The following is a 288,358-nucleotide window of genomic DNA, read 5'->3' on the forward strand; positions in this document are numbered from 1 at the left end:
TACTTTGACGAATATACGTGACTCCGGGAAACAGAATAAATACTCGTAGGGATAACACTGCAGTTTTGTTTGGCGTAGCTTGCTAGTTTCTATCGAACATCACAGTGATACTGGCAGCAGAACCTGTCCTTAGTAGCCGCACGGAAATCCCGCGAAGCGCACGCGCGCACGTCAGCTCCTGGAAAGTTGCTACACGACTTGGCAGTGCTGCCAACAGCGGGACACGGAGGCGCAGCCGGTTGGTTCCGACGCGCCAGAGCCGCACTTCCTGCCGCATGTTGTGCTGCGATCGTGCGTCATTGCTTTCAGTGCGGGCGCCGTGGCCTCCAGAGGAGGAATTAGTGTGCACCTATGCGGAGGTCTCTCGCCGAGTGATGCTGTCTGGGGACGGCCGGAAGCCCGCCAGCAGGTGAGCCCACCGCAGCGCTCACTCCCTGCTTCTCCTGTGTAATAAACGCCTCACGCATCAACAGCTTCACAAACAAACTCCTCTGTGTTTACAAACTCGAGTGCGGCGAAATGCTATCATCGGAAGTGTATAGCTCCTAAACGCTCAAATGGACGATATATTGCCTACATCTTCTGTAGGATCTTTTTCGTTGCATTTTAATTAAACGAACATAGAAACAACAACGGTAGATTTTTGGCCATAAATGCACATATTTAAATCGCTTATGTTTAGTGCATCCTGGAAATGTAATGTTTTTAAAAACATTAGGAAAATCGTCATGGTACCTTTGAAAAGGTACAGTGGAGTTTCTGGGTCATATGGAGCCTCGTCCCTTCATCCTACATCTCTTTCCTTCGTTTTCGCCTGGGTACAGTATATGATTAATTTATAGGGTGAGTACAAACGTATCAGTAATTTACCGTGTATTAAAATTCTTGAAATGTATGCGCTCACAACAATTTCTTTTAATATGCATTAATCACCTTTGTGCGTACATAAGTCTACATTGCTAGCATGAACACACACTCACACTCTCCCGTAGTTACGACTGCAAACAGTGACTGTTTCGTTGTTTGCTTTGGAGGTCGGCTGAGTTCGAAATCATACTCAACAAATGAGTACTTCGTTCGATCAACTCGTGATAGTGTCTTGGGTTTTCAGGTTGGAATGTGTGCTGACAAGCTTTATTTCACGTGTTCCAGTACATTTGTCTTTTTCTCCTACTGTACTTGTTTCTCTCGCAAAAATAGGCGAAGAAGATGTGAATCAGCCACCGGACGGCCTTCACTACATCGCGATAGACTTCAGACGGCTTTTGTTACCCTCTATCAAAGTCAACATCCTTGACTATTTGATGAAAAGAAAAAAAGTTTAGTTAAAAAAACATAAAAACAAAACAAACAGGAAAAAATACAGGAGATTTCACGTATCAGCTAATCAAGAGTCCTCAATTTTAAGTATCGTAATATAAAAACAAGGAACTTATTCACAGTGTAGTAATGTGTGATATTCTCTGACTACAATTCGAATCTTGATGTTTCTTTTGTAACAGTATGTGCCGACATCGTGAATAACTGGCCTGATAACGAGACAATAAAAATCTGTGCGAATCAATATTTAATGGCTAATGACTAAAACAGACACTAAATATTTAAATATTTCTGTCACAGAGAAAGAGCGCTCTCTTTTATAATTATAAGCGGATGGGGATGCTTTTAATGTCATTCGAGTGGTGATGTAGCATTTAGAAAAAAGTACCTGGCTCAGAAGCTAAATGAGATTCTGCTCGAGCTCCCATCTAGGTACTACCGGTATTTCAATCTCGCGGCATATTGGTATATCAACCTAAACAAGTGTTACACACCAAAATGGAAATTTCTTTGTTTCAAGCTAGATTTGAGAAGTGTGTCGAACAAAGTCTAAACCTCAGGTAACAAGCAGAACTCGCGATGGATACCTATTAGGACATCAATTCGGTTGACTTCATTTGCAATCATCCTCCACCAGAAATAATTATAGGTGTAATGACAGTATTTTCGAAGTTTTTAAGATGAATATGTCGCAACTCTTACAATCTACACCTCCATCTGACCTAGCTAACAGCATAACGCAAGCTACTATTAATCGTGGATTCTTCATCCTTCCACACAGACTTTCCAGCAAAACTAGCATAGTTCCCGCGCAGCTTGCGCTCTAATATTTTCGCTGGACAAATGAATGAACTGGAATGGTTCCCAGCGTGTTGGAGTGGCCTTTTCTGCAGCACATATATAAATATTCGTTTACAAACCAAACTTCTTTTGAACGCAGTAGTACTGATGTTTCTCATGCCATGATTAATTCATCTTAATTTAAAAGTTGACATCAGTGACTGTTAATATTACATGTCCTGATTACTTTCGTGTTCCCTCTCCTTGTGACAATAGGTTTCTTTTATTATTTCTTTGTTGGCCTTTGGGGACACGATCGCAGCCAGTCTAAATTTATTCTTTGAAAGCATCAGACTATTGTTGCTAAAACTTCTGAGAAATTAAAATCGAATTTCAGTGACATGGTGAATAGCAAATACAATGGCCTCTTACGTTAACAAACAGGAGTAGTAGGGCTATGCGACTTCGAGTGCAGTCTGTACTGTCGCCACATTTCCTTCCTCTCCATACCTTAATGAGATCATCAGTGACTTCATGTATTGTTACTAGATTGCTCCTGTCACGCCCACCCCCTCTGCAAATGTCCAGGTAACCTATGTCTAAATGGTGAGGAATTCAAAATAGCCCAGTTGTGTTACAGGATTTTCTCTCAGTCCTGTGATATCACTGTGGAAAAAGGACAATTGTCCTAAGTGTAAAATGGCGGAAAATTCAAAGATTCCAAGGGGGACATTGTCCTAATGGAGCTAAATTCTAAAAATTCAAGGTGGCGCTCAAAGACAGAAGAGCTGTGGAATATGAGCACAATCCTATGATTTCACAATCAAAGATGGAGGGCCTGTAAAAATGGACACACCACAATGATGTCACAATCCAGTATAGTGGACCTGAGGGATATGGGCTTAGCTTGCATTCTTGCTGTGTCATTCATGCAAAGCATAGAATTTGTTCCTAAGTTTAAAATGGCCGGAAATTTAAAAAAATCATTGGTTTTCCTCACTCATAAGACATTACAGTCCACTTGTGCAATTCCCATACTTAATGTTTAAACAACTACTGCTATTGCTGGGATAATATAGGAATAATTGCATCTTTATTTAAACAAACGTCACACTGTTGAGTACCCATGGTCTCACATTGCAACAACTGGAGCCTACTCACATTGCTGCCACCTGGAAGGTCACGCTGTTTAACTGTTGGAATTGCCCCATCACCACAACAGCCACCAGCCACCATGTTTCACTGGAGAGAACCACACAGTGACATATTACATGCAGTGCTTTTTTTCTAAAAAAAAGTTTGAGGGTACTCTGACATTGGATATAATGCAGCGAAAATTACTTATAACTGAAGCATGGGATACCACCCGTCTACTTTTAGCCATGACGTCATCAACATGTCGAACTACAAAAAAATGGTATTGGACTCTTCAGTTGACTTTACAGCTCAAATGAAGCAGGTGATACCGGGAAACACCCAGACATACAAGAGAATGTGGTATCGAACACTTCAGTTTACACCGTCTCAAATGAAGCATGCGATTCCCATCAACCTCTGAACAATAAAAGAAAATGGTATCGTACACTTCAGTTGACCTATAATACACCTCAAATGAAACAGGTGAGTCCAATCAACCCTCCGATATACAAAACAATACAAGGAAATATTACCGAACCCATATTTCAACCTATAAAACACCATTAAAAGACACAATACAACAAAAACCATCCACACCTAACATGAACAACAATAGAAACTTCACTACAAAAATCTTTTGTAACATTGTTTGGCTCTCGAAATGGCATAGATGGTGGGTGGTATCCTGATCTTCAACTCACCCAGTTTTTAATACATCTGAAAATTTATTTAACTATAAAACTATAGTGTAACTTACATTAATAGCATTACATCAGTTTCCAAACTGACTTTAGTTCATGGCTGCTGTAGTCTTCATGCCTTCTTACTTTACTCTTGCTATCAGTAGCAAGATGTCTGCCTTTCATGAACCAAGAGTGTACATAGTCCATGGGCTGGTACAACATCAGTGGAGGACCAACCAACTTTATGAACATCAGATTGCTAACTGTGGAAAGATGAAATGAAGCTCTTGTTGGCGAGGCGATCATATTCATTTGGGAAAACCCACGTTCACACTCACTCGTTGATACAGGAACACATTTCAGTACATTCTGAAGAGGAAGGAGGGATACTGGAGTTTTCTTCTCCATCAAATACTTCCAAACTGGTTGCCAGCGATTCAGTTGTCGAGAACGGTTGCTGCAGCTTCGAAATGGTTGAAACAGTCAATGACATCGCTTATCCCACCAAAAACTGCACTGGTATCGTTCGTATTGCAATTACCAACACGAAAAAATGAAATAAAACATTTACGTCCGTGAAATAAATCTTAGGTACTCTTCCAAGTTCTCAACATTACTTTGTCGAAGAAAAAGTTTAGGGGTTCGCATCCCCCAGCGTCCCCCCAGAAAAACAGTACTCATTACATGTATACTACCGATTCAGCTGCCTAATATGAAGTGCAGGATTGTATTTTCAGTTCCCACTTCTGATACGTTATTTATGACGACACTGAAGTTACAGCTCATGTGACCTAAATTAAAATGGAGGGGACATTTGTAAATGTAAGAAACATACTTATATTTTAAGTCACATTCAGACATAGTGCGAAATTCATAATTCTCATAAGTTTAAAATGAACTGTAGCACACACATCCATTCTGCAGGCGAAATTCAAAAACTCACAGGAGCACCTTTGTCCTCATGGAGAAGACTTGTGAAATGCCTCAGGAGAAAAAAAAATGATTTAGGTACCATTCTCGTAAAATTTACCACAAAGAAAAATTGTGTGTGGTGTGGATGGCAGCCATGTCAATGGCCAGACCCACAGATACATACAAATATGTGAAGTCCTTGGCACGCAAGCATTGCAGACCTGCAGTAAGTTAATTGTCAAACACAAACATCGAATATTTCTATAGGATTATTAATTTATTTCTCATGAATGCAGGTATGTTTCTTTCAACAAGGACATTGTATGGTTAGACTTTTGCTGACCAATGTTCTGAACGCACATGATAGCAAGATCTGCTGTTATGACTTAACACTGCACAGCTTAGGGCAACTAATTCTTCTAGGTTTCCATAGGTATATGACATCACATGTTTACACACAACTCTTGCAAATGGTGGGTACAGAGCTGACGTCCAATAACAGCACGGATGCATTCAGATCAGAGGATTTGGTGGCTAAGACACGAATGCGAGTACTCCTAAGGCCACAGTATTAGAATTTGAGCCTTATACTGCAGTCAGTTATAAGGGTGGGAAAACATGTTGATATACAGAGGTATGGTTGGTGTGGTGTAATTGGTATAGTTAGTATTAATGGTAGTAGTGGTAATACATTCATTCCATAGGTTCAAATACTGGATCTGATGGCAAATTGAGTAAGGTAGTACGAGTAGATTCTTATTATAGATTCAAATAGGTTCACAATGAGCTGTATTAGTAGTAGTAGTAGTAGTAGTAGTAGTAGTAATGGCAGCAGTAGTAGTAGTAGCAGTAGAAGTAGCAGCAGCTCCCAAAACTTTGGAGTGAAAATAAAATAGCATGGAGAACTGTTTGTGGACTTTGAGTTTCCTCCATGTCCATCACCTGCAATTCAAAGCCAGAACACAGACAAGCACATTTTTACATGAGATAAAACAGGTCAGCTGTTCCCATGTCAGAGAGTGACACATAGCAGTTCATACGTTTTTCGGTCGTTGATGGATTACCAGTTCATTATTAGAAAAGTTAAAAAGACGAAATATAATGCTGTTAAACATTTTATACATCAAATCTATTCTTTGATATTGAATTTATTATGAAAGAAATGTACTTACTCTATGTAACTCTAGCTAAGATAGGATTCCAACATGCAGCACATGATGAAATGGGTTATATAGGTTTAACACAAACAACGATATGTCTGTATGGAAAGATATAGCACTACCTTATCCTCAAGGGAAAAAAATTACACAGATGAGCGTTGTTGGTAACCCTCATAGTAGCATGTACTCTGTGGATGATGCACTTGATGCTCTAGAACTAATAACAGTTACAGCTTTGTGAACTTTAGTATTGGCTATAGCACTTCCTGTAGTAATTCATCTTTGTTCTGTTGTATAGTATATGTAACTACCCTGAACCACCAAAAGATAATTAAAGTAGAGCAATGAAATTCTGGGAATATATTTGTTTGTCTAATATATTTAAGTGGTTAACATTGCAAGATCACAGATTAATGTACACACAAGATAATCTACTGCAAATGTGAAATGCTGGTTCATTAATGATCAGTGTAACCACCAGAATGTCGAATGCAAGCATGCAAACGTGCATGCATTATGTTTCACAAGTGTTGGATGTCAGTTTCTGGGATGGAGTTCCATCCCTTTTGTACCTGGTCGGTCAATATATGGACACTTAATGTGGTTTGTGGAGATGCTGGTGTTGTCGTCCAATAATGTCCGATATGTGCCAGATTGAAGATGATCTGGTGACTGAGCAGGCCCTGGCAACAGGTCATCACTCTATTATTCATGTTGGGTTACAACAGTGGTATGTTTGTGAGTATTATCCTGTTGGGAAACATCTCCTGTAAGACTGTTCCTGAATGGCAGCACAACAGATCGAATAATCAGACTGACATATAAATTTACAGTTAGGCTGCGTGGGATAACCACGAGACTGCTCCTGCTGTCATAGGAAATTGCACCCCAGATCATAATTCCAGGTATAAGTTCGGTGTGTCTAACACACAGACAGGTTGGTTACAGGCCCTCAACTGTCCTCCTTCTGACCAACACATGGTTATCACTGGCACTGAGTCAGAACCAGCCTTCATCAGAAAACACAATAGGCCTCCACCCTGCTCTTCAATGAACTCTCGATTTATACCACTGCCGGCCGGGGTGGCTGAGCGGTTCTAGGCGCTTCAGTCTGGAACTGCGCAACCGCTACGGTCGCAGGTTCGAATCCTGCCTCGGGCGTGGATGTGTGTGATGTCCTTAGGTTAGTTAGGTTTAAGTAGTTCTAAGTTCTAGGGGACTGATGACCCCAGATGTTAAGTCCCATGGTGCTCAGAGTCGTTTTTACACCACTGAAATCGCAAATGGCAGTAGGTTGTGGGTATGGGAATGCACACTACTGTAACAGTTCATTGGGTCACTGGAGTGACAACTGCTGCTGAAATTGCTGTTGCAGATGAGCCAGAGCCATAAGCCAAACATGATGATCTTCCCTCTCACTAGTGCCATGGGCCATCTGGGACCAGTCTTCCTGTGACCAACATCCTCATGACCACTGCTGCCAGCAGTCATGAAAAGTGGCTACATTCCTGCCAAGTCTTTCTGCAGTATTGCAGAAGTAACTTCCAGCTTCTTGTAGACCTGTTACATGACTCATTCAAACTCAGGGAGGCATTGATAATAGCATCTTTGTCACCTTAAAGGCTTTCTCGACTAACATCGACTCACTATGTCCCATCTCAAAGGTTATTTGGATCCTCATAGTGGCGCTACTAGCGGCGTTCTTATGCAGCTAGCTCCAAATTTGAATGAAAACCACATCTCAGATGTAGGTAAACACGACACAACTTAATATTGGTGCTGTGACTTTTTATCAACGTATTTATTCATGAAAGTTGCTCCACGTAAAACTTCTGTAGTATTCATCTAGCACAGGTGGCAAAATTGCGGCTGTTTCTGGTACACCTATGGAAGCGACTATGATCACAGGACACGTGCTCCCAAGGACCAATACATGCAGCATGTTAAAGAGTTTGTGTCACATGACTGCTGCATTCGTACCCTGTCTGACAGACGGTACTGGAGTCTTTCCCATAGCACTATTGATAGTTTTTCCTCATGAAATGTCTCTCATCAGAATGTCCCTATTTTAGACGTCTGTATTTTACGATTTTTATGGTTACATAACAACTTAATACTCTGTATAAATGTGTTTCATTCTCATTGTGCTTGATAGAAGCCTTATATATATAATCTTTAAATGTTTGAATGCATCTTTGTGGATGACTATTGACACAGCTGTCATCCATTCCACAAACGATTTATTGTACTTAAATCTTTTTTTTTATCCACTGCACAAATCTTCCCCATAAGGACAGTCTGCATCTGTGATCTTTTATTTTCCCCTGCAGGATGCATGTGTGGGCTATCATTCATTTTAAACTTAGGAGAATTTTGAATTTAGCACCATTTTTCAAGGTGGGTTAAAGTAAAGGCGCGATTTGTGTATTTTCAAACTTCCCCTTCTTTTAAATTAAATTACATGGGGTATAATTGCAGTGCCACCACAAATAACATACTACTGGTGTGAATTGGGGTATAATTGCAGTGCCATCACAAATAACATACTACTGGTGTGAATGGGAACTAAAATCCTGCATTTTACGTTAGGCACCCGAATCATCAGTATATGTGTGGTAGTTCCCTGTTCAGTTCTCTCCAGGATGACGAGGACAAGGTGGATAATGGCTGTGATGACAGCAAGAACACTGAATCGGCTCCACATGGTGCGAGTCCAGGGACACACCATGCTGCGGTTTTTGTTTGAATAAAGATGCAATTATTCCTATCCTGTCCCAGCAGTAGTGGTAGTTGTTTAGACACTACATGTGAGTATAGCACAAGTGGACTGTAATGCCACAGAAGTGGGAAAAATCAATGGTTTTTAAATTTTCCTCTGTTTTGAACTTAGTAACGATGTCTCAATTTAGCACAGGTGGCGCTCCACAAATGCTGGTGCTGGTTTGTGGATCTAGTAACAGTCAGTGTAGCATCACCTTGCAAGATCACAAATATTGTCAGCTCATCCCCAGTGCGTTGTTGGTGTTTTAGAATAAATTTTCTGCTGAGATATTTTCTATGTAGTGATAAGGGCGCTTCCGTTGTTTCAACTAAAAGTACCATCAACAGAATAGATTCTGCAGCAGCTTCCTGGAGGCTGAGACATACAACATGCAGGTGTAATCTAGAAGAGGCCACAGCAGCACTTGATACATTTGTAAAGCTATTGTGGGATTCATACCCCATATGTTTCCCATCACGGTACAAAGTATATTCAGAGCACCTCCATACTTAGCTTTGATGTGGGCTGATTGGCGGGACCATCAAATCTTAGTGTCTATATGACTGCCCAGAAATTATAACACATCCTTTAAAGAGAATCTGGTAATCACCTAGTCATATGCCTTCAAACGTTTTGAAATATGCTGACTGCTGTCTTAATCCATTCATCTGTAGTCAGAGTACTGATTTACTCAAGCTATTTTTAATGGCTGAAATACACAGATCTTCGACGTATTGAAGTAAGCTAATTCTGTCTGATGGGACAATATAAATGTTAAACAACAAGAGAAAGAGCACTGAATCTTGCTCCAACCCTGTACTGATCTTCGTTGGTCCGATGTAATTATCCGAATGCGATAGAAATCGGTAGATGTGCTGTACATGTACACACAAAAATACAATTTCAGATAAACTGGATGCTTTATTCAAGAGAAAGAGCTTCATAAACCGAGCAAGTTAATAACGTGGTGGTCCATCTGTGGCCATTAAGCAAGCTGTTATTCGGCTTGGCACTGATTGATAGAGTTGTTGGATGTCCTCCTGAGGGACATCGTGGCAAATTCTCTTCAATTGGCACATTATATCAACAAATCCCGAACTGGTTGTTGGGCTCTGCCCACAATGCTCGAAACGTTCTCAATTAGTGAGAGATACGGCGACTTTTCTGGCCAAGGTAGTGTTCGTCAAGCACAAAAACAAGCAGTAGAAAATCTCACCGTATGCGGACGGGCATTACCTGAAATGTAAGATCAGGAAGGGAGCTGCAGAGGGCAAGAACTGTAGAGGAAGACAGAGATTGGAATACATCCAGCAATTAACTAAGGACGTTGGTTGCAAGTGATACTCTGGGATGAAGAGGTTTGCACAGGAGAGGAATTTGTGGTCGGCTGCATCAAAGTACAATGTGCCAAACCACAAGTTATTTCATCGTCAACCTTCACTCTGTGAGTTACACTCAATAATCTGCACCAAAGTATACGTCTGCCTTGAAATATAATTGGCGAAAGCTAGATTATGACACTGACATACCCACATCATCATGTGAAAATGTAGTTAGTGTGGTTTTTGGTATTAAACAGCTTGAATGCGAAAATGATTTTGAATATAAAAACGTGGCTTCAGTGAGGCGTGCATATTGTTCTCTTCCACTTTGTTTTAACCACTTCATCGAAATTCCATCTGCATTATGAGGACTAATATAAGCACTATCAGGAGTGTAGGTTATGTGTGTTTTGAGCTGTTATAATTACTCTAAGCAGAGGCTTTTACCACTGTTGATTTAAAATGTAATGACGCACTGAATTACGTGTAATTTCTCTCCTATGGTATTGATATATTGATTACCTTTTTTCTCTGTATTAAAATGTCACTTGCGGCGGAATACGACGTTTTGCATGGAAATGATACAGAGCACTTTTTTATTCTTTTTTTTTTCTTTTGATGGAGTGTTGTTCCAAGTATGGTTTCGCGCGGTCCCGAGCGTTCGAGGTCAAAGATGTCCCTTGTGAGCAAATTCTTAGGCCCATAATACAGTAGCAAAGACATTTCATGTAGAGCAGAATTAGTTTTTCCAAAGAGTCTTGTGTGCATAGAGAATATACGATGAATGGCACCTACTAGCCTGCGTAGTTACAACGTGAAATTTAAACGTGAAACAACATTCGTTAACATTACCCAAACAGCATAACTAACAGGACAGCGATTTCATGACAAATACAAAGAGCCTGTTATCTCGGGAAGCGATCAGAATCAGAATCACAAACGTACTGAATTTACCGAGCGACGTGGCTCAGTCGTTAAGAAACTGGGCTCGCATTGGGGAAGAGTGGGGTTTGAATCCCCGTAAGGTTTACATAGTCTGTTGTTTCCCTAAACTGATTATGACAAATGCAGAGGCGTCCTTCTAAAAAAAGGACACGGCCAATTTCCTTTCGCATCTTTCTTCAACTCGAGTTAATGCTCATGTTTATTGACCTGTCGGTCCACAGGACGTTAAACCATTACCTTCCTTCGTAGTAAATGTTTATACATTACGTGGAAACCCCAGCTTGGTATGATATCTCCCACACATCAGTTAATGTCCCATTCTAACCTCTTGCTAAGTATGGAGACCTTTTCATGAGAATCAATCAGGCTGTCTTCTTCTTTCGAGTTGATGGTTACATCCTATTAGATTTGAAAAGCCTGGCGAGTCGTATTGAATGTTGGTGGCGACGAAAGATATACTGTTTTTGACAGAGGAAGGACAATTGGTCCAACAATGCAAATGGGACATGCTTCCACAACATCACAGAAACCTGATCGAATCAGCACTACTTCTTAGGCTGTCTGAATAAGGACTTTCCGGTAGGACACAGATTTTGCCGCTAGAAAATGAATATCCTGCCGGGGTAATTAAAGGTTTCAGAGAAACTTTATTTCTCCGCTTTATCACACAATGTTTTGAAGAGATAACAGTAATAAGAGCCATGGATCTGACAAACTTTTCGTGGGCATTGTGAGACACTTTTTAGCCAGGGTGTGCGCATTCAAGGGGAGGCGTTAACCTTCATGGATGCTTTATTAGAACTCTCTGTTACCAGGGAAAGGCGGCTGCCTTCGGTGATCTGGAAGCTCCCATACCTGCAGAAACGATAGCGTGTTGTTACAGTCACCAAATACGCGGGTGTCGGCGGCAGAAGCGCAGTGCTCCTCCGGAAGTTTTGAAACGTCTGTTATCGGGTGTCGCGCAGTCACTCACTGTATGGAATCTCCCTAGAGATAGGGGATATATGGAACGTCCTGGCTAAGCACGCCTTGTTTGGCACAATTATTGCCAACTAACGTCGTGCGGCCGAAACTTCCCGTGACTTTACTGAAATCCGTTTCCTGAATGACATACGATTTCCCAGTGCCGGCAGCTTAAATATCTCCTTATTTGCACTTTTGGACAGAAATGCTGTTCTGTAATCTCAGAATCGAGTTTACTGTGTTGTCAAAGCTACTCTAAACTTCTATTTTACTTTTTCCCTCTACGAAATGTAGCTACTGAGAGACAGCAGTAGGGCCTACTACGAGAGTCACTCCAAAAGAAATGCACACTATTTTTTTAAATCCATCTTTTATTCTACATGTTTGAAAGTTTTACAGTGTTTAGATACTTCCTTTAGGAACAATATTTTCATTTCTCCACATAATTTTCATCCCTCTCAACTGCCTTACGCTATCTTGGAACCAGCGCCTGTATACCCACGCGGTAAAATTCTGAACTAACCTGCTGGAGCAACTGTTTGGCAGCGTGCACAAGGGAGTCATCATCTTCAAACCTTGTTCTACGAAGAGAGTCTTCCAGTTTCCCAAAGAGATGATAGTCACATGCAGCCAGGTCAGGACTGTAAGGCCTGTGTTTCAGTGTTGTCCATCCGAGTTTTGTGATCGCTTCCATGGTTTTTTGACTGACATGTGGCCGTGCATTGTCGTGCAACAGCAAAACATCCTGCTTTTGCCGATGTGGTCGAACTCGACTCAGTCGAGCTTTAAGTTTCTTCAGTGTCGTCACATATGCATCAGAATTTATGGTGGTTCCACTTGGCATGATGTCCACAAGCAAGAGTCCTTCGGAATCGAAAAACACCGTAGCCAAAACTTTTCCAGCAGAAGGTGTGGTTTTGAATTTTTTTTTTATTTGGGTGAATTTGCATGATGCCACTCCATTGATTGCCTCTTCGTATCTGGTGAAAAATGATGGAGCCATGTTTCATCACCTGTCACAATTCTTCCAAGAAATTCATCTCCATCATTCTCTTACTATTCCAAAAGTTCGCCGCATACCGTTTTTCTTGTTTCTTTGTGAGCCACTGTCAACATCCTGGGAACCCAACTGGCACAAACCTTTTTTAACGCCAACACTATCAATATTCTGCCAACACTTTCTTCCCCTGTCCCAACGTAGCGTGACAATTCGTTCACTGTGATGCATCTGTCAGCAGTCACCAATTCGTTAACTCTCTGCACATTGTCTGGAGTGTGTGCAGTACGAGGCCTGCTGCTGCAAGGACGATCCTTAATATTGCCGTGCCCGCTTTCACCACGTAACCTGCTTGCCCACCGACTAACTGTACTGCGATCGACAGCAGCATCTCCATACACCTTTTTCAACCTCTTGTGGATGTTTCCCACTGTCTCGTTTTCACAGCACAGGAATTCTATGAAAACACGTTGCTACTGACGAACGTCAAGTGTAGCAGCCACCTTGAAGACATGCTGTGACGGCCCCACTCACGGGAACCGGTTGAACTATGTTTGAAAACGAGCGGGAAGGATGTATCTACACACTGTAAAACTTTCATACATGCAGAATGAAAACTGTATTTTTACAAAAATAGTGTGCATTTCTTTTGGAGTGACCCTCGTACATGTCCTGATAACGACAGTAGGACTGAAGAGGTGTTTTGAGTAATGAAAATGGTTTCACATTTATTGCTTGTTTCGTATTTTAAGTCAGTGGATTTTTACTGTGATATCAAAAGGAATCAACAACAGATATTTGATACAAAACATAATACAGTCGCAAAATAATAGAGTTTTATAAAATCGGACCTTTGGGTTACATGTTTCCACTGCCTATCTTTTGCTGATTAAATATCTCTTTATGTTTGTATCGTGTTTTATGGACGTCTTAAAGAACTGTAAAATTTTTCTCGAAATTTATTTGTTCACAAACATCATGTTAGTCAATAATTCGATTGAGTTATAAGTTCACTGGCTTTGACTTTTTACGCCTCTGTAACTACAATTATTAATAATTTACTGACGGAAGCATTGAGTCACCTGCGCTAGCTGTTATTGTTGGACGAGGCCTGCACCTGTGCTGCGTCTCGCTTTCTGAATTCGTAATCTTTTGGCTACGCAAAATTACAACCTCCATATTTTGCACTGTCGAATAAAAGTCGAGCAACGACATCTTTACAAGTGCCAGATTAATGAAAATGGTACATCAATAACACGAGCAAATATTACTCGTTAGAAAATACCCCCTCCATATTGCTGAAACATAGCATTAGCTTTCGGCTATTCATGGCAACGGTCGCCTAGTTGTCATTATTAACAACTGAAGGACTACCTAAAATCATTCTTATGTCTAATTTCTCTAAAAATGAGTCAAAGTACTGACTCAATTACAAACCAAGGAAAGTCATGAAATATGTTATCATTTGCTAGAAGTATTTGCGATAGGCGCTGGCCTGCTTCTTGTATTCGATATTTAGGACTTGGCAACGCAAGTAAGCGGCGACTGGATGCAAAAGAAAGCTGCCAGCGGTAATATTTCAAGCTGCTCCAAGAACTGGACACGGATGAACACCTGGGGGCAATTTTCAACTGGATCACTCGGGTGAAAAGAGTCTCTCTGACTATGAGGTAGCGGAGAGTATAGTCAGATGCGAACACTGGTGGGGAATGTAATAACAACGGAGCATCAGCATGCCCCACTGCCACATGGGTCGAACATAATTGCTTCCTGGTCGGAAATGTATTAGGTTGATGCGTAAGTTCGTATCGTTTCTGTTTTGCCTGTAGGTATTCCGGTTGGTAGGGTTTATTTATCGATTGTCATTTTTTTATTTGTAGTTCAGTGTTGCTATGTGAGTTTACATGATGCCATTTTGTCATTTGTAGGTAGTGAGTGGAGCTGTGGGCGCTAGAAAATGGAGCACCAAGTGGGGAAATCGGAACATTTCCGCCATATTCTTTTGTTCGGGTTCAATAGAGGGTGACAGCAGAGGAGGCGGCCAGAAACATTTGCGCGATGTATGGGGATAATGCGACAGAGCACGGCAAGAAAATGGTTTATCGTGTTAAGGAGGATCGCTTTGACGTTAGTGACTCTCCAAGTTCAGGAGGACCGTCACAGTTTGGTGAAGGTCGTTTAAACGCATTAATCCACAATGATCCACGTCAGTGTACTCAAGAAGTGGCAAATGTGATGAAATGTAGTCATTCAACCATCGTGCGACATTTGCATGCAATTGGGAAGGTTCAAAAATGGGGTACATCGCTACCACATGCTGTAAGCCAAAATCACAAATATGAGCAGGTGGCCAAAAGTACATTTCTGCTCACTCGTTGTCAACTGGTTCGTGAACAACACCGTACTTTCCTACCCTATATTGTTACTGGTGACGAGAAATGCTGTCTTTATGATAACATAAGGAAAAGAAAGGAATCGCTGAGCCCAAAAAAAGCTGCAACTCCTGGTACAAAGACCTTCGTGCATTCAAAAAAGAAAATGTAATGCATCTGGTGGAACAGTGACAGTGTGGTGTACTGTGAAATGCTTCCCCGAGGTGTAACCAACACTGCTGACATTTATTGTCAACAACTGAGACATCTTGCGGCCAAGGGAGACTGCGTGAAGTGATGCTACTCCACGATAACCGCCGCCTGCATTCTGCTAGACTGACTAAGGGGTCGGGTTGGGAATTCATTCCGCAGATACTTTATTCACTTGATCTTGCGCCCTCAAATTTTCACCTTTTCCGCTCTCTATCAAACAACCTTCAAAGAATGAAATTTTCACTCTGCAGCGGAGTGTGCGCTGATATAAAACTTCCTGGAAGATTAAAACTGTGTGCCGGACCGAGACTCGAACTCGGGCCTTGCTTGGGTAGCTCATATGGTAGAGCACTTGCCCGCGAAGGCAAAGGTCCCGAGTTCGAGTCTCGGTCCGGCACACAGTTTTAATCTGCCAGGAAGTTTCAACCTTCAAAGAACTTCCTTTACGGATGAAAATGCGCTCCAAACGTGGCTCGACGGGTTTTTCACCTCAAAATCACCTGATTTCTATAGTTGTGGAATCGGAAATTTACCCCAGCGTTGGCAGATGTTTGAAAATAATGAAGGAGAATATATCATTGATGACCAGAGTCTGTTACGAGTATCAGTCGTGTTCAATAAACTTATGAAAAACGCTTCGAAATTGTACACCAACCCAATACTTACACGCTTTACATAAACATCGCTACCTTGTTTACCCAAAACATGGCCGAATATCTGATAGCTTCCAGCACTAATATGCCCATTAAATGAGAACACCAGGAAACTTTACTGTAGCTAAGAGACCCTTCTCCATTCGATTTGCCTCCCAACAACAAATGAAAAACTTACGAAAACGTTGCATATTAGTGTCGTAGCCAAGTCTCGAAGGGGGAGCTTAACTCTGTGGCATAACAAGCTGCATCTCTCGGCGAAATCTGTAATTCGATGGAAGGTGTGGACTGCTGCAGATTCTTTGCTATCAATAAGCAAAATCAAGTTTAGCTTCCCTGTAGCAACTCAGTTCCATGTGAAGTAATGATTAATTCATTTAGTAACGGGTCAGTCTGACACAAGAACGTTCTTGTCTTATCAGAAAACCTTCCCCAAATTTTGCTCCACGAATATCAGAACCGCGTGTCTTCGCACTGCTCTCTTGGGGCTGTTAGAATATGTAGGCTGGCAGAGGCAATGGGCTTTATCTTCACCATTCGCTACACAGCGACAGCAGCCAGCGGTCTCTGTAATTACTTGGTGTTTTGAGCCAAGCGGCGACACCGCCCAAACTAAAAGAGCCCCGTAAAGCCGCAGGTGTAGTGGCAGTCTACTTCTTCCAGCCAGACGTCAGATACCTGCCGCCAGGGAGACAGTCCAGCGACGACTACTGCCAGACGCTTTAAGGCAAACGAATTCCATACCGCGAATGCCCATTTAAAAAGATTCAAGAACCAGCATTAAATGAGGAATCTAAGAGTATATCACAATCTCGTACGTACACTGGGGTAACAATGGCCATGGGATAGCGAGATATGCAATTACAGATGGCGGTAATATCGTGTACACAAGATGTAAAAGGGCAATACATTGGCGGAGCTATCATTTGGACTCGAGTTAATGAAGCGAAATGGTTTCCGACGCGATTATGGCCGCACTGCGGGAATTAACAGACTTTGGACACGAAATAGTAATTGTAGCTAGACGCAGGGGAGATTCCATTCCGTGAATCGTTAGGGAATTCAGTTTTCCGAGACCCACAGTGTCAGGGGGGTGCAGAGAATACCAAATTTCAGGCGTTGCCTGGTATCATGGACAACAGAGTGGGCGAGGGCCTTCACTTGACGACAGAGGGCGGCGTTTGTGTAGAATTGTCAGTGCAACACTGCGTGAAATAATCGCAGAAACGTATATGTTAGGACAGAGCGGCGAAATTTGGCGTTTAATGGGCTATGGTAGCAGACGACCGATGCGAGTGCCCTTGCGTCTGCAGCGCCTGTCCTGGGCTCGTGACTATCGGTTAGACCCTAGACGACTGAGAAACCGTGGCCAGGTCAGATTAGTCCCCATTTCAGATGGTAAGAGTTGATGATAGTGTTCGACTGTGGCGCAAACCCCACGAAGCCTTGGACCCAAGTGGTCAACAAGGCACTGTGCAAGCTGGTGGTTGTTCCATAATGCGTTTACATGGAATAGACTGAGTCCTGGCTACGTGCGGCTACTTGGATACCATTAGAAGGCAATGATGGATATCATGTCCCCAACCACGAAGGAATTTTTATGGACGACAATTCGCCATGTCACCAGGCCCCAATTGGACAATTACAGCGAACGATTTAGCCGCCAAGATCGCCCAACATGAATCCCATCGAACATTTATGGTACATAATCGAGAGGTCAGTTTATGCATAAAATCCTGCACCGGCAACACTTTCACACTTATGGGCGGCTACAGAGGCAGCATGGCTCAGTATTTTTGCACCAGTGGCTTGTTGAGTCCATGCCACACCGAGCTGCTGCATTACACAGGGCATCAGGAGGTCCGACACGACATTGCGAGGTATCCCATGGCTTTTGTCACCTCAGTGTGTTGTCGTAGTGAACATGGAAGAACTACCCGCACGGTAGAAGCAGCAATATGTGGTCTCATTGTGAAAATAGTAACTTCTATTACTTCTCTTTGTGTAAATGCTGTGAAGTTGTTTAGAAATATTTAGATCGTGTATATACTTAGAAGTACAACAATAGTCTACACGAAATTTGACATAACCTCAAAATAGGAAAAAACATGTGGCAAGATTTCCTGAAAAGCTAAAGCGAAACAATTGGAAGCCAGTCGCTGGAAGTCAATTACTTTGCTTATTGATTGTGTAAATATAAATATAGCGAATACACAGAAATCTTTTTCAGTGCAATCAACGAGTTCCAAGATAATAGGCTTTGGCTTACAACCAGATGCCCCTACCATGCATCTCCACAGGTTCCAAGAAAATAGACTTTGGCTTACAATCAGATGCCCCTACCATGCATCCCCACAGGAAGACTGTGAGTACCTCTCCTTTCTTATAGATTTTCAAACTTCTCTCTTCACAAACGTCCCATGTAAAGAGTGTTCCCAAAATACTGTTGTATTAGACAGAAGGGAGAATCACGGATTAGCCATAAAACTGTAATTGAGTGATAAGTGAAAACTTTTCCAGCAGTAGACTAAAAGACAGCGATGGAAACAGACATGAGAAATTTTCTGTAAATAAAAAAAAATTAAGTCATTTTCAAGATCTGGGAGGATATATGCAGCAGTGCAGTAGTTTTGCATACGGATAGACACGAGTGCTATGAACACTGTTATATGCTAGAAACTTGTTCAATCGATATGTAAAGGAGCCGTCTTATTTGATGACAGAACAATTGAAAGTGCTAGGAAGTGGACGAGGCTTGCCAATATCGAAGAAAATCCAGAATTGGCAAATAGAAAAATAAATGACGTTTCAGCTAGGTATTATTTGTACGTCACACACTAGGGGACGTAGAAATAATTTCGGTGTAGGATGCGTTGATGCTATGACTGGCCTTTTCATGGATTTTGAAATGTTGTCAAAGTACTGTCATGGTTGTGCTATTGCAGAAAAGCAGTTGAGGAAAGGCAGTGCAGAATTATCTTTTTCTAATTGGGGGCATAAACTCAGATTTAAAAAGAATTTCTCTGGTTCTTCTCTGCCCATGGAGATGCATGCAGCAGAGATACTGTCGAGGCAGTCAGAAGAACTCGGGTTTAGGTAGAGCGTTATCATTTCAGACGCAGATGCAAAAACACAGTTACACTTCCAGACCCAGAGAATTGATACAGATGTTGCAGTCGAGAAGCATGAATATGTCAACCACACTCGTCTTAGCAACTCAATGAAGGAATATAGGACAACTTGACTGATTATTACAGAACAGCAATTGTTAATAACGGCGCCGGCCGAAGTGGCCGTGCGGTTAAAGGCGCTGCAGTCTGGAACCGCAAGACCGCTACGGTCGCAGGTTCGAATCCTGCCTCGGGCATGGATGTTTGTGATGTCCTTAGGTTAGTTAGGTTTAACTAGTTCTAAGTTCTAGGGGACTAATAACCTCAGCAGTTGAGTCCCATAGTGCTCAGAGCCATTTGAACCATTTTTTTTTGTTAATAACGTTACAGATGTAAATGGCATGAATTCAGAAATGTATGCTACACTACATCAGTATGAACACTGACAAAAAACCGCAGCATAAAAAATGTCCGAGAGATGAACTGTCGTGGTGTTTTTACAATAGGGACGTACAGAAGTAATATTCACACTCCTCTTATGACGGATGTTGCAGTCAAGATAGTATTTGTCTATAACAGGCTTGCATCTGATGCACTACTGGCAAGATACACTAATGGCAAGATACAAAATACAAATGAAAGTTTCCACAGTGCCACCTGGTCCAATCGTTCCAAAAAAATTGTGTTTAAAAATAAGATACTTTTGGGTTTTGTAGAAGCTGTTTCTGGGTTCAGTATGGGATGTTTGAAGACAGAAGAGAGCAGGAGTCGCACTCTCCCTTATCATCCTACAAGAAGAAGATCTGCTTATCTAGAGATCAAAGACAGATCAAGCAGTCCACAAGATGCTGCCTGGAGAAAGAAAAATTCTGGAAAAAGGCTATCCTGGGCTTGAAATTACAGGAAGAAGCCTAACAGGAGAAGAAAGGATAAACGTATGGTGCTGGTGAATTTTTATGGGTGTCTTGTACTAGCATACACTTTTTTTATAAAATTTTAAAATTCATTTTGCTGTAAGTTTGTTTTTCTGAGAGCGATGTCAAATTTTTTACCCTAAATATTGACCATTCTCGATGAAACTCTTGCAGGAAGTAGTCCCGAGGTATTTGCATACTTCTACCGACCAATATTATCGAAAATGTAGTTTATCTGTTTGGTATCACATTTATGTTCCGAAATTGAAGAAAAATATTGAAATTTTAAAAAAAAATACCGAAAGTAAATTAATAACAATTCTCAGAAAATAAATGCATAGAACTGTTGAACCATGTCTTGCGAATGAATCTAAAAATATAAGGACTGTGAAAATTGAGGTTTGAGCACCAAAAATTGGCTCACAAGAACACCATTAAACTCATATTAAAAATTCAAAAGTCAGTGAACTTCTGGACCTTTAAGCTTGGGTATTGTTACATCTTTACATGGTAGAAATGATTTTAAAATTTTGTTAAAATCGGCAAAGTAGAAGAAAAGTTAAATTTTTGGGTGGAGTCTCTCCTCGAAATTTGTACGGGTGAAATGTTCCCGTTACCTTCGGAAGCATTCCAGTTACTATCGATGTGATGAGAGGATTCTTCACACGTTAAGCATTACACCAAATAGTAATGCCTGCACTTACAGAATTAGACGTATATTTCTTTGTCTCCTCCACCACCATATAAACATCCAGAAAAACTAAAAAATTTATGTTTATAGAGTCAGTTGCTGGTAAAAGCAATACCTAACCCAAATTCCTTGGGATATATGTTGCTCCGCAAGAAAAGAGAATCCTAGGTCTTACTGCAGCTGGTCTTCTTATATGTTTATGTTACAATACTAATCTGCAGAATGTTTGAGTCATCGTCGTTTATTTACGAAAAATACAAAACATTTCCACTGGCAAATCGTTCCATCACCAATGAGCCACGTGCATTCAACTACTGTTCCAACTTCCCTCCAAAACCCATCTCCTCCAAAGAACGAACAATTGACAAAACATTAACATCTTTGGAAATGGAAGATTAATGAATTAACAATTAAAATTAATATCAATAATTATGTCACACCAGAAAATGCTTAGTTAAGAATTGCTTATTACATAAAAGTTATTTGCATAAAACAAAGTAGACACGAAGATCTGCACATAGTAATGGAAAGGATAGAAATGGGAATGTAATTCCACTTCAAGGGGTGGGAAAAAAGGTGGAAACACCGCGGGAAATGCATGCTTGAACATAAACGCAGATGCTAGAGAAGCCTTCAAGGTGCGCTGTTGTATCTTCCCACGACTGCCATCCGTGCAATGTCGTTAATACGTTGCAGGTGTCAGTCGTGGTCGTAACAGTGTTCTGTGTAGGTGTGAGTGCATTGAGTCGGGCTAAGTGAGTTCGAACGTTGGCGAGTTGTTGGGGTTCGTATGGTGGGTGCTTCCATAACCGAAAGTTGAAGTGTTTCGTCCTTCAAGAGGCATCATATCGAAGATTTAAGCCGCACATGGCGAAAGCGGAAGAACGTGACCCGCTAAGTGAAAACGCGGACGAAATTATGGGTTGAGTAATCGTGACAGACCGTCATTGAGGAGGACTGCGACGAAAAATAAGAGAGCACCAGCTGCAAAAGTCACTGCGCAATGGAGTGGCGCATTCGCGAACCCGGTCAGCAACAAAAGAACCCGAACCGAACTCCATAACATTGGAATTTTAGAGAGAGTTGGAATTCCAAAAAATTAAACATCAGTAATGCAAATGCTTTAAGCGTGATTCCGAAGTCATAAAACGTGGGCTATGTGCAATGTCAGAATGTCATTTGGTCAGATGAGTTTTGTTTCACGCTGTTTCCAACTTATGGCCGAGTTTACATCCCAAGAGTTCAACGTGGCGGACGTTCCGTGATGATCTGGGCAGCCATATGTTGGTATTCCAAGGGCTCCTTGGTCATTCTGCAAGGTGGCATTACTGCCAAGGATTGTGTGACCATTTCAGCCATCCCTTGGTACAATGCATGTTCTCGAGTGGTGATCCTGTGTTCCAAGGCGACAGGGTCCCTGTTCACACCTCTCACATCGTCCAGGCTTCTTTTGTGAGCTAGAGGATGAGTTATCACATCTCTCTGGCCATCACAGTCAGCAGAACTCAATATTATTGAGCGTCTGTGGTCTGCTTTGGAGAGAAGGGTGCCTGATCGCTATCCGCGTCTATCGTCGATGCCTGAACTTGCCACTATTTTCCACGAACAGTGGTACAAGAGTCCCGTGAGAAGCGTACTGGGCCTGTACCCACTCCGAGACGACCGAAATTAGTCCTGAATGCGAACAGGTTTCCTACACCGTACTGGGCATGGTAATGTGTTTTTGGTGGTTCCATGTTTTTGACCGCCCCTTATAGATATCGAGCTAAAGGTTCGAAGCAATGGCAATAAAAATTACAATAAATATGTAAAATAAACTCTTAGGAATTTTACAAATGGCTCAAATGGCTCTGAGCACTATGGGACTTAACATCTACGGTCATCAGTCCCCTAGAACTTAGAACTACTTAAACCTTACTAACCTAAGGACATCACACAACACCCAGTCATCACGAGGCAGAGAAAATCCCTGACCCCGCCGGGAATCGAACCCGGGAACCCGGGCGTGGGAAGCGAGAACGCTACCGCACGACCACGAGCTGCGGACAGGGATTTTACAATATCCGAGTAAGTTTGTATACTTTGCCAACACTGCGGGTTCACATAAATCCAATTAACACTTTGCTCATTAGCTCGGCAACAATCTACACTCTAGGAACCGATTGCTTATCTCCGTCCTCAACGACGCCAACAAGCTGTAGGACAGCCTCAAGGGCGCACAGGGAACAAAGAACTGGCCGTCAAGTGATAGCCTGCACCTTCGCCACTCCTTGGCCCTGCTACGTCGTGGCTTGGATGTTTCCTTTGCCTCCTCTGGCATAAAGTAAAGCTGCTCTTCAAAAACACGGGGCTTCACTAGCCGTGGTACTATATGCAGTTGTGTGCCCTTGTTTTTCTCGGATCTCAGAACCATCTGTCCGAGTTGGCACAGGAAAGGCATCCGTGATAGGTTGCATCAAACTAGTCATAAGGGATTACTCAAAAAGAAAAATAGAGCCATTTTACAAGGTTATCGGGCAACAGGTTATAGGTTTGCGCAAAATCGCAGCGGTGCTGTGACTTGACGTTTGTAACAGGCTTAAAGAACTGTAAGAGGTCAAAGCCTAGTTAAGGACTATAACAATGTTGCCTACTGATTAGTGAATGCTATAGTACATTCAGTTTCATCCATAACCAGCAGCTGCAGACGTGCATGCATTGGATATTCAGGACATTAAATATTCACGTTTCATTGTATCTTGCTACGCATTTTTGGAACTGTTAGTCCTTCGTGTATATATGGTATCTTTCTGCATTATTTAGCCCGTCTCTGTAGCCGAGTGGTCATCGCGTCTGAGTCTCAGGTGCTCAGGTGGAGGAACAGGGTTCAATCCCTGGTACTACCAAGGATTTTTCGTTGGTGGAAGGATTGGAATGGGGTAACCTCAGAGTCGTGATGCCAACTGAATGAGCAGTAACGACTCCAAGGTCTGGAAAGTCGGCAACCGCTGCCGGGAGATCTGTTCTAACGACACACTCCTGCATACTGCATCCGCATGATGCCACATGGCAGAACGTGACACGACGGCCGGTGGACATCGCGTGGTCTTACAGGGCCTGACAGCGGAGCGGCGTTTTAGTTTTTTCCTACATTATTTATCTACCGACCAAAACATTTAACCTATAGGCTATCTGTGACGACGTGTAATGACGTAACGCACGGATCTACACTACTCGATTATATGAAGTCAAGAAATGTGTCTCTTCTCTATTACAAATACATTTTCCAATAGCTTAAGTTACTTAGGACCAATGAAAATGATACAGGGGAAAAAGTACACATTGAAGAATGAGTCACAGGGCTTGAAATACCTAATGTAATACAATAAAACATTGACATTTGAGACTGAAGGTTGCGTTTCTTCTACTTCGAATCTATGGTGTGTAGCCTTCAAGTGACAGTAACAAGAAGAAAAAAACAAGTTTCAAAATTTTCAGGCTTTAACGCTGACCTTCGTTAACAATTACCTTTCCTAGATCCATTGCTCACGGCGGTAGTTCTTGTAGCTGCCATTAACGAACAGATGTGCTTAGTTGACTTGAAATTCGTAGCTCGTTGTAAAGGCACAGTGTCTGACACATGGCATGTAATAGGATGTTTAAGTGATATGAAATGTGTTAAGATAAAGTTGCAACAATAAAACTCCAAAGTTTTACGAAGAATTTTGAACAGTACTACTTTATGGATCAAGCGATTTTAGTATGCTGAGACTATGTGACTACGTATGGTGGAACGGCACCGACGCCACGCCCTGTTCTCGCCTTCTGTGCGCAACACTATCAGCTCTCTGACGGCTTGGAAGTTCCGTCTTCTCGAAGGTTTGCTTTCGCAGTTTATTCCGATTATTAATTAATCTGTCATGAGTTATAGCTTCGGTTCCCCGAGGTATCATTTATCCACTGCTTCGATTTCTCGAGGATTTTTGAGTTTAATATTCCCTAACTTCTGAAGCAACATTCGCTGAAATTCTCTGCACTGCACTGCACAGCTCGACGACGACACCGCGAACGTTTCAGAGCTCATGAAACGACCGAACCTGCAGACGTTCCACATATCTCTTCCAAATAACCTGCATCGAAAAGGCGTTAGCTTTTAGAGTATGAATGAATGGATGAGTGAAACTATGCACGTTTGTGAGCTGCCAAAGTAAGATATTTCATGTGCAATAATTAATGAAGGTTCTCGTAAGCAAGAGTTTTGTATAAATAGAAACAAAGTACCCATCTTGCATAATATGTGGATGGTACTGCGAAATGCTTCCAAAATCGTACTATTCCTGGACACTCAGAGCTGATTTGCCTCGGTGCCTGAAGTAATAGATTATATTTGGAAAGAGCGAGATTCACATCTTTGTCATCAAATTCTGGATCAAGTGTATCGTGTTTTCTCTCGGTAGCTTCAAGCGAATGCCCAGCGCTTCTTCAAATATTGCCCTTCTGATCCGCTTCCCTAGCTCTGTCCAGCTGAGCTGGTCCTCCGTCCTTGTTTAGGGAAGCAAACTCTAGCCTTTTTCTTATTCTGTAGAAGGCTGCAAGTGTACTGCCGGGGGGGGGGGGGGGGGGGGAGGATTCTCTAGTAGGTCCGAGAATGGTTTTCATCTTTATTTAATGATTTTTGTAGTGTGTTTCGCGTCTCCTTTTCGGTCTCACTTAATGTGTACTAATAAAACATGATTTTCATTTATCTGGTTTCCGTATACCCAGTAACAGCTAGCGATATTGCGTTACAACAGACACATCTCTTTACGGTCACAGGGGCTGTCATTCGCCTTGGGCGCAGGCGGGAGTGTTGAGTCTCCTTGGCGAAAACTAAATATTCTGTCACCGAGACGGCCCACATCGGCTGCAGGAAGAGCGGTGTTTTCTTTTTATTCAAATTCACTCTTTGGGGAAGCCTCCATCCATATATCTTCCGCATGTTCAGATTCGTGTTGTACAGTGGGACGAGTACCTGAACCTGCCTATATGCCGTAAGGCGAAGAGCGGTAGTTGAGTTGGCGGGACAGGGAGCTGATACAGACGCAGGTCGCGTCCGCATGCTGGATTAGGAAATATTAGACTACAGTATCGGTCATCGTGGGCGTCCTGTTTAGGTGCTTTCTCATATATGTCTGGTTGACAATGTCGGGATGGTCATCCATTTCTGCCTCGGAAGCACAATGTCACAAACTAAAAAGGACAAAACTGAGTTACTCAGTTGTGTGAGAGACGACGCATACGGCGTAACTCGGCTTAGATTATGATGGCATTGATATTGGCGGAGGGCCTGGCGGCTGACCTTTAACGTAAATGAGTGTAACGTAGTGCACATAAATAAGCGAAGAAATCAACTACTGTACAATTACACCATCGGCGACAAATAACTGGGAACAGTAACAACAGTAAAATACCTATGAGTGACCACACGGAGCGGCCTAAAGTTGAATGAGCGCATAGTAAAAGTTGTAGGATAATTCATCCGTCGAAGAAGTGGGCTACAAAACATCTGTTCGACCGATTCGTGAACTCCGCTCCTAGCAAGAGCAGCGCACTTCGTCACAGTATTACCGATATCTTCAAAAATATCCAATGGCAGACGGGACAAGAGTGGCGTTGAAATTCCAAAAGAATACTTTCCGGTAAGAGCCAGGCAAGGTATTACTTCCTCCTACATACGTCTTACGAAATTCCGACAACGATAAAAACAAAGAAATTAGAGCTAATACGGATGCTTGTGGGCAATTATTTTCCCTCCTGCCTCATTCGCGAATGGAGTAGGGATTTTTTTTTTTTTTTTTTTTTTTTGGCGGGGGGGATAGGGGGAAGATAGTGATACGAGAAGTACCCTCCGCCAAACACCGTAAGGTTACTTGCGGAGTGTAGATGTACATGCAGTTGTAGATAAGACGTCAGGAAGTGCGACTGTTCTCAGAAAACATTGACTCTAAGACGCGAAACTCCCAAGCTAGTTCTGGAAGTTTCGCAGGAGAGCTTCTGTAAAGTTTGGAAGGTAGGAGACGAGATACTGGCAGATGTAAAGCTGTGAGGACCGGGCGTGAGTCGTACTTCGGTAGCTCAGATGGTAGAGCACTTGCCCGCGAAAGGCAAAGGTCCCGAGTTCGAGTCTCGGTCGGGCACACAGTTTTAATCTGCCAGGAAGTTGCCGTTGTTTAATTAATTTGTTTAAATTAGCATTTTGTAACTTAGCCACATAACCAGATGTTAGTGTTTCTTTGGAGGCCTCCGCCTTTCTTTGTAAGCACACAACGTATTTAGAGGATGCTCTCCACTTTTAAGTTAGAATCTACTGTATTCTGTGAATTTCTTTCTTAATGCGAACTGGGGACATACACAACAACATTGGCCTCTATTAGTCGACCACAATATTACTGCACATGTGAGTGAGGACGCTTCGGTCGGCTTATCGTGAGTTTTTATCTTGATATTTCACGACGACACGCTGAACCTCTTTACAGTATATACACCGCTGACCTGAAAGCATTGACAGAGCGATGCGTTTTCCTTGGTCACTACTGTACTTCTCTACTGTAAGATCAATACGTGTTTCCGACAGCGGCTACTGGATGCCAAGTCAATAATATCGTGGTTGTGTAGTTAGGTGTACTCTGCAAGCGTGGGTACTTTTGCTACAACAGTCATCCCCCTCCCCTTTCTCCCTTCCTTTCCTGTTGCACCATTCGCGAATGGAGCGTGGGAAGAGCGCCTGGCGTTAAGCCTCCGACTTAGTTCCAGGTTCTCCGATTTTTCTTGTCGTGGCCGTTACGCGAGATGTATGTGGGAGGAAGTAATGTGTGTCGCCCGTCTCTTCTTGGAACGTTCGGTCTCGGAATTTTAACAGTGAATCTTCCCGTTACTCATAACACCTCTCACGTCCCACTCAGGCCTTGCGTTTAATGGGTGAACCCTCGACGACAGTCGCCTGTATACTTTGGATCTTCTCTACATCTTCTATGAATCCTAAGGCGAGATTGGAAAGCGTGGCCTTGACTTTACGAGACAACGGAGAACGTCCTGTGACAGCCTTGTTTTGACAGCGGCTAGAGCTGCTGATTGCTGTCGTCGAGGCAACAGCAGTTCAGGAGACCGGTATCAGACAGAAAAAGAAATAGTTTTCCTTACCACAAGTCTCTGCTATCGCTTTTTTAATCGGATATGCAGTGTTCACCATCACAGTTAATACTTTTGTTAACGGAAACGCACCTCTTTTCGCCAAGAAACAACGGGTGCCCCAAATTCCACTTGGATTTGTGAACACATTGTTACAAGTACTTACACTACTGGCCATTAAAATTGCTACACCAAGAAGAAATGCAGATGATAAACGGGTATTCATTGGACAAATATATTATAGTAGAACTGACATGTGATTACATTTTCATGCAATTTGGGTGCATAGATCCTGAGAAATCAGTACACAGAACAACCACCTCTGGCCGTAATAACGGCCTTGATACGCCTGGGCATTGAGTCAAACAGAACTTGGATGGCGTGTACAGGTACAGCTGCCCATGCAGCTTCAACATGATACCACAGTTCATCAAAAGTAGTGACTGGCGTATTGTGACGAGCCAGTTGCTCGGCCACCATTAACCAGATGTTTTCAATTGGTGAGAGATCTGGAGAATGTGCTGGCCAGGGCAGTAGTCGAACATTTTCTGTATCCAGAAAGACCCGTACGGGACCTGCAACATGCGGTCGTGCATTATCCTGCTGAAATGTAGGGTTTCGCAGGGATCGAATGAAGGGTAGAGCCACGGGTCGTAACACATCTGAAATGTAACGTCCACTGTTCAAAGTGCCGTCAATGCGAACAAGAGGTGACGGAGACGTGTAACCAATGGTACCCCATACCACCACGCCGGGTGATACGCCAGTATGGTTATGACGAATACACGCTTCCAATGTGCGTTCACCGCGACGTCACCAAACACGGATGCGACCATCATGATGCTGTAAAAAGAACCTGGATTCATCCGAAAAAAATGACGTTTTGCCATTCGTGCACCCAGGTTCGTCGTTGAGTACACTATCGCAGGCGCTCTTGTCTGTGATGCAGCGTCAATGGTAGACCTGATAGTCCATGCTGCTGCAAACGTCGTCGAACTGTTCGTGCAGATGGTTGTTGCCTTGCAAACGTCCACATCTGTTGGCTCAGGGATCGAGACGTGGCTGCACGATCCGTTACAGCCATGCGGATAAGATGCCTGTCATCTCGACTGCTAGTGATACGAGGCCTTTGGGATCCAGCATGGCGTTCCGTATTACCCTCCTTAACCCACCGATTCCATATTCTGCTAACAGTCTTTGGATCTCGACCAACGTGAGCAGCAATGTCGCGATACGATAAACCGCAATCGCGATAGGCTACAATCCGACCTTTATCAAAGTCGGAAACGTGATGGTACTCATTTCTCCTCCTTACACGAGGCATCACAACCAATGTTTCACCAGGCAACGCCGGTCAACTGCTATTTGTGTATGAGAAATTTTTTTTTATTTATGTGTGGCAGATGCGTTGCATGTAAAACAGACAAAAAGAGAAAAGACCAGATTAAATACATAAAATTAATACACACAGAGTAAATGTAGATACAACGCGAGGCAATTAGAATCATATAATAATAGTCACATGTAAACAGTTTATAAACACTAATTGTAATCAGACCAAAAATTAGCAGCCTCGATGGCATTCCACCCGACCCACAATCGGTCCTCCAGCGTGCAGGAAACTGGGCACTGAGGACAATATTGCACAGGTGCTTGGTATGGACATTTTCGCCTGGGGGGAGGGTTGAAACGTCCCCTTAGAAATATTTTTACAATGACTGTGCTTAAACTGACACACAATATTTATAGCGCAACGCAATCTGACTTTCAAAATTCCCTACAAAAGAATGGCCCTGACTAACATTAAACTATACCTTTCACAAATCACTTACCTCACAAAAATCTTCGCTGCTCAAGCTACTGCAATACAGCGAGCGCCACTACTGCCAGCTAAATAATAAACTGATAGGGATAGTTAGCAAATGAAAGATATTAATAGAGAACAAAGAATGTATTTACCTTGATATCATCATATATATAGCAGTTCATGACAAATTACAAAACTCCGCCATCTCTCTCCCCACATCCACCACTGCTGGCGGCTCACCTCCAACTGCACAACGCTACGCGCTGTTCACAGCCAGCTGCCTAACACTACAATGGCGAGTATTACAACAATGCAAACTGGCCACAGGCTGCACACAGCACAGCCAGTGATTTTCATACAGAGGTGGCGTTACCAATAAAAAAACCTAAACAGCCTACTTACATAGCCCCCATGCTACCCACAAAAAAATTTTACAAATTTTTTTTGGGCACTGGCCAATACATACTTGTTAAAATTTTTTTTCACAATTACAATAACAAAGAAATCAAATGCACACACTTATTGATACAATGTTGGTCAAAAGCTAAAATTTTCTCACAGTCCATAAAGACAGTCCTGAACGTTGATCACACTAAAATAGCAGTGTTTTTCTCAAAAGTCTGTGCAGTAAAAGAAAATGCACACAGAAGTAGTGGATTTCCATGCAGTCTTGAAGAAGTAGCGTTGTCCTTCCAACGGAAAGACAGTGCTGACTCTCGATATGCAGACAGGTCATGGGCCACAACAGAGCAAACCCACACCGGAGTCAGTCGAAGTTTTGAAGAGTATTGGTGGGTAGGTCATCACAGAGTAGACCCACTGTAGTCCTGGTTGAGATTACGGTATTGGTGGGCCACCAGAGGTGCAGACCCACTGCAGTCCTTGCAGAAATAATGGTACTGGTGAGTCATCAAAGATGCAGACCCACTGTAGCCCTTGTAGAGATAATGGTACTGGTGGGTCATCAAAGATGCAGACCGACTGTAGTCCTTGTAGAGATGGCTAGCAGCCATCCGTTGCGACTGTGCAGGTGCACAATCACCATCGAAGTGTCTTGCGGACAATATAGCAAGTCCATAAACCATCACTTGTGCACTCACAAAGTTTTTTTTTTTTTGTCCTTAGAACCAGCAATGCTGTTATCCAGTCCCTTGCTGAATTATTAACACACGTGCAAACACTAACAGTCCCTACTTCTCACATATTGTCCATATACTATGACCAACAGAAACGTGTGCAGTGAGATGTAACTTACAAGTTACTTAATTTGATGAACTGCTGTCAATTACAATTTTATAACATGAGAATACAATTACAAAGGTACAAAATACATCATTAAAAACATAATAATACAGATAACATTTGTAGTACAGGCTTTACAATAGAATAGAAATAAACATATACATCAGTGTTACAGGAATTATAAGTACCTACATAAAAGATCAGAATAACTTTCGAAACATCAACTTCACACATGAGCAACAAAACAGAACAGATAAATGTCTAAACATCTTTACAAAGTAAATAACATATTATCAATGCAAATTATATTTGAGGATAACAGTATTCCTCATCATAGTTCATGTAGCTGAGTATTAGAAGAAGAAAAAATTCTATGAAACTACACAAAGACAGGAAGAAAACAAATACACAAGGGTACACAAACACATAGTGGGATAACACAAAAGGAAAGGACAGGGTTTGTTTTCAGTGTATCATTTGGTACTGCAGTCCAACGCAAAACTTCATTCTGTAGATCTTTCGTCTTATTTCAACCTTTGCTTCCACCAAAAAAATCCTATCCAAGCATGCTTTCTGTATTTATTTCACATATTTCTTAACTCATTATTTATTTCCAAGAAAATCCTACCTATATCTGTTGTCCCTAAACCCTACTTTTTTGGTTCATATCCTCTTTCAAAATACCCTTTTTTTTTGGCCAAAGCATTTTCTTTAAGCTTCTCAATGCATTTCTTCCAATCCATCATAGTTAGTTTCTTATATAGTCTACCCCCTCTTAAGCTAACTTAAATCTACTGAGCTCAGATGCTAAACTAAGGGACGAGGCAATGCAGCAGAACAAATCAAGTAACACAAACATCAATGACAAAAATTTCAAGCTGGCAAAGCAAGCTACAGTAAATCTAAATTACCAAGCAATTAAACATTACAACTAATATGAGGCAATGCGCAGCAAACAAGAAAAATAAATCTGGCTTAGCAGAGTAACACAAATTAAAATTCAGTAGCACTATGCCTGGCAAACAGCATAACTTATACCTAAACATGACATAGCTCAAGCAGAAAAAATATTACAGTAAAAATGGCCATGTATGTCACATCTTAACACTAGAGTGATGCATCACGAGAACTTACACTAGCAGATAAGTTACCAAATCGTAAAGAAATTATTTATGCAATTGCTGTGAAGGGAAATGTCTATTTATGTGCCCTCGTTTTCTTGGAAGTAGATCACAAAACTATTATTTACTGGATCTGTAGACAGAAAATATTTATATTAGTACATCTATAAAATTTTATTTTAACCAGTGCTGCAGTGCAGATAGAAACTAGATATTAAACAAAATGAGTAAATAAATACATAAAGCAAGCCATATGGCATTTCTCTCAATTCTCATAGATAGACACTTGTCCTAATCAGGTGTGCAGATGTAAGAATGTTTCCAAGCTATTATTAGCGTGTCGTATTTACGATGCTTTCTACAAATGAATGTCAATAGCGAGGATAATGGCCTCCCCTTCTTTTTTTTTCTACCTGTGCCGCTGGAAGGCACACGCTAATGGCTTTTTTTTCTCGGGCGGCTGTCGCCCATCTGGGTGCCCACGACGTATTACGTGCAGGTGGTCACTTAATTTTCTTACGGAAATATTTACGACAGCAGTTTCCGCTACAGTGGCAGTCTTATATAAAAATATTTCACAGGTCAAGAATTAGCGTTGCAAATCTGTAGAAACAAAATCCTATAAATATAAGTGTCCAAAAAAAATATTCGTCAGCATTGTGATACAGTCACGCATTTACACAAATTTCATAACTCTTAAAGTACGATTCTTGGTTTCCAACATACTTCTTCACAAGTCAGAGGCCCTAAATCACTATTCATTACTCCTTACCTTATTACACATATATATATTCGTCGACGCTTCTTTAATATTTCATTATATTAAACACATAGCATAATCAAATTCCTCATATAGCATCAGCTTCTTGACCATAAACATACCTCAGCAGCATAATACACATCGTCGTCGTAAAAATAACATCATAACACCTCAGTCAACTCTCAAAATCGTCGTAGCTTCCTCCAATAGTTTCAAAACCTAAAAAAATTCTCTGCTCATGTCAAAAGTGTCATCCGCCTCAAACGCACTTCAAAAATCATGATCCCATACCAAATACATCATTCAAAGCTCTCATAGTACCACAATGGTTCCGAAAAAATATGAACAGTTTACAAAGTACAGACAAAATACAATTTCATAAGTGTGAAGGTATCCAACTGTGTAATTGCGTAAACATCTGTCACTGACGTAGTAAGAAAAAATGTTTGTCTCTCAGTTAAATGATCTGATAGCTGTGTAATTCTGTGTTAGAGAAATATGGTACCGATGTGTAAAGTTGTGTAAGCAAATACCATATTACCTAGGGTCTTTGTGGATGCCACACACATGGTACACGAAGTAAGCGTGTACCCCCCTGAGGATTAATGTAATTATACCCTCAGGTGTTACAGATTATTGCAATGGAATGAAATGTATCACGGAATACCTTTGTATCATTGTACTTCAAATATCTTAAAAAAAAATGTTTTAAGTGCGAAAATAATCACTCAAATACGTGTACTGTAGCGCTAAACTGTGCGTCATGTTGTAAGATAATCTCTGTGGAAGTCTCGTATTTATCATCCTCCGAAAGCTAAGTTCTGCAGAAGTCAATGTACTTACCTCATGATAAACAATAGTGAAATGCTTTGTGTATAGATATCGTAGTTATTACGCTTATTGTTGTGATGAAGAAAGTACTGTACTGTAACGTATTGTTGTGCCACGAAAAAGGCTGTCTCATTGTTGCTATACCACAAGAGTTACTACTAAAACATGTTTTTCTTTCCAGAAGAATACAGAAAAACTGTGCAGATATAAAACAGATACACCGCAAAAGCAACATTGTAAATTGTCACTCATTAGTAGCGTCGTGATAAAATCGTGTAGCTGTCACATAAACTAACCTCTGTGTCATCTGGTATCTCTCAGAAAGCATTTAATTTCAGAATGTATTTTCAAATAAACCAAAATGTTGCATTAAAAACTCATTAACAGTACTGGTAAATGTCCTAAGTATGTGAGCCTTATAGTCGTTACGTAATCGTGCAACAAACAAGCAAGAATGTACAAATACAACACTGTGTAGTCTGTTCACTACAACAATGCATTCGTAATTTCTGTTTAAATAAGTTCTCTTGGTTCTTGACTGGATATTTAACTTCAAACATTGTTGCATGTTAACAGATTCTAATTCTTACAAAGCATACTAGTAATGTGAAGTGAAAAATTATATGGCAAAGGCAAAGTTAAAAAGCAGATCATCTCTCAATACACGGTTTTACATGGGAAATGTGGTGTAAACCTTTACTCTTCATAGTACTCAGAGTTTGAACTTGAATGAAATTATCATGCGGTATGCACCGGTAAAGAATGCTAAAATTTTTTCTCAAGGCTAGCATCTTATGTTATTTTTCTCTGTGCCAGCCGGCGCACGCGGCTCCCTATGGTGCGAGTCATTGTCTGTTCCCTTGTTGGCGCGCGCCGTTATTGGGATTAGGAGACCGAACTTCTACAAATTCACTTTGACGAGAAGGCCCTGCCCTGTTTGAAGCTCGCCAGTTCTGATGGAATTCAGGTCTATCGTTTTGTCGGTAGTTTACACAGTTTCTTTCTTGTCGGTCACGTGGTGGAGAATTTCTCCCTGAATCGTAACTGCGCGCTGAACTGTTGCGTCTGAAATTATTCTGCCTCCCTTTTTTTTTTTTTTTTTTTTATGGACAGCTTATAGTCAAAATCATCGTGTCAGCGAGTAGCATATCGGTCATTGTTACGTCGTGTTGGCGGTTCCATCTCAAAATTCGGTGCACATTGCCAATTTCTTTCATAATTTCCGAAATGCCCTGTGTTATTATTTTGTGGATTTTCCGTATATCTAAGTTCCTCTTCCCGTGTTGGAGCGCGAGTGTCCTCTGAAATACGTAATTCTTGTACTACTTGTGCCAACTGATCTTGCACTTCCCGGATTTCTCTTTTGTACTGTGTATTGATTTGATTTTGATTTTGTTTGAATTTTCTAATTTGTTCGTACTCTTCAGTGTCAGTGAAGGCTACAGGTGTTGTGTCATTCAGATCATCATCTACCTTTGTAGATAAGTTAGTGACCTGATCCGAAAGTTCGGCTACTTTCTCCGATAGTGAGCACATTTCCTCAGTGTGTTTTTCTGAACCAAGTTTCAGAGTGTCCATTTGTGTTGAAATCGAATCTACTGTGTCCTTCAAGTTTTCCTGAGTTTTTGCAAGTTGCGTAACTGAATCGGTAGATGCAACTGAGTCAATTTTAGCCCACAAGGTCTCATGATTTTCATGAACAATGGTTTGCAGTTCTTTTATGGCTGCTTCGTGATTCTGTAATGCATTTTCATGACGCGAAAAAATAGGTTGAAAATGCTCACAAATTTGAGTTTTTACGTCATTACAGACTTTTTGACATTTCGATTCAATGTTATGTAACTCAGTAGTTAAATCTTCACGTGTTTGTTCAAGTGTGGTGTCTAACGTTTTAAGATTTTGTTCCACTGTGTCTAACTTTTGAAGATTTTGTTCCATTGTGTCTAACTGTTGCTGTGTTTGTCTCTGGTATTGTTCCATTGTGTCTAATTTTTCAAGCTTTTGCTGTGTTTGTCTCTGGTATTGTTCCATTGTGTCTAACTTTTGAAGCTTTTGTTGTGTTTGTCCCATTTGTTGTATTAATTGTAATAACAATGCACTGGTGTCTGGAACATGCTCCTCAGTGCTTTTCGGCATTGAATTTGCACCGGAAACATTCACATTTTGACAAGCAGAAAATGTGTCTTGACTTATTTGAGAAAATGGTGAGGATCCAAAATCTGAATCTACAGTATTTGCGAGATCGTGTCGTGTCATTTCGGATTCCTGAGCCGAGCTATTGCCGACCGATCGATCGATAATGCTTCCCTGCTCACTAATTGTTTCACTGCCTACGCCATTGTTTGCAGCCCGCTCCATTTCCCTATGCACAGTTACCAAATTACTACTTTGAACGTCTGTTAATTCATTACACAGTGGTGCTGGCAAGCTACGCTCGTCGTCACTATTATTTCTCAGTTTGCTTTGGAGCCTAGTGTTACGTTTTTCACACGCCATTATTGTCACAATATTTCATACGATAACACAGAAAAGCACAATTTGAAGAGCAAAAATAAGAGAACACATTAACATAGCACTGAAAATAATATCTAGTTAATTGCAGCTGCGAAATACTTGGTGCAAATCTACATGCATGCCACAACTGTTTTACTGTACAACAATGAAAAACTGCAACTACAATGGAGATTCTCTCTACAATTACGCGCTAGCAATAAACAAAATCTACACTAATTACACAAACTACAAGAAAAAATCAGAAGATTCCAGTGGGGTATCCTAGGCTAAGGGTCGACATATGAAACGTCCCCTTAGAAATATTTTTACAATGACTGTGCTTAAACTGACACACAATATTTATAGCGCAACGCAATCTGACTTTCAAAATTCCCTACAAAAGAATGGCCCTGACTAACATTAAACTATACCTTTCACAAATCACTTATCTCACAAAAATCTTCGCTGCTCAAGCTACTGCAATACAGCGAGCGCCACTACTGCCAGCTAAATAAAAGATTCAAACTATGGAAGGCACTAACTACTGATAGGGATAGTTAGCAAATGAAAGATATTAATAGAGAACAAAGAATGTATTTACCTTGATATCATCATATATATAGCAGTTCATGACAAATTACAAAACTCCGCCATCTCTCTCCCCACATCCACCACTGCTGGCGGCTCACCTCCAACTGCCCAACGCTACGCGCTGTTCGCAGCCAGCTGCCTAACACTACAATGGCGAGTATTACAACAATGCAAACTGGCCACAGGCTGCACACAGCACAGCCAGTGATTTTCATACAGAGGTGGCGTTACCAATAAAAAAACCTAAACAGCCTACTTACAGGGTCACCGAAGTTGGGATGCATTATGCGATATCTGCATTTCTGGTTGTCCACAGGTTTCGCCGCGCGATTGACAGTGATGCACTGTCATTGACGGAAGTTTTTAGAAAGCTCTTCCTTGATTCAGCCTCCTTAGGAAAGGTTTGTATCCATGCAAAGAACAGCAGCGTTTAGTTCCACTTTGCGTCTCTCTGTGTTCACAGCAACTTCCCTTCTTATATCTACATCTACATGGATACTCTGCAAATCACATTCAGGTGCCTGGCAGAGGGTTCATCGAACCACCTTCACAATTCTCTATTATTCCAATCTCGTATAGCCCGCGGAAAGAATGAACACCTACATCTTTCCGTACGAGCTCTGATTTCCGTTATTTTATCGTGGTGATTGTTCCGCGCTACCTAGGTCGATGTCAACAAAATATTTTCGCATTCGGAGGAGAAAGTAGGTGACTGGAATTTCGTGAGAAGATTCCGTCGCAACGAAAAACGCCTTTCTTTTAACGATTTCCAGCCCTAATCCCGTATCATTTCTGTGACATTCTCCCATATTTCGCGATAATACAAAACGTGCTGCCATTTTTTGAACTTTTCCGATGTACTCCGTCAGTCCTACCTGGTAAGGATCCCACACCGTGCAGCAGTATTCTAAAAGAGGACGGACAAGAGTAGTGTAGGCAGTCTCCTTAGTAGGGCTGTTACATTTTCTAAGTGTCTTGCCAATAAAACGCAGCCTTTGGTTAGCCTTGTGTTCTTTCCAATTCAAGTTGTTCGTAATTGTAATACCTAGGTATTAAGTTGGATTTACGGCTTTTAGATTAGACTGATTTATCGTGTAACCACGTTTAACCAGTTCCTTTTGGGACTCATGTGGATGACCTCACACTTTTCGTTATTTAGGGTCAACTGCCACTTTTCGCACCATTCAGATATTTTTTCTAAATCGTTTTGCGGTTTGTTTTGATCTTCTGATGACTGTGTTAGTCGATAATCGACAGCGTCATCTGCAAACAACCGAAGACGGTTGCTCAGATTGTCTCCCAAATCGTTTATACGAGTATAGATAAGGAACAGCAAAGGGCCTGTAACACCACCTTGGGGAACGCCTGAAATCATTTCTGTTTTACTAGATGATTTTCCGTCAATTACTACGAACTGTGACCTCTCTGACTGGAAATCGCAAATCCAGTCACATAACTGAGACGATACACGCAATTTCACTACAAGCCACTTGTGTGGGACAGTGGTAAAAGCCTTCCGGAAATTCAGGAATACGGAATCGATCTGAAATCCCTTATCAATAGCACTCAGCACTTCATGTGAATAAAGAGCTAGTTGTGTTTCACAGGAACGATGTTTTTTAAACCCATGTTGACTGTGTGTCAATAGACCGTTGGGGCTATCCCCTCCATGCTGTAGAATTTGTAGGTAGGCGTTGCCCACAAGCATCCTAGTGTTATCCTACATATCCCGTTGAGGGCAGCATCCACTTTGTGACAAACAGGGCAGGCATATTCAGCAGCATAGTAACATAATTCAACTGCTTCAACTGCTGATGTTCTGAGTACTGTCAGTTTGGCACACCATACGCTACTTGAGAGCTTAAGTCTGATTATGCTTCTGCGGATGGATACTTTTTTCCTCTTTAGACATTGCTTCCTAATGTCAGCGCACGGTCCAGCGTGATCCCTAGATATTTTGGACTACAACAATGCTCCAGCTCCGGGCGACTTTTAATTTCCTATTGGCGTCTTTCTCTCGTGGATGAAGAGTTCATACTTGAGTTTTATCTGGATTCGGTTTCAGGTACTAGTTTGATAGTATGTTGCGAGAGTGTGAAGTCCATTTGTTAGATGCCTCTCTCTTGTTGTTGTGGTCTTCAGTCCGAAGACTGGTTTGATGTAGCTGTCCATGCTACTCTATCCTGTGAAAGCCTCTTCATCTCCTAGTAACTACTGCAACCTATGTCCTAGTAACTACTGCAACCTATGTCCTTCTGAATCTGCTTACTGTACTCATCTCTTCATCTCCCTCTACGATCTTTATCCCCCGCTTCCCTCCAGTACTAAATTTGTGATCCCTTAACGTCTCTGAATATGTCCTACCAATCTATCCCTTCTTCTACAAATTTCTTTTCATCCCAGTTCACTCAGTACTTCGTCATTATTTACGTGATCGACCCATCTAATCTTCAGTATTCTTCTGTAGCACAACATTTCGAAAGCTTCTAATCTCTTCTTGTCTAAAGTGGTTATCGTCCATATTTCACTTCCATACAGGGCTACAGTCCATACAATTACTTACAGGAAAGACTTCCTGAACTTAAATCTGTACTCGATGTTTACAAATTTCTCTTCTTCAGAAACGCTTTTCTTGCCATCGCCAGTCTACATTTTATATCCTCTCTACCTCGGACGTCATAATTTACTTTGCTGTCCAAATAGCAAAACTCATCTACCAGTTTTAGGGTCTCATTTCCTAATCTAATTCCCACAGCGTCACCTAATCTAATTCGACTACAACTCATTATCTTCGTTTTGCTGTTGTTCATGTTCATCTTATGTCCTCCTTTCAAGAGACTGTCCATTCCGTTCAACTGCTCTTCCAAGTTCTTTTCTGTCTTTGACAGAATTACAATATCATTAGCAAATCTCAAAGTTTTTGTTTCTTCTCCTACTCCGAATTCTTCATTTGTTTCCTTTATTGCTTGCTGAATATACAGATTGAATCACATCGGGGACAGGCTACAACCCTGTCTCACTCACTTCTCAACCACTGTCTCCCTTTCATGCCCCTCGACTCTTATAATTGCCATCTGGTTTCTGTACGAATTGTAAATAGCCTTTCGCTCCTTGTATTTTACCCCTGCCACTTTTAGAATTAGTAAGAGAGTGTTCCATTCAACATTTTCAAAAGGTATCTCTAAGTCTACAAAGTATATAAACATAGGTTTCTCTTTCCTTAACTTATCTCCTAAGATAATTCGTAGGGTGAGCAACGCCTTGCCTGTTCCTATATCTCTCAGGAATCAAAAATGATCTAGCCTGGGGTTGGTTTCTACCAGTTTTTCCATTATTATGTAAAGAATTCGTGCTGGTATTTTGGAACTTATGAAACTGATAGTTCGGTAATATTCACACCTGTCAGCACCTGCTTTCAGGGTATTTCGCCTGTCTCACCAGATAGAAGAGTTTTGTCATTGCTGGCTCTCCCAAGGCTGTCAGTAGTTCTACGGAATGTTGTCTAATCCTGGGGCCATGTTTGGACTTAGGTCTTCCAGTGCTCTGTCAAATTCTTCACGCAGTATCATATCTCCCATTTCATCTTCATCTACATCCTCTTCCATTTCCATAATATTGTCCTCAAGTACATCGCCCTTGTATAGACCCTCTATATACTCCTTCCACCTTTCTGCTCTTCCTTCTTTGCGTAAGACTGATTTTCCATATGAGTTCTTTATATTCATACAGTTGGTTCTCTTTTCTCCAAAGGTCGCTTTAATTTTTCTGTAGCCGGCATCTATCTTTCCCCTTGTGATATCTGCTCCTACATCCTTAAATTTGTCCTCTAGCTATTCCTGCTTAGCCATTTTGCACGTGGCCTGTAAATTTCAAGAAAATATTAAATGGTAGGCAAGATGCCGAGAAGGGAGTGACAGATGGCCAATTGCAAAAGACATTGGACAAGACGTTCACTTTGATTTTTGGTTTCCACCTTTATTTTTTAAATCGACCACACAAACGACACATATTGCCGTAGACAGTTCATGATTTATGAAGCCATCTGGAACATCCTACAGATTGAGTCCAATCAGAGGCAGATGACGTTTCTTGATTAAGTGCAAGTCACTCTACACACTCATTTTCTTCAAAATTCATTTCATCGGAGAAACTACTGAGTATGGAAATATCATCATCTTCTTCTGAAGTTGTGTCTTCAAACAGTCGCATCTTTGGCTTTTTCTCCTGTTGTTTTGAGGATATAATTTATTTAACCGCTACATTTTTTTGTGCACAGGCTTTTCCTTTCTTCATTCGTTCAATAATTTTCTTTCTTTTCCTTGCTATAAACTCGTAGGGTGGTAGATTCATTGCTAACTATTTTCCTTTGGATTCACTTCTCTGAGGTAGTGCAGGAACAGATTAAATCCGTTCCAGCAATTCTGATGGAGTTTCTCCTGAGGAGTCACTGAACCGTCATTTACACTGCAATTGCCGTGTGCAGTTGGTCGAACAGTAGCCAAATTTATGCAGCGTTTTCAAGTAGAAAGGTGTCCTGTTAGCAAATTTGTTTCGGACGTTGATGTTGATGGCAGTCAAATCATTAGATATCTTCAGTAGTTGGGAGTTCAGTCTCAGTATTATTAATCTCTCAAAAAACAGGCATGGTTAGGAGTTTCTGCTCTATCAAGCATGATAATTCCAGTAACTATAAATCAGGATACACTAATCCGGACAGTTGCAGCACGGGAGTCCCTGCTTTGAAGAGCAACTCTCCAAACTGCTGCCTTGTAATTATTTCTGTCTTTGCTTGCATTACCTACAGTCCATGAATAACAAGCCTCTTTAAAGTAAGATTTTAGAGGCTCGAAAAATGATCGGTCTAGTGGGTGTAAAAAGCGTGACGTATGAATAAGCAAACAAACTATCGACACTTCGCTTTCAACTGCTAGATCCAAAAGGGCGACAGAGTTCATATGATAGTCATGACCATCTGGCAAAAGCAGAGCAGGGCCACGTGCTTTTCTAGGAAGGAAATGGTTTCTGAACTAATCCATGAAAATATCAGTATTTACATATGCGGATTCTCTTCTCATAACAACAACTGATCCTGGAGGCATGTTGTGTTCAGCGTCTTGTTTTTTATCAGCTAAACTGAAAGCTATTTGCCTGAGGTCTGACGGTTTGGAAGCAAAACCACATGCAATTTCTTTACATGGGCAACTAATTTCCTTTCTGCATCTTCACCCAAGTGTGATGATGGTCCACATCCTGTTTTCTTGAAATTGCACGTAGCGAGTCTTCTCCTTAACGTTCTTTCTGGTATGTTTTTCATTCGAGCTTCCTCTTCGACTAGTCTCACGGCCTCTGTTAGATCCTCTGCATTCCATTTTCCCCTGTCTGTTGTCCTAATGCATTTTCTCGGCTTTTATTTGTAAAACAAAATCGGATGGACTCCTGTTAGCGTTTCAAGCATCGTGGCATTTGTCCCACATAAGGGTGCGTATCTCTCCGATTTCATAGGTAAAAATGCCGCACCTCCATTTTCACCAAAGATGGTAGCGAAAGAAGCCATTACTCGTTCTACATAACCTACAATGTTTCTATTGCACAATCTAAACACGAGTTACAAGCTACGAGGCCCGTATCTACTCGTACCTACTATTAAAAAGGAATTATGAAGAATTTTCTTGACTTACCTTAGTCCCGAAATTCTAATTTCTTAAATTTCTCGTCAGTTTTCCACTGCTGAAATACAAAAACTTGGGAGTAAACTGATCTCACCAGCAGTTATCACAACAATGAGCGTCGCGCGCACAACAACGTCTACAAACAAGTAAGTACTTTTCCTGGGAGTGCTGCGTCAGTCCTTCCGCGTCATCTGTCCCTCTTATACCTGGTGCGAGGATTAGTGAAGACGGGGTTGTCGTAGCGAGACTGAATACCGAAACTCCCAAATCAAACGAAAAAAGTATTTATTCCAGAAAGCAGATAAAAATTCGCTTCACGCTTTCCTGAGAGACAACATCCACTTCTTCCAAATTAACAATATAAGTGTAGACCAGATGTGACTGCATGCAATTCATGAAATACTATCAGCAGCAATTGGAAGATTTATACCAAATAAATTATCAAACGACAGAGCTGATCCCCAAGGTGTACATAACAGGTCAGAACACTGTCGCAGAAACAACGAAAAACGCATGCGAAATTTAAACGAAAACAAAACCCTCAAGACTAGCGGTCTTTAACAGAAGCTCGAAATTCAGTGCGGACTTCAATGCGAGATGCTTATATTTCCATAACGAAACTTTGTCTCGAAACCGGGCACAAAATACAAAGAGGTTCTTGTCGTATGTAAAGCGGCAAGACACAATCAATGCATTCTCTGCGGGATAGCAGTGAAAATACTATCGATTACTGTGCTGTTAAAGCAGAGTTACTAAACACAGCCTTCCGAAATTCCTTCACAAAAGAAGACGAAGTAAATATTTCAGAATTCAATTCAAGAACAGCTGCCAACATGAGTAACTGAGAAGTAGATAGTCTCGAAGTAGTGAAGCAACTTAAATCACGTCGTGAAAGCAAATCTTCCGGTCCAGGTGGTATACCAGTTAGGCTCCTTTCAGAGTATGCTGATGCATAGCTCCATACTTAACAATCATATACAGCCGCTCGCTCTACGAAAGATCCGTAACCAAATACTGGAAAATTACACAGGTCTCATCAGTATTCAAGAAAGGCAATAGGAGTAATCCACTAAATTACAAGCCAATATGATAAAGGTCGATGTGCAGCAGGATTTTAGAACATATATTGTGCTCGAACATTATGAATTACTTCGAAGAGAACGGTATTCACACACAGTCAACACGGATATAGAAACCAAAGAATTTCAATTTTATTCCATAATTCTATATTCCCAGAAGACTTTTGAGACCGTACCTCACAGGCGGCTTGTAATCAAATTGCATTCTTATGAAAGTCGTCTCAGTTATGCAAATGGATTCGTCATTTCCTGTCAGAGAGGTCACTGTGCGTAGTAACTGTCGGAAAGTCAATGAGTAAACAGAAGCGATTTTTGGCGGTTCCCAAGGTAGTGTTATAGGCTCTCTGTTGTTCCTTATCTACATAAATGATTGAGGAGACAATCTGAGCAGCCGTCTTAGGTTGTTTGAAGATGATGCTATCGTTTCTCGCCTAGTAAAGTCATCAGAGAATCAAAAGCAATTGCAAAACGATTTAGATAAGATATCTGTATGGTAGGATAATTGGCATTTGACCCTAAATAATGAAAAGTGTGTGACCATCCACACGAGTGCTAAAAGGAATCCGGTAAACTTCGGTTACACGATGAATCAAGAAATCTGAAGGCCGTCAATTCAACTAAATAACTAGGAATTACAATTACGTATAACTTAAATAGGAAAGAATGCATAGAAAATGTGGGCAAGGCGAACCAAAGACTGTATTTTATTGGCAGAATACTTAGAAGATGCAACATATCTACTAAACAGACTGCCTAAACTACGCTCGTCCATCCTCTTTTGGAGGACTGCTGCGCGGTGTGGGATCCTTTTTACCAGATAGGATTAACAGAGTACAACGAGAAAGCTCAAAGAAGGGGAGCACGTTTTGTACTATCGAGAAACAGGGGAGTGAGTGTCACGGACATAATACAGGATTTTTGATGGACATCATTAAAACAAAGGCGTTTCTCGTTGCGGGCGAATCTTCTCACGAAATTTCAATCATCAACTTTCTCCTCCCAATGCGTCAATATTTTGTGGGAGCCGATCTACATAGGGCGGAACGATGATCATAATAAAATAAGGAAAATCCTAGCTCGCACGGAAAGATATAAGTTTTCGTTTTTTCCGCGAGCTGTTCGAGAATTTAATAATACAGAATTATCGTGAAGGTGGTTTGACGAATTCTCTGCCATGCACTTAAGTGTGATTTGCGCAATATCCATCTAGATGTGGATGTAGATGTAGATGAGTGAAACATAACGGCAGGATCTGTGATTTAAACTGGTTCATACGCGTAATTCCAGCTTATACACTGATGATGATTATTTTGGTATCACTAGGATCCGAACTGGATAAGTTGGTGATATAATCACACATGCCATCGACTATTAAATGTAAAAATTTCACTGACAATGCAGGAAAATCACCAGACTATTACAGAAGAGCAGTGTGAAGCGGGAAGGACATTTGTTCATTCTCAGTGTTGACATTGTCACAAGCGCGTGGAAAGTCGGGCGTTTTATGAAGAAGTGTGATGAGACTGACACTATTCGCTGTGTATACAGGGTCTCTCTCCTAAGAGCCGTCAGGTGCATTTTCTCTGGTGTTTCGGCAGATATTTGCCGTTTCCTTTTTCACAGTGTGTAGCCGGATTCAGCCCGAACACATACTGCTCATCACGTTTTTCATGCAACGCCCACTGTCGACGAAAAGCGTCGGTTTGTTTCCCGTTACGAACAAAATGGCCGACGGCTGTGACCGAGCGGTTCTAGGCGCTTAAGTCCGGAACCGCGTGACTGCTACGGTCGCAGGTTCGAATCCTGCCTCGGGCATGGATGTGTGTGATGTCCTTAGGTTAGTTAGGTTTAAGTAGTTCCAAGTTCTAGGGGACTGATGACCTCAGATGTTAAGTCCCATAGTGCTCAGAGCCATTTTTGAACGGACAAAATGATTCTTAAAGCGGAATTTTACGCGCCCATTCGATAGAGTGATCGCGTATTAGTCTAGTCCGATATTTGTTTTATCGTTATGGTTTAAAAGGGACTGTACAACTCTAAGCAAACCATTACTTGGGGCAGCGACAAGCACTGTCCTGGCCCGCGCTGCCAAGCATGCGGCGCTGCTCAGTCGCTGCTGGATTGCTGTTTATTCCTAGTGTTTCACTGTCCCTGTCAATATATATCGAGAAAACGAATATCAATCTAGACTAATTTGGGAGCGGACTGTCGAATGTGCATAATTTGTTTGTACTGTAAAACAAACCGAGGCTTTCTGTCGACACTGGGTGTCGCATGAAAGACCTGACTAGCAGTAATTGTTGAACTGACTTCAGCTTCACAATGCAAAGACGAAATTGCAAATGCCTGCCGAAATAGCAGATAAAATGCGCCTGATGACTTACGAGAGACACCAGGTGCAAATTATTTGACCGACAGCGTCAGTAATCTTTTCGATAGCTACAAAGGTTAAATAGTAAACGTTAAGAACAGAAAAATCGTATTGCAATCATACGGCATTCGTTCACATAATGGGAACAATCTTCAAAACATAGGAAAATATCTGTTCACCTAGCTTCCAAGCGGTGGGCCAGGACAAATAACTCGAGAACCGTTACAATAAATAATCGCCTACGACGATTGTATATTGGAAAGATGCTTAGTTATAACAGATTGCATGTACGACGAATGGAGAAAACCAGAATACCAAAATTTCCAAGCAAATTATTATGTTGGAGATAAGCCTCTGTGATGAGGAAAAGTTCAAAATAATAATAATGTACCTTTCGTTCCGATATATCCAGAGAGAGAAGATCCTCCAGAACGTAGAACGTATCAGAAAAACAAGAAGACACCAGAAATAGCCGCGCGGTTTGAGGTGCTATGACGGATTGCGCGGCCCCTACTGCCAGATGTTCGAGTCCTCCCTGGGGCATGGGTGTATGTGTTGTTCTTAGCCTAAGTTAGTTTAAGTAGTGTGTAAGTCTAGGGACTGATGACCTCAGCAGTTTGGTTCCTTCGGAATTTGCACAAATTTGAACGTTTTGAACACAACAAATATTTACGAAGATAATAGGTATGCTAATGTACCTTCAACAGATCCCAAGGGAAATGGTCCTAATGGCTGTGGAGTAAATCAAAAAAACCTTAAACATATTTAGAAAATCGAGTAACGCATAGGAAGATTTGAAAATAACAACGCTCGATGCAAAGGTCGAGCCGGCCGTTGTGACCGATCGGTTCTAGGCGCTTCAGTCTGGAACCGCGCGACCGCTACGGTCGCAGGTTCGAATCCTGCCTCGGGCATTGACGTGTGTAATGTCCATAGGTTAGTTAGGTTTAAGTAGTCCAAAGTTCTAGGGGACTGATGGCCTCAGATGTTAAATCCCATAGTGTTCAGAGCCATTTGAACCTTTTGAATTTGCAAAGGCTGACAGCCGCTCTCTACGTTAGCAATTTGAATGTAACATGTGTAAATAGTGGCAAAGACACAATAGAATAATCATATGAATTTAGTTGTGTGAAGGCCGTTGCAAAACTGAGCGCCTTTGTAAGTATCGTAAGGAAATGTAATTCATTCATGAAAGAAGTCAGTTGCAAAATCATTGCTCGATTGATTTTTGAGTGATCAGTGACTCTGCTAGTTAGATCAAAGGAAGAGATAGTATACAATTCGAGGAAAAGCTGCGCGATTCATTGTAGTTTGGTCAAGATACCGCGAGCGTGTTATATTGGGTGTTCCGAAATCCAAGTTAAATGCTTCTGTGATTGGTAAAGGTGAGTACATAATATTTTGAATAGGAACCCGTCTTGTCGGATGGCAGGAGCAGATGTGGATTGCGATGTGCTTGGTGCACAAGACGGCGATCTCCCCTTATTGTGGTCAGACATGATCGAACAGAACCGTGACGATGAGTATGTCTACCCTCATGTTTCCATGCAGACCGTCGAGTCCCTATCATATCCTAATGTCCTGAAAATGTGGATACTGCACGATCCGACCAGCCAGTCAAATGGAGACCCATAATGAGGCTTCTATGAAACTCTTTCAGACGCTGATAACATTGTCTTACACGAAAAGGCGACATCTCCCTGTCATTCGTAGTGATCACTCAGCATCTGATGCTGTTCTCACACCTTATATACCCATCAGGCCTGGTAATATGCACAACACTAATTCGCTCTGATGTCCATTCTTCCTATCACAGAGAAATGTAACTCTAATGATTTACATCCCCTCTGAAGTTTCAAGCTATACTGACATCTTACCATGTCTTCTGTCTGCTTCACCTTTTCGTGGGTAGTGTTGGGAGCTATTGTGGAGAGTCTACTTATGTGGCAGCTGACTAATATGTGCAGGCGTTTGAAGTGGGAGAGGGGCTGTAACTTTAGCACAGGAGCAGTTGGGATCCAGATTCCCCTGCTGAGAAATGAATCACGGACCACGGACTCTGCTCTATTAGACTCAGTGCACACATATTGCCCCCAAACCACAGACCGCAGTGCATGAGCCAAGACAAGTTGTTTGTGCCCTTTCATAAAACCCTGAGAGCAGACATTTCACGCTAAATCACGAAACGTATTATTTCCTACCTTCCCCCCTCCCCCCCCCCTCTCTCTCTCTCACACACACACACACACAAACACATAGATTTTACACTCAGTATGCTATGAAATTAGCCACTTTGAATAGGTCATAGCTATCAAGAACCTCTTGCATAGCGAACAGTCTGGCGTCACTGGAAAGTTAAATCAGTCCTGTTTACTAAAAGGATGAAACATAGGATGTGAAAATTAGAGACAGACATCCCTGACGTTCGTCTGCTACAGAATCCTAAAGAACATTCTGAACTCGAACCTCGCGACGAATCTGGAGGAGAGAAAACTTCTCTCACAGAATCAGCACAACTCAATAGAAACCATTCGTATCTCAGATATCGTAGATACAGATGAACAGGTACATCCTATCTCCCTGCATTTACCAAAGGTGTTCAGCGCAGCACTGCATCTTTGACTAATAACCAAGATACAATGATAGGCCAAAATGGTCACATAATCCTTGGTAGTAATGTAATCTTGCACAGTAATCATGGACCCCTTGTAAAGCCACGATATGCCTACCCAGATTATCACCAAACCCACGCCATGTTTCACTCTTGATATGCCTACCCAAATTATCACCAAACCCTCGCCATGTTTCACTCTTGGAACGTACTCTCGGCCTGAAGCTGGAAACAGTTTGCAACAAGACTCATCCGACCACACACATTTCTTGCATTGGTTAATAATCTAGGTTTTAGGGCTTCGGCACTACTTTTTCTTGTTACGGGCATTTTCATCACTAATGAGTGGTTTTAAACTTCCAGCTCGCCCTGCAACTTCGTGCTTATGGAGCTCCCTTCGTGTTGTTTCGGTGCTGAAGTGGTTCGCGAGTGCGTCATTGATATCTGCAGTGACTTTTGCAGCTGTTGTTCTATTATTTTTCGTCACAATCCGCTTCAGTGTTTCCATATTTTTGTCGAGCCCCTGTACTTAGATACAGATCTCGAACTATTCTTTTCAATCTTTGCCCTTCGGGATAAAGAGTGGAAAAATTTGGAATAACGCCATACTTGATCATCCGGTCCGCCTCCACTATGTCGGTGTCAGAACCACGCCTTGCACCACAACATGGGTCGCACAATAGTGAATGTCAATGAATCTGTCCCGTGTGTACGACTACAATACCAGGAAGAAGTGGAACGCCTCGCCTGACCCCGAAATGCCCGCCCGTGCTGAAACCACGGCTCTCGTTCGTATGCCGTGCGCGCACGCCCACACGGCTTAAATCACAGGGACTCGCCTCGCTGAGGTCGTGACGCCAAGGCCGCTCTGCGGCTTGCAACCGGCTCCCTAGCACACTCTGCTCTTTCTTCAGAACACTGCCTAGGTCCTCTGCGGTTTTCTTATCTCCGTCTATCCTCTTTCATGTCCAGGAGAGAGGTCGTACAGGAATATTACGCGTTGGTAGCTGCAGTGCTTATTTTTACACTCAGGTCGTCGTTGTTGTTGTGGTCGTGGTCTTCAGTCCGAAGACTTGTTTGATGCGGCTTTCCACGGTAGCACATCTCTGGTTAACTGCTACAACTTAAAACCATTCGAATCTGCTTACTGGAATCATCCCTCAGTCTCCCTATACAGTTTTTATGTCCCGTACTTCCCTCCGTTACAACATTGACGGTTCCTTGATGTTTTATGATCTGTTCTGAAACCGTCCCTTCTTTTAGTTGTATCATAAATTGTTTTCTCTTCAGTTCGATTTAGTAGCCGCGCGGGATTAGCCGAGCGGTCTGGGGCGCTGCAGTCATGGACTGTGCGGCTGGTCCCGGCGGAGGTTCGAGGCCTCCCTTGGTCATGGGTGTGTGTGTTGTCCATAGCGTAAGTTAGTTTAAGTTAGATTAACTACTGTGGAGGCTTAGGGACCGATGACCTAAGCAGTTTGGTCCCATAAGATCTTACCACCAAATTATTTGAGTCCACCATTCCTGTTTTACACTTGCCGATGTTCCACTCATATACACTGCCGGAAAAATTATTAGAACGCCTGGAAACACGACGTCGACTTTGATCCGAAGATGGCATTGCCACCTGGTGGACAGTAGATGTACTGATAATGTTTTCAACCTCCTCGGCCAACAGTTAGCGTAGTGGTACAGCTACCAGAGCGCCGTCTGTGTCTATCGTGTAATAGAAAATACTCACAGCCATAAAGTTCAGAGTGGTACAAACGTGTGAACCATGATACAGAGAAGCACTCGTGGTTCCTACAGCCAACTGAGCGAGCTCTTAAAGAAGTCAAATCGTGGAATTGCGAGTGGCGAAATGTCCTTCAGGAGAACTCCCCCACAATTTATACGCGCTGAGTCAGTTTTGCAACGATGCTGGTATCAATGGTCACGTGAACATTCTCACACCAGTAGACGACAGCCAGGACGTCCACGCAGCACAGACGCTCGCCAGGATCGTTGAATTGTAAGGGCAACAGTGGCAGATCGTACAGCCACGACAGCACAGAGAAGAGGGCTTGTAAATCCAGTTGTGTCAACACGAACTGTAGCGAACCGGTTCTTAGCAGTAGGACTATGGACAGGCACACCTCTAGCCCGTCTTCCAGTCACGCCACAGCAACGACGTGCGCGGCTCCACTGGGGCTTGAATGATGATCTCGTGCGCCCTGGTCTTCAGCGATGAAAGCAGATTCTGCCTGCACCCAAGTGATGGTCGTTTGTGCGTACAACGTAGACCTGGTGAGCGCTGTCTCGTAGAAGGCATTCGTCCAAGACACACTGGCGTAATGGACCGGGCTGCGATAAGCTACAACTCTCGTTCACCTTTGGTGTTTCTGGAGGGGACACTAACCAGCGTTCGATTCGTTTTGAAAGTTGTTAGACCTGTTATTTCTCATTTCTTGCAGCAGGAAGGCGATGTATCGTTCCAGCAGGATAATGCTCGCTTACACTTCCCGTGAAATTCAAGGTGCTACGCAAAACGTGCAGCAACTTCCCTGGCCAGCACGATCTCCGGTCTTGTCTCCGATCGAACACGTGTGAGGTAAGATGGACGACTCGTGCGACTCGTCAACCAACCCCTCTTACAGAACTACGTGAACAGTTCGAGCAGGCGTGCATAACCTATCCCAGCACACTCTTCGCCATCTGTACGAGCGACTGAATGCCAGAGTCATCGCCTACGTTGCCGCCCGTGGAGCCTACACCACGTACTAAAACGGGTGTTTCAGCATGGGTCGATACCTGGTACTACGGAACCTCTTGTGCTATTTATCTGAAATGTAATCATTTCATGTACTCCATACGTCCTGTTGCAACAATAGATCTATACATATACAGTATTTTTTCAAAACACCAGCTGTTGCGTTTCACTGCTCCTCCAATCTTCCAAGTCCTTGGCCGTGTGTAACAGAATTACCGCAGCATCGGCAAATCTCAGAGTTTTCATTCCTCTTCCCTAAACTTTGGTTCCTTTCTAAATTTGTTCTTGGAGTTGTTCAGAGCTTGCTTAGTGACATCAGAGTAAACGTCAGCCTTGTCTCACTCTCTTCTCAAGTATTGCTTCCCTTTTATGGCCTTCGACTATTAAAACTTCGCTTCCTGTTCTGTAATCCTGCAGCATGAAGAATTTCAAAGATAATATTACCGTCAAGATCATTGAAACTTCCTCTAAGTCTTCATCTGCTTTACACATAGGTTTGTCTTTCTTCAGTCTATCTTCTAAGCTTAATCGCAGGGCCAGGATTGCTTCGCATGTTCCTACATTTCTCCGAAACCCAAACCGGTCTTCGTCGTGGTCCCCTTTACCAGTTTTTTCTGTTCTTCAGCTAATAATTCGTATCAGTATTTTGTAAGCATGACTTATTAAACTGATCGTTCGGTTATATCGGTGTAGTAAGTCACGGCTGCAAAATACTTACATGAATTCTTTACCGACGAATGGAAGAAACTGGTAGAAGCCGACCTTGAGAAAGATCAGGTCGAATTCCGTAGAAATGTTGGTACACGTAAGGCAATACTGACCCTACGTCTTATCTTAGAAGATAGGTTAAGGAAAGGTAAAACTACGTTTCTAGCATTTGTAGACTTAGAGAAAGCTTTCGACAATGTTGACAGGAATACTCTCTTTCAAATTCTGATGGTGGCAGAGGTAAAATCCAGGGAGCGAAAGACTATTTACAATTTGTACAAGAACCAGATGGCAGTTATAAGAATCGATGGGCATGAAAGGGAAGCAGCAGTTGGGAAGGGAGTGAGACAGGGTTGTAGCCTATCCCCGATGTTATTCAATCTGTGTATTGAGCAAGCAGTAAAGGAAACAAAAGCAAAATTCGGAGTAGGAATTAAAATCCATGGAGAAGAAATAAAAACTCTGAGGTTTGCCTATGACATTGTAATTCTATCAGAGGCAGCAAAGGACTTCGAAGAACAGTTGAACGGATTGGGCAGTGTCTTGAAAGGCGGATATAAGATAAACATCAGCAAAAGCAAAACCATGATAATGGAATGTAGTCTAATTAAATCAGGTGATGCTGCGGGAATTAGATTAGGAAATGAGACACTTAAAGTAGTAAATGAGTTCTGCTATTTGGGGAGCAAAATAACTGATGATTTTCGAAGTAGAGAGGATATAAAACGTAGACTAGCAATGGCAAGAAAAGCGTTTCTGAAGAAGAGAAATCTGTTAACATCGAGTGTAGATTTAAGGGTAAGGAAGTCTTTTCTGAAAGTATTTGTATGGAGTGTAACCATGTATGGATGTGAAACATGATCCATTAATAGTTTAGACACGAAGAGAATAGAAGCTTTCGAAATGTGGCGCTGCAGAAGGATGCTGAAGATTAGATGGGTAGATCACATAACTAATGAGGAGGTATTGAATAGAATTGGGGAGAAGAGGAGTTTGTGGCACAACTTGCATAGGAGAAGGGCTCGGTTAGTAGCACACGTTCTACGGCATCAAGGGATCACCAATTTAATAGTGGAGGGAAACGTGGAGGGTAAAAATCGTAGAGGGAGACCAAGAGATGAATACACTAAGCAGATTCAGAAGGATGTAGGTTGCAGTAGTTACTCAGAGTAGAAGAAGCTTGCACAGGCTAGAGTAGCATGTCAGTACCTGTCTTGTCCGAAAATAGAGGTTATTACAGTCTTCTACAATCTGAGTGTATTTCGTCTCTCTAGCACATTTTGCAAACCAGGTGGAATAGTTTCGTCATGACAGACTCTCTTGAGGATCTCTAAAATTCTGAGGAAATGTCATCTACATAAACAACTATGCGAGTGGTACTAGCGGAAACCATGCCTTCTCCGTAATCTCACGCAATTCAACGATGCTTAAAAGGGGTTGTTCATCGACAAGTCGCCAGACATGAGCTGCAAACTATACGGTAATTTACATATCACCAGGCTAGTTCTCGTCAACTGTTAAGCGTCAACACTCATATTAACAAGGGCTCTAATGAGAGTATCCGTACAGAACAAATTAGCGCGTCAGTGAGAATTTGATATAGAATGCATCTGTGTTGGAACACTTTTGTTGTTATAAGAAAGGAAGTGGGATCTTTGCCGGCGGTCCTCTTTTTTAAATTCAGATTGGCTAAGACAGAATGTCAAGTGGTGAAACAAAGCCTGCTAACTGGAGTTTCGAAGGCCAGACGTACTTCGGAATTGATAAATAATACTATGTGCTCCAAGGCAGAAAATAATATTGAAGATTGGGTGTTTAGACGAGACAACTAGTAAAGACATACTGCATCTATTTGTGAAGAAAAGAAATTTGTAGAACAATTTGTCTAAAATAAGGGGACGATTGAGAGGACACATCCTGGAGCGTCTATGAAAAGTCAATTTGGTAATGAAGGGAAGTATGTAGGGTAAAAATTGTAGAGGGAACCCATGACTTGACTAGCTTAAGCAGGTTCAGTTATAAGTAGATTGCAGTACTTACGCAGAAATGAAGAGGTTTTTAAAGGACAGACCAACGTGGAAAGCTGGATGATTCCTGTGATCTGTCTGAAGAGCCACAACAACAACGAATTCTTCTACCGCTTCAACAAAGACGTTGAAAAAATGTAATGGTAGTGCTCTCTCTCTCTCTCTCTCTCTCTCTCTCTCTCTCACTCACACACACTCAAAAACACACACACAAAAGCACCGCCCACCCATGCAATTTGAGTTTACTGATATTCAGCTGCGTATTACATTAGACCGTACCTCATGTGTATTGTCCTCCTGTGTTTGTCACATTATGAAGTAATATATTACAAGGCTTAAGAAAAAGAGTGTTCTCCGTTAATTCCAGTGTTTTGCAAATGGTCGTTTGTGCTCTGTATATTTTTACATGGTTAAAATCAACAATGTCCTTCAGCAAATATATAGTCCATAATTAAAGATCGTTTTTATCAATTTACTGATTTTAATTTTAGAGAGATCGACCTGTTTGTCTCTGATGGTTTGGAACTTTCCATTGCCAAGACCGTCACTACGAGGACATTTATCAAAGGTGCTATCTGTCGCCAGAAAATCTGTGCTGTTTTTACTATGATGTTTCAGAGTTATAGGTGCAGTCTGCATCTACAGGAACTTCATCTGTTTGCTCTGCTCTTTTATATACGAATGTCATGTTCTGAATCCGAGGATTTGTAGTGAAATCGAGGATTAGTACTGATTTGATTTCAGTATTAATTCTCCCTCATGCGAGTCTACAGTCTTGAGAACTGCGTCTTAGAGTCCACGTTTACTGGACTTTTTTGCTTCCAATGATCATTCCCTATCATATCGCTGAATACTGACTGTTCCTTCTGGGACACCCTGTAAAGGGCCAGCCGAAGTGGCCGTGCGGTTAAAGGCGCTGCAGTCTGGAACCGCAAGACCGCTACGGTCGCAGGTTCGAATCCTGCCTCGGGCATGGATGTTTGTGATGTCCTTAGGTTAGTTAGGTTTAACTAGTTCTAAGTTCTAGGGGACTAATGACCTCAGCAGTTGAGTCCCATAGTGCTCAGAGCCATTTGAACCATTTGAACACCCTGTAAAAAAATAACTTATGTATTGAAAGTACTGGTGATTCGTTCCCTATCATTAATACTTGACATTCGGCTATACAATATAAGGCGCAACCTTGTCACATTTAATGGCAGCCTTCACAAAGTAAGCAGACTGCTCGCCATCAAAGCTATTACAACACGATAGTGGCATGCAACGAAAGTCAGAATGTTTACAGCTACATCTAAATGGCTACTACACAAATCATACTTGAGTGCCTGGCAGAGGATTCATCGGCCCACCTTCACAATGTTTCTGTGTTATTCCAGTCTCGAACAGAGCATGGAAAAAAGCAAAAACCTGTCTTTCCATGCGAGTTCTGATTTTCCTTATTTTATCATGATGATCGTTTCTCACTAAATAGGTCAACGTGAACAAAATATCTTCACATTCAGAGGAAAAATTTGGCGATGGAAATTTTGTGAGAAGATCCCGCCGCAACGAGAAACGCCTTTGTTTTAAGAATGTCCATCCCAAACCCTGTATCACGTCTGTGACATTCTCTCCCCTGTTTCTCGATAATACAACACGTGCTCCCCTTTTCTGAAATTTCTCGATGTACTCCGTTAATTGTATCTGATAAGGATGCCACACCACGTAGCTGTACTCCAAAAGAGGACGGACAGGCGTAGTTTAGGCAGTCTATTTAGTAGATCTGTTGCATCTTCTAAGTGTTCTGCCAATAACACATAGTCTTTGCTTCGCCTTCTCCACAATATGTTCCACGTGTTCTTTCCAATTTAAGTTTACGTAATCATAAATTCAACTACATACCTAGGAATTAAAATCTTTAGGTATGATTGATTTATTGTGTAACCGAAGTTTAACGTATTCCTTTTAGCACTCATTTGGATGACCTCGCACTTTTCATTATTTAGGGTCAGATGCCAATTTCACCATACAGATCAATCAATCAATCAATCAAATCGGCGATCGAGGACCCCGTAGACCGTGCATCGACCTCCCAATGATCCTCCATAGACGGCCATCTTGTGCACTTTGGATCCAGTTGTCACGACTCCTAGTTGGCAGACATCTTTCTGTAGCTCGTCCTCCCATCGCTTCCTGGGTCTTCCGATTGGACGGGTACCATCAGGTCTTCCCATAAGTACGGCTTTTGCCCGAGAGGTGTCTGGTCTCCTAGCAATGTGGCCTGCCAAGCTTATTCTCCGCGCTTTCAGTTTTTGAACGATGTTCGGATGTCTCATCAGCTCATATAATTCTTGGTTTTTTCTACGTTTCCACGAACTCCCTTCCTGGACAGGTCCAAAGATCCTCCTCATAATTTTTCTTTCGAAGACCATCCTTCTTTGTTGTGCTTAGGGTTTCCGTCCTATACAACAATAATGGCACTATCACGGCATTGTACGCTTTACGTTTAGTCTAATTGACAGATTCTTGGATGACATTATCTGCTTTAGACTGAAATAAGTTTTAGACCCGTTCACAATACGTAGGTTTATTTCCTGTTTTAAATTATTTTGCCAGTTGAACCATGTACCAAGGTATTAAAAATTTTCCACTTTAGTAAGTTTCCATATCCTTACCTGTAATTGGATGTCATTGGGGGCTTCTCTTGATACCTCCCTTACCTTGGTCTTTCCCGCATTAATCCGTAAACCGATCTTACCTGCATTTTGCGCTAGGGCCTCTACAGTTTCTGCTGTCTCTTCCTCTGATTCTGCTAGAACTGCGATGTCGTCTGCATAACCCAATAAATCTGTCCTACCATTTAGTCACCCCATTGTTTTCTCTTTTCATTTCTCTGATTGCTTCCTCTAGGACCAGATTAAATAACAGTGGTGAAATAACATCACCTTGTCTCACACCCATTCTGATATGGAATTCCTCAGACAGCTCCCCTTGGTATTTTATTTTGGCTATTGTCTCCACTGTGCACACCTTGACCATATTTATTAACTTCATTGGTATACCAAGCTCTCTCATGATGTTGTACATACTTAATCTCTGGATACTGTCATAAGCCTTTGAGAAGTCCACGAAAGTCACCAGAAACCGACGGTTGAATTTCCAGCACTTTTCCCAGATTTGCCTCTTGGTGAAAATTTGATCGATGGTCGACCGTCCTTCGTAGAAGCCTGCCTGGTACACTCCTGCAATATTTTTTTGCAAATGGCTTAAGTTTGTCAAGTATTATTAAAGTAGAACTTTTTAAGGTACACTTAGGAGAGAAATGCCTCTGTAGTTGTTACAATTCCTATTACTGTTCTTTTAATGCAGTGGGAGAATGACGGCTGATTTCCACTCTTCTGGGATTTCCTCTTTTTCCCATACTTCTTTTACGAGATTGCATAGCTCTTCCTGAAGTGTTTCTCCTCCTTCCTTCATCATCTCTGCCGTTATCCTATCCTCTCCTTGTGCATTATTATTATTTAGTTTCCTCATTGCTCTCTCTACATCTTGTTGAACCACTTGAATGTTTGCTGCTTTTTCTTCACCCTCTGTATTATTCTCATGTGGAAAGACACTCTCTGGATCTTCAGCATTTAGCAGCTCTTCAAAATATTCTCTCCAGCTATTCAGAATTTTTTCTTGTCTGTTAGCGTATTTCCATACTTATCATTAATAATTAAAGTTTGGTTTTTGTAACCATTCCTCACACGTTTCAACATCTGAAACATTTTCCTGCTGTCTGATATTGTATTTCCATTTTCGATTTAATCAGTCATACTGTTCATGAACTTTCTTGTTTCCGTTCTCAGAATCGTATTTGTTTCTCTTCTTACGGTCTTGAATGCTTGCTGTTGTACCACACATTGTCTGTCCAGCATGTACTCCGCCCTTGCTCTCTTCCTGGCCTTCATAGCTTGTTCACATGTCTCATTGAACCATACAGATATCTTACCTAAATCGTTTTGCATTTGGTTATGATCTTATGATGATTTTACTAGGCGATAAACGACAGCATCATCTGCAACAACTCAAGACGGCTGCTCAGATTTTCTCCTAAATCGTTTTTATAGATAAGGAACAACCGAGGGCCTAAAACGCTACCTTGTGGAACGCCCGAAATTTCCTCTGTTTTACTCGATGACCCTCCGTCAGTTACTACTGTGGCCGAGCTGTTCTAGGCGCTTCAGTCTGGAACCGCGCGACCGCTACGGTCGCAGGTTCGAATCCTCCCACGGGCATGGATGTGTGTGATGTCCTTAGGTTAGTTAGGTGTAAGTAGTTCTAAGTTCTAGGGGACTGATGACCTCAGATGTTAAGTCCCATAGTGCTCAGAGCCATTTTAACCATTTTTCGCAATTGATTTTCGCTTTCATGTGAACGCAACCGGTTTTGAAACGTGTTTGGGCTGTCAGGTACGTCTGGACAGCAACACAAATCAAAACAGAATTGGGTGATGTTCATGCGGACCTGGCACTATCATTGAAGACCATTTACTTTTGGATTAATGCATTTAAACGTGGTCGGACAAGCACTTAAGACGAAATGCGCCCGGCCGTCCAATTGAGGTCATCGCAAAGGAAACCGTTGACAACATCCATGATATGGTAAATCAAGACCGCCGAAGAAAAATTCATGACATTGTTGAGACTATAGGCTTCTCAACTGAGCGAGTGCAAAGTATCCTGCGAGGAGAATCGTCCATGAAAGATCTATGTGCGAGGTGGATGCCACGATTGTTCACAGTCGACCAAAAGCACATCTGGCACAACAGTTCAACAAAATGTCTGGGGACATTTAATCGCAACGTGCAATACTTTTTGCGCCGATTTGTGACTGTTGGTGAAACTTGGACCCATCATTGCACAACATTGTCAATACGGCTGTCAAAACAATAGACAAAGGCTGGTGAAAATGCACCGAAGAGGGCAAAGACCATTTTGTGATGATCACTGTTTTTCTTTGAAATTTCCATGGAATAATCCTCATAGATTGCTTGGACAGAGGCAGAACCATAAGTGGATGCTATTACGCTTCATAGCTGGATCGCCTGAAACTTGCGTTGGCTGAAAAAAGACTAAGATCGGCACACAAAAGTGCTCTTTCGCCAGGTTAAAGCATCATCACATACATCAGCAGTAACAATGGCGAAAGTGGATGAATTGGGCTTTGAACTGGTTGCTCATCCTCCCTTTTCACCAGACTTAGGCCCCAAGTGACTTATTCCTGTTCCCTGATTTGAATCTTTGGCTTGGTGGAGGCCCCAAGTGTCTTATTCCTGTTCCCTGATTTGAAGCTTTGGCTCGGTGGGAAAAAATTTTCTTCAAATGGGGAACTGATAATTTCAGTCAATTAGTATTTTGCAGAGTTTCACACCACCAGTTTTTCCAATGGTATCAAAAAGGTGAAGGCTTGCTGGAGGAAACGTTTGCCTTGTCCTTCACAGTAGACTATGTCGAGAAGTAAGGTGAGTTTTTTATGAAACAAACATTTCTAGTTGATTTTTTTCTTACCAGAATGATCAAATCAGTATCGTATCTTCAAGCTTTCCGTTACGTTATCTTTCAACAAAATAACGCAAGATTACAGAAGAATGAAAAAACTGAAAGAAGCCGACCTCGGGGAAGATCAGTTTGGATTCTGGACAAATGTAGGAACACGCGAAGCAACACTGACCTAAGGAGAGATAAGCCTACGTACGTATCATTTGAGGACTAAGAGAAAGCTTACTCTCTTTCAAATTCTAAAGGTGGCAGGGGTAAAATATAGGGAGCGAAAGGCTATCTACGATTTGTACAGAAACCAGATGGCAGTTCTAAGAGTCGAGGGGCATGAAAGGAAAGCAGTGGTTGAGAAGAGAGTGGGACAGGGTTGTAGCCTATTCCCGATGTTATTCAGTCTGTATATTGAGAATTCTATCAGAGACAGCAAAGGACTTGGAGGAGCAGTTGATTGTAATGGACAGTATCTTGAAAGGTGGGTATAAGATGAACGTCAACTAAAGCAAAACGAGGATAATGGAATGCAGTCGATTTAAATCCGGTGATTCTGAGGGAATTACATGAGAAAATGAGGCACTTAAAGTAGTAAATGAGTTTTGCTGTTTGGGAAGCGAAATAACTGATGATGGTCGAAATAGGGAGGATATAAAATGTAGACTGGCAATGGCAAGAAAAGCATTTCTGAAGAAGAGGAATTGGTTAACATCGAGTATAGATCTAAGTGTCAGGAAGTCGTTTCTGAAAGCATTTGTATGGAGTGTAGCCATGTTTAGAAGCGAAACATGGGCGATAAACAGTTTTGACAAAAAGAGAACAGGAACTTTTGAAATGTTGTGCTGTAGAAGAATGCTGAAGATTAGATGGGTGGATCACATAACTAATGTGTAGGTACTAAATAGAATTGCGGGAAGAGGAATTTGTGGTACAACCTGACTAAAAGAAGGGAACTGTTGGTAGGATAGACTCTGAGGCATCAAGGGATCACCAATTTAGTACTGGAGGGAAGTGTGGGTAGTAAAAATCCTGGAGGGAGACCAAGAGATGAATACAGTAAGCAAATTCAGAGGGATGTAGGTTGCAGTAGTTACTCGGAGATGAAGAGGTCAAAAAAAATGGTCAGATTGTTCTGAGTACTATGGGACTTAACTTCTGAGGCCATCAGTCCCCTAGAACTTAGAACTACTTAAATCTAACTAACCTAAGGACATCAAACACAGCCATGCCCGAGGCTGGATTCGAACCTGCGACCGTAGCGGTCGCGCGGTTCCAGACTGTAGCTCCTAGAACCGCTCGGCCACCCCGGCTTTCACAGGATAGAGTAGCATGTAGAGCTGCACCAGTGCACTGAAGACCACAACAACAACAACAACAACGCAAAGCCGCTCGTCGCCTGTGCTGACTTTACCTACCTCGACACAGGCGATCGCTGACATTTGCCGCTGAAAAGATTTGGTAATGAGTTGGCGAGAGACTGGCATGCCGATTCTTGACAGCTACTTCGATTGACGAACTCTGGCGTAGGGATATGGCAGTATGGAAGGACGTACTCCTGTCTATCATCCGAGCTCAGTTCGATTAAACGGCCAGCCTGGTTGGAGCCGTTGCTGCTGGTAGAGACGGCAGTTCCGTGCACTAAATTTCGTACCCTGCATACCTCATACCAGCTACAAATTTAGTCGTGTGTGTTTCCTGCTACACCTTATACCCACAAGAAGTAAAATTTTACTACTTGCTATCCCCCGTGGTGTGGCAGTCTAATAGCCAGCGGTATACGTTGCACCTATCCCAAACCACTGATATCGTGTGACGATCGATGATGCAGCAGTTGGCGTCTCGTATTTGCGTTCTGCGCAGTAGCAGTAACAGACTAGGAACTCTGACGTATATTCACTGGTGGCTAGAGGACTGTTCAGTTGCATGGGATGATTACAGTAAACGCACTCGTGTGCGCTCCTCCTGGACGGTTGCCAAGCGCTAAGCCCCACACAGAACTCCGGCCGTAAACACGCCTGAATGGCGCTACTCGCCGTATTCTTCACGTGTGTTACTTTGCATCTTAACTCCCCACTGACTAGTTTTATGTTGTCTCCGACCTGTTTCCTAGCTCTTACTAATGTGTCGTTTAAGTATATCTGCTTCACCCCGTCATCCTCGGCAGTTATTTTTACATACCCAGTCTTTGTCTGCTTCTGATGATTTCCCCTATGCTGCTCACCCGAAGAGTAGTTAATAATTATTACAATTCATATGAACTTCTTTATTCTGGTAAAGTTTTTCTATAAACTTCGTTTCTCGTCTTTTCCCACTGGCGTCTTCTAATTTGGAACTTCGGCTACTCAGAATTTCAACATCATTCTAGAGGGTGTCCCAAGAAGAACGGTCAACATCCATGGATAAGACAGGAATGATCATTCGAAGCAAGAAAGTCCAGTAAACATGGGGTCTAAATTGCATACCTCAAAAGCTATGAGCACTTGTTCATCTTCGCAACTGCGAAACACAGCTCTTTTACTGAAGGAGTGCTCATAGCTCTTAAAATATGCATTTTAGATCCCGTATTTACTAGGCTATTTTTTTTTTTGTCCGTACTATTTCCTCCCAAAATCTGGAAAGCAAAGAGCTTGCATCAGATGAGATTTGTTTCGCAGTATCGAAGGTGAAGAAGTACTCATAGCTCCTAAGGTATGTGTTTTAGAGCCCCTGTTTGCTGAACTTCTTTGCTTCGAATGATCATTCCTATCATACCCGTGAATAATGGCCATTACTCCTGGGACGCTCTGTATAATACCAAACCGTAAACGTTTTTAGTTTTTTCTTCTCTGTTTTTCCTGTCCTCCACGTATTTCATTCCCGTGCAATTTACGTTCCAGGCGCATATCTGCGGAAGAATTTCAACGATAATACAATATTTGATATCAGTACTCTTTTGTTGACTGAAGCTTTTACTGCAAATTCCAGTTTCCTTCTAATATAATCCTTGCATCATCCACTTTGCTTTACATGTTCGAAAGTTTAATTGTGCAATTAACAAGTATTTATTTTGCTCTTTACAAATGTGATCAATCACATACGCCATCATATATTTTACTTCATATGACTATAATGATTATTCTCGGTGAGATACAGTTCCCTCAGAAAAGATGTCATGGCAAACCCGGTACAGTCCGAGTATTCGTTTTGCCAGTTTTGTATTATAAACGAAAACAAAAAACTTAACTATGTGAGTGTACTGAAGCATCGAAATAATTTCATTTCCCTGTATTCGTGAAAACAACTCTGAAATTTTGAAACAGTCGTACAAAGAAATATGCATAAAGTACAAATATATAAGTACAGTATCCAATTTTAAAAAATATGATCCCGGACAGGTTTTGTGCGCTGGGCACAACTGCTTCGTGTGTCTGCAATGCGATTTTGTTAGTGTCTAAAGTGTCTCACTTTCGCCTACGGCTATTTGCGCTTCACAGTCGAAAGCTGTCAATAACGCTGCCAGGTATCAGAGATTTCCTTAAGTTGACTCGACTGTAGGAGTGTCTTATTAATAAAGAATAAATGTATTAAAACTGTGGTGTCACCGCCAGACACCACACTTGCTAGGTGGTAGCCTTTAAATCGGCCGCGGTCCATTAGTATACGTCGGACCCGCGTGTCGCCACTGTCAGTGATTGCAGACCGAGCGCCACCACACGGCAGGTCTAAAGAGACTTACTAGCACTCGCCCCAGTTGTACAGCTGACTTTGCTAGCGAAGCTACACTGACCAATACGCTCTCATTTGCCGAGACGATAGCATAGCCTTCAGCTACGTCATTTGCTACGACCTAGCAAGGCGCCGTATTCAATAGATATATAACTTGTGATGCCTGTACCGTCAGACCGATGTACACCACTTCTGGATTAAAGTTAAGTATTCTACCAGTTACCTCCTGTTTTGCTAGTCTTATTTCTCTGACCTTGTTCCAGACCTCACGCCAGTCTGCGTGTAATTAAAAGCGTGCATTTCGGCCTCCTCTAGCAACACGGTGCTGGCTCTTCTGCCAACACTTCAAAAACTTCACGCATGGTGCGGCATTGGTTCACTGATTTCAGCGTTTATGGCGTCATAGTCTCGAACTATGTATCGTACAATGCTGTATTTGAGTAAGTACATTCAGCGTCATATGTGGACACTGTCTGCAAGATATTTTCTGAATAGAGTCTGTAGAAAAACAGTAATAAATTTAAACGTCATGCAAAATGCGGCAGTTCTTCACTCATCTCTCACTCATCTCATTGTTTATCAGATCATGTCTTCTGAACTATGGGTGGAACCATTATATACTTTTTTTACGTGCATTAGTGACATATGTGGATACTGCCTGCGAAATTTTTTGCGCATACAGTTAGTAGCAAATAATTAATGCATTTAAACGTCATGCATGATGGGGCAGTTTTTCACGCATCCCATTGTTTATGACGTCATAGGTCACACACACACACACACACACACACACACACACACACACACACACGCGCGCGCGCGCGCGCGCGTACATACGAGTACATCCGTTTTTATAATATGTACGCATTAGTGATGCCTAATTAATAGTTTGCGTCATTCTGAAGGAGTGATTCACACACAGAGGAGGTCGCTCACAAAACCCTAGTTCGATCCACGACATATTTAGTATTGTTCGTCGCTCTAGGGTCCAAACCAAGTTGAATTAACGGAAAAGATAAAAGATTCGGAGAAGAGCAGCACGATTTGTCATAGGTATGTATAAACAGCTTAAAAGTGTCACAGAAATGTTAAGCCAACTGCAATGTGAGACTCTAGAAGAAAGATGTTGTGCGTCGTAGCCAGCCTTAATCACAAAATTCCGTTAGCGCACATTCCAGAATGAGTCAAGAGGTACATACCTTTCTCTGGTCTCCATTTCGTATAACGATCACGACGATGAAATTAGAGAAATTCGGTTTCATACATAAGGTTACCGACAATCTTCTGTAGCAACTGTGAATGGAATAATAGGAAGATGGGGGTGATGGGAATGAGGCTGGCGCTTGAGGGAGAGGAGGGAGGGTAAAATGTGATGTGATTATTGTTTTAAGGTGCTAAAGGGAGAGACAATCAGCGCCCTTGCATGAAAGAAATAGAGACGAGGATGCCGCAAATCTACTAAAAATAACAGTAAGTCTTTAAACCAAACTGTATCAACAAACAAGCATTAAAGTGTAACACTGACATCAGGAGATTCATGTACGGCTATCCATAAAATGTAGATATAACGCAGCAGAATAACTAGATAAAATCACGCATAAAATATCAGTAAAATCTCATTTAAAAGAGGGACATATTATTGTGACTAAGTGAATACTTAGAAACGATACACTAAAATTGCACACCCATAATTTTGGAAAGGAGCTTTGGCATCACATACAGTCTTAAGACAAGAATGGCAATCGCCTCTTGTCAGTTAAAATAAAGCGTGGGTCCCGTGGGAGACCCAGGTATGCCCCCAGGTTGTCATACGAAACACACTCAGTTCAAATACAAATGGCTCTGAGCACTATGGGACTTAACTGCTGAGGTCATCAGTCCCCTAGAACTTAGAACTATTTAAACCTAACTAACCTAAGGACATCACACAAATCCATGCCCGAGGCAGGATTCGAACCTGCGACCGTAGCGGTCGCGCGGTTCCAGACTGAAGCGCCTAGAACCGCTCGGCCAAACACACTCAGTTACAATACGTCATATCGACAGCTATGTTCCACATCTGTGGCGCACTGGTGGCTCCTCGCGATGTAAGAGAAAGCCAAAGCCGTGTGTGAGTGGACAATGTCGCATTCTGAGTCTTGTCAGTGCTGTTTCTTCCGCTCGTGGCGGTTGGAAGGAGGTAAAACACGGTCGCACCGTAGGCCTCATTGGCCGCAACTTGTTGCTCCGTATGACCAGCCACTTAGCCTTCCACCAGCACATGGTGTTAACAGCCTCCAGGAGGACAGAACAACGAGCAGGAGGTGGAAGGGAGCAAGCCTCCTCGGCAGCCGCATTAGCGAGTTAATTTCCCCGAATCCCCGTTTGCACTGGAAGCCAGCAGCAAACCATTTCGTTTTCCTGCCTTTGCAGGACGAGGACAGCGAAGGGCAGGGGGGGACAGCCGCCCCCCTCCTCCCTAGAAGATATTCGCAGTTTTTCACTAGTTTACTGTTTTATTTAACAAGAAATGCTGCATGTTTTCTCGGATTGTACAAGTGCATTCTTGTATTTAAAATGTTTAGTAAAAGCAGTTTTTCACTGGTTTACTGTTTTATTTAATAAAAAGTGCTGTATGTTATCTCGAGTCCTTGTTTCCTGAGAGTATGACCTGCCCCCCCCCCTCCCCCCTCAGTTCAGATCGTGGGAACGACCTTGTACACTTTGGGACTCACAACAGATGAGAAATTTCTTGCCACGGTGCCGTCTCTTCTGCTTCAGTGCCTTCATGATAGCAAACAATTCCGCAATATAAATTTAAAACTGCTCTGTGAGCCCTGACCTAAGGACAAATTTGGAGAACACAGTGGAGCAGTCAATAAAATCCCACTGCTTAGACCCATCCGAGTAAAAGGTAATCAAATCCGTGTGGGGATTTCAAATTACTTTTAAAAATATAATGCGGAATATAATTCTTCCTATATCCACTCAGTTAAAATAGTAGCTTCGGCCATTTCAGTAGCCCCACTCCACTCCTTGGTTTTGACCTCCACCTGCAGTAACTGAAGCTCTCTCGCGCACATGTATCCCAAATGTCATCGTTGCCGGCGGGCTGTTAACGGGACAGACGATCCAGTAGCGGCTGGCCAACGTACATGGAAGCTGGCGATTTTAGAACAGAGAGCCTTGTGTGCTTGGCGTACCGTGAGGAGAAGACGTCGACGACTCTCTGCACCTTTTATCCCTTTTACTAACCTAGGTGTGTGAAACAGCTCCTGTCTGCTGTCGACATTGGACGTCGCCAGCTCGCTAGAAGGATACTTCACGTGCGCGCTACTGCACAGGAGTAATGGTTGCACAACACACACACACACACACACACACACACACACAAACCAAGCTTTTTACGGTGACCACGGAAAGATGAATATTTATCTGTGAAAAGGACGAGCAGAACATAAATTGAAATTTTCGAATATCAGGAATATGATAGTAAATTTGAGAACTTTTAACATTACAGCGCGTCAGCAATCGTGAATAATTTAATGATTATAAAGAATCCGCCTCGATTGCAAATAGAAACCGGATGTTGACCTAGGTTTCGGCGCGGATAACCACGCCTTCTTCGGAACACACTAAAACTACAAACTGCCTCAAATCTAGGTCAACATCCGGTTTCTATTTGAAATCGAGGCGGATTCTTTATAATCATCAACATGATAGTAATTTTCACATGAAATATATAAATATTATGCACAAAACAACGGCGCCCATACGATAGTTTTCAGGAAAAGGAGGGGGGGGGGGATGGTGCACACACCGGAGGGCACGGAGTGTTTTTAATATTTTGTTTTAATACCTACGGCGATTTGTAAGTAGCCATTAAAAAGATCCAGTTTCAGCTCTGTTAAGTACCTGCCTAATACTGACGTTCCCATCATTTCCATTATTTTCTTGAAAGGAAAACACCTGACCACACTATGTTCTGTCCCTTGCCTGAGAGTTAGGGTGACAAGGTTTGGGCGGCCCCCTTCGACTCCCGGCTCACCCCCCCCCCTCCCCCCGGGTATGGGCGCCCTTGGCACAAGAGACTATAATTTACATAAAGAGGTTTTTCCAGTACAATTTCTAATACGCTGCGTCTTCCATACATTATATTGTTAACGTTATTCTAATGTACAAAAGGTATATTTAGCTCTTCTGTAAACTGTGTGCCAACAGATATAGCAATGGACACACATACCGAATTAATTTATTTGCTGTGACAAATACTTTTTTTTTTCTTCATCGGTCGTCCGAATGGTTTGGTGTAACCTGTCACGGATTCCTTTCATGCGCCAAGCAACCTCTTCATCTCACAGCAGCACAGCATCCAGCGTCTTCAATTATTTGTTGGATATATTCCAATACCTATCTTCCCCTAAGGTTTTTACTCACTTCAGCCACCTCAAGTGCCATGGACTCTACATTTCTTCTGTCTTAACACGTGTGCTATCATCCTGTCATTAATTATTCTTGTGAATGTAGTCCACATGTCACTCTCCTCACCAGTGCTGCAACGAACCTAGCTATTTCTTATCTTATTTGTCCATTTAATATTCGACATTCCTCTATAGCACCACATCTCAAACGCTTCGATTCTTTTCTTTCCGATTTTCGTACTATGAGACTGAGGTGACAAAAGTCAAGGGATAGCGGTATGCACATATACAGATGGGGATAGTATCGCGTACACAATGTATAGAAGGGTACTGGCAGAGCTGTCATTTGTACTCAGATGAATCATGGGAAGAGGTATACGACGTGATTTTGGCTGCACGACGGGAATTAACAGACTCTGACCGCGGAATGGTAGTTGGAGCTAGACGCATGTGGCATTCCATTTCGGAAATCGTTAGGGAATTCAGTATTCCGAGCTCCAGAGTGTCGAGAGTGTGCAGAGAATGCCAAATTTCAGGCATTACCTCTCACCATGGACAAAACAGTGGCTGACGGCCTTCACTTAACTAACGAGAGCAGCGCCGTTTGCGTAAAGTTGTCAGTGATAACAGATAAGCAACACTGCGTGAAGTAACCGCAGAAATCAATATGGGACGTACGACGAACGTAGCCGTTAGGACAGTGCGGCGAAATTTGGCGTTAATGGGCCATGGCAGCAGACGGCCGACGTGAGTGTCTCTATTAACAGTACTACATCTCCTGCAGCGCCTCTCCTGGGAGCATGAGCCTATCGGTTGGACTCCCGAAGACTGGAAATCCATGGCCTCGTTAGATGGATCCTGATTCCAGTTGGTAAGAGCTGACGGTGCGGTTCGAGTGTGGCGCAGACCCCACGAAGCCGCGGACACAAGTTGCCAGCAAGACACTGCGCAAACTGTTGGTGGCTCCGTAACGGTGTGGGCTGTGTTTACATGGAATGGACTGAGTCCTCTGGTCAAATTGAACTGATCATTGACTAGAAATGTTTATGTTTGGCTACTTGGCGACCTTTCCCAGCCATTCTTGGACATCATGTTCCCAAACAACGATGTCATGTCACTGGCCAGAATTGTTCGTGATTGCTTTGAAGAACATTCTGGACAGTTCCAGCGCATGATCTGGCCGCCCAGATCGCCCGACATGAATCCCATAGAACATTTATGGGGCATAATCGAGAGATGAGTTCTTCTTGCACAAAATCGTGCACCGGCAACACATTCACAATTATGAAAAGGTATAGAGGCAGCATGGCTCATTATTTCTGCAAGGGATTCCAATGGCTTGCTGAGTCCATGCCACATCGAATTACAAAAGGAGACCCGACACGATATTAGGAGGTATCCCATGACTTTTGTTACCTCAGTGTATTTTGAGATCCCTAAGGGAAGCCTGATTATTAATGGACGAATAAGAGCATTTGTTTTAACACACTAGTTTTCTTGTGTCGTACTATAATCAGTAGCAGAAGGATTACACTAGAACTAGAACAGGGGTTCTGTGGAAAATATGTAGCGATTTTCTTGTATTCTTTCCACCATTTAATACGTGTATTTCCAGCTTGTAAGCAAAAAGGAAACTGTGCGAGCAACAATGGAATCTGCAGAGAACAGAACACACAGCTGTAGAAAGGAGCCAATGTGTGATACACTTAGATCTTTCGCAACTATTAATGAACGTCGTTTTTGTGTGGTTTGATGCAACTCCCGACGATAGTCGACCAGGTAAGCCTCGTCACATCTGAATAGCTACTGCCACCTAAATTAATTTGAACCTGCTTATTGCAATCAAGCTTTAATCATCCTCTACAATCATTACCCTGTAAGCTTTTCTCCACCATCAAATTCACAGTTGCTTGATATCTCAAGATGTGCCCTATCAACCGATCCCCTCTTTGAGTCAAGTTGTACCATAAATTTATTTTCTCCGCTGATGGTTTCAGTGGTTCTCCATTTGTTATCCGATCTACCCTTCCAATCTTCAGTAATGAAATTCCATTATTAGCCTATACAGAAAAAATGCTGAAGTTCAAGCTGCGTTAGGGAACACATTTTTCCTCTCCTATGGACATCTTATCAAAGGATTAAAGATCATCCGTAGAAACGATTTAAAAATAAACAGCTATTTACGCAGCGGAAGAGTCTCGCGCTTGCAAAGACGAGTGCTATGGAACAACTTGCATCTGCAATAAAATATTTTTCGATTGATAATCTCTCTTACTATTTGCTAATAATGTGTTGATACTTTTAAGCTGAGCAACCTGTTTTCGGATCGCTGAAGGCGTCTAATTGATTTTTGTCCTAACTACGGAGACGCTGTAAAAAGTATAGTTATTTATCGTCTGTATCTGGGTAGCAGGTAGACGAAATTTTCTCGATTTAGTTCACATTTCAATTATCTTCAAAATTAGGCGCTCTCCTGAAACGAATGTTGAACTACTTCTAACAACACTCTTGCAGCTGAAAATGAAACTTAAGAAATAATGAAAAAGCGGTTTTGAACCAGCGGATACCACTAAATTTCGTGCATAAACAGATATTCCGCAAGAGAAAAGTCCGTTATTGCAGCAACATGAAATTGCACGTATGTCGGAAATATAATCAGAAGCAGCTTTCTCCCGAATACACGAATAACAGATTGTCTTTCCTCCACTAAACGACAAGTACTTTCCGTGAAACTTTGGCGATATCATCAGCCACTCTTATTTTCTTAATGTTTTCTTTCTTATTTTTTTCATTTCGTTAAGCACCATATTATAAGATACACATTATTTTATGTCAGTAAGTTAAGTGACCTTCGAGACCTACGTAAGAAAATGATGCACGGCGATTGTGTGAGCGCTAAATGATACCCTGGAAGCAATGCGGCATGTGTCATAGTGATAATGATACAAGGTGAACCGAGAAAGCAGCCGTGGTCCGTGAATGGTATCCCTCCGCCGGTAGTGTACAGAACGTCAGTACGATTTGTAATGTAATCGCATGACAATACAGGATACACAGTGTCTCCGTAGCCTGGACCTCACGAACACACAGACCTGGTAGATCAGCGCCTAGGGTACCCAGGAGACTCCGATCGGTGCTTGTTTTTTTGGTATACTCGCTCACACATAAAGTAAACAAGAAGCCTGTATGTGCTGTTTGACATTAATAGACACATGACACTTCAGCTCAGCAGGTCGCGGGGACCAGCACTGGCGGTACTACGGCATAGAAGGCCGCAGACGAACGAATCACAGTCAACACAATCGGAGTCCGCACGCTTAAAATTCGGCGCCATCACTGCCCGCGCGCGCGCTGGTCTGTGATTTGCAGTCGTGCTATTCCCGCGCCGCGCATGCGAAGACCGTGGCCCGTTTCTCCGGCAGGAGGCACTGAATGTCGCCGTGTTCTATGATTCGTCTTAGATGACGTTATACCCCCACTCCTTGGTGCCTGTGCATTTCTTGCGATCCAGCGTATATATTGGGGAGCCACTGCAGCAACACCTACCTTGGCCTCACCCTCGACCTTCACCTCACCTGGACCCCTCACCTCCAGACCATTCCGGAGAAAGCCCATTCCCGCCTCCACCTCCTGAAACTCCTGTCTGGCCGGTCATGGGGATTGCATCCTTCCACCATCCTCCAAACCTACAAATCCCTCATCCATCCTATCCTCTGTTATGCCAGCGTTGCCTGGATCTCCACACCCACCCGCTTTTACAAGGCCCTCCGAATCCTTGAACGCCACATGCTCCGCCTTGCCTTCCATATCCGCCTTCCTTCCCCCACACAGCTCCTGTATGAACTCATCCCCTTCCCCCACCTCCTCCTGTTCCTCCAACATCTCCGCATCCTTTACATTGTCTGTAGGCTTCATCCCCCCCACCGCCTGGTTTCCTCCTTCCTCTCCAACCCCCACCCATTGCCGCACCTCTATCGTTGCAACCCTCCCTCTCTCCACCTCCACACCCTCCATCTCCTTCATCAGGGCAATTTCCAGCACCTCCCGCTCCTGGATGATGAACTTCACTGTGACATATACCCTTCCTTCCAACTATAACCTGGCCTTGTCCCCCCCCTCCCCAGGGCCCCCTTTTTTCCTCTCCCCTCCTTCTCCCTACAGCAGATTTTCCTCCTTCCCCCCCTGAGCCCTTGACCCCGTCCTTGCCTCTTTCCCTCCCACATCCCTACCTACCTGGCCCTCTCTAGCGCGCCCCCCGCCCATCTCCCCCCTCTCTACCCCTCCCCCCCTTCTTCCCTTTTCCCTCATCTCCTTGCGCCTGGCAGATCTTCCGTTTTGTTCATCGTTAGTGTGCCACGTCAGTGTTGTGTTTAGTGCTGTTTCTCCTGTGCGTCGAGAGGTGTGATTTTAATTGTGTGCTGGCCATGTACTTAGTGTTACTGTCAGTGGTTGTTATATGCTACGCCATCCATCGATACTTTTATGCTCCAGTCATACTGCGCCTTGTATTCTTTTAACTGTCCCAGTGTGTGGTTTTTTTGTGTGTGCTACTTTTTTACGGTTTTTATCTCCATTTTACAGTCGCCCCTTTTTTGTATATTGTCTTCCATGATGTTCCCCCTCTTCTGTGGCTATGTTCACCATGTTTTCTCCTTTGTTATTTTTAAATGTCTTCTATTGTTTGTTCTATGTCTTTCGGCTGAAGAGCAGCGCATATGCTGCTGCCAACCCGCCCCGATTGGGAATTGAAATACAATAACGGAAAAAATAACAGCAACACGTCAATATGGACCTGAGGATGACGAGCAGTTGTCTTGTTGCAATATTGTGTAACTTCCACAACCTTACTCGACGCGACGCCCGTGAACCAACGAAGCAAAAAGCCTGTAATTTGAAAAAATGACAGGCAAGCCAGAAACACTGTACTTAGTGTACGAATTTGCTTCGCTGTTTAGTTCAGCTGCAGCGCGACTGATAACGTCCCTTATCGGAACAGTCTTACAGTTAAGTTTCTCATCGACTGGTGTATAAGTTGACATAGCTTTGGTTGTGAGTTTCCACCATTAGCTATTATTTTTTTACAGTAATGTATCCAACATGATTAACAGCCTGATGAAGCTAATTGATGGACAAAATAAGAAACAAACTACTGAAAGAAAAAAGGAAAATGCGGTTCAAACTAAAAAATTGGGCAGGTGCCTGTGGGATTCGCGCACTGAGTTCAGTAGAAACTTAATTAGGTATATAGACAGTTCATCCATTCCAGGACTGGAGGATCTCGACGATTTTTGCCTGTTATCGGCATTCCATGGAATCCAAGACTTCCGAAAATGTTTTAATTTCAGATTTGAAGTCGGATAAAAAATGACAAAAATATTTTTTCCTGAGATATAATTACAAATTGACAGTTTTCTGATCTTTTTCCTTTACATCTTGCTAAATTTCAACATTCAACGGCAGGGACAAGTACCCTATAGGTTTTAATGAGTGAGTTTGCGAGTATCAAACCATGGACATCAATTACCGTATCTTTTGACTGCAATAATTAGAAGCTAACGTTTATTATAGCGCCAAGGGACCACAGACATCAGTATATGACTTAAATTTCAACTGATACGTCTATCGTTCCTGAGGAAAACGGACTTAACAGATGGACGGACAGACAGTCTTATAAACAGAACAAGAAAAGTATTTTCGTGTGATGTAATTACAGATTAATAAATTTCGGATTTTGTCATTTGATTGTAGTGTGAAACCTTACCTCTTGCAAAATTTCGTGATTCTAGGTTAACATGAAGTGCCCTGTAGGTTCTGATGAGTTTGCGAGTGTCAAAATATGTGATATAAATGGCCGTAGCTCATTGTTGCATTGACTTAGAAGCTTCACTTTTTTTTTACACTGCCAAGGGACAATAGACTTAATGTGTAACACAAATTTCAGCTTGATGCATCAATCCATTCTTGAGAAAATGGATTTTGTACAGACAGACCGACGGACGGACGGACCGACCTAAAAGTGATCTATTAAGGATTCCCTTTTTACCAACTCAGAAGTGTGACAACGCATTTTTGAACTGCCTGATCGATTGTAGCAAAACTAGCAGTCAAGATGAAATTTTAATACAATTTAATGAAAATATTGACGATGGTGAAATGCGTGGTGACATTGGTGGTGGAGATAGGAGTGGAAGCGACATCGTTGTTTATGTTGATGCTGAACAATCATCAAAGGCGAGAGCTTGCGATGGTAGCATGGAGCTTCCAAGATTATGGTATGAGAAAACAGATGAGGACAGAGCCGGTGACAAGAAAAGTTGCCAAGTGCATGAAAGTCGAAACCAAACGAGAGGTGAACCAGTGTGTCCAGCATGGTTTACAGCAACACCTCCCGTTGTTGGAAAAGTGCTCCCAGAGTGTGAACAACGCTTCGCACTGGCGGTATAGGGCGTTATACGACCTATAGCGTCCCATCCACCCATCCAAGTTCTACCTGAATAACTCCGGGTGCGGGAAGTGAGTTGTTCAGTTCATAAGTTGTAATGTCTTCATTTCGAAGGTTCTTGTCGACGAAGCTAGACTGGAGAGGTCGGATATTATACTCATCAGATGAAACCGTGTTGCATATGCACCATAAAACGGCGTAGACACCCCTGCAGGAAGTCACCACTATAAACGTCGATAGTCATAAGGCGCTGGCGCCTCCGTATCGATCCCATTCTACATCATTGAGTGTTTTGGAGTGTCCCAGGACCGCGCCACATGAACAGACGACGAGAATCACTCTCTAGGCAAAACTACGACTCATTCACGAACAGAACTCAATCTGACTTTGTTCTTAGATCCACTCACGGCTGGCAACAGACCACATTCTGCAAGCCACTCATTACGTTTGTGTGTGAGTAATGCATCTAGCAGGTTACTGAGCGTGCAGAAAATTTCTCGACAAGACTCATTCTGATGGGAGGTATGTCACTCACAGGCTGCCGCAGTATTCCTAGCCAGGGAGCTGCATAGACAGCTGGTCGTTAAACGCGAGATAACGATCCTGGCAGCGGTTTGTACCACGTCGTCGACCTTGCTCACACTGCTGTTGAATCTTCCCTCCCTACTGCTATCCTGTTAGCAGTTCGTGATCTTATGATTAGTGTTGCTGGATTTCGACTTCGGGCCCTGGGTTCGATTCTCCGTCGGGTCGAGGATTTTTCCGCTTGGGACTTGGTGTGTGTGTGTGTAGTCTTCCTCATCATTTCATCACTATCAGCGCGCTAATCGGCAAAGTGGCGTCAAATAAAAAGCGTTGGAGCAGGCGCCCGAACTCACGCCTATGCTTCCGAGAGTAGCGAAAAGTCGATACAGGTGGCATTCAACTCCAAACAACTCTCACGATGACAGTGGCCAGCTTTCAGTCTGTCTGTGATCTGGCCACACATAACGCCATCCAGATTAATTTGCTCTTGCTTTGGTAGGCCTCTAAAACTGAATACCAAATGCACACAACACGTATTCGGAACGACTGCACCCGAAATATCTGCTTCCAAGGGGACCGAACGAACTTTCCCTCACCTATTCGATTTATATTGACCGGGTGTGTAGGGCACGAAAGATTTCAACGTATCTAACAGGAAGACGCAACTTTCAACTGTTTTAGAGAAAATCGAGTTTGAAAATTTTACGCTCATTTATATACATATTTTGTATGTCCGCTAGTACTCAAGAAGTCCGCAGCCGAGGTGTTAAGCGGTTAGTTTCACGAAAGTTAGGTCTATGTGTAGAGTCTTGCACCGAAAGGAAGCAAGGGAGGGGATGTTGTTATCCTCTTTGTACAACACAAATGCACACATGGATTGCCGGCCGCGGTGGTCTAGCGGTTCTAGGCGCGCAGTCCGGAACCGCGCGACTGCTACGGTCGCAGGTTCGAATCCTGCCTCGGGCATGGATGTGTATGATGTCCTTAGGTTAGTTAGGTTTAAGTAGTTCTAAGTTTTAGGGGACTGATGACCACAGATGTTAAGTCCCATAGTGCTCAGAACCATTTGAACACATGGATTAATACGATTCTTTATTCACATAAACTACTTAACTGGAATAGAGTCCATGTTCTGTGGTACAAGGTCATCAGTAATAGTCCTTTTGTAGACAGTATCGGTAATCCTGCTATTACAAACTTTAGTCTCACTACAGTCACTAATCTGATCCCTATGTATTGTCATAGCCTGTGACATGAACTGAGCCCTCTCTGCGGATGTACCGACAGACGCCAAACTGGATGGGTGAGTCAGTGACGTCCTCCCATCAGCGGCGCGGCCTAAATATATGCTGTCGAGAGGGCGTTGGTGGGTTGTTGCTTGTCGGTGTATCTCTGGCCTCTCTCGTGGTAGGAGTGCTTGATCCACCACCTGCTGATCGATCTTCGCTTCACCTTTGCCGACTAATGTGCTGGCGACAGCTTATGCCAGCGCACTATGGATCACTGAGTGCTTCATTTAATATTTTCATAATCTTTATCCTGAAAAAGGAGAAAAAATTTCTTCATGAGACTGAAAAGAAATGTATGCACAAGAAATTCCAATCAAATCAGTATAGTCACTTTATTGTTTTGTCTGCGTGTGTTTCAAGGACGGGTTGACTCTAAAAGGACTTTACAATTTTCTAATGATATAGAATTTCATTGAAATAACTTACAAAAAATGGTTCAAATGGCTCTAAGCACTATGGGACTTAACATCTGAGGTAATCAGTCCCCTAAACTTAGAACTACTTAAACCTAACTAACCTAAGAACATCACACACATCCATGCCCGAGGCAGGATTCGAACCTGCCACAGTCGCAGCAGCGCGGTTCCGGACTGAAGCGCCTAGAACCGCTCGGCCACCGCGGCCGGCCGAAATAACTTACAGAATCGGTAGATGTGTCATTTTGTAGCAAACAACCTCAACTTTCACATAAAAGTGTCAAGTGTCATTTTGATTTGATGCGACTACCATTTGTGATGCGGCAAACATCCCACTGGGAATCAGTTTCTTCCCGCACTCGTTGCAGCAGATCGGGCGTAACTTGCACAATGGCAGCATAGATTCGATTTTCCAGGTCGTCTAAATTCTTTGGTAGGGGAGGAAAATACACTCAGTTCTTAGAAACCCCAGTTAAAGGGCCGGCCGCGGTGGTCTAGCGGTTCTAGGCGCTCAGTCCGGAACCGCGCGACTGCTACGGTCGCAGGTTCGAAACCTGCCTCGGGCATGGATGTATGTGATGTCCTTAGGTTAGTTAGGTTTAACTAGTTCTAAGTTCTAGGGGACTAATGACCTCAGCAGTTGAGTCCCATAGTTTTCAAAGCCATTTGAACTATTTGAACCAACCCCAGTTAAAGAAAGCCAGTGCTGTCAAGTCTGGAGAGCGAGGTGGGGATACAATTGGCTCTCCACGGCCAGTCCACCGACCCGGGTAGCTATCATCGAGAAAACCTCGAACTTGTGCCAAGAGCAAATTGTAGGCCTGCCTGGAGGTTCTTTAGCGTATTCGTCGCGAAGATTACTCCGAACAGCTCTGGCAAAGTTCATTTCATGAAACTAAAACACACAGTGAGTGTGCTCCACACCAGTGAAAGTAGAAATTTTACCTGTGCACTACGCTGTCGCTCCTGGCGACGAATGCAGACTGATGTGTTGCACTTGAAGTTGTTTGCTGCAAAATGACTTATCTACCGACGCTGTCAATAAATTTCTATATCATTGCAAAGTGGTCAAGTCCTTTTCGACACAGTCTATATAGTCTGTAACCTATGGAGCTCTGTACGAATCAGGATGGTCATGATCATAGAAACATGGACAACAATAATTATTGCGACATACAGCATTTGCAATGAACTCCGAATCCTTGCATATGCATGATTTTTCACAGTGTCTGTTACAAAACAAACTTGGGTTACATTCATAAGCAGTTCTCGGTCATCGCACAGTTTCGCTGAGTACCGCGCATATCTGTCAGAATTACGTCGTAATGAAATAAAAGAGTAACAGAAGCGAGATTCGATACACAGGCCTCTCGCTTATGGAATTAAGCGCTTACTCGCTTGGCTGCAGAATGCTTGATTACTACAGATCACACGATATCGTTGACGTCAATCTGTTGTTGAAGTATGGAACACGTTTTATGCTCAAGAATTATGACGTTTTTGGAAAATGAAAGCTCCTCTATAAAAATCAACATGGATTCCGCAAACAGAGATCCTGCGAAACTCGGCTCTCTCTGTTCCTCCATGAGATCCACAGCGCAGTGAACAACGGCGCTCAGGCTGATGCCGTGTTCCTTGATTACAGTAAGGCCTTTGACACCGTCCCGCATTGCCGTTTAATGAAAAAAAAAAAAAACGAGCTTACGGAGTATCGGAGCAGACATGCAATTGGATTCAAGACTTTCTTGCAAACAGAACTCAACACGTCGCTCTTAACGGAACTAAAACGACATATGTAAAGTTAATATCCCGAGTATCACAGGGAAGTGTGATACGACCGTTGCTGTTTAAAATATACATACATGATCTAGTAGAAAGCGTCAGATACTCTTTAAGGTTATTCGCAGATGATGAGTTGTCTATACCAAAGTAGCACCGCCAGAAGATAGAATTTGTAGAACGACCTGCAGAGAATTGATGAATGGTGCAGAATCTGGCAGTTGACCCTAAACATAAATAAATGTAACATATTGCGCATACATAGGAAAAGAAATCCACTACTGTACAGCTACACTATTGATGACAAACAGCTGGAGACAGCGTCTGCCGTAAAACATGTACGGGTAACTATCCAGAGCGACCATATAAAACAGGTAGTGGGAGAAGCAGACACCAGACACAGATTCATCGGAAGAATCTTAAGGAAATGTAGCTCATCCACGAAAGAAGTGGCTTATAAGGCGCTTGTTCACCCAATTCTTGAGTATTGTTCATCTATCTGGGATCCCTATCAGGTAGGACTGATAGAGGAGATAGAGAAGATCCAACGAAGAGCGGCACATTTCGTCACGGGATCGTTTCGCTGATGAAAGAGCGTTACGGAGATGCTAAACAAACTCCACTGGCAGACGTTACAAGAGAGGCGTTGTGCATCATGCAGAGATTTACTACTGAAATTTCGGGACAGCACTTTTCAGGAGGAGTCAGAAAACATATTACTTCCTCCACATACATACCGCGTATTGACCACGAGGAGAAAATTCGAGAAATTAGAGCCAATACAGAGGCTTACCGACAATTATTCTTCCCACGCACTATTCGCGAGTGGAACAGGGCTGGAGGGGTCAGATAGTGGTACCGAAAGTACCCTCCGCCACACACCATTAGGTGGCTTGCGTAGTATGATGTAGATGTAGAAGTATGTAAGCAAGTGTAAAATTTGCAAAATCGATTTTTTCGAAAACGGTTTAGAGTTACGTCTTGCAATTTACATACGATGAAGTCCTAGTCATACCCTACACAGCCTGTCAACATGGATCAAAATCGCCGAGGGGAAGTTCGTACGGCCCCCCTGTTAGTGTGCCTGCGACAGTCCAGGTAGCCAGTATCGTATTTGCTTGCAACAAATGACATGTGTTTCCTGTTGTGATGTCGCAGTCTACTCCTTACTGCACCGCCATGTCACATTTTCCATATCATTTGAAGACAATGTTAAGCTGACCAACTAGGCAGAGAGAGCATGTAAATGCAAGATATACTCTCGACTAATTCCGTTTCAAGTTTTGCATTCATCATACGGAAGTGGGTAAGTTTCAACCTACGAATCCAACGTCCACCATTCAACGCCCAGTTTGTACTACGATTTTTTCTGTCATTTATCGAGTGTTTCACCTCTAAGAATAACTGTAATTAGATGAATTGCGATGTGTACCGGAATCCACTTTAAATCGCAGGTGCCCCTATAACTAACTAGGAAAGTCAGCTCGAAATTCAGAGGGAAGAAAAGGTATACCCTCTTTGGCAGGACCTTGGTTACCAAATCATTGCAATGTTCAAACCAATCTTCGAACACAGCAGGTAAATATTTTTCAGTAGCGCGTTTACTACGAAATTTCTCTTGTGACCTCTTCAAAACTGATAGTTAATAATGTTTATTCACTTTTAGCGAAAGTGCAAGAAATCGTAGGTATCGTCTAGAAACAAAAGATGAATAAAGACAGTGAATTCAAGAGAATAATTAGTGGAATCAGATTTCAGTTTCGTGACAAGATTAAAAAAATCCGAGTTCTGAGGAACAGAAGACTACTCAGTGGAAGATTGAGATGATATTGCTATAGTTGTAATTGGAACGTGCGTCGAAATGGCTTTTTCCCCCAATATCTGTAACCGAATTTCGAGTACTAAAAGTTGTCTGCTAACTATGCCATACGCACGGTATACGTGAGTGTAAAGATAAACTTAAAATATTACGCGGTAAAGTACTAAAGTAGCCGACGTTACAACTTGTATGCCGGCCGCGGTGGTCTCACGGTTCTAGGCGCACAGTCCGGAACCGCGCGACTGCTACGGTCGCAGGTTCGAATCCTGCCTCGGGCATGGATGTGTGTGATGTCCTTAGGTTAGTTAGGTTTAAGTAGTTCTAAGTTCTAGGGGACTGATGACCACAGCTGTTAAGTCCCATAGTGCACAGAGCCATTTGAACCATTTTTGAATAACTTGTATGCCAAACAAAATACCGCTGAAAACATGCACCCAACACTGATTGAGAAATGATTTCTTTGATGTTTTGTCTGCATCCTGCATTGTACAGGGTGATCAGAAACAGTCTGAAAAGCTTGTAAGGGTGTTGCAGAGTAGGTTGTGCTCAAGAATAATTGTTAAGAAAAAATGTTCCGTACGTTGCGCCGTTTCCGAGTCAGGATGGAAGGAGCCAATCAGGCACTTGCGGGCGCAAGTTCAAGCGGCCCGCCAGAGTCAATGTCGCCAAAACGTTCTTCGTTTGCTTTCCTAAAACTGTAAATAAATTTGACGTGGGGCGGTAGTAAGGACTGAACCCGACCCAAAGGCTGAGCCGTCTCTTGCTCTATCATCTACGCTGTGAGAACAACTGACCCTATAATTGTATCTAGCGGACCGCTTCAATTTGCGCTCGCAGCAGCCTGATTGGCTAACTTCACTGCTAATTAAGTCATAAACTTCGCAAGGAATCGAATTTTTTTCCTTAAGAATTATTCTCAGCACAAACTACCCTGCAACACACTTACTAGCTTTTCATACTGTTTATGACCGCCCTGTGTAGCCAGAAAGAGCATTGGCTTAAGGCATTGCACCAATTTTATTGGGTTGTTAGTATAAGTTTTCTCCCGTGAAACATGGACTTTGCCGTTGGTGGGGAGGCTTACGTGCCTCAGCGATACAGACACACGTACCGTAGGTGCAATCACAACAGAGGGGTATCTGTTGAGAGGCCAGACAAACGTGTAGTTCCTGAAGACGGGCAGCAGCCTTTTCAGTAGTTTCAGGGGCAACAGTCTGGATGATTGACTGATCTGGCCTTGTAATACGAATCAAAAGGCGTTGCTGTGCTGGTACTGTAAACGGCTGAAAGCCGTAATTTTTCCCGAGAGAATGCAGTTTTACTGTATGGTTAAATGATGATGGCTTCCTCTTGGGTAAAAAATTGCGGAGGTAAAATAATCCCCCATTCGGGTCTCAGGAGAAACAAAACTGGCGTTCTACGGATCGGAGCGTGAAATATTAGATCCCTTAATCGTGCAGGTAGGTTAGAAAATTTAAAAAGGGAAATGGATATGATAAAGCTAGATACAGTGGGAATTAGTGAAGTTCGGTGGCAGGAGGAACAAGACTTTTGGTCAGGCAAATACAGGGTTATAAATACAAAGTCGAATAGGGGTAATGCAGGAGTAGGTTGAATAATGAATAAGAAAATAGGAATGCGGGTAAGCTACTACAAACAGCATAGTGAACGCTATATTGCGGCCAAGATAGACACGAAGCACACGCCTACTACAGTAGTACAAGTTTATACGCCAACTAGCTCTGCAGATGACGAAGAAATTGAAGAAATGTATGATGAAATAAAAGAAATTATTCAGATAGTGAAGGGAGATGAAAATTTAAGTCATGGGTGACTGGAATTCGGTAGTAGGAAAAGGGAGAGAAGGGAACGTAGTAGGTGAATATGGATTGGGGGTAAGAAATGAACGAGGAGGCCGCCTGGTAGAATTTTGTGCAGAGCATAACTTAATCATAGCTAACACTTGGTTCAAGAATCATGAAAGAAGGTTGTATACATGGAAGAAGCCTGGAGATACTAAAAGGTATCAGATAGATTATATAATGGTAAGACAGAGATTTAGGAACAAGGTTTTAAATTGTAATACATTTCCAGGGGCAGATGTGGACTCTGACCACAATCTATTGGTTATGAACTGTAGATTAAAACTGAAGAAACTGCAAAAAGGTGGGAATTTAAGGAGATGGGACCTGGATAAACTCACTAAACCAGAGGTTGTACAGAGTTTCAGGGAGAGCGTAAGGGAACAAATGGAAGGAATGGGGGAAAGAAATACAGTAGAAGAAGAATGGGTAGCTTTGAGGAATGAAGTAGTGAAGGCAGCAGAGGATCAAATAGGTAAAAAGACGAGGGCTAGTAGAAATCCTTGGGTAACAGAAGAAATATTGAATTTAATTGATGAAAGGAGAAAATACAAAAATGCAGTAAATGAAGCAGGCAAAAAGGAATACAAACGCCTCAAAAATGAGATCGACAGGAAGTTCAAAATGGCTAAGCAGGAATGGCTAGAGGATAAATGTAAGGATGTAGAGGCTTATCTCACTAGGGGTAAGATAGATACTGCCTACAGGAAAATTAAGGAGACCTTTGGAGAAAAGAGAACAACTTGTATGAATATCAAGAGCTCAGATGGAAACCCAGTTCTAAGCAAGGAAGGGAAAGCAGAAAGGTGGAAGGAGTATATAGAGAGTCTATACAAGGGCGATGTACTTGAGGACAATATTATGGAGATGGAAGAGGATGTAGATGAAGATGATATGGGAGATATGATACTGCGTGAAGAGTTTGACAGAGCACTGAAAGACCTGGGTCGAAACAAGGCCCCGGGAGTAGACAACATTCCATTAGAACTACTGACGGCCTTGGGAGAGCCAGTCCTGACAAAACTCAACCATCTGGTGAGCAAGACGTATGAGACAGGCGAAATACCCTCAGACTTCAAGAAGAATATATTAATCCCAATCCCAAAGAAAGCAGGTGTTGACAGATGTGAAAATTACCGAACTATCAGTTTAATAAGTCACGGCTGCAAAATACTAACGCGAATTCTTTACAGACGAATGGAAAAACTAGTAGAAGCCGACCTTGGGGAAGATCAGTTTGGATTCCGTAGAAATAGTGGAACACGTGAGGCAATACTGACCCTACGGATTATCTTAGAAGCTAGATTAAGGAAATGCAAACCTACGTTTCTAGCATTTGTAGACTTAGAGAAAGCTTTTGGCAATGTTGACTGGAATACTCTCTTTGTAATTCTGAAGGCGTTAGGTGTATAACACAGGGAACGAAAAGGTTTTTACAATTTGTACAGATACCAGATGGCAGCCATAAGAGTCGAGGGGAATGAAAGGAAAGCAGCGGTTGAGAAGGGAGTGAGCCTATCCCCGATGTTATTCAATCTGTATATTGAGCAAGAAGTAAAGGAAACAAAAGAAAAATTTAGAGTGGAAATTAAAATCCTTGGAGAAGAAATAAAAACTTTGAGGTTTGCCGACGACATTGTAATTCTCTCAGAGACAACAAAGGACCTGGAAGAGCAGCTGAACGGAATGGACAGTGTCTTGAAAGGAGGATATAAAATGAACATCAACGAAAGCAAAACGAGGAGAATGGAGTTTAGTCGAATTAAATTTGTTGATGCTGATGGAATTAGATTAGGAAATGTGACACTTAAAGTAGTAGATGAGTTTTGCTATTTAGGGAACAGAATAACTGATGATAGACGAAGTAGACAGGATATAAAATGTAAACTGACTATAGCGTGGAAAGCGTTTCTGAAGAAGAGAAATTTTTTAACATCGAGTATAGATTTAAATGTCAGGAAATCCTTTCAGAAAGTATTTGTATGGAGTGTAGCCACTTATGGAAGTCAAACATGGACGATAAACAGTGTAGACAAGAAGAGAATAGAAGCTTTCGAAATGTGGTGCTACAGATGAATATTGAAGATTAGATGGGTAGATCACATAACTAATGAGGAGGTGCTGAATAGAACTGTGGAGAAGAGGAATTTGTGGCACGACTTGACTAGAAAAAGGAATCAGTTGGTAGGACACGTTCTGAGGCACCAACGGACCATCAGTTTATGATTGGACGGAAGCGCGGAGGCTAAAATTCGTAGAGGGGGAGCAAGATATGAATACGCTAAGCAGACTCAGAAGGATGTAGGTTGCAGTAGTTACTCGGAGATGAAGAGGCTTGCACAGCACAGAGTAGCAGGGAGAGCTGCATCAAACCAGTCTCGGGACTGAAGACCACAACAACAACAGTGTAAGTTATCCGATTATGATCTGTTAGTGCTGTATTATTCTGAAATAAAAATTAATATTCCTTATTCTCTAGATTTCATATGCCTTCTCCTAAGCAAACAGTAATTGGAATGCTGTATGTTTCGTCTCCCTAGCGGTGAATTTACGCTCTCTCGACCCTGACGTAGTGCTGTGTTATTTGACCCAATCACGTTGTTAGTAGAGCAGACGGATTCGACCAAACAGGCAGCTTTCACCAGCGTCTGCGCAGCGAGAAAGAGGCTCTGAGAGGATGTATCACATCTAAAATGGTATTCTGTGGATTTTGCTATTGCGTAGAAAATTCTTTACGTACGTGTTACATAGCTTTCTAATTCGCTAGAATATCGGCTAAAAAAGGTTTTGCACCACCTGCGAACTTATGTGGGCCAAGATTCACGGGTACGAAAAATTGAAAAAGTAAACCGTACGAAAGTACAGAAGTAACTGCTCCGTGCGTTGTGATGTGCATGGAGCCTCCTTGGCTTGCTGTCCACTGTTTGGTCGAGACATCACTGTTCATGTCTGATCTACTGCTCAGTTATGGCGCTCTTGAGGTCATAGTGTCAACAGTGTATAAGGATGGTTCCTGCAGTGGCGCGTGGCAAGTTTCAACTGGTTCCAAGCATGCTCAGGCGGAATCGTGTCAGTGGACAGTGCAGATCATTCCATTCGGATGATTCTTACCTTAGGGAGAAAGGAATTAAAGAGGGGCCGTGGTGCGCCTGCGTCATCATGTTTAAAAATTTATCTTAATTACATTCATCAGATATGCATCGAAAGTGAAATAATAATATACATAAAATGAAAGCGTTGTCCAAAGATGAGGGGGATCAGCATCCCCATTTGTTGGTTACGTTCTCCGTTCGAAGAGAAAAATTGTTGCCGTCTTCTGTAACAAACGGACTCACATGGTGCACTATTTTCAAAAGATTATCGTTAGGCTGGGAAACATTCCCTCTAGTACGTCCGACTTGGAATTCACTTTCGAGTGCAAATTTGATTCATGCTCACAAGTTTCTACGTCAAACAAGTAGTGTGGTGTGCAGGAAACAATTTTTACTAGACCAGTACGTATTGCCAAATGAATGTCGGTACCTCATGCCAAGGAAATCTATCATGCTTACGCTACTTTATAATAGCTTCACAGTGGCTTACATTTTAGATCCCTGCATCTCTACCGACAGACGGAGACATTACAATACTATCTCATATGACCATTGTCACTTCATAATCTATCGAGAACTTGTACACACAGCCATGGATGACCGCAGAAAATTATGCAAGTGGGGTCAAGATTGCAAAAGTTCCATTTTTGATACAACTCATTAGCTGAGTCTGAGAAGGCCTTGGGCCCTAATAAGTAAACTTGACACGAAATACACAAAGTTCATTTTATCTTAAACGTTTGATAGTTATCTAGTCAATATTTTTTTAACTTAATTTCACCTTTTTATATTATTAATATAAACATGGTTGTAGAAAAGTTTCGCAAACAACCATCAGACTGGTCGCAGGAACAAACTCTTAACAGCGTAGGACTCAGCCAAAATGACCTTCGTCTCCCTGGCTTGGCACTTATTGCGCAGAGGTGGCAACTGCACTACAGAACTCAAACCTTTTTGTCTGGATCTCGCGCAGGGTTGCACCTCATACAACTTAAGAACCATATAGTTTAAGAAGATCCAAACACCTTTCAAACCTTGATATTTTTCCATTTTTTCCTCTTGTGGAGGGCAGAAATTAGAATTTTGTCTGTTTTTGTGCCCGCAGACGAATACACCTACAGTATAGGATCACTGTCTTCTTCATATTCCACTGCAGTCGCCCTACAGTCTAAAGCTGAATGAAGTCTCATCAAGCCTTGAAGGGTCAGATGCAAACGCACTGTTCGAATTAGGATGTGAGTATGCGAAGGGGTTGTTCTTGTGGGAATTGGGGACGCTTGTCGGATAAGTACAATATGTCTATGTGTTTACTACACTAGGTGTTGGAACTGTCCCTTTTGTAGTTTATTAACGGCTATACAAGTAAGCGACGGGGGGAACATCGGGTACTCATTTCAGCAATCCCCCAAAACACCGGCGAAACCGTAACCACGAGAAGAGAACAATATAATTTAACGTAACAGCCTGACATGGCACCAATTCAAACGCAGTCGTTTGTGTTATGGTGTTAAAGGCGGCCTACATATGGAACGGCAATTCCCTAGCCCAGCTGCTGCTAGTTTCCGATAAATGGTGTGGGATGACACAGAGTGTAGCAGGCAGTTAATTACTTGCTCTCGGATTGGAGGAGCACATGTGAAGGGGTTATGGCGTGCTTCGTGCACCATATGGAGATCCTCCCTTCAGCTGGTAGACGTGACCGACCGGAACTTCCACAATGACAATGCGTGCCCTCAGCCTCCAATTTTTCTGTTTTAGAATTCCGCGCTAACTTATTTTTGCCGGAGCTTGTTCTCCATCCATTCTGACCTCGACGTCGATAGAACTACTTTAAGTCGTAATCTTCCGTTTTTGTCAAAAGTATCCCAAACAATGTAGTCAGTTTGGGATATCTTACTGGCCATTCTGTTAAGAAATTGCTTTCTGTTGAAAATATTCGTTGACGGGATGAGCCCTCTGTGATCGAGCGTCGTCATCCCATGGAATGAAACCATGGCCTTATGCGTCGGTACAAGAGAATGCATAAACATCAAGGACGTCGCCTCTGTAGACTTGAGCAGTCACAGTTCTGCATGCATCGACATGGGGTCGATTCGTCCTCCTAAAAATATACCAAATACAGACACAAAGTCTCTTCCGAAACCATGTCCTTACGGGTATTTCGTGGATAAGATCAGTTTTCGGCTTCTCACAAAATCAAAATCTGCCGCTGTCACTTTGTTTGCTAAGAAGAGATTCATTCACAAAGGAAATGGTCCTTCATTGATAGGCAGCTCAATGTAATTATTGGAATATCCTATGTGGTCTTTATTTCCCGTGATGAGTGGTTTTTTTTTTTTAAATCTTTATTATCCAAAACCATTATAATTATACAAAATAACCCACTACCTTACTACATTAGTGGGTCCTAACAATTATACATTTGTATTGAAATGTTGCTGCTAGTTTAGTATTAGTTGGTGAGCTACAGTTATATTAATATTAATAACAATGGGCATCTAATCTACGTATACTATTCATTACCTATTCCTATGACTAATTTAGTTTGTATATATATACTGCAGCGTCACATGTGTGCCAGTAAGGATATAAACCTACTTGCGTTTGCCTTGCTCTTCGAGCTAACCCCGAAGAGCATGCCCCTGGCACTGGGCAGGCCTCAATGTTAGTTCGCTGCAGTCCCTATCTTAATATCCTATAACTAAGTCCTACAAACTAACTTATTCTACGTCAAATCCGGTGTGTGTCGCGATCAGTAGTTGTTCCCTACTCCCCCTAGTCCTGCACGTGGCGGATTCCAACTTAGATGTAGTCGGCCAGTCCACGCACAGGCGGCACGGGAGTAGGGCTCCTAGACACAATTGGTGGTTATTGTATCTCGCCTAAATAGTCAATGAGAACTTTTCGAGATACCTCGTTAGCCAAGGTGTTTAAGGTTTGAAAGGTTCCCTCTTGTCTAAGTAGTTGGTATGTGTCGCGGTTGGGTAGTCTGTCTCGTAGTGCGGTGGCAACATCATTGAAGAGGGGACATTCGTAAACTACATGCTCGGGTGTACCCTCCGGATCACCACAGTCACATGCTGGTGTTGCCCTCTTCCCAAATCGACATAAATAAGTCGGGTAGGGTCCATGGCCAGTGAGAAAGTGGATCAACCCTCGCGTAGGCTCGAAGTACTTTAGTCCAAGTCGTTCCCTGACGTCAGGTAGGAGCTGGAAGGTTCTTCGTCCCGTCTCTTCTGCCTCCCAGGTCTCCTGCCAGAGCTCCTCCCCTCTTTTCCTTATCTCTCATTTATCCCCCACTCTAATACCCATAATATCAGCAATCTTTTCATGGTTTCCTTTCTTGGCCCAGTACCACGCCGCCTGCTCCCTTATCTTTATGTCCAGGGGGCAGAGCCCCATTATGGCTAATAGGGCCCCCCCCCCCCCGGAGATGTTCTATAGGCACCTACTGCTCTTAGTACCATGCTTCTCTGGACCCTTCTCACGGCCATGGCGTGCACAACCCTCGTGAGCCTGTGCGCCCAGACTCCCGAGCCATAGCCCACAACTGAGGTTAAAATACTATTGTGATAAAGTTTGATTAAGTGTGGAGGAAGATGAAATCTTTTGTGTCCTATTGAAATGAGATTGTTTAATATCTGAAGGGCTCTTTGGGTGACAGTATCAATGTGTTTTCCGAAGTTCCACCTCTCATCAATGATAACTCCAGTGGTTTGCAAGAGACATCTGCCTGGTAAATTAGCTTTCATACCACTATCCATCGTATAGCCTTAAGTGCACAGGGCATGGTGAAAAGCCGCGCGGGGTAGCCGCGTGATCTCGGGCGCCTTATCGCGGTCCGTGCGGCACCCCCGTCGGAGGTTCGAGTCCTCCCTCGGACATGGGTGTGTGTTATACTAAAGCTTTAACTACGATATTTTATAAATATTGGTGGATATGATTATGGAATTATGGATATTTATGCTTCGGCTACCGTAAATTCTTCCCCCCGTGAACCATGGACCTTGCCGTTGATGGGGAGGCTTGCGTGCCTCAGCGATACAGATAGCCGTACCGTAGGTGCAACCACAACGGAGGGGTATCTGTTGAGAGGCCAGACAAACGCATGGTTCCTGAAGAGGGGCAGCAGCCTTTTCAGTAGTTGCAGGGGCAACAGTCTGCATGATTGACTGATCTGGCCTTGGAACACTAACCAAAACGGCCTTGCTGTGCTGGTACTGCGAACGGTTGAAAGCAAGGGGAAACTACAGCCATAATTTTTCCCGAGGGCATGCAGCTTTACTGTACGGTTAATGATGATGGCGTCCTCTTGGGTAAAATATTCCGGAGGTAAAATAGTCCCCCATTCGGATCTCCGGGAGGGGACTACTCAAGAGGACGTCATTATCAGGAGAAAGAAAACTGGCGTTCTACGGATCGGAGCGTGCAATGTCAGATCCCTTAATCGGGCAGGTACGTTAGAAAATTTAAAAAGGGAAATGGATAGGTTAAAGTTAGATATAGTGGCAATTAATGAAGTTCGGTGGCAGGAGGAACAAGACTTTTGGTCAGGCGAATATAGGGTTATAAATACAAAGTTGAATAGGGGTAATGCAGGAGTAGGTCGAATAATGAATAAAAAAATAGGAATGCGGATAAGCTACTACAAACAGCATAGTGAACGCATTATTGTGGCCAAGATAGACACGAAGCCCACGCCTACGACAGTAGTACAAGTTTATATGCCAACTAGCTCTGCAGATGACGAAGAAATTGAAGAAATGTATGATGAAATAAAAGAAATTGTTCAGATAGTGAAGGGAGATGAAAATTTAATAGCCATGGGTGACTGGAATTCGGTAGTAGGAAAAGGGAGAGAAGGGAACGTAGTAGGTGAATATGGATTGGGGGTAAGAAATGAACGAGGAGGCCGCCTGGTAGAATTTTGTGCAGAGCATAACTTAATCATAGCTAACACTTGGTTCAAGAATCATGAAAGAAGGTTGTATACATGGAAGAAGCCTGGAGATACTAGAAGGTATCAGATAGATTATATAATGGTAAGACAGAGATTTAGGAACAAGGTTTTAAATTGTAAGACATTTCCAGGGGCAGATTTGGACTCTGACCACAATCTATTAGTTATGAACTGTAGATTAAAACTGGAGAACTACAAAAAGGTGGGAATTTAAGGAGATGGGACCTGGATAAACTAACTAAACCGGAGGTTGTACAGAGTTTCAGGGAGAGCGTAAGGGAACAAATGGCAGGAATGGGGGAAAGAAATACAGTAGAAGAAGAATGGGTAGCTTTGAGGAATGAAGTAGTGAAGGCAGCAGAGGATCAAATAGGTAAAAAGACGAGGGCTAGTAGAAATCCTTGGGTAACAGAAGAAATATTGAATTTAATTGATGAAAGGAGAAAATACAAAAATGCAGTAAATGAAGCAGGCAAAAAGGAATACAAACGCCTCAAAAATGAGATCGACAGGAAGTTCAAAATGGCTAAGCAGGAATGGCTAGAGGATAAATGTAAGGATGTAGAGGCTTATCTCACTAGGGGTAAGATAGATACTGCCTACAGGAAAATTAAGGAGACCTTTGGAGAAAAGAGAACAACTTGTATGAATATCAAGAGCTCAGATGGAAACCCAATTCTAAGCAAAGAAGGGAAAACAGAAAGGTGGAAGGAGTATATAGAGGGTCTATACAAGCGTGATGTACTTGAGGACAATATTATGGAAATGGAAGAGGATGTAGATGAAGATGAAATGGGAGATATGATACTGCGTGAAGAGTTTGACAGAGCACTGAAAGACCTGAGTCGAAACAAGGCCCCGGGAGTAGACAACATTCCATTAGAACTACTGACGGCCTTGGGAGAGCCAGTCCTGACAAAACTCTACCATCTGTCGAGCAAGATGTATGAGACAATGTTAACTGGAATACTCTCTTTCAAATTCTGAAGGTGGCAGGGGTAAAATATAGGGAGCGAAAGGCTATTTACAATTTGTATAGAAATCAAATGGCAGTTATAACAGTTGAGGGGCATGAAAGGGAAGCAGTGGTTGAGAAGGGAGTGAGGCAGGGTTGCAGCCTCTCTCCGATGTTATTCAATCTGTATATTGAGAAAGCAGTGAAGGAAACAAAAGAAAAATTCGGTGTAGGTATTAAAATCCATGGAGAAGAAATAAAAATTTTGAGGTTCGCCGATGACATTGTAATTCTGTCAGAGACAGCAAAGGACTTGGAAGAGCAGTTGAACGGAATGGACACTGTCTTGAAAGGAGGGTATAAGATGAGCATCAACAAAAGCAAAACGAGGATAATGGAATGTAGTCGAATTAAGTCGGGTGATGCTGAGGGAATTAGATTAGGAATGATGGTGGTCGAAGTAGAGAGGATATAAAACGTAGACTGGCAATGGGAAGGAAAGCGTTTTTGAAGAAGAGAAATTTGTTAACATCGAGTATTGATTTAAGTGTTAGGAAGTCGTTTCTGAAAGTATTTGTATGGAATGTAGCCATGTATGGAAGTGAAACATGGACGATAAATAGTTTAGACAAGAAGAGAAAAGAAGCTTTCGAAATGTGGTGCTACAGAAGAATGCTGAAGATTAGATGGGTAGATCACATAACTAATGAGGAGGTGTTTAATAGGATTGGGGAGAAGAGAAGTTTGTGGCACAACTTGACTAGAAGAAGGGATCGGTTGGTAGGACATGTTCTGAGGCATCAAGGGATCACCAATTTAGTATTGGAGGGCAGCGTGGAAGGTAAAAATCGTAGAGGGAGACCAAGAGATGAATACACCAAGCAGATTCAGAAGGATGTAGGTTGCAGTAGGTACTGGGAGATGAAGAAGCTTGCACAGGATAGAGTAGCATGGAGAGCTGCATCAAACCAGTCTCAGGACTGAAGACCACAACAAGAACAGAGTAAATTGTAATGGATGTAAAATAAGCTTAAGTATATTCAGAAATTGAATAAATATTTCAAACTAATTATGCCTCGAAATAGCAGTTTGACGAAATCTCGAATTCTTATCACCATTCGTACAAATTAGCATTTTCTGATTACTAAGCAAAATTTCTTCAAGTTAATGTATCCCAATTATCCTTGATTTTTTTATTTTTAAATATGAGAATGAGACTGGTTTCATTTATTACTTAAATATCACACACAAGAATTAGTACGTGAATTAATTAGAAGTATCACTTCTTATCATTAACTAAAAGTAAATGAATTAAGTATTTCACACATGATACTTTTTAGTTTTTAGAACAAAAATCATTTTTATCAGAAAATGTACACAATACTATAGAATGCATAAGATGATCACCTCACTTCTTAGTTTATTCTACTCTTTTTTACCTTTTATCGCTTGAAGTGAAGGTCAGTAGACTTGTAGTGTGCTGAAAAGCGTTTAATTTGTGTTTTTGTAATCTCAAGTAAATTTCCGACTAGCTTCTCGCCTCGCGAGAGATTCAGAACGATTTAATTTAATCTCGTGAGTATTGCATTGGCATCGTAAGAAAAAAATTTAGTACAAAAATGTATAACATTTATAAATTGAGAATTTGTGATTGCTACTACTAAATGAAAGTAGAAATGTTAAATTAAACAAGTATTATTTAAAAAAATAAGTCTTTTTTGCACTGAAATCTTACATTTTGTGAATAATCCTCACGGTTTTGAACACAACAAAGAATTGTGCCGTATTTCGGCGAAATACTTGGAAATTACAATAATCTTAGCTCAACTCTGGAGCGAAAGAATAAAGTATTCATAATAAGATCCTATCAGTAGTCGCTATTGGCGACAATAATGGAATTATTAAATAAATTCCTAACAGGAATACAAGTTTAGTTCATTTGAACAAAATGGAAGAAAATAGGAGCTTGTTAGCGTAAGATGCTGTCGGAAAGGCGCACGGTTAAAGAAGAAGAAGAAGAAGAAGAAGTGAAGGAGGAGCAAGAAAAGACGGGCGTGCATTCATATATAGAACAAAACACGGATAATAATGATACGCCGCTCACATTATTCTGGCCGTACATATGCGCTGACTTCCAGCGCAGTTCATTGACTTAGTGCTTAAATTATATCGTTAAATCTTGATACTTCGATAGAAAAAGAAAATAGTTTGTTATTACGTCGAGGGCAGGGCACAATATTATAGTGTGTTGTCCTCAGCGTATGTTGGTTTAAGTTAGATTAAGTAGTGCGTAAGCTTAGGGACCGATGACCTCAGCAGTTTGAACCCATGACACCTTACCACAAATTTCAAAATAAAAAAAAGAAAAGCTTTTTGGTTGTCAAACCCAGTTATAAATGGCTACTACAGTCTACGAACCAGCGGAGCATTTCTCGCCGACTCTGACCTCACTCCAACCTCCCAACGGCCGACCACCGCAATTCGACCACTAAACGATCCCTCCACGTTATTCGATCAAGGTAGCTATCGTAATTGTGTTCTTCCGCTCTCGTATAATATTTCTGCTTTCATCACAAACATGTAGTGGTCTTCTATGTAGAGATGATGGGATTAGACTGGACACTTCTGATCCGTGAAGTTCAGGGATTGTAGCTGTAGCTAATTCTTCTTTTGTTGCTATATTTTGGATACAAAACCTCTTTCACGTGCCTTATAAATTTGTGGAAGGCACCAATGTGAAAGCGGCCCCAGACAGTAGCTGTTGAAGAAATGCCAGTTGGGCAGTAGAGGTATGTGCCCTCTGGGATGGACATATTTGGTGACTGAACTCTGGTCATAGGCATTTGACTATAAAGGGGCCATGTATCGTTCTCTATGAGTTGTTAACTGCAACTGCTGGATTCCATACTTTATCAAAACTGAAGTGGCCATCGCAACTGAATAAGACCTTCCCCAGGCGGATTTCAATAGAGAACTTGATGACTGAATCCGAGAACGATGAGCTGGATGTCAGTATTTGGACTGTGTCGTAGTCCATAGAGTGGCCCATCTCAGTGCAGTGTTCTTCCACCACTGGCTTGCTGGCGTGTAGCAGGCGGTTGAATAATTGATGTTCCATGTATAGTTCCTGAACGGTACGTGCCATTTTTCCGATGTAGGAAAGTCCACATTCACGTGGAATTTTATACATAACTGCTTTATGAAGTACCAGGTCGTCCTCACCGTCAAAGCAGCAGCTGTCTTAGGTTGCGTATGTAAAATCTCGTTTCAGTTTGGACTTTCCTACGTTCGACAAACTTCATAAACTGTTCAAGAATGTTGCTTGGAACATAGACGCTGTACATGACTGTTACTGTCCAACTAAGCAACTGTCGCAGTGCACTGCATTGAGATGGACCACTATAACGACTATGACAATGGCCAAATGCTGGCATCCATCTCATCCTTTTTGGGATTCGATCATCGTCAGGGTATCTGCTGATGCAACAGAGGGTGTACAGAAAATGCATGTCTTGGCAGCGTGTGTTTTGGTACACTCTGCGAGGCTTTGAGTTAGGTGAAGGGCTGTCTTACGGCTCACTCAGAAGATGATTCAACGTTTTTCAATCGAAATATCAGAATAAAGGAAGATATGGTTACAGTTGTATCCCTGGAACTTCATGGATCAAGAAATCCATGCATCACCACTGATTCACTAGGTTGGCGCAACACTGCCATGATACTAGCGCACAGCCGTTCTCTGGTCTGTTGCTTTGTTTTCCTGCGTTATTGATTTTTTGATTTTTCCGTGATTTGTGGAAATCAGCTTAGTAGACTTGCATCCTGATCCATAGTGCCCACAGATGCGTGGCAGCGGCAGCGGCAGCGCTGTTGCTGCTGCTGGGAACCGCGGAGGCGACGCCGGAGGTGGACGGCACTGCCCACGCTGCTCTCATAGGCGGCGGCAGTAGCTGCCCCTCCCAGTACCTCGAAGACGCCGACCTCGAGTGCCCAGAGATGACCGGCGAGGGCCAGCTCCGCTGCTACCTCCTCTACCGAGCGCTCGACTACAAGCCCTTCGCATCCTACGGTTTCGCTGTGCTCGTCAACATGACTCTCTCCGAAATACCAGATACAAGGTACCGGTACCCATCACTTCTCGATTTGCTATTTGTTGCAGTACAACGAAACTAAAAAGTTGAATTTTATCAGATTACTGAATATAAAATAACATCCACCTCCGTAACTGATAATCGTCAACTGGTGTGGTGGCACTCGACTTGATAGAATGTGGTTACAACCTTAATAATCACTAGGCTGCACCCAAATTTTGTAGGTTATATCCCAAACCCCTCCAAAGTCAATCAACAACAAAGGCTCGTCTTATGATACTATAAGCCCTCGAGAGGGCTACTGTCCTTACACAGCAAATTTACACGGAATAAGCAGGAAAGGAACAAAATAAAGCGTCAGCAGAGATGAAGGCACTGCAGAGCACACTACATGGGCATTTCCTCAAAAAAAAAAAAAAATGGTTCAAATGGCTCTGAGCACTATGGGACTCAACATCTTAGGTCATAAGTCCCCTAGAACTTAGAACTACTTAAACCTAACTAACCTAAGGACGTCACACACACCCATGCCCGAGGCAGGATTCGAACCTGCGACCGTAGCAGTCCCGCGGTTCCGGACTGCAGCGCCAGAACCGCTAGACCACCGCGGCCGGCAGGCATTTCCTCTGCGGACGTGACTATTGTTGGGCTACTGACTCAGTATGGAACATCTTTTAGGTCTGGGCATCTCTTCAAGTAGACGCCTTGCAAAACTTGAACACAAAATTAAAATTCCTAACGGGCCACTCATTAATTCGAATTCAAACATCATCACACATCGTCGTGTACTCTGTCAAGAAAGAAGAACACGGAGAAAATAATCATAAATTAAAATGGAAAAATTAGTAAAATCGAGCAATCAAGAGAAGTCTTTCCCTATATTGAAGTAATATCAAAGTTCATTCTGGGAAATCATTCCGATGTAAAGATACGCGAATAATTTTGGCAACTTTAGATAGCAGAGAACGACTTATTCAGTGCGTCTGTGCACTCATAAGCGAAAGCAAACGTAACACGCGAAACGAAAGCAGACATAACACGCGTAGTTGAAGATCACAAATATGTTATACGTAACTGAATATGAAATGGTTTAAATTTATCAACACGTTCAATGAAGATTTTTTCTCAGGAAGAAGATGCTGTGATATGCAAATGATGAGCTTTTCAGAGCATTCACACAAGGTTGGCGCCGGTGGCGAGACCTACAACGTGCTGACATGATGAAACTTTCCAACCGATTTCTCATACGCAAACAGCAGTTGACCGGCGATGCCTGGTGAAACGTTGTTGTGATGTCTAGTGTAAGGAGGAGAAATGCGTACCATCACGTTGCCGACTTTGAAGAAGGTTGGATTGTAGGCTATCGCGATTGCGGTTTATCGCATCGCGACATTGCTGCTCGCGTTGACCGAGATCCAATGACTGTTAGCAGAATATGGAATCAGTGGGTTCAGGAGGGTAATACGGAACGCCGTGCTGGATCCCAACGGCCTCGTATCACTAGCAGTCGAGATGACAGGCATCTTATCCTCATGGCTGTAACGGATCGTGCAGCCACGTCTCGATCCCTGAGTCAACAGATGGGGACGTTTGCAAGACAACAACCATCTGCACGAACAGTTCGACGACGTTTGCAGCAGCATGGACTATCAGCTCGGAGACCATGGCTGCGGTTACCCTTGACGCTGCATCACAGACAGGAGCGCTTGCGATGGTGTACTCAACGACGAACCTGGGTGCACGAATGGCAAAACGTCATATTTTCAGATGAATCGAGGTTCTGTTTACAGCATCATGATGGTCGCATCCGTGTTTGGCGACATCGCGGTGAACGCACATTGGAAGCGTGTATTTGTCATCGCCATACTGGCGTATCACCCGGCGTGATGGTATGGGGTGCCATTGGTTACACGTCTCCGTCACCTCTTGTTCGCATTGACGGCACTTTGAACAGTGGACGTTACATTTCAGATGTGTTACGACTCGTGGCTCTACCCTTCATTCGATCCCTGCGAAACCCTACATTTCAGCAGGATAATGCACGAGCGCATGTTGCAGGTCCTGTACGGGCCTTTCTGGATACAGAAAATGTTCGACTGCTGGCGTGGCCAGCACATTATCCAGATCTCTCACCAATTGAAAACGCCTGATCAGTGGTGGCCGAGCAACTGGCTCGTCACAATACGAAAGTCACTACTCTTGATGAACTGTGGTATCGTGTTGAAGCTGCATGGGTAGCTGTACCTGTACATGCCAGCCAAGTTCTGTTTGACTCAATGCCCTGGCGTATCAAGGCCGTTATTACGGCCAGAGGTGGTTGTTCTGGGTACTGATTGCTCAGGAGCTATGCACCCAAATTGCGTGAAAATGTAATCACATGTCGGTTCTAGTATAATATATTTGTCCAATGGATACCCGTTTATCATCTGCATTTCTTCTTGGTGTAGCAATTTTAATGGCCAGTAGTGTATATTCGATATTGAAAGATAAGATAGTGAGACACTAGAAACAAGTGAATTCAGTCCAAAGTCGTACATCGTTTTCCGGCTACTATCAAAACAGCTTCTCCTGTCAGTCACTGCTCAATGAAACGTAGTATTAAACAATGACCACTGTAGTGTAATGCCTATTGCACCCACTGTCAGGTGAATCTAGTAGGCAGCGGAAAGAGCCAACATATTAGCAAAAATAAATGGTTCAAATGGCTCTGAGCACTATGGGACTCAACTTCTAAGGTCACTAGTCCCCTAGAACTTAGAACTAGTTAAACCTAACTAACCTAAGGACATCACACACATCCATGCCCGAGGCAGGATTCGAACCTGCGACCGTAGCGGTCTCACGGTTCCAGACAGCAGCGCCTAGAACCGCACGGCCACTTTGTCCGGCCAACATATTAGCAGCTCGAATTTCAGCGTTCTCTACCGATTCAGTACTAGGGAGACGAGAAGTTTAGAATACATGGACGCGTTGTACTAGGATTTCAGATGCAAACTGCAGTGGCACAAAGACGAAAGCTGACTATCCTTATTTACGGCTAGTTTCACATAACCAGAAACAATAATTTCCAGTCGCCTTTGATTCCTTTTATAACATTTATTTGATTGAAAGAGCAAATTAGTCCTCTGACAAAAATAAATCGTAATGTTTGAAATTCGTCTATAATCGTTAGAAATTTTATAAGACTGTATTATTTCTTATGTGCGTGGGAAACACTATTTCTAGACACCACGGCGACACATGCAACATTTCTAGCAATGTCTGTATGAGCAAATACAGAGATCCATTGGCACGAAAGCTGTGTATGACAATGCATAATTCCAATCTTACTGTGAGTACAACATTTATAAAATTCGTGCTCCCCCAATACAAAATGCCACAGACAAACCTTGGTAAACAGTCTGAGTGACTGGTTTGCACAGTTAACATTACTCTGAACATAACTCCTGTGTTGAAGGCTTCCATTTTCAATAAATATACACGCCTCTGGGAGTTAATTTCATGCGTCCGCAGGAAAGGTGCAATAGATTTCTCCCGCGTGTTTTGGGTCCACGGATTGGCGGAACTCACACGTTTGTTAATGGCGTACTTTCTTATTGCTATCGTTGCGCTGTATTCTTTCTACATTTAGAGGGCTTGGCGACGGGGGACGGATACATTCATGTTGCTCGCAGCGGCGTCACGTTGCGATATGTTTACTTGTAAGGCGCGGTTCACGCTGAGGCGATACAATATGCGATACGATACGCCATGTGGTACGCGATGCGACGTAGAAGCAATCCGCATCGGCGAAGCACATAGAATCACAATGGGAGCGACTTAACAGGTTCACACCGGGACGACAGCGGTGAAACATCGATACGTACCTCTATCGCTTTGTCCGACGCAACAGGACGTGCCAGTCGCTCCACGCAACTCGTATCGTACGACACACGTGCAGTGAAATTTCAGGTCATCTGATGTGCCTCAAAAATTTTTTTTATCTTTTGTTAGTTTCTCACTAAAGCTTTTACTTCTCGTGTAAAAAATAAGAAAGAATAGTTTGGGATTTTCACGTGTTCTCTATGCTGTCTTTCTCATTCTATTTTGGGAAAAGTATTCGGTAAAAACAATTATTCTTCTATATCTTATAGCCACACATTACAGCCTGATAATTAACTTTTTTTGTTATTTCCGATAGTTATTAATATAATTCAAAGGAAAGTGGAACACGGTGCACATTTTGGAAAGTTTGCAGTGAAAAATGTAGCTGCTGTCCAGTTTACGTTTGGTGCGTTTTATGCCATACATAACTGCGTACGAAATACAGCTAACATATCGAAATTGTTTTTAACGGTTAAAGGAGAGTCATACCTCTTTCCTTTCTCCAGAAAATACATGAGATGTATTTTTCAGCGTCGAGGTTGGTAACTGCGTGCCACACACTCGGCTATTGCCGCCTGCTGTTCGTAGTGCGGAGCTGCCTCGTGTTTCTCTTCTTCGTCCGAGGTCTGTTCAAAAAATTTCGGAACTTAGTCTACAAAATTTTTCTATGCTTCCCTTTTAGTTAGTGTGCGTAGTCTCCTTAGAAATACTCTCCTCCACAATTGACACACGGCTCCCGAACGCCGTTTCCACTTCCGGAGGGCAGTCGCGGTACACTTGCTGGATCGCGCGAAGCGCCGCCTGCGAATTTTGTTTTATCTCACTTATCGTTGCCTATCTTCGTTCTTTCAATGGGCTTTTCAACTCTGAAAATAAGAAAAAGTCCGCACAGGCCACGTCTGGAGCGTACGGAGCATAAGGCAGCACAGTGATCTCGTTTTTTCTGCAATAGTCACACGCCAACAGGGATAAATGTGCGGGTGCGTTATCGGAAGCAAGAGCCATGAACTGTCTCCCCACATTTCAGGCCGCTTCCTTATGACATTTTCTGGCAGGCGTTGCAACACGTCCCTGTAGTACCATCGATTAACAGTTTGTCCCTGCGTCACGAAAAAAAAAAAAAAAAAAAAAGGAAACAAAAGAAAAATTCCGAGTAGGTATTAAAATTCATGGAGAAGAAATAAAAACTTTGAGGTTCGCCGATGACATTATAATTCTGTCAGAGACAGCAAAGGAATTGGAAGAGCAGTTGAACGGAATGGACGGTGTCTTGAAAGGAGGATATAAGATGAACATCAACAAAAGCAAAACGAGGATAATGGAATGTAGTCGAACTAAGTCGGGTGGTGTTGAGGGTATTAGATTAGGAAATGAGACACTTGAAGTAGTAAAGGAGTTTTGCTATTTAGGGAGTAAAATAACTGATGATGGTCGGAGTAGAGAGGATATAAAATAAAGACTGGCAATGGGAAGGAAAGCGTTTCTGAAGAAGAGAAATTTGTTAACATCGAGTATAGATTTAAGTGTCAGGAAGTCGTTTCTGAAAGTATTTGTATGGAGTGTAGCCATGTATGGAAGTGGAACGTCGATGATAAATAGTTTAGACAAGAAGTGAATAGGAGCTTTCGATATGTGGTGCTACAGAAGAATGCTGAAGTTTAGATGGGTAGATCATATAACTAATGGGGAGGTATTGAACAGAATTGAAGAGAAGAGAAATTTGTGGCACAACTTGACTAGAAGAAGGGATCGGTTAGTAGGGCATATTCTGAGGCATCAAGGGATCGCCAATTTAGTATTGGAGGGCAGGGTAGAGGATAAAAATCGTAGAGCTAGACCAAGAGATGAATACAGTAAACAGTTTCAGAAGGATGTAGGTTGCAGTAGGTACTGGGAGATGAAGAACCTTGCACAGAATATAGGATCATGGAGAGCTGCATAAACCAGTCTCTGGACTGAAGACCACAACAACAACAACAACAACAAAGTTCTAGGGGACTGACGACCTCAGACGTTAAGTCCCATAGTGCTCAGAGCCATTTGAACTATTTGAACAATATTTGGTATTTATAGCACTGTACGGGGCACCCAGTACTTCCTCTTCTTTTTCAGTTTCTTGAGCTTCAAAAAGTGATAAGCCACAAAACCTCCTTTCAGAAGATCTCATGACTGACTGAAACGGAAACGTGAATCATGTTGTCTTGTCGTTTGTCGTATGGCGAGTCGCATACCAGTGGGAATACGAGTGTCGTACCGATAAAAAAAGATCGCGTCGCGACCCTCATTTCAGCGTGTCTTGCCGCATATCGTATTCGTCTGTGTGAACCGCGCATAAGAGGATATGCGGAAAATAATGACCACACAATTAAGACAATAACAGTGGGGCATAATTGGGGTGGGGCGACTAGGGCAATGCTCTGAGGATAAGGTGCCTCTGGAATTAACAAAAAAATAGGAATAATGAGGGTGAAGGAAAGGATCAGTTGAAAGATGGCTTTCAAAGCAGTGAAAGACTGTTATGAATATCATTCAGACGTAAAGATATGTGAATCATTTACCTCCTTTACCCAGGCCAACGATTAATCTGCATTAGGGTCGATCATCAGTTAATTAGCTATACAAGGAAAGGCACTAGACGTGCGCAAGTGTTTCGGCTATAACGCTGTGACGGAGCACCCGTCATGAGTTGCGTACACAATTGTGTGCGATAAACAGCCTACTCACAATTTAAATGTAGTCCTTAAAAGCGCTGTAGAGGCTAAGAGACTAATTAAGAAACAGCTTTGAGAAGATTTACAAATATTTTTGTCAGAGCATTTAAGGTAACGCTGAAGACAACGGATGCAACACAGTAGGCTGACAGATAAGAAACTGTTTATACACTTAGAGATTCACTGACGTTCTTAAGACTCTGAGAAACTTAATTCGTAAGAGTAAAGTGTAGTGATAGATCTTAAAAAATGATTTTATCGTTTTCAGATTTGATACAAATACAAAAATATGGTATTACGAGTGCTCTTTTCAGATTCAGTACAAATTACCAGAAAGAATTAACACATCACCATTGACATACCACCACAACTTGTAGTCTAATAACATGGACGTTGCAGGTGCATAAGATTTAAGAGACGGCAGTATTCTTTTCAAAGGAACCATTCCGCCATATGCCTCGAGCGATTGGGGGGAGAGGGGGGGAGGGTGAATTACGGTAAGCCTTTGTTTGGGTGGACGGTCTGGGATTTGAATCGCGTCCTCCCGACTGCAGTAACATATCACTCGGCTGCCGTGAGAAATAGCTGGCATCAAAGGAACGTAACACAAAGGACTTGACGAAACTTCCAACATCTGTGAAAAATGGGTCAATGACTGTAAACTGGCTAAGAAACGTATTAAAACAGCAGTGAAGTACTTCTACGAGCTTCGCAAGGACGAGAGATTGACAGAGCCCTCAAACTGACCTTACAGTGATACTTTTTTATCCGATGGTAGACAACGCTTGTTCGCAACTAAATACCTGGTTTTAAGGAACGAAATACATTACAGACGCGTACGTAACAGCTCAATATTTTTTCTTATCGTCTATGACGAAGACATTTCTCTTTTAAAGATGTCCTGATGTACCAAACACATCCACGGCTGTTACAAAAGCTGAACGTTCATTTTCAAAGATAAACTTTTTTAAGAATATATACGTTCTACAGTGAATCAGTAGTGGTTATCCGGTCTGGAAACACTATCAGTACGAGAAGCGTGGGACGAACGGTCACAAGTTCGTTTGACTGGCGAGAGAGTGTAACAGAAATGGTGAAACGTCTCAGTTTTCAGAACTCCAAGCAATGCGCCGCACATCTCTCAAGAACCTGCAACACTCCAAAACTCATATTTCAGCCCCCTACGTGCGTATCCCGTAGAGATTGCGCAGATAAAATTACGGAAATAACAGCTGGCACAGAGGAGCAGAAGTGTCCATTCTTCCCACGCTCCAAGCACGAATGCAAGAGGAACAGACTTTCATGTGCGGTTCAGTAAATAATGGCCTCTACCACATAGTTTACGGTGATTCAAAGAGTACAGATGAAGATGCAGTTGTATTGTAGCTACTTAGAAAATGAAAGAACACGAAATATTGATCTTTCTAAAATAATGGGGCATTTTGCACATAGGAGACAGGAAAAGTTCATTTAGGTAAGAAAACAGTTTATGTCATCAAACGAATACATTTCATCATCAGTTTATATTTGTACATGGACGTTCAAACTTTCGTGCTTCTTTGAAATTAACTACTCATTCTTTTAAGTTCTTCTAGGTCGCAGCGTGAATATAATGAATAATGTGTGTGAAATCTTGTAGGACTTAACTACAAAGGCCATCAGTCCCTAAGCTTACACACTACATAACCTAAATTATCCTAAGGATAAACACATACACCCATGCGCGAGGGAGGACTCGAACCTCCGCCGGGACCAGCCGGACTGTCCATGACTGCAGCGCCTGAGACCGCTCGGTTAATCCCGCTCGGCCCTCGCAGCGTGAGATAAGTCTTTTAATGACATTTTAAATATGAATTCAAGACAGCAATTTAATAAGCAAAATTTTTAATAGGTTTATCGGTCCGAAATAAAATACGTCTTTCAACACTTTTGGAATTCACCCCCTAAGGGGCTGAAATAGATGCTGAAATTTTTTTTGAAAATAAATCGTTATATTACAACATTTTTAAACCTAAACTGACAAATCACCTCCGATTCTAGCAACCAGAATAGCGTTTTGGTCAGTTGTACATTCGGAAAAGATCATGATTTCTGGCCTTAATTAGCATGAAAAGTTCAGAAGGCGTTGCAATTTGTGAACTAATCAAAGGAAGCTATTTAACAGTCACCACGACAAATCGGCTTTGTCAGAATTGCATAGAAAAAGAAAGGGCTCTCTAAAACATTAACTGTTGCTGTAATTACTACGGAGACGCGAACGATGCAGCGGGCGCTAAGCTAGTATACAAGAAATGTATACGTAGTTTGTCCGTGAATGTTGCTGTAACTTCGCAACCCATCCCTGCAGCCCCCAAGGCGGATAAATGGTATGGTAGCCCTCCACTCAACATCCATGAAAAAGGTTTCGGTTTGGAACTGCAGATAATTGGATTATTAAGATAAGGTTGTCTAAAAAGGGCACCGCATCAGTGGACTTCTTATGGAGGAGAATGGAGCAGCTGGGTATCGAGTGCTGATGTGGCCGACACTGGGCAAAGTTATTCCTCCTCGAATGTTCGAGAATTCAAAACAGTTCTCATTTATTCTTCAGTCTCAGTTGCACATTTTAATTAAATCTCATGTAACTGAAAATATTCAACTGAGACTGAGGAATAGATGAGAATTGTTTTAAATATAAATCCAATTGCTGATTCTCTCGGGACGAATAGGTCGGCTATACCTATGTTCGAAAATATTGGAGAAAGATGTTGAATGTTCAAGAATATTATTGAATCTTCCAGAAGTTTTGGGACTGTTTTAGGATGTTCCAGAATTTTTCACAATGTTTGAGAATATTCTCGAATGATCCTGTTATGGTGGGTATACACTCCAGCTCAGAAAGATAGATATAGGCGATGCAGAGACACATGTGTCAGTATACTTTTAGAACTCGTTTAGAGCGGATCAAACAAAAGTGAAAGTGATACAAAGTTAAATTTTTTAGCATGAAATACTAACATTTTTATGATTCTTTGAACGTTCACTTTTAAGATGCTGTCGAATGTAATCGAGTGATCCAGAATGTTCTCAGAAAAAAAATTAAAATAAAGACCAAGCGAAGTGAGTATTTTTCAGTTAGTAGAAGTAATAATGGTATCGTAGACTTAGGCATATGTAGACATAGTAGCATACTATTAGCAGTAGAAGCGGTAATAATGATAGTATTTTTCATGTAATTATAAAAAATTCCATTTACTGCGAATGAATCCTTTATTTGTATATGACGAAAGCTGTCCCACCTGTTAATGCTAGGCACCATCAGTGATCTATAATATAAAGAAAATTATTTAATTATTCTTGTTTTGTTAGGAGAGCGGTAGTGAATCTTGTCAGTTCATTTAAATTATCTAACTATCTACAAATATGTGGTTGCGATTTAGCACTTACATTTATTTTTCTGCCCTTTTATTTATCCTAGGATTCTTTCGTGTACTAGATGGACACCGTTGTTATGTTACATTTATACTTTACACCACACGTAATCTATATTGTTGCAGGCTGCACACGTTCTTAGATAGATTACAAGTAGTGACATGTACATGTGACCTATTAATTGGAAACCAGTACTGTATCCATCTAGTAGCTACAGAAGAACACATGGATACACGAAAAGGACAGAAAAATGAATGTAAATGATAAAACGCAACCATATATTTGTAAACAGGTAGATGATTAAAATGGTCTACCAAAATTACTAGAGATTTGTATAGTTAAATAATTTTCTTTATATTATAGATCATTGACGATGCCAAGCATGAATAGGCGGAACACGTTTGATTGTGTAAAAATAAAACATTGACTTATAGAAGAAGGACTTTTCTTATCTGCGTCATAGATACAAATGGTCCATAAAAGAATGCCCCAGTTACAAATTTTAATACTACTAAATGTAAGCGTTGTAGAGTGTTGGGTCAAGGCCACAATTAAAGAAAAATGTAAAACAGTTTTAAATAAGTGCATGTACGAGAACTGCTATGTTGTTTTCGCACTTGCAGCGCATCATATGCAAAATGGCGACTCCTGAGTTGTAAAGTGTTTTGTGGCCTGCACCTTACTAAGAGTGAATCTGTAATTTCAGGTCAACGTGCATTTTGTTTGAAGTTTAATTGTGATCCCTCATGTGGTAAAAACATCTGCCGATGGCACAGTCATTTCTAAACGACCAAATGTGGGTGTAAAGGGAAAAACATGGGACAACCAAAAGTGTCTGAAGTGGATGTTGACTGCGTCAAAACATATTAACATCATAGTCTTATGAAGTCTGGAAAGAAGTCTTGAACTTCAGTTGCCAAAGACGACAGTGTGGAAGCGTTTATGAAAACGTTTAAACACGTGTCCATACCGGTTACACTTGATACATGCTATAAAGACAGATGACTATGGTACGTTATAACTTCTCAAGTGGAGTGTTGCAGTGGGGAGATTGCTTTCTTGATCGTGTGGTGTTCAGTGATCAGGCAACTTTTCATCTAAGTGGGAATGTAAATACCCATAATATTCGTATTTGGAGGTCAGCACTTCCTCATGAACTTGTATGATATCAAAGAGATTTTCTCTGCTGTCTAACAGTACCATTCCCTCAGTCCAATCACAAAAAATATATTATAATGCTGCAAAAAAAAAAAAAAAAATGATCGTATGGCATTGTTGGCCGGGAGGCCCCATGCGGGGAAGTTCGGCCGCCGTATTGCAAGTCCTTTTTATTTGACGCCACTTCGGCGATTTGCGAGTCAATGATGATGCAATGATGATGAACACACAATACCCAGTCATCGGAATCGAACCCGGGACCCCGTGCGCGGGAAGCGAGAACGCTACCGCAAGACCACGAGCTGCACACATAATGACGCAAATTGAAGTATATACATTTCTTTGTCAGAACTATCTGATTTGTAAATGTCAAACAGAATGCGAAGGGAAATGCCGATGTAAGATATCAGTTTATAAAATGATTGTTGCATTAATTAAAAATGATTACGATATTGATCTTGATTTTTCAAAGAATCTGCGGCTCATCTCGTCGTCTTAATATACTTTAGGGGATGAGTCTTGAGGTACAGGTTTTTGAATATAAGCGAATATATTAATTCACAGTTTGAAGACATTGTGGTTTATTACCAAATCCACCATAACTTAATGAACTTCGCTGTAAAGAGAGCCACAGTTAAATGAATACGGATTCCAAATGGGAGAGTTTGCAATGCATTTCAGCTTCCACGTTTCATTAACAGTCGTAGAATTATATAAAAATGACATTCATTTTACACACTGACTTCACAGCAATCAGGCAAAAATGAAACTTCACTCCATAACATCGGCAAGATTGTTCTCCTCGAAAGCTGAACCAAGACTTTCTTACATGAAACACTATAGGTTAGAAACATAGTACAACTCTTTTATGGAAAGCACCAGTGAAACATTTTTACAGTGTTAATGTCTATGTCTTTCCAAAACTAAAAATAAGCAAATTAATTCCTGCATATATTTATTTTGTAAGCTGGAATTAACTCTTACTGTGAAAAACTTCTTTAAAATCAGAGATAACAATAGGTTCCCTAAATATTGTATAAAACATAGAAACGAAAGAAATTATAAATGAGTATGCTCATACAATACATCGATCCTATTATAGACTCACCTACTGAACGTCAGAGTTGCAATTTTTGAAAAAAATAGTTGAAAAATTGAATCGTTAATTTAATTAATCGCGATCGGCATCGTAATATACTGTTGAATACAGGCCCCTGACTTACAGATTCTTTTTTTTTTCCTCCGAAACTACTGTGACATTTGTGGATTACCTGCATATGTTGCAAAAATGGCTCTTTTGCCCAATTAGTAAGCGAGTCTGAAAAACTTATTTGGCAACAAGATGGAGCCCCTCCCCATTGGCATCTCTTTGTACGAAATGGTTGAACATCGAAGTTCGTGACCGTTGGATTGGTCGTAATGGCCAATATGACAGAACTCTTTTCCGCTGCCCACATGTTCACCTGATGTCATGCCACACGATTTTTTTCCTTTGGGGCTTTATAAAAGATCGTGTATACGTTCCTCCAGTACCTAATGATTTGCCAGGATGAGGCACAGAGATTAATAGGCCATTGCTTCCATTACTCCAGACTTGTTAAGCAAAGTGTGGGAAGAATTGGATTTTATCTTGGATGTACTCTTATGCCGTATAACTAAAGGTCTACATATTGAACATTTGTAGGAAAAACTAGGCTAGTTTACCTTCAATTTAGTGTATGATTTGTAGTTAATAGTTTAAATTAAACCGTTATAATCGACCATTGAAACTGACATATTTTTTTATGGACACCCTATATAACTGAAGTTCCAACTGAGGAACAATGGTTCTAAATATTAAAAATAGTAATAATTATATTTTCCTTTATTTTATACCGTAGCGATTTTATTATTTTACCGAAAATGAGTGTAGAAATATAATTATTGATACAAAATTTGGCATATTGTAAAATACCATGTAACAGGCCATTATGTATAAGTAAGTAAGTAGTCTCTCATGGAGTGAGGGTATGTGACACTGTTGTCGGTGATTCATCTGTGTGGCAGGGGCGGTGAGCTTGGAGGTTTTTTGGTATTATTTGGAGGAAGATTAGACTATGATACTTCCTCCAAAGTCGAGGTCATTTGAGATAGGGCTGGAGGAGGACGATGGGTGGGAGTCTGTATGGTGTAGCAACTGTGGCATGCCTTTTGAGACTCTTTAGAATCTACTTTACATATCAAACACATGTCAACGATTGCCATAATTTGTAAGGGCGTACGCCAAGTGTAGAGTACATATCCACTGAGACGGCTGCCAAAAAGACCTTTAAGGAATTTAATCCGGTCAAGACGACGACCATTCCTGCAACTGATTTACTATAGTGCCGGTATCTATTTGAAAGATCTGAACAGCATTGAATGGTCTCTACATTTTTTTATTTAAAACAACCAATTTAATCTTAATACAGTTGTTTAAAACTTAGTATTCCAACAAAAATCTTTTGCAAGCAGAACCTGTAACAAAACTTGTAGGACACATTTCTCAGACGTAGACGAAGAAATTATGTTATATGAACATGGGTCTGGAGCGGCTTTATTTCATGTTACAACTCATTTTCTCCAGCTCATTAACACTAAAATGAGGAGGGGTCCACTGAGCATGACATATATGTTTTGTCGAACAGCTAAAGTCACATCTGCTAACAGATCAGATAGAACATTCTCTACGAAATTATGATGACTTTGTCCCTTGAGCCCGGGTGGAAGAAAGTCAGGCCCGATCAAACAGTCGTCAATAATGACGGCCCAAACATTGACAAAAAATCTTTGTTGATGACTTTCTTGAACAGTTGCTTGAGGATTGACGTCTGTCCATACATGCTGATTGTGAAAATTTACAATCTGATCTCGTTGAAACGACGCTTCATCTGTGAACAGGCACCTTTGCATTAAAATAAGGGTTGACACTTTGTTGAATAAACCATTCGCAAAATAATTTTTTTTTTTAATTTGTGGTAAGATCCTGTGGGACCAAACTGCTGAGGTCATCGGTCCCTAGGCTTACACGCTGCTTAATCTAACTTAAACTAACTTACGCTAAGGACAACACACACACCCATGCCCGAGGGAGGACTCGAACCTCCCACGGGGAGAGCCGCGCGAACCGTGAAAAGGCGCCTGAGACCTCGCGGCTACCCCGCGCGGCTGCAAAAGAATACCCGTGCAGGAAACTCAGCTGCTGATAGTGTCTGGACGCACTGTGTCTGGTAGGAGTACAACTGCTCCTCGTGTAACAGTCGCCAGAGAGTCATGTTGTCAACATTCAGTGTTGCAGTTACATGTCTTGTACTGGCACTAGGGTCGTCGTCAACTGCAAGAAGAATTGCCACCTCCCACTGAAGTGTCCTCGTCCTTCTAGGCCTCTCCCGATCGCGAATATCAGGATTAAATGCACCATGTTCACTAAGACGACAATCATTGGCTTCAAATGTTTTCCTGTTGGCGCACCTTCGCTCTGAAAATCTCTCCTGGTACACACACTGAGCGTGAGCACCATTGCTGTCAGCTAATTCATACACGAAAAGGGCATGTGCAATCTCTGCAGAATTGCCACTGCACGAGCCAAGTCTGTGATAAACTCTACGCAGTAGCCCGTGTGCTTACAAAGGTCGTACTGACCGCCAGAATAGCTGATGTTATCTGTAAACAAGGAATGGCGAACGTCGCATGGCAACAGGGAAATGTATAACAAAACACTGGCTGTGCTCAACGTAACCAGACGTCACCTAGAGTGTCTGTTACTCATGATTCGGCTTCTAAATAACAGAGTCGGTGACGGATGGACACACAGAAAAGGACCAATTGCCTGGACTCCATGCTCTGCGGACCTAAATCCACTGGACTTTTATTTATGGGAGCATTTGAAAGCTCTTGTGTTGTAACCTCCCCGCAAAAATTTGAAAGACAATATTTAATAGAAATGGAGCCAAGTGTAAGCTCCCCAGAGAAATTTAAAAAGTCAATATTTTAAATGTTGTGCTAAGTGTAACCTCCCAGTAATTATATTTAATCACAACGACAATAAATCAGAAATAGCAATCTGACCCAGGTATAAGTTCCCCACCAAAATGTAAGTCAATTCAATGATAATGAAATCTCAGTCACAATAAAAATGCAAATAGACCGAAATGTCGATCTTTAGGCCCTGATTAAACTCAAATTCTTACCTCGGTAAAACTGCATCTGCTCTTATATTTCGCCATAGCTCGAAGGAAATGCATTGCAAAAATTTTGAATTAAAGGGAAACTTTTCTTTAAGGAATACCAAGGGAAATATTTCTTTCAATAAAATGTTTCTTTTGTTAAAATGCTTGGTTTAAAAACAAAATTATTATTGGGGCGATTCTTGAACAAATTAGTTACAGTTAATTTACATTACATTATCAAATGTGCGCAATGCTGCTTCATTACCTTATTTAAAAATATACCTCGTCCTGAATCTTGACCAGAGTGCCATGCCGACGCCCGCCGACTCCACACACACGACTGCGACTATCTCTCGCGCGCTACTACCACAGACTAAGTCATCTCGCATGCGCTACTACTCTCGAACTGCTAACTCGCAACTGAACTCTCTCGTAACTCGACCGCAACTGCACTCTCGCGCTACTGGACCGCAACTGAACTCTCTCGTAACTCGACCGCAACTGCACTCTCGCGCGGTCAAGCGCAGACTAGGAACGACAAATAGCTCTCTGGTCAGAGACTCTGCAATGCCTCGCCATTGCCGCCACACAACATACGTGTTTCATAACCCTCCACTGGGGGGGGGGGGGGGGGGGCAAAAATTTGGCAGCGATGGTGAGTCATTTGGACTAGCCAAGCGCGGCAAAATTTTTCTTTATTTAATTAATTTTTACAATTTACAAAATATTCAGATGTAGTACATGAATTAAATGTGGTGCACATGCACCGAGTACAAAACATTTCAGACAAAGACAAAATATAAGTACAAAACATATCAGGAAAATGTATATATAAATTATTTGATAGATAACAAAGTGCACACGCACTGAAAAATTCTTTAGCATTTTCAGAACAGAATGGCAAAAAATCATGTTGACAAGTGACATGAGTGCACATGCACTGCAGTTCAGAACATATCAGCAAATGACGAAATGTATATACAATGAGTAACAAATGACATAAGTGCATACGCACTGAAGTATTGAACATATCATAAAAGGTATACAGAATGAGTACAAATCATATTGAAAAGTGAGAAAAGTGCACAGGCACTGAAGTTCAGTAGAAAACATATTAACACATAACATAAGTGCACATGCACTGAAAAACTCTTTAGCATTTTCATAACAAATAAATGCAAAGATAAAAAATCATTTTGACAAGTGACATAAGTGTACATGCAGTGCAGTTGAGAATATATCAGCAAATCAGAAAATATATTAATAAATGGTAAAAATACACACGCACTGTAGTACAGAACATATCAGAAAACCACAAAATATATACGTAATGAGTACAAATGGCATAAAGTGCACACGCACTGAAAAACTCTCTAATAATTTTACGACAAATAAACCTAATGAGTACAAATCATATTGACAAATGACAAAAGTGCACACGGGCTGTAGTACTCTCTAGTATTTTTCTACAACAAACAAACAAATCAAGGAGTGTAATAAAGTGCACATGCACTATAGAAGTCTTTAGTAATTTCAGGATAACTGATCTTATTAACAAAAGAAAGGAAGTGCACACGCACTGTATATGACTTTTTCAGAATTAGGGAAGGAATAGGAAGGATTGCGTCATGGTTGTAGCACTTAGGTTGCATGCAGCTGCACTGAAAGTCCATATCTTTCCACAGAAGTACAACACCAAGTGAGACAATTTGCAGTTCTTTTCCCAGAAGTATTTATCAGCGTATCCAAGACACTGAAATGTCGTAGTAATATTCCCTGTTATCATTTTGGCAGTACATCAGGTACACCAAACAGTGGGACCATAATAACGTCTTCATCGCTCACGGTGGTGGACAGCATGTCGTGTCAACACCACGCTCTTACAAGGCATACCATCGTAGAATTAGTGCAAAAACCAAATAGTGCTCCATGATTATGAGGATGGGCAGGACAAATGGATATTACAGTAATTCCAGGTAGTTAGGACAGAAGGTGAAGGACATTAAGTCACAGACTAGTCTTGATTAGGAATTACATTAGTAGTTTGCGGCATTCATAGCCCAGTTATTGAACATTTCTGTACCATGTATTTAGTATTACAGAATAATGTTCATAAAATTAAATTATTGGCATCATGGGTAATCGTATTACAATAAACAGTGGCAGTCCTTGGCCAGTCACTAAGCATATTTAGTATGACAGAATAATGTTCATCAAAAGTCATCATTGAAAAGGAGAGTCAATTATTGGCATAGCATTAACATAATTCATTGAGTTATACAAATTATTGGCACTCATTGGCCAGTTACCAAAACATGAAAAGTCATCATTGAAAACAGGAGCTAATTAATGGCATAATTAATAACATAATTCATTTAGTTACATTAATTATCGGCACTTAATGGCCAGCAAGTATTGAATAGTATAAAACATTGTTCATCATTCAGTATTATTCAGAACTCTCTTAAATGAGTAGCATTATTTGAAACTGGTGATACACACCATTAAGAAGTCATGATTAAAAATCAGTTAATTACAGTCATAGCATTAATAATCATGGGCATTATAAGTAGTCTCATTACAATAAACAGTGGCAGTTATTTGCCAGTTACAAAGCATTATTTTTTTTTTGTATCATTAAGAAGTCATTACTGAAGTGACATACTATTCAGAGCTGATCAGTATTACTCAGAATTCTCTTAAACTAGTAGCATTATTTGGGACTGGTAATACACTTTTTTTTGTTTTTGTGCTAGTTATTTAGCAATGCATTGCTTTGGGTAATTATAAGGGAAAGCAAGAAGAGAAAAAGAAAAAAATTGCTTCTGGGTTGTTCCTGTAAATGAAAAATGTGTAACGTCATTCGTCATGAGTCAGCTGTAGCAAGGTTGAGACACAAGTGGGTAAAATAAAAAAAATGCAAGTACTAGTATAGGCTTAATAAGTAACAAGTTTAGTAACTATCATGAAAGGCTTCTCCTGGAAAAAATACAAAATGGATTATTGAGCTGAAAGAAGAAACGCATACTATGCTGAAAAGTAGTGAACTTCGAATTAACAGGTAGTGAAATGTGTATAAAAATGTGTTCCATAGCTGTCCTTTCTAAAACCTTCAGTCATCATACCATACGATATAAAACATACTGTCAAAACGAACTGCAACAAATACTTAAATAACTACATAGCATAAATACATAAACTTCAACATCATCCTCATCTGTAAAGAAAAACTTCATTATCCATATTATCTTAACTTAATTATTATCATCACCTGTAAAGAAAAACTTCATTATTCATAGTAGCATATTCTTCATCATTACTCTTCATCAGCATTCATTATCATCTGCAAAAAAATCACTTCATTACTCATTACACAACTATTCCTTATCTCTAGCATATTTCATCACTAAAACTAAGATGTGTAGTTCTGTCTGACAGCCTGCATCAATCGCCTTGTATTAAGAAAGAAAAAATTAGTTAAGACTGCTAATCTACGATGTGCATAGTATATTCTTGTTAACGCTTGTTAATTCTGATCCATTTACTCTTCCTCATAAGGTTTTTACATCTTCTTTCGTTTATTCCGTATGTGAAATTCCCATTTCTGTTTAATTTATTTCTTTTACGTATCATTTCTTTCTGAAATTGATGAATAAAGATTAATGTCTTGCATTTAAATCATATACCCTCTAAATAATGACTGGTTTATGGTGACATAATTAAGCATACAGCATAACATGACAGAAAACGTAATATGTCAAGAGCATAGACAGTGTTCAAAGGCAAAAATGTACAGAGAATATCATAATGCAGCAGCAAAAAAAAATGTAAAACAGTCACGATGTTGAGATATCATAGGGCAAAAAATGTCAAAATCAACTGGTGTGTTATACCTTAACTATTTCACAGTGCATATAAACAAAACATGAAAACAATCGTACATAAAAAAGACAAAATGTGACGTTCGTTGTGTTCAGCTTGTATGTAGTGTAGTTAATAGAGGTGAGAATTAAAGACTTTAATGGAGAGAGAATTTGATAAAATTAATACGTCATTACATAGAATTGCATAATTATTCATAAAATGTGTAAGTTCATCTGGAAAATATGCACGGTCTGATGTGTAACGACAAGAAGAGCGACCTGCTAACCTTACCTTGCCGGGCACTTGCCAAGAAAAAATACGATAGTCATCAATAATTAGTCACGTGAATATAATTGCAGAAATGATCATAAAAATTAGTAAATAGCATTACAGTGTGATAAATCGTAAAGTATGTTCACTCAATAAAGGGTTTTATGTTGGATAAATGGTGGTTTCCTTTCGATTTTCTGGTTCTCAGAGTTTCGACGTGTACAACATTGGGGTGAGGAATGCTGCGAATTCGATATGGACCTGCGTATAGAAGTTCAAATTTACTGCACTTACCTTTTATTTTATTGGATAAATAGTGTGTTCTTACTAATATCTTCTGTCCAATGTGAAAGTCTCGGCGCGTACAAACCTGTTTTTGCTGTCTTCTCCGGCGCTCTGCGGCACGTTTGATGTTGTTCAGCGCAATGTCAATTATTTCGTGGTGTCGTAATCGACGAGATGTAGGAAATGTTACTAATTCTTTAATTTTGTTTGGTGGTTCAACGTTTTGCAGTATAACAGACGGAGATAGCATAGTGGATTCATTTGGAATGGAATTAATTACATCTTGGAATGAGAATATGTGTGTGTCCCAATCAATATGTCTTTTGTGGCAGTATATTCTACACAGTTTACCAATTTCTTTCATTAATCGTTCACAAGGGTTCGAAGAAGCATGGTACTTGGATATATAGATCGGAGAAATGTTTCTAGCTCGTAACATGCGTGTCCATATAGCAGAACGAAATTGTGATCCATTATCGGAAATTACTCTCATCACATGCCCTACATGAAATAGAAAATGTTTTACAAATGCTTTCGAAACAGTTTTAGCAGTAGCTTTGGTAACGGAGTGAAAGTAACAAATTTTGAAGTGAGTTCAACAGCGACAAAGATGTAGCAATAACCTCTATTAGTTCTCGGAATTGGACCAAAAATGTCTACTGCGGCCATATGTCTTAATTTAACAGGTATAATGGGATATAATGGAGGAATATGTGAAGTGGTATCTGACTTAGCTTTCTGGCAAATTTTACATTACGCTAAAACTCGTCGTATACGTTTCTCCATGTTGGCAAAATAACAGTTCTGTCTCAGTATAAGAAAACATTTTCTGGCTCCGTAATGTGCGTAACTTAAATGAGTATACCATATTAATTTGTTAACTAGTTCGTCAGGAATGCATAATAACCAATTGTTGCTGTCAGGATGAGAGCGGCGAAATAGAATGTCATTGCGTACAGTGTAATGGTGTCTAATCGTAACATTATTCTTATCTTGCCAACGGTGCTTAATTTCTTTCCACACGTTGTCTTTACTTTGCTCTTTTGCTATGTCCTGTAATGACGACGAAATGAAATTTTCAAATGCAACTTGCTGAATGTACATGACACTGAAATTTGCTTTGCAGAAGTTGGTTGCGACGTCTTGTTGATTGTTGCTGAAAGAACTAGATAGTGCGTCTGCTACAACATTTTGTGTGCCGGGAATGTGAACAATCGTAAAATTAAATTTCTGTAAATAAAGTTTCCATCTACTTAATCTATCGTGTGTGAATTTAGCCGAAAGTAAAAATTGTATAGCTCTATGGTCTGTGTAAACGGTGGTATGTCTGCCATAAAGAAAATGTCTAAATCTCGTGAAAGCCCAAACAACACACAATGTTTCCAATTCCGTAACAGAATAATTTCGTTCCGCAGGTGACAGAATGCGACTTGCAAATGCGATGTTTTTGATTACTGTAGAGCCATCTTCTTCAATTTCCTGGAAAATATGTACGCCTAAAGCGGTGTTAGAACTGTCGGTGGCAATAGAAAAATTTCTGGTAAGATCTGGGTGTGATAAAAGTGGTGCATTCAACAAAGCATGTTTCAAATAACATTCTCGTGAACAAGATTCTGCGTGTCAAAATTATTGCTTACGTTACTGGAATATGCAATCTGTACTGTATCTGGTCAAATTCTATCTGACGTGTTATTATTATCAGGAGGATGTTGTGGCATTTCAACTATTTGAACAGTTCTGTTATTTCTTCCTGACGTATTACGCTATGAATGACACCTATTGTCTGTTTCATTCATGATAATATGTTGTTGCTGATGTTCTTGCTGCTGAAAAAATCGACTGTTATTAAATGTACGCTGAAAATTGTGCTCATCATTTTTTCGTCTGTCATGATAGTAATTTCTATACGGCGCATTGCGATACGAGTTGAAATAGTGTGTTGTCTGTACGTAGTTATTTCTTTGCTGCCGTGCGTTACTATTTGTTGTACCTGGGACTATACGTGTACGCGGCGAAACATTAAAGCTTGGTTGACCTTGTAGACTGCATTGTTGGTTAGGTGTGCTAAGCGGCTGACTTTCATGCTGTTGTGGTGAAAAAACGTCTATTGTTACAAAAATGCGTTCGCTGTTGCTGAAAATTTTGACGATTGCTGTAAATGCTATACATACTGATGATTACAATTTTATCTGATATTAAAATTACGGCGGTAGTTCTGGAGTGCCTAATGAAAATTGTCACTTTCGGTAAAAAATTTGTCACATCGGGTATTCATTATATTTTACTTAATTCTAGGTAGAGCAAAAGTTAAAGAGCTGTTTTGATAGATATAAAGGATAGTAGAAGAGAAGGCAGCAGTGCAGAAAACTAAAGATGAAACAGCACTACTACAGCTCGGGGCCCTATGCACGCTACGGCACATATTCATTAAAGCGTAATGAATCCCCTGAGGTCAATTACGCGCTGCAAATAAATTTCAGCTTTTGCGTTACAGGCAATCCCGATGAAAATTCAAAAATAAATTTCTGTATCCATGCTAATTGTTGTTTCTTCATTACAGGCAATGCTGCTAAAAATACAATGGCAAATTGTCGTTTCAGGTTCAAAGCTAGTTTCTGCATTACAGGTAATAGCGGTGAAAGTACAAAAATACATTGTCGTATACAGCTCAAAGCGTGTACCTGTGTTCTGTCATTATTAAATTCCTTAGATTTTCCTACAAATGCAAATTGCTTATAATCAACGTTCCCGTCACTGAATTTGAGAACACGTTCAGTTTTGTGTGAGAATCTGTTTGTCTGTGTCATTTCACATTTAAAGTTGCGTAGCTTTTCGGATTTTAAGTCGCGTAGTCTCTGTAAATTGCTCAAATTATACGTGCTGCGTGACTCTGACAAATGCTCGCAACGTGACGGATTCTGTGATGTGTTGAACCCAGAAACATTTTTTATCTCTGTTACCTCTTGCTGTAAACATGACACTACGTAAGGTGTTATTAGATCAATCAATCTCATTAATTGTCTGCTGTAAATTTTGAAATTCAGGTGTTTGGTTAAATGAAACCGGTGAAGTATCGTCTGATTTGCTGTCATTATTCCTTTCAATAGCGTCAATACGACTGGCCAATTCATCACATTTTTCAGTCAGTATTTTTACCTGATCATCGGTTTTAGAATCGGAGGCATTAATCTGTTTTTGCAACTTACGTGTAGTTTCGTTCAGTTTTTTAACGTCAGCTTTGATCACATCGCAATCCTGTGTTAGTTCTAATTGTTCGAATCTGTCTGTCACTGTTTGAATATCTACTGTGTGTGTATCTGTTTTTGATTTAAGGTCAGAAATCTCATCACGTAACTCCGCGTTCAACTGTTCGGTGGTATTAATTTTGTCGGACACTGTAGCAATATTGTTGTCTACATATGTTTTTGCCTTCGCAAACATTTTACGTTTGTCTTCTTGTCTTTGAGCTGTGATTGTTTCCATGACTTGACGTTTTACTTTATTTTGATCTTGAATAAATTTGCGGAAACGCGTATCACTGTTTTGTATGTGAAGACTAAGACGTTCGTTAATTTGAGTGTTCTGTTGTTCGAATTTCGCGTCAATCTTTTCATCCATTGTGCGCGAAAGTTCTGCTGTCATTGCTTTAAACTCGTCGCGTTATTGTGTAGCCTTTTCAGAGCATTGTTTAGCGATTGCGCTAATTTCCGCTCTAAGTGTTTCTGTTGTAGCTGTTTGCATTTCCCTTAATTCCTGAGCAACAGACCTAATTTCTTCGCTACTTTTTCTTGAACAAGCCTCAATTTCCTCGCGTAACTGTTCCTTAGTGTCATGACACTGCGCGGCAACGGCTCTAATTTGTTCACTAAGCTGCCTAGAATTGTTGTCTAATTTTTCATTTAACTGTTTGGAATTGTTGTCTAATTTTTCATTTAAGTGTTGTTTGAGATTTTCGTTATCTTGTTTGTTCTGTTCTCTAAGTTGTCTGAAATCTTCACTCTGTTGTCTGAAATTGTCTTTAAATTGTTTGTTATCTTCACTATTTTGTAGCAATATTGCCATAATTTGACCCAATGTAACATTATGTACTCCATTCTCTGTACTGTTTGACGGTGTATTTGCAATTGTCGCGTTTTGTGTGACCATTTGGTCATTCTGTAATTTACAAAAAGGTTTATCAGTCGGATGTACACTGTCAGACACTATTTCGGAACTAAGTAGATCCGTCGTACTTTCAGTACACTGTCAATTTTCATTAGAAAAATTTCTCTGTATGTTACTTGAATTTACCAAACCGGGTGTGTTAAGTTGGGCAGCACTCATTACAATAGTGCGCACGGCGTCATCAATTGTCGTCAAATTAACAGAGGAGACAATTGAGTTCGTTTGTTCATCAGTAAGATAAATATCATCATTAGTGGTTGGAATGCACTGATTGTCGGTGAATGCAGGATTGTCATCATTACACTGCGTGTCACAATTACTATCGGTAATGTTGTTTAAGTCGGTAATTTCATTCATAATACCTCGCGATACACTATTCACAGTCTTTCGCGGCATTTTTACAATAGTCAAAATTATTCACAAAACAAATAAGCACCATGCAAAAGGCAACAAACACAAATACAACAGAGCAAAAAATTGCCGATGATCTGAGGAAAGAAATTCACAAATTAGTAAAAGCATTGCGCCAAATGCTAATTATATTTAAGCAAATAAGAGCAGATATCTGGCTACGTTTCAGAAGATTCTCAACGAAATACGATCCTGGCAGGGTCGCCAAGTGTAACCTCCCCGCAAAAATTTGAAAGACAATATTTAATAGAAATGGAGCCAAGTGTAAGCTCCCCAGAGAAATTTAAAAAGTCAATATTTTAAATGTTGTGCTAAGTGTAACCTCCCAGTAATTATATTTAATCACAAACACAATAAATCAGAAATAGCAATCTGACCCAGGTATAAGTTCCCCACCAAAATGTAAGTCAATTCAATGATAATGAAATCTCAGTCACAATAAAAATGCAAATAGACCGAAATGTCGATCTTTAGGCCCTGATTAAACTCAAATTCTTACCTCGGTAAAACTGCATCTGCTCTTATTTTTCGCCATAGCTCGAAGGAAATGCATTGCAAAAATTTTGAGTTAAAGGGAAACTTTTCTTTAAGGAATACCAAGGGAAATATTTCTTTCAATAAAATGTTTCTTTTGTTAAAATGCTTGGTTTAAAAACAAAATTATTATTGGGGCGATTCTTGAACAAATTAGTTACAGTTAATTTACATTACATTATCAAATGTGCGCAATGCTGCTTCATTACCTTATTTAAAAATATACCTCGTCCTGAATCTTGACCAGAGTGCCATGCCGACGCCCGCCGACTCCACACACACGACTGCGACTATCTCTCGCGCGCTACTACCACAGACTAAGTCATCTCGCATGCGCTACTACTCTCGAACTGCTAACTCGCAACTTAACTCTCTCGTAACTCGACCACAACTGCACTCTCGCGCTACTGGACCGCAACTGCCTCGCAACTGAACTCTCTCGTAACTCGACCGCAACTGCACTCTCGCGCGGTCAAGCGCAGACTAGGAACGACAAATAGCTCTCTGGTCAGAGACTCTGCAATGCCTCGCCATTGCCGCCACACAACATACGTGTTTCAGTGCATGGAACCCAAATACAAGACGTTCTACAAGATGTTCAGACTCTCCGTGCCCGTATTACGGAAGACTGCGAAAACATACGCAATACTCCAGGGATACGTCAGCGCAACCGAGATTCACTACGACTGACAGTTGATGCATGTATCAATGCCCAGGACACACTGAACGTCACCTGAGGGAAAGGTTTGCAAGTGGTATGCTGTTGCTTGCCGTTCGTTTGTGCTTCCCATGATTAATGAATTGGAGAAAATGAGTTGTAACATGGAAACAAAACGTTTCCATACCATGTTCATATAACATAATTTATTTGTCTGGGTGTGAGGAACGTCCTGCAATTTGTGCTGTACATTTTTGTTACAGCCTATATAGGCTGTACTGCGTTTTTTTTTTTTTCAGTTTCAATAACTGATTTGCAGTAAGCTCAGCGCTACGTTTATGACGGGCATTAATTTTTTCCGCGAGCTATTTCGGTTGAAGAAATGTGGAATTCGTTGTGGGGCATCGTGGAACATTCCCGCTTCAGCGCCTATAGTTTCATTAAGTTCCGATGTGTGGCAGCACTATACGTAGCCTTCAAAATGGCCTCTGTAACGGAGGTGCGTTCCAGGCAGAGAGCTGTCATTGAGTTTCTTTTGGTGGAAAACCGGAGCATCGAAGATATTCATAGGCTCTTGCAGAATGTCTACGGAGACCTTGTAGTGAATAAAATGACAGTGACTTGTTGGGCGAAGTGTCTGTCATCATTGCAACAAAGTCGCACAAACCTGTCCGAACTCCTGCGTGCCGGCTGGCCGCACACAGCTGTGACTGCTGCACTGTTGGAACGTGCGGACACTCTCATTCGAGGTGATCGACGGATCGCAGTCAAACAGCTCGCTGCTCAACTCGACGTCTCTGCTGGTAGTACTGACACACTCGTCCACCAGCTGGGGTACTCAGACGTGCGTGCTCGCTGGGTTTCTCGCAGCATAACAGAAGATCAATAAAGCGACTAAGGATGCACTTCGTGAGGAGCAGTACGTGGATGTAGTCATGTAAAATATACTTCAAGCGTAGTAGATGAGAAACAGATCTCAGCTGCGAAAACAGCAGTTGTTTTTCCTGAGAGCAGGTTCATTTTATTACCGCTTTAACGTAAGTACTAGCGGGTGTCAAATTATTGAACAAAAGTGGAACATAAGTTTATTATTTTTCAACATAGTCTCCCTGTTGTTCTACACACTTCCTTTAGTGGATTAGTCGATAGAGTCGATAGAAAGTGTACATACTCCTCAGAGGGGGGGGGGGGGGGGGGGAAATCTTTTGACCGTGTGCACAGTCACTCGTGCACGACCTGATGCACCTTTTTCATCGGGATGAAATTTTTTTCTCTCATTGCCTCTTTGAGGGGTCAAAACACGTAGAAATCACTGAGTGCGAAGATTGGTGGGTCTGGCGGATGTGGCAGAATGCTCTGGAGTGAGCTGCTGTGGCACCCTCTTGCAGACACTTTGTGAAACTTAAGCACTTCATGAATCATGTTATGTGTGGAGCCATGACTAATGTTCAGATTTGTGGCAGTTTCATCCACCACTACCCAACGATTTTTCATCATAGTGGCTTCAACTGCTGCCGTAGACTGGTGTCACACTGGAGTGTACCTTACTTGGCTGCTGAGCGTCTGTCACAAAAGTCACGCCATTCCCGAACTTTCTACTCCATTCGTACACTTGCTGCAGTGATAACCATTGATCACCTAACTGGATCTTCATTTACCAATGGATTTCAATAGGCTTAGTATCTTCACTGTTCAGAAACCGTATGACAGGAGGCTGTTCTTCCTTGGTGCATGTCGCAAGTGGGGCAGCCATTTTGAACTGGTACTGTGACCATGTTCCTAATGTTTATAGTATACCACCGCCTACAGGGCATTTCTTACATCATTGATAATAGTACTGTCAACTTACAGAACAATGGCGCGAAATGTCGATTTTTAATTACACTTTTAAGGTTTTCATTTGACTCCCACTCATAGTTCATATAAGATTAATGTCAGTTGATTGCAAACAGCGGGTGTACAAATAATTTCTAACAGCGATTTTGCTCTGTTAATTTATGTCTTGTTTCACCTGCTCGTATAGCATAAGGCACATTGCACTAGTTTGTGAGACGCGGAAGTAAGTCAGAACCGGGTCGAATCAACGCTGCGGATTAATGTAATGACTGTGGCCTGGTACACTAGCCAGCCTGATTCCGGTTTTTAGGCGGTTTGCCACGTTCGTTTAGGCAAATACTGGCCTACTACCCAAAATTCCTCCTTAGAGCACACAGTTAAAATACAAAATCATACAGAACGAAGTTTACACGGACAGATGTGCACGCTACTTCATTCCGGTCACCATGATGACTGTTGCGTCGGCAAGGGCATCCGCCACAAAGTTAAATAATTTATCAAATTCAGAAAAGGTAGACCGTGTCCTAGACGGAATAAACTTTAGGGTAACGGAAGAGGCTATATCTTGTCTTGTTTCTGATCCGTAAAGGTCATACTGAATGATGAGATATATAGATTATCATGTGTGCTTCAATGAATGATTGTGTTGTCTGAGCTCTGCTTTTTGCTACAGTTTCGCAGAAAGCAGCATCAGCGGCGAGCGGGACGTGTGCTGGTCTCTATCAGCCATCGAGGTGAGCAAAGTGGAGAACAACTCTGCCGTTGACTGGAGTCGCCAGAGGCCGCACCTGGACAGCTTCGGTGTCTACCTGCTGTACCCCGTGAAGGAGTTCCGCGCCTCCGCAACCTACCCGCTAACGACGTCAGCCGTGGCGACGACCGTCAATGCCACATGCTGGTACCAGCAAAGGTTCGTAGACTGTCTCAAGAGTTTCCCTTGTCCATCTTTCTCTTCTTTATAAAAGGGCGTAGTCTACTACCGTCTGTATATCTAGCCAGAGAAAGATATTGATGGCCGGCCGGTATGGCCGAGCGGTTCTAGGCGCTTCAGTCTGGAACCGCGCGGCCGCTACGGTCGCGGGTTCGAATCCTGCCTCGGGCATGGATGTGTGTGATGTCCTTAGGTTAGTTAGGTTTAAGTAGTTCTAAGTTCTAGGGGACTGATGACCTCAGAAGTTAAGTCCCATAGTGCTCAGAGCCATTTGAACCATTTTTTTTAAAGATATTGGTGTTGCTGTGCACAGTTGATGTCTGGTCGGAAAGGGTAAGACTTCAACACACAGGACAAAAAATTAGCTTACCGTGTAACGTCACACGTAGCAATGATAACAGCCACTATTTGGCACGGAAGAGAATCCACAAGTTTCTACAGATATGTCGTATCCAGAGAGCTACCTAATTACTGTCATATTGTTTGCTACATACCACCTGCTGTTCCAGACAGTCCCAGACATTTTCTGTAGGATTAAGATTTCGTGATATAGCGGACCAGTCGAGGTGCGACTGTGTGCCTGAGTGCTCATCAAACCACGAACATGTACGTACAGCCTTGCGAACATAACTATTGTCATCTTGCAAGATGGGAGTGTCCACAATATTTTCATCATATCATATATAAGAAAGGGCGACACTTGGTCGTCAACAATGTTGAAATAAAAATCCTGGTTCACATTCATTGTAACCTTAACACATTGGAGACTGGCCACTTAGAAGAATATCAGACCATGGAAACTGACCATGTATGCTATTATGTAAAGCGTAACTGGCACATATGTAATTGATGTATCCTCAAGAGTCATACATACAACACGAGGGTTTAGCCTATTTCTCTTTCTTTGTAAGATTACAAATTTTAAAATAATTGTGACAGAAAATATAATTATCCTTCCAAGAAAAAAGTATGATGTGAGATATTGAGCAATTTCTCCCTCTTGAACTTTCAAAATTTCTTGCTCGGTCAACAAACATGACGCATTTGTAGCAGAACTACAGCAAACTGCGGACGCCAACGCTGCGTTAATGCGATCACATATTGGGTCAGCCATTCGCGACTCCAGCTTTTACATTCGCTAATATTTCTTTCGAAATAATTCTTAAAATTGACAACAGAAGTGAGCACCAATCAAGAGACAGGTTGCGAGACATCTGTACGTTGTTCTCGTTGGAAATTAGTCCAGTTTTCGAGCGATAGGTGGCTCGCACGTCGAGAAAATCGCGGCCCAACCTATACTCGAGCGCGGTCCTTTTCAAACAATGTTTTGCCAATGCTATGCCCGGGCTTTATCTCGAAAGTGTCTGAGTGACCCAACGTCACGATATGAAGAACATTCCCCAAACATCTCAGTATCACCTTTGGCATGAACTACGTTCTCTCCAGACAGCGGACTAAACGCCTCATTGGGCCGTCGGCTGTGAGCACTATGGGAACTAACATCTGAGGTCATCAGTCCCCTAGAACTTAGAACTACTTAAACTTAACTAACCTAAGGACATCACACACATCCATGCCCGAGACAGGATTCGAACCTGCGGCCGTACCGGTCGCTCGGTTCCAGATTGAAGCGCCTAGAACCGATCGGCCACCTCGGCCGGCGCGTACTCATCGTCTTGTATCATTTGAAGAGGCAAACTCCCGGCTCCTTAGACCACACTATACGCCTACGGTCAGTTTCTGGTTGTTTGGTGCCTTGAAGACCTTGTTGTGAGCAATGGTGGTCCAAATGGCTCTGAGCACTATGGGACTTAACATCTATGGTCATCAGTCCCCTAGAACTTAGAACTACTTAAACCTAACTAACCTAAGGACAGCACACAACACCCAGTCATCACGAGGCAGAGAAAATCCCTGACCCCGCCGGGAATCGAACCCGGGAACCCGGGCGCGGGAAGCGAGAACGCTACCGCACGACCACGAGCTGCGGACAGTGAGCAATGGTCTTTTACAAGATACCCAACTGCAAATGTCTATTTCATGCATCCCTCTTCGCAGTGTTCGCACAGAAACTGGTCGAGATTGACCTGCGTTCACTGACAGCGGCAACTCCTGCCGTTGACATGTCGTGACATTCGTCTTCCGTCTGGGATCTGTTTACGACCATTGTACTTACGCTGTGTTACATTACTGCGGGTGGTACATCATTACTTGTAGATGTAGGGACACAGGAACAAACATCCAAGTGGTGCGATGACTAATGATGACTAGGAGCAAAAGGGTACAGAGCCATCTGTTTACTGGACCTGTTGGGCAAGCATTTTGACAGATTGCTAGCAGATAGACTGGCTGCACACCGAGTCTTGTGCGGGATGAGTGATGGACAATTCGGTTTTCGGTCGGGGCGATCGGCGTCTGACGCAATCGCCCTGGCTGCGGATGTCTGTAACTCTGCCCCGCACAAGTACATTGTCGGCATCATGGTGGACATCATCCTGCCTGCGGGAGAAGGAGTGTCCAGGGCCGCTGTATGGTTGTCTCAGGAGCTATTGTGAAGAAAGGGAGGTCTGGCTATCGGCTCCTAGCGGCAAAGTCAGTAAGAAAATTACCAAGGGGTGTCCTCAGGGCTCCATCCTGGGGCCTCTCTTTTGGGACATAAATATGGAGCCACTCTTAGACGAACTAAAGAGCAGTGAAGATGTGCTAGAGGTCATAGCCTACGCAGACGACCTCCTCCTGCTGGTCGGCGGCCGTAGCCGCGAAGATTTAGAGCCAAAGGTAGAGAGAGCGACAGCAATATTGACCACATGGTGTCACAAAACAAAAATGACTATCGCATCTAACAAGTCCACCTACCTATTACTCAAAGGTCAACTACTAAGAAATCCAACAGTTAGAATAAACGGCTTGCCGGTTCTCAGGCGCCGAGAGGCCCGATACCTTGGTGTAATCGTCAATGAGGGCTGGAACTATGCATCACATATTGACACTATAACACAGAGATCACTAACAGTACTAAACAATTTAATCGGAATTGGACACAAAAGATTCCATCTCCCACCTGATCTAATCAAATTGTATCACAACAGCAGTCTCACATCCATAGTAGGTTACGGGTGAGCGGTCTGGGCACACAAGCTCACGAGGGTCATGCCTGCCATGGCCGTAAGAAGAGTGCAGCGAAATATGCTCCTACGTTCAGTAGACGCATATAGAACAACTCCGGGAGGGGCACTTTTAGTACTAATGGAGTTATGTCCATTGGACATAAAAATAAGGGAACAAGCCACCTGGTATTGGATAAAGAAGGACAGAAGAGACAAAATAGAAGAAATCATGTGGGTATATGTAGGAGGTAAACCAAGTATTAAAAGAAGGGGGATTGAATTATGGCAGGATCTTTGGAATAACGATGAGACAGGGCGAAGAACACATGAGTTACTTCCAAACATACAGGAACGTTTAAAACTTACATACATCAAACCAACTAGAGGCTTGCTGCACTTTCTTACTGGGCATGGACGCTACCCGACATATTTGTGTCGGTTCGGGAAGAGGGCAACACCAGCGTGTGACTATGGAGCAGTGCAGGGCACCCCAGACCATGTGATGTACGAGTGCCCCCTCTTCGACGACGTTGCACAACAATTTAGGGAATAACTACCACACAACGACACGCACCACTTGCTCAGGCAAGAAGACGCTTTTAACGTCCTGAGTAACCTAGGAGATGCAATCTCAGGCAAAGTCCTCAAAGAGTACCTGAGAAACAACCAATGAAAAAACACCAGACTTAGACTCCGTACACCCTCCCTGTTCCGCCAGGACATGGACTTGGCCAGCCGCCTCACGGCTGGAACCCGCCATGTTTTAGGATTAGGTTGGGGGCGAGGGGGGGGGGGGAGGGTAGTACATCATCACCGGACTTGACAACGCACCGATTATGACAGTAGATATAGATTAGTTATAGGTTCAGAATTAGGATAATAAGATTAGTATAGAACTGCAGTGACTAAGTCATCGGCCAGCCCAGTGCAGGGGCACTCCCACTGGGATTAGCTCAGTGGGAAAGGCCACCAAAATTAGGTTTGTATTTTCTGGCACACCTGTGACGCTGCAGGTAGAGTAGTTATAATAACTTGTTAAAAGTAGTATCCAAGTCTAACAGTAGCAGAAATTTTCAATCCTATAATCAAAACAACATGCGTAGTAAATAATAGTAGAATAATCCCCATAGTGGTGAAGGTATTACAGTATTAAACTGTAGTGTTAGAAAGTAAAGCTGCAGATTGTAAATTGTAAAAGTTAAAAATAGGACCTACTAATGTATTTAGGTAGTAGGTTAATTTGTATAATAATAATGACTGAATAAAGAATTTAAAAGAAAAAGGTTTACTAAGCAACCTGGAGGAACACTCACAATGTTGGTTCCGTGTACAGGTACTAGACGGCCGAAAGTCAGGCATATCCAGCATTGGTGCGGTACATGGAAACGACATATGATGTTCACAGTGAGTGGTGACAATTTCAGGCGTTGTTGCTATAATCCAAAAAGACTGTTGTCTGACGAACTGTCACAGTCGCTGGAAATGCGACGTTGTTTTCATCCAGCTGTCTTTGTGGATGGTACTCTCCCTTCTAGTTGTACATGACGTTGCCCTCTACCGGGAAACACGATATCTAGAACTAAATTCAGCAATAGCATCTGGCGACGAGATAAATATTGTATTGTATACTTCAGGCACTTCCAAGAACTCTCCCTATACAAGTGGAATGCTTACCGGGAATCTACAGACACCAAAATCAGAAGCCGTACCTTGAGCTTACAAATTTCTGCTAATACGGTATTCCCCATGGCGTTTCTTTCCTGCAGTAGACCTTCTCAGACGTCATATCCGCCCACATCCTAATCAAATCTATATATCCACATCAATCCATAATGACTTCATGGTCAGTGAACCTCCTCCATGAATCCTATCGCTCCCTTCTGCCAACTCTTAACGAGAAACATTCACATACCATCGGTACAGACAGACATACATCAGAAACATACAAACTTCAAACAAACGCTGGAATTGTGCCAAACATGCACCAGTATTCACGCTAACATAACAAATGCTGAGGACGAACTCAGGAGCGTTCGTTTTAAGCGCCCACGGTGGTGATAGTCCAGCCCAAGGATTTGAGCACGGCTCAATGACTATTAGGTAAACGGCAAGGCACGAGAGACCGAACACGAGACAGACTTCCCTGCCACCAAGACACGTCGCATCAGCGCGCACGGAACGAAAGGAGTGTCTTGGTGAAAATGCTCACTGAAATGACGTATCCTGGATGTTTGGCGTCACACTATCAAGAAACGACACCGAAACTGCCACACTGAGTGCGTCGAAACGAGTCCACCGCCGTGCAGAATACTTTTATACGCCCAAAACTTCGCAGCTTACAACAATATTAATAACTGCCATTCACGCTGATTTCTTAAGCAAATATTTGTTTGAGACCCTGAGATGCTAAAAACTCAAACGAGGTGGTAAGTGAAATACGCTTGTTTATACTATAAAATGTGAGCCCTGTGCTTCAGTTAACTAAATAGTTTTAACATTATAAGCAACAAATTCGTAATTTTGGAGTAAAAAAAAAAATTAAGCCTCAATACATAGTACTCCATAGTAACACGTATCATAAAGTCAGTACAGTGTAGTAACATCCATTTTCTATTTCCTGCCTTAGTGATTTTATAGTATTCAGTGTTTTTAATAGTAATATTTCATTTATGTAGATTGGTCATTAATAAAGACTGCCGGCCGGTGTGGCCGAACGGTTCTAGGCGCTTCAGTCTAGAACCGCGCGACCGCTACGGTCGCAGGTTCGAATCCTGCCTCGGGCATGGATGTGCGTGATGTCTTTAGGTTAGTTAGGTTTAAGTAGTTCTAAGTTTTGGGGTACTGATGACCTAAGATGTTAAGTCCCATAGTGCTCAGAGCCATTTGAACCATTTGAATAAAGACTTTTGGCATGTGAGTAACGCGCATGTTTTGCAAATTCCGTGGGCACTAGGTGAAAGGTTGCAAAAAACGATTTGCGATAACTCATCTCTTAATTTATACATTAATTGATAAACATGTTTTATTGGTGTAAAGCCGGATTTCCACAGGCCTGAATTACTTACAAGTGCATTCCCCCACCACTACTTGTGTAAGTCAGTTTACATGCATATAGGTTTGCCATAGGTCTTGGAAAACCAGGATTGTCTCGGATTTGAGTACTATAGAAAATGACCTGTCCAGCTGAGTAAAACTCCTGCATTTTTAAAAAGTAATCTCTTCATATAGATGTCAAGGAAATACAATTTAAACACCCACCCGATTTTTTGGTAGTTGAAGGTGATTCGTTGCCTGAGAAGGTCAAGGAGATAGTGTATCATTGTCTACTATTGTGTTTCTCTAAAAGACCCTGCTCTAGCTGTTCAGTCATATATGATTTAGATCACCCATGTTTCTTTATCTTCTACGATAAATGTCCGAGATCATCAATGCCTATTAGCGTCAAAGTCATTTAACACTCCGTATTTTCTTTTGCAAACAACAAACAGGGAAAAAAGTACAATTTGTTTGTGATATCATAACTAAATATCCAATCAACTTTCCCATAAATGACCTGTTTGAAAATTCTAACTTTTTTTTTTACTTTTATTTTTATTTTTCTTCCACGTCGGTATCTCAAAGTCCATGATACGGAGCTTATCTTCAAGTGACAGGGAAGAGAAACCACTCTCCCTAAGCCTCTGCACTGAGTTATCGAACATATTGACTTCACACTTTAAACACTACACACAAGAATACTCAAGTTTCAAAGTGAGAATTGCATTTCCGATTCTCCCATATGACAAACGGTAAAGCTGGTCACAGTATTGGTAACGTGACTGCAACAAATAAGAAAACCTGTTTATCGTTGCTGACTTGACTTTCGTTATTATGGAAGTTTCAGAAATATAACTGCTCGTGGGGATCAACGACACGCCATATATTATAAGTTATAGATACGAATTAAGAGTCAGAATCTGCTATTTATGTGTCATGTTTGTGGAACAACTGGGGAGAAAGAGGACCTGCTCACTGGCCTGGTTCAACAGTAGAAGGTAAAGCAGAGGCTTTGGCAGATACACGGCAGTGCTCAGAGTAGTGGACACCTCTTTGCCACCGCTCTCTTCTCCGCCTCCACCAACGATCTCATCGGCTGGAATGTTATCTCTGGGGATGCACAACTGGCTTTTGCACGCCGGTCGAGCCCAGCACGTGAGCTGGCTGTTCACCTCAGTGGGGAGGTTCATATATATTACTAAATAATTATCCGTCACAGAGGCAGGAGACTGGAGAGGAAGAGCAATCGCACATTGGCGAAGTTCAACAGCAGAAGAGGGAACAGAGGCTCTGGCGGATCATCAGGACTCGGTTTGAAGCAGGATTCATCACTGAAGACAGTGCTACTCCAGTCAACGAGATTCCAGGCCGAAGATGTTCCTGGAGACACCTGTCGCCCACCATATGGCGGACCAGGAGTAATGGTCTGGGTTGCCATTTCATTTCATAGCAGAACCTCTTTGGTTGTCATCCACAACACCATTACAGCACCTCAGTACGTCGACGATAATCTATAATCCATTTTGTTGCCCTTCATTGCAAGCCACCCTGGGCTTACATTTCAGCAAGATAATGACCACCTGCGTACGTCTGAAGTAACTGATTTCTTCGTGAATGCCAAATCCTACCTTGGCCAGCTAGGTCGCCGGGTCCCTCTCCCCCCCCCCCCCCTCCGCGCCCAGTGAGAACGCTTGGAGCATTATGGGGGCTCTCCAACCAGCTCGGGAGTTTGACGATCTTAGACGCCAATAGGATAGAATTTGGCACAGTATCCGTCAGGAGTACATTCAAGAATTCTGTCAATCAATGCCAAACCAAAGAACTTCTTCCATATGGGCCAGAGATAAACCAACATATTACTGACTTGTGCAATCAATTTGTGAATCTTTTTCTCTTGAGTAAATCATCCAATTTTTCCAAAATTGTAAACATTTGCTTGTCTGTACCAGGTGGCGCAAGCAACCCGTCCTCTGTAGTTTTATGCTTCCCACATATGTTGGTGCAAGAAGGGTTGCCTCGTTACTGCTATCCAAAGGACAAGTGCACGTACAAGTGAACATCAACCGAGTTGTGCCGCCGTCTGCGTGCGTTTTCCTCCTGGTTCTGCTCTGATAATGTCGCATGGCCGTCTGTTTGTAGTTCGAGTCAGGTCTTAAAGTCACACAGGTAACAACTACAATATACTCCAGTTAAGACAACACCGATATGATACTGATCTATGGGGAGATGCACAGCAATGCAGCTGAGACCCAAAGGCTGTATTCACAATGTTTTCCAACGTAACATCTACCTTCTGCGCATGTTGTTAAACGAACAGAGATGCGTTTAAGAACCGAGGGAGCTTTCCAGGTACAGATTGCCGTGGAAAAACCAATCCGCGAAACACCCGTTCTTGCCCGGAACGTTATTGAGTATTTTGGAGCACATCCCACACACGGTAGGCAAAGCTTAAATTAAAAAAAAAAAAAAAAAAAAAACGCTTACATACAGTGTAGTATAAACGTACCTGTTATCGTGCTATTGCATTTAGGTTGCGGAATTATTTGCACCTCTAATAATAACAATAATAATAATACTATTAAGGTCATTATTATTAATATTATGAATGTCATCAGATCTCGCCCACTAATATCTATTTCTCGTCGTAATTAGGTCAAAGAAAAACTGCAGAGGACCTGGGTATATCGAGGTCTTCGGTACAAACGATTCTGGAGGAACGAAAACGGCATTCCTTTAAGCAGCACCTACAGTAACAAATATATGGAAACGATTTCCAAAATCGGGTATCCTTATGCAGACGTCTCGTAAACAAAGTAACCGCAAATCCGGATTTCATCAGGCAGGTTTTATGGGGAAATGAATGCTATTTCACGCCTCTGTCAATAGAGACAATATACATTGTTGGGATCGTGCAAACCCTCACTGATTACGACCACATCACTCGCATGCAAGCGCACTGGGGTGTTAACGTAGGTGCGGCATTCTAGGAGACCACAGCAGTGGACCAGTTTATTTGGCTCCCAGGCTAACTAGTCGACTGTATTTTCAACTTCTATAGAACGAGCTGAGCCTTGGGCGTCTCCTAGAAGACATCCCACTTCGGTTAGCTGTGAGGCACTGGTTTTAGCACGATGGTGCATCACCCCATTCTTGTAGAGGCGTTAGGGAATATCTCAACCATGTACACCCCAGACGGTGGACAGATCGTGCTGGTTGCATTCGATGACCAACGAGATCGCCTGGAAAATCTATATATGTTACAACAACGAATACGTCATGCTTGCGCTTCAGTATCTGCAGAGATGTTAGGAGGTGTCTGTACTAATACCGAGAGGCGCTCACATCAATACATCCAAGGCGGACATACATTTGAGCCTATGTATTGTGAATAATGCGGTTATAAAGATGTGTCAGTTCATAACGTAGGTTTAACAGAACATCATTTGTTATATTCTTTAATGAAATATAAAAAAATTAGATTTATTTATTATGTAAAAAAAATGAAAATGAAATGAATCGAAAATGGATTTGCAAATGTGGATGGAACTGTTGCTATAAATATTTTTGTTATTTACTCTTTCAGTACGAACTTTGTTGTAGAACCCCTTATTTACGTGCGGTAATAAAAATTCATTTAGACAGAATTAAGCACATTTAAAATTACGTGATCTTAGTCAACCCTCTCATGCTGATAAATTCGTATTAACTGATTAAGAACATTTAGTTGAAAATTGTATAAATTAAATTTTTTACGTATTTCGGCCTTGGCACACATTTTCTAAATGCAGTGGTTTTTTTTAAATATTTACTGAATTCTTTCCCGGCGTTAGCTATGGAACACAAGACTGTCTCTGTTAGCAGAAAATGGTTAAATATTGCCAAGCCGACCTGAACGTTTAACTATCATTGATAAAACACACTTCACTATACGTTTATTTGCTTTAGAAATTGAAAGAACCAACAGATTGTTAAACTTCAACGTTAACTATTTGCCTATGAATGCACAAATGTGAAACCAGTAATAAATTCCGTCAGTCTCAGGATTGCTGTAAAAGAAAAATATTTTCGTAATTCACTGCTAATTTTATCTGCTCCCGATTTACGGGTTTGGTTAATTTTTCTTAGCGGAACAATTTTTCAAATCTGCCGCCGCTGCAAATCGTTCGGTCGCGGCACAGCCCAGCAACACCAACGATAATCGCTAAAAATGCTGAAAATTCTTTAAAGAAATATTATAGATGACATGGGCAAGCTAATTTACATTAGTAATACACAATTTTGATAAATTATAATGTATTTAGACCACAACAATAATTCAACTTACATTAGTTTGTAATTTCTCCTCTAATGGCGGCTAAAGATATATACAGACAAATGAAGTCTACTCATTCATAAAATGCTATGTCACAGGTTCCTCTCTCTCTCAGCTCTCGAGGAAGACGACAAAGAATGCACACTATGTATTCCTACTTATACCACTGCCGACCGTTAATGTCTCTTTGCAATCTTACAACATTACTCCCCTCTGAGGCTGTATTTTACATTTTTCTTGTCGCAGATATTGACATATTTCGTAATTACATTATGAATAAATATATCGAGAATATTATTACAGAAAATATTACAATAATAACGAATGTCCTTTATACAAAATTAAATAATATTTTTTTGTTAAACAATTACAGTACATACGAATTGCTTCATAGCGTACATAGTACAATCAAATGTCATTTCCTTTGATTAATAGTGTGTGTGCTGCCAGGGAACGTTACATTGCCCCCTGGCAGCATTTGGCAAAGAGTTTCTATACTTTGACACAATGGGGCCAGTAACGTTCTTTACAATTCTGTATTTTTTTATGGAATGGCTCTTTTAATTAGTCCCAGGGTTATATATGTTCATGGCTCCCCCATTTGGGCGAAGGCAGACAGGAAACCTGGGCAAAACTGTGCCGGAGCCCAGCCATCCCATTTGGTTCATGATTAATCTTGTCTCTTTAACAGTCATTCTTTTGAAATGATTTAGCAGTTTGTCATCAACGGTTACATAATATCACAGTCACATACAGTTCAACGAAAGTTTGTTGTGTGTGTTTAACAACTCGTAATTATCATTTTTGCGATATACTGCAAGGTCACTTGTCCTAGGATATATCACTTAGTTTTTTGAAATCATTTAGTACAACGTCACTTTTCATAATGTTCTCACTACCTACGTGTTACAAATCCATCTCCTACACTTGTATACATAATAAGTGTTCAATGTTTGTCAAAAATCGAGTTCATTGACATGTTATGCAGTTTGTGTAAATATTTTGGAATATGTCAATAATGCTGTAGTTGGTGAGCGCTGCGGAATGATTGTTGAGCGGCGCATCGGCTCCGAGTAGGTACCGCCCCCGGTGTTTACAGCTACGGCGCGGAGAGGCGTGTGGCTGTCTGGCCTGCTACGGGCTGCTGCGGCCGCTGCATGGCTCAAGTAGCCGGATGTGCGTTGTATATCAGCTCGCCCGTGTGACATCTTCTTGCAGTGCTCCAGCAAACATGCAACAAGTTCACAAACAGTGTACTATCCTTATGGGCATTTTTCCTGCTGTGGGAAAAAACACACACAGTTATTGGCAGTTATTATTCAGTAGGCCTTCACTAATCTGGTTTGCACAATGTTTCGTTGTCACAGTAACACGTTTTATGGGCACACAATATTTTTTCACCATGTCATGACTTGTCATTAGTCACACGCAAGTTTTCACCTTAGGACAAAATGTATCTCTGTAGTCAATGCGCTTTCCTGGCGTCCCTTGACACACAAAGAGTTATAGTTTGACACTAGCTTGGTCCAGCGTCTGTTATCGGCTCACTGTTCGTGTCGTGCTAGTTCCTTGTCCACTTGCACACAAGGCGATGATACAGTTTCTTATTGCTTGTTCAAAACAACCTCGTGACGTATTGCTGCAGGTTTAACAGTCACTGTCTGTCTCTGCCACACAATACTGCACTTTTGTTTAAGTTTTTTCAGTTACAGTGTCCGTTCTTTACCAAGGTGAGTGATAATTGCGTACATGGTAACAAATATTAAAATTTCGTATTAGTTTGCCCAAAAATCATCTATATTTATGTTCGAGTAGATTTTATTTGTGCATTCCAGCCGGATTCAGGCATATTGTTCAATAACTCCTTTGAAATTATCTCACTTTACTTGCAAGGTCCTACGTAACTACAGTGTAGTCTCTGTAGGCTAAATTTGACTTGGACTGTATCGGGCTAGCTCTTTTAACTGATTGGATCTGCATATGCTTCAATTGAAGCTTCTTTGTGCGTAACTTTGCGTTACTTAAATTTGCAATAAGTTTGCCTCCCATGGTGCCCTCGGGTCACTACTGGGTGCATTACTCTTTGATAAGACTGGTTTGAAAATAAAAGAAGACATAACACAGATAATCATAAACGAAAGAGAAAGTCAATCGTATTCTTATAACTAAATACTTCTACACTAGTACATTATCTCTACAGATCACACATCATTAATGTTCATTCATTTTCAAAAGAATGGTGTACCTTTTTTACACATAACACATAGGACTATTAGTCATTTACTGTAGGAATATTTTTACATCCTTACGCGGATACAGTCCCCGTACTCTCCCTGATTGGGGATCTGCTAAGAGATAGCTACACTCATGTGGCACACTTACTATTCTAAAAGGTCCATTGTACACCAATTGCCACTTGCTATTCTGTTTCAAGGATGCCGAGGACTTAGGATGATTGCGTAAGAGCACCAAGTCCCCAACTCTTAAGTTTTTGATTATTCGTCACATGTCGATTATATTTTTCTTTCCTTTTTTGAGCGCACCTGGTAAGGTTGCACCCTGCTTTCCTTATCCTCTCTTCCTTAGGCTCAGGAATGACTGGGACCTTAGGCAAAGGTGCCAGCCACTCATTCAGTACTCTATTATTATTCATTATAATCTCGTTTGGTGGATACCCCGTAGAGGCATGCGGGGTTGCGTTGTGAATTTCCAAAAATTTAGGTATCAGATCTGGCCATCTTGTGTGCTTACATGCAATGTATAACCTGAAAAATTTATTTAACTCTCCAAATGTTCTTTCTACTAAACTTGCTTCTTTCTACTAAACTTGCTTGTGGGTGAAAACGGGATATTAGTATATGCTTTATACGTTGTTCATGTAAATAGTTCTTCCAGGTATGACCTGTATAATAGGAAGCATTATCCGATATTATCGCTTCAGGCTTACCCACCTGTGTAAAATATTCTTTCCCTAACCATTTAACTATTCCACGAGCGGTGGCTGATTTAAGGCAGTATATTTTTTAGTATTTAGATAAAAGGCCATATACCGCTAAAATGTACTTTAATCCACCCCTGGCTCGAGGATAGGGTCATGCTATGTCTATAGACACTAACTGAAGTGGCCGCTGAGGCACTATAGGATGCAGTTCAAACCTTGTGGATTTATTTTGAAACTTAGCTTTTTGGCACAGAGGACAAGTCCTGATAATGGTGCGAGTCTGCTGGCTTATTCCCTAAAAGTAACAGTATCTGGATAAAATCCTTATTGTTTTGCCTATCCCAGCGTGACCCCATGCTAAATGCGTGTGCCACACAACAGCTGGGATAGCCTGTTGCGGTATACACACGACTCCATGGTCATTTGACACACCTGTTTTATAATACAGAATATTATCTACTATTTTGAAGTTCTGAACCCTTTTAAGATTGGTTCCTTCTTTAATTTTGCTAATGAAATCTCGCCAAATCGGATCAGTTTCCTGCAATGCAGACATATTCTTACACATATGTAAAAAGTCCCTCCTATGTACCTTATCTTGTACTAAGAGTATTCGGTATTCCTCAGATTGTTCCAAAATCTTTGACACTGAGGATTGCCCTAGTGGGAGCCTCGACAAGACGTCAGCTACAACATTATCTTGTCCTTTTATGTGCATAATCTTAATTTTATATTCCTGCAATGCTAACCTCCATCTTAGCAAGCGGGTATGGTATAATTTGCAAGACATTAAATAGCTCAGAGCCTGGTGGTCACTGAATACTTTGATTTCTTTGTCATGGATGTAATAGTTGAATTTCTTTACCGCCCAAACCACTGCAAGAGCCTCTAACTCGGTAGCAGAATATGCTCTCTCACAGCTGTTTAGTGTGCGGCTGGCAAATCCGATTACATTGATTGTTGTGGGGTCGTTGCTCCTGTCCCATTGAAACAAACAAGCGCCCAGACCGTATGAACACGAATCTGTCGCTATGCAAAAATCTTTTGTCATGTCTGGGTGTCGCAGTATGTTTGCATTCACCAAGGCGTTTTTGATAGCGTCAAATGCGCGTTGACATTCTTCTGTCCACACCCAGTGCACATTTTTACGCAACAGGCTCAATAACGACTCGTTATTCCTTAATTGGTTTGGAACAAACCGTCTAAAAAAGGATGCAAGACCTATAAACGCTTTGAGTTGTCTCTTAGTTCTCGGGCTAGGAAACCCACGAATTTCGTCAAGTTTTTTGCTGTCAGGTTTGATGCCTTGTGGTGTTATTATGTGACCTAGAAATTTAATCTGATTACGTCCAAATTTGGATTTCTCAAGATTCGCTGTTACTCCCGCTTGCTTAAACCTTTCTAAGACTCTACCCAGTAGTTCTACGTGCTCCTCCCAGGTGGCAGTAGCAATCACCAGATCGTCTACATACACTGTTACCCTTTGCAGAAAATCCGGACCTAAAACCACGTCGAGGGCTGTTATGAAAACTCCTGCACTTACATTTAGGCCAAAAGGTAGTACCCTAAATTGGTAGCTCCTTCCCCCAAATATAAATGCAGTATATTTCCTCGACTCGGGTGTGAGCAGGATTTGCCAGAATGAACTTTTCATATCAACAGATGTCAAATATTGCACTCCATGGAATTTTTGAATTTGCTCATCTAAGTTTTCCGGATGAGTCCTGACAGGTACAATAATTTCGTTGATATCTCTCGCATCTAATACTAACCGTACCTGTCCGTCTGCTTTTGCCACCGCCAACAAAGGACTACTATAAGGGGACAAAGACGGTTCTATTATTCCTCACTCGATCAGTTTTCTAATTTCTTTAGCTACTATTTCCTTCTTGGACCAAGGAATGGAGTATGAGGCTCGACAGTAGGTTTTGTGAGGCTTCACCTCGATATTGTATTGATATCCCTTAACAATTCCTGGTCGTTCTGAAAATACATCTGCATAGTTAGATAATAACTGTACCAAATCCTGCTGTTGCATTGAGTTCAAATTTTCGGACTGTGATACTTTGTTCACAAGTGCGTCCACATTTGCTTTTAATTGATCACTTTGTACGTCTGGATAATAGAGATTTTGTCCTAGAGAATGATTCCTACATTTTATGTTAATAGCATTACAATTAGGCACAGGTACCTCTTCAGATCTGAGCATGGACAATTCTATCCTCCTACCCGCGTTCATCAAACTTAATTTTCCCCGAGAAAGGTCAATTACTGCGTCCCTTTCTCTCAAAAAATCTACCCCCAAAATGCAGGCTACCTTTAAACCCTTTACTACCAGGAACGAGCACGCTATGGCTTCTCTCCCTACATACATCTCTACCCGTACTTGGAGTTTAATTATATGTCGCTGTGCACTGATAGCTCCAGTGACTTTGCAATTGTTCACAGGAAAAGTCAGCATACGCTTTTCTTTCCCCAGTACTCTGAATAAGTCCATACTCATGACACTGACAGTAGCACCTGTATCTACGATTGCTTGCACATCAATATTGTTAATTTTGATCTCTATTATCGCTTGTACTTCGTCTTTGTGCTCCTTTATGCACGTGGGTGGTTCAGTTATTAATTCATGTCCCATCTGTACCCCGTCATTATACCTGAGGATACAGATTCCCGATGTTTTGTTCTGTGTCGGGCTGCTCTCACTCCAAACCTCAGCCGACGATGGAGAGCGTATCTCGGCTGAATCTAGTTTGTTGGATTATTACTGGTGGATGGGTGTGGCTGCTCTGTGTCGCTGACCTCCACTATGTGTAAGTTGTGTTGCGTCGGCCGCCACGGTTGCGCAATTGGCGCATTTTGTGGTGGCGGTCGGTTATTGTCATATCTTTCACTGTTTTGCCGGTCCGGACTGGGCCTCTGGTTTTGTGGCCAAGTTCGGTTTGCATCATTATAGGTATTAGTGTTCCACGGCCCCCTGGCATTTTTCCATCTACCATTGCTTGGTGGGCCTGTTTCATATCGGTCATCGGACCTCCTTTTCCGGTCATTATTCACCGGCGGACTATTGCCTTTCCGGTCTCTACCTCTATTCCCGTTTTGTACATAATCTTGTCTCCTATTGTTACCTCCGCCGTTTCCATTATTTGGTGGAGGCGTGTTATTTCGACCATTTCTGTAACCGTTTCCGTTACTTCTAGCCTGTTCAGAGGCTGCCTTAACATCCTCCTGAATCACGTCAATTGAGTCCAGAACAGACAAGAAATGTTCCATGTCGTTCTCCGGTACGTGTATAGTTTTTCCTTTACGTGTATCGGCAAGTGTGACTTCAAAAGTCTGATCAGATCCCGGGATGAAATCTACTCGTCCCAGTAACGGGTCTTATTAATGTATTTCTCAAAATATTTTCGCAAATTGCCTAATCGTGGAGAATACGGCTCTGGATTATATACCTCTTTCCGTAATCTCTCCTGAATACATGTTGACCAATATTTGGCCAAGAATGCCTTTTCAAATTGCTCATATGTGTCGCAACTGTCAGCTGCTTCGGTTACCCATAATGCAGCATCTCCTTGTATGTAAGACATAACGAACTGTATTTTCTGTGTATGACTCCAAACGCCAGGCAAAATGTTTCTAAATCCCTTGATAAATACTACAGGGTGAACAGATTTCTTCTCCGTTGTAAAACTCTGAAACTGTCGGTTTTTAATTAGGCTTTCTTCAATCACTATTTTGGAGTGACATTTGTTTGTTTCGCTAACATTGGTTGCCTGTTCTGTCTCGCAGTCGCAATTTTTCACTGCTGTATTTATATGCCTATCATTGTTGGACCTGGCTGGCGTGACACACGCCTGTGCGTCGCCGTGCAACACGCTGTTTTCCAGCTCCGCAAGACGACGGTAGACATTCCGCTGCCACAGCGGAATGTCAGTGTGCACCGCCTTTTTTAGGTCCTGCACTTCCGCACTGGAGCCCAAGTCTTTGGCCTCAATCGCGGCGTGCACCTTCTCGTCTATTTCTTTTGTAAATTCGTTATCAATTTTGTTCTGCCATTTTCTGCTCTATTGCTTGACTTGTGTCAATTTCTAATTTTTCTATCCTGTTAGCCAGTACACTAATTTCATCTACGATACTGGCGTTAGCCACCTGGATATTATTTACTCTTTCGCTCAGCTCTTGCACCGCTTTGGGTATGGTTTCATAGTTTTGTCTCAAACTAACAATCTCACTTTGCATAGCTTCCAAAGATTGCATTAACTGCAAGTCTCTCTCATGCTGGCATCGATCACGCTCTACTTGTTTAGCATCACGTTCACTATCGCGTTCTGCTTGCATACGTGCAAATTCAGCTTGGAAACTGAGCATGCGCTCGAACATAACTCTTAATGATTGCACTTCTGACACCTCACCACTCTCTGGTCCGTGTATAGTGCTTGTGGGTGGCACAGTATTTCTACTTTCAACTGAATCACTGGCTGGCAGTGGCAACATTTCTTGCCCTTCTGCCCCCAGATTCTCACATTGTACTTCCTGAACTACGCCACTAACATTATTTTGTGCCCCACTTTCTAACTCGGTATCACTGCTTGCTAACTGTTGTTCATTATCCATGTTTATATTTTTCTGACTACGCGATCTAAGCATAGTCAACAAAAGAAACAAAATCTGAACTAAATATCCTAACACTCAGGTTTCACTGACATAGTCACACAAGAAATGGTCATTTGTTGAAACACACTTATTATATACTACGATGACTAACTACTCAAATGTACTGTTATTTTAAAAAAAGAACATTAACAACAAGCACACCACTAATGATCCGAGAACACCGCACTGAGGCTACTTTACTACCCACAGGACAACTACACTGTAGCTTTACCTTTTGGTGATCTATCTTGGGTGCAGCTGCCCCCTGGTATTGTGGTAGGTAATTAATTTTTTGATATAATGAGCTCTCTTCTTCAGCTTGCCTCTGGGTATATAGTGTTCTCATGCAAAAAATCATATACAGGTATTACCACACAATATTAGTTAGGCAATACATACAATACATGAAAAAATTATTAATTGTTCTCCAACAAAGTTCGACTACAATAATTCCCTAATTATCTCATGGGTATTTTGTGGCCACTGCTTATTCGAGCCCCGCGTTATTGGGCGCCAATTTAATGAAATATAAAAAAAATTAGATTTATTTATTATGTAAAAAAAATGAAAATGAAATGAATCGAAAATGGATTTGCAAATGTGGATGGAAATGTTGCTTTAAATATTTTTGTTATTTACTCTTTCAGTACGAACTTTGTTGTAGAACCCCTTATTTACGTGTGGTAATAAAAATTCATTTAGACAGAATTAAGCACATTTAAAATTACGTGAACTTAGTCAACCCTCTCATGCTGATAAATTCATATTAACTGATTAAGAACATTTAGTTGAAAATTGTATAAATTAAATTTTTTACGTATTCCGGCCTTGGCACACATTTTCTAAATGCAGTGGTTTTTTTTTAATATTTACTGAATTCTTTCCCGGCGTTAGCTAGAACACAAGACTGTCTCTGTTAGCAGAAAATGGTTAAATATTGCCAAGCCGACCTGAACGTTTAATTATCATTGATAAAACACACTTCACTATACGTTTAAGTTATTTGCTTTAGAAACTGAAAGAACCAACAGATTGTTAAACTTCAACGTTAACTATCCGCCTATGAATGCACAAATGTAAAACCAGTAATAAATTCCGTCAGTCTCAGGATTGCTGTAAAAGAAAAATATTTTCGTAATTCACTGCTAATTTTATCTGCTCCCGATTTACGGGTTTGGTTAATTTTTCTTAGCGGAACAATTTTTCAAATCTGCCGCCGCTGCAAATCGTTCGGTCGCGGCACAGCCCAGCAGCACCAACGATAATCCCTAAAAATTCTTTAAAGAAATATTATAGATGACATGGGCAAGCTAATTTACATTAGTAATACACAATTTTGATAAATTATAATGTATTTAGACCACAACAATAATTCAACTTACATTAGTTCGTAATTTTTCCTCTAATGGCGGCTAAAGATATATACAGACAAATGAAGTCTACTCATTCATAAAATGCTACGTCACAGGTTCCTCTCTCTCTCAGCTCTCGAGGAAGACGACAAAGAATGCACACTATGTATTCCTATTTATACCACTGCCGACCGTTAATGTCTATTTGCAATCTTACAACATTACTCCCCTCTGTGGCTGTATTTTACATTTTTCTTATCGCAGATATTGACATATTTCGTAATTACATTATGAGTATAGAAATATTACAATCATAAATACATCGAGAATATTATTACAGAAAATATTACAATAATAACGAATGTCCTTTATACAAAATTAAATAATATTTTTTGTTAAACAATTACAGTGCATACGAATTGCTTCATAGCGTACATAGTACAATCAAATGTCATTTCCTTATTAGAGTGTGTGCTGCCAGGGAACGTTACAATTCATTAAATTCATTGTTCTTTATTGTAGTCAAAGATATAATAGCATTTATCTAATATTGCCGATTGTGAAGCACGAACTGGTGCATTATGTGTTTTTAATAAATTAGCTGTTATATGCTGATATGCCTTGAGAAAGAGGATTATGATTAATATGCTTTGGCCCTTGTGCGTATTGCTTTGGTCAGACACAATGACTCTTCTACGCAGACACCTTTCTCGAGCCCAGAAATCGAACCTGGCAGCCCTCTTACAGCAAACAAGTTTCATAGCTACAAACTATTGGACCAGTTATAGCTCTAAAGTGTTTGTTTCCACTGGTCTTATGTTAAGCAGGGTCTCCTCTCCGTTGTTGTGGAGTCCCCTTTAGTGGTCTGCTTACGCAAACCTTTCAGCGTCTATGGTAACCAGGATTAACTCTACCTATTTCCATCCCATTCGGATAATTCCTTCATAGTGCGTCTTTTTTCCCCTTAGAGTGAATTACGGTGAAATGGAAATTTATTTGTGGCTATAGAGATTTACAACTACTTTAATTCTCATTAAAATCCTTTGTCAATGTGTGTTCGAATTGGCGCTGTCGTTGAGTAATGACTATTCACACAGTAATACAAAGTCAGGTTACAATATTAAGTACCATAGTGGTAAACAAAGTATATTTACAGGACCTGTGACCCGTCAGAACACTGAATAATTCTAGAAATAAAAACGAAGCCGAATTCTTGAGACAAAAACCTTGTACTTTCAGTTTATTACAGGTAACATTAAAATTTAGAAATAGCGTTCTTCAGAATGCGCTTCGTTTATTGCAATGACTTCAGTTGTCAGATATTTCAATATTACTTATAATTTAATGATGGCTGACACAGCACCTTGTATACGTTTATTAGACTTTTGTGTAGAGCCAGAAATATGGATCAAAAAGATTTCAAAATTGATTTTACGCATTCGAAAGTGATTTTCGAATGGAAGGTCGTCCTCGGCTGATAACGTCCTTATTAGCGGACTGCATGTTTTGCAAACGATTCCTACCAGATGCCCATTTCCATATACAACATTATAAGCTCTTCGGCTAAAAATAGCGCAGATCCTCACGAGTAATTTCACTTGCCACTATCTTGGCGGTAGCATAAATTGCGTTTCTAAAAGTTTGGCACGTGGAAATGCTAGCTTGCATGTAAGAGTCGTGGTGCGTAGGGTGCACTTATAAGAAAGTCATGCCTGTAGAAACCTGGCTTAATCCAACACTGAAAAACGGTTTCAGTTAGTATTTTGTTAACAACAAGGGAAAATAGACATATACCGGTAATGTAGTTTGTAGGCGGCAAATGACAGCAGGAAACGGGGCTTCCTTTATACAAATATAGTTTTAATGTTTAGCTTGCAAAGTCTGAATAGTGATTGCAAAAGTAATTTCGTTGTGACTAACAGCGAAGTGTGACGTCAGCGACGCTGTATGAACGAGACGGTGCTAGTTCTGCAGGGCCTTTTGTGTCTCAATCGCGGTCGCTGTCGCAGTCTCGGTGGTGAGTTTGGCAATAGCCAACGCTGGAGAGACATTTTCGGGCGGCATATCGTATGCGCCGGGTGTGAAAGAATTTAAATTTTAAGCTATTTGTTAAACTCTATCTTAATTCATCATTCTAGGGCGGTAGACTGTGTAATTTGAAATGACATGTTTAATGTCGCAGAATTAGCACAAAAATACACGCTTTTACACAGTTTTCAATGTGACAGCAAAACACGGTTGTCAGGCTAACGCATCTCGTCAACATCAAAAAGTGAAACAATCCTAAACACAACAATATTAAATATTAACTCTCAGAAGGTTAAATTATCCTAAACACGACTAGAAGTTTCTTTACAAAATTGTTCCTACACTTACGTTATGATGTTGGTCAGTACTACGAAAGTCGTCCGATTCCCGTTCAAAGTTCGGTACTGTTTTTAGGATGACAATCAAGTCTACGGTGGATGGTTAGTTATGTGATAAATTGAGCAAAAGATTACCCAAGGTCGCTCGAGTTTATAGTGGATGCAAGTTGGTGAACCTACAAGTTTACGCCTCTGCACGCGGTATGTACCTTAAGCTGCGCTGAGCTGTCGTCTGCTAGGCCACTCTCTTCCGCTGAAATTCCTATAAAACTAATTACACCTTCGCTGAATTTACCAGCAGAAGCTCTCCCTATGTTTCTCGTTATGTGAGAGAACGTGTACTCATCCTAGTCTTAAAATGTGGCGATATACACGCGCATGGTTGGAGCAGCGTGCATATTATAATGCCCTCTCAGTTCTTGCAAGAACAATTAACTAATTGGCTGGTTCGTTTCTCTACAGTTGGAGCTAAACGATGCTACAGCTAATTTCTAGCTGAATACCGGCCGCTGTGAACGCAGTGTCCACACAAATTACTCCTCTGTGTCGTACAGAGAGATATATGCTCCTTTCTGCACTTGACGCCAGTTCAGAGAAGAATTGGTTCAAATGGCTCTGACCACTATGGGACTTAACATCTGAGGTCGTCAATCCCCTACAGTTAGAACTACTTAAACCTAACTAACCTAAGGACACCACATACATCCATGCCTGAGGCAGGATTCGAACCTGCGACCATAGCAGTAGCGTGGTTCCAGACTGAAGCGCCTAGAAAAAAATGTTCAAATGTGTGTGAAATCTTATGGGACTTAACTGCTAAGCTCACCAGTCCCTAAGCTTACACACTACTTGACCTAAATTATCCTAAGGACTAACACACACATCCATGCCCGAGGGAGGACTCTAACCTCCGCCGGGACCAGCCGCACACTCCATGACTGCAGCTCCTTAGCCCACTCGGCTAATCCCACGCGGCAAAGCGCCTAGAACTGCTTGGCCACAGCGGCCGGCTTCAGAGAAGAGTCCCTGAAAATTTCCGTTTTGTCTTAATCATAGCCGAACTGTCTCCCCACCTGCGTTCTTTTGTTCTTCACGTCACGCCTTTTTTCGACCAATAAGAGCATTTCTCTTATTTTGTGGAAAAGGTCTTAGAGAATTGTTACTTCAGATTGAAATCCGCACAAAATACCACAGCGGGTAGATGCACAGTCAGCAGTGCACGCATGGGGAGAACAGTAGTGGTGGAGGTTATGGGCAGATGCTGTAGGGCAAACGCTAAGCGCTGGAGGGGAACTGCTGTTCTAAGCTGAAGCACACTTTTTCTTTATATTAAGTGGAGCCCCTCCACACCTACACTTGCGTGATGACCATGCAGAAAGATATGTCACCTCTGCTTTACGTAGTACCTATAAAGAATTCTGCTGGAAATACAGCGATTTACTTTCGCTTGGCTTGTTAACCACTTGCAAGAGAAGTATCGTGATTGGTAAATTTTGAGTAAAACCTACAAATTTATCTTGTTGCCACGTCAAAATTTGTTTATTTTGCCAAAACACAGCAGAATTTACAAAATGTCAAAATGTTGTGTGTCAGCACAACATGTTTGCTGTGCTGACACAATTGCGAGAGCGTTCTGAAACAGTGGTTTATTAAGTGAGGAAAGCACATCCCCGGTACAAAATAAACACGTAATGTCTTCAATTATGTTGTTCCCAAAACCATAGCACTTCTCATTTCACCAGCTATCGATTGCCCTTAAAAATTAAATTATTTCATTAAAAAGTCTGAAATCAGTGGAATAATACGCTAGATAATGAAATTTTGTACAATAAACACAAGGCAAAATACTATTCTCTTTGCGTGCTATCATTTGCCAAAATCTCATTTGGATATTTCATACCATTAATGATAGATGAGGAATGTTGTGGGTATTTCACTCTGGTTTTATCACCGACGTGACGCGATCGCAAATGAGTGAGCTACGTCAGATCAGTTTTCTCGAGATTGCTGACAGATCGGTAGCTCTACCCAAGTCTAAAGAAAAATTCGATATGTTAGCTAAATTTCATACACAGCAATATATTATGTAATATGCAGCAAACGCAAAATCATAGCGACATTTATTTTTCATTGCAAACGATTTCGAATTTGTTGCAATGTCTTACTTCCATGTAAATATCACAATAACTATGACCCATAACGAAATGATGGTCACATCATCATGAACTTGACATATAAAGCAATAAGTAACGCAAAATGAATTTATTTCCGAATAGTTTCCATAAAATCGTTTGAGAAAGATTGCAGGACGTGCACCTCTGTTCTGTCATCGCCGACTGGCCGAAAGGTGGCAAACATTATCGGCCTCCCCTTCTGAACAAACGAATGAACTCGGCCAACGGTTTAGACTAAAATTGGTCACTGCGCATAGGTCACCGTGTCCTGCGTAGACTCTGCTACATAACCTTGGCATACCACATGCTGATTGTAGGGGACAATATTACAACGGGAGTAACATGAAGGGCAAGAGTAGTACTGAAGCTCGTGTCACTGAAAAAATCGAAGAACTCATTGTATCCCTTTCTGTGCTCATAACTTGAACTTGGTTGTTGGTGATGCGGTTAAATCATCTATAATTGCGCAACATTTTGTATAGTTCAAAGATTTTTCACGTTCGTTTTTGTCTCTGTGAAGCACTGGGAAGCACTCAAGTATCACGTAAACCTGACTCTGAAGCTTCTTTGTGATACAAGATGGGAGGCAAGGAATGAAAGTGTTCGGGTTGTAAGATCCGAGCTTAATAACGTAAGACTTGCATTAACAGAGTTAAAGAACACGTGCAAAAACGATCCAATGTGTTTCAGTGAAGGAACTAGACTCTTGAAATAAATCTCAAAATTCAAGTTTTCTTTGTGTGCTGTGATATGGCATAATGTCCTTTGTCATGTCAACAGAGTCAACAAAGCAGTTCAGCAAGAAGGTATGCAATTAGACACTACAGTAAAATTAATAAAATCAACACTTCACGCCAACTGTTTTGGAAAGGCTAAGAAAGAAGCAGAGGAATTTGTTGCATGTTTAGGAAATGTTGCTGAATTAACAGAATCCAGATTTGCAACTATTAAAAGGCAGTTTTCTTACGAAAATAAGGATGAACCCATTCCACGGGAAGAGAGCCGCTTAAGGGTAACCTACTTCTATGTTGTGGCAGACTTCGCTATTATGTCTTTGAAAGAAAGGTTTCAGCAGCTCAGTAACTGCTGTGACATGTTTAGTGTTATTTTGACACTAAGAACCTGGCAACAAAGAAATAGCAAAGCATGTACAAATTTCGCAAAAGCTTTGAGAGACCCTGAAATGCGTTTAGGTCTTGCATATGAATTGGAATTGTTATTCCCTATGCTCCCAGAAACAGTGAACGCGTGTTTAGAAATATTTCAGTAGGCTAGATCTTTGAAATGAACGTTCAAGACGTTTTCCCAAGTGTAACTACTGCGTTAAGAATATTTTTGTGCATGCCAGTGTTGTAGCTTCTGTGGAACGTAGCTTTTCCAAGTTGAAGATCATTAGAAACTATCTCAGGTCTTCAGTGAGCAACGAGTAGCTAAGAAGTCTTCCCATAATACGAGTGTTGGCCATAAAATAAGGTTCCCAAGAATTTGCATTCGCGAGGAACGCTGTTACACGGGATCTATTTCCTGCCCCGGCGAGTTGTCTGCGACGATCAATCTTCTTGGCGGCCTTAGAGACGGAGCTTCCACTGACGTCTCATGCCAGGTGCTCATTACAGTCTGTGATTTGTTTTTTGCGTGCAAAAAAGACTTCGCCACTGCACATTTATTCCCAACTGGATGAAGTCCACGGAGAAACGTGTATGAGCGTATAACGTGTACGCAAATGGTGCAGAAAATTCAGAGACGGACGTACAGACGTCCATAATAAACAACGTTCTGGACGGCCAGAGGTTTTGGATGAAACAATTGCGAAACAATGCTGAAAGATCGAAGGGTGATGGTTCGGGAGCTCTGCGAGATGATCCCTGATGTCAGCAAGACCAGCATTGACAAAATTGTCACAAACCATTTAGTGTATTCCAAGGTTTGTGGAAGGTGGGTCCCGAGAATGCTTACGGAAGACCACAAACAGAAATGTGTGGAAATGGCCTGCGAATTTCTTTGGGCTTATGCAACTGATGGCGAGGAATTCTTGGATTCTGTTGTCACTGAGGACGAGACCTGGGTCCACTACACAACACTGGAAACGAAACAACAATTTTGTCAGTGGAAACATCCAGCGTCTCCGAAGCCATGGAAGTTCAAACAAACGCTGTCTGCCACCAAAGTGATGGCGAGCGTGTTTTGTGACAGGAAGGGGTTATTGTTGCACGAGATTCTGCCTGCCGGTAGAACAATCATTACGGAGTGCCACTGTGAAAGGTTGGAAAACCTTCACCGCCCGATCCAAAACAAGAGGAGAGGCATTCTCATGAAGAGAATGTGGTTCCGTCAGGATAACGCTCGTGCACACATTGCGTCACAGCCAATCTCATCAACAAGTTTGGATGGAATACTTTCACACATCCGCCCTGCATCCCATAAGCAGCCCCAAGTACTTCCATCTCCTCTCTGAATTGAAGAAACGCCGGGGTGGAATGCATTGCACAACCAGAGAAGAGCTGAGAGAAGAGGTTTTACACTACCTTCATGGTATGGTAGTAGAGTTCTACGATGCAGGCATACAGGAGATGGTACACCGCAAGCATATACGATTGATCTTAAAGGCCATTAAGTCAAAAAATAGGTAAAAGTCTAAGCTTTCCATAAATGTATTATTCAATGTCAATAAACATGTTTTTTATTATGAAAAATACTGGAAACCTTATTTTAAGGACAACCCTCGTAGGAGGGGAAAGAAAGAGTGTACGTTCACTCAACACAGAGAAACTGTTGAAGGTCTTCGCTACTCAAAAAGCAAGAAAAGGGAACTTTTTTTAACAGTATTTTTACAATTGAAAAGGCTTTTCCCCGTTTTATTTATTGTTAGACACAATTTATTAATTTATATGCATAATTTTGCTTGGTTATAGCGGTGCATGTAAAAATTACTACCGAGTCAGCCGGGTTTCACTCACAACTGTTGTGAGCTATTACTAATGTGTGGTCACCAGCGATAAAGGATAACGAAAACAAAATTTAAGAATGCATATAAATACAATTTATTTCTATGACAGTTGTCACCAGCTGCTTGTCTTGAATGTGAAAAGATCAACGTTTCACGCAATCTGGAAACACAACGTTGAACCAGTCGCTATTGCTTCTCAAGAAATAAAAATTGCTATGAGACATTCAGTCGTTACAACCACTGCAATGTCTATAGCAATCTGTGATTCCCTCAATTTATATGAAATATGTAAGTTTTAAGTACATTTCAAAATTGCATTGTACTTGCACCAAGAAAATGCAGTGTAATTATTCATGTACTGATTCTTAACAATACTATTCTTTCAATCATCTTATTGTTTTTATAGCTATGTTGCCACTATTCAACATATATCAACTGTTGTTTTCTAAATCACAGCAGGTATAAACTTGTAAGTAGTCTATCAAACCTGACTTATACTATATTGTTTGCATACACTATGATTTACAGGATGAATAAAGAAATGCAAATACAATGAAAATACAAATGAACTTTAATTTTCAGTTTTCATGGAGCTTTCAGACTTTGAAATTGAGTGCCCACATCTGATCGGTTCTTGGTGTGGCAGTCCACTGCGTTCAGACCTGATGTATAATAATGCTAGCTAAACTCCATGTATATATGAAACTTGCTGACGAATTATTAACGTTAAAACGCCAAAATTTCTAGCAGGTTGCACATACACCTGACCCTCTGCTGTTTCAACTGCAGCTTTCATTACTAATATTGTTACTAGGAGTGGGGAGCTCACAAAATTGCGCTATCTATAAACTCCTCTAACAGCTGGAAAGCTTTCCCTGTCTCAATGGCGAAAACTCTGCACCTTACTATCCACTCCAGTTCTGATGTATAATACTGCTAGCTGTACTGCATGCACAAATGAACCTAGCTGACAAATTGTTAATGTAAAAAACAAAAATTTCTAGCAGGCTGCATATACACCCAACCCTCTGCTACTTCAGCTGCAACTTTTAACATTAATGTTGTTGCTGAGAGATGGGAGCTCACAAAACTACACTATCTATAAACTTCTCTAACTATTGGAAAGCTTTCCCCTGTCTCAGTGGCAAAAACTCTGCATCCTACTAGCCACATCTATGTAATAATGACTCTTTGGCTGATGATGTTTGCACAGCTAATCACAGTGCACTTTGCCCCCTCTCTCTATGATATTTTTTGATACCTTATTCCTTTTGCCCAACAGTCAATGGACACATCAGTACTTTTGCCCAAATTTTACTCTTGATTCCAGTACCTGATCAACATCCCACAAGCAGAATTTAACACACCAAACACAGCAAAATATGTAAGTCACATACATTATGAAAAATGAAACACCTCTTCTGGTGACTCATATCAACCGTAAATACTTGAAAGAATGCCCACATTCCTTCCTAGCAATCCTTGCCACTCTCCCTAATGTTATTCTCCCAACAATACTTTCCTGAGCTCTAGAAAACTTTCTGAATTCTCCTTTATCTCAAATCTAACTAACCTGTCAGAGAAATCCACTCATATCAATCCTTTGGCCTCATCTCAGTGTTTGGCAGCGTCTCTGAATTGATCCACTCACAACACATCCATAAACATCTGAACAAGTATCTACCACATACTATTAAACATGTGACTTCGATCTCAACTTCTCCTCTGATGATCAGCTCCTGTACCTCACCTGCCTGCTATTTCATGTGTGTGCTAACTACAAATCTTCCAATTTTGTATGAAATTACCTTGAAAAAGCCTGTAACTCAGTATACACTGAGATTACAAAGATCATGGGATACCTCCTAATATTGTGTTGGTCCTCATTTTACACGGCATAATGCAGAAACTTGACATGGCATGGACCCGACATATCATTGGAAGTCCCCTGCATAAATATTGAGCCATGCTGCCTCCACAGCCGTCCATAATTCCAAAAGTGTTACCAGTGCAGGATTCTGTACATCAACTGACCTCTCAATTATGTACCATAAATGTTTGATGGGATTCATGTTGGGCAATCTGGATGGCCAAATCATTTGCTTGAATTGCCCAGAATGTTCTTCAAACCAATTGCAAACAATTGTGGCCTGTGGTATGGTGCATTATCATCCATAAAAATTCTGTTGTTGTTTAGGAACATGAAATCCATTAATGGCTGCAGTGGTAGCTGAAAATAGTGATTTCCAGTCAATGATCAGCTCATTTTGACCAGAGGACATGGTCCATTCCATGTAAACAGAGCCCACACCATTAAGGAGCCCCTACCAGGTTGCTCAGTGTGTTGTTGACGACATTTGTCCATGGCTTTATGGAATCTGTGCCACACTCAAATGGCAACCATCAGCTCTTACCAACTTAAATCATGACTAGTCTGATCAGATCACTGTTTTCTCAACATCTAGGGTCCAATTGATATGATCACAGGCCCAGAAGAGGTGCTGCAGGTGATGATGTGCTGTTAGAAAAGGCATTCGCATTGGTTATCTGCTGCCATAGCCCATTAATGACAAATTTCACTCCACTATCCTAATGAATGTGTTTGTAATACATCCCACATTGATTTCTATGGCCATTTCATGCAGTGTTACACTCTCAACTCTACACAAACACTGCTGCCCTCGGCCATTAAGTGAAGGCCGTTGGCCACTGCATTGCCCATGGTGAGGGGTAATTCTGAAATTTTGTATCCTCAGCACTCTCTTGACACTGCGGATCTTGGAATATTGAATTCCCTAACACTTTCTGCAATGGACTGTCCCATGTGTCTAGCTCCACTACAATTCCATGTTCACAATCTGTAAATTTCCATTCTACAGCCATAATCATCTTGGGAAGCTTTTCGCTTGAATCACCTGTGTACAAATGACAGCTCTGCCAATGCACAGCTCTTTTGTACCTTGTACGAGGTTTGTCTGGAAAATATGTATAAAAGTTGAATAATAACTTTATTTTACAATTATTCAGGTATTACAATATGGTCTCCTTCAAAGTAATCACCCTGAGACACAATACACATCTGCCACCGCCATTTCGACTGTTGATAACATTGCTGAAAGTCTTCAGTTGTGATGTTGTTGTTCAGTTGCCGTGTCGTTTTCACCTTGATGGCTTCCACATCTCCCAAGTGCCGCCCCCAAAGCACCATTTTGCATTTCGGGAACATGAAGAAGTCACATGGGGCTAAATCGGGTGAATATGGCGGCTGGTCTGTCACGGTGATTCGGGCCAAAAACTCGCGCACAACGAGCGACGTGTGAGCGGGCGCATTGTCGTGATGAAGGATCCACCTACCCCCTTTGCCAACTCCGGTCGAACTCGGGCCATACGAGCTCTGAGACGTGTCAGAGCATCAACGTAAAAATTTCCACTCACTCTCTGGCCGGGAGGGACAAATTCCTTGTGAACAATGCCCCTAGAATCAAAGAAAACAATCAAAATTGTCTTCACATTGGACCCTGATTTTCGCGACTTTTTTGTTCTCGGTTCTCCTGCTAGTTTCCATTCCTTGCTTTCAGATTTGACCTCCACATCGAATTCGTAAAACCAGGACTCATCTCCAGTGATGACTCAGTTGAGAAAGTCCCCTATTTCCTTTGCTTCCAACCAATCCTTACAGCACTCAACCCTCTTTGCTTTGCGTCAAGAGCTTCGGTACAATTTTCGCACACAATTTCTTCATTTCAAGTTTTTGTGTCAGGATTTCGTGAACGATTGTTTTGGGGATTGATAGCTCGTCAGCAATCATTCTGACTGTCAATCTATGGTCTTTAAGAACACAAGCCCGAATTCGTTCAACATTTGCATCGGAACTCGATGTCAACGGGCGTCCTGGGCAAGGGTCGTCGTTCACTTCTCCTTGGCCATCCCGGAACCTTTTTAACCACTTGTTCACGGTTGGTTCCTTCAGAGAATTGTCTCCATAAACCTGTTTCAAACACTCAAAAATCTCACAGCTATTCTTGCCTAGCTCTGCAAGAAACTTGATGTTGACATGCTGTTCCTCAATCAGAGAGAGCTCCATGCCGACGGCAGGTGAAAAAGGGTAACTGTCAACAATCTGCCACACACCTTCACACAGAGTGCTCTGACTCGAACTGAGTGTTGATGGGATTGATTACAGCAGTAGTCCCACCTGGCGGTGACTGCAACTTGTAACATAAAGACATTATTCAACTTTTATACGTATTTTCCGGACAAACCTCGTGTACACAATACCACCTCCATGTGTATATGCGCAAATTGCTATCCCATGACTTTTGTAACTTAAGTGTAGCATTCCAGTCTCCTCTTCGAACTCCAGATCTATACACTTCTAATTAATTAAATCCACCACAACACATTAACTCGCTAGCCCTTTGTATCATAAACAACCCTTTGTCCATGCCTTTAATCCTACTCCAGGAGAGTTCCAAAAGTACTGTACATCTCCACTCTTTTATATTCTTTACACTGCTGCCATGCCTAAACCACTACCTCTTGTTTATAGCTTATAATATTCCAGTGAGACTGCCTTCCTAGCCCTTTCCAATGCCATCCACAAATCCAAATGATCCCTTCAGTTCCACCTCAGTCCACCTCTTGATGCAACCAATGGCTCCTGAAGATGAGCCCATCCAAAATGATGACCCCCCAGCTTCCACCTCCATGACTTTTCCAAACCATTTGTAACCATCTTACATAATTAGCCAACACACTAAAATAACTTTGACTAACCCTTGACATTAAATTAATATGTAAACTCCACCTATTAACCATCCAATGAAAAGTCTACAATATACTTAAACTACTATCCGTCTAACATGGGACTGCATACCTTCACCATTCTCCCCATCTACAAAGCCTTCGTGTGGCCAATCTCTTTCTCTGACAATAGAGCCTGAACATCTGCTCTGCCAAAGTTCTATAAGTGTCTCCAAATCCTTGAACACCATGCTCTCTGCCTTGCTTTCCACATACATTTACCTATTTACCTTTACTTACACAAATCTATTGCCAGACTATTGCTCCCTCTTGCTCCTTAAACACATAGAACCACACTGTGGGGGTATATATATATATATATATATATATATATATAATAGAGGGAAACATTCCACGTGGGAAAAATATATCTAAAAACAAAGATGATGTGACTTACCGAACGAAAGCGCTGGCAGGTCGATAGACACACAAACAAACACAAACACACACACAAAATTCAAGCTTTCGCAACAAACTGTTGCCTCATCAGGAAAGAGGGAAGGAGAGGGAAAGACGAAAGGATGTGGGTTTTAGGGAGAGGGTAAGGAGTCATTCTAATCCCGGGAGTGGAAAGACTTACCTTAGGGGGAAAAAAGGACGGGTATACACTCGCACACACACACACATATCCATCCACATATATACAGACACAAGCAGACATCTCACAAGCAGACATATTTGAAGACAAAGAGTTTGGGCAGAGATATCAGTCGAGGCAGAAGTGAAGAGGCAAAGATGATGTTGAATGACAGGTGAGGTATGAGTGGCGGCAACTTGAAATTAGCGGAGATTGAGGCCTGGTGGGTAATGGGAAGAGAGGATATATTGAAGAGCAAGTTCCCATCTCCGGAGTTCGGATAGGTTGGTGTTGGTGGGAAGTATCCAGATAACCCGGACAGTGTAACACTGTGTCAAGATGTGCTGGCCGTGCACCAAGGCATGTTTAGCCACAGGGTGATCCTCATTACCAACAAACACTGTCTGCCTGTGTCCATTCATGCGAATGGACGGTTTGTTGCTGGTCATTCCCACATAGAATGCATCACAGTGTAGGCAGGTCAGTTGGTAAATCACGTGGGTGCTTTCACATGTGGCTCTGCCTTTGATCGTGTACATCTTCTGGGTTACAGGACTGGAGTAGGTGGTGGTGGGAGGGTGCATGGGACAGGTTTTACACCAGGGGCGGTTACAAGGATAGGAGCCAGAGGGTAGGGAAGGTGGTTTGGGGATTTCATAGGGATGAACTAAGAGGTTACGAAGGTTAGGTGGACGGCGGAAAGACACGTATCCATCCACACATATACAGACACAAGCAGACATATTTAAAGACAAAGAGTTTGGGCTCTTTCCTGATGAGGCAACAGTTTGTTGCGAAAGCTTGAATTGTGTGTGTGTTTGTTTGTGTGTCTATCGACCAGCGTTAGATATATTTTTCCCATGTGGAATGTTTCCCTCTAATATATATATATATATATATATATATATATATATATATATATATATATATATATATATATATATATATATAACAGAGGGAAACATTCCAGGTGGGAAAAATATATCTAAAAACAAAGATGATGAGACTTACCAAACAAAAGCGCTGGCAGGTCGATAGACACACAAACAAACACAAACATACACACAAAATTCAAGCTTTCGCAACAAACTGTTGCCTCATCAGGAAAGAGGGAAGGAGAGGGAAAGACGAAAGGATGTGGGTTTTAAGGGAGAGGGTAAGGAGCCATTCCAATCCCGGGAGCGGAAAGACTTACCTTAGGGGGAAAAAAGGACAGGTATACACTCGCACACACACACATATCCATCCACACATACAGATATATTTGTGTTTGTTTGTGTGTCTATCGACCTGCCAGCGCTTTTGTTTGGTAAGTCTCATCATCTTTCTTTTTATATATATATATATATATATATATATATATATATATATATAATAGAAGGAAACATTCCACATGGGAAAAATATATCAAAAAACAAAGATGATGTGACTTACCGAACGAAAGCGCTGGCAGGTCGATAGATACACAAACAAACACAAACACACACACACACACAAAATTCAAGCTTTCGCAACAAACTGTTGCCTCATCAGGAAAGAGGGGAAGGAGAGGGAAAGACGAAAGGATGTGGGTTTTAAGGGAGAGGGTAAGGAGTCATTCCAATCCCGGGAGCGGAAAGACTTACCTTAGGGGGAAAAAAGGACAGGTATACACTCGCACACACACACATATCCATCCACACACACATATATATATATATATATATATATATATATATATATATATATATATATATATATATATATATAATCTAAATACAAATACATCTACACTCTCTCCATACCCAGTTTTAAGAGACACATTAGGAGGGGTCCATCTTGCCTTCCCATCCTCTCCTACTCTTTTCTCCCTGTAACAACTGTTCAACAAATTTCTATGAACAAGAAACAAGACGGCAATAGAAACTGAGTATGTACACTCTATTAACAAAAAATTATCTCTGTACTGTTTGATACTATTTGTGTTTATGCCAGTGAAATGTAAGCCAGTTAAACATTAAGAATACTGCTACTTTGGAAAAGAGCTGCATCTTTCTCAGCTATACTAAATAGCCTTATACATAAGAAATCTGAACTTGAGTTCTGGCCTTACACTAAGCAAATTTTCATTCTCTTGCAAATTTTTCATTGACCATCACTGATGGATACTCTTTACTACATCAAAAATTTTGCATTCCATTACATTCTACTCAAATAATTTCTTTTCTCCCCAAAACATTTAGTACAGGAATCAACACTGACTGAAAACTTTTTGTGAAGGGCACTTGTCACTCATTCCTTTAACATGTTTTTTTATTGTCACAATCTGATTTTGCTTTGTTCTTGTTGGTTTAGTATATTTTTCATGTTTTACTGCATTAACACTGTAGTATGGCCATTTTCTCTGGCTATTCTCCTTCCTGTTGTTGGAGACAAATGTTTTCTCACCTCTATTCCATATTGCACAGTTCCATGACAGTTGAAAGACAGAGTTGATATTTATTTGAAGTTGTTTGTTGCAGTGTCTAAATTTTCCTCATACCATACAGCCTTTCTTTCTCACAGTATTTATTGATGCATAAGGTGGTCTATGAATACATTAATTCTGTGCTTTGAAAATCAATCAAAAAAGAGAAGAGTATTCAAACACATGTCTGATTAATGCCTCACACCTTACTTTGCTGCATTGTAAACAGCAGGCTACTTGCATAACTTTATTACCAGAACTGTCCAGTCTAACTGATGCAGCTTCCACCCTATTCCAGAGATTTCCAAAATGTTTCCTAGACTTTCTTTAGGAGAAAACATCAGAAATTTCACTGCTAGTTTACAAGGCACCAAAACACTTTAAGCTTCATAAAGCAGCGAGAGAAAATTTTAATAAGGTTGAGCTGATTTAACTGGAGAATCAATGTCTATATAGACTTTAATGTTGATTTTCTGTCAGACACTTATAACAGTCAAGCCCCAACTATGTATTATTTACTGCAATGAGATTCCTCATGAGCATTGAAGGAAATAGTGTAAAGCCATTTATAATCTGTTTTTAAATCAAAGTACAATCAGTGACCAAGATGTAAAATCAACAGTCAGTTGTTTACCTGAGCATGGTGGCTAAATGTTCACAATAAAATATGCTGAGCAGCTGCATTCAAATCATAGAAAAAAGTATTGTATCACATAACCAAAAACAATGACTCATTCACAGTGTTTAGAGAGAAATTATGGAAAGAATGCAGGGAAGATTTTGTAAGGCAAAGAATGCAGAGGAAAATTTTACTCTTCCTTAAGTATATCTTCATGTAAATCTACATCTTCTTATGTACTCTGCAAACTATTGTGAAGTGTATGACAGTGGGTACTCCCCATTAAGATTTCTTCCTGTTCCATTTTGCATATGAAGTGCAAGAAGAATGATTGCTATGTGTTCCTACATAATTCACAGGTCAAGCTGTAGTCAAGAGTTGAAACTGCATCATCACCAGTATTTTAAAATCCTCCAGTCAGTTATTAAAAAAGCGAAACACAGGTGCTATGCTGAAAACACAAAACTCCTGAAGAATAAAACACAAAAAGTCTAGAACTTCATCAAACAAAAAGACAAATAAAAATTGTGATGCAAATTAAATGAGTCCCTAAAGTACAGCTGCGACAGAAATGATAAATATTGAAATCATTGGTTACCAGTTTCAGTGATTGCATCTATGTCTACTTCTGCATCTGTATTCTGCAAGTCACCTTATTGTGTGTGGCAGAGGGTACTTTGTGTACAATTGTCACTTCCTTCCATTCTTCTTCCATTTGTGAATGATGCAAAGGAAGATTAATTGTTGGTGATCCTTATTGTGAGCCTGAATCTCTCTCATTTTCCCTTCAAGATCGTTTTACAAGACATATGTAGGCAGAACTCCCAAGAATATAAGATCTCATAATTTGACAGTAAACCTCATCATGATGCACAGTGCTTCTCTTGCATCTGCCAATGGGATAAGATGAGCATCCCCTGATGATTTCCTGCTTAATAAATGAACCTGTGGCAAAATGCACTGCTCTTCTTTGGATCTTTTCAATTTCCTCTATTAGTCCTATCAGGTAGGAATCCCAGACGGATGAACAATAGTCAAGCATGAGTAGAAGGAGGGTATTGTACGTTACCACTTTCATGGATGACGTACACTTTCTGGGGATTCTTCCAACAATTCTCAGTTCATTCATTCATTCATTCATTTTGTTCCATAGAGTCCAACAAGAAGGAGAACCTTCAAGGATGAGGAAAAAGTCAATGTATACCTTAATGTAAGGCAAAGACATAGAAATTTACTCTGTCTACTGTATTAACAATAAGCTGTCGCTATATTGCTTAGTGCTGTTAATTCTTAATTAGTAAAGAAGCTGCTACTTTGAAACAGCAACTGCCCCTTCATATTTCCTATACATCTGGTATTAAGTTGCCATTAGTAGCTTAGAAGGTGCTACAGATCTACTACAGGGACTGCTTACACTACAATTGTCCGCCCTATTCTGGAGTATTGCTGTGCAGTGTGGGATCCATATCAGGTGGAACTGACGGATGATATTGAAAAAGTTTAAATAAGGGCGGTTCATTTTGTATTATCACAAAATAGGGGAGATAATCCCACAGATATGATACTTGAATTGGAGTGGCAATCATTAAAACAAAGGTGTTTTTTGTTGCGGTGGAATCTTCTCACGAAGTTTTCTCCTCAGATTGCAAAAACATTCTGTTGGCACCCACCTACATAGGGAGAATGATCATCACGATAAAATAAGACAAATCAGAGGTCGCACAGAAAAATTTAAGTGCTCGTTTTTTCCACGCACCATTTGAGAGTGGAATGGTAGAGAGACAGCTTGAAGATGGCTCATTGAACCCTCTGCCAGGCACTTAATTTTGAATAGCAGAGTAATCACATAGATAAAGATGTAGAATATTTACTTGATTACAACAGTATTTTAAAAAAATATGTTTTTTAGATTTATTAATATTGCGTCCCAGTATTACTTGTCAAGCAGTCTTATAAAAACAACATTGCTGCCCGCATAACAGAACTTTTCAGTCTTTGAATCAACATACTCAGATAATTTGTATAAAAAGTGACTAACAAGATATGTTTTTATTTTTAATTGGTAGAGATTTCCAATTTCTTACTTTCTACTAGAGGGGAGATTATTAAATATTTCACCTCCAGACTACTTACCTCCATTCTGAACTCTAGACAAGGAGTCGTGAAAATTGTTTTTATGTCTTGTATTGTGACTGTGTACATCACAATTTAGTTGAAACAGTTGAGGAGCAAATGTATTGGAAAGTAAGTATAAGAACTCCAAGACCTTCAAAAAGACTCCTGCAAAATGTACCCTTATATACTTTAGACAATACTCTCACTATCCTCTTCTGCTGAATAAGAACTTTACTTTCTTTAGATCACCACATCAGAAGACAAAACCATAAGACAACAGGGATTGAAAATGTGCTAAATAACCCATACTCTTATGTTTAAGTCAATGCAATGAGAGATGCATCTAAGGGCATAACACGCTGAACTGAACTTCTTGATTCATTTATCCCGATATTACTCCATTCTAACTTATTATCCAACTAGACAACAATGAATTTTGCTCTGTGCTTCATTCAGTGTATGACCATTAACATCAACTTCTGGTGTCAAAGGTCATTATTGGTTGCTTGAAAGTGCATAATATGAGTCTTTCTGAGATTAAGTCTTAAACTGGTAGCTGTAGACCACTCATATTCCCTGATATTTAATGAATGTGGATGCTTCCAGTGATTGTTCAGCAAATAGTATAATCATATTGTAATTGGCCTTTCCATTTATTTATGTGCAGAATGTTACATTTTTTTATGTTGAGAGTCAACTTCATATTCATCACATGAGCACTGATCCTCTGCAGATCTTCCTGCACTTTGCTACAATGTTCTAGTGTTGCAACTGCTCTGTATACAATGGTATTGTCCCATATCAGCTTTATGGAGCGTCAAACATTTCCCACTATGTGATTTATAGATACTGTCAACAGTATCAATCTTAAAACTCTCCCTGAAGTTACATATATGTCTGAAGATTTATCTCTGTTATGAATGACATGCTGTTTTCTATTTACTAGGAACTCTTCAATCAAGTGACAAAGATGGTCCGATTTTCTGTATGCTCACATTTTTTTCACTAGGCAACAGTATGGAACTGTATCTGTGAACTTTCTGGAAGTCACAGAACATTGAAGGAAGAAGGAAGATTAGAGTTTAACATCCCATCAACGAGGTTGTTAGAGATGGAGAACAAGCTCAGATTGTTTCAAGGATGGGGAAGAAAATTGGGTAGGGTCTTTCAAACGAACCATCTTAGCATCTGCCTGGAGTAATTTAGGAAAATTACAGAAAGCCTGAATCTGGATGGTGGGACATGGATTTGAAATGTCCTCCTCCTGAATGCGAGTCCAGTGTGCTAACTACGGTGCCACCTCACTCTGAAAGTAGCATGGCGCCAATCTTGGTTCTACATCTACATCTACATCTACATCCATACTTTGCAAGCCACCTGACGGTGTGTGGCGGAGGGTACCCTGAGTACCTCTATCAGTTCTCCCTTCTATTCCAGTCTCATATTGTTCATGGAAAGAAGGATTGTCGGTATGTTTCTGTGTGGGCTCTGATCTCTCTGATTTTATCCTCATGGTCTCTTCACGAGATATACGTAGGAGGGAGTAATATACTGCTTGACTCTTCGGTGAAGGTATGCTCTCGAAACTTTAACAAAAGCCCATACTGAGCTACTGAGCGTCTCTCCTGCAGAGTCTTCCACTGGAGTTTATCAATCATCTCCGTAATGCTTTCGTGATTACTAAATGATCCTGTAACGAAGCGCGCTGCTCTCCATTGGATCTCCTCTATCTCTTCTATCAACCCTATCTGGTATGGATCCCACATTGCTGAGCAGTATTCAAGCAGTGGGCGAACAAGCGTACTGTAACCTACTTCCTTTGTTTTCGGATTGCATTTCCTTAGGATTCTTCCAATGAATCTCAGTCTGGCATCTGCTTTACCGAATATCAACTTTATATGATCATTCCATTTTAAATCACTCCTAATGCATACTCCCAGATAATTTATGGAATTAACTGCTTCCAGTTGCTGACCTGCTATTTTGTAGCTAAATGATAAGGGATCTATCTTTCTATTTATTCACAGCACATTACACTTGTCTACATTGAGATTCAATTGCGATTCCCTGCACCATGCGTCAATTCGCTGCAGATCCTCCTGCATTTCAGTACAATTTCCCATTGTTACAACCTCTCGATACACCACAGCATCATCTGCAAAAAGCCTCAGTGAACTTCTGATGTCATCCACAAGGTCATTTATGTATATTGTGAATAGCAACGGTCCTACGACACTCCCCTGTGGCACACCTGAAATCACTCTTACTTCGGAAGACTTCTCTCCACTGAGAATGACACGCTGCGTTCTGTTATCTAGAAACTCTTCAATCCAATCACACAATTGGTCTGATAGTCCATATGCTCTTACTTTGTTCATTAAACGACTGTGGGGAACTGTATCAAACGCCTTGTGGAAGTCAAGAAACACGGCATCTACCTGTGAACCCGTGTCAATGGCCCTCTGAGTCTCGTGGACGAATAGCGCGAGCTGGGTTTCACACGACCGTCTTTTTCTAAACCCATGCTGATTCCTACAGAGTAGATTTCTAGTCTCCAGAAAAGTCATTATATTTGAACATAATACGTGTTCCAAAATTCTAGGCCTCATGGACGAAAAGAAAGCTGTACTTTACTTGACTGCTGTTTGCAAGATCCATGTTGACACCTACAGAGGGAATTTTTGGGCTGCAGAAAGTCTACATCAGCACTCTGCAAACCACTTTGTAGTGCACGGTAAAAAGTATGTCTCATTCTACCAGTTATTAGGGTTCTTCCTCGTTCAAGGTGCATATGGAGTGTGGGAAGGATGACTGTAAATGCCTCTGTGTATACTGTAATTAATCTAATCTTGTCCTCATGAACACTGTGGGATCAATATGTAGGGTGTTGTAGTATATTCCTAGAGTCATCATTTAAAGCCATTTCTTGAAATTTTGTAAGTAGGCCTTCTTGGGACAGTTTACATCTACTTTCAAGATTCAACCTGTTCAGTTTCTTCAACATCTCTGTGACACTCTCCCATGGGTGAAACAAACCTGCAACCATTCATGCTGCCCTTCTCTGTATACATTCAATAAATACCCCCTGTTAGTCCCATCCAGTATGGGTCCCAAACACTTGAGCAATATTCCAAAATGGGTCACATGAATGATTTGTAAGCTGTCTCCTTTGTAGACTGATTCAATTTCCCCAGTATTCTGAAGTTTGCCTCCTGCTTCAACAATGACAGAATCTATGTGGTTATTCCGTTTCCCATCCTTACAAAATTTCGCACCCTGGTGTTTTTATGAGTTGGCCAATTCCAACTGTCAGTCATTGATATTATAGTCATAGGATGCAACATTTTTTTTTCATTTAGTGAAGTGCACAGTTTTACATTTCTGAACATTTAAAGCAAGTTGCCAGTCTCTGCAACACTTTGAAATCTTATCACAATCCAATTGAATATTTATGCAGCTTCTTTCAGACAGTGCTTCATTGTAGATAACTGCATCATCTGTAAAAATTCTGAGGTTACAATTAATATAGTCTGCAAGGTCATTAATTTACATCAGCAAGGGTCCCAACACACTTCCCTGGTGCAGACCCAAATTTACTTCTACATCTGACAATGACTTTCCATCCCAAATAAAATACTGCATCCTCCCTACAAAAAGTCCTCAGTCCAGTCATAAATTTCACTTGATACCCCACATATGATCGTACTTTTGAATATAAGTGTAGATGTGGTACTGAGTCAAATGCTTTTTTAAAATCAAGAAATACTGTGGTTACCTGACTGCCCTGATGCAAAGCTTTCAGTATGTCATATGAGAAAACCAAGAGTTGGGTTTCCTATGATCGATGTCTCCGGAATCCATGAGAGTCGGCATACCTCATTATGTTTGAGCTGAGAATATGTTCTAAGATTCTACACTGAATCAATATCGAGAATATTGGACAGTCATTTTTTGGGTCACTCCTATTAACATTCTTGAAAATTTATGTGACCTGTGCTTTTTTTCAACTACTGGACAAGATAGATGGTGGCTAAGAGACAGACTAACTCAGCTGCAAATTCAGTACAGAATGTGATACAGATTCCATCAGGCTCTGGAGCTTTGTACAATTTTGATAATTTCAGCTGTTTCTCAGTGACACTGACAGTGTAACTTACTTCAGTTATCTTTTCAGTGGTATGAGGATTAAATTCGGGCAATTTCTGCCTTTTCCTTTGTGATGGAATGTCTGAAAACAAGTTAAGCATTTCTGATTTTGCCTTACTGTTCACAATTTCAGTTCCTGTCTCACCCATGAATGACTGAACACTTAAGTTGGTTGTACTAACAGTCTCTATTTACAATATTCTACTATGGTAGCAATGAAGGCTTCAAGCATTGCTCTCTAGACAGTCAAACATGTTTTGTTTAGCATCTCTCTATTTTAGCCTGATGCTTTGTTTTACACCTATTATGCAGTAGTCTCTGTTTCTTTAGAAGTTTCTTTATCTACATGTACATGTACTCTGTAAGCCACTGTAAAGTGCATTGCAGAGGGTATGTCCCATTGTACCAATTATTAGGCTTTCTTCCCATTCCATTCACGTGTGGAGCATGGTAAGATTGTTTGTTTGAAAGCATGTGTGTATGCTGTACATATTCTGATCTTGTCTTCACAATCCATATGTGGGCAATATGTAGGAGGTTATAGTATATTCCTAGTTATGATTTAAAGCCATTTCTTGTAACATTCTTAGTAGATTTTCCCGTGATAGTTTACATCTGTATTCAAGAGTCTACCAGTTCACTTTCTACACCATCCAAATGACACTCTCCCATGGGTCATACAAACCTGTGACCATCCATGCTGCCCTTCTCTGAATACATTCAATATTTCCTGTTAGTCCTATCTGGCGTGGACCCCACACACTTGAGCAATGTTCTAGAATGGCTCGCATGAGTGATTTGTAAGCAACCTCCTTTGCAGACTGATTGCATTTCCCCAGTATTCTAGCAATAAACTGAAGTTTGCCTCCTGCTTCACCAATGACATATGAGTTGGCGAATTCCAACTGTTACTCATTGATATTATAGTCATAGGGTACAACATTTTCCAGTTTGTGAAGTGTACAGTTTTACATTTCTGAACATTTAAAGCAAGTTGCCAATCTCTGAAACACTTTGAAACCTTATAAGAATCAAACTGAATATTATGCAGTTTCTTTCAGGCAGTACTTCTTTATAGATAACTACTTCATCTGGAAAAAGTCTGAGGTTACTATTAATATTGTCTGCAAGGCTATTAATATACAACTTGAACAGAAAAGGTCCCAGCACTCTTCCCTGGGGCAGCACAAGAACTTAATTCTACATCTGACAATGACTCTCCATCCACGGTAACATACTGCATCCTCCCTACAAAAAGTCCTCAGTCCAGTCACAAATTTCACTTGATACCCCATATGATCATACTCCTGACAATAAGTGTAGGTGTGATACTGAGTCAAATGCTTTTTGGAAATCAATAAATACTGCATCTGCCTGACTGCCTTGATCCAAAGCTTTCAGTATGTCATGCGAGGAAACTGAGTTCAGTTTCATATGATGATGTTTTTGGAATCAAAGCTGATTGGCATGGAGGAGGTCATTCAGTACGAGACACCTAACGGTGTTTGAGCTCAGAATATGCTCTAAGAGTTACGAAAAATTGATGTCAAGGGTAATTGGATGGTAGTCTTGTGCATCACTTCTGCTATCCTTCGTGTAGACGATGTGACCTGTGGTTACTTCAAATTACAGGTCATGGTTTTTGTTTGAGGGGTCTACAATAGATTATACTTAGAAATGGGGCTAACTCAGCTGCAAATTCAGGACAGAATCTAATAGGGATCCCATCAGACCCCGGAGCTTTGTTAAATTTTAACGATTTCAGCTGTTTCTCAAAATCACTGACACTAATACTTATTTCACTCGCCTTTTTAATGGTACAAGGATTAAATTAGGGCAATATTCCTGGGTTTTCCTTTGTAAAGGAGCATTTGAAAACAGAATTAAGCATTTCAGCTTTTGCTTTGCAACCCTCCATTTTGGAAACTGTCTTATTCGCTAGGGAGTGTACACTAACTTTGGTGCCACTAACGGCCTTTACATATGATCCAAATTTATTTGGATTTTGTGGAAGATCATTTGACAATATTCTGCTGTAGTAGTCACTGAAGGCTTCATACATTGCTCTCTTGACTCCTAAACACATAGCCCTATGCCTTCTTTTATACCTATTATGCAGTAGTCACTGTTTCTTTAGAAGTTTCTTTACTGTCACTGTATACAATGGAGGGTCCCTCCCATCATGAACTTTCTACCGACAGATGGGGAACTTATATACAAGAAAACAGATTTTTCTCTAAAGTTTTCATTACTACAGGAGGTGAGTCTGGTGGTTGACAGAAGGATCCAATTACAATTTTATTCCCACCACTGATACTAAGTCTTCCTCACACAATTTTGTATGCAGTTTCAATTTCCAACTGGGTAGATTTGAGTTTCTTGTCTACTGCTACAAATACACCACATCAGTGTCCCATTACGCTGTCCTTTCAATATGCACGTAAACTTTCCCCAAAAATGACACTGCTATAAAATTCAGATTTTAATCAGCTTTCTCTGACTAGAATTATGTGAACTTCACTGCTTTTCAAGAGTGCTTCACACTCTGGCATTTTGTTGCTAATGTTTTATAGTTAATTAATAGGATTTTAATACTGTCACCCATGTCGGTGGTGGTGGTTGTGGGGGGGGGGGGAAACATTCCTTTGAATCTTACATAATTATTTCTGGGTCTCCTACAGCTGTCTCTATCTAGACTGGATGGAGAGTTTTAGGAAGTTGCAGCCCAGCTTGTCACAGAATCTTCATAGCCTCTGATCCAGCCCTTCCACTTGACTCACATCCAGGGAGCCACAATCAGTTTTGAGGGCAATACTGCAAATTATGGCTTTGTTGAAACTCTGTGCACAACACTGGTCTTCTCAACCTTCTCTGCCACTCACTGTAATGATCCAAGTGTGACCTCAGTGCTCTGATTACAGGCATCATTTGTTCCAGTGTGTGACACAATCTGCAGTTTATTGAACACTGTTCCTTCTGTGACTGTTGGAATAACCTTTTCAACATGTTGAATGAGGCTTTCAGGCATAAACAGTGAATGCTTTTGGTGTTCCCTTCCTGTTCCTTGCTGCCATTCCCTAAAGAGTACTATTATTTGTTGTATGTTTGAACTACTGATGATTAATAGACTCCTACCCTTTTGCACTTGACTTTTCTTGACACATCACATAGCAGGGTTCCCAGCAGCTGAAGTAAATTTCTCTGGCTCAGTTTCAGTTTCAAAGGAAGACATCATGTCAAATCAGTTGGTTAGGAGGACATCCTGAGTCCTCCCTGGTCCCTCTCTAACCTGAAAATAATCCCTTTACCACTGTTGACACACTAGTCCAGTTGCAATCAAGTGGACGAGTAGTGACAGACCCCATACTTCCTGCAGGGAGACAGGATTCACAGGAGATGGTATTACTTGAAATATCTTTGATAACTCTGGTACATGACTCGTGACAGCTTTCCCTACATGCTGTCTCACAGCAGGTGCCAATCATTTGGCAGTAGTCAGGATGATTTCCAGCCACTTATGAACATCAACTAACTCATCCTGTGATTTAGAACAGCATTCACAGTGGGTCTATATTGTGGCTGGGACAATGTTTCACTGGACCATAAAAAAAATCTTTAAACAAAGCCTGCAGATTATCTTTTAATCTGTTGAGCTAAAATATGACTAATTCACTTTAACAATGTAGGTAACAAGATATTGTTACTTATCGTAAAGAAGACACATAAGGTTTCAGGCAGGCACAAATAAGACCCTTACTTAAAGCTTCCAGCCACAGCCTTCATCAGTACAAGAGAGACATACACCATTCACTCACACAAGCAAGTACACCTCACACACACACGATCACCAACTCCAGCATCTCGGGCCAGAATGCAACTACCACATAGATCACATAGGATGCAAGAAGCAATCTGGAGGGGGAGGGGAATGGTTAATAGTTTACGGCCTGGGGAGAGAGACGAACTCTGTCTGGTGGTGTGTGCATGGACTAGACTGCCAACAGGTGCAGTGTCGGGAGGTTGTGGGGCATGGAGGTGGGAGAAAAAAAAAGGAGAGGAGTGGGGATAGATAAGTGGATGCATTGGTAGAGGGCTGCAAATAAACACGGTGGGAGATGAGAATGGGAAGGAGATGATAGGACAGAGATGATGGAAACTGTTGGATGGAGGGTGTGGGGGCAGTATGTTACTGTAGGTTGAGGTTGGGATAGTTACAGAGCACAGAATGAGCTGTAAGGATAACTCCCATCTGTGCAGTTCAGAAAAGCTGGTGGTGGAGGGATGGGGTAGGATAAACCTGTGACAGGAATGGAATAGAAAGTGCTGGGTGGGTGGATTGGGCAGGTTTTGCACCTGGGTCTTCCACAGGGATATGATCCTTGTGGCAAGAGGTTGGGATTAGGAGTGGCATAGAGGTGGACTAGGATGCTGTGGAGGTCGGGTGGGTGATGGAACACCACTTTAGGAAGGGTGGGAAGTATCTCAGGTAGGATAGGATGTCCCTCATTTCAGGGCATAACAAAAGGTAATCAAAGCCATGAAAAGGATTTGGTTCAGTTGTTCCAGTCTGGGGGTGGTACTGGGTAATGAAGTGGGTAATGAAGGGGACACTCCTTTGTGGCTGGTTCTTGGAGGTGGTGGGAGGATTGGGGATGAGAGGGAAAATGGCAGGGGAGATCTTTCTGTGGTCTAGGTCTGGGGGATAGAGCCTGTCTGTGAAGGCCTTGGTCTGGGGGATAGTGCCTGGCTGTGAAGGCATTGGTGAGACGTTCAGCTTACTGAGCAAAGGACTTTTGTCACTGCAGATACACTGCCCCCCCAGGTGGACAGGCTGTATGGGAGGGGTTTTTTGGTGTGAAAGGGATGACAGATGTAAAAATGCAGGTATTGTTGGTGGTCGGCAGATTTAATGTGGACAGGGATGCGGATGGAGCCATCAGAGAGGAGCAGGTCAACATCTAGGAAGGTAGCACCCTGGGTTGAGGTGGACCACGTGAATCGAATGGGAGAGAAGGTGTTGAGGTTGTCTAGGAACAAAGAGTGTTTTGACCCTTGTCCAGATCATGAAGATATCAATGAACCTGAACCAGACTATGGGTTTGGTGTTTTGGCAGGCTAGCAAGGTCTCCTCTAGATGGACCACAATAAGGCTGGCATAGGAGGGTGCCATGTGGGTGCCCATGACTATGCCATGGATTTGTTTATATACCTTCACTTCAAATGAGAAGTAGCTGTGAGTTCGGATAAAGTTAGTAAGTTGTTGAGGAATGAGGTAGTGGGTTTGGAGTCTGAAGGACGTTGGGAAAGGTATGGTTCAGTAGCAGTAAGGCCACGGACATGAGGGATATTGATGTATAGGGAGGTAGTGTCAACAGTGACGAGTAGGAGTATAGGAGGTAAAGGGGTAGGGATGGTGGAGAGTCATTGAAGGAAGTGGTTAGTGTCTTTGATGTGGGAGGTTAGATTATGGGCAATTGGTTGGAGGTGTCAGTCAATGAAGGCTGAAATTCTTTAGTGGGGGTACAGTAACCAGCCACAATAGGGCAACCAGGAGTGTTGGGTTGTGGATTTTGGTGTCATAGGGGTGAGGAAGGAAATGGATTCAGGGGAGGTGTTCTGGGATCACTCTGGCAGAGTTTAGAGGTGGAGGGAATCAGTTAATTGGTGGAGACCTTCTGCAAGGTAGTCACAGTGGTTCATACTGTGGCAGCAGTAGGATGTCATCAGGTTGGATAACTTATAGGGGTTGTGTCTGGAATGTCCTCCAGATGCTGGAGGGGAAGGGAATCAATTCCAGTGATGTGATTTATGGAGTAGGGATTGCAGAGCAGTAGTTTCAGAGGGAGCAGGGGTGGTTGTGGGATGCTTGCGCCATGGAGATTCCCCACCTCCCCCACCCCCCACCCACCACTACCAGGTTTGAGGGTGCCATGGATTGGCATAATTTGAAAAGGTGTGGGTCACTGTGGACGGAGGGGTGGGATCCAGAGAAAGAAATCTTTACAGCTAGGCCATTTGGGGGGATTCCATAGTTTTGTCAGCATTTGAGAAACAGGATATGGGACTGCGTTTTAGCCATAGAAAAGGATACTTTTGTGAATGGTGCAGCAAGATGGAGCAAGGGTCTGTTGTGGAATGGATGGTGCAAAGGAAACGAGAATGACGTATAAATGGGCAAAATAGGTCTTGATGGTTGTGAGATTAGATTAGATTTACTTTCATTCCAATTGATCCATAGTGAGAAGGTCCTCCAGGATGTAGAGCATTTCAGAAAAACAACAATACGTGACAAATATTTACAACTCAAACAAATAAGCTAATGAACCATTCCACAGCTCTCATGTGGCTTGGTCATCATTTTTTAATGAACGCTATATGAAAGAATCATTTTACAAATACTAATGCACGGAATTTAAAATAAAAAAGTTTTTTATTTATTTATAAGGTAATAAACGTGTAATACAACTACTAAATACTTATTTACAATGAACACATTGCTGCACTGGAGAGGAGCTGGATAAGAGAAAAGACGCGTAAAGATGCATAAAAAATATGTAAAGACATGCAGGAACACGCACAGGCATGTCAAAATAAGCGCAAATACATGAAACCACGTGAAACCATGTAAAAATAGGCACAAATACGTTAAAAAATACAGAAACGTGGGCGAAAAGGAGCGATGAGGTATGAGAGCGCATGTGTGTTGCGATAAGTGAAGGGAGAAGTAGGGGGGGGGGGGGGGGGGATGGGTTAGGTCGAGGATCAAAATTTCGTGTGGCACGAGCAGGTGTGGAAACCGAACAATGTGGAAAATAAAGTAGTAAAGTATGTCAGAATGAGGGATGAAGTGGAATAAATAGGAATAAATATAATTATAACTAACGGAGGAAAGGATCTGGGGCATTAGAAGCTGCATCAACAATCTGCGCCATCAGAAAGTGTGTGTTATGTGCAGATGATCGTTGGGACAGTACGGCTCACAAGTGGATGCGGTTTGGAAGATAGTGGATGAACGCAGAAAAGTAGAGAAAGAAGAGACACTGAGGAGAGTAATGCTGCTATAGAGAAGAGTAACAAAGGAAAACATCACAGGGTTGTAGGATGGAAGAAAGCCGTTTGGCAAATCATAAATGGAAACTCCAGGTAGAAATATCAACAATGTATCAAAAGACAAATTGCTTATTATATGTTCCTTGACAGATTGCTGCTTACCGTAAAGAGGACAAGTCATGTTGCAGACAGGCATGATTGAAAGACACATACTTAAAACTTTTGACCGTAGTCTTCATCAGTAAAAGAGAGACACACATTCAAACACACAAGCAAGCACATCTCACACACACCTTCAAGTAGTGAAGCAATTAGTACATGAAAGGAGATGTCTCTTAAGCCAACAGAATTAACTGTGGTAAAAACCACTTCCTAACTTTTTTTATGTTATAGTCGCTAATAAATGAGAAAATTGTGTTAGCTGACAATAAATGTAGATAATATGAACTCCTCTTGAAGGGTAAAGGTAGATGGTAATGTGATATGTTAGTTGACTATAAAAGTAAATCACAAAGATTGATTTGCTATGACATAAATTGTTATCCACAACAGTTCTAACTCAAAAGAATTTTCAAAAATACACTTTTGTAAATGTCTGTAAATTCTCAAAAGCAAACTGATTTCTCATGAAAATCGTACAATGAAGTCAGAGCACAATTGTTTATGAACATGGGTAGGCCAACTGTTGTCAAAATTTTCTAAATGAGAACAATTTAAGTTTGGGCCTAGGGCAACAATTAATGATAACACGAGGGTCACTCCAAAAGAAATGCACACTATTTTTGTAAAAATACAGTTTTCATTCTGCATGTGTGAAAGTTTTACATTGTGCAGGTACATCCTTCCTGCTTGTTTTCAAACTTAGTTCAACCTGTTCCCGTGAGTGGTGCCATCACAGCATGTCTTCAAGATGGCTGCTACACTTGATGTTCGTCAGAAGCAACGTGCTGACATAGAATTCCTGTGCTGTGAAAACGACACAGTGGGAAACATCCACAAGAGGTTGAAAAAGGTGTATGGAGATGCTGCTGTTAATCACAGTACAGTTAGTCAGTGGGCAAGCAGGTTACGTGATGAAAGTGGGCACTGCAATATTGAGGATTGTCCTCGTGGTGGCAGGCCTCGTACTGCACACACTCCACACAATGTGCTGAGAGTTAACATATTGGTGACTGCTGACACACGCATCACAGTAAACGAATTGTCACGCTATGTTGGGATAGGGGAAGGAACTTTTTGCAGAATACTAAAAAAGGTTTGTGCCAGGTGGGTTCCAAGGATGTTGCCAGTGGCTCACAAAGAAACAAGAAAAATGGTATGCAATGAACTTTTGGAACAGTACGAGAACGGTGGGGATGAATTTCTAGGAAGAATTGTGACAGGTGATGAAACATGACTCCATCATTTTTCACCAGAGACAAAGAGGCAATCAATGGAATGGCATCATGCACATTCACTCAAGAAAAAAAAATTTAAAATCACACCGTCTGCAGGAAAGTTATGGCTACGGTGTTTTTCGATTCCGAAGGACTCTTGCTTGTGGACCTCATGCCAAGTGGAACCACCATAAATTCTGATGCATATGTGATGACACTGAAGAAACTTCAAGCTCAACTGAGTCGTGTTCAACAACATCGGCAAAAGCAGGATGTTTTGCTGTTGCACGACAATCCACGGCCACATGTCAGTCAAAAAAGCATGGGAGCGATCACAAAACTCAGATGGACAACACTGAAACACCCATCTTACAGCCCTGACCTGGCTCCATGTGACTATCATTTCTTTGGGAAACTGAAAAATTCTCTTCATGGAACAAGGTTTGAAGATGAAGACTCCCTTGTGCACACTGCCAAACAGTGGCTCCAACAGGTTGGTCCAGAATTTTACCATGCGGGTATACAGACGCTGGTTCCAAGATGGCATAAGGCAGTTGAGAGGGATGGAAATTATGTGGAGAAATGAAAATATTGTTCCTAAAGGATGTATCTACACACTGTAAAACTTTCAGACATGTAGAATAAAAGATGGATTTTAAAAAAAATAGTGTGCATGTCTTTTGGAGTGACCCTCATAGTATCAGTATGAGTTTATTGTGGCATTTACAAATGTTCAAAATTTTGCAATATATCACAATACAAATTTGCATTGACACAATCAATGAGAGGTGATGCAAAACCGATGTGAAAAGGAAATATTTGAAATTAGAATTCGGCATACAAATGCACTTGCATACAAAATATAATTCGGAAGTCAGCTTTCATACATATGATAAATAAATGTGCAAATTGCATGGATTTTTAGTCATAATGTGTGAGCATAAAACTTATGTCAAACTTCTGGGAAAGATTGATGTCAGCACACAGTAACACTCATCTATAATACTGCAGATGGGAAATCAGCTTTGAATACAGGTTTATTTCACTCCTTCCAACGTTTCCAAACTTTTTTGAGAACGTGGTGCATGTTAGAATATTGTCTCATTTTTCAGAGCAGAAATTGTTAATTACCTCTCTACTGGTATTCATAAAAGATTCCCCATGTAGGTAACTATCTCTCAACTAGACAAGAGCTGATGAGACAAAATTATTATGATCACTGCCCACAATGAGATTGATTACTATCTGATGATGTTTTTGGCATGTGTTGCAGTAAGGAAAGTATATAAACAAATCAGTGATGAATGGAAACTCATTCTAGTGATGATACAGGTCATAAATGAAATCCACTAAGATAAATGAATTTGACAAGGGGCAGAGTGTTACGAGCTGGTACCTGGTAATGAGCATCTTATAAACAGTGAATCTGGTTAAATGTTCTCATGCTACTATCGTGAGCATCTATGGAAGGTAGATGAAGGACGTTGGAAGCATGGAAGTCAAAGGCATGAATGCTATTTATATCTGGATAGGCAGCAATCTGTAACAGACCTGATGACAGGACAATGCTAGTGATGGCACAAGTGTTTCAAAGCACACCTTTGGCATGTGTAATCCCATGTTGATCCCATAACCGAAGTGTGCATGGGATCACAGAGATTGGACAATGGATCAGTGAAAACATGGTGCCTGGTTGGATGAATCAATTTTTGTTGTTTCACCAGGTTGATCGTCATACACCAGTATCCAATGGAGTGGCTGCTTGAGAAATGCACCACACCACAGACACATGTTGGTGGAGGCAGTATTATGCTGTGGGGGACATTTGTCTGGGGCCCTTGTGAGCTGTGGTAGTAATCAAAGGCACCATGACAGCTGTGGATTACATCAACACTGCTGTGGAGCACCAGCATTCCTTCATGCTTGATGTCTTCCCTGAAGATGAAGGCATTTTCCACCAAGATAACTGTCTGCATGGTAAGGCCAGAATCATGTTACAGTGGTTTGAGGGTATGATAGTGAATCTCCTTGCCCACAATCCACTGTAATTTATGAGAATTGCATGACCTGCATAGACATCCTGTGCTACATGGTGCCAGCTGGTCATAATGGTTTGGCTCATTACTGTAACACTGTTGGAATATTCTGTTTCATGCTTGTGATTGTGTTGACCACAAATTCTTCTTGTCCAGCTCAAATGTTGTTGCATGAATGACAACCCTCTTTCATGGATGAGTCTCACCTTCATAACAAAAAGCAGAGAGTCACATTGACAGACTTAAATGAGGGAACATACAGTGTTGGATTTCATCAGGATTGATACAGGATCTGCTCTTGTTGTTAACCTAAGTAAATGGTCTTCCAGTGATTTTAAATAATGATTCAAAAATTGTAATCTCTGCTGATGATGTAAGCATACTAATCAAGGTTCTGAACTCAAGCTCAGATGATAGCCGAACAGGCTTGTAAAAGGTTCACAGCAAACAGTTTGTCTTAATCTCATACATACTCATATGATGTGATTTCAGACCAGCAAAATTATGTGTTAGCACTAGAAGTACATATTAATACTCTTGCACTAAATGAAATACTATATAAAATTCATTCACGTTCACCTAGATGACAAAAGAAAATTTTAATTACTTGGAATAAGCTGTTTATTCACTTGTAGTTATCTCTACTTAGTAAGATAATTTAATTGTTGTATCTTATTTACATTCTGTCTGTATCTCAGATATGTATTCTGCTATGTGAAGTATGTACCACAAAATTTTAATTACTTGTAATAAGCTGTTTATTCACTTGTAGGTATTTCTACTTAGTAAGATAATTTAACTATTGTATGTTATTCATATTCTGACTGCATCTCTTATATGTATTAAGCTATGTGTAGCATGTACCACCACTGTAATCTCTCATCACACACCACCTTTTTATATTTTGTCTATAAATCCTATATTTATTCTGCTATGTGAGTTATGTACCGTCACCATCATCTCTCATCATACACCATCTCAACATAATTTTCAAATTGACTTGTTCTATATCGTGATGTGCTTTACTGTACAAATTGGATGATATACAGGACCAATACTAATAAATAAATAAAAATAAATAAAAGTAAAAATGGAGTTAACACAGAGAGAAACTAATCATGAGGCCCTATGTAGAACGTTTTGCTCTTCGAGACTCCCTGTCATCTTATGGAATTATCTTCTAGAGCAGTGCACCAGAAGCAAGTAAAGTGCTTATTCATAATAAATGGGAAGTATGACTATTGTGGAAAGTAAATAACTGCACATTATAGAGGACCTTGGAATATTTGCACTCATTTCCCAGTGCATTTACTCCTTAATAGTGTTTCTTACTGATCTTGAAAACAAGTTTCAGGTGTATCACAATACAGAAAATAAAAAATTCTTAATTGTTACCTTCTTGTATACAGTGAGAGTGGAGTTATGTACTTTGATGAAAAAGTATTTCTCAAGCTCCCATCTAGCAGGAATCAAGAAACTGGGAATGCCAGTCAGTTCAAAAGAAACTGCCTTGAGAAACAAGGAAAAAATTCGGTTCATTTTGTTGATATAATGTTTCACCAAGAACCTACAGTGTGTAATGTAAATTGAAGTGTGTTGTTCTTTGTTAATACAGGAGCACAGGTTGTATCGAATCAGCCCATGTTTCTCAGAAGATTTTGCTGCCAGATTATAAAGAAGCACATAGTGATGGGCCGTACAGCAAAAAGTATTGGGATAATTTCAGAGAAATTCATCTCAAGAATCTGAAAGCAGAAAACATCACATTACATGTAGAGGTTCAGAAGGGCCTCTTTTTGGACACACCACACTATCTTCAACCACTTATTACAAATACAACATTTAAAAGATTAGTTTTAATAAATACAAACTTAACCAACTTTGCAATGAGTGAACAGCAGAAGATGGAAGAATTAAAATTAGTGGGCTCAGAACTTAGCACTGATGAAGCAGGTATGTGTTATTTGCTATTGGTAATACAAGAGTGATTCAGAAAGTAATGTAACTAGATTAATCACTGAAAAACTCCATTCCAAGATACTTAACTGATGTAAAACAAATATAAACAATTTGCTATTCAAACAGACCCAGAGGAGAGATAATTCAGAGGCTTTCATCTCTAGTGCCACAATTTGTGCATGCTGTTAAGTGATTGTAGTTGAACACTGTCATGCAGCAACATGTGGGTCATATTTTGCAAATTGCTCCCTGTAATAACCCCAGTGAATCACTATTTGGCTCCCTTGTCAAGACAATTGAAATACATAGTTGTGTATGGTCCCAATAAATCATCATCATTCTTTTTCCAATGTTAAAGCAGTTCTGATGTTTTTAGGTGATATGGAAAAAATGTGTTTCTGTGGAAAAAATGTGTTCTTGCTTTACCTTTAGTATTGTATGGTGCATTGATCTATCACTTCCTACAATGCTGTAGTGCAGGACTGGCTTTTCTGTCACATTGAACTGTGCCAAATGCATGATACATAATCCCTCTCAAGCAGTTTTTCAATCTTCTGTGAGCTGCCATGCTACCCAGTATAAACATGTCTTGCATTGAATGATTATCACACAAATACTGGTAGGAAGATGGACACTTCATCAGTAATAGCATCAAGTAAAATGCAATGATTGTCATAAATCAGAATTCATATGTGGCATCTGTGATTCATAGTCACTCACATAACTGCTCATCACACACATTTTTCCAGTCTTTATCAAGCCTTCTTCATGAAGCTTACTCTGATTTATTGAGATTATATTAGCAGCATGCAGCTCAAGTGAACTGTATCATTCAGTGCATTTCTATGTTTGTATTTCCATGACATCAGTAATTTCATAATTAATGGCAAAGATCTAATGCTATGATCACCTGATGTGGCCATAATAGGAATTCCAAAGAGCCAAGGATAATAACAGAGATTTGAAAGAACCAAGAGACTCTATGAGCTATTGTGATTTATTTTCTGAACCACACTTGTATCTTTATTTACAGGTAGATAACTGCTGAGTGTTGCCTGGTTACTTACCTATCCCAATACTTTATTAAGCAAGATGATGGATTCTATCTGTGTTTGTGTAAAATCTCAGTAATGTTATGTAGATGATTTTAAAAGTATAAATGCAGCATGCAAATCTCAGGGTAAAATATTCTACATATTCAAGATAATATTACTGCATATAAATGCAGATGTAAAGATATATGAATACAGGAAGATGAATGATTTCTCTCTCTCTCTCTCAAACACACACACACACACACACAAGATGGAGAAAACTGCAGTCAAGTCATTTGAGCACTTTGTTCAGAAATACTAATACAGCACAAGAAATTTGTACATTTATTTTCCTGAAATTTGTGCAATCAGCCAAATTTGTAAAACTTTTCTTGGGTAGGAGAAGCACAAGCAGCAATTTCCAGTCTTTAATAAAACTTAGTTGTATGTTCTCTTTCCCAGAGCAGTATCACTGCCCTGAGGTAGCTCAACCAACTTCTCTGGATCTGCAGTTAGTTCGCTCTGATTGATGTTTGTGACAACATGTTTTATACCTTGTAGGATGATAAAATTATTTGTATGGAATCATATGACCTTTTAGTTGTTGTTATACATAACTACTAACCTGAGTACCATATTTCCTGTAGTACATTTATTCCTCTGTCTCATCTTTTTTCTTTCGCATTATTTGTGAGAATTCTTTTACTAAACAGTACTTCCTGGGTATGTTCTGCTTATAAAATTAATACTAACTCTCTTTTATATAATTTGAATACACTGAAATTCATAACATTTCAATATCTCACTTGTATATTTTTTCAAAATTCTTGAATTTTTGTTTTATGCACAGGTTTGTACCAGCATCATAACACTAATATGTAGTAATGTTATTCAGTAAAACAGCTTAAATTTAAAAACCTTCAACTATCAGCATCAACAATTTCTCTATTTCTGTTTCAGAAAAAATTATTTTCTCCACTCAGAACCTGGTATCACTGAGCCTGGAAAACAACAGCTTGACAGCTATACCACAAGGAGTGAAGCGAATTCAAAATTTAGTGACCCTTGATCTGTCGCACAATGCAATTAATTTTTCATATTACACTACAGTACTTTCCTCAATGAGTAATCTTAAATGGTTAAATCTAGCTGCTAATCCCTTAGGTGATTTGTCTGCTTTCATAGGGCATCTTAGCAGTGAGGTACAGCTACACTTTCTTAATGTCAGTGATTGCTCACTTTTTGAGCTGGAGCCTACAGACAACAAAAGTCCATTAAGACATCAGAAAGAACTTCAGTTCTTAGATTTGTCATATAATGGTCTGTATACCTTGCCCAGTGATATTTTTGTAGAAATGTCTCATTTGGAAACTGTGCGACTGTCCCACAATAATTTAAACAAACATCTTAGACTACATCTCCCAGATGGTATTAGAGTTTTAGATTTGTCTTACAACAATTTTGATAGTCCTGAAGGTATTGTGGAGACTGGATCAGCAGAATCTGTGGTCCTAAAAGGAAATGATATTTACCCTTGGAATAATTCGAATATATTTTTGTTAAATGATAATCCTAACAGTGTATGGCTATCAAGACTTGATATTTCAGACTGTAAGATCAATGTTGTAACTGAGGAAATGCAAAAATCATTTGAATACCTTCAGGAACTTGACTTGGGAGGAAATCCATTTGACTGCTCTGACTGTTCAGTGCCAGATTTCAGAGTTTGGCTCCTGTCAATCAATGAAACAAAATACCACCCTAATTTATTAAATCATGGAAAACATGATCACTTAACTTGTGTCCATCCTGAAAATCTTGCAAAAAGGCTTATTGTTTCTGTCGATGACTTTTCACATTGTGAGCCAAATTATATAATTTTAATTGGTGTTCCATTGCTCACAGTTATTGCTTTAGGAGCTTTCTCAATATTTGTTTTGCATTTTTACCGATATGAAATAACATACATATTACATCTTGTAAAGATAAGAAAGTTGAGACTGGCCAATGCAGCAATGACAAGAAATTTCCAGTATGATGCATTTGTCAGCTACAGGTAAGAATAAATAAAAACAATTTTTCATCAACTATCAGTATTAATATGTACAGGGTATCCATACTTAAAAGTTCCAGTTTCAGAACACTGTAGAAAGGCACAGACTGCTCAGAATGACATTAAATTTGAACAGCATTTTATTGACTCAAGGGGAAACACCATGGGGAAGAAAATTAAAGTATGACGAACATATGGTGCTGCAAGTGTCACAATATGCACATCACAGATGTGCAGCACACAGCTGTGCCTCAGTTTGTGCCCAAGATGGCCAACATGACTCCATGAAGGATTGTGCACTGCTGGAAAGCTCTTTTGCAAGAATGGTGACTGTGCATCAGCGGCCCTGCAGAAGTTCTGAATACTCAGGGATATGAAAAAAGGCATTGGACTATATATATATATATATATATATATATATATATATATATATATATATATATATATATATATATATATATATATATATATATATATATATAAATAGAGGGAAACATTCCAGGTGGGAAAAATATATCTAAAAACAAAGATGATGAGACTTACCAAACAAAAGTGCTGGCAGGTCGATAGACACACAAACAAACACAAACATACACACAAAATTCAAGCTTTCGCAACAAACGGTTGCTTCTTCAGGAAAGAGGGAAGGAGAGGGAAAGACAAAAGGATGTGGGTTTTAAGGGAGAGGGTAAGGAGTAATTCCAATCCCGGGAGTGGAAAGACTTACCTTAGGGGGAAAAAAGGACAGGTATATACTCGCACACACACGCATATCCATCCGCACATACACAGACACAAGCAGACATTTGTAAAGGCAAAGAGTTTGGGCAGAGATGTCAGTCAAGGCGGAAGTAAAGAGGCAAAGATGTTGTTGAAAGACAGGTGAGGTATGAGAGGCGGCAACTTGAAATTAGCGGAGGTTGAGGCCTGGCGGATAACGAGAAGAGAGGATATACTGAAGGGCAGTCCCTATATCAGTCCCTATACGAGTTCCAAACTGCACAATCCATAGCCCTCACCCGCCTAATCCTTCACCTACACATCGACTCAGCCAATGAACACACCCGTCAACTCCTATCCCTAATCAAAGTCCTCAATCTTTCCTCTCCCACATCCACACCGGCTGTTCAGAGCATTCTCCTACAGGCCAACTGCAAATTAGAACAGCATGCCACCCTTCACCTTAAAAAACTATCCAATCTCCTGGTTTCCCACCTCCGGAAAGGCAACTCACTCACTCTTCACAACCTTTCCAGCAAACCTCAACCTCCTCTCATTGCACACAAACACAGTCTCTCCCATCTACTCAATCTCCCACTTCCAGCTCCACTCCCTCCAAAACCTCAAAATTTCAATCAACACAATCTGGAACCACAACACCCTAATTCAGTAGTTAACCTTTCCTCCAAACCTCTCTCCAAATCCGAAACCTCTGTCCTATCCAAAGGCCTCACCTTCAGCCCCACTCCCAGATTCAACCAAACAGCCCTCGTCAAAGATTTACTGTCCTACACTCGTACTCTCTGCTGGAAATATCACTTTGCCACAAAGGAAAATGATCCTAATCCTACTCCTAATGATCCAACTCCCCAAGACACTATCCAAATTGAACCCTGCCTGGAACAGTTCCGTCCTCCGTCACAGCGGGACCCACCTCCTCTTCCTCAAAATCACCCCCTCCAAACCTTCCAGGAATTTCTGACTTCCAGCCTTGCCTCTCAATCCTTCTTAAAAAACCTTAATCCTACTCCCAACATCACCACTGCTGAAGCCCAAGCTATCCGTGATCTGAAGGCTGACTGTTCCATCATCATTCTTCTGGCGGACAAGGGTTCCACGACAGTGGTACTTGATCGTCGGGAGTGGCTGAGGGACTGCGTCAGCTTTCAGACAACACCACATACAAAGTTTGCCAAGGTAATCCCATTCCTGATGTCCAGGTGGAGCTTCAAGGAATCCTCAGAACCTTAGGCCCCCTACAAAACCTTTCACCTGACTCAATCAACCTCGTGACCCCACCGACACCCCGCACCCCTACCTTCTACCTTCTTCCTAAAATTCACAAACCTAATCATCCTGGCCGCCCCATTGTAGCTGGTTACCAAGCCCCCACAGAACGTATCACTGCCCATGTAGATCAACACCTTCAACCCATTACATGCAGTCTCCCATCCTTCATCAAAGACACCAACCACTTCCTCGAACGCCTGGAATCCTTACCCAGTCTGTTACCCCCGGAAACCATCCTTGTAACCATTGATGCCACTTCCTTATACACAAATATTCCGCACGTCCAGGGCCTCGCTGCGATGGAGCACTTCCTTACACGCCGATCACCTGCCACCCTACCTAAAACCTCTTTCCTCATTACCTTAGCCAGCTTCATCCTGACCCACAACTTCTTCACTTTTGAAGGCCAGACATACCAACAATTAAAGGGAACAGCCATGGGTACCAGGATGGCCCCCTCGTATGCCAACCTATTCATAGGTCACTTAGAGGAAGCCTTCTTGGTTACCCAAGCCTGCAAACCCAAAGTTTGGTACAGATTTATTGATGACATCTTCATGATCTGGACTCACAGTGAAGAAGAACTCCAGAATTTCCTCTCCAACCTCAACTCCTTTGGTTCCATCAGATTCACCCGGTCCTACTCTAAATCCCATGCCACTTTCCTTGACGTTGACCTCCATCTGTCCAATGGCCAGCTTCACACGTCCGTCCACATCAAACCCACCAACAAGCAACAGTACCTCCATTATGACAGCTGCCACCCATTCCACATCAAACGGTCCCTTCCCTACAGCCTAGGTCTTCGTGGCAAACGAATCTGCTCCAGTCCGGAATCCCTGAAGCATTACACCAACAACCTGACAACAGCTTTCGCATCCCGCAACTACCCTCCCGACCTGGTACAGAAGCAAATAACCAGAGCCACTTCCTCATCCCTTCAAACCCAGAACCTCCCACAGAAGAACCCCAAAAGTGCCCCACTTGTGACAGGATACTTTCCGGGACTGGATCAGACTCTGAATGTGGCTCTCCAGCAGGGATACGACTGCCTCAAATCCTGCCCTGAAATGAGATCCATCCTTCATGAAATCCTCCCCACTCCACCAAGAGTGTCTTTCCGCCATTCACCTAACCTTCGTAACCTCTTAGTTCATCCCTATGAAATCCCCAAACCACCTTCCCTACCCTCTGGCTCCTACCCTTGTAACCGCACCCGGTGTAAAACCTGTCCCATGCACCCTCCCACCACCACCTACTCCAGTCCTGTAACCCGGAAGGTGTACACGATCAAAGGCAGAGCCACGTGTGAAAGCACCCACGTGATTTACCAACTGACCAGCCTACACTGTGAAGCTTTCTATGTGGGAATGACCAGCTACAAACTGTCCATTCGCATGAATGGACACAGGCAGACAGTGTTTGTTGGTAATGAGGATCACCCTGTGGCTAAACATGCCTTGGTGCACGGCCAGCACATCTTGGCACAGTGTTACACCGTCCGGGTTATCTGGATACTTCCCACTAACACCAACCTGTCAGAACTCCGGAGATGGGAACTTGCCCTTCAGTATATCCTCTCTTCTCGTTATCCGCCAGGCCTCAACCTCTGCTAATTTCAAGTTGCCGCCTCTCATACCTCACCTGTCTTTCAACAACATCTTTGCCTCTTTACTTCCGCCTCGACTGACATCTCTGCCCAAACTCTTTGCCTTTACAAATGTCTGCTTGTGTCTGTGTATGTGCGGATGGATATGCGTGTGTGTGCGAGTGTATACCTGTCCTTTTTTCCCCCTAAGGTAAGTCTTTCCGCTCCCGGGATTGGAATGACTCCTTACCCTCTCCCTTAAAACTCACATCCTTTCGTCTTTCCCTCTCCTTCCCTCTTTCCTGATGAGGCAACAGTTTGTTGTGAAAGCTTGAATTTTGTGTGTATGTTTGTGTTTGTTTGTGTGTCTGTCGACCTGCCAGCACTTTCATTTGGTAAGTCACATCATCTTTGTTTTTAGATATATATTTTCCTACGTGGAATGTTTCCCTCTATACAGTTTCTTTTGAAGCACAGTTTGGCAGAGGGAGAAGAGCAGAAGATCTGACATCTGTCGAAGATGTGGCCACTGCATTACAGGAGGGTAGAGAGGTGGTGTGCAAGCATGTGGTGCACTGGGAATTTCTCATTTGTTGAACATGCCTGTGAGCACAGTGCATAAAATCCTACAAAACATCCTGCATTGCTATCCATGCAAAATTACCCATGTTTCAGAGTAGCTTCCTGCTGACCTACCAGCAGGGCAAATGTTTGCTGCAGAATTTATTCCCTGCATGGAAATGGACAAGGAATGGCCATGGAACATTCTGTGGACAGGTAAAGTCCATTTCCATCCCTGAGAACATGTCAATATGCAGCATTGTAGAAGATGGGCAATAGAAAAACCCCACACACTTCAGTCAATACTATTTCATTCTGCAAAGGTGACTGCATGGGGTGGGTTGACAGCATTTCTTATCGTAGGGCCAAATGTTTTTGAGGAGGTGAGTCCTGCAGATTCTGTTACCTGTACCATCACTGTTAAGTGCTATGAGAGTCTTTTTGTGCACCATCATCATTCTAACCCTTCAACAGCATGGATGTGTGGGTAGGATCATTCTTATACAAGATGGCACTTGTCCATACATTGTACAACCAGTAAAGGCACTGCTGCAGAGAAATTTTGGAAATGCTAAACTTATCAGCAGTCATTTCTGTACAGCCTGTATGTGCAGATCACCTGATCTTAATCTGTGTGACTTCTGGCTGTGAAGTTATTTGAAAAACATTGTGTTCAGTGGTCAAATTATGAACATAGCTGAATTGAAGGCATGCACTGTGCAACACATTCTGAATATGATCCCCGAGACACTTTGATCTGGTGTGGAAAATGCCATTTCTCGATTTCACGGTGGACAGCATATTGAACATGTCTTGTGTCAGTCACTGATGTCATTTTGATTTTTATTTGGTTTTTGGCCCCAGGACAATTACAACTGATGTTATTTTGCTTTTATGTGGTTTTTGGCCTGATGGCAGCTAAAAACCAATGTCATTTTACTTTTTGTGCAGATTTTTGCCTCAGAACAATTAAAAACCATTTTTCCCATCCAATGTGGTATGATCTTACCATGGTGGATAGGCTCACCCAACTAACAGTGCCACAACTGTTGACTGCTGAACTTGTGCTGTCAGGCACATGGAACAATATGAATGGTGTAATGTGCAGCTCAAACTAGGGATTGTACTGCAATTCATCTGTCATTTGTAGTTGGCCCATTAAAGGTAATATACTTACAGTGGCATCTATTGGTAAAATTGTCATTAATCTCTTTTTTTAAATAATGTTTTCCCTTTAATCAATAATATGCTGTTCAAATTTGATATCATCCTGAGCAGTGGTTCTCCTTCTACAGCATTTTGAAGCTGGAAATTTAATTATGGACACCCAATATATAGAGATAGATGACTATTCAACAACTAGATGATATTCTGGGCAGTGTATGGACTTGCAGAAAAGTCGATAAAATTGTTTAGGTTTCAGATAAAGTACCTCTTCTGAGCTACAACACACACACACACACACACACACACACACACACACACACACACACACACACACACACACACACACACATGTGTACAAAATACCCTTTAATTCAGAAGAAAACTTTTTCCAAAAATTAAGCAACTTACTACCCTTTATATATGCCTGTCAGTTGCTCATTATGTCTTATGTCAGATGAGTGGTCATCTATCCTTTCACATATACAGGGTGATTCAAAAAGAATACCACAACTTTAGGAATTTAAAACTCTGCAACGACAAAAGGCAGAGCTAAGCACTATCTGTCGGCGAATTAAGGGAGCTATAAAGTTTCATTTAGTTGTACATTTGTTCGCTTGAGGCGCTGTTGACTAGGCATCAGCATCAGTTGATGCTAAGATGGCGACCACTCAACAGAAAGCTTTTTATGTTATTGAGTACGGCAGAAGTGAATCGACGACAGTTGTTCAGCGTGCATTTCGAACAAGAAGCACAACAATTCATATTTCAGCAGGATGGAGCGCCACCACATTGGCACTTATCTGTCCGTAACTACCTGAACGTCAACTACCCGAGGCGATGGATCGGCTGCCAGGCAGCCCGTGACAGAGCACTCCATCACTGGCCTCCAAGAAGCCCTGATCTTACCCCCTGCGATTTTTTTCTTATGGGGGTATGTTAAGGATATGGTGTTTCGGCCACCTCTCCCAGCCACCATTGATGATTTGAAATGAGAAATAACAGCAGCTATCCAAACTGTTATGCCTGATATGCTACAGAGAGTGTGGAACGAGTTGGAGTATCGGGTTGATATTGCTCGTGTGTTTGGAGGGGGCCATATTGAACATCTCTGAACTTGTTTTTGAGTGAAAAAAAAACTTTTTAAATACTCTTTGTAATGATGTATAACAGAAGGTTATATTATGTTTCTTTCATTAAATACACATTTTTGAAGTTGTGGTATTCTTTTTGAATCACCCTGTATTAGACCCTGTTCTTCATTTCCGTTCACTATGAAATTACTGTAATTTTTTTTATGTTCATACACTTACTACATTAATAACACTGTTAAACACAGAAAAGATTGCCTTGTACCTCACAAAACTTGCCTCTCCCTCCTTCATCTTTAAAAATATAATATTGCAGACAGTTAAACTGTTAAGGCTATAGTTGCTGTTACATGTGACATGGGTAGTTTCAAATCAAGCATTACTGATTCATTCTGGAAATAATATCAAGTATGCTATTCTGATATTTATTATTGAACCCACACCATTCATTTAATTATAGTTCATCATTTCACCATTCTACTGGCCAGTAAGTTTTGTTTTCTGTTGTTTATTTATGTAGTAATGATAAGGATTGAGTGAGATGCCGTCAAATGTATTACTGCTACTTGCATAAAATGTAATTGAGTTTCGTCTAGTAATTCCTCATTTCTCTTTTAACAACACATACCTGTTTTGTTTTTTAGTCAGAATTATTTATTTTGGACATAAGATGAAAATGTTTTGATCTACACTACATCTACATCTGTACTCTGTAAACCACTTTGAAGTGTGGGGCAGAGGGTACCAGGTTTCTTTTTCACCCCATTCACATGTGGAGCACAGCAAGAATGATCATTTAAGTGCCACTGTGTGTGTTGTAATCAATCTCATCCTGTCCCTACATTCCCCATGAAAGTGCTACATATGGGGTTGTAGTATATTCCTAGTGTCATCATTTAATGCCAGTTCTTGAAATTTTGCAAGGAGGCTGTCTTGGGATAGTTTGCATCTATCTTCAAGACTCTGCCAGTTCAGTTTCTTCAGCATCTCTGTGATGCTCTCTGATGGATCAAACAAACCTGTGACCATTCATGCTGCCCTCCTCTGCATAGATTTTGTAGTAACTTTACATAATCTAGAACTATACTTCTTGCATAAGGGTTGATCAATAGGTTTCCATTTGAGAACGCTGCTAAAGTGTATATGCAATTTGGCATGACTCCGATGAGGGTTTATAAATACTGACATATAGGCACAGAGTTAATGTGGCATTCATGTTTTTCTGACATGTGTGCAGTAAATGCAGAAACATGAACTATGGTAACATTATTAGCAAATGCATACAAGCAGGACCCATGTGCTGTTCTTGTTTTCTTGGCTGCTTAGGGACAAACACCAGTGGACATCCAGTGGAGAATGAAAGATGTATATAAGACAGCATGTCTGTCTAAAACCACTGTTGTGGAAGGGGTACTGCAACAAGGGCTGTTGCTGCTACACGATAACACGTCTCCGTATTGCAAATGTTGTAACACAGAAGTTATGCTAACTCAAGTGGGAGGCACTTGAGCACTGCCCAACAGTCATGATCTCTCCATTTCATATTATTACTCCTTAGGTCCCTTAAGAAAAGCCTTGAAGGGTCAACAGTTCCTGTCACATGGGTATGTGCAGCAGCCAGGTTACAGACTTCTTCATCCAGCAGGACATGGTGTTTTACCAAATGGGTATCTTCAATCTGGAGTGTCAGTGAGATAATTGCCTCAGTGCTCATGGCAAATTTACTCAATTGGCAGACTGATTCTTGGCTGTATGACCTTTGAACAGAAACTTTTTGATCACCCCTTATAATACGAAAGTAGGTGCCTGATGATTTTAAGAACTCTGTACAATGATCAATGTTACAATGACCAGTGTTACTTATTATGTGCTAATAGGGGCTCAATAAGAAGCTACATCTAGTTTCACATACCCTTTCTTGCAAAAACTTGTTCGTCTTATTTTTGCCCTGTCCTGTCCTGTCCTGAAAACCAGAGCCACACTTAAGTAATCCTGACCACTTGGCAGAACTGACAAAGCTACACCCACCCTCCCCTTGCTCCCCTTGTCCAGACTTCATACAGATAGTTCACAACTTGCTGCAGTTGATTGCATTGTCATAAATACTCGTTGGGGTATTTCAATAAGCATCTCTTAGCTGATACTTAGAAAAAACCTTCAGCATACTCAAATGGAAAGCCTTTTTAATGCTTAACGGCGTGCTTCCAGAGGTTCTGCTGAGTTATTGTTTCCATTTTTAGCATAATATTTCAATGACCAACCTAGCTGTTGTCCTCAGGTGCTGTATGTTTTGATATTATATCTATTCACTGCACAGGCCCTAACCATATTGTGAACCACTGTTGATCTCGCTGCACTATTTATAGCAGAGTTGGGTTCCTGACTGCCACTAAGTATATGTAAACAGCAGAATTACACCAATGGAAGTGGTGTCAAAATATCATGTCACTCAATGTGGCAGAAGCCATATTGACTTTGGCATATTTAGATGTTTTCTATTATAACTTGCAGTATGCCATTTCAGGGCAATGGCACATTGAAGATTTATAGCAAACACGTCAGCCTTAAAATTAAATGTCGAATAGTGATACATCAACAATATAAGCCTTCAGTAGGTACATACTATGATAACTGACACAAAAAATAAAAACTGCATGTCTTCAGTGTAGCTTAGTGGATAAGAATGTGGATTACAGCGTCAAAGGAAGTAGGTTCGCATCCCACTACATGCTAATTTATTTTTTCTGCCTTTATGTTTTTAAGACATTCTGGTACTGTATTATGAATGTTCAAGTATGTGCTGCAATACTCAATGTTATTTATATTTCTGTCTCATTAGGAAATGAAGGTGAAATAAATACTTGGCTATAGTAATTTCTGAGTGTGTGTCTAGATATGAACCTAAGAGGACAGCTTAAATTGCTGCAGATGAAATGAGCAGCCATAATATTGATAATTCTCCTTGCCACAATTATTTGGCTGTTTACTTTCTAGTGTATGCAAAACTCATGGGGAGGCAGATATTCACAGGTTAAAAGGAGTGCCACTTTCGGCTGGTATAATTTTGTCGCTAATGACACATTGCTCACTATGTCCGTTAATGCTCTTATGATCTTCAGGGACCACACGGATATTTCATGAAAAGCAAATTCTCTCAGCATATTCCAGCTCTTCTGGATGTGATGGCTGGTGAGATTTTAATAATCTGAGTGCTACACACAGATCCTTGTTTAAATTGAATCCTACATCCCTTTTTATTAGGTTTTCTGATATCTTTATTTCAATACACTCCTTAATTATGCTGTCCCAGGAACTCAGCATCTGCACCACAGTCCCAGTCCTTCATATACTGCTTCACAATTTTATTCAATACAGTTCTCAGCAACAGTTGATTTCTTTGGTTATTTTAGACAGGTGTGTTGCTGATGTTCCTTGCATCTCTACTTGTCTGTTCTTCTCTTAGCTAACATGTCACGTAAAGATAGCTTGCCTTTTTTTTTTTTTTTTTTCAAGTTCATTATGAATTTTATATTACAATGAATAGAGTTTAAATGTTCCAGGAACTCTGTCAAGTTTCTGCACTCCATGTGGCCACACCAAAAATGTGTCATCCACATACTGATAGAAATATGTTGGTTTCAACTTAGTGGATTCTGGTGCCTTTGCTTGTTCCGTGAATAAGTTCATCACAACAGGTGATAATGGACTACCCATTGCCATGCCACTGGTTTGTTCATAATATTTTCTGACAAACAGGAAATGAGTTACCATCAGAATACACCTAAAAAGTTGTTTGAAGCAATCTTTGAACCTTTCTGTGATTACATTGAACGAATCAGAAAGTAGGACTCCTGTGAAGATGGGGATTGCATTGAAAAGTTGCCATAATATCCATATCCTGGAGCTGCAGTTGACTGAGATTGTGAAAAAAGTCAATATATAATGTTGTCATGTTTCTGGGAACACTCTTTAATACTTAACCATAATATTTGCTTTTTGACAAATGGGTGGTGTAACTCCTCAAAAAATGTATATATATTTTCTTTTTTTAAAACATGCCTGGCATCCACACTGTACATTATAAAAACAGTTTCTGTAATTATTAAATGATGTAGCTGACACATTGTGACTTAACTTTCACCTATTTGTTTTACAAATATCGACATAGACTGAACAAATGTGGCTACCAGCACTGGTGCATATATAACATACAACATTTACAAAAGCTTTCTGTGTATTGGTAGAATTGTACAATACCAAAATTACAGTTGAAATCTGAGCTTTCTTGAAACCAATTACAAAATTTTGAAACAATGGGAACCCCAGATAGGAATGTCAACAGTGTAAGAAACGAGAGATTTTGTTTGACAAATAACAGTAACAAGTTTTAAACAATCAGTAACTTGACATACATATGTTTTCAGATTCAAATTTTATGAAATGTCTGCTGTAAACAGTTGTGTCAGCTTGTTTGTTGATTAAATTGTAATTTCTGGATAATTTTTAGTGTTAACATGTTTTCAGCATTATTTTGTTGCATATTGTCCATTTCCTTGAGAAATAGTGATATTACAAAATCACTGTTTCTTTATGTTCTGGAACTAATAAAAAATGTTTTTGGTATGATATTTGCTCTGTTAGGATCAGATTACAGTCCAAGTTATTGAATTATATTGTAAAGTATATCCTTTATATCAATAACATTGATACAAAAGATCCTGAATATACTTCACATATATAGTGAGTTATATAGGAAGCTCAGCTTGCAATAGATCTGTTCTTAATGTATTTTCACATTCTGCTACATTACAAGGAAAATTGTGAAATGGTGCTTGCACTTTCCCACTGTCCACCTACTTAGCTGAGGGGTAACGTGTTTGCCTACCATGCAGCAGGCCCGGGTTTGATTACCAGCTGGGTTGGAGATTTTCTCTGCTTATGGACTGGGTGTTGTATTGTCCTCATCATCACAACACACAAATCGCCCAGTGTGGTATCACCTGAAATAAGACTTGCAGCAACTGAAGAACTTCCCTGAATGAGGCCTCCCGGTCAATATTGCCACATGATCATTTCATTTCATTTTTACTTCCGCACTCAAAAATGGGCAGATGGCAGCAAGACAGAAAACTGGCAGCAATCTGCACAGTTACCAATGGGCTCTCTCTTTCCAGATGATACTGCAGTGGACAGATTTGATTAACACAGAGAATTGTGGAACAAAAGTAGGAAATCATACTTTGGGGACAGGATAGTTAATTCATTTTTGGAAGAGGAGGTGAGAAAAGAAATCCTGAAACTGAAAAGGAATAATTCACCTGACCCTGACAGCATCTGTGATGAAGTTCTGCAAACCCTTCATACGTGCATAATTTTATATTTATGCCAACTCTATCTGATGATCCTTTTGAAGGGAAGCTGCTGAGGCAACAATTACATTAGTAGTGACAAGGAGTCAAACTGTCTGTTACACCTGAAAAGACCATGTGAATACTGTTAAAAGGGAATCTTTTAAGAGACCCAATCATGAAATCAAGTGACAGGTCTATAAAGAGAAAGTCCTTCACCAGATACTTAAATGTCTTCTTGGGTGAATGACAAAATTATAGTGCACATATTGAAAAGATGAGCAAGAGAGCCAGGAATATGATGGACAAAATAGTTAGTCTTGTCAGTTACAATTATAAGCTGGCAATACAAACAATAAAAACATATCATGGAGCTACCTTAACTGTGATCATGGGATACTAGAGGAGGAGGAGGAGATTAGCGTTTAACGTCCCGTCGACAACGAGATCATTAGAGACGGAGCGCAAGCTCGGGTGAGGGAAGAATGGGGAATGAAATCGGCCGTGCCCTTTCAAAGGAACCATCCCGACATTTGCCTGAAGCGATTTAGGGAAATCACGGAAAACCTAAATCAGGATGGCCGGAGATGGGATTGAACCGTCGTCCTCCCGAAAGCGAGTCCAGTGTGCTAACCACTGCGCCACCTCGCTCGGTCATGGGATACTGTGAGAATGCTTGAGCCCACAGACTTCTCATAACACCAGTATGGATACTTAACAAGGTGCAACATGGAATACTTCTTCTGTTGACAGGAGATTTTGTTGTTGTGTCAGTTGAGGCATTGCAAGTAATACTGCATATGGCACTCAATCTCCAGATATGGAGAAACATCTGTCATTTGTATTGTCTGAAAAAACAACAATATCATGAACTGCTGAATTTGATAAGAATTAACAAGCAATTAACAAATTCAGAAACAGATCCTTCACCTATGGCACAACTTATGGGATGATACTCAAACAGTGAGGCAGACCTATGGTTTTCTGCCAAATACAAAACAAAGACTGGGAATGAAGCACCTGAATCCCTCAAGGGGCCTGACACACTTCTTGACTGGTCATTGTCCCTACACTGCCTACTGTCATTGAACAGATAGAAGACAGACCTTCTGCCAATGTTGCTGATACTGATCAGCTGCAACTAAATGAGCATGGAAGATCCAATGTCAAGGAGATATTGTGTTGTGAAACAAATGCCAGATCTCGGACAATATTACTGATGCTATTTTGAAAAAGGCTTGGGTAGTTCATTACCTTATCAGTCAACTCCCATCTCCTGCACTGTAGAGGTTGCGACAGAATATCAAGAAGCAACATAGCTAAGGCAACTGAGGTCAACAATTGTGGCAAAAGAACCAACACCATAGGCGACCCACATAACAACACCAGAGAGAAACACAGCCATGGACCATTTCTCGCCATCCAGGGTACTAGATCAAGCTAATGTGGTTGGACATGTGGCTGTGCTCTTTACAGTGACAATAGTGCTCCCGTGGGACAGGGGAATCCTTACCTGCTGCCAAGGAGTCAACAAACAATAGAAGAGGCAGATGCAATCATCAGATGCAACCACAACACCGTCCAAAGTGTCCAAAGAAGTGGCAGAGCATGCCTATGGACCAGGGAGCAATGGAGTGCATTATGGAATGAGACTTACAAAACTGTAGTTATTATAATAGTAGCAGACATAGGCCTGGTATTAGGAGCTGTTCTTTTTTTCCATAGTAGAAACAGTATTTTTAAATAATTTATTATTATTATTATTATTGATAGCAGAAATAGTTATGGTGATGGGAAGCAGTACGGTGTAGGATAAAATAAAGTATTAATGTCAGCACATAATTTGTGAAAGAATAAATGCAGCCTGTTATTATAGGTAATAAGCTACAGTGGAATAGAATAAATAAAATTCCCCACTTCTTCACTGAGAATGCATTTATGGTCTTTTGCTACTAGGGATTAGGTTACTACTAGGTATTAGGTTACTACTAGGTATTAGGTTACTAATTATCCTATTATGAAGGCCATGTCGTCATGGTGGCACTGTAGTTCATTTTATGCCACTTGATGTAACATGGCAACTCTGACTCATTGAGAAGAACTGTCACCTTTCTCTCAGTTTTATCCATAGGATTGACATTTACCTGTCAGAGTGTAACAACCTAATGCTAGTTGCTGGATTGAGCCATGAAGACGTTTTACTTTCCAAGTGATCTGTAATCTTGATGCTGTCAGTGATAGCTTTTACCTTAACTATTTTCTTGTATACTCGCCTTACTTAAAGTTATTTTAAGCCGTTGACCTGCTATGCAGTGCCATCAATTCATACCGTACAACTTTGCCACCTTTCGCAGAGGGTCAAGGGCTGGAAGAAAGCTTTGTAGTATTCAAGATGCTAAATAACATAACCACTCTTTAAATACATCTTCTATATTTTGTTGCTCCTATGTAACAATTGCAATGTTGAGTGAACAGATCTCTTATTAAAAACAACATATCTGAAGAGATTCTTAGAACAGAACAATAGATTCTCAGATCAGAATAGAATGACATCTCTCTTTAGCCTCTGTCTACTGTTTTCTGGGTGTTGTCATTGCCGGCACCACCTATTATTCCATGCCTTCCTAAACACTGCCAAGCTGTGATGTCAAAGTTGAAGTGACACCACAGCATGGAGGACACTTGACTGCTGTCCCACTTTGCCAGGGTCCTGTGCTCACACTTCTTTCACCATGGCTGTATGCACAGTGGGGTGTTCTCTACTTACAGACTATACAAACAACATCTTTACATGAACATCTTTTATTGGCTTGAGAGAAAGAAGTGTAACATATCCCACCAGTAAGATTAAAGATGTCATGTAAAATAACTTACTTAACTAATTATCATCCTTTTACAAACTTTAACCTTTTGCTAAATTGTTATTATTGTCAGAGTTAAGGTCTCTTAAGACCAGGCTCCTTTCCCATTCACACAACAAAAAAAGCATGTCTGATAATATCTGTTGTCTCAGTTATTTAACTTTTTGACTATTTTGGCTTGACAATAGTAAACATCATATTATTTAGTTTTGTGATAGATAGGTGTTATTATGTAATGCAGGTTACTTGAGCAGAAGATATTGTGTCTCATCAATATCATCATTTCTTTCTTGAGAGTGTTTGTTCAACTTGCTAGAGGATATTTGCTTAACAGTTACGCTGTTTTGTGTATAAATAAAACTCATGAGAGATATTTGCCCTATTTGACCACGCTTGTTCATTATCTTGTTTCTTTTACTCAAGGGTAATTTGTTTTTAAATGTTTTAAAATCATTTAACAGCACAAAGTTGTTAAATTTGTTGAGATAGAAAAGGTTTATGTCTTTATTTACCGTAAGGAGTTACATACTGACATTTCACTCCAAGCTATGTTCCATGATTTCAAATCTCAGATTTGTTGTAACTCAACATTTTCAGAAACAAAAATTCGAAATTCAATGCTTGCCAGCATAATTCCATTTTATGTTGACTGTTTCGGAGAATACTTCATTAGTGAAACTCACAGTCACACTACAGTTTCCTACCTTTATAAGGACTCTTCTTACACCTACTTCAGTGGTCTGATAATGTGTATGTAGATTAACATCTTTACTACATGAGTGCTCCTCTCTCTTATCCTTCCATATAAAAATGGTTCAGGTCATTCCCTCTGTGAATTCACCTGGCCTAGACATAGGCCATCCCTTCCACAGTTCCATCTAACCTGTACTCCTGACCACATTCATTATATAGTCAGTTCATTCCTTCCAATGATTCACCTTAACAAGGATTAGATCATCCCTTCTGTGGGTCCTGCCTCTGTCCTATACATACACCAAATTGGATACACCACATTTTAACAGATTTAACATATGCTCATCTTCTACTTTTTATAACTTCCAGCCAGTGATGAAATACCTCTGTAATATATTGACATTAAACAATCACTTCAAACCTGTGTTACTAAATCCTTCTTTTGTAATCTTTCGCTATGCCATAACTCATGCACATTCTTTCAATAAATCTACATCTACATCTGCATTTATACTCCGCAAGCCACCCAACGGTGTGTGGCGGAGGTCACTTTACGTGCCACTATCATTACCTCCCTTTCCTGTTCCAGTCACATATGGTTCACGGGAAGAACGACTGTCTGAAAGCCTCCGTGCACGCTCTAATCTCTCTAATTTTACATTCATGATCTCCTCGGGAGGTATAAGTAGAGGGAAGCAATATATTCGATACCTCATCCAGAAACGCACCCTCTCGAAACCTGGCGAGCAAGCTACACCGCAATGCAGAGCGCCTCTCTTGCAGAGTCTGCCACTTGAGTTTGCTAAACATCTCCGTAATGCTATCACGGTTACCCAATAACCCTGTGACAAAACGCGCCGCTCTTCTTTGGATCTTCTCTATCTCCTCCGTCAACCCGATCTGGTACGGATCCCACACTGATGAGCAATACTCAAGTATAGGTCCAACAAGTGTTTTGTAAGCCACCTCCTTTGTTGATGGACTACATTTTCTAAGGAATCTCTCAATGAATCTCAACCTGGTACCCGCCTTACCAACAATTAATTTTATATGATCATTCCACTTCAAATCGTTCCACACGCATACTCCCAGATATTTTACAGAAGTAACTGCTACCAGTGTTTGTTCCGCTATCATATAATCACACAATAAAGGATCCTTCTTTCTATGTATTCGCAATACATTACATTTGTCTATGTTAAGGGTCAGTTGCCACTCCCTGCACCAAGTGCCTATCAATACAGACCCTTCTCTTATGTTATCCTTTCTATATTCATTTGGCCTTTTATCATGCATAACATTCTTGCATTTGTTGTCAAAGGATATTCACCAAAGATCTATTTATTGTTACCAGATTACTGTGTTTATCTATCTTGATCATCGAAGTGGTCAGTTTTCTCTCACACTAAAAAAATCATGAGAAAGTTCAGCTTGAGATGACTGGAACTAAACTGTTCTACCTTACTTTCTTCTTCTACATCTACACAGTTACTCTGAAAATCGCACTTATGTGTCTGGCAGAGGGTTCATTGAACCATCTTCATACTAATTCTCTATTATTACACTCTCAAACAACTCATGGAAAAAGCAAACACCTATATCTTTCTGTGCAAGCTCTTAGTTCCCTTATTTTATTCTGCTGATTATTTCTCCCTGTGTAGGATGGCATCAACAAAATATTTTTACAGTCAGAGGAGGCAGATGGTGATTGAAATTTCATGAGAACATCCCACCACAATGAGAAACACCTTTGTTTTAATGATGTGCACCCCATATCCTGTATCATGTACGTGACACTCTCTCCCCTATTTCTCAATAATACAAAACATGCTGCCCTTTTTTGAACTTTATTGATGTACTCTGTTAATCCTATCTGGTAAGGATCCCATACCATAACTCTGCTTTAGCAGCATTGTCATTTGTAGTAACACAATTCACGTTGTCCGTCACACTTCACATAGTGTAGACCGGGAACTGTCTGCTAGGCATGCCCGATGTAAACTGACTGGACACGGCCCATGCTGCCTGAGTTGTTGTTGTTCCGCCGGCAGAGGACGCGGCAGAATTCTCGTGTGCCCTCTGATGGACGGGACTTTACTTGCGGCAACTACCACCCGTGACGCGCCATGCCGATGTGCGCCTCCCACGGTCTTTCTGGTGGCTACTGCATCATTGATAGTATTTCCACTGCTATTATGCAGAGAAGACATTGATTGTGTCTTGTCACTATCATACTTTACATACAACCAGAATCTCTTTGGATTGACTGCCAGGTTTTGAGACAAAAGTTTTGTTAGGGAAAGTATTATAAGCATCTCACATTGAAGTATCCACTAAATTTTGAGCTTCTGTAAAAGATCACCAATCTTGGGGTTTTTGTGTTCATTTGAATTTGGCATGCTTTTTTTTTTTTGTTGTTGTTCCTGCAACAGTGTTCTGACTGTTTTGTGTACCGTGAAGAATCAGCTCCATCTTTTGTTAATTTATTCCGTATAAACCTCTCAGTTGTTGTCAATACTATTTCTTTGAATTCAACCCACATCTGGTCTGCATTTACATTGTTAATTTGGAATGAGTGGAGATTGCCTCTCAGGAAGGCACCAAGTGAATTCTTATCCACTTTTTTGAATAGATATATTTTTTGTACAATTTTAGTGGATTTGGGTGTTACAGTATTCAGTCTTGCTAAAACAGTTCTGTAGTCATGAATCCCTGTATCTGTTTTGATGCTCATTATTACCTCTAAAAAGGGCCATCACAGAGGTTGGGAGGGAAAACATAGATACAAAGAAGGTAACTGCGAAGAAACCATGGGTAACAGAAGAAATACTTCAGTTCATTGGTGAAAGGAGGAAGTACAAACATGTTCCGGGAAAATCAGGAATACAGAAATACAAGTCGCTGAGGAATGAAATAAATAGTAAGTGCAGGGAATCTAAGACAAAATGGCTGCAGGAAAAATGTAAAGAAATTGAAAAAGAAATGATTGTCAGAAGGACAGATTCAGCATACAGGAAAGTCAAAATTACTTCCAGTGACATTAAAAGCAAGTCTGATAACATTAAGAGTGCAATGGGAATTCCACTGTTAAATGCAAAGGAGAGAGCGGATAGGTGGAAAGAATACATTGAAAGACTCTATGAGGGGGAAGATATGCCTGATGTGATAGAAGAAGAAACAGGAGTCGGTTTAGAAGAGCATTTGAGATGTGGTGCTACAGACAAATGTTGAAAATCAGGTGGATTGATAAGGTAAGGAATGAGGAGGTTCTGCGCAGAGTCAGAGAGGAAAGGAATATGTGGAAAACACTGATAAGGAGAAGGGGCAGTATGATAGGACATCTGTTAAGACATGAGTCAATTACTTCCATGGTACTAGAGGGAGCTGTAGGGGACACGAACTATAGAGGAAAACAGAGACTGGAATACATGCAGAAAATAATTGAGGATGTAGGTTGCAAGTGCTACTCTGAGATGAAGAGGTTGGCACAGGTGAGGAATCCATGGTGGGCCACATCAAACCAGTCAGAAGACTGTAGCACAGGATTATTTGTTGTTAAGAGGACAGGTGTGTTTTCACAATTGTGTACTATTCGAGTTGTCTCATGCACTAATTGCTCAAAAGGATTTCCAGTGAATGTATTTAGCACAATTTCAGATGATGTTTTATGCCTATTTCCGGATTTAAACATGTAGTTTTGCCAACATATCAAGGGTAAATTGAAGGCACCACCAACTATAATTGTATGAGTCAATTACTGTTTGAAGTCAGACTCAAGTTTTCTTTGAACCTTTCAGCAATTGTATCATCAGAGTTGGGAGGTCAGTAAAAGGCTCCAATTGTTATTATATTTCAGTTGCCGGGAATGGCCTCTACCCATACAAACCCACAGCAACTATCTACTTCAATTTTGCTATAAGGTAAACTACTTCCAACAGCAACAAACATGCCACCGACAGCTGTTTTTAGCCTCTCCTTTCTAAATACTGTTATGTCTTTCAGAATAACTTTGGCTGAACTTGTCTCCAGCCTTAGCCAGTTTTGAGTGCCTATAATGGTTTAAGCATCAGTGCTCCCTATTAGCATTTGGTGCTCTTGTACTTACCTGACACAGCTACAACAATTTTCAACTGTTAGACCAATGGGTCCTAGATCTACGTTTTTGCTGTGTTGCACCTGCACCCTTTGAGACTGAAGCCCTTTTTGTGTTTCCCCAAGACAGTCTAACCAAAAACAGAAAACTGCCCAGTCCACACCACACAGCCCCTGCCACCTGTGTAGCTGCCCCCTGTATGTAATAGACTCCTGACCTATTTAGCGGAACCTGAAATCCCACAACCCTATTGAGCAAGTCAAGGAATCTGCAGCCTACACAGTTGCAGAAGTATCTGAGCCTCTGATTCAGACCCTCCACTTGGCTCTGTACCATAAGTCCATAATCGGCCCTGCTTTCATATCGCAAACTTCAGATAACTGCTCGAAACTACAGTGAATCTCTTCCAATCCAAAGCAACACACATCATTGGTATCAACATGAGCCACCACCTGCAGCTGGCTGCACCCTGTGCTCTTTGTGGCATCCAGAAGGACCTGTTACATGTCTGGGGTGGTGGTTCTTCATAAATTTACACCAATACTTACTATATATATGATAATGTAGCTTCTCGTCTGCTACTGGGAATACTCCTACATTTGTTTTTAATCTCTACTTCCTCTCTTTTAATAATTATGAGATACAAAACCTTTACTTAATGGCTCTTTAATTCCTCCATTTCACATTAAAAGACATAATATATTAGTACCTATCACAAGCCATCCATTTAAATAAATATTTTATGCACTTTCATTGAAGGTAATATGAGTCCTACAGACTACTTTTGCTTCTTATTCATTAAATAAATTATTAGCACTCGGCACTCTCTTGCTAGCGGCAACACTAATTCTATCCACCACAGCCCAACAAGTTGCCTGGTTATACTATATCATGATATATTAGCACATCACAGTTTCCTTTAGGGATGGGGATTAGCTCCCTTCCTTTACCCACCTGTTTATTTGACACTGTTAACATTTATTTCAGATCGAAATACAAATGATACTCTTGTTTATCATATGAAAAAAAATTACTGTCTGTGTCAGTACGTCGAACATTTGTTACCCTGGGTTACTTGAATAATCTTTCAGTTTTACCTGCGAAAACAGCTTGTAATTACAACAATGTTGCACGAGTAAAAGAAGGGTTTCCATGAAGAAACATATGAATCTGGACAGAGGGAAGATAGAATCGGTACTCCTGTTGGAGAAAAAATAATGAAAAGTAAGAAAAAGTAAGTTAGGCTGAAGAAATAAAGAAGACAAATACCGATACCCACCACACACCTCTCACCACAAGGTATCCTTCTTGATGGGTTCTTCACTGAGACACCAGAGGATAAAGTGTGATCAGCTCACCCTACAGAATGAACTTGTCTTGTCTTCACCTGCACAGGCCTTAAAATTGATCCTAACTACCTAAATACACCCTTTGAGTAGCCAGTAGAGATTGGGTAATAACACATTAGTAGAAACTAATTTTTAGACATCAGTTTGTAAGTTGATAGTTCCTCATTATATTACCATTGACCAATGTAAGTACTTGGTCATATGTATGTCTGCATTTAATGACTTATAGTACATACTTAACAACTGATATTACGTAACATCCCCTACAAAAAACATACAAAACCCAATCATCACAAGAGAAGGAAAAAAGGTAGAAAATCATATGTACAAAACATACAACAGCACATATTTTTTACTAAAATAAAGCATATAATTTGTTAAGACAACAGGACAGTTGAGGAGATAATAATTGCTTCATAAAAAACTAAATATGATGGAACAAAGCAATTAACTCATGCTGTCAACAGATGTCGCTCCACCAAATTTGCAAAAGAGCACAAATTCTCCTGGGGATGTCCTCAAAAAAAAAAAGGTTATTATATATATTAACACAAAACTACTACAATAAGAAATCAATATCCATACAAGCAAAGATTAAACATTATAATTCAGTTATTAGGACACAAGCAACATATGGATCAGAGTGCCTAACATTGAATAAGAAAGGCGAATTAAGATAACTGGAAAAAAGAGAGAGAAAAATATTAAGAAAAATTCTAGGTCCTGAGAAAAACAAGGAAAATAGGTGGATTAAGAGGAGAAATGAAGACCTGTACAAAAATACAGAAAAGATCACAGATACAATGAGGAAGAGATGACTAAAATTTTATGGACATTTAAAAAGAATGGAAGAAACACGGATTACAAAGAAAATTTTTAATTACGTTAGTAAGCCGAAAAAAACTGTAGGATGGATAGAATCAGTAAAGAAAGATGCCAACAAAATAGGTGTTACAGAAGAAATAATACGTGACAGGAATAACTTTAGGCTACTTATAGAAAATGCAAACTATGAAGAAGATGTGCCAAAACCTCGCTTATTACTGTTTAACTTCATTTTGTTTAAGACAAATTTTTTGTCATTTCTCTTCCTAGTGATGCTGCAAGCTCATGTACAGAATGTCTTACACATCCCTAAAATAAATCTTCAACACTCATAATATCTACTTAGTGTTGAATTTTAACAAAGTGAATACTAGGAGTAATACTGGGCAATGCCATAGCACTTGTGAAAAAATTTTCCAACTTCAATCTTATGCTTTGTTGCTGAACCAGCAATTACATTTAGCACTATACTTTCTGCTACAGCAGACAAAAACAGATCTACATGTAATAACATTTCTTAAGTTACATAAATACATAAATTTACATTCAAATTACCCTCATTGACAGACCAATGAACAGATAAGAATTTTAAAGCTAACTTCACACCATGTAAATAATTAAAGTAACTATCATTGTATAACTTTTTGTAAATAATTTTGAGATAAATAAATGTCCTTTTTCCAGGTCTGTGACTGGCAACATGAAGCACATCACATCCACAATGATCTTCATGCCCTCAAAATCATTTATAAATTGAAGACATTGAGTCTGAACATGAGTCCATAATCATATTTTGGCACTTTATTTTACTGGTCCATCTTGATCACACAAATTTTACACTTCACTATTACCAGTTTTGGCTACTGCCATCTTCAGATCATAAAATATTCTGAAGTAGTATCAACGTCAAACTAAACATATAGGTACATAGTAAGTGCTCTTCATTTATAATAGACTCCTCCATAGTCAGGAGAACAGACACATCTAAAGTCTTTATATTTCATTTTTATGTTAATAAGTACACTTTTTCCTAATAAATGGTGTGCATCTATGTAACTTAGAATGTGTGAAGCAGTACAGATTTCACTACTAACAAACTTTCCTCCTTTAAGTGATGATAATTGACATAATACACAACGTAGACAGCATTCATTGCTTCATACCACACTCAGATATTCATTATGGTTCATATACTTACTACTATAATGTTTAAAATATAAACACAGCTTAGGGCCACTACCTGTATTTACCTAGTCTGTAGGTATACTGATTTCAAAGCTCAGATCATCATCGTCCTATTATTTATACCTTAAATATTTTTCCAAGCTAAATTTTCAATCATATTCACTATATTTTCTTTATTCACTGGGACATTTAAATTCTCCTTTAATGCCATGTCATACTGGTACAATGTCTTAAACTTATTTTGCAATTTGGAACTCTAAACTACAGCTTCCTGTTGCAAATAATTAAAAATAAACATAACTTAAGTGGTATCACCCCAAATCTTGGGTAACACTTCCTTAAATTGCTTCAAAATTGTGACTGGATAACAGAATCATCTGGTCTTACCACTACTGAACAATGCCTTCCCCAATGTCCTTCATATTCCAAACACACTACCTTATTCCTTATACACCTTACTAACCCACTACCACTTCACCTTTGAAGGAAAGGTATGCAAACAAATCAGCAGCACAGCCATGGGCACCCGCATGGCATCCACCTATGGCAACCTTTTTAAGGGCCATCTATAGGAAACCTGCCTAGCCTCACAAAACACCAAGCCCTTGGTCTGGTTCAGGCTTATTAATGATATCTTCATGTTCTAGACTCAGGGCCAAGACACCATACCTTCATTCCTTCACAACCTCAACACCTCTGCCATCCATGTCACATGGTCCTCCTCAATCCAATGTGCCACCTTCATAGATGTGACCTCCTCCTCCACTGATGGTTCCATCCACACACTTTTAAACCCACCAACCACCAACAGTACCTGCATTTTGACAGCTGTCATCCCTTTCACACCAAAAAACCTTACCCATACATCCTGGCCACCCGGGGATAGTATATCTGGGGTGACAAAAACTTCCTCACTCAGTATGCTGACAGACTCACCAAGGCCTTTACAGACAGACACTATCCCCCACACCTAGTCTGCAAACAGCTCTCCCGTGCCATTTCCCCTTACACTCCCAATTCTCCCAACATCCCGAAGTACTGTCCACAAAGTAGTGTCCCCTTTATCACCCAGTACCAACCTGGACTGGAACAACTGCACCACATCCTTTGCCATGACATTGGTTACCTATCAGTATGAATTGAAATGAGGGACATCCTACTCAAGATAACTTCCCACCCATACTAAAGTGGTGTTCTGTCGCCAGCCCAATCTCCACAACTAGTCTATCCCTATGTCACTCCCAATTCCAGCCCCTTGCCGCAAGGATCATATCCCTGTGGAAGGCCCAGGTGCAAAACCTGCCCAATCCACCCACCTAACATGTCCTATTCCAGTACTGTCACAGATTTATCCTACCCCATCGGGGGCCAGGCCACCTGTGAAAGCAGTCATGACATTTGCCAGCTCTGCTGCAATCATTCCACAGTTTTTATATTGGTATGACTACCAACCAGCTTTCAACCAAGATGAACGGCCACCACCAAACTCTGGCAAAGAGCAAAGTAGACCACCACATGGCACAACATGCAGCTGAACATCACACACTTGATTTCAATGGCTGCTTCACTACCCAAGCCATCTGGATTCTTCCCTCCACCACCAGCTTTTCTAAACTGCACAGATAGGAGTTAATCCTTACAACACATTCTCTGCTCCATAATTATCCTGGCCACAACTTACAGTAACATACTGTCATCACAGTATCCACCCAACAGTTTCCATCCCCCTCAGTCCTATCATCTCCTTCCCATTCACATCTCCCACCCTGTTTATTTGCAGCCCTTCCACCCATCTTTCCCTGCTCCTCTCCCTTTTTGCTCCTTTTTTCCCCACCTCCCTGTCCTACAGCCTCTTGGCACTGTGCCTGTTGGCAGTCTAGTCCCTACATACTCCACAGACAGTTTTCATCCCTTCCCCTCTCCTCCAGATTGCTGCTTGCATCCCACATGATAGTACATTCCGGCCCTAAATGCTGGAGTTGGCGGTTTCCAATTAATTGGCTGGCATTCTGGCCTGAGATGCTGGAGTTGGCAGTCATGTGCATCAGATGTGGTTGCTTGTGTGTTTGAATAGTACTTGTCTCTCTTTTACTGATGAAGGCTGTGACTGAAAGCTTTATGCAAGTGTCTTGTAATTGTGCCTGTCTGCAACTTACCGTGTCTTCTTGATGGTAAGTAGCAATCTAACTTTTCCTACATTGTTGACATTCCTGCCTGGAGTTTCCATTGTTTGGTTTGAACTTTACAAATTCCTTCCAGTGTTTTACAATGTCGCCCAAAAAAATTAGGTTTAGTGGTAGTAGAACCAAGACTCTTGTATTTTTGGTTCAGCTAGTTTCTGTAAGTGCTCCTCCAAGCCAGTCATAACATTTGGAACATTCTCTTAATATTCTATTAATATATGAGATGTCATTCTCTATCACAAAACTAAATAATATGATGTTTACTATTGTCAAGCCAAAATTGTCAAAAAGTTAAATAACTGAGACAACAGATAGGGTCAGACATGTTTTTTTTTAATTGTGTGAATGGGAAAGGAGCCTGGTCTTAAGAGACCTTAACTCGGATAGTAATAAAAATTTACCAAAACATTAAAGGTTGTAAAAGGATGATAATTAGTTAAGTAAGTTATTTTACATGACATCTTTAATCTTACTGGTGGGATATGTTACACTTCCTTCTCTCAAGCCAATAAAAGATGTTCATGTAAAAATGTTGTTTGTATAGTCTGTAAGTAGAGAACATCCCACTGCGCATACAGCCATGGTGAAAGAAGTGTGAGCACAGGACCCTGGCAAAGTGGGACAGCAGTCAAGTGTCCCCCCTGCTATGGCGGTGTCACTTCTACTTTGACATCACAGCTTGGCAGTGTTTAGAAAGGCATAGAATAATAGGTGGTGCCGGCAATGACAACACCCAGAAAACAGTAGACAGAGGCTTAAGAGAGATGTCATTCTATTCTGATCTGAGATTCTATTGTTCTGTTCTAAGAATCTCTTCAGATATGTTGTTTTTAATAAGAGATCTGTTCACCCAACATTGCAATTGTTACATAGGAGCAACAAAATATAGATGTATTTAAAGAGTGGTTATGTCGTTTAGCATCTTGAATACTACAACGCTTTCTTCCAGCCTTTGACCCTCAGAAAAAGATGGCAAAGTTGTACGGCATGAATTGATGGCACTGCATAGCAGGTCAACTGCTTAAAATAACTTTAAGTAAGGCGAGTATACAAGAAAATAGTTAAGGTAAAAGCTATCACTGACAGCATCAAGATTACAGATCACTTGGAAAGTAAAACGTCTTCATGGCTCAATCCAGCAACTAGCATTAGGTTGTTACACTCCAACAGATAGATGTCAATCCTATGGATAAAACTGAGAGAAAGGTGACAGTTCTTCTCAATGAGTCAGAGTTGCCACGTTGCATACATCAAGTGGCATAAAATGAACTACAGTGCCAGTGCAATTATAAGAGTCGAGGGGCATGAAAGGGAAGCATTGGTTTGGAAGGGAGTGAGACATGGTTGTAGCTCATCCCTGATGTTATTCACTCTGTGTATTGAGCAAACAGTAAAGGAAACAAAAGAAAAATTCGGAGTAGGAATTAAAATCCATGGGGAAGAAATAAAAACATTGAGGTTCGCTGATGACATTGTAATTCTGTCAGAGATAGCAAATGACCTGGAAGAGCAGTTGAACAGAATGGACAGTGTCTTGAAAGGAGGATATAAGATGAACATCAACAAAAGCAAAACGAGGATAATGGAATGTAGTTTTGGGAGCAAAATAACTGATGATGGTCAGAGTAGAGAGGATATACAGGGTGTTTCAAAAATGACCGGTATATTTGAAACGGCAATAAAAACTAAACTAGCAGCGATAGAAATACACCGTTTGTTGCAATATGCCTGGGACAACAGTACATTTTCAGGCAGACAAACTTTCGAAATAACAGTAGTTACAATTTTCAACAACAGATGGCGCTGCGGTCTGGGAAACTCTATAGTACGATATTTTCCACATATCCACCATGCGTAGCAATAATATGGCGTAGTCTCTGAATGAAATTACCCGAAACCTTTGACAATGTGTCTGGCGGAATGGCTTCACATGCAGATGAGATGTACTGCTTCAGCTGTTCAATTGTTTCTGGATTCTGGTGGTACACCTGGTCTTTCAAGTGTCCCCACAGAAAGAAGTCACAGGGGTTCATGTCTGGCGAATAGGGAGGCCAATCCACTCTGCCTCCTTTATATGTCGGATAGCCCAAAGCAATCACACGATCATCGAAATATTCATTCAGGAAATTAAAGACGTCGGCCGTGCGATGTGGCCGGGCACCATCTTGCATAAACCACGAGGTGTTCGCAGTGTCGTCTAAGGCAGTTTGTACCGCCACAAATTCACGAAGAATGTCCAGATAGCGTGATGCAGTAATCGTTTCGGATCTGAAAAATGGGCCAATGATTCCTTTGGAAGAAATGGCGGCCCAGACCAGTACTTTTTGAGGATGCAGGGACGATGGGACTGCAACATGGGGCTTTTTGGTTCCCCATATGCGCCAGTTCTGTATATTGACGAAGCCGTCCAGGTAAAAATAAGCTTCGTCAGTAAACCAAATGCTGCCCACATGCATATCGCCGTCATCAATCCTGTGCACTATATCGTTAGCGAATGTCTCTCGTGCAGCAATGGTAGCGGCGCTGAGGGGTTGCCGCGTTTGAATTTTGTATGGATAGAGGTGTAAACTCTGGCGCATGAGACGATACGTGGACGTTGGCATCATTTGGACCGCAGCTGCAACACGGCGAACGGAAACCCGAGGCCGCTGTTGGATCACCTGCTGCACTAGCTGTGCGTTGCCCTCTGTGGTTGCCGTGCGCGGTCGCCCTACCTTTCCAGCACGTTCATCCGTCACGTTCCCAGTCCATTGAAATTTTTCAAACAGATCCTTTATTGTATCGCTTTTCGGTCCTTTGGTTACATTAAACCTCTGTTGAAAACTTCGTCTTGTTGCAACAACACTGTGTTCTAGGCGGTGGAATTCCAACACCAGAAAAATCCTCTGTTCTAAGGAGTAAACCATGTTGTCTACAGCACACTTGCACGTTGTGAACAGCACACGCTTACAGCAGAAAGACGACGTACAGAATGGCGCACCCACAGACTGCGTTGTCTTCTATATCTTTCACATCACTTGCAGCACCATCTGTTGGTGAAAATTGTAACTACTGTAATTTCGAAAGTTTGTCCGCCTGAAAATGTACTGTTGTCCCAAGCATATTGCAACAAACGGTGTATTTCTATCGCTGCTCGTTTAGTTTTTATTGCCGTTTCAAATGTACCGGTCATTTTTGAAACACCCTGTAAAATGTAGACTGGCAATGGCAAAGAAAGCGTTTCTGAAGAAGAGAAATTTATTAACATCGAATATAGATTTACGTGTCAGGAAGTCATTTATGAAAGTATCTGTATGGAGTGTAGCCATGTGTGGAAGTGAAAAATGAAAGATAAATAGTTTAGACAAGAAGAGAATAGAAGCTTTCGAAATGTGGTGCTACAGGAGAATGCTGAAGATTAGATGGGTAGATCACATAACTAATGAGGAGGTATTGAATAGAATTGGGGAGAAGAGAAATTTGTGGCACAACTTGACTGGAAGAAGGAATCAGTTGGTAGGACACGTTCTAAGGCACCAACAGATCACCAATTTAGGATTGAACAGAAGTGTGGAGAGTAAAAGTTGTAGAGGGAGAGCAAGAGATGAATACGCTAAGCAGATTCAGAAGGGTGTAGGTTGCACTAGTGGCTCGGAGATGAAGAGGCTTGCACAGCACAGAGTAGCATGGAGAGCTGCATCAAACCAGTCTCTGGACTGAAGACCACAAGACAACAACAACATATATCATTTACAGTCTAAGTATGAGGTGAAGACAAATATTCTGTAGAATTCTTCTGTATTTTCAGATGGTTGATTTGATCTGTAGGTTAGTCTTGCCACCACTTAAGGAGTTTAAATTCAATATCCAGTTCTTGACAATTTTTTTAGCTTTCTGAAGATGATTCTAAACTCTCTCAAGATGTTATCAAGGTGCAATCAGAACACAGCTGTTAATTTATTTAGGTGGTTATGAACTGTCTTTACGTTCATATTTACTTATAATGATTGGTTGCACATGGGTTTGAGTTTGACAGAATAGGCAGCAATCACTAAGAGCATCACAATATATGCTGGGCTTGTTGCAGTAGTGTAGAGATGTATCCTTTGATTTATATTTTCAGGCTTGATGCATTGTGCAAAAGTTCTTCTAGAGCTTGCATAACAGTAATAAGCTTCTCAGAAAATTTTCTGATACTCTTGTACTTTGCTGTCCACTGTTTCACAGAAGGGTGGGATGTATGGGATTTTATGTTGCCGCAGTGTACTTGCTAAAAAAAATGTACCATGGTCAGTGTTGTACCACCAGCATTTCTCAATTCATTTCATTGATGACATTTAATATATGGCTTGCACAGTGGAAGACTAAGGCTGTGGGATATTTGTCTCTAATAATGTTTTAGACACCACCTGTATGACCAGCCATTGCAGCACAACTGTTGTATCCTTGACCAACAAGTTTGTTTAAATCCAAGTTACCATCTTCTAGAAGCTTAATAATAGTTCCTGAAATGTATGTGATTGCAATCTTTCTTGGCATATTCCACTGATGAATTCTTCTTGGGTTATCAGCCAAGTGGTTGTGTTGTCTTGTCACAATGTTTCAATGAGTTTTGTACCCATCGTCTTCTTTGCCAGAAGATGATGGATACGAAACTCATTGAAACGTTGTGACAAGACAACGCCACCACTCGGCTGATAACCCGAGAAGAATACATCAGTCCCTGAAATGGCTTTTGCTTTCAACTCTTGGAGTTACCTTGAGCATAACATAGATATCAATCTCCAATTGCTAATTGTAGTGTATCACTTATGTCAGTATTCTCATCAGCAGAACTGAAAAAATAGAATTGTGCTTTGCCTACTCTATTATTTTGCTTCTTAGAACACCACTAGAAGTATCAATCAGTTCAATTTGAATTCGATGAGTATGTACTGGAGGTTTTACCTCCCACCTCTAAATGATTTTTCAAAATTTCATTTCCAGAGTCAGCTTGAAAGAGCAGTAGATCTGTGAAAACAGAATCATCATTGACTTTTCCAAGAAGTGAAAAATCATGCTGTGTGCAAAATAAAAATATTGATACAACTGAGCAACTCCCTTGTGATATACTGTATTTAAGCATTCATGGACACTCAGTCCCTTTTAGTCTGTGACGTGTTCAAATGTTTTTGAAGAATACAACTCATCATGATGCCATTTACTTTTTGCTTGAGATTATGCAGCTTAATGAAACTTTTAAAATTTAAGGCAAGGAGAAATGATGAACTGTCCTTGTAGATCCCACTGTTCTGGAGGTCTAAACAAAACACATACTGAACACAGAGGTCCTTTATCTATAGCTGAGTAGTTCTACTATGGGTAGGTTGTAAGCCACTCAGATTGAAATATTTACCATCAAGGCTTAAATCATTTTTTAAATTGTGTTCTAAATGTTCAAGGATTTATTAACAATTTCAAATGTAGATCATCATTAACTTGATAATTAGAGTCCAAACACAACCCAATATCTAATAATGAATTAGTTGCGCTACTGCTATTTAAACAGAACAATGCATCTTATAGAATATCTTTACTGGTGCCTGTAAGCAAAATAAGATATTTTTGTCTGCTAATGTATGTATGGTTACACTATAAAATTTGACTAGTGAGTGTTCACCAGAAATTAATGAATATTCTCAATTTATTAGTGAGAAGCATGTAAAGTAAACCCTATTTCAATATTTTACAGAATGCAATCTGCGTAACTCACCATTCCCCAATCACACTTTTTAAATCAAATGTAACTGTCACAACTTATTCCATTTAGTTTTCTTACCTTGTAACAAACAGTCATTGCTCCATCACCAGTTTTCTTACCTTGTAACAAACAGTCATTGCTCCATCACCACTCACCTTTCTGTCAATCAGAATTTAAGTAATGCAGTGATTTAAAATGAATGTGTTAAGTCTTTTACTGAACTCAAATTACAGTTTACATTTAGTTATTACATTTTTGCTACCATATGTTATAACTCTAAACATATATTTGTATATATGTCACAGTTTATATTTGTTTTCTTGCTATCCACAGTGGAAAGGACAGAAACTGGGTTATCAAAAAGTTAGTGCCTCAACTAGAGAATGGACCAGAAAAATATATGTTATGTCTTCATGAAAGAGACTTTATACTAGGTTCAGTGATTTCAAGAAATATAGCAAGCTTTATGCAACAGAGCAAGAACACGATCATAATCCTTACAACTAATTTTGTAAATAGCCAAGTAAGTTGCAAATGCTGCATTATTCAAATTATCTTTGAATTCTCTCTCTCTCTCTCTCTCTCTCTCTCTCTCTCTCCATCCCTCCCCCTCTCCCTCCCCCCCAACCTCTCATGCCTCTTTTCTCACCTGCTCTTTCCCACCTCCCCTTATCACAATGACTTTACAAGAATGTTGTATATCTGTGTATATTAAAACAATATTATGAAAGGAAAGTTGTCACTCACCAATAGCGGAGATGCTGAGTCGCAGATTAGCACAACAACAAGACTGTAACAAATAAGCTTTTGGCCAGCAAGGCCTTCATCAAAAATAGAAAATAGACAACACACACACATTCATGCAAACACAACTCACACACATGACTGCAGTCTCTGGCAACAGAAGTCACACTGGCAGTGTGGCTTCAGTTGCCAGAGACTGCAGTTTGTGTGTGTGTGTGTGTGTGTGTGTGTGTGTGTGTGTGTGTCTGCGACTCACCATCTCCACTACATGGTGAGTGGCAACTTTCCTTTCATAATATTGTTAAATTCCAACCTGGATATTCCACTGTGTACATTAAAAGAACATTAAAGGATTTTCCAGGTAGTGTGCTGAAAAAAAATTGATGAAAATCATTTCTGCCATTACTTCCATAAATGATGACATTGAGATGTGTGACTGATGCATTCTGCACTAAACACTACAATGGGACAGCATAAATGTTCAGTATGTGCTTTTCTAGTTGCAGCAGAACAAGAATTTTTTGTGTAAAGGAGACATCATAATTGTGAGCTGTGGATGTAGATGTTATGTTACACGTACATTAGGTTAAATCAGAGATCCGAGACAGGTATAAAAACCATATTTATGGGATATCTGATGCAGTATGATTGGATCACTGGCTGCTTGTCAGATAAGTTTAGTGTGACATTCTGGACAGAAACTAATCATGAATATTATGAGATACATTTCAAGAAAACATGATGGTGTTCATGTTGCTCCTAATTTACAGACATGAATACAAGATTTCCCACTTGTTTACAGATGTTGTAATCATTTACAGATAGATGATACATCATGAAAACAGTTGTAACAGTAAGGAGGATTTGCGGGAGACCAGTATGTGACACAGAAACTGATAATTCTCTCTCTATTCATTCGTAAACAACAAGTAATGTAGATAAGTAGACAAAAATTCCCTACAAACTACAAATGTGACCTTATTTACAAATAAGTATTAATATTAGTACGTTAGTATGAATGTTCAGAGATACACAATAAGAAATGACCACACGACAAGTGAAAAGTTCAGATGCTGGGCTGTAGTTTTTAGGAAACTCTGGGTTGATGTACCATCCCTTTCAATAAAGTAGCGTATAAGATGATTATATAATCAGTCTTCAAATACTGCTCCTCTGTTTGTGATTAATATTAGAATGTATTTTTTTAAATGAAAGAAGAATTGCACATTTTCTAAAAACATTTGCTTGCCGTGGGATTGTGTTGTACAAATGTTAATCATAACATAAAATGAGGAAATTCTTTTCAAGTTTCAGGAATTTACAGTCTCAGATGTTTCATACAATGTCTGCATATAGGGAAGTGAAATATGATTCATGCAATTTGCATGTGTCTTTGGAATGATTCTGGCTATTCAAATTTCCCACCCAACACAATGTTAATTTTATCTGCTACCCTTGCTTAATGGGGTACAGTAGACAGCTACATTCTACTGTATAGTGTTATTAAAGTTCTGATAAACTGAACGGCAAAGTCACTGCCCAGTCTGTGACAGAGTGTAACACCATTCATGTTAGTGAGTTAAGAAATACAATCTCAGAAAAGAACAGTTTTTGCCATACCTGTAATGCAAGTGTCATCAGTTTGCAACTATCCAGTTTTTCAATCACAATTTATCAATTGCATTGTCCAGTCTGAATCAATTATGAGTAATTATACACCTATTCAACCTCTGTCTTTGCTGTGCCTAATATGACTTAGTTAACATATTTAGTCAAAATGATTGTGTATGCAGCAAATATCATACTAAAAGAGGAGAATGAAAATTGTGAACACATGCACATCATTTTTTTCTTTCCTAGAAAACTGTGCATTAAAGTAATTGTATGTGTGATATGTGAACATGATATACTCCACAAAAGAGTAGAATAAATTCATCTGGAAGTCTTAGTGTCATTCAGTTTAATAATTATGTTTCATCGGTTTGTCACATTTAAGTCAACTGAAATATTTTGACATTTTATTGCAGAGATCAAGCTTCTGATATTCTTGATGATAATTTTGGTTCCCCAGCCATATTCTTTGTATTTGTTCCATATTCTGTAAAGTCTCCAGTAATGATTTGTAATATGATTTTATTTTATGTGCTTACTAATAATGGGAGCAACAGTATAATTCTGCTAGAAATGAGAAATTATCAGCTTAAAATAGGCCTACATAATAGTTAAACTGACATTACATAAACATAGCTGACACTACTGCTCTTCAGTTGACTGCAGACATGAGAATTAACAAAAGATAATAATCAAAATTGTCTTCCTTTGGAAAACAAAGTAAACTGTCAAAGAAAATGGGGCAATGTAGCACTGTCACTGAGGTGTACAGGTCAATAGAAATACAGTAGGGAAAGATTATACTATGTCAAGCTTTATTCATATTATCTCAGCAGGTTGCTATGGGTTTCAGGAGCTTTGATGACCTACCTGCTTATCCCCATTTCCTCGATCCCTTTCTCCCATGTTAATACGAAAAGGAGTTTCTTGTTCCAAAAGTTAGTGTCTGTGTAACTTTTATGTTTGTTTTTGTCTGCTGCCACCTAGTGATCAATAGTTCTTAATATCAGTATAATATATAGTTATTCTAATCATTATAATTTTTTCACTATTTTTTCAGTGGTGCCAATGGGAACTTGAAATGGCCAACCATAAAGTGTTTGCTGAGGACCGTGAATTCTTGATTTTCATTGAACTAGAGCGGCTTGAACGACAGAAGTTGCCAAGACACCTACGTTACCTAATGGATACTCGAACTTACCTAGAATGGCCAGTTCCTGAAGACATGAGTAGTGAAACAGAAAGTAATCTGTGGAAGAGACTTCGAAAATCTTTGGGTCCAAGTATTGCTCAGGTTAAAGCTGGACACAACCTGCACCATGATGCAGAATCAATTTCCTGATTAAGAAGAACATGTGTAATGCTTGAAAATGATTATGTTCCTCTCTTCTTTCTTTGTACAAAACTTCCAGTTTTTTCTACTCTTTTGTCTACATGCAACATTAGCTTTTAAGGTCTAAGTGTTGTGAGATAAAATGATAATGGATTACTATGTAATATGAAAATGTTCTTTGTAAGAACTTGCCCTCATAATAAGATCATAATGTCAAGAGAAAACATTTTCTTTTTTCTGATTTTCCCTGTAAAGTACATACAGGGGTTGAACAAAAATATGGAAACACCACGAGAAATGCGTACTTGAACATAAATGCAGATGCTATCCGAGCCAGCAGGTTGCGCTATTGTATTTGACCATGAGCGGCATCTGTGAAATGTCCTCAGTATGTTGCAAATGTCAGATATGGTCAGAAGTGTTCTGTGTTGTTGTGAGTGCACTATAGCAGAGCCAAGTAAATTCAAATGTTGGCAAGTTATTGGTGTATGTATGGTGGGTGCTTCCATCACCAAGGTAACTGAACTTTGTGGTATTTCAAGAGGCACAATATCAAAGATTTATACAGCATATAGGATAAATGGAAAAACATCATCCACTCAAATCACAATGTGGAGGAAAGTATGTGGTGTGTGATCATGACAGAGGGTCAATGAAAAGGACTGTGACAAAAAAAAAAAAGAGGAGATAACTCCAAAGTCACTGCAGAGCTGGCTGTCGCACTCACAAATCCTGTCAACACCAAAACAGTGTGAAGGAAACTCCAGGAGCAGGGACCTGCAGGGTAAGCTGGAATTCCAAAACCACTCACCAGTAGTGTAAATGTCCATAACAGGAAATTGGCACATGATACCAACCTACCTCCATTATCATTACCATAAGATTCCCTTGAAAACCATACAAGACCTGTATTTATCCATTCTAAGATGACTGAAGCTGTTCTGGATGCAAGCAGCTTTCCTACACTGTATTACACATGGAAATATGTGGTGTTTCCAAATTTTTGCCCACCCTCTTAAGACAAAGCATTAAAATTTCGCCTCTTCTTTCATTCACTGTAAAAAGCGACTTCTGGTTCCAAAAGATGGTATTTGCCTATGCCTGCTGCTACCAGGTAAGATGAAGTTCTTAATGAAGTGTTTGAACTGTAGTAGGAATGTTAGTTCGGGAGTGCAGTGCATCTTTTGTGATGGATGGCTTTGTTGGAAGAAATACAGTGGTATGGGAAAGGGTGAATTAAGTGAGACTCTTCCATGGTATTGTAGTGTCTGTGCATGCAACAGGAAAATAGCTGAACATGAGAGAAAGCTTGACAATGCTAGAAGGCTACTGGACAGGTTACTGGAGGAAAAGGGTAATGAGAAATTGGAAGTGGCAGTGTTATAACGTCAAGTTTTACACATATATTTCAGAATGACACAACACATATAAGTCACAGAGTAAGTTGACAAGCAAGACGTGTACACATTAGCATTCGAATGAGCACTGAGTCCCAGTCTAGCGGCCGCTGCTCGGCTGGCCGCTTAGGTGGCGCAGCTGCTGCATGGCTGGCAGACAGCACCGCACATAGAGGACGCGCGTAATTGCGCGGCGGCGCTTTGAATGATCGGCGAGTCACAACACTTTTCCCCCCTTTGAAATTGTTGCACTGGTCTTGATGGATGTGTCCTGGAGATGGCTAACTTCCATAGGAGTTGTTTGACTCGCCGTAAAGTCTCGAGGAGGAGGCTTCCCATACAGACGGAAGTGTCCCTGATGATAATGGGTCGAGATGACAGGAGACGTAGGGGTCAAATCTGCTGGGGCCCCATGCACCAATCTGCCCGTTGCAGCAAGTCCAGTTGATATAACTGGAGACATGGGCGAAGTGTCGGCGTCCATTGGATGAGGAGGCGAGTAGATTTGCTCTGACAGAGGATGGTCATCCGGTTCCTGCATGGGCACGTCTCCTGGTGGCATCCATTCTTGTGCTGGCATCGCAATGACGGTGAGAGGGCTGTGTTGTGAGTATTGAGAGATGCCAAGATCCCGAGCGTCAGGTAGAGCCGAAGGTGGTGTAGTGGCATTCGGAACAGGCATTGCCGGCACACGAGGCCGAAGCTGGTCCGAATGATGCACTGCAACACCCGTGTCCATCTGGATTTCATACAGGCATCTGCCACAGTGTTGTAAGATGTGGCCAAGGATCCATTTTGGCCGCCTGGCATATCCCCGTACCCAGACAAGGTCGGCGGCGGTGAACCGGCCAAGTGAAGGCACCCGCGGCCGTGAGGTGGAAGGCCGCAGAAGATGAAGTAGCGTGCGGGGCTGTCAGCCATGTAAGAGCTCAGCCGGGCTGTGGTCGCCCATGGGGGTGAAACGGTAAGACGCCAGAAACTGGAGAAGCGCATCATCAGCAGCAGAAGAAGTCAGAAGTTTCCACATCTGAGCCTTAAATGTGCGGACCAGTCATTCAGCCTCACCGTTGGATTGTGGATGGAACGGCGGGGCCGTGACATGTATAACGCCGTGACGAGCACAAAAATCCACAAATTCAGAAGAGGCAAATTGCGGACCATTATCAGTATCAAGAGTAGAGGGGAGGCCATCCAAAGAAAAAATGCGGGCGAGAGCACTGGTGGTTGCCGCAGTGGTAGGCGACATGCAACGGACAATGAAAGGAAAGTTAGAGTAGGCGTCAATTACGAGGAGCCAATAAGTACCTAAAAAGGGTCCCGCAAAGTCAGCATGAATGCACTCCCAGGGCTTCTCAGGCGAAGGCCACTGTGACAAAGATGACTTCGGGGCAGCAGCCTGTGACGCACAAGGGCCACAGGCAGCGACCATGTGTGCTATTTCAGAGTCGATGCCAGGCCAGTACACATGATGGCGCGCCAGAGATTTTGTGCGAGACACACCCCAGTGCCCTTGGTGAAGGAGGCGCAAGACTGAAGCACGCAAAGACGCAGGTACCACAACACACGGCGAAGCATTGTCAGTGGAAAGGAGGGTAACACCATCCCTAGCCGTGAGGTGGTAGCGCAAAGCGTAGTAGTTCCGCAATGGATCAGAAGTCTTAGCGGACGGGCGATCTGGCCAACCCTTCTGAATACAGCGTAAAACCCGGGAGAGGGTAGGGTCAGAACCCGTAGCAGCCGCCAGCCTGTCCCCAGTGATGGGGAACCCGTCCACAACCCGCTGCTTGGCAACATCCAGGTGGAAACACAAAAGTTCGTCCCTATCGAATGCCTGATCAGGACCCATGGGAAGGCGAGACAGAGCATCAGCATTTGCATGTTGAGCCGTTGGCCGGAAATGAATCTCATAATTGAAACGGGACTAGTAAAGAGCCCAACGCTGGAGGCGGTGTGCAGCCTTGTCAGGAAGTGACGTTGATGGATGAAACAAGGAAACAAGTGGTTTGTGATCCGTAACAAGATGAAATTTTGAGCCATAGAGAAAAACACCAAACTTATGAAGAGCATAAATAATGGCCAAAGCTTCTTTCTCAATTTGAGAATACTTTTGTTGGGCACCCGTGAGCGTTTTGGAGGCATAAGCAATGGGTTGTTCTGAACCGTCAGAAAAACGGTGCGCAAGGACTGCACCAACCCCGTATTGAGAGGCGTCTGTGGCAAGAACAAGATGTTGGCCAGGTCGATAAGTAGCCAGGCACAGGGCCTGTTTCAGAATAGCCTTCAATTTCTTGAAAGCCACATTGCATGATGCGGACCAGTGAAAAGGCACGTTTTTATGCAACAGGCGATGCAACGGCTGAGCCACCGAAGCCGCAGATGGTAAAAACTAGTGATAGTATGCTATTTTCCCCAAGAAGGCCTGCAGTTCCTTAACAGATGTAGGGCGAGGAAGGGCATCGATCGCAGCGACAGTTTGCTGAAGCGGACAAATACCATCCCGAGAGAGTTGAAAACCCAAGTACGTGACAGATGCCTGAAAAAATTGTGATTTCTGAAGATTACACTTAAGACCGGCAGTCTGTAAGACATGAAAAAGTGTGCGGAGATTTTGAAGATGTTCTTCAGTGGTGGAGCCAGTGACAACAATGTCGTCCATGTAATTGATACACCCAGGGACAGGGAGCAATAATTGTTCCAAGAATCGCTGAAAGAGAGCAGGGGCGCTAGCAACCCCGAATGGCAAGCGTTGGTATTGATAGAGGCCGAAAGGGGTGTTAAGGACCAGAAACTGCCGGGAAGCAGCGTCGAGAGGAAGTTGATGATAAGCTTCTGACAGATCAATTTTAGAAAAATACTGGCCTCCAGCAAGTTTAGTGAACAGTTCTTCAGGACGGGGCATAGGGTACGTGTCGATGAGGCATTGAGCATTTACAGTGGCTTTGAAATCGCCACAGAGACAAATATCACCATTTGGCTTAGCAACGACAACAACAGGAGAGGACCACTCACTGGAAGTGACAGGAAGCAAGACCCCTGAAGTAGTGAGATGATCCAGCTTCCATTTTACCCGATCACGAAGGGCCACAGGAATGGGCCGAGTCCGAAAAAACTTAGGCCGAGGAGTGGGTTTGAGCGTGATACGAGCTTCAAAGTCGTTTGCACGGCCTAACCCAGGAGAAAAAAGGGACGAAAATGTCGTCGACAAGGAATCCAGTTGAGCATAAGGTATAGCATCAGAGACAATATTGACAGAGTCATCTAGGGAGAAACCAAAAACGCGAAAGGCATCGAAACCAAAAAGATTTTCTGCATTGCTCTGGTCGACCACAAATATGGGAACAGTGCGAATGACGGATTTGTAAGATACCTCAGCATGAAACTGTCCCAAGAGAGAAATCTTCTGTTTATTGTACGTCCGTAATTGCCGAGTGACAGGTGACAGGTGTGGAGAACCCAACTGAAGATACGTCTGAGAATTAATTATAGTGGCAGCAGAACCGGTATCCACCTGCATGCGAACATCTCGACCAAGGATTTGGACATTGAGGAATAACTTCCCTGAAAGGGAAGAAGTGCAATTGACAGACAACACAAAATCAGAATCAGCGTCATTTTCATGAACATCATGTATGCGGTCGGATTTGCAAACGGAAGACACATGACCTTTCTTTTTGCAATTGTGACACACAGCCCAACGTTGGGGACAATCCTCGCGTGTATGTTTCGTAAAACACCACGGACATGAAGGAAGTTGCCGGGGGTTTTGCTGCAGTTTCTTAGCGGGTTGTTTACGGTTAGGCCGAGGCTGCGTGTGGGAGCGCACTGCGGCCACGTCGGCCGGCGGGGATGCGCCACACGCGTTGTCAACAGCGCACAGAGGTTGTATTTCCCCGACATCACCCCACGCCTCTATTTGTGCCCCAGCGGCGCGAGAAATTTCAAAAGACTGCGAAATGGAGAGAACTTCATCTAAAGTCGGATTTGCCAACTGAAGGGCCCGTTGCCGAACTTCTTTGTCGGGCGCCGACCGTATAATAGCATCCCGTACCATGGAATCGGCATAGGATTCTTTGTGAACGTCAGTAACAAATTGACACTTTCGACTGAGGCCGTGAAGTGCAGCAGCCCAAGAGCGATAGGACTGATGTGGCTGTTTTTGACAACGATAAAAGGCAACACGAGAGGCTACCACATGCGTTTGCTTTTGAAAATAGACAGACAGAAGTGAGCACATTTCAGCAAAGGACAAAGACGCAGGATCCTTCAAAGGAGCCAATTGCGACAACAACCGATACATTTGAGGTGAAATCCAGGAAAGGAACAGAGACTTACATGGTTGTTCGTCCGTGACATGAAATGCCAAGAAGTGCTGTCGAAGACGTTTTTCATAATCAGACCAGTCTTCCGCCGTCTCATCATAAGAAGGAAAAGGAGGTATAGCCAACTACGAGAAACGCCCCGCATCGCATTTGATGCCGCGACGAAATCGCAAATCACCGCTGTTAGAAGCGTTTGCTGTTAAAGGAGATTTTGCAATAGTTGCTCGACAGTAGCCATGGAAACCTGTGGGTCAACAGTGAAAAGGAAAAATCCACTACCTCATCTCCAATTGTTATAACGTCAAGTTTAACACATATATTTCAGAATGACACAACACATATAAGTCACAGAGTAAGTTGACAAGCAAGACATGTGTACACATTAGCATTCGAATGAGCACTGAGTCCCAGTCTAGCAGCCGCTGCTCGGCTGGCCGCTTAGGTGGCACAGCTGCTGCATGGCTGGCAGACAGCGCCGCACGTAGAGGACGTGCGTAATTGCGCGGCGGCGCTTTGAATGACCGGCGAGTCACAACAGGCAGCAAGATATAGAGACCACAAAAACAAAACAGCATTGGACAGTTTCACTTCACCAACAAAAAGATTCATCCTGCTAGATGATTTAGACATGGAATAGTGGTTTAATAGAAACCTATTTATAGGAAACAGGAGGAAAATTCTGCTGTTAGATAGCAGGTATATAAGAGGTGTGGACTAGTTGTTGCAGTAAAATTTAGGACACACGAAGAAGCTCACAAAATTCTTCAGAGAAGGTGCACACCTTAACCATGTAGTAGAGGCTATCAGTTTCTCTGTGGAAGGATTTTGGAAATTAAGATTATGTGATACTATAGTGTGTGGAGGAGGAAACAGCACTAACAGAGATAATGCCTACAGGACTGTAAATGACCTGTTAAACAGAACTTTGGCAGTGAACTAAACAAATTTTGTTTGTTCTTGTTTTGAGGCATAATTATTGTGTGCAGTTGAACAATTCTGTGAATCAGATCAATATGGTGATAGATTGGCTCCTTCTGCCAGTTATGGAACTGAACATGATTTTAGTTTCTGTTGACGCTATTGACAGGTGGGACTTTGACCCATGGCCCAAATCTCAATACAAAAGTGAAAGGGAAATAGGCTGAGTTGATAGCAATATCTTTAAAGGTGAGTGTACACACAGAAGTGGAGGGGGATGGACACAGTTACTTGATGGAAATATCCCAAGAGTCACTGAGTTAGTTGGTTTCATGTTCCATGGATCGTTTGCATGATAAATCACCCTAATATGGAATGAGTCATTTTAGTCACAAATTAATTTGTAAATGTAACTACATGCTGAACATATATAAGGTTTTTTAATATTTTTGTTTTGTTTTTTATTACTATTATTAAATATGCAGGAGTGATTTAGTAATTCCTATCCATCAACTTTTACAGCACCTGTTTTAGGGGAAACCCAGCTTTCAGGGTGATAAAAATGTTAGAAGTAATCTATGTGCACCAAATTATTGGAAAGTTAAAAAATAAAATCAATGAAGGTCTGAAATGTTCAAATAAACTGCAACCTGCAAATCCTCTAGATGTAACACATTTTTCTAAGCATCATTTAATCACTGTGTAGGGATGCTGAATACAGATCGATATAACTTAGTGACATGTTACTGCATATCAGGTATGGAGAAAGGAGAAGTCACCACTTACATTAAGAAAGGATACAACTATAGAAACACTGATACCTCTCAATTTTAAAGTGATCAGTATTTTGAAGCTTCTGCTGCAAAAGTATAATTTCATGGAAAGTTAATATAATAGTCACTATAAACCTGGGTCCATCTGTTAATTTTGATTTATTAATTAAACAGATTGAAGTGTTCTTAAAATTATTAATGTACAATGAGAACAACAAGTGTTATGATAACCAGCAACTCTACTATGACAACATTTCTTATAGATGGATTAATATTGCAAAATTATAGTGTAATTCCAATGGTTATTAGTCACTCAGATCATGACAGTTAGTTCCTGACAAATAACATGAGAGCACAAGGCTTCAAAACAAAAGAATTGGAAAACTACTAAAGCGATAAATGAAAAAAGATTTGAGTAATTCAGGAAGTATTTGCAAAATACAGACGTAAATACACTTGTAACACGAAAAATTCCTGTAGTAGCTGGTGTTAGAGCTGCACCTTTTCTAGACTGAAGGCAGCTGACAGGCATACCTGCTTAAAGGAAGTCCCTCTAACTAAGGACTCACCTTCAGAGGATATAATATTTCCAAGTAGTGAAGGAATTAGCATATTTCATCAAAAGTTTGTGAACTGCTTATAGATGTTGACTCTGAAATTGTTGGTATGTCAGAGGACCACTTACGTAATTTGACAATTCAGAGGCTTCCTTTACCAGGATACAGATTAGCTGGCTGTTTTTCAAGGAGTTCCTTGTGGGATGGGGGAGTGGCTATGTACGTAAAAATCAGTATTCCCTTTGAGTCCATAGACGTATCACGGCACTGCACTGAACAGATATGTGAATGTTGTGCAGGGGCAGTTGAATTTAGTGAAACTAAACTTCTAATTGTTTTTGTTTATAGATCCCTTAACTCTGACTTCAGAGCATTTCTGCTCAAGCTACAGAGGGTTCTTGATTCACTTTGTAGGAAGTACCAGAAACTAGTTATATGTGGTGACGTCAATATAGATTTTGTATATGATGGTGCAAGAAAGAGGATGTTGGTAGATCTCTTAAATTCATATGATCTAATGCAGACTGCATTTTTTCCAACTATGGTGCAGGGGAACAGTAGCACAGCCACAGACAATATTTTTATTCATTCTTCATTACTAGATGGGCATTCTGTTAGTAAAAGGGTGAATGGCCTTTCAGACCATGATGCACAAATTTTAACACTAAAAGGCTTTTGTACTCAAACAAATGTCACATTTAATTACAAACTATGTAGGAAAGTTAATCTAATAGCAATAGAGAGATTTTTAAACTTTGTCAAGGAACAATAGTGGCAGGGTGTTTATAGTGCCAGTAACATAGATGATAAATATAATGCTTTCCTTAACACATTTCTCATGCTCTTTGAGTTGCTTTCCATTAGAATATTCTAAAAGGGGTACTAGCAATAATAGGCAACCCAGATGGCTGATAGTGAGATAAGGACATCATGCAGAACAAAGCGGGAATTATATCACAATGTTAGAAGTAGTCACAATGAAGCTACATTAGCCCATTACAAACAGTATTGTAAGGTGCTTAAAAATGTTATTAGGAAGGCAAAGAGTATGTGGCATGCAAATAGAATTGCTAATTCACAGGATAAAATTAAAACCTTATGGTCAGTTGTGAAGGAAGTGTCTGGTCAGCAGCACAAGGTCGACGATATAAAGTCAGTTTGCAGTAAAAATATTTCTGTTACTGATAAATCAGATATATGTACAGTATTTAACAAATGACGATATAAAGTCAGTTTGCAGTAAAAATATTTCTGTTACTGATAAATCAGATATATGTACAGTATTTAACAATCATTTTCTGAGCATTGCTGGTGAATTAAATAAAAATTTAGTTTCTACAGGAAATCATATAACTTTCTTGGCAAAGACCTCTCCGAGACTGATGTCTGAAATACTCCTCTGTGATACAGACAAAAGGGAGATTGAGTCAATAATTAAATCACTGAAGACTAAGTACTTTCATGGTTATGATGGAGTGTCTAGCAGAATATTAAAGTACTGTGCTGTACATGTTAGCCCTTTATTTAGCCATATTTGTAATTTTTCCTTTAGGACTGGTCAGTTTCCTGAGTGATCAAAGTACTCAGTAGTAAAGCCGCTGTATAAAAAGGGAGAAAGGGAGAATGTAGATAATTTTAGACCTATCTCTATGCCATCAGTGTTTGCAAAAGTTATTGAAAAGGCTGTGTATGTAAGGATAATTGATCATTTTATATCATACGATTTGCTATCAAATGTACAATTTGGCTTTAGAAGTCATTTAAGAACTGAGAATACTATATTCTCTTTTCTCTGTGAGGTACTGGATGGGCTAAACAAAAAGTTTCGAATGCTTGGCGTATTTTTTGATTTAACTAAGGCATTTGATTGTGTTGATCACAAAATATTGGTCCAGAAGTCGGAGCACTATGGAATACAGGGAGTAGCTCACAACTGGTTCACCTCTTACTTTAGTAACAAGCAGCAAAAGGTCATTATTCACAATGTTGATAAGGGCTGTGGTGTGGGATCTGAGTGGGGTACTGCCAAGTGGGGGGTGCCCCAGGGATCAGTGTTGGGGCCACTCCTGTTCCTTATTTATATAAATGATATGCCCTCTAGTATTATGGGTAACTCTAAAATATTTCTGTTTGCTGATGACACTAGCTTGGTAGTAAAGGATGTTGTGTGCAACATTGGCTTGGTTTCAAATAGTGCAGTACATGACCTCAGTTCATAGCTTGTAGAAAATAAACTGACGTTAAATCACAGTAAGACTCAGTTCTTACAAATTTCTAACACACAATTCAACAAAACCTGTCATTTTAATTTCACAGAATGGGCATATGATTAGTGAAACTAAACAGTTCAAACTTCTAGGTGTTCAGATAGATAGTAAGCCATCATGGAAAGCCCACATTCAGGATCTTGTTCAAAGACTTAATGCTGCCATTTTTACTATTCGAACAGTACCTGAAATGAGTGATCATTCGACATGAAAGTTAGTCTACTTTCCTTATTTTCATTCACTTCTATCGTATGGAATTATATTTTGGGGTAACTCTTCCTATTATAAGAGAATATTTTTGGCTCAGAAACGGGCGCTTCGGGCAATGAGTGGTGTAAGTTCACGAACCTCTTGTCGACCCCTATTCACAAGTCTTGGTATTTTGACATTGGCCTCTCAATATATATAGTCCTTACTGTCGTTTCTTGTTAACAATATTAGCTTATTTCCAAGAACAAGTGGCTTTCACTCAGTTAATACTCAGCAGAAAACAAATCTTCACTTGGATTAGACTTCTTAAGTTTTGTGCAGAAAGATGTGCAATATACTGCTGCATCCATTTTCAATAAGCTACCACTCGAATTCAAAAATCTTAGCTGTAATCCATGCACTTTCAAATCAAAACTGAAGAGTTTCCTACTGGGTCACTCCTATTCTGTCTAGGAGTCCTTGAGAGATTAAGCTGCTTTTTGTTGTATTGCTGATTGCGTTTACTTAAATGTATGGACTGACTTTTTCGGGTTCATAAACATTTATTCTTATGTGTTATTACTTTTATGTTGTAATTTCATGTACTGACACATTCCATGACCTTGGAGATTTGCTCCTCAATTTGGTCCTACATAACTTGATGTGTAAATAAATAAATAAAGAGAAACCACTGTCAAAAATTATTGACATTCATCAGTTGTAATATCACTTAACACATTCTGACCTCAAAAATAATGAAGTATTTTGAACAGAATGACCTACTCCATGCCAAATGTCATGAATTCCAAAAACATTGGTCATGCAAACCAAACTTATTATTTTCTCACAAGACATCCTGAAAGCCATGGCTTGAGGTAGTTACATAAATGCTATATTTTTTCACTTCTGGAAAGCATTTATCTCAGTGCTGCACCTATGAATAATGTATGATTATTATCAAACGTAATATCATATTAGGTATCAAGTGACCTTAGTAACTGGATTGAGGATTTCTTGTTAGGGAGAAACAGCATCTTACCTTGAATAGAGAGTCATTGATAGATGTGGATGTAACCTCACATGTCCTCCATGGGAGTTTGCTGTAATTGTTGCTGTTCATAAATAAGGCATATTAGTGACATTATGGACAATATTAAGAGGATGCATTATCTATAATGAAATACTGTCTGAAAAAAGCTGCATAAATATTCAGTAACATTTTAACTGGATTTCAAATTGGCGCAAAGATTGGCAGTTTGTTCAGAAAAGTAAAATTGTGCATCTAATAAAATAAAGAGATGTAATATCCTTAACTACAATATCTATGAATCATAATTGGATCAGTCAAAACATACATATAACTGAGTTTATTAATTGATAGGGACATGAAATGGAATGATCACATAAGCTCAGTAGTAGTTAGAGTAGATGGCAGTTTTTAGTTAATTGGTAGGTCACTAAGAAAATGCTGTCCGTCTAAAAAGAGACTACTTACAAAATGCATGAATGATCCATCCTAGAATATTGCTCATGTATGTGGGACCCATACAGGACTAACAGAGGATATTGAATGTATGCAAGGAAGGGCTGTGTGAGTGGTCACACGTTTGTTTGACCCATGGAAAAGTGTAACAGAGATGCTGAAAAATGCTGAACTGGTAGGCTATTGATGAAATGAAATGATCATATGGCATTGTTGGCTGGGGGGCCCCATTCGGGGTAGTTCGGCCGCCATATTGAAAGTCCTTTATAGGTGACACCATATCGGTGACTTGCGAGTCAATGATGAGGAAAATGATGATGAAGGACACACAACACCCAGTTCCCTGCCGAGAATCAAACCCAGGCCCCCTGCGTGGTAGGCGGTAAAGCTACTGCTACTCTACGAAGGCGGACTAGGCTATTGATGACAGATGCAAACTATCCTGTGAAAGCCCACTTAGAAAGTTTCAAGAACCAGTAGGTAATTGAGGAATATACTACAACCCTCCATTTATCACTCCTGTATGGACCACAAAGAAAAGCTTAGACTAATTAAACTGTGTGAAGAGGCAGTTATGAAACAAATCTTCCTGCACTCCATATGTCAATGAAACAATAAGATGCCCTAATTCGTACAAAAGGGAGTACCCTCTACCATGTTCTTCACAGTGGTTTGCAGAGTGTAGCTGCAACATAGAATAGTGTGCACAACACATTCATTGTTTTAATACTGTATGCTTGGCAGGAAGTAAAGTATATCAGTTGCATATCAATCACGTTCAGAATCTGAGGCAATCAGAAAGGTATACTGCAAGTAACTATTATAGGTCCTGTGTTGTTTCTATTATATGTAAATGATCTTCCACTTGCATTGTCAGAAGACGCTAAGTTTGTACTTGGTGCAGAGCAAGCAGGGTCTGTCACCTTCTGAAAAGGCGTCTATTGAAATATTTGCAAATATCAATGAATAGTTCAAGTCAAAAGGCTTACAGTAAAATTTTAACAAGGCTCACAGAATACAATTCAGTGTCTCTCATTGAACTTCACAAAGTATGCAAATAATGTGTTAAGCTTTTGAGCATAACCATCCCAATTGTAGAAGCCACACAGCATAATTAATGAAGTGCCTTGATTTGGTCATATCTGCAGTATGCATGATTATGCTGTAGGTGATTTAGAAACAATGAAAATAGTTGATTCTGCATATTTCCATTCACTAATGAGTTACGGAATCATTTTTTGGGAGAAATTCAACTTACAGGAATGGTATTTTCAGAATACAGAAAAGTGTTGTCTGAATTATATATGGTGTTAGTTCTAGAACATCTTGCACAGACCTCTTCTAAAAACTTGGTATTTTGACAACTACTCAACAGTACACATACAACTTTTTGTCAAGAAACAAAGTAAACATTGTTTAGCTAGCGTGATTGCCTCCTTGTATCTTTGTTTATTATAAAGCAGCCTATACATTTTATTCAATAACCCACTTCCTCTCCTGAACACCTGTTCAAAAACATATCACACAAACACAACAATCAACTTAGTAAGTTGTGTTGTTGTTGTGGTCTTCAGTCCTGAGACTGGTTTGATGGAGCTCTCCATGCTACTCTATCCTGTGCAAGCTTCTTCATCTCCCAGTACCTACTGCAGCCTACATCCTTTTGAATCTGCTTAGTGTATTAATCTCTTGGTCTCCCTCTACGATTTTTACCCTCCACGCTGCCCTCCAATACTAAATTGGTGATCCCTTTATGCCTCAGAACATGTCCTACCAACCGATCCCTTCTTCTAGTCAAGTTGTGCCACAAGCCCCTCTTCTCCCCAATTCTATTCAATACCTCCTCATTAGTTATGTGATCTACCTATCTAATCTTCAGTATTCTTCTGTAGCACCACATTTTGAAAGCTTCTATTCTCTTCTTGTCTAAACTATTTATCGTCCTCGTTTCACTTCCATACATGGCTACACTCCATAAAAATACTTTCAGAAACGATTCCCTTACACTTAAGTGTATACTCGATGTTAACAAATTTCTCTCCTTCAGAAACGCTTTCCTTGCAATTGCCAGTCTACATTTTATATCCTCTCTACTTCGACCATCATTAGTTATTTTGCTCCCCAAATAGCAAAACTCCTTTACTACTTTAAGTGTCTCTTTTCCTAATCTAATTCCCTCAGCATCACTCGACTTAATTCGACTACATTCCATTATCCTTGTTTTGCTTTTGTTGATGTTCATCTTATATCCTCCTTTCAAGACACTGTCCATTCGGTAATTTTCACACCTGTCGACACCTCCTTTCTTTGGGATTGGAATTATTATATTCTTCTTGAAGTCTGAAGGTATTTCGCCTGTCTCATACATCTCGTTCACCAGATGGTAGTTTTGTCATGACTGGATCTCCCAAGGCTGTCAGTAGTTCTAATGGAATGTTGTCTACTCCAGGGGCCTTGTTTCAACTCAGGTCTTTTCAGTGCTCTGTCAAGCTCTTCACGCAGTATCATATCTCCCACTTCATCTTCATCTACATCCTCTTCCATTTCCATAATATTGTCCTCAAGTACATCGCCCTTGTATAGACCCTCTATATACTCCTTCCAACTTTCTGCTTTCCCTTCTTTGCTTAGAACTGGGTTTCCATCAAAGCTCTTGATATTCATGCAAGTGGTTCTCCTTTGTCCAAAGGTCTCTTTAATTTTCCTGTAGGCAGTATCTATCTTACCCCTAGTGAGATAAGACTCTACATCCTTAAATTTGTCCTCTAGCCATCCCTGCTTAGCCATTTTGCACTTCCTGTCAATATCATTTTTGAGATGTTTGTATTCCTTTTTGCCTGCTTCATTTACTGCATTTTTATATTTTCTCCTTTCATCAGTTAAATTCAATATTTCTTCTGTTACCCAAGGGTTTCTACCAGCCCTCATCTTTTTACCTACTTGTTCCTCTGCTGCCTTCACTATTTCATCCCTCAAAGCTACCCATCCTTCTTCCACTACTGTATTTCTTTCCCCCATTCCTGTCAATTGTTCCCTTACGCTCTCCCTGAAACAATGTACAATCTCTGGTTCTTTCAGTTTATCCAGGTCCCATCTCCTTAAATTCCCACCTTTTTGCAATTTCTTCAGTTTTAATCTACAGTTCATAACCAATAGATTGTGGCCAGAGTCCACATCTGCCCCTGGAAATGTCTTACAATTTAAAACTGGGTTCCTAAATCTCTGTCTTACCATTATATAATCTATCTGATACCTTTTAGTATCTCCAGGGTTCTTCCATGTATACAACCTTCTTTCATGATTCTTGAACCAAGTGTTAGCTATGATTAAGTTATGCTCTGCGCAAAATTCTACCAGGCGGCTTCCTCTTTCATTTCTTAGCCCCAATCCATATTCACCTACTATGTTTCCTTCTCTCCCTTTTCCTACTCTCGAATTCGAGTCACCCATGACTATTAAATTTTCGTCTCCCTTCACTACCTGAATAATTTCTTTTATCTCATCATACATTTCATCAATTTCTTCATCATCTGCAGAGCTAGTTGGCATATAAAGTTGTGCTACTGTAGTAGGCATGCGCTTCATGTCTATCTTGGCCACAATAATGCATTCACTATGCTGTTTGTAGTAGCTTACCCCACTACCCCTATTTTATTTTGTAATTATAACCCTGTATTCACCTGACCAAATGTCTTGTTCCTCCTGCCACCAAATTTCACTAATTCCCACTATATCTAACTAGAACCTGTCCATTTCCATTTTTAAATTTTCTAACCTACCTGCCCAATTAAGGGATCTGACATTCCACGCTCCGATCTGTAGAATGCCAGTTTTCTTTCTCCTGATAACTTAGTAAGTACTGTTAACAAAAACATGGATATTTAATACTATTTTGTAGTATTGTAATCCACCATGGGCATGAATAGGGCTAGAACATTCAAAGGTGTCCAAATTTGTGATCAAGGACAATGATACATTGGCTCACAAATTGGATGAAATAATCCATCACTGCTTACAGTACTGCCTGCTAATGTGAATTACAAGCAATCATGAAACATTCCTGCATTTTGTTTGAAGTTGTTGAAATACAGTGACAGACAAAATATTTTATGCATCCTCAAAGAAAAAAGGTCCTGTGAGTTAAGCCAAATGATTGAGGAGGCAAATTCACTGTTACTCCAAGGCCATTACATCTCACAGTATAACTTTGGTCCAGAACATGACATGCTAGGAAGGCATTACGTGCTGGATATCATTGTATTGGCAGCAAATAACCATTCTGGTTCTCAGCAGCACTTCATCCAATGGGCAAGGAAGCATTCATGTGAATAAGTGACATATATCCTGCCATTTAAATTACCATTGATGAAATAAGGGTCAATAATTGTAGTACCAAGCACCCTACAACAGACAATAACTTTCTATTGATGCTTACGTTCCACCTGTCTAAGCCATCATGGGCTTTCACTGGATTAATAATGCATGCACTTTCTTTTTACCTTTGTTTGAGAAGCAACACTCATCAGTAAAAAGAACATCAGAGAAGGAGGTTTGGTTGGTAAGGATTTGCTGCTGTGCCCATTAACAGAACTGTTCATGATTCTGGAAAATGAGCAATTCTTGGTGTGAGTGTACATGATAAGGATGGAACTGGTAGCATAGTAATACTAATCTCCTGCTCAAGCTACTGTGTACTCATATGTGGATTCATTGCGATATAAGTAATAATAGTAACTGCGGCAAATTTCTCTGTGTAATTTGTAAGATGACTGCAATGCCTTGGATTGAAATGTCCAATCACAACAATACAAAAAAAAAAGTTTGTTGGAAACATGTGTTCTTGTCAGGATATCAGTCTCTGCTTAGTCCCTATCCTGAGTAGCATTGTGCCTACTGTCAACCATAATTAGAGGAAAGTAATGCCGGTGCAATTTTTAACCAAGCAATGTCATTACTGTATAGACCATATCATTGAAAAAGTAATGGAGAACTGTACTACATGTACTTGTATTGTAAATAAGAAAACATTATTGCAATTACTTTTCTGCTAACTTGCATTTTCCATAGAAGAGTAATTGTTCTATGTTATCTTCAAAGGTGCACACTGTACTCACACTAACCTTCAACTGAAGATGGTTGACTGAATGACCAGCGTGCATTATCTTTGTGTTCCCATTTGTTTACTAACAACACCTCCATTACATTATGTCAGTTACCTCATGTTTATGTGACTGGCACAAAATGATATGTTTTTGAATAAGTCTTGAGGAGTGGAAGTGGTATATGGAATACAAAATATAGGGTGTTATTTAAGAAAGAAGTACTGCACTTCATGTCTTTGTGATGAACAAAGTTACAAAAAGGCAGTCATGCTAGTTTATGTCCCTCTGATAACTACATCTGCTTGATACATTTTTTTTTAATTTTACTTCTGGACAGAGTGTTATATTAGATGTTCATAACAAATGAGACACCTTGTATATTAATTAACAATGGAACAGAGGCAAATTTGATACCCTACAATAATAAATAGGAGTCATCTGGTCTCTAAGAAGATTTACATTAAAATTCACAACATGGTTAAAATACTGCTATAACTACCAGATTTGTATGTGTGGTACTTCATAGTTTGCACATAAAGTCTGTGTTCAATTCCGCCACCAGACGCCACCTAGCCTGCCAATACAATAGCAGATGTGTGCACAGCCTGCCAACTGGATTTCTGCCTATACAACAGTACAGTGCCTGCAAATTTGTCGGACTGTAACTCACGCAACTGCACTGAAGATGGATATTTATAGCTGACATAGTTAGTAAGAATAATAAAAAGGCAGTACGATTGAAACTAATTGCTGTGTTCTTATCCTTCCTTTTAGTCACTGTGCACACCGGTTTCCTATGGAATCAAAGTTGATTAACTTAATAGAAAACCTCAGATCACTTGTACATAAGTTCCCTAATGATGCTGTAATCACTGGTAGAGACTTTAATCACCTAACAATCAATTGGGATAACTATAGTTTTTTTAGTAGTGTGCATGACAAGACATATCATGAAAAATTACTAAACACATACTCTATAAATTATCTAGAAGCGATAGTTCAGAACCCCACTCATGATGGAAATATATTAGATCTAACGGCAACATACAGACCTGATCTCCTTGAGGAAGTCCACATCAGGACTGATATCAGTGACCATGAGGCAGTTACAGCAACAGTGAATACCAAGACACAAAGGGCAACTAAAACAAGCAAAAAGATTTATATGTTCAGCAAACTAGACAAAGGAACAACAGTATGGTACTACAATGAGGAAACTGAAACTTTTAGCACAAGACAGGAATATGTAGAGGAACTATGGCTCAAGTTTAAAATTACAGTTAACCATGCTCTAGATAAATATGTACCCAATAGTGGCAGTCAAGAGAGAAACTCGTGGAGCCTTCAGTGACTACTGTAGTAGTATATTGTCAAATTACCTTTCATTAAATCCAAAGAAATTCTGGTCATATGTAATGGCTGTTACTGGCACCAAAGTTAGTGTCCAGTCACTCATGGACAAGACTGGAACTGAAGCTGAGAGTAGCAAAGCAAAAGCAGAAATGCTTAACTCGGTTTTCAAATGTTCCTTTACAACGGAGGTATTACCCAACTAAATTCTTATGCCACTGAAAAGGTGAGTGAAGTAGATATTAGTGTCAGTGGTATTGAGAAACAGCTGAAATATTAAAACTGATAAAGCCCCAGGGGGAATCCCTATCAGGTTCCACACCCAATTTGCAGCTGAATTAGGTCCTCTGTTAACTGTAATCTATTGTAGATCCCTCAAACAAAAAAGCTGCACACAGTAGTTAGAAAGCACAGGACACACCTCTCTACAAGAAGGACGGTAGAAGTGATACAAAAACCACCATCCAATAATCTAGCCATTCATTTATTGTAGAACCTTAGCACACATTCTGAGCTCAAATATAATGAGGTATCTTGAACAGAAATACCCCCTCCTTGTCAACCAGCACGGATTTCGAATACAGAGATCAGGTAAAACACATTACATTCTGAAAGCCATGGATCGAGGCAGTCAGATAGACTCCATATCACACCTACGCTTATTATCAAAAGTATGAACATACACGGAATCTAACAAAGTGTGTGACTGGATTAGGCATTTCTTGTTAGCAAGGATGCAGCATGTTATCTAGGATGGAGAGTTGTATGGAAATGTAGAATTAATTTTGGGTGTACCCCAGGGTAGCTTGTTGGGTCCCTTGCTGTTAATGTTGAATAGTAATTGTAGTGCCACCATAAGACATCACTCATGCACTAGCTGTCAAAAACCTGTCAACATGAACATCAGTATCTGCAGACTCCCAGGGGTGGTGCCAGTGTAACAGTGTACACAAATAAGATGCTCCACCTCCCATTTCTGGGAAGACTGCACAACACCAGTGCCCTCTCTGGCACTGGCATAGACACCAAAGACAGCGATCAGAGAGCAGTTTGTGAGTGCAGATTGTCACCTCAGTTCAACAGCTAAGCCCCAAGGGGCATATGCTGTCAACATTATAGTTAGTTAGGTCTGTGAGAAACAGCACAGCTAGAAAGGTAGTTTACCATTGAGTTGACAAAAGACTTTATTCAGAGATCGGAAATGCTTGTTAATGTTCTGCATGACTGCTTCTCCAAAGATAAGTAAATGTGTTTGATTATTCAATTACAGCACTGTCTATTGATATTCTGTAGTGTACTGACCTAACCTGGTCTGTCTCCTGCTTAGCAGTCTACAAATTACTGTTCTCATCACCAGAGACAAAACAGTAAGTTGGCAATGAGGTCTCTCGCTACAGATTCTGTGAAATAATTGAAAAATTTACCTGTTGCTTTTACATGGCAGTACCCACACCTGGATATGTATGTGGACTTTTTTGTTGCAGATAATGGAGCTGGTATTCATTTGCATTTGTGTTTCTTTTGTTTTGTTGGTACTAATATTGCGTGTTTAACATGGCTGCTCCAAATTTGCCACATACTGCCACAGCACTTTCGGAGCCAATTTTACACTGCTTATACAGTTTCAGGCATAGCATATGTCTTCACTTTTGAACCCCGTGAATCAACTGCTATCAGTGATAGTTTCTGCTCAACAAATATCACTGCCTCTGCCTCATCAGTAGCCTACACCACCCAAGCAGTACTCAACACCACCATTCTGTGAATTTGATGAGGCTTGTGAAGATTGGCAAGGCGACACCGTACGTTCTTGTCGCATGCCCTACATTTAACCAAATGCGAAGTGTGAGTCCAAATAGGTGCCACGGCTTGCACTGAAACTTCAGATTGCTGATCACATCCTCTGCCGACCACTCCTGCCACCCATCACGCCGGTAGACTGTGCATCTACGACAGGATCAGTACGTTCCATTTCCTTGTAGAGAAATCTATGACAGGATCAGTATGTTCCATTTCCTTGTAGAGAAATCTACAACAGGATCAGTATGTTCCATTTCCTTGTAGAGATGGGCAATGACGCTAGCGGCATTCTCAAGTCAAGCACTCTGCCTGCACTCTTGCAAACTTCTATGCAGTTCCGGGCAGCCAACAACTCTGCAATTTGCGTCCATGGCTTGGCCGAACATCATCTGCATGTCTCATCCACCTTACACTGCAGCTGAACATTATGAATTTGAGATGTCAACTGCCCCATTGTCGGCACGGATTTCCTATGCAACTCCAGGTTCTCACCGGACCTTGAAGCAGGAGGCCTCCTGCACCACGCTACGCTACCGGTGGGGGCCTTCATTACCACTCCACTGCCCACTGCCCACTGTGACACCCTGTCTGCCCTCACTGCAGAGCTCACTGCCACCCTGGCCCAACTAACAAGTCAGCGCCATGAGGCCACCAACCTTTGGGCCGAGTACACACACCTACAACAGCTGATCGCCACCACATCAGCTGACCTGACATGCACACTCAAGGTAGCAGATGACACGGGCACATCGCAGGGACATGATAATACCAATAGTGCCGTGGCTCAGACACCACAGACACCCTAACTGCAATGCCTATGCCGGCCATGGTGGCCGAGCGGTTCTAGGCGCTACAGTCTGGAACCGCGCGACCGCTGCGGTCGCAGGTTCGAATCCTGCCTCGGGCATGGATGAGTGTGATGTCCTTAGGTTAGTTAGGTTTAAGTAGTTCTAAGTTCTAGGGGACTGATGACCTTAGAAGTTAAGTCCCATAGCGCTCAGAGCCATTTGAACAATTTTTTCCAATGCCTACTCCTCCAGGTCAGTGACACTCCAATATCTACTGTCGCGAGTGTTCCTACATCTGCCCCCACTGTTGGTGCTCAGGGGATCCCATTGGTGATAGGTGCAATTGCTAATGGTACTTATCGCCAATTGAACACCACGGAAGGCCCATCAGCACGCCATAAGGCTCGATGCCTTAATGACACAAAATTGCAACATCCAAAAACTGTCGTACAAGAACTGCTAGACTTTGGTATTGTCCACCTGTCCAACAGTAACTGATCCTCACCAATCCACTTAGTTCCTTAGCAGGATGGTTCATTTCATTTTTTGGAAACTACCAACAACTGGATGTCCAGACACTCTTAGATAACTACCTGATACTGCACAGACAGGAATTCACCCAACAGCTCCACAGAGTGCGAGTTTTCAGTGTGATAAACTGTCAGAAAGCACACCACCAGATCCCAATGCAGAAGGACAATATACCCAAGACTGCAATAATCACCCCTTTCGGACTTTATCAGTATTGCTACAAACCATATGGCCTAAAAAACGCTGCACAGACCTGGCAACATTATATTGATTCCATACTATTCTCACTCCCGTACTGTTACGCATATCTAGATGGTATTCTTATTTTGTCAACTACCTCCAAGGACCATGAACAACATCTGTCAAGAGTCCTTAATATACTCTCCAAGAATGGAGTTGTGATCAGTGATGACAAATCGCAAGTGTGAGCTGCTAGTGTGACATTCCTAGGCTGTACTGTCTCTGCGGAAGGAATCTGCCCCACGTCGAAACGAGTCACCTTTATCCATGACCTTCCTCTGCCTGAGACTTACTGTGATCTATACCATTTTCCAGGCATGATAAACTTTTTTCTACAACACATCCCACATGCTGGATCCTGGAAGCACCATTCACTGATGCACTTGTGAGAAAGAACACTTCCAGACTTTGCAAGGTTCTGTGCTGTAACGACATGTGACACGCATTCGATGCATTAAAAACTGCACTCAAGAACATGGTCACTCTTGTGCCCCCAGTCTCCAGTGCTCCAATGTCGATCACGGCAGACGTGAGTGATACAGCCATCAGAGCTGTGTTCCTTCAGCAGGTCGAGGGTTCCGTGCAACAACTTTGTTTCTTCTCACAAAACAAGTCCGCCTCCCAGCATAAATGGTCCACTTTTGACTGAGAATGTTTTGCCATTTGTGAAGCAGTTTGACAGTTCTGCAAGGACTTCAAGGGTAGGTCAGTGACTATGTATACCGACCACAAGCTGCTGGCCGATGCAGTACGTAACCCAACAGCCGACTTCCCTCCCTGAAGCTTCCAACACATGAACCTAATATGTCACTTCAACACCAATGCCTGTTACATCATGGATGTGGACAACAATGTCATCAACTACATTTCATGAGTTGGTACAATCTCTTTCTCTTGCGACTTTGATGAACTAGCAGCCCAGCAACAGACAGATGATGACATACAGCACTTACTACACTGTGAGTCAGCCTCACTCTCAATTGAGCCCTGCTGAATTCCAAGTTCTTCCGTGCAGGTCCTCTGTGACATTTCCACAGACACAGCCCATCCTCTGTTTCTGGTGGTCTTGTGCTGTAAGATATTTGCTGCTATCCATGACCTTGCGCATCCAAGTATTTGGGCCACCATGTGCCTGATAACAGAGCATTTCATATAGACAGGAGTTATGGCAGACTGCAAAAATTAGTCTCATGCATGCATACTCTGCCAATGCTCAAAGATTGAATGCCACACTTACACACCATTGAGCTCGTTCAACATTCCCAAAGGCAGGTCCCGTCAAGTACATCTCGTTGTGGTTGACCTGCTCCTCCTTCAGAGGCTTTTTGATACATCCTATCATTCACCATGTTAGTCATGGGTCAAGGCCATTCTGGTCACAGATATAGCAGCCAACTCTGTCACATGGGCCTTTATCGCCTCCTGGATCACACAGTTCAGCTGCCTTTCTTTGGTCACAATGGACCAGGGATGACAATTTGAGGCTTTTTTTTCCGAGCTGTGTGGCTTGTGTGGTACAAACTATGCACAACAGCCTGCCACCCACAGAGCAATGGGTTGCTTGAGCACTGGCATCACACTTTAAAAGCTGCACTGATCTGCCATGACACGTCTTGGGCAGAGACTCTCTCGTCAGTCCTAATTGGCATCCGTATAGCTTACAAAGAGGATTTAATAGCCTCCCTAGCAGACTTATTGTATGGGGAACCTCTCATACGTCTGGTGCAATTCGTCAAAGACTGCACAGTCTGAACTTCCGATGCTAGTAGAACGTGTCCAACACTTCGCCGCACTGGTACGCCTCCCACCGCCAAGGGCACTCACAAGCCCTCATGTCTTCATGCACAAACACCTACACATTTGTGACTATGTGATGTTGCATGATGACATGGTGTGACCTGCACTGCATCTCCCCCCTCCCCCCCTCTGCCCCTACTCAAGCCCACATAAAGTGTTACGCCACTCACCACAGATCATTTGACATTCTGCTCCATGGGAAAAAACAAACACTGTCCATCTTGTGTCTCAAACCAGCTTGTCGGCCCAACGAAGATGCAAATTTGGAAGATGACTCACTCACCACCCCCCACCCCCACCCCCACCCCCCGATTTAACTTATGTGTGATCTCTCACCTACAGTGCTCCTAATGAGCCGAGCTCTCCTTCTGGCTCTGATAGTGTGTGTGACAATGTGTGTGATGCTAGTCCTTCATGTCCTCCACCCAGCTTGGAGGTGGCGTGTGAAGATTCCTCTCGCCTTCCCTGCACCCCAGTGATTCTGCTGACCAGCCAATGCCATCCAATGACACATGCATTGCCATCTTCCACATCCATGTGTCATCCTTTCCTGTCATTGTCCTCTCTCCGCAGCTACATGATGGCACACTGTTCATCCTAAACACCCCCCATGCACACTGGATGACTTGATAACCCATGTCATGCTCTTCCATGCATTAGCAATCCCTCCACATGCTGAGGAGACAGCCATCACCATCTCAATTGATGACGACGGACACCTCTCTATTCACGTTCCACTAATGGTGCACCACGCCCCCACATCGATGGGCCACACGATCCCAGTTTCTCAGTTCGTCTGCCTGCTCCACCAACCGACGTGGCTATGCAACTTCATAATTAATGGCATCTACACGCACAAGCCCTCTTTCCCTGTGGGGACATCTTTTGACATGACCACTCCAACCTACATCACCACCTCTTCCCTTGTTCCACACTAGGGAGGGATGGGAATGGGGGACTCTGTGGGGTCTTCAAACACCAGAATTGAGTGAACTACCAAAATCTTTGACTTTTTCAAATGCATGCAGCCATCATGGTTTGTTCTTAGTTTCATTCTGGCACTTGGTACATGATGGTGTGTTGTGTACAGTGTTCTTAATAAATATAGAGTTTATACACAAAGGTTCCTAATACAAAGATTGTATGATCTGTTACCCATAGCTTCATGATGACTGTCTTGCACATTTTGACCCGACAAAGCCTGTTGTTTTAGCTGTTGATGCCTCTTCTCATGGCACTGGGGTCATTTTGCCCACAGAGACAGTTCTCGCGACCATCCAATTACCTTTGCTTACAAACTGTTGACATATACTCAATGGAACTACTCTCAGATTGAGAAGGAAGCCACTGGCGTAGTGCATGGTGTAACAAAATTTCAACAGTTTGTGTTTGTTCGCAAATACTTCCTGGTGACAGACGACAAGCATCTGCAAACCTTGTTTAGTCCATCCAAGGCTATTCTACAGGGCACTGCACAGAAGCTTCAGTGGTGGAATCGTTTTTGTCCAATTACCAACACAAAATTTTCTATTGGTTCATTGATTCTTTGGCTGTTTTTGTTGTTTCTTGAATGTCCAGGACTTGGGTATGGCGCAGAACTTTCCTCTTGATTATTGCCCGATTGTTCATGTCATGGCCTCTGATCCCGTTTTGTGTAATTTGTTGCATTTCATTCACAATGGCTGGCCACATTCAGCACACCAAATTCAAAATCCTTTGGTTCATTGCTACTCTGCTCACCAGCATGATCTCAAGGTCCAACAGGGTGTGATTCTGTTGTGTACAGACTCGGATTCAGCTCGAGAGTTGATTCCTTCTGTTCTTCAGCAGTCAGTGCTCCCTCTCCTTAATCAAGGGCACTAGGGTGTTGTCCGCATGAAGCAGTTGCCATATCATCACTGCACATGGCGTGGCATGGATCAACTCATTGAACAGTTGACTCCTCACTGTTAACACTTGGGCCAAAAATCAGGCGGCCCCACCTCAAAAGTTCTTCGTCTGGCCTAGACCTTGTGCACCGTGGCAAAGATTACACTTGATTTAGAGGGCCCATTTTGGGACACAAGTTGGCTCACCATTGTGGAAGCCTTTAGTAAATTTCCATTCATAGTGCTAATGCACTCCATCACAGCTTGTTCCACAATCCAGGCCTTGTCTACAAGTTTTTGTTTAAAATGGACCACAGTTTTTCACTGCTGAGTTCCATTAGTTTTGTGCCAGCTCAGGCATCCACTACATCATGACTACACAATTCCACCCCAGTCAAATGGTGAAGCTGAATGGTTTGTCTGCACCTTCAAGCAACAAGTGGAAAAACTTATTTCTACCCATACGTGACCAGGCTCTATTCTTGTTTTTGTCTTCATACCAATCCCAGCCATGCGATGGAACGTCTCCTGTGGAGTTGATGCACAGCCGTCGTCATCACACCAAGTTCCAGCTGCTGCACCTGCTCTGTCTGCCTCCTGCAGCTATATATTATGCAGGTGCCTCTGTTTATTTCAGGTGCTTTTGTGGAAATCTCCACTGGGAGAGAGGGGGACAGTCATCTGCAGCCCTGGCTGTGCAATGTGTCTCTTACATGGTCGTACCATGCTGAGGCACCTTCGCAACCAGCTGCAACCAGGTGACATTAGTGACACTGCTGTGGGCTCTTTGCTTTCAAACCCAGTACCCGTGAGGCTGAGGCTGCCTTCGCCATCACATTTGCTGCAACCTCCACCTTTATAACCTTTGACACATGGTGCTCTCAGGATCAGTGGCACTGGACCTAGAGTCGATGGACCTGGATGCCTTCATCATCACCTCCTCCATCAAGCCATGAGCCACCTCTGGTGGCTCCCAGCAATGTAGCTACTGCTCCTGACATTGGCTTCAGTGGCCACGCTGGCTGCACTACATAAGGATGCAAGGGTGTGCACTTAGGTCAGGTTTCAGGCAAATGGTACTGGACAAGCTCAGGACACAGTCTGGATGGCTGCAGCTACTGACCCCATCCCTTCACTACCTGCTGCATCTTGCCCTCCTTCCCATCATCATCATATTACTCACCCATAGCTGATGACCATATGGAGATTTGGGGAGGGGAGGGGGGTTGTGGTGTCATTGTAAGGCACCACTCGTGTGCTGGCTGTCAGAAGCTCACCAGTGCAAACTTCAGTATCTGTGGATGCTGAGGGATGGCACCAGCATGGCAGTATATGCAGATCAGGTGCCACACCTCACCTTTCTGAGAACACTACACACACCAGCACCCTCTCCAGCATTGGCATAAAGGACGCCGACGACAGCACCCGAAGGCCAGTTCGTCAGTGCAGATCATCTCAGTTTGACAGGTCAGCTCCATGGGACAGCAGCTGCCTATGTCATAGTTAGTTAGGTCTGCGAGAATCAGGAAAGCTCGAAAGATAGTTTACTTTTGAGCTGACAAAAGACTTTATTCAGATATTGGAAATGCTTGTTATGTTCTACATGATTGCTTCTCAAAAGTTATGTAAATCTGTTTGATTACTCAATTATAGCACTGTCTACAGATATTCTGTAGTGCGCCTGGTCTGTTGCTTCCTAGCCTACGAACTGCTGTTGTGACAACCCAACATACAACATTAATGATCTTTTGGACAATATTAATATTATCTTTTCACTGATGACACAGTCATCTACAACGAAATGCCCTCTGAATGAAACTGTAGAAATATTTAGTTAGACCTTGATAAAATTTCGAAGTGGTGCAGTCATTAGCAGCTTGTCTTAAATGTTACAAAACAAAAAATATAGTATACTCTGAATATAATATTAGTGAGTCACCACTGGAATCTGTAAACTCATTTAAATATTTGGGTGCAATCCTTAGTAGGGACATGAAGTGGAATAATCACATAGGCTCAGTCACGGGTAAAGCAGGAAGCAGGTTTTGTTTCATTGGTAGAATACTATGGAAATGCAATCAGTCTGTAAAGTAAATGGCTTACAAATCACTCATATGACATATCCTAGAATATAGGTCAAGTTTGTGGGACCTATACAAACAGGACTGGCAGGGGCTACAGAATGTATACAGGGAAGGGCAGCATGAATGGTCACAGGTTTCTTTGACTGACAGGAGAGTACCACTGAGGTGTTGAAAGAACTGACTCTTGAAGGTAGACAGAAACTATCCCAGAAAGTCTATTAACAAAGTTTCAAGAACCAGTTTTAAGATGACTCCAGGAATATATTACAACCCCCTATGTATCACTCCTATAGTGATTGTGTGGATAAGATTAATTAGATCATGCACAGAGGCATGTAAACAATCATTTTCCTCACAATCCATACATGAATAGAACAAGAAAAAACTCTAATAACCAGTACTGTGGGATGTACCTTCTGCCATACACTTCACAGTGGTTCACAGAGTATAGATGTAGATGTAGATTGCTAATCTATCGGTCCACACAGTTTTCTGCAGCATCACATCTCAAATGCATTGATACTCCTCTGTTTTCACACTGTCCATGCTTCACTACCTTACCACTATGCTTCAAGCGTACATTCTCAGAAATTTCTTCCTTAAGTTAGTGCCTGTGTTTGATACTCCTCTGTTTTCACACTGTCCATGCTTCACTGCCTTACCACTATGCTTCAAGCGTACATTCTCAGAAATTTCTTCCTTAAGTTAGTGCCTGTGTTTGATATTATGAAACTGCTCTTTGCTAGGACTGCCTCTTTGCCTGTGCTAGTCTGCTTTTTATGTCCTCCTTGCTTTGTCCATCATGAGTTACCATTATTTTGCTTCCAAGGTAGCAGAATTCCTTAACTTTGTCTATTTCATGATCACCAGTTTTTATGTTTCTCATTATTCTCATTTCTGCTGCTCCTCATTAATTTCATCTTTTTCTGGTTTATTCTGAATCCATATTCCCTAATCATTAGACTGTTCATTACATTCAACAGATCCTGTAATTCTTCTTCACTTTCACTGAGGATAATAACATCATCAGCAAATCTTATCATTGACGTCCTTTCACCATTAATTTAATTCCATTCCTGAACCTTTCTTTTATTTCCATGACTGCTTCTTCGATGTGTATAGTGAACATTAGAGGTGAAAGACCACAGCTGTCTTACACTCATTTTAATATGAACACATCATTTTGGTCTTCCAGCCTTATTATTACCTCTTGGTTCTTGTACATATTGTATCTTACATGTCTTTCCCTTACTCCTATTTTTCTCAGAATTTCAAACATCTTGCACCATTTTACACTGTTGAACACTTTTTTCAGGTAACCACATCCAATAACATGTCCTGATTTTTCTTCAGTCTTGCATCTACTATCAATCACAATGTCAGAACTGCCTCTCTGGTACCTTTAACTTTCCTAAAAGCCAAACAGATAACCACCTAATGGATTCTCAGTTTCCTTTTCCATTCTTCTGTATATTATCCTTGTCAGCAGCTTTGATGTATGAGCTGTTAAGCTGATTGTGCGATGGTTGTTACACTTATCTGCCCTCACTATCTTCAGAATTGTATGGGTAATATTTTTCCAAAAATCTGCTGCTATTAATATTACCCTATATTTATCTATCCAGAAATCCTTATCTTTTTTCAGTTTCACTTCACTGTACCCCACTGTATCTAGTCTGAGTTTCTGCATTTCCCTTTTCATATTTCTAGCTTCCGCTACCACATTCAAACTTCTGACATTCCACACTCCAACTTATAGAATGTTATCACATTGTTGGTTATTCAGTCTTTCTCTCATGGTCATCTGCCCCTTGCAGTCTTCTTCCAGATATCCAAATGAGGAACTAATCCGGAATCTTTTGCCAATGGAGAGATTTTTTTCTACTATAGGCAACAGGTCCAGTGGATACACTTTTTTTGTCTTTACTGCAGTGGTTTCCATTTCTTTCTGCATCCTTATGATGTTGATCATTAATGAGTCTTCTACCTTATAAGGGAAATTTTTCACCCCAAGGATAAGAGAGTGCCCTGAGCCTCTGTGCATGCCTTTGCCATCTTTGGCAGGTTTATGGGCAGAAACAGGGTGACTTCTTGCAACAGAAATCTTCAGCTGCCAAAATTTAAGCACTGAAAGAGTGTTAACCTGAGGATATTTTAATTGCTAGTAAAAGGCATAGCCCATAGACCATTGGTCTATTAATAATAATCAACAAAAATTATAGACATGTGTAACACTAACACCTTATCCTCTTTCTGACCTCAATTGCACAATTGTTATATAGGGATGCTGACTCAGGTAAATGGGAAATTGCTGTACATAAAATGGACGTGAAGTCAGCTGATCATGTGTGTAGTGTCATGAAACAATATGCAATTCTAGGTTTACTTCTGAAGAAGGCCAAGCACATACTACTACACACATGAAACATTACATCATTTTACTATAATCTGAACAAATTAGAGTACTTAACTTGGAATCAATGTAGGTTCACATAGGTTCTCAGGAGTTTCACTATGTTTATGTTACTGTCTCTGAACATTAAAACTTATCACTTGTTTCTATACAGAATGTACAATTGCCTATAAACTGCAATTGACAATTCTGATTTCTAGAACAACTCACACTGCTGGATCTGAAGTAAGACAATGCTGTTGTCATAAGTGATGATTAACAAGTGAGCTGAGCAGAGTTGCACTCTGACTTAAGTAAGCATCCAGCATCAGTGGCATACAGATCCTCTTGAGGGCATATCTAGACCAACATCTCCCATTCACTGTTGCATCAGGTAGCGCCTGTCCTTACTTGTGGTTCCATCGTGAGCTACCAACTTTGACATGAGTCCTTATTCATTGGACAACACAACACAGTGTGTGTATAGTGTGTGCAGTAAATGGTAATGGAAAATTAATGAACAATGTAGCATTAGGCTTTTACATTATTAAATAATTTATTTGTACAACAGTATTGTACACTAGGGATAAAATGAATGAGGCAGCACTAATTTAAACAGAGAGATCTTGTATTAAAGAGGGTGGGGACTCCAATCTTCATCCAGCCATCATGATTTAGGTTTTACATGGTTTTCCTAAATTATTTAAGACACACATCAGGATGGTTCCTACTACAAGGTTCTGGTTGACTATGTGTCCCATGCTTGTCATAGTAAACCTGTAAGTATGTAAATGTTTGTATATGTGAATTACTTTATTTTTGTTGTTCTTAAGTTGTAATACTGAGACTGAGATACTGATATCTTTGTAAAAGAGAAATTATGAATGAATAAAGCTATGACTACCAATACGAGGGGCGTTTGAAAAGTCCATGCAAAGCTTGACAGATGGCACCACCACTGCGTATTGAGGTCGTGTTTAATTAGTAGCATCTTTGGAAAGAAAGCACACCAAGTTTCAGCCATATTCGTCTATTTCTTTGTGTTTGGCATTCGTGTGAATCAAGGAAGTTGAGTGATTGTCAAAAAATAGACTAAAAAGAATTTCATGTGGTGATTAAACATTACTTTATGAAAGGCAAAACGCCTCAGGAGGCTAAAGAGAAGCTTGATAAACATTACAGTGACTCAGCACCTTTGATTAGAACAGTTTATAAGTGATTTCAAAATTTTTGGAGTGGCCATATGGGCACAAGTGATGCTGAACGTTCTGGGCACCGTGTGGAGGTTACGGCACCAGAAATCATTGATAACATCCATGATATGGTGATGGATGACAGAAGAGTTAAGATGTGTGAGATTACTAGTGCTGCAGGCATCTCAAATGTATGGGTACATAATATTTTGCATAAACATTTGGACATGAGAAAGCTATCCTCAAGATGGGTTGAGTGATTGCTCACGCTTGACCAAAAATGGAATCGTGTGGTGTTGCAAGGATGGTTTTCAGCTGTTCAGGAAGAATCCGCAGGACTTTAAGCATCGTTTCGTCACTGTATACGGAACATGGATACATTACTTGACTCCAGAGAACTCTCTGTCGCGCTTCCTTTCTGGCCCCAAATGCCACTGTCTTCACTACATCCCATACAGGTTTTTTTTTTTTTTTTTGCCTGATCTAATTATCTTCGTCCCATAAAAAAACTCTTTAGGTTACTGGACTACCTGCTTTAATATTTAGCAGTATTTTTGGATGGGATTGCAAGGCTATCATCAGTGCTGTTCCTAGATAGTGTGTAAGTACAAGGTGAAAGACATCCCGGATATTGTAAAGACAAAATTTATTTAAATAAAAACTGAAACAGCGATCGACCATAAGTATATCGGCAGAGACATTAATTATGAATGCACAGTAAGGCGCAGACAAATGTCAAAAAATCATCATTATATTTTCTTTGTACATGATTTTGTTTCACTTTCTCGTATGTAGAAGGACAGTTGAGGTATTGCTCAAAGTAAGAAGTATTACGAGTGTTATGTATTATATGTGAGTCTGAATAAAGGAAGACTTAACAACAGTATTAAGTATTTTTATTGAAGTGAAATGGAGCCAAGTAGGGGGAGGATTTTCTTAATTTTTGACATGCACTGGTGTCCTTGAAGTAAGCTGGCTGCATCTGCAATTGAAATGTAAGAGAGGAAGTCCGAATGCAGAACACTTCTCATAATGCGATTGTACTATACTTTAAATTTTTCTTTCCATTTATTTTTTATTGTTATTGTACAACTGTTCGACCTGAGTGCAACGACTTCAGAGCACCGATTGTAAGTAGTTAGTTACCGTATTGTAAAAAATTTCTATGCTATTGTTATTAGTCATAAAAACTAATTGTCTGTATTTTCTGTTTGCATGAATCACAACGGGGAGAAAGTAAAGCAAAAAGGCAAAAATTGAAGAGAAAATTTAGAAAACGAATAAGAATTGGGCACAGGTAACGTAAAATTTTACGTGGTAAGCTATTTTGTTCAGCGCATCAACAGTGGGACGGCTACGCAAGTTGCCATGGTTACGCTTGGTAGCGCCTCTTTTGATGTGGATAGAAACCTTTTCCTCATTATTCCCTTCCTTGAATTTTGCATTGGAAAATTTACAGGAATTTTTCGGTGTGATGCGCGACGTAAAACTGGCTTTGACACCGCGTAAATCACAATTATCAAGCGTAATAATTAGCATATGCAATTTTAACGTTTTTTTGTGAAATTTTTATTTTTGCATATTCATACAACATGGCAGAAAAATATATGCCCATTGTTGATATCAACAGCGAAAACGCAATCAGCCAAGATGGTGTAGAATTAAGTGATCGAGCAGTTGAAGATCAGGCGCCATGCATGCCTACTGCAGAAGGTTCAAGTATCTCAGAGATGAGTGTCGCAGGTGTGGCAAATAATAGCGATGCTCCACAGCGGAATAATTTTGTCAACACAGTGTTTATAATTGACGAGACAATGTCAGTCATCTCCCAGAGTGACGTACTGTTCATGAATGAAACCTTGGACAGCGATACAAATATGAATCTTGACAACACATTACAAACACCACTTGGTCACAACACAAAAATTAATCTGGAAAGTACAGCTGACAGCAACCACAGTAGTACAACTGACGCACTGCTATGGCAGCCATTATCTAACATAAACACGTAATTAGATAATATTAACACAAATTTCAGATATGAAACAAGATATGAATACCAAAATTGATAATTTGACACAAGATAGTAACATGGTAAAATAGCGACAAAACACCGTTACACAAAATCTGAATACAATCAAAAAAGAACAAAAAAAAGTATTCAAGGAATTGCAAGACACGGTCGCACAGAAGTTCGATGATTTAGCCAAAAATTTTCGCACTGAAATCGACAAAAACTGAATTATATGAAAAAACATCTAAAGCATGAAGTACTTGCTGAAGTTAACAGTAGCATTACGGAGTTAAAACAGGAGGTAGATTCTTTTAATGACCATCATGATCTAGTAGAGCAACAGATAAAGGAAATCATAGACGCAAAAACAAATATTGAAGCCACACAAAACCAGTTGTGTTCAATGGTTAAAAAGGTAACCACTGTCGTTATCAAACTAAATAAAGAGTTTGAAGATGAACCTCTACCTGTCGAAGAGCTTACTTTAAGGGTAGCAATTTTAGAAGTTGACTCACTTCTCAGCATGTGCTAAGAAGGAGAGAGAGAAGTTCAATGAAAATCTAAGTGATATCATTAGTCAAGCCGAAGCAGATACGTTAGACAAGAGTGATACCATTGCAGAGAAGTTAGTAACCAATTGTATGTTATACACAGATGTAGTAGAAAAAGCTATTCAAGAAAAAGAAAATGAAATAATCAAAAAGGTAAACATTAACCTACAAGCCGCAGAAGATAGGATCTGCATTCTTCTAGAAGAAAATATTACTGAATCTCGAAATATGCAGGCTACACTGAACAAACCACAACCTGTTGGTATTAATCCACAAATTTTCACGAGCCCCACAGCTTTAATAACTGAGCAATTACCAACCGGAATTACAGGTAACTATAATAACAACATAAATACGACCGAAAACGCCACGTGTCTATCAACTATTTTTGCAGACGAAGGTTTCCTGAGACATCGACAGTTTTCTACATTCACTACTGAAGGTAAAAGAACGAACCCAATAGTATTTATTGGTGCTTTTCGTCATGCATTTCAACGCAAATAGACGGAAGCACAGAAAATCAGATTTGTTGTGGGATACCTATACGCAAGGTGATGTTCTTTTATGGACAATTGAAGTGGCCAAACGTTGCAGCAATGTGAACAAGCTTCCCTTAACAAATCCTTGTCCCAATTTGAATGAGCCTTCCTCGACAAATACTGGTCTGAGGCAGTACAAGAAAGACCCCGCACCATCCAATGGCAAATACGATAGTCCATGCATATACTTTGAAAAATACCTCATTAAGACACGCTACTGGACAAACCCAATATCACAGGTAGGCGTGTTAAAATTTTGGAAAAGTAGTTTACCATCACACATTAGAGAAAAACTAGTCACAATGCCAGAGCACAACACTGAATACTTTCTGTCAGTGCTTGATTCTTCGACTTAATCTCTAATGAAAGACCTGTACCCAATAGAGTAACGGAAAATCAGGCACAAAAAGAACATAGTTATGTAAATCAGTCAGTAAACCGTGATCTAAACACGCAGCAAGGACGGTACACACAACAGCAAAGTTACATACCCAGAGGTAACGAGTGCGGTAACGGGTACAGAAAAAAAAAACGATTTAAAAGAAATTTTCAAAACAACAGGAGTAATTTCAGTGCACGAGCGAATTACAGCCCACCATCACAAGGCCATATCCCGAACATAAACAGAAACAGTCAGCAGCAGCAGTGGCCACCGCACGGCAACAATGCCATTCCTTACACTGTACCGCTGCCGACCTTTGGGCAGCAAAATAACGCCACAGCAGCCAACGACACAAATTGGCTAAGTATCTACACAGTGCAGCTAACTGAAATTACTTTAGATGATGAATTACGTCACACTACGCGGTCGGAAAACACCAACCGGTTGTAGTTAAGCCCCATGCTATTGACCTCTCTGGGAGTGGGGGCAAAGCAACTCAACAAATATGCTTCATAATATTTGACAAACAAGGTGACGTCAAGAATGATCTGTATCAGCATGAGTTAGATACAACAAATAATGTCCAGGAAGAACAAGTACAAGCAACCATTAAGGTGAAAATATATGATACGGGTTCAACTACCAACCTAATTTCAAATGCATTTTTTTGTGAATTGAAGAAGAGAGGCAAATTCCCAACATTTCGTGTCCATAATTCCAAGGTGTAAACTGCTACAGGCAGTAAGACTAAATTGGTTAGACATCAGGCACTTATTCCTTTACAAACTGAACATTTTACAGTGAAGTGCAACTTTCTTATAAGTGACAACAGTTAATTGTCTTATTGGCATGGACACATTTAGAACATACAAAACACAGATTGATATAGGTAATGGTACATGCTACCTTTATATAAAGGATCAGATTTTTTCTGTTGATTTAGTCAGAACACCTGATGAAAATCACAAAAACAAACCAGAGTCCAAAGTAATAGTAGAATATTTCTTTCCAACTGTGTGTTTCACAAACAAATTTGATGCTGAACAAGAAACAAACACTGAGTTTAGCTCGAAATGGTAGAGCAGAAACTAAGTGAATCACAGATACTAAATGATATGCAATGACAAGAACTTACTGACTTGTTATTTAAGTGTACAAATGTTTTTGGTAACGAGCCAAGAATAATCAAAGACTATGAGTATAAATTTGAAGTCTATTCACATGGAACATTTCGTGTAATGTCATAACCTATTCCATGGGCAAAACGAGAGGCAGTAAGGGAAGACACCAATCATATGATTACATGGAGAGTTATACAACCTTCATTTTTACCCTATTGTAGTCTTATATTACCAGTAAGTAAAGCAGATGTGTCTGTAACATTAGTTGTCAATGCTAGAAGTATCAATAAGATTTTAGTACCAGTATGTATAAGACCAGATTTGGACGATCAGCTTTTAAAGTTTTACAATAACAAATACTTCAGTATACTCAATCTCAAGGCATCCTACTGGAAAATAAGGCTCCACGAAGAAAGTCGAAAATATACAGCATATGTTTGTGGTGGCAGAAGTTATGAATTCCGTTTTCTACCTTTTGGACTGAACATTAACGCAGGTGTGTTTATAGGTGCACTGGACCAGGTCTTAGGACCAGAATTGCTTAACAAAGTCACTGTTTATGTACAAGATATGCTAATAGCCACACCCACTTGGTTAGAACATACAAGGCTGATTGAACAGGTACTTCAATGATTTACATATTACGGGATAACAACCAATTTAAAAAGTCTAGTTTTGGTAAGGAGCAAGTCAAAATTTTATGAGAAATTGTCTCAGAACAAGGTATATTACCTGATCCCAAAAAACTTGATGCCATACGCAATTGTTCAGCTCCGAGGAACAAAAAGCAACTAAAGGCATTTTTATGAGTAGCAACCTTTTTTCGTAAGTTTGTACCATAGCAACTGATGAACAGTGAGGCATTGGTCAACTTGTTACGAAAAAATAGGCTTTGATTATGGGGTGATAAATGTCGGGATGACTTTAGTAACATTAAGCAGGCATTGGTCAATGCAAACATTCTTAGCTACATTGACATGTCCAAGGATTTTTATCTCTGCACATGCGCCTCATCTCAGGGGGTGGGGCCATGCTTTTTCCAGATGTGAGAACAAGCAGGTAAAGAACTACGAAAGCTCATCAGTTTTGCTAGTCAAACTTTATCAGAGTAGATTAGATTAGATTTACTTTCATTCCAATTGATCCATAGTGACGAGGTCCTCTAGGATGTAGAACATGTCAGAAAAACAACAATACAAGACAAATATTTACAACTCAAACAAATAAGATAATGTACCATTCCACAGTACCCAAGTGGAATGATCGTCATTTTTTAATGAACACTATATGAAAGAATCATTTTACAAATACTAATGCATTGAATTTAAAATAAAAAAGTTTATTTATTTATTTATAAGGTAATAAATGTGTAATACAACTACTATAATACTTATTTACAATGAACACATTTCTGCACTGTAATGGTGCAGAAGTTAGATTGTACTTTCACAAACACACACAACACACACACACACACACACACACACACACACACACACACATACATACATACATACACACTTATTTACAATGAACACATTACTGCACTGAAATTCTGCAGAAGCTATATTGTACTTGACTTTAAATCCTTGTGAAGATTATTCTTATTTCGACTACTGATTCCATGAATTGAGCTGTAGGTTTGAAAAAGTGATATATTTTTAGTGACAAGTTTCATTAAAGAATAAATATATTGGGAAGCAGTAGTTAGTATCCCTAGTTCCCTAAACAGGCGTCTGCAGGATATTCTTGTTTTATAACTCTTATTGCACGTTTTTGTGCCTGGAAAACTTCAACTTGGCTTAATGAATTACCCCAAAAAATAATACCATATGACATTATGGAATGAAAGTAAGCATATTATGCCAGCTTTTTTATTTTTATATCACCTATGTCTGATACAATTCGTATTGCATATAGAGATTTGTTAAGACGCTTCAGGAGTTCTGTGGTGTCCTTTTCCCAGTTGAATTTATTATCAAGCTGTGATCCCTAGAATTTAACACTGTCCACTTCTTCTATCTGCTTGCCATCATGTTAGGCATATACTTGTGGGACATCCTTACAAGTTCTGTACTGCATGTAGTGTGTTTTTTCGAAGTTAGTGACATGGAATTGACTAGGAACCAGTGATTAATGTCCACAAATATTTTATTAGCTGATCTTTCTAAGACTACACTTGATTTGCTACTTATTGCAATGTTTGTATCATCGGCAAACAAAACGAACTTGGCATCTGGTAATGTTACTGATGAAATGTCATTCATATACACAAGAAAAAGGAAGGGCCCCAAAATGGAACCTTGTGGGCCCCCACATGTAATTAGTTCCCAGTTGGATGATGCCTCATATATTGATACATGTCTCTTTCCTAATAATGCCCTTTGTTTCCTTTCAGAGATATAAGATTTGAACCATTTTGCAGCATTTCCTGTTACACTATAATATTCTAATTTACTTAAAAGGATATTGTGATTTACATAGTGAAATGCCTTTGACAGATCATAAAATATACCAATTGCCTGCAATTTTCTATCTTATGAATTAAACACATTTTCACTGTAACTGTAGATAGCCTTCTCAATATCAGAACCCTTTAGAAATCCAAACTGTGACTTTGACAGTATTTTATTTGAGATAAGATGGTTATAAAGCTGATTGCACATTACTTTTTCTAAAATTTTTGAGAATGCTGGCAAAAGTGAAATTGGATTGAAATTTGATGCTATTTCTTTATCTCCCTTCTTAAACAGTCGCTTAACTTCAGCATATTTTAACCATTCAGGAAATATTCCACTGATAAACGACTGGTCACACAGATAGCTTAATTACTTATTTAACAGAGAATCACATTCTTTAATTAGCTTTGATGATATTTCATCACACCCACTAGATGCTTTTGATTTTAAACATTTTATGATGGACATTATTTCTGCTGGGAAAGTGAGGGTCAAATTCATATTATGGAAGTTACTTGAAATGTCTGGTATTTCTTGTAATGTGCTATGGCATCAACATTGGAACTGTTTCGGATTGACAGATACAGTTTTCTTATTGTTTTACAAGACACCCCTAGTCCTTGAGTAATCCATGGCTTCTTCGTAGACTTTGCTCTAACCTTGGTAAATTTTTGGGGAAAACAGTGTTCGAATAAGGTAAGCACATTATTAGCAAGAGTGTTACATCTTTCATTCCTGCCATGAGCACTGTAAAGATCAGTCCAGTGAATGTCTCTGAGGAGTGTCCTAAAATATCAGTTTTTAGATAATTGATTACACTCTTGAGCTCAGATTTAACAGATTTTATATCCTGTTCAGTGTTAACATTTAACAGAAGGAACTGCATGTCATGATCTGAGAGGCCATTGACTATTGGATTTGCAATATAATTTTGTTCATTGGACTTTTCTATAAAGATATTATCAATGGCTGTTTGTGAGCAATTGGCTACCCTAGTGGGGAACTTGAGAGTGGGAATTAAGTTGAATGATAGTATCACTAACTCAAATAAGTTCTTATTGGGAGAATCTTTAAGGAAATCTACATTGAAATCACCAGCAACCACTATTTCTTTGTTTTTGGTTGTTAAATGGGCCAGTACAGTTTCAATGTGGTTTATGAACAGATTAAAGTTACCTGCAGGTGCTCAATATACACTTAATATTATGAAGGATTTTTTGTGAAATTCTACTTCCGTTGCACATGCTTCCATATGCTGTTCTACGCAAAATTAATGAATGTCTATGTACTTAAATTTATGACAGTTCCTGATGAATGTGGCAACTCCTCCTTTCTCCGTTTCTGATCTACAAAAGTAAGATGCTAACCGAAACCCTGCAACATTTACAAGTTCTATACCAGTGGTCACATGATGTTCAGAGAGGCAGATTATGTCAGCTGGGTTTGAAGACTCTAATTAATCTATGCAGATAATTAATACATTAGTTTTATTTCTCAGTCCTCGAATATTTTGATGCAATAAAGATAGCTGACATTTCACATTGACTGAGTTAAAATTGGGTAGAGTTAAAATATCTGCTGACTGTTGAAAATTCTTAACAAATGGCTGTTTATGCTGATGTCATAAACTAGAATTATGTTTTTTGGTTTCTTTTTCAAACTGAAGGTTTGTCTCAGTCCTAACCTCTCTTAAAATTTGGTTTATTTCTGTCCCCACTACACTAAAAAGGGTCTTTTCTGAACCCTATAACCAGTGGTATTTTATCACTCATGACAGTGCCTCCCCCCCGTTTAACTTTCCTGCTATTTTCCCAGCCAGTTTACCCTTCCCCTTCCTGTTGAGGTGAAGGCCATGGCTAGTATAACCCCACCTTTTGAGAGAATCAACAGGAACCACACCAATGTGTGACATAAGCAACGGTTCCAACTCCAAATTAACTCTCTTGACAGAAGAGTTCAAATGAGGTCGGTCATGGCGCCCAAGAACAGATACAAACTCAACACTAGTATGCTTCAATGCTGATGCAATCTTTGCCAGGTCACACTCTATACTGTACCCAGGATTTCTTTCAATACTGTTACCTGCCACACCCACTATAACCACGGTGTCTTCCTTAGTGAAATCTTTGCAAAGTGATCCTAAATCCTCTGTCATCTGCTCCAGACCAGCACTAGGTGTAAATAAATTGGTCACCTGGTATTCTGATCCTAGTTCGTCCTGCAAAAGTTGGGCAACACCTCTTCCATGGGAACTACCTAACAACAATACTTTCTTTCTATTTACTGATTTGCCTACTTTCTTACTCTTCAATTTTCTGCTGAAAGTTTGTTGTGTCCAGTCTACACCTGCAACTGCTTGAGGCTCACCAGTTTCTAACTGAAGCAACAGGTCAAATCTAATTCCGCATTCCACATAGCTGTCAGGCCTGTTCCTCCTCTTGCCACTTACCACATCTCTTTACCCTTCTACCTCCTTAACCTGTCAAGATCTCCCCTGGCCTTGTCTAACTCAGCCTGAAGGGCGGCAATTTTCCCCTCCTGTTCTAGTATCTTCCTATCTCTACTACAAAACCTACAAAACCACTGATGAGTCTTATTTACTTTCCCTATTCCCACGCCACTACAGTCAGCCACATGGAAAAAACTACAGCACCTGTCACACCAAAGCCCCGATCTGTCAATTCTATGGCAAGTCAAGCACTTTTCACTCATGATAAACGTACTAGTATATTAAGAGTAACTCAGTTAAATAACACGAAAATATGGTTCCACAAATTTGACCTACACGCAAATGTGTGTAAACAAAAACAACAGTGCAAAGTTTCTGAAACAACAATTTAAACTTTGCACTACTTTCCGGAAATGCTAGTTAAATAATGAAGAGGTACGATACAGTTAAATTACTGGAGAGAGCAAAGAACAACTAAGCGAAATTCTATAGATTTGCTGCGGCAAAACGTAAACAGAAAATCCGACTGTACGATCTTTTCGCGTTTTCTGCTGTATGACGTAAAGAAAAATGAAACCTTTAATGGTACACTTAAAAGGCGCACTAATACACATATTTACCACGTAATCAGTAGTAAACTATATGTTTTATAATCTAAAATGACTTATCTTTACGAGAACACCAAAACTCGCGCCGTCGCCTGGCTGCAGGGCTGTAGAAAGGGCTGCAGAAAGATCATACTCTGTGTCAGAATTGGAAAGTTTAGGTGTAATATGGGCACTTAAAAAGTTTGAATATTTTTTGTGGGATAGAATACCAACGTTTACTGTGACCATCAGTCACTGCCATTTCTTTTAACATGTAAACTATTGCACCACAGATTAGGTAGGTGGTGTCTATATTTACAATAATTTCGAGACCATTTATATTAAAGGAAGTCAGAATGTTATTGCAGATGCCTTATCGAGATTACCACAAGGTTTAGAGGAATTTAGTGAATTTCAGAGCAAGATGCAGAAATCAAAATGTTATTAATGCAAGGTACAACACAACAGTCTGATTACCATAAGTTTTGTAGGCAAATGAAAATTATACAACAGCAAGGTCGCATATGGAGGAAAGTTATGCAAAACCTTAAGCAAGATGAAGGTGGAAAGGTAAGCAAATGGTATCAGGAGTACAAAGGCATTTTGTTTCATAGGAAACATGAAAAATCTGATCAATGGTGTGTGTTTGTGTATTCATGAAGATTATATCGACGTATTTAGTAAGACACACACATGAAGTATGCGGACATTATGGAGCAGGCAAATGTACTGAAAAAAATTGCAACACTTTGTTAGTTTCCAAATCTGAAAAGGCAAGTCCTACGGGTATTAAGAAAGTGTGCAATGTGTCAAAAACCAAAACATCCCAATGTGTCAAAATATACTGAGCTACACCCAATACTTACAAAAAAACTCTATAGATATAGTATCCCTGGACACAGCTATTCCATATCCAAGACGCGAAGCAGGAGTAAGATACATAGTGGCACTATACGATATTTTCTCGAAACGTAACAAAATGTATGCCATTAAAAATGCAACAGCTACAAATACCAGAAAAAGCATTGAGAGAGACTATTTGAGAGGAATAGTAAACCAAAGGTACTACTAACCGACAGTGCTTCGTATTTTGTTGGGCAAAAGTGGCAACAATTTATGACCTCACAGGGCATAAAACATGTGTTAGTAACCTATTTTCACCCTGAAGCAAGCCCAGTAGAACGAGTATTTAAAGAATTTAATCAGTTTATTAGCACATACACCCCTCACAAACACACGATGGTTAGAAAATGTAACTCCTTTCATTCAAGTTGTCACTAACCTATCATATTCTTCAACAGTTTTCACACCTAACGAATTGATGTTCCAGACAAAACAAACGGATGAATGGGAGTCGTCCATACCGTAAGTACCCACTACAAAAATGACACTACAAGACAAAATCAAACAAGCCATGATTACACTAGAAAACAGGGCCGAGTATAGAAAGAAAATTTATAATAAGGCATTGAAACATGTTACACAATTTTTTGAAGCCATATGACTCCTCTTACAGATGCACACATATTCGACAAAATTAGGCAAACTGAATAAGAAGTGCCAGTTACTATATTCGGACCACATATAATTTCCAAAATACCCTACCCTGGGACGTTCAGATTAGTCTTTGAGAAAACAGGGAGAGACAAGGGACTCCACCCTCACAAAGATATAAAAGCTTTTATAGAATAATGAAGCTAGGTAGCAGTTTTTCTTCATCTACGTAGTGTACATAGATCTAAGTGTAATTTTTTCTTCTGGAGTGTATTTTAAGAGAAAGTAATGTGTACAGGCATAAGTAATTCTTTTGAATTGTACACATAAGCATAAAATCAACAACAATGAGAAGTAATAAACTGCTTCATGCGAAGCAGAAGTATAAAAAAATCAGCTTATGGCTCAGCTGTGCGCACTCAACAAATCGCGCTGACTGCAGTAGTAGGAGAGGAGGCATTGAGACCTGTGTTCATGCACAACAGACTGGCAAAAGGCGCAACCAAATAGGAATGTGATATTTTCAAGCAAAAGGAAGCATTATAAAAAAGATATATGTGACGTTTAAGCTAAGAAGAAACAACAAAATACCGCAAGAAGTGTCAAATAATTTTCTTTGCAGGGTGGATGATCATAATGGGTAACAGAATAAACAAATGTCAATAAATTTAAACTAAGTATGGAAATATCTGTGGACGGATCTACTGACCAAATGTATCAGTGGCCACCAAGCTATATAACGCAATTAGTTTTAAGTGTTTTTCTTTCAGTGACCAGTGCATTGTCACTGCGCAGAAGAAGAGAATTTCGTCGAGGGTAGGATGTACCAAATGAAGAAACGGGGCGCACCTCCAGTAAATAATTTATTTGTAAGGATATTTATACAAATGTCATAAGGCAAATGAAAAATGAAATTATGCATTGTTTCAGTATATCTCTGTGACATTTACCAGTACCTATTCAGTGCAGAGTGCACTTAAACATTTAAGCATGTGATTTTACAAGAGCCAATTAATTTTCATGCACAACAGACTGGCAAAAGGCGCAACCAAATAGGAATGTGATATTTTCAAGCAAAAGGAAGCATTATAAAAAAAATATATGTGACGTTTAAGCTAAGAAGAAACGACAAAATACCGCAAGAAGTGTCAAATAATTTTCTTTGCAGGGTGGATGATCATAATGGGTAACAGAATAAACAAATGTCAATAAATTTAAACTAAGTATGGAAATATCTGTGGACGGATCTACTGACCAAATGTATCAGTGGCCACCAAGGTATGTAACGCAATTAGTTTTAAGTGTTTTTCTTTCAGTGACCTGTGCATTGTCACTGCGCAGAAGAAGAGAATTTCGTCGAGGGTAGGATGTACCAAATGAAGAAACGGGGCGCACCTCGAGTAAATAATTTATTTATAAGGATATTTATACAAAGTTCATAAGGCAAATGAAAAATGAAATTATGCATTGTTTCAGTATATCTCTGTGACATTTACCAGTACCTATTCAGTGCAGAGTGCACTTAAACATTTAAGCATGTGATTTTACAAGAGCCAATTAATTTTTATCATGTCACATGAAAACGTAAATTATTACATTTCCACGTATTCGAGAAAGAAGGATCTACGTTGGTTGAAACTTCTTCATATTTAACACTAAGCTGCACATGAATTGAAGTAAATGGCAGTAGCACATGAAGAAACAACATGATAGTATGTGAATGATTAGTCACTACATATCATTTCAATAAAATAAAAGTTCCATGGCAACCAGTCCATAATAGCATGAGTTACATTTCCTCATAAATCCTTAAACAGGTAGCTGAGTATTACCTTTCTACCCTCCCAAACAAAGGAGGCGGCGCCAAGCATAGTTAGGCCAGCAATGCGTAATGTGTTTGCCTATTTTGAATTTTTTTCTCCCTTCTCTACCTTAGGAAGAAATGAGCTCCCGTAAGTGATAAAATCCTCTCTATAAAATGAAGTATAAATTATCATATGCCGGTATTGTACCATAATGATGTGTTAGTTAATTAACTTGTATATGTGATGTGAATGAAGAAAAGTTAAAACTAACAAACAAACTGTAGTAACAGAACCCAGTTAATGGAAAAATTATGACATTTTAAAAATTAAGAAATTTATGTTTGTAATATCAGCGATGGATGGAATGTCAGCCTTAGGTATAAGCTATCATGTTATATACATTGTTGTAGCTCAATACTGTACATTGTTGCAACTCAAAACTGTACATCTCCATACCATGTTAACATGGCAATTGTGTTGGTAATTGCATAGGTACATAGTGAAAGATCCCCTGGATGCTAAAGTAAAAATTTATTTAAAAAAAATGAAACAGCGATCGACCATAAGCGTCAGCAAAGACATTAATTGTGAATTCATGGTAAGATGCAGACAAATGAAAAAAAAAACTCATTCATTTTTCTTTGTACATGATTTTGTCTCACTCTCTCATATGTAGAAGGATTCTTAAGGTGTATTGCTCAAAGTATGAAGTATTACAAGTGTTATGTATTATATGTGAGTCAAAATAAGAGAAGACTTAACAACAGTATTAAGCATTTTTATTTAAGTGAAGCGAAGCCAAGTAAGGAGGATTTCTTCATTTTTGTCATTCACTAGTGTCCTTGAAGTCAGCTGTCTACATCTACAACTGTAATGTAAGAGAGGAAGTCTGAATGGCCTAAATTCGTACACGCAGAATATTTATAATAATGCAATTGCATTATACCTTAAATTTTTCTTTGCATTTGTTTTTTTATTATTATAATACAATAGTCTCAAATGATACCTTTGTTCTTTGTATAATACATGGTTTATTTTTAGGCTTCTATTTGATTTGAGTAACCTTTAAGGGAAAATAACTTTCAAATGAGGAAGTTGTAAGAGGTCCGAGCAGATGTAATTTCGATGTATTGCTCATGCGCTGCCTGCGATATGCAAGGTATAAGAGAATCTCTGACCAGAGAGCAGTGTTGACTGCAGTAGGAACTGTGTAGCCGTAGCAGTAAGTTGTTGCTAGCGAGCAGTCTGGTGTATCGTGTTGGCTGGCCCGGTTGTGGTGCAGCGATGCCGGAGCCTGAGTATTATTGTATAAGGTAAACAGCAGCCTCGCGCATATGTAGTAATGTTATCTCAAGTCCCACGTAAATGTTTTAAAAATCTCGTAATAATAATCTTTCTCATAAAAAGTAACTTTTAACAACCTTTCATTTCAATTTAAAGAATTTACTAATTTATGCAATCCATGATCATCCCGATTATTGCAAAAGAAAAATCAGTTGTTTCCTTTCATAAATGACAAATCTATCAGCCAGCATTGCACAGGGCTGTGCCAGAAAAATTTATTGTAAGAGCAGATATATATGCGTTATCCGGCGACTTCATTGAGGTAAGAATTTTCTGTTTTTTATTCAGAATGATCTTTCAGGGCCATGACGCAGCACTGCTGACGTCCAAAATTTACCAGGTTAAATTCACAGTCAATTATTGAAAAGTTATAAGTGAGCGACAATTTAATTGAGAGGTTTGTTACATTGTATTATTACCAGGTTACGGAAATTATTTTGTTGGGACGTTACACTGAATGTGAACGACATAATTACATTTTTTACTGTTGAGAGGTTTAGGAATTTTTCTGTTTTGAGGTTACACTAAACGTGAATATTATTTATGTTCATGTTTTCTGTTGGGAGGTTACGGAAAATTATATATATTTCTGTGGGGAGGTTACACTTGGCGACAACCGGCCATGATCGTATTTTTGTGAATTTCTGAGAAGTAATCATATATCTGCTCTTATTTACTTAAATGTAGTTTGCATCTGGCGCAACGCATTTACTAATTTGTCACTCTTTCCTTCACAGATCATCGGCAATTTATTGGTCTTTGTTGTAATTGTATTTGTTCCATTTTTTGCTTTGTCTTTGTTTCATTTTGTGCTTAACTTTGATTTATGATAATGCCGCGAAAAACTGCTAACAGTACATCGCGATGTGCAATGAGTGAAAAAGCCGACTCGAATACTTTAACCGATAATACTAACGACACTCAGTGCAATAGTGATAATCGTCTAATTACAGATAATTAGTGCCTGCCGATCACTAGTATTAAGTTAAATCCTAATGATGGGCAAACAAATTCAATTATGACCACAGTAAATTTAACAATTGATGACGCGGCACGTTCCGATACAATGAACGCTGCCCAGTTTGACAAACCCGGTTTGCAAAATTTGCATAGTGAACAGCTAAATTTTTCTCACAAAGATGAACAATGTAGTCAAAATACGTCAGATTTATTTGATTCCGAGGTAGTGACCCACAGTGCACATCCAATTGGCGAACCTTTTCAAGAATCAGAGAATGACCAAATGGTTACACAAAACATGACAATTGCGGGTACGCCATCAAACAGCACAGAGAATAGAGTAGGTAATTTTGGTATGTAGCATTATTACTACAATTCAAGAAAGAACAAGACGACAGTTTCAAACAACTTATTGAAAAACAAGATAACAATTCCAAACAGTTGAATGAAAAACTAGGCTATAATTCCAAACAGCTTAGTGAACAGATTACAGCCGTTGCCGCGCAATGTCATGATACTAAAGAACAATTACGTGAGGAAATTAAGGCTTGTGCTAGGAAGAGTAGGGAAGAAATTAGATCTGTGGCACAAGAATTAAATAATACACATGCAGCCACAACTAAATTACTTAGAGATGAAATTAGTGCAGTCGCTAAACAATGTTCTGAAAACGCAACACAGTTACGCGACGAGTTTAAATTAATGTCAGCAGAACTTTCACGCACACTGGATGCGAAAGTAGACACGAAATTTGACCAACAGAACAGCCAAATTGACGAACGTTTTTATCACCACCTACAAAACAGTGAAACGCGTTACAGTAAATTTATACAGGAACAGAATAAAGTAAAGAAACAAGTCATGGAAACAATTACTGCACAGAGACAGGAAGATAAGCGTAAATTGTTTATTGTTTACGAAAGCAAAAACATACGTAGACAACAATATTGCTACAATATCAGACGAAATCAAACAGTTGAACACCGAATTGCATGATGAAATCTCCGATCTTAAAACAAAAACAGACACACACACATTAGACTTTCAGACAATGACCAACAGACTTGAAAAGTTGGAACTAATACAGGATCCCAATGCCATCAAAGCAGACGTTAAAAAATTGAACAAAACCACACGTAAAATACAAAAACAAATTAATGCTTGTAATACTAAATACGATGATCAGGTAAAAGCACTGACTGAAAAATATGATGAATTGGCCAGTCGTATTGATGTTATCGAAAATAATAATGAAACCAAATCAGACGATACGTCACCTGTTTCGTTTAATCAAACACCCGAATTCCAAAATTTACATCAGACGATCAGTGAGATAGGTTTGTCCAATAATACATTACGTAGAAAATTGTCATCTTTACAGCAAGAAGTGACGGAGATGAAAAATATTTCAGCCTTTAACACATCACAGCATACGCCATTTTCCGATCATTTGTCAGACTCACACAGCCAGTATAATGCAGGTAATTTACAGATAGTACGTGAGTTAGCTTCCGAACAGTCACAGACAAACGGATTATCATACAATCCTGAACCAGTTCAGACATTCAGAGAAGACAATTTTGATTATAAGCACTTTCTAACCGTGAAAAAATTTAAGGTACTTAATAATGACAGAACACAGAGTCACGCTTTGGACTGGATACGACAATTTGCTTTTGTATTTTCTCCAGCTTGGCCTGTAATGCAGAAACTAGAATTGGACTGGATACAACAATTTGCTTTTGAATTTTCACCGGCATTGCCTGTAATGCAGAAGCTAAAAGTTATTTGCAACGCGTAAGAGACCTCAGTGGATTCATTACACTCCGATGAATATGTGCCGTAGCGTGCACAGGGCCCCCGAGCCATAGTAGTGCTATTTCATCTTTAGTTTTCTGCACTGCTGCCTTCTCTTTTACTATCCTTTATATCTATCAAAACAACTCTTCAACTATCGATCTATCTAGGATTAGAAATTTTGTAAAGAAAACCCGATATGACAAGTTTTACCGAAAGTGACAATTTTCATTAGACACTCTTGAAATGGCAAGAACTAACAGCATAATTTTAATAACAAACAAAATTTTTATCATCAGTATGTACAAAATTTTCAGCTATCGCAGACGCGTTTTGGCAACAATAGAGGCTTTTCTCCGCAACAGCATCAAAAGCAGCCGGTTAGCATACCTAACCAACAACGTAATGTTAAAGGTCAACCAAGCTTTAATGTTTCGCCGCCTACACGTACAGCGTCGGCTCCGCCAAATAGTAACGCACAGCAACAAGGAAATCAGTACGTACAGAAAACACACCATTTCAACTCATAGCGCAATGCACCGTATAGAAATGACTATCATGACAGACGTAAAAGTAATGAGCACAATTTTCAGCGTACGTTTAATAACAGTCGGTCTTACCAGCAGCAGAATCATCCGCAACAACAAATTATCATGAATGAACCAAACAGTCAGTATCATCCCGAACGTAATACGTCAGGAAGAAATAACAGAACAGTACAAATAGTTGAAATGCCACAGCATCCTCCCTCAAATAACGGCACGTCAGAAAGAATTTGACTAGATACAGTGCAGAATGAATCTTCCAGCAACGTAAGCAATACTTTTGACACACAGAATCTTATTCACGAAAACGTTATTACTTTTGACGACATCCGAGACACTCTTTTGCAGGAAAAACCAGTTATTCAAAAAACCATTTCACACCCTGTCATTGAAGTAAAGATTGGATCATCCAAATTTTCAGCAGTAATAGATTCTGGATCACCTATGTCAGTTATAAATGAGGAAACTTTCAACGAATGTAACAAAGAGAATACCTATCTTACGTTACCAATAGGCAAAACTAAAGTAAAAGGAGCAGTATCTGGTAAAGAAGTAGATGTAAAGTTACAGACACACTTATCATTTTGTATTGCAGGTCATACATTTCACTCAAATTTTTGGATTGTTCCCTTATTGACAACAGACGTTATTTTAGGTACAACAGACGTTATTTTCTGGTACAACATGACGCAATTATTGACTTTCAAAATTCCTATTTAATGTTAAAGGATGAAAATGTACAACTGGCATTAGAATTTCAGCACTCATTATCTGCAGAAGAACAAACAATCGGACAGAGGTCATTTCTGCATCGCGTTACATAGACTGTCATTCCACATTGTTCACAGATACGTACGTACACAGCTATAATACTCCAGACGAAGCCGACTATGACGTTATGCAAATGATTTCTGATAAAGTTAAGCAGAGCAGTGCAAATACAGACGACGACCGTACTCAACTACGCAATATTCTTTTACAGCAAGCTCCAGTTTTTGACAACGTCCCTGGTACTATGTCCGGATTTATGTATGAATTTCAAGTTAAACAGCACGATACATTTAAAGCCAAACATTATCCCATTCCATACATTCACAGAGATCAAGTTAAGAAAGAATTGTAAGCTATGCTTGACCAAGGAATTATTGAACCGGCAGTTAGTCCTTACATAAACCCGCTCCGTATTGTTAAGAAAAAGGATGGCTCACTTCGCCTCGTACTTGATTCGCGCCACATCAATGACATTATTATTAATGAAACAGATCGCCCACAGACATTAGAAGAACTTCTACAGAAATTTCATGGTACTGCTATTTATTCCACGTTAGATTTGAAATCGGGATTTTGGCAAATTCAGCTCCATCCGAACTGCAGAAAATACACAGCCTTTCTCTGTTTTGGTGACTGTTATCAATATTGTAAATCACCGTTCGGTTTAACTATTTCTTCAGCAGCATTTATTCGCGGTTTGAATACTATACTTCCGACAGAACTAAAAGACAGAGTCACAACGTATGTAGACGACATTCTTATTGCAGAAGCTAACTGGTCTGAACACAATCTGATTCTTGAACAACTGTTGCAAACTTTTCGTGCACAAGGACTCACAGTTAATCTTAGCAAATCACACTTTGGCAAAACTTCTATAAAATTTCTTGGACATATAATTTCAGCAGAAGGCATTGCGCCTGACCTGGAAAAACTTCAAGCTTTACGCGACATTACTGTTCCTACGACGAAGAAGCAACTACGCTGCTTTTTGGGTTTAATTAACTTTTTTCGTAAATTTATTCATTGCTCTGCTTTAGACACCCCTAGATTATGTCAATTGACAGGTAAAAACACTATTTGGTCCTGGGATAGCCAAGCGCAGTCTGAATTTGTCAATCTGAAACAAGCTTTGTTGAATGCACCACTTTTATCATATCCAGATCTTACTAGAAATTTTTCCATTGCCACCGACAGTTCTAACACCGCTTTAGGCGTACACATTTTTCAGGAAATTGAAGAAGATGGTACTACAGTAATAAAAAACACGCCTTTGCGAGTCGCATTCTGTCACCTGCTGAACGCAATTATTCTGTTACAGAACTTGAAATATTATGTGTTGTATGGGCATTTACGAGATTTCGGCATTTTATTTATGGAAGACATACGACCGTTTACACAGATCATGGAGCTATCCCGTTTTTACTTTCAGCAAAATTTACACATGACAGGTTAAGCAGATGGAAACTTTATTTACAGGAATTTAATATTACAATTGTTCACATTCCCGGTACACAAAAATATTGTAGCAGACGTTCTCTCAGCAACAATCAGCAAGACATCGCAACCAACTTCTGCCAAGTAAATTTTAGCGTCATGTATATTCAACAAGTTGCATTTGAAAACTTCATTTCATCGTCATTACGAGACATAGCACAAGAGCAGAGTAAAGACAACGTATGGAAAGAAATTAAACACCTTTGGCAAGATAGGAATAATGTTACCATCAGAAACCTTTACACTATACGCAATAATATTCTGTTTCGCCGCTCTCACCCTGACAGCAACAATTGGTTATTATGTATTCCTGACGAACTTGTTAACAAATTAATTTGGTATACTCATTTAAGTTACGCACATTACGGAGCCAGAAAATGTTTTCTTCTACTGAGACACAACTGTTATTTTGCCAACATGGAGAAACGTATACGACGAGTTTTAGCGTCATGTAAAATCTGCCAGACAGCTAAGTCAGACACGACTTCACATATTCCTCCGTTACATCCCATTGTACCTGTTAAATTGAGACACATGGCTGCTGTAGACATTTTTGGTCCGATTCCCAGATCTAATAGAGGTTTTTGTTACATCTTTGTCGCTGTTGAACTCACTTCGAAATATGTTACCTTCACTCCGTTACGCAAAGCTACTGCTAAATCTGTTTCGAAAGCATTTGTAAAACATTTTCTATTTCATGTAAGGCATGTATTGAAAGTAATTTCCGATAATGGACCACAGTTTCGATCTGCGTTATGGATGCGTATGTTACGAGCAAGAAACATTTCTCCGATCTATATATCCAAGTATCACGCTTATTCGAACCCTTCTGAATGACTGATGAAAGAAATTGGTAAACTATGTAGAATATACTGCCATAAAAAACATATTGATTGGGACATACACATACTCTCATTCCAGGATGTAATTAACTCTATACCAAATGAATCTACTATGCTATATCCGACTGTTGTATTGAAAAATGTTGAACCACCTAACAAAATTAAAGAATTAGTATCCTTTCCCACATCTCGTCGACTACGCCACCATGAAATAATTGACATTGCACTCAACAACATCAAACGTGCCGCAGAGCGCCGGAGAAGAGCAAAAACAGGTTTGTACACCCCGTGACTTTCACATTGGACAGAAGATATTAGTACGTACACACTATTTATCCAACAGAGGAAAGAGTAGATGCAGTAAATTTGAGCTTCTATACGCAGGTCCATATCGAATTCGCAGCATTCCTCACCCCAATGTAGTACACGTCGAAACTTTGAGAACCAGAAAAAGCAAGGGCAATCACCATGTCTCCAATATTAAACCCTTTATTGAATGAACGTACTTCATGATTTATCACACTGTAATGCCATTTCCTGATTTTTGTATGACCACTTATGCAATTATATTTATATGAACTAACTGACGATTATCATATTTTTTCCTGGCAAGTGCCCGACAAGGTAAGGTTAGCAGGTCGCTTTTCTTGACGTTACACATCAGACCGTGCACATTTTCCCAGATAAACTTACATATTTTATGACCAATTATGCAATTCTATCTATGTGACTACTTACTGATGATTATCATATTTTTTCTTCGCAAGTGCCCGGCAAGGTAAGGCTAGCAGGTCGCTTTTCTTGTCGTTATATATCAGACCGTGCACATTTTCCATTTTTCGTGTATGTATGATTGTTTTCCTGTTTTGTTTGTATGCACTACGAAATCTTTAAGATATAACAAACACCAGTTGACTTTGACATTTTTCCGTATGATATCTCAATATCTTGACTATTTTACATTTTCTTTGCTACTACATTATGATACTCTGTGTACTTTTTTTTTTTTTTTTGCACTTGAAAACTGTCTATGTTTTTGACATAATACGTTTTCTGTCATGCTATGCTGTATGCTTAATTATATCACTAGAAACAAGTTTTTATTTAGTGAGTATATGATTTAAATGCAAGATATTAATCCTTATTCATCATTTTCAGAAAGCAATAACGTGTAAAAGAAATAACTTAAACAAACCACAGTGGATTACTATGAAATGGGAATTTCACCTTCGGAATGAACGAAAGAAAATGCAATACCTTGTCATGAAGAGTAAATGGATCAGAATTAACAAACATTAACAAGAATATACTATACACATCGTATGATAGCAGTCTTAACTAATTATTTTTCTTTCAGAATACGAGGCGATTGATGCAGGCTGTCAGACAGAACTACACATCTTAATTTTAGTGATGAAATATGCTAGAAATAAGAAACTCTATACTATGAATAGTTGTATGAAGTAAATGGTAATATGAATAATGAAGTGTCTTTTTTGCAGATGATAACGAATGATGATGAATAATTATATGAAGAATATGCTAATATGAATAATGAAGCTTTTCTTTGCAGGTGATGATAGTAATTAAGTTATAGTAATATGAATAATGAAGTTTTTCTTTGCAGATGAGGATGATGATGAAGTTTATATATTTAGTGTTAGTTAAGAAATGCTATGTAGTTATTTAAGTATTTGTTGCAGTTCGTTTTGACAGTGTGTCTTATGTTGCATGGTATAATGACTGAATGTTTTGGAAAGGACAGCTAGAGTACATACATATTGAGTACACGTTTCATTACCTGTTAATTTGGAGTTCACTACTTTTCAGCATAATATGCGTTTCTTATTTCAGCTCAATAATCCATTTTGTATTTTTTCCAGGAGAAGCTATTCATGAAATTAATGAGCTATAAGCAGTTAGTCATTATACCTGTTCTAGGACTTGCTTTTTTTTTACCCATTTGTGTGTGTCATTCATGAATGTGATCACATATACTCCACTTGTTTCATAACCTTGCTACAGCTGACTCATGACGAATGACGTTATTAATCCTTATTTCCAGCAATAAGTCAAAAGCAAATATTTTCATGCCCCAGCAATAAATTATCGATATCAACGCAATGCATTGCTAGCACAAAAAATGTATTATCAGTCCCAAATAATGCTACCAGTTTAAGAGATATTTCTAGTCCTAAATATAATGCAAATTTCTCAGATGTATTGAATCCATTATATCTATGTATTATTGGACCACAGACCTTGAGTAATAGTTACAGTGTGTTACATTTTAAATATGTCCTATGTCACTTGAATGATGAGTTCTGAGTAATACTGAATTATGTTTTGTAATAATGCATAAATGCTATGCCAATAATTTGTGTAAATAATATTTTTGTTATACTCTATAAATGCTATGCCAATAATTAACTATCATTTTGAATGATGACTTCTGAATAATACTGAATAATGTTTTATAAAACTATATGAATACTGCCAATGAGTGCCAATAATTACCGCAATCAGATGAGTTATGAAAAGTGTTTTGTAATATTCAATACTTGTTATATGTTTAGTAACTGGCCAATGAATGCCACTGTTTCTTATATTTTAAATTTGTCTTATGTCACTTACATGATATTATATATGAATACCAGTAGCTTGATGCTACACTCATTAGCTCCTGTTTTGAATGATGACTTCTGAATAATGCATAAAAATGGTTTGTAACTGGCCAATGTGTGCCAAAAATTACCGCAATCAGATGAGTTATGAATAGTGTTTTGTAATATTCAATACTTGCTACATGTTTAGTAACTGGCCAATGAATGCCAATGATTACTATAATTAGATGAATTATGTAAATGCTATGCCATTAATTAACTCTTGCTTTGAATGATCACTTCTGAAAAATGCATAAAAATGGTTTGTAACTGGCCAATGAGTGCCAATATTTACTGTAATCAGAAGACTTATGAATAATGTTCTGTAATACTCCATACATAGTACAGAAATGTTTAGTAACTAGGCAATGAGTGCCAACAATTACTCAAATCGGTTGATAGACTAGTGTAATTCTCAATGATGACTAGCATAAGAGTTAATGTCCTTCACCTTCTGACCTAATTACCAGAAATTACTGCAATATCCGTTTGTCCTGTCCATCCTCATGATCATGGAGCACTATATTTGGATTTTGCAACAATCCTACATTGGTCAAAGAGTATGGATTCTACAAGTATGTGGTGTTGACACATCATGCTGTCCACCACCTTGAACGATGGAGATGTTATTATGGTCCTACTGTTTGGTGTACCTAATGTACTACCAAAATGATAACATTGAATATTAATACAACATTTCAGTGTCTTGGCTACACTGATTAATACTTCAGGGAAGAGAACTTCAGGTTGTCTCACTTGGTGTTGTGCTTCTGTAGAAATATATGGACTTTCAGTGCAGCTACGTGCAACCTACTGTGCTACAACCATGATGCAATCCTTCCCTTTCCTTTCCTAGTTCTTGTAGAATGGTAAAAATATATACAGTGCGTGTGCACTTTATGTCATCTGTTAATATGTTTTGTACTCACTGCGTATACATTTTGTCATTTCTTGATATGTTCTGTACTCAGTGCATGTGCACTCTATTTCATTTCATGTTCTGCACTTATATATATGTATATACTCTGTGACTGTAAACTTAGTTAATTAAGTAGATTATAGAAAAATTTGTTGCTCATGGCAAGTCCAATTGACTCACCATCGTTGCCAAATTCCCCCCCCCCCCCCCGCCCAGTGGAGGGTATATATAAGAGGTCTGAGCAGATGTAATTTCAATGTATTGCTCATGTGCTGCCTGCGATATGCAAGGTATAAGAGAATCTCTGACCAGAGAGCAGTGTTGACTGCAGTAGGAACTGTGTAGCCATAGCAGTAAGTTGTTGCTAGTGAGCAGTCTGGTGTATCGTGTTGGCTGGCCCGGTCATGGTGCAGCGATGCCGGAGCCTGAGTATTATTGTATAAGGTAAAAAGCAGCCTCGCGCATATGTAGTAATGTTATCTCAAGTCCCATGTAAATGTTTTAAAAATCTCATAATAATAATCTTTCTCATAAAAAGTAACTTTTAACAACCTTTCATTTCAATTTGAAGAATTTACTAATTTATGCAATCCATGATCATCCCGATTATTGCAAAAGAAAAATCAGTTGTTTCCTTTCATAAATGACAAATCTATCAGCCAGCATTGCACAGGGCTGTGCCAGAAAAAATTATTGTAAGAGCAGATATATATGCGTTATCCGGCGACTTCATTGAGGTAAGAATTTTTCTGTTTTTTATTCAGAATGATCTTTCAGGGCCATGAAGCAGCACTGCTGACATCCAAAATTTACCAGGTTAAATTCACAGTCAATTATTGAAAAGTTATAAGTGAGTGACAATTTAATTGAGAGGTTTGTTACATTGTGTTATTGCCAGGTTACAGAAATTATTTTGTTGGGACGTTACACTGAATGTGAATGACATAATTACATTTTTTACTGTTGATAGGTTTAGGAATTTTTCTGTTTTGAGGTTACACTAAACGTGAATATTATTTATGTTCATATTTTCTGTTGGGAGGTTACGGAAAATTATATATATTTCTGTGGGGAGGTTACAAAGTAAGTTTATTAATGAATACTTTGTATTCTCCATTTGAGTCAGAAATATTGTTAACTTATATCCAGCCCATGTCTTTCAGTGATCTCCTACAATTATCAATTTTTGACTCATTTATTACCTTCCTGTACTCAGATTTAATAGATTTGATATCTTGACAAGTTTCAATATTAACATAACATGCTGTGTGTCATGATCAGAGAGCCCATTTACTAATGGTTCTGTGATATTTCCTTTTCCATAGCTTTGTCTACAAAGATGTTTTCAACAGCAGTCACAAAGCACTTACATACCCTCGCTGCAAAGTTCACAGTAAGAATTAAACTGAATGACAATGTTACTGATTGCAATAAATGTTCACTGGTAATGCTTTTCAGTAAATCCACATTACAATCACCAGCAACCACCATTACCTTGCTTTTTACTGTGAACCATGGAATTTGCTGTTGATGGGCTGTCATGCATGCTTCAGCTATACAGATAGCCATATCATAGGTGTAACCACAAGGAAGGGTATCTGTTGAGAGGCCAGAAAAATGTGTGGATCCTGAAAGGGGCAGCAGCCCTTTCAACAGCTATAGGTGCAAATCTCTGGAAGATTAACTGATCTGTCCTTATAATATCAACCAAAACGGCCTTGCTGTGCTAGTACCGCCAACAGATGAAAGTAAGTGAAAAATAAATCCATAATTTTTTTGAAAGGGCATGCAGCTCTACTGTATGGTTAAATGATGATGGTGTCCTCTTGGGTAAAACATTCTGGAGGTGAAGTAGTCCCCCATTTGGACCTTCGGGCAGGGACTATTCAGCAGGATGTTGTCATCAGGGGAAACAAAACTAGCTCTCTATGGATTGGAGCATGGAATGTTAGACCCCTTAATTAAGAAGGTAGATTAGAAAATTTAAAAAGGGAAATGGAGAGGTTAATGTTAGATATAACAGGGGTTAGTGATGTTTGGTAGCAAGAGGAACAAGACTTCTGGTCAACTGAATACAGGGGTAATACATGAGTGGGTTTAATAATGAACAAGAAAATAGGAATGCAGGTAAGCTACTGTGAACAGTATATGGACACGAAGCCCACACCTACCACAGTAACAAATTTATATGCCAACTAGCTCTGCAATTGATGAAGGGATTGAAGAATTGTATGATGAGACAAAATACATTATTCAGATAGTTAAAGGAGATAAATTTAATCATAGCTAACACTTGGCTTAAGACTTATAAAAGAAGGTTGTATATGCGGAAGAGACCTAGATACACTGGAAGGTTTCAGGTTGATTATATAATGGTTAGACAGAGATTTAGGAGCAAGATTTTAAATTGTAAAACAGGGGCAGACGTGCTCTCAGACCACAATTTATTGGTTATGAACTGTAGTTTATAACTGGAGAGATTACAAAAAGGCAGAAAATTAAGAAGATGGGATCTGGATAAACTGAAAGAACTGGAGATTGTTGAGAGTTTCAGATGGAGCATTAGGGAACAGTTGACAAGAACAGGGGAAAGGAATACATTAGAAGAATGGGTAGCTCTGAGAGGTGAACTAGTGAAGGCAGTAGAAGATCAAGTAGGTAAAAAGACGAGGGCTAGGAGAAATCCTTGGGTAAGACAGCAGATATAGAATTTAAATGATGAAAGGAGAAAATATAAAAATGTAGTAAATAAAGTAGATGAAAGGGAATGCATATGTATAAAAAAAAGATTAACAGGAAGTGCAAAATAGCTAAGTTGGTATGGCTAGAGGACAAATGTAAGGATTTAGAAGCATGTTTCACCAGGAGAAAGGTAGATACTGTATACAGGAAACTTAAAGAGGACTTTGGGGGAAAGAGAAGAAGCTATGTGAGTATCAAGAACTCAGGTGGAGAACCTGTTCAGAGAAAAGAAGAGAAAGCTTGAAGGTGGAAGGAGTAAATAGTAGGTCTATCAAAGGGAGATGTACTTGAGGGCAATATTATAGAAATAGAAGGCGATGTAGATGAAGATGAGAGGGGAGATATGATACCACAAGAAGAAATGGATGGAGCTCTGAAAGATCCAAGTTGAAACATGGCCCCAGTATAGACAATATTCCTTCAAAACTACTGATAGCCTTGGGAGAGCCAGCTATGACAAAACTCTTCCAGACGTATGAGACAGGCGAAATACACTCAGAGTTCCAGAAGAATGTAGTAATTCCAATTCTAAAGAAAGGAATTGCTGACAGGAGTTAATATTACCAAACTATCAGTTTTATGAGTCATGGTCCCAAAATACTAATAAGATTTCGTCACAGAAGAATGGAAAAACTGGTAGAAGCCGATGTTGGAGGAGATCTGTTTCGATTCTGAATAAATGCAGAAACACGTGAGGTAGTACTGACCTTATGACTTATAAGGCAGGTTAAGGAAAAGGCAAATCTACATTTATAGCATTTGTAGGCATCGTGAAAGCTTTTGACAATGTCGACTGCAGCACACTCTTTGGAATTCTGAAGGTATCAGTGATACAATACAGGGAGTGAAAGATTATTTACAGCTGATACGGAAATCAGACGGCAGTTGCAACAGTTGGTGTATATGAAAGGGAATTTATATCGACCGCTTACTGTTTACTCCTGTGTGGTTAATGTTAAGGCCCCCATATACGATCTAATAATTTGACAGACTCTAATATGTTCGCAAAATAATGGACCATGGTGCTGTTTTATGTGTTTGTCAAGCATAAATCTTGTTTGATGTGCTTGTCAGAAATTTTGACTGAAAAAAAATTTGGCAAGACGGTGAGCTTTGTTTATGTCGATGTTCTGCCGCAAATGTTTAATGAAAAATAGTTGTATTACAATTTATCTCACTGTACGGTGACTATAAAGGATAAAAACCAAACAACAATGGCATTTACCAACTGTAGAGGTGTCACATCTTTACTACACAGGAAGAGGTTATGTACAAGTGTGTGTGTGTGTCCTCCACCTCATCAAAAAATAACTCTGAAAACTAGCTTCGTTTTCTGCGTGCGTCTATAGACAACTCAACGCTTTTGCTTTTTCAGTGGGTGGTCTCCTTTAGCATCATCCTTAGTGAAAGACGCTATTTTGGGGCTCCAGCCTGAATAGCACCAAAGACAGATGAAAGTTGCGAGTCACACAGTTTGGCGGCAACCACGGTTGGAGTCTAACAGTTATCGCTTAGAAGACAGAATGCATGTGGGGTGACGTATTGATGGGTTTCCACATTATATTCCAAATAATACGGAACTTGGTAATACTGTTTATAGCTGTCTTCGTACTGGTCCAACCTGTTTCATTCAGAACTTAATTTTTGAGCGTTGTCCATTTTTCTCACATCCGCAGGTCACTGATTTCAGTGTTGTGATATGAGGAAACATCAATTGCTTCATCTTGATCTTTCAACAAAAACATCGCTATTTTATCGTTCTCTGTTGGGCCAGACCATGCGAACGGGATGCACTGGACAGGTCTTTTCTTTCTCGTTGAAAATAGTATCTCTCTTCTGAGACATTTCCTTTTTGGGAATGAAGTGCCTATCATTCTGACTGTGAACTGCAGTTAACGTTGCTTTTATGGAAGCTACATGTTTATCGTTAACATCTTGTTCACTAAACTGCGCCTCACGTAAGAAGGCTTTATGCGCATCCACTCTCTATAAACCGATGACAGTCAATAAGATTCATTCATTCTCTTTCCGATTGGTTAACCGCGAGTTACGAGAATCTCTCTCCTACAAGCTGCACTGTTGCCATGCTTCGCAACAAAGCAATGTAATTCACAGAGCGAGCGTATTATTAATTCAGTTATCAGTGTTATTTTCTTGTTGCCTTATAGCTGTGAACGGCAATCTTTAAACGTTTTAGTGCGATTTCCAAATAAAATAACGGCAATAAACGCGATGTGCTTCACAAACGTTTACAGCGTCTTCAAATTGTAAAGCTTAAAGTGGGGCTCCCATCGTTGACATTTCGAAGACACAAGAATGGACTGCAGAAGCGTGTGGTGTAGTCAAGAGAACTGTACACCGAATTATAAATGAAAGTGTCACAGTTTTAGAAACGTCAGGAGAAGTTCGTTTCGTGTCGCCTGAAAAGCGCTGAAATCGCAAGAAACCTGTAACCGATTTCACAAAATTTGTTGAAATTATGAATGACAAAATTGGCTTCAAAGGAAGCGCTTCATCAAAGCCATTGGTTTCAAATACGTTAAAAGTAACAATAGCAGAAAGGTTTTAATCGAACGAAGTGACATAGCTGCATCACGAACCACATTCTTCAGAAAGATGCACGAAATAAGCGAAGGTAATTCAACAGTCCCCCCCATGAACCATGGACCTTGCCGTTGGTGGGGAGGCTTGCGTGCCTCAGCGATACAGATGGCCGTACCGTAGGTGCAGCCACAACGGAGGGGTATCTGTTGAGAGGCCAGACAAACATGTGGTTCCTGAAGAGGGGCAGCAGCCTTTTCAGTAGTTGCAGGGGCAACAGTCTGGATGATTGACTGATCTGGCCTTGTAACATTAACCAAAACGGCCTTGCTGTGCTGGTACTGCGAACGGCTGAAAGCAAGGGGAAACTACAGCCGTAATTTTTCCCGAGGACATGCAGCTCTACTGTATGATTAAATGATGATGGCGTCCTCTTGGGTAAAATATTCCGGAGGTAAAATAGTCCCCCATTCGGATCTCCGGGCGGGGACTACTCAAGAGGACGTCGTTATCAGGAGAAAGAAAACTGGCGTTCTACGGATCGGAGCGTGGAATGTCAGATCACTTAATCGGGCAGGTAGGTTAGAAAATTTGAAAAGGGAAATGGATAGGTTAAAGTTAGATATAGTGGGAATTAGTGAAGTTCGGTGGCAGGAGGAACAAGACTTTTGGTCAGGTGATTACAGGGTTATAAATACAAAATCAAATAGGGGTAATGCAGGAGTAGGTTTAATAATGAATAAAAAAATAGGAGTGCGGGTTAGCTACTACAAACAGCATAGTGAACGCATTATTGTGGCCAAGATAGACACAAAGCCCATGCCTACTACAGTAGTACAAGTTTATATGCCAACTAGCTCTGCAGATGATGAAGAAATAGATGAAATGTATGACGAGATAAAAGAAATTATTCAGGTAGTGAAGGGAGACGAAAATTTAATAGTCATGGGTGACTGGAATTCATCAGTAGGAAAAGGGAGAGAAGGAAACATAGAAGTTGAATATGGATTGGGGGGAAGGAATGAAAGAGGAAGCCGCCTTGTAGAATTTTGCACAGAGCATAGCTTAATCATAGCTAACACTTGGTTCAAGAATCATGAAAGGAGGCTGTATACATGGAAGAAGCCTGGAGATACTGACAGGTTTCAGATAGATTATATAATGGTAAGACAGAGATTTAGGAACCAGGTTTTAAATTGTAAGACATTTCCTGGGGCAGATGTGGATTCTGACCACAATCTATTGGTTATGAACTGCAGATTGAAACTGAAGAAACTGCAAAAAGGTGGGAATTTAAGGAGATGGGACCTGGATAAACTGAAAGAACCAGAGGTTGTAGAGAGTTTCAGGGAGAGCATAAGGGAACAATTTACAGGAATGGGGGAAAGAAATACAGTAGAAGAAGAATGGGTAGCTCTGAGGGATGAAGTGGTGAAGGCAGCAGACGATCAAGTAGGTAAAAAGACGAGGGCTAATAGAAATCCTTGGGTAACAGAAGAAATATTGAATTTAATTGATGAAAGGAGAAAATATAAAAATGCAGTAAATGAAGCAGGCAAAAAGGAATACAAACGTCTCAAAAATGAAATCGACAGGAAGTGCAAAATGGCTAAGCAGGGATGGCTAGAGGACAAATGTAAGGATGTAGAGGCTTGTCTCACTAGGGGTAAGATAGATACTGCCTACAGGAAAATTAAAGAGACCTTTGGAGAGAAGAGAACCACTTGTATGAATATCAAGAGCTCAGATGGCAACCCAGTTCTAAGCAAAGAAGGGAAGGCAGAAAGGTGGAAGGAGTATATAGAGGGTTTATATAAGGGCGATGTACCTGAGGACAATATTATGGAAATGGAAGAGGATGTAGATGAAGACGAAATGGGAGATAAGATACTGCGTGAAGAGTTTGACAGAGCACTGAAAGACCTGAGTCGAAACAAGGCCCCGGGAGTAGACAACATTCCATTAGAACTACTGATAGCCTCGGGAGAGCCAGTCATGACAAAACTCTAGCATCTGGTGAGCACGATGTATGAGACAGGCGAAATACCCTCAGACTTCAAGAAGAATATAATAATTCCAATCCCAAAGAAAGCAGGTGTTGACAGATGTGAAAATTACCGAACTATCAGTTTAATAAGTCACAGCTGCAAAATACTAACGCGAATTCTTTACAGACGAATGGAAAAACTGGTAGAAGCCGACCTAGGGGAAGATCAGTTTGGATTCCGTAGAAATGCTGGAACACGTGAGGCAATACTGACCTTACGACTTATCTTGGAAGAAAGATTAAGAAAAGGCAAACCTACGTTTCTAGCATTTGTAGACTTAGAGAAAGCTTTTGACAATGTTGACTGGAATACTCTCTTTCAAATTCTGAAGGTGGCAGGGGTAAAATACAGGGAGCGAAAGGCTATTTACAATTTGTACAGAAACCAGATAGCAGTTATAAGAGTCGAGGGGCATGAAAGGGAAGCAGTGGTTGGGAAAGGAGTGAGACAGGGTTGTAGCCTGTCCCCGATGTTATTCAATCTGTATATTGAGCAAGCAGTAAAGGAAACAAAAGAAAAATTCGGAGTAGGTATTAAAATTCATGGAGAAGAAGTAAAAACTTTGAGGTTCGCCGATGACATTGTAATTCTGTCAGAGACAGCAAAGGACTTGGAAGAGCAGTTGAACGGAATGGACAGTGTCTTGAAAGGAGGATATAAGATGAACATCAACAAAAGCAAAACAAGGATAATGGAATGTGGTCGAATTAAGTCGGGTGATGCTGAGGGAATTAGATTAGGAAATGAGACACTTAAAGTAGTAAAGGAGTTTTGCTATTTAGGGAGTAAAATAACCGATGATGGTCGAAGTAGAGAGGATATAAAATGTAGACTGGCAATGGCAAGGAAAGCGTTTCTGAAGAAGAGAAATTTATTAACATCGAGTATAGATTTAGGTGTCAGGAAGTCGTTTCTGAAAGTGTTTGTATGGAGTGTAGCCATGTATGGAAGTGAGACATGGACGATAACTAGTTTGGACAAGAAGAGAATAGAAGCTTTCGAAATGTGGTGCTACAGAAGAATGCTGAAGATAAGGTGGGTAGATCACGTAACTAATGAGGAGGTATTGAATAGGATTGGGGAGAAGAGAAGTTTGTGGCACAACTTGACTAGAAGAAGGGATCGGTTGGTAGGACATGTTTTGAGGCATCAAGGGATCACAAATTTAGCATTGGAGGGCAGCGTGGAGGGTAAAAATCGTAGAGGGAGACCAAGAGATGAATACACTAAGCAGATTCAGAAGGATGTAGGTTGCAGTAGGTACTGGGAGATGAAGAAGCTTGCACAGGATAGAGTAGCATGGAGAGCTGCATCAAACCAGTCTCAGGACTGAAGACCACAACAACAACAAATTCAACAGTGTATCCCCTGGATGAAACATGGATGAATCAAAATCATTCCAGGAAAAGCTGCTGAGAAATGAGTGACGATCGTGGTGGTTTCAACGTTCTCATAGGAAAAGGTTCTCGAATAATTGACTACCATGCTGACATGAACGCTGTCACGATGAAAATGTGGTTCACTGAACAGTTCATGCTATACCTGGCTCCACTATCTGTCATTTAAATGGACAATGCCAGCTACCGCTCAGCTGTGACAGAGAAAACACCTAGTACAAACACCAGGAAAGCTGATATTGTGCTCTGGCTTAAAAATAAAAATACTAAACACAGTATTAGCCAGACCTGTGCGGAACGTGAGAAAACGTACGAACTTGACTTGCTCTCACGTCCATATCGTCTCGCAGTTTTACGTTTACCACCGTACCACTGCTACTATAAACCGATCGAATTAATTTGGACACAACTTAAAGGCTATGTTGCAGGAAGGAACAAAACATCCAAGATATTAGACAGTGAATCGCTTGTACATGAAGCAATAGGTAACATATCCCCAGGGGCGCTGACTTATAAAAAATATTGGGGGGGGGGGGGGCTGCCTTGCGAAATTTTCTAAATTTTAAATGGAAAATAGTGAGTTTTAAATTTTTTAAGCATTTTAGAGTCTATGATCAATATTAGAGCCCGAAAACTGGACTCTCGATGACTCGTCACTCCGGGAAACTGAAGAAGCCTGACACATTTTTTGGCTTTGAAAAAAGAAAGAAAACATGAACACACATGGTATTTTCGTAAAAAGCTAATTTAATTTACAGTAATACTCATGCTTATAGACCATTAAAGAGCAGTGAATATATAGCTCTGAAAAGATTTATTAAGTAAATCCTAAACTATTATCAAAAGAATAAAACACAAAATATTGGTGTCACACAGTAATAGCACTTGCACTTTGGTTAATAAGTGAAATAGCTAATTTAAGTTTACTTTGATTAAGGCTCAGGGTTTATTAAATAAAAACAATAACTCAAAGTTAATGCTTTAATACAGTTAATAAATTTAATGCAGTATGCCTAATACTTTCAGTCAAAAAGTATGTAAATAGCGGGCTTTAATTGGGTCATACACCCTAAAAATATTTAAGTATTTTAAAATAACTAATACAGTACTATAGTAATATAGTAATACAGTACTAAACTAGTACTACTATTTCGAAACTGAAAATTGACATTATGTATGTATTTCATTGTCCGCCCCTCGTGGCCTCGCAGTAGCGTTCTCGCTTCCCGAGCACGGGGTCCCGGGTTCGATTCCCGGCGGGGTCAGTGATTTTTCCTGCCTCGAGATGACTGTGTGTTGTTGTGTCATCTTCATCATCATCATTGATCCCCATTACGGTCGGAGGAAGGCAACGGCAAACCACCTCGATTAGGACCTTGCCTAGTAAGGCGGTGCGGGTCTCCCGCATCGTTCCCCTACGCTCTGTAAAGAAGCATGGGACTTCATTTCCATTTCATGTATTTAATTCTCTATTTTATAAAGATTTGTAATATTGCTCTAAATGTCATTATTAGGGCTAGAGTGTCTTTAGAAAGGTGTAAATGTCGACTGTGTGACTGGATTACTGAATATGAAGTCGTTGATGACTGGTCGGATATCCAATTCATCCGAAACATGTCAGTGGGCATGATGAACAGCCAAGTTGTTAGTCGCTTCCGTCCCGTTGTTGATCGGAGATATGACTTCAGACGTCTAAGGGCGTTAAATGAGAGTTTTGTTGTTGCTGTCGTGATTGGAACTACTTCACATAACATTTCTCCAACTGCAGGTTCTTGTGTAATGTACATTCTTACATCAAACATGTTTTTTTAAGACCAGTTGTTTTTTTATTAGCGATATCGCTAACATATTCAAGTGCAAGCGCAGTCACTCAATGTCTAGGTCATTTTTGAAAAACTGTTTACTAAAAGCCAGCACTCTTGTTCAACTGCAATGATCTGTGTGAGTCCAGCTGAAGCAACCCGCTCAGTAATGCAAGATTGCACCGTTTCACAAACTGCAATGTAAATAGCTTTGTAGTATACCTTTGGGGTTTTGAAAGTGTGCGGTGAGCTGGCTTTGTTGTTTTCAAACTTCTTTGGTGTACTTCGATTCCGAGAAAGCGAAAGATCATCAGCTTGTGAAGGTTTTTCTTTTAAACACAATTTCCATAAGTGTTCAAAACTATCACGCCTTCCATTCAATATATAGATCAATCCCTCATATATTTTTTACAGATCAGCAACACTTGCATGAGGGCATTGAATGTTTTCATTGACATCCTCTACTGGGTTCATTACATGGCAATAAAGACGTAAAAAGAAATAAGTCTTGAATTGTAACATTGACTCAAAGTAGCCTGCACTAGAGTCCTGCATGACCGGGTACGCGAGCACGAAATACGAGATGGGGCGAGCACACCCTAACTGGATAGGCTGCCCGCACTAGTGCTTGTAACCGAACATAGAAGCCGTGACCGAATACGTAGCACGTAACTTCAAACGCATTACACGAGTCATTATCCGTGTGAGAATGCAGACAGTACGGGCTTCTCATTTGTGGTGTGTCTCTCTCTGTAATCATGCAGCGCGAGGAAGCCAGTGCATTAAGACCTAATATTGAAACCAATGTTTACACATTGAAGGAACAGGAAGGTCTAAAAAGCCAAGTATGGCGTGCATTTCTGTTGGTTGTAGACGAAAACAGTGCGTCTGCTGGGTACGTATCGTGCATAAACAGCTCCACATTATCGTGTTTCCAGTCGGGAACCCCTCATTTAGAGAAACACAGTTGCAGGAAACCTCACAAAGATACAGCTCCATAAGGGACACCGGCAGTAATAAAAAATAGTATTACAGCAAATTTGTTGCAATGTGTGCTAAAGATATAAGACCTTTTAATGCTGTTTCCGGTAAAGGTTTCAGAGAACTAGGCCAAGAATTAATACATCTAGGTGCGCATTATGGAGAAGTTAACGTGGCACATGTCATGCCACATCCCTCTACTATAAGCTGACATGTCAAAAAACAAGCTGACGCAATGCGAAGTAGCATAATGTTTTCTGTTATTGCGGAAGTTATTAATAAAACAAGTGCTGCGACAGTTGATATGTGGACTGATTCGCATAATCAGGTGCACTATTTGACGCTTACAACACAGTACATTAACACAGATTGGTCTCCTGTGAACAATGTTTTATTTACAACAAAATTACTTGGCGTTAAGAAGACGGGAGTAAATACTATGAAAGAAATTGAAGAGAGGTTGGCTGATTGGGACATTTCGCCGCACATCTTGCACTGTTTTGTTTATGTCTCCGACCACGTTGCCAATGTAATAACGGCTTTGGAAAATCACGAAAGGATTCCTTGTGCTGCTCATTGTATAAACACAGCACTTAGCCGTACTTTCGTTGAAGATAACTTCTTGTTAAATCATGCCCCGAACATCGCATCAACAATAAATACTGCAAAATGCATTGTAAGGTACATTAAAAAATGTGGCCTCTGCTCGTCTTTGAAATCATCGTTGAAACAAGAGGTCTGCACGCGCTGGAACAGCTTGTACAGTATGCTGGAATCCTTACACACTCAGTATAACGAAGATACTGCTTTGCTGACGGAAAAGGACTCCGCTTCAGATTGCAAGGATATGATAATGAGCTTGCAGGTAAATTGCGCATTTTCTGAGACCATTTAAAGATGCCACAGATGAATTAGAAGGCGAAAAAGAACCGACAATCCAGTTAGTTCTTTTTTGCTTTCACAAACCGCAACAAATTTGCAGTGTCAATGACACTGACTGTCAGGTGAGTAATTACTGCAGTTAAAAGAACAGTTTCATTATCATACGCGATAGATTTATAATTACCTAGCGTAATTGCTGTGTACTAACAGATATGTATTTTTTAAGAGGAGGTACAAAGGATAAAAAATCGAGCCTTGACTTTCGTTTGTGAGAAGACTGTGATCACTTCCAGACATAAAATTGCTACGTCTCCTATCCGCGATTGTATTGAAATATCATTTTACTTTCCAAGTGCTTTATGAATTTAGCTGTGTCACGTACTCGTTCTTGGAAACGTTACTTTTGTATTAAGAGAGAGAGAGACAGAGATAAATACATTGTGTGTGTGTGTGTGTGTGTGTGTGTGTGTGTGTGAGTGTGTGTGTGAGTGAGAGAGAGAGAGAGAGAGAGAGAGAGAGAGAGAGAGAGAGGGGGGGGGGCGTTGGATTTGTACAGTACAGTGCAGCGAGCCGGAATGAGGCGAGCTGAGACGTCAGCTGTGACCGGTCATGCTCGGTTATCCGCGTGTCCGGAATCCGGACAACAGAGATGGGGCGAGTACGTGACCGAGCCGAGTCGTGTGGGGCCGGACACGAGCGGCTCGGTCCCCCCGTCAACAGGCGAGCCGTGACCGCTCAAACATTGAGCGTTGCAGCACTCTAGCCTGCACATTTGTAACCTGCCTCTGTTTTGTCCTCTGCAGAAAATGTTTAAAAAAACTGTATTCTCAAGATACTAGAAGTTCGCATAGTCCATCGAGTCGGACAAAGGGTTCTAACAAGGGGAGGCCGCCAATTGTGAAATTCAGATTCGATTCATACTGCGCATAATAAAAGCTCATGGCCAGAGGTGTAATGTGGCAAAGCACCAAAATGCACTTCTCAGCCGCTGTCGAGAAAATCGATGGTTAAAAGAAACCGTTGCCGTGAAATACTCTCTACGATTAATAATTTTCCACAGCGTCGTGGCGCAGCGGTAAGCACTGGGGTTTTTAATACGAAGGTCGCCGGATCGAATCTCGCGTCATGCAACCTTTTTTTTTTAGTATTTGTTTTTAATAATTCATATATATATATATATATATATATATATATATATATATATATATATATATATATAATTCCTGGCAATCAGTTGCAACAATTATGCATATAATAAGTTGTTGAAAGTCGTTGGTCGTGGAAAAACTGGCGACTTCGAACATCATTATGTTTTCCGCAAACACAGTTGTATTTCACAAATGTTATTAATTGTCTTCATAACGTTAACCACGTATAGTTAACGGAAGACGTAGAAACGATAATCCGAAGCGAATACGTATAGCGTAAGTCAAACGTTCGAATTAGAATAGAGACCCCACGAACACAAATTTGCTGTGGCGGGTATGAAATATAAACTCCGTTACTCGCTCGTTACACTTGAAGGACAGATGTTGAATGGGCCGAAACGAGCAGCCGCGTAGCAGCGTAGTTGCCTGCTAACTTCGAAAGAAGGTAGATGCGGTCCCTAGCGCAACTTATAACATCGTCGAAAATCAGTGCGGACGGGAGAGCTTTGGTACACCCTGTTGCCCGCATCTCGTGGTCGTGCGGTAGCGTTCTCGCTTCCCACGCCCGGGTTCCCGGGTTCGATTCCCGGCGGGGTCAGGGATTTTCTCTGCCTCGTGATGGCTGGGTGTTGTGTGCTGTCCTTAGGTTAGTTAGGTTTAAGTAGTTCTAAGTTCTAGGGGACTTATGACCACAGCAGTTGAGTCCCATAGTGCTCAGAGCCATTTGAACCATAGCCATACACCCTGTTAAAAAAAACGGAAAAATGGAGGCGGTACAATTGGAGAGCGATCCGCCTTCACCAACATGCATAAGCAATTCATTAATACTTTATATATATATATATATATATATATATATATATATATATATATATATATATATATATGAATTACAAAAAACTAATAATAAAAAAAAATTGCATGGCTCGAGATTCGATCCGGCGACCTTCGCATTACGAACCCGAGCGCTTACCGCTGCGCCATGACGCTGTAGAAAACTATTAATCGTCGAGAGTATTTCACCGCAACGGTTTCTTTTAACTGTCGATTTTCTTGACAGCGGCTGAGAAGTGCATCTTGGTGCTTTGCCACATTACACCTCTGGCCATGAGCTTTTATTATGCGCAGTATGAATCGAATCTGAATTTTACAATTGGCGGCCTCCCCTTGTTAGACCAGCTTGATCGTCGGCGATCTCACAGTGTATGCTTCTGAAAAGTTCCATCCTTTTGTTGGATTCCCTTACAGTGTTCATTAAGTCCTTAGCTAAAGGCACAATATACCTCATAGACGTAAGATGGCGGAGACGGTCTACAACTGCTAAGTCTAAACTGTGAGCAGTGGTTGGTTGTATATCCAAAACTTAACTTTTTTAGACCTTTGAACTAACATCTCATATTCTAGACACCATCATAGCTCTGTCTTCTTAAGTTATCCATTGATAAATCAAGACGAGCATAACTAAACAGAGTTTGTGATGCAGTGTAGGGCGTCTTACATAAGTCAATAGTGTTTGTAGATAATTAAGGACTCATCGACAGTACGAATACAAAATGACACTTGTTCGTGAATCGAAGGATCACTTGTTTCGTCAACCATAATAGAAAAATGTTCAGTCTTCTTGATTGAAGCCAATACCTTTCTCAACACAGACTTTCCTAGTAGATCAATGATCTCGTTTTGAATATCGTGGGACGTCCACTTATACCCCGTACACCCTAACCTCAGGTATGTCATTCTTTTGGAGTTTCAACAATTGAAAAAAATTTGAGTTTACATCTTCGTGTCCTCCAATTGCTAGTCCTTGCTGGCAGAGAAATTTCACGGTAGTAAAATTTGTCTCAAGAGCTAAACATCCTTTCTTCATATCACTATGTAACTATTCATTCAATTGGGAGACCACACTTCGGTTAGTGATATAATTTAGTTTCAGAACACCTTCTTTATGCATAAACGTATTTTCATGAAGATGGAAGTTTTCCAAAGCCTTTTTCCAGCTCGAAAACCCTGCGGGAGTAGATGCATATTTTTTTTGAAGAAAATTGTAATAGATTTCTAGCATCTGCCTCTTTGCAGGTTTTGAAAAAAACTTTTTCGGTAGATGCTTCATATTCTAGCCATGTATATTTGATCAACCAAGACTTCTGAAATAATCTTCCCTTACCGCATTGTCCTGGTTTCGGCTGTGAATGGTTCTCGCCTGAAGACGATGAAGCAATTGACGACACAATAATTGCAGGATGCTGACTTCTTGTATCATCAACTTCCAAGCGCGCCTTTTTGGTAACAAATCTATCCATTACAAACTTAATTCATAATACACTAAGAGACTAAAGTAAACGAATAAAATATAGTCATATAAAATAGTCCACTAGACACTAAAGTCGGAACACTAAACACATCTGCAGCATGCACTGAACGAAACTATCCGCACTGAATGACTGCTCTCGAAGCGTCAAGGCGACGCGAGGCGAAGGATTCCAGGCGCTTCTGATGTCACTGCCAGACTTCACCCGAAGGTGTGTGCACCAGGACAAAGTCTAAGTGTGCCCACAGCACCATATTACTATCATGATTCACACCACTCGTTTTCAGTTAACCTGCTTAATACCATAATAATTATTTGTTTTAGCTCATTACTGAACGTATTTTAAAAGGTAATTATCGTCAAACAAGGAAAATAAAAAATTCCAACATAATTTTGTGGTTTTACAAAGCATAATATAACACTAACAATTTTCTTAAATTTATGGGGGGGACTCGCCCCCCCCCCCCAACCCAAACGAATTTTTGAGGGGGCTCGAGCACCATGGAGTCGGCGTCTGTTGTGTGCAGCAAGCTGAAAAGCTTTAGGAATATGACTTTGATAGGGGGATGAAGATGGATAGAAGCCTTGAACCCATAATCATAAATTTCCAGTCAGATGGTCCGGATACAGACTCAGATAGCAGTGACAATGGTTTTACTACGATGTAGCCTCAGGAACAATGTAAGGTAACCCAGTGTTTACTATGCACTCACGAGAATGTAGCCGGATAAATTTGTCAAAAACTCTGAAATTTTGACAGGTAAGAACCTTTCATTTTCAAGGCACAAATTGAATAATGTCTTAAAATAAACATGGAGGATTACCTGTCGAGATATCGGCCGTTTTCGACGTACTTACAGCGCAGCATTCCGTCAAGTTATTCGAAGATGATGTAAGTTGTTCGGTTGTTCGTGGATAACAGGTGTGGTCTCTTACAGTACTGTGGAAAGTGTTGGTCTACTCACAACGGTGTCTGTCAGTGAAAAATATGACAATATACTGAACTTTTACAATGTAGTCTTTTGCATTATTCTTTGATACCAGCATTTCTTGCACACGATGATTTAGATTTAACTACACTGAAACACACCCACATAAATGTGTTAAAAATATCACATTTTTAAAAAATTCCATGGAGGAGCAGTTGTCAAGCAAATATAATGGATTCCGTTTGAATTTGAAGTTAAGTTTGTTACCCATTAGATTCTTCACTTCAATTATTAAGTTGTGAAAGACTTTTGTGGCAAAATACCTTACTTGTTTCTGTATCCAGTATTATGGACGATTTATTTGTGTAAAGAAATTCTCTTCCTCTGTTGTTTTCGAACTTCAATTAATCGTTGAAAACTACTCTATAATGAGTTGCCTTCAACAAGTTCTAGTGCGGACATTACGTATTAACCTTTGTGGAGAGGGTTTCCGTGTGACAAATACTTCGTTCCTTTAGGAAAAGTTATCAAAAGCTATGACGCCATAGCAAATTAATGAACGAAAGTAGAAACATTAAGTCAGCTTTTTGAAATTTGCAACTGAAGCTCTGCTGTTACTCATAACGGGATAAGTTCAGAGGCACTAAAGATATGAAACCTACGAACTTCATTTTCGATTTTTACCTACAGGTGATGGTGTATTACAGTTTTACTTATAATAGCACCAAAATGACAAATATTGTAAGCAGTCTCGATGGCCTTGTCGGTGGACAATCGTCATTTAAAAAAAAAAACTGTATTTGATGCTTTCACAAAACTGTGTCAGTTGTTCTTGCCTTTCGACATTATGCGGAATAAAGGTGTTGAGCACCTGACGCAGTGTGTCAACATTTGAATTAAGATTTCTCTCATACAGATGACTGATCGAATCAGTTACAAAATATATTATGTTCCTCACAGATCTGATGTGTAATAGAATGCACAGTACGCAAATGAATCTGATTCTTCTCAGCATCGCGGACTTTGTTTGCCCGCTCTCTGCCGCCACACCAACACACACCTCATTCCC

General features: G+C 40.6%; 1 protein-coding gene across 2 annotated transcripts; it reads left to right on the forward strand.

The window, feature by feature from the left end:
• Positions 1–236: 236 nt before the first annotated feature.
• On the forward strand, positions 237–214,934 carry LOC126236575 (toll-like receptor 2 type-2). 2 transcript variants are annotated; one of them, XM_049945987.1, is made up of 7 exons: positions 237–409; positions 94,726–95,010; positions 123,010–123,246; positions 176,939–177,276; positions 179,277–180,372; positions 211,373–211,562; positions 214,455–214,934. In XM_049945987.1, the coding sequence occupies exons 1-7, from the start codon at positions 276–278 to the stop codon at positions 214,734–214,736; spliced, it is 2,562 nt and encodes an 853-aa protein (XP_049801944.1). In that variant the 5' UTR covers positions 237–275; the 3' UTR covers positions 214,737–214,934. The 2 variants fall into 2 exon arrangements, with proteins under 2 accessions (XP_049801944.1, XP_049801945.1); XM_049945988.1 differs by having other exon boundaries at positions 94,735–95,010.
• The last annotated feature ends 73,424 nt before the right edge of the window (positions 214,935–288,358 follow it).

The sequence above is a fragment of the Schistocerca nitens genome, chromosome 2, assembly GCF_023898315.1.
Source record: "Schistocerca nitens isolate TAMUIC-IGC-003100 chromosome 2, iqSchNite1.1, whole genome shotgun sequence".
NCBI lineage: Eukaryota > Metazoa > Arthropoda > Insecta > Orthoptera > Acrididae > Schistocerca > Schistocerca nitens.

What these genes read in the sequence shown, in the direction of transcription:
- LOC126236575 (XM_049945987.1), top strand. Translation starts at nt 276, where the DNA reads ATGTTGTGCTGCGATCGTGCGTCATTGCTTTCAGTGCGGGCGCCGTGG. An exon ending in GGCCGGAAGCCCGCCAGCAG is followed by an intron (nt 410 to 94,725) that starts GTGAGCCCACCG and finishes CCTGATCCATAG; the next exon opens with TGCCCACAGATGCGTGGCAG. An exon ending in ACTTAGCACTGATGAAGCAG is followed by an intron (nt 177,277 to 179,276) that starts GTATGTGTTATT and finishes TTTCTGTTTCAG; the next exon opens with AAAAAATTATTTTCTCCACT.